The sequence below is a fragment of the Megalops cyprinoides genome, chromosome 2 (assembly GCF_013368585.1).
Source record: "Megalops cyprinoides isolate fMegCyp1 chromosome 2, fMegCyp1.pri, whole genome shotgun sequence".
Lineage (NCBI taxonomy): Eukaryota > Metazoa > Chordata > Actinopteri > Elopiformes > Megalopidae > Megalops > Megalops cyprinoides.
The window spans coordinates 17,202,354-17,490,711 of NC_050584.1; the positions used below are offsets into that span (position 1 = coordinate 17,202,354).

A 288,358-nucleotide genomic window follows, 5' to 3' on the forward strand; every position below is an offset into this window, starting at 1 on the left:
TTGTATGGAACTACAGTGAATCCATCTAATCCATCTAAATGAGAAAATGATGGAGGTTGAAGGACGCAGCACTCGCTATGGGGGAAAAAAAAGAATAGTTAACTAAAAACATAATAATTTGGCTGTGTTGGCAGGCCTCATTGGATAGATGTAAAAGGTCACTGAAACTGGGAAAAGGAATCTATTTTCTACCTGAGACCTATGCAAAAGAAAGACATGTGACCGCACAAAGGTGGTGCATCAGTACATGTAACTAACAATTTAGTGTTATACAGAGCAAATATTACATAAGCATCCTAGTATATAATGAATGCTGGAAACTAAAATAAAAAACTAAAGCACTACATTACTTTTCTCAACAGCATACATACATACATGCATACATTATGGATAACATGCACAATATATTTACACACTTGAAAGATATATGTACCATAAATAAGTAAATAGAACTGGTATTTAGAATAGACCAGCTTGAGTTGTGGCACTTAAATGAATAAAGGGTAGAAGTGTTTTATCAGGAGACAGGAGAAACTCTCCAGGGTTTACATCTCAATGGAATGTTTATTCTGAACTTCAAGAATGAATTTCTGACACAAGCCTCGCTTGTTGAAAGTTCTGATAAGAAAAGCTATTAAACGCAGTGCATCGCAGCCATTATTGGATATGTGCACACATACGTCAGTGTCCTTACGTTAAGAAAATACACTTAGCGTGAAGTATTTACACCCATGCTGATAAGGCCAGCATATTTGCAAATGGGGTTTAGCAGACGTTCTCCCCCACGCACCGATGCGATCGCTAACAGCAGGGAAGTGGTGAGACAGTCTGGGGGTGGGGGGGGGGGGGGTGGTGAAACTCCCGTGAGATGGGAGTGAGGCGAAGACATGCTCTTTGCGAAACGGACACCTCTCCACACGCTGTTAGGGACCGCCGCTCCCCGGACCCCGCAGGCTGTGTTTGTTATTAAGAGACGTCAGACCTATCGCTGGGAGCATCAGCGCGCCCCAGAGAAAACAATGCCGCTGTCATCGGCTACTTTACCGCCGTGCGGAATGACACGAAGCCCGTGCTGACAGTCCACTGCTGCTGCCTATTAACAGCTTCCCCTCGCAGGGGCAACGGAGGGGAACGCCACCACACCACTTAGGCCCCAATCCCACACATACCTTCACTTGTAGGCTCCCCCTTGGTAAATACAGCACTGAAGTTAGTCTAAGCTTAACTAAACTGAAGGCATCTCAAACAAAGCAGCCCAAATAAACGCCGGCATGAGTTAGTCATCAGGTTCGAAAATGAGAAAAGGTTAGTCAAGCAATGGATTAAGCAGGATAACACCTGGGTGACCAGCTTCTAAAGCTGAAACTCCTAAACTCCTGAAGCCACAGGAGGTGCATGTTAACATGTTCACAAGTTAACACGCTGAATTCGTCTAGAGACACTCTATTGCTGGACACACGCACACCATGGGTTAACAAAGTAGACATAAAACAGACATTAAACAGTAGGAGTGGGGTACAACAATTGCCCAGAAAACTTTCCTCCTTATGACAAATCACTCATTAATCCTTGCACGAACAGCATAGATTGGTTTTGCATTACATCATGCAGCTCGGTGCATTTCTTCACTGCAGGGTCAGCCGTGGTGGGCTCAGATCATTCTGACTCTGTGTTCTCATGGGGAGCAGAAATATGGTATTGCTTGTTTGTTTGCATCCCTGAGCCCCGCAGTATGAGCTCTCTTCCCCGGGGGCTCTATGCTGAATGAGAAACAGACCTGGAGTAGCATTAGTTGTGGTGTCATGGTTTTCAGCCATTTACTCCAACCCAGAGCCATTTTTTTTGTTCCCCTGGGCACGGGAAAAGAAAAATAACTCTTACGAGAATCTTCACATACCCTTTATGGAGACACTGGCTTGTTGATGACTGCATGACATGGCAACGTGCCGTCAAAGGTGAGCACAGGTGTACCAGACGTACCTTGAAAGAGGACCATGGCTCACTTAACTAAATTGACCATAGCTCATCCCTCAATAGGCATTATTTCCTGGAGAATAAATGAAACCACTTCATGCTCTTAGGAGTACTTAAAAGCCCCAAGAACAATTGCTGCTTTTCCAGACTCCAGAATTCTCAGCAGATGAGCACAGCCTTGCATTTTACACTGCTCCTCCCAAATAAAGACAGATGAACAGATGCCCAAACATGTCCTTAATGTGAAAAGGAACCATCACGTACACGGCCCATACAACTGGCTTTCCACCTTGTTTGCCATTCAGTCGCATGAGTATTTACAAATCCCTACTAATTAAAAAAAATGGTGTACAAACCCTGTTGAAATTATAAAACACACAGACACACAGACACACACTTACGCACATACTAAACAGTGCAGGCACTGGAAGGCCTTGCCACTGGAGGCTTTAACATTAGACAACATCCTCAGATAAGATGTTCTTTGCAGATGAATTACATATCGTTGATAACATAACCACTTGCTCTGTTACCCTTCATTGACAGTGAGGCATTTTAGTGTGGAGTAGTCCCACCAGGAGTAATATAAAGTCATAAAAACTAATGCACTGAGCTCTACGGTGAGAGATGAGAATAGTCAAGAATAAAGAAAAAGTATGGCCTAATGAATAATGCTTTATTACTAGAACTTGCATTGGTACTGCAAAACAAATCAAGAGTATTTGTTACACAATCATAAATCCCACAGTTGAACTAGTATTTACTGAAAAATAGAAAGATGTGTTAATGATGTTAATGCACATTAGCAAACAGCTGACAATACTTCACATAATGATTTTCATAAGTTTGTCATTTCCCTCAGTCTGATTGGGAGCTGTGGAAACAGCTAAACAAATCAACACTCATTTCCTCCACAGGCTGAGAGCCAGCGGGAGCAGCGTTATGGCAATGCACAGAAGTCTGCCTGGCATTGCCAGTAGCTAAGGCAAACAAAATGGTCAGTGATACAATAAGGGAAAAAAGAAGGTAAACCAAGTGATGTTATAGTCATCTTCCAGCGTTAACTTTAGCCCAACCAAAGTAAACTGCCCTTGCAAAGTATAGTTACATGTATAAATGTAATACATGCACATGCACAGCCACACAAGACAAAATAACAGACACACAAAATAAGGCAAATAAATGGTAATTAAAAAAAGAAGTTTACACATTTTATATACATGTCAATACTAATAACCAATGTTTCTGCTAACACTTGTTTAAAATGTAACACTTTAATAGGTGACTTTCTAATGCAACACGAGAAATTTAACAGATTTCGAAAAAGGTCAAGTAGTTGGAGCCCAAATTGCGGGTGTGTCAGTAATAGTAATGGCAAGACTTATTTAATGCGTCAAAGGGAACACTGCCATAAAGCATGGTGGCTAAGGTCAAACAAGGAAAAACTGTATCAGGAAAGAGGAACAGTGGTTGCAAGTTGAAGCTGACTGACCAGGATAGATGGACACTTAACACAATAGTTGCGAAACAACATCCTTGAAAATTGCCACAGAACTGAATCTGCGCCTCCTTGACCCAGTCTCAACAAAAACTGTACATTGGGGACTTCACAAAATTGATATTTATGGTAGAGCTGCCATAAGGAATATGGTCTTTATGCTTTTTTCTATATCTGAATTGTTTGAAGACAGCCAAAGGAAGCCTTCAATCCACATTGCCAGTTCTTTTAAACATGGTGGTGGATCTGTTACAGTATGGGCAACCACCTCCTGGCGACCATTGTTTCCTCAAGATGTTCCAATATTCCAATATATAATAATGCCCCCATGCATACTAATGAATTCATTCAAGACTGGTTTCATGGACACAAGGATGAAGTCTAACACTTTCCATGGCCTCCCCAATCACCAAGTATAGACATGAATGAACCTTTATGGGAAGTTCGGGAACAAAAAGCGTGGAGTAGCCTTCCACCCCCTGCGTCTCTCAAAGAACTGGAGGCTTTCCTTCTCGAGGAATGGGACATCTCAATAGGAACAGTTCAAAAGCATTTTAAGCGGGACTGAAGTTGCTCTGAAGAGTGGCCCAGCTCCTTATTAGTTAATAAATAACAAATATTCAAAAGTTCATAAAAAGGTATTAAAGTAGGCTACTCCTCCCTGTCTGTTCCAACCTACTGTATATCAATAATTATCAACACAGTGCACATTTCAGAGAAGCAGCCGTAAATTTGTGCTCACTTTGCTATCACTTTACTGTACTGTGTTCTCTGTGACAAATGGATAGTGCAGGAAAGCAAACTAAATGTAAACAGATCAATTGAAAGTACACCGTAGATAGGAAATGAACTCCACAAAAATGTACTGCTTTTCATAGGGGGGAGGGATTTCTGTCTTGACATTTTGTAGCGTTCTCTGTAATAGCTATGCTTCCTTTTAAAAGGTTGCAGCTTGGTCCTAAAATTACAATTTACCTTTAGCATCAAAGCACTTCCCTTTTGATTTTACCTCATTTGCTCTGATCTGTCAACCAGAAAAATAACCAGAGCCAACTTCAAAGCCCTGTATTCGATACTGAACCCAGGCCCAGAATGCTTCTACCTTTATCCTTTCGCCTAGGGAGAAAGGCGCCATTATGCAGGAATTGCTTTCATTAGAATAATTGAAATCATTCAAGAAAAAAGAAAAATAGGTTAATAACAATCAGTGTCTTCACTTCCTTATCAATCTGCCAGAACAGACTATCCGCATTTTAATTAAGAACCTACATCCGGGTAACAGCATTTTATGCACTTCACATTGACCCCTATTACTATACTACTTTGTAGGACAACATCATTGTGGGCCAAAATAAAAAAAAAATGAATGAAGGAACAAACAAATACATACGTAAATGACCACCAAAAAGCCCTATGAACTAAAACGTCACAGGAGAGGCAGCCTAAGGCTTACACAACAGAAGACACATTGGTAAACTCTTCACCGAGTCTGTCTGCATGTCTGAATCATAATTATCAGTTTGGCTCCCTTTGCAGCCATAGACACTGCTGCTTCTCCGCAGAGCTGCATTTTCCAGCAGTGCTGTGCAGCGCTCTGTAATGAGGGTGCTTGGGATAAAGGCGTGGGGAAAAAGGGACATTGCTGTATTTTATGTGGTCTTCATCTGCAATCACTTACAACTGCATATAATCGCAAAACAGTAATTATCCAGCTCCTGAAATAGAAACATTGGCCACAAAAGGCCCTTGAAGTGTGAGAAAGTGAACCTTTTCTCCCACATAATCTGATCAAAATGTCACACAACCGGCTAGTAAATGAACACAGGCCCCCGCCCCCAGCCCCACAGCCCTGTTTGACTTTGCATGTCATTACTGAATGGAGCATCGGTGGCCAATTTCAGAGGACGTGAAATCGGTTTCCCTAAATAGGAATTAAATATAAACTGAGGCATCAAAAGAGATTTTGAGCAAGACTCTTTCTTTCTGAGAACCACACACATCATCAAATGTCGTTTGCAGCTCAGTGATGCAGGTCTTCAAAAAAAAAAAATCACCCATTTTTCAAAAACTGAGTTGAACCCGAGAAAGAATAAGACAGAGATTGGGAGAGCAACCTTGAGACCGCTTCTAGTAGAGACTAGGATCAAAGGTTCAAAGGACGCTCAAAAACCCTTCATTTCTGGTTAGGCTAATTCCAAAAGCCTGAAAGCCAGAAGGCTAAATTGAAGGTCAGGCCCTGATTCTCACTCTTCGGTTGGGCTTAGAGGGTTTCCTGCTGAAACCAGTCTCACTGACACATCCTGACAGAAGCAAGTCAACTGACATGACAGCTTGGAAAAAACCACACAATCCATACCAAAAAGGAGAAAACTATGAAATACTTACATTTTCATCAGCGCCAAAGGTCAGGACACTCTGTCTTAAGGTTGCAGCTCACAGTAAAGTATGCTTGTGGGAGAAGGAGTAGGTAATTGAATCCTACCAAACAGCTCCTTATCTGGCAAACAATCAAAACCCAGGGGAATGTGGTCATTTTTTTCCCCAACACCGACAACTAACATAACTTGCGGCCAGAGTCGACCTTGGAAAGTAATGTCACTCCCACATGTAACACCATATTGTGCTACTTCTCTGACTCTTCTTTTGGATGTAAGAAAGTAGCCTTTTCCAAGGGTCTAAAGCCATGCCAGATGACTTATTCTAAATGAAGTGACATTGTGTTTTTCCTGAAGCTACATCGTATATCCTGCCCAGAAAAGGTGGGAGGCGATTTCAGCCAAACCACAAGGTACAATATTCTGAATGAAGTAGTATAGAATCAAATGACTTGAATTAATCCAATAAAAGCTTCAGGGAGTTCAATTCCATGTTGGGATATTGTAGAGTCATTCATGAAATTCTGAAATAAGTGTTCCATATGGATCCAACATGTGTACGACACAAGTTAATTTCCACTTGTATAATAATTCATGCATTAAAATTCTGTTAAGTATTGTTTGTCATTTGTATCTGTTGTTTCACATTCCAGAATATTCCTGACATATATACTGTAAATGCATTTCTCAGGTTATCCAATGTGCTCCTGTTGCTTGACTCAATTTGATCTGACCTGAAAAACCCTCTTGATTACAGCACCATCTGGGTGCTGCAACCTGAAGCCTGGGTTCTCCAACATGTTGCCTTTGTGCAGGCCAATGGTTTCTGTCTTATATAAGCCATTTATTGTACTTATTGCTTATAATGCTATACATATGAACCATTAAATAAAATAATTTCCAAATTTCCATCCAGGATCCAGGATATTAATGCTGTTCCATTCAAGGGGGATGCTGATATCAATGGAATTACCTTGTTGCCTTGTGTTCACTTTTGATTTTTGACTTAAATACCCAGAAACGACTACCAGACTGAGGGGAAATTGATAAGAATGAAGAAGAATGGTGAGCACTGCTGTGCCAGTTTTAGACTGCTATGTACGTCCTTACGTACCTTTGTGGAGGAGGCCAATTTTTGCCTTATGTAAGAAACAGCTAGCAAGAAAGTAGCAACATATTTTTCTATTAAAATCCTAATGTGTAATCCTCAATCAAAATCCTACCCTGTGTCACTATACACAGTCCAGATCCTTATACCTCCTTTGAAACAATTCCATATCAGTTTTTTCCTGTGAAAACACATTTCTGAAAAACATAATGTTTTTTGTCATTATTACTTCAAAGGTGGCAAGGAAAGGAGTTCACTCAAATCTAATCCATAATTATACTTGTCTGGGAAATCAGCTTGTTCTCCAAAAGCAAACAAAATACAAAATTAAAAAATTGGTCATTATTAAATAGTTCAGATAGACAAATGCCAGCATTACAGTTGTTATTTAGAACTCTATGAATAAAGTGACCAAATATTTAATGTTGGAGAGTGATAATCTATGTACTACAATTCTGAAAAAAGATCCACATTGCCTGTTTTAAACACTTAAACCTAAATGCTGCAGATAGCTCATGCTTAGTAGCACTCACATTCCTTGTTGATTTTCTCCGTGAAGTGGGGGGGTGTTTGGCTTTGAGTGACATGATTCTGCGTGCAATCCAACATAATTAAATGAGTCGTTTTTAACAACAAACCCGATCTACAATTACGCACGTCTGCTTTCCTCTGAAGCACTGTTGCCTAACAGGAAGCAGGCACCCTTCACAGCAAGAGGGGGAGCAGTGTGTGTTTAAAATTGAGTGAACAGATTTGAAGAGATAAAGAAAAATACCTCTAAAGAAAAGGCTAAGAACAAAGGAGGCATTTCAAAACATTTTTGTCTCTTTACTCTTTCACAGTTTTATTGTATAGTTATAGTTTAGCTTTGGTTTTGTCTGAGTTTTGTTGGTTTAAATTCTATTTTTAAAATGAAACGTGTCCATTAGTTCTGTATCTCTGCTGGCACTACACCTCCATCTTCATACTGCATTATTAGCACCTATTTACATTACATTTTATATGAATGAGATAAACATCTACAATTTCAAAGTCAATTTCAATTTCAATTATACCTTTTTGAGCTCAGATTTTTGTATGTACTTTTACACAAAGCACAATTAAATTTATGTTTCCAGTCTATCATCTGATTTTGGGAACCTGATCCTCAATTTTAAGCAAGGGCATTCTGATTCGAATCAAGCAAGACACTTCTAACCTAGGTCAATAACCGTGTGTAAGGTTACATGGGTAATCTGTGAAAAAGTAAAAGATTAGGGTTCAAAGGGTCAACACAATCTCCTCTTGCATTTCTAGATGTGTGTTCCTGTACAAGTCTTCATATTTAGAAAAGGTTCATGTTAGAAGTAAGCTAACGTGGATGTGTAGTCTCTCTACACTTCCCAAGGCGAGTACAGGCAACATGGTATTCTAGTCGTCTCAATTAGCTTGTGATGTGATTGGAGTGTGATGGTTTGGAATCCAAAGCAGGACACCTGTTCTACTACACTTGCATTCCTTTCATCAGCTGAAATGTAAGTGCATCATATACATGTACTGGACAACAGTTATTACCAAAGGATGTCCAAAATTTTAACAATGTATCTAATGTTCAGGACAAAAATACCATCATTTCCCTTCTTGATACTATGATAATTAAACTAGTATTGTTGGAATGACATACATGAAATACATTAAAAGACATTAGAATGATCTGCCTAAAGAAATAAATAATAAAATATAAACAGAAATATATACAATAAAATATCATATAATACCTATGATCTAAATATCTATCTATATCTGTACCATCTCTTTATCTATCAATCCTCAAACATAACAGGAAATGTAATAATAAAGACTGGGGACTTGACCCTTTAAAACAGTCAGTTACACAGCACAACCCCACAAAGGCAAAGGCATTTAAGGAAAGGAACTGCTATTCATGGATTAATTCCATTCTGCTTTCAACTTAAATTCAATCAAATATGTCCATGATAGCATAGGTTCACATAGAGGTTTCCCCATAATGACCAGGCCAGCATGACTGACAGCTTCTCCTCCAGATGTAGAGTACGGTAAGCTCTGCTTATTTTCCAAGCCTTTGATCAACAGAATTGGCTGCATCTGCTTGGAATCCTGCCAATGAACATGTCTAGTACAGCCAAGGGACTTTGACCAAAATTAACCAATTTTGTTCATTTATAGTGCAACGTATGATTTTACAGATGTTAATATTTATTTGTTGAGTCAATATGACATTACAGAACTCCAGTCAGATTATAGTTATAAACTGATTGTTATTTTTTATGTAGACTATGAAACAACTCGCAAATACAAATACATAAAACCTCTCGCAACAGAAGAGTGACCTGCAAAAGAACCAAACAGAAGCCTACCTGGATTCTTCCAGGTAGGTCTTTCCAAGTCACATTTCTCCTGGTATTCACTGCCAATAGACGCCTTCAGGTCTGCCAGGACGTGCATACAATCACAGGTCACTGTCTGTTCCCTGAGATACAACACATGAAATGAATGAGAATGGGAGGCAGAGACACTATTACTATAAAATAATGCAGCTCCTCTGCAAAACAAATACGGTAAACTTCCCATATCAAACATCATATTCATGTTTGTTTTTTTTTTTCTTGGATATCTTTTGGAAGTCAGGGTACATCACAATTACTACAACACATTAAATATGTTGGTATGATTTTGTTTCTGTGGCAAACCAAACAAACCCTTCACTGTAGGTTAATGTTCTGATTATAAAACACCGAGGTAAAACCTTATACTTTCAATCTCTGCTTCCTACACTGTTGCCTTACTTTATAATTGATTTTGTTTTTAATAAAGTAATGATATTACAGTAACATGCACCAAAAGGCTGACACTAGATATCTATTACGAATGAAATACTTCTGATATGGAAATACAGAGACAACAAATGTAGGGAGACCACAGTGTCTCCCGCCATATTGCTTGCATTAACTAGGTTATGTTAAAGTACAACCATACTTTTTAGATAAATAATAGCACATGATCTGTCATAAGAACTATGCTGTGATGTTGTGGGCAAAATTATGCTTGCCTCTGATGTCTCACATGAGAAAATCCTGCACCCTCTCTCCTTTCATTTTCATTGTCATTCAGAGAGCGCATGTATCTAAGCAGGGGGCTATCGTCAGAATACTTGCCCACCCATCAAGTACCTCCATAAGGCAGACAAATGGCCATTATGATAACACTGTCATATGTCTTCAAGGAGTCAGCGGTCCATGGATGGGACCCTTTTACAAAGTCATTCATGTGTTTTTAGAGGCATATTTGAGCTCACTGCTTTTAAGTACAGTCACACTTTTAAAAGCATTGTAAAAAAAAAAAAAACATATACCATATGCCATTTATGTCATTTATGGGTCATTAATCACATGGCATCACCACACTTTTACAATGTGAGGTATCATAAGAACCACAAAAATCAAGGGAACAAAGACACTCCTCCTTTTACATATGACATTATAATGAAATAGCAATTATCTTTCATGTGTGATGCTGTTAAAGCATTCGCCATGGGAATGTACGCCTAATAGAACACTGATGCTGAGAACACTGAGGAGAAGTAGCAGCAAAGATGGCTTAGCTGCCCATCAAATCGCCGTCGTAAATGCCTCAGAGCCGAGAGGCTCTGCTCGTAAATGTGAACTTTTAATTATAAGGTGGAGATAACACAAACCTACACATACCAACGAAGAGTCACGTAAATGTTCAAAGCTTGTAAAGGTGACTGTCCTGCAATTTTGACGTTTCCAAAAGTTTAAGCTGAATGACTTTTCACAGACATCAGACACTGTGCAGATCCACTCACCTTTATATCATGTGGATGGGCTGATATCAGACCAAATTGAAATGAATATATTAAAAAATTGTCACATCTATAATATGTTAATTAATTGAGGCAGGGCTCCTTCTACAGCCCTGTCTGTTTACAAGCAGTCTGTCTACTAACTTTTCTTATGTCTTATTCCATTTCCCAGAATGCATGAATGAAGCTGATCTCTTCATGTAACTAGGTCAAAAATGGAGGAGATGGAAATTAAAATTCCACATAATAATAGCAGCTCATAAACCAAGAGGAGAATATATCAACATCATGGTGTAGTTTTTGGTGTCTGTAACAGTTTTTAAATAAACATAGTTTCCACAAAGAGAAACATAGCTAGAGTAAAGGATTCTGGGATGTTTATGCCAGTTTGATAGTATAACCTTGGTTCCTAAAGCACTATTAGTTATTAAAACAAATGATCAGCTATTGAATATGGACACCTGCTATAGCAAAAACATCATTAAATGTGAAAACATATCTGTAACCTTACCCTGGGCCCTGAGCTGAAAATAAAAGTTAACATACTCTTAATAAGAGCATCTGCTAAATGAGACTAAAAAAAGAGTAACAAATGTATGCTGAAAGGAAACAATATTAAATAATTAAATTAGACAATATTAGTTTTCAGGAAAAGAAGCTACTAGTATCAGACAAGGAAGGGTGACTCGATATATTCCAGATAATTAATATACATGATATACAAGATATAATATCCAAAGGTATGTTAAGCTGTACAAAAGCCATTCAACGATTTCATTAAAGTCAGCACGTGGAATTAAAAAGTATGATAGTAAAATAATTAATGAAATACATGTATGATTAAACCAGCCAGTACCTTAGTCAGAGTTGCCTAAAATATGACCACCCTAACTAAATAACTACCCCTCTCTCGCGGTTTAGCTGGAACCAGGCTAGCTCACCTTGTTTAGGCTTTGGACAGTTTCCAATGATTCCCCCTTTTTGTTCTGTCATTCTGACCCATGTTAGCTCCTCCCATGACGTAATCATTTGCAGCATACCCTTTGCTACAAACCATCCAAAGAAATCTAGCGCTGTGCTCACAGATCTGGTCAGAAACTCCTCCTTGCCTACAAATGCTATGCTTGTTCCTAATTCTCATCACTTACAGACACGCTACCGTAAAGTAAAACTCATGTACATAGTGCCCAGCATCCCTGACATGTCAGGCAGGTGTGTTCTACAATGACCCTATCCATCCACTTGATTTGCCACATTGTACAGTCAAACTGTGGCGCCTCAGATTTCCCTCTGTGAGGTGCAGTGCAGCCGAATTTATGCCCCTACTGCGTGTGTTCCTTCACCGCGTCTCCGTTTCCCTTTTCCCAGACAAGCCGAAAGCTGTATCAATAAAGTAACGCAGCCCAAGAATTACTGGTGTGTGTTCTGAGCTCAGGGCTTTCAAAGAGTGCTTTAGATTAAAGAGAAAATATGGTTTTGTTTTAAGCATCCACCACTGCACCAAACCCCATTCATCTCCCACCATGCTGTACGAATATTCCATTCACCCAGGCAGAGAGAGCCAATGCCGGGATGGCCACTTCAGTTTAACGTTAAGCTCCTTCTCTTGGCTCCACCTCACCGTGTTCTTCCCCTGGATTTTGGCCTGGGCTGTAGCCCAGCTCTCCACATGTCATCTTTATGGCTTGCTTTAAGTCCACAAGCACAGGAAGGTCACTGATTTACAGTGCTGGAATACAGAGATAAGCCACACTGTCTGGTGTCAGTGGAGGATGTTCCGCTCTGGGCTTAATGGCAAAAACACTCCTCTGTCATTTGTTACTGACATGTCTGTTCAGCTGGGATGAGCATGAAGGAGAATGAGTGCAGGAACCCCAGCTCCTCCCTACAAAAAAAAATTGACAATGGCAACTGTCAACTATATATAAACATGTATGCGCGCGCGCACCCGCGCACACACACACACACACACACACACACACACACACACACACACACACACACACACACACACACACACACACACACACACAGACAAACACACACACACACAGACATACATATAGTCATACATATTTACATATAGTTGGCAAATGGCATTGCTCCACAACTTCAATGAGTGTGGTCTTCAGTGCTTCTAATACCATGATTACAAAACCAGACTGCGGGTTGAAAAAAAGGGATGGATAATACCATCTCTCACTTGCACCCGTTACCTCTGATTTATGCAACCTTGTTGTAAATCATTGTCTATTACTATGAAATGACTGCAGTGAAAACACCCTTCATTTTGGCCCCACCTAAAATATCATATTTTTCTGTCATGTTCCAAAATTCCAGTGTCCAGTGATAACATCCAAATGATAATATATGGTCAGACATTAAAAACATATTTATATATGATTTATTTCTTCTGTATAAAAAAATTGACTGTACATAATACTGGGACACTTCTAACACATGCATGCTAAAACCCACTATCAAATCAAAGGGTCAAAATACCAAGGGGATCCATTTTTCAATAAACAAGTTCAGTATCTCTACATGTCCTCCTCTGTCAGCAGGGTTAGCACCTGACAGTTTATTTCTCTCTGGGAAATCATATTTCACTCAGCTAGAAGTGCTGCACACAGCTAACAGCAAACACACACTCCCAATATCCTCACAACACACACACTGATCCAGAGCATCCCATGGGTTCATGTCGGGTGAACAGGGCGGCCAGTCCCTCACACGCACATTGTTACATGCCAGGGAAGCCTCCATCTTTCTGCACAGGGGTCGATCTGGCAACAGCCATGCCTAAGAGACAGTGTGGGTCACTGGATGACGTTGGCCCTGGAGATACCGATCTAGCCCAGGGGTAGTGACATATGGATGCTGTTGTCGTCGTCTGTCAGCAGTTCCCCCTAAATATATCCAGACTGCAGAAAGACACTGTTGACTGGTGGACACCAAAATGTCTGGTTGTCCATGGGCACTAACATTTCTGCCCTAAGCATCCACAATAACAGGTTTCAGCATGACGGCATCCCTGCTACTGTACAAGCTGTGGGATTTTTCAGTTATAATTAATCTCTTCACATCTGCATTTGCGAGTCTGCAAACCACTTTACTATATATGGTGTGTTACAAATATAGAAATGACTGAGATGAGGTTTCAAGTTTGTCTAATTGTGATGTATTTTGATTCTGTGTTCTCGGGTTCTTGTATCATAGTATACTTTTCTTCTGTTAGATTGCACAAGTTAACTTGTGGTAGGGTTTAAACAGTGTTAAGCTCACAGTCACTAGTCTGAGAGTGTTGTTAGCCTGGTCTGACACTGTTGCTTGTTTGAATTGAATGGACATGCTTATGTTTTATTATGTTAGAAGTCGCTCTGGAGAAGAGCTAAATGTATGCAATGTAATGTAATAAATTACATCTGATGGATTTTGAATGTATGCTCCTGTATAAATACTGGAGCCAAAATCACATGGTGTATTTAAATAATCCCTCTCTATATAGAATTATCCTTGAAAAACCTATGAAACATTTGTTTTGGCAGATGCATACCTTTTCTATTGGTATAGTCCTTATAAAAACATATGCCATGTTTGGACTCTGTAACCTTTTAGAAAGATGGTCTTTAGCACAATATCCTCCAACAGTTTCAATAAAGATATGGGTCAGGAAGAATAATATATAGCTAGTCTGGTGAGGCAGGTCAGAGAATAAGCTTTTTGATGTCTGCTGCCAGTGCCCTTGTTGCACTGTCGTGAATGAGGTTACATGGCGCTTTTTATGAGCTTACATGCTGTCGGCTTGTTCGTTTCGCTTTATTCAGGCTTCCAAACTTCTCAAAGTTTATTGTAGCCCTACAGTTAAGCCTGTAGGCTTTGGTAGCCAGGTAGTTAATCTCAGAGGGGTACAAGGCAAGAGAGTAGCACTACTTACACACATGTCACAGGTGGAGTAGTCAAAGCCATGCTGGGCCAAGCTGGCAACCTGGAATATTTTCTGTATAACAAAGAGTTTCTGTATTGAGTGAGACTCAGAGCTCCATCCAAAGTCAATATGCTGGCCTCTTAAGAGGAACTGAACAGACACTGTTTAATAGCTGTGACTACCTTCTTGGCCTTTTTGCCCTTTCGTAATAAAAAGTGGTAACTGCTGTTGATTAGAGAGAGAGAAATGGGCACAGTCATTTCAAGAACTGTTTCGTCCAGGCATAGCTTGAAGGAAAGGATTTAATTTTTTTCTCCATGTGTAGACCATAGAGAGCAAGCATACCAATACAAGTGGTGAAAGTTAACAAGACTGCTACTTGTCACCTGGGAAAAAAATACAAATAAATTAATAGATACTACAACCATAACAGCTCCCTGAAGGTATACATACAACAGAATAAGAACACAGAGTAAAAAACAGCAATGCAGACCACCCGATACTAATGTTAAAAACAAGCACTCAAGAGGAGAACAAAGTGGAGACTTCAGCCTATTTAAAAATTATCCATCTGAAATATAATTGTCCCTTTCATTGGGGGGAATATATGGCAATGAGAATACTTTCACTCTTTTACAGCAACCTACAAGGTGTTTAGGTTTTTTTAAAGACGAGTTATGAAACAACATTGCCATATGTGTTGCATTACAATTCATCATCATCCATCTTCCTCAGCTTCAGTAAAAAAGGAAAAACAAACAAATGCAGAAATAATAATTATAGAGCAAGCAAACACCATTGGTTGCCTCTTCTTTTACTTTGAAAGTAGTATGTATCATGCTCTCAAACAGGAGGGAGCCCCTACAGTTAAATTATATTAAATTATATTAACTGCATTTCTAGCAGGAACACAAGACACATTACTTTCACTTCTTAATAAGGTAGATCTGGACATCTGATTAAAAGAAAATATGGTGGTCAGCCTATATCAAACATGCACATCACTCTAATTGTGTATCATTTATAGCAACTGTGGGAAAGGTGTAATGAATTTCACAACAGCAACATAAAAGGTTGACTTTTTCAGAAGCTATTCTTTGTTGCCTGCAGCAATTTTCTTTTCCTGATCTGTCTGAAGTGCCTGAAAGCCAGGGATATGGGGCATTATTTATATACTGCAATCTTTGTTTTTATTTTGTGATCCATATGCATTATTTATATCATGAATTAATATACTGTGTTCAAAGTCAACAGAACGGTCTCTGCACAGATCCAGATGGACTTAATCCACTATAAATACACATTAAGTCCTACTTAACCCTTCATGAACGTGGTGTGAAACCTTTGGGAATCTTGATTTACAGCACACACAAAAAAAGCTTTGGGACACATAGGGAATGAATATGACAGCGCTTCAAAAGTAAAGGCGCAGGTTTTGTTTTTATTTTTCCTTATCTTCTTGCTTTCTCTGCATCATCAGAAGTTGGTTTGCGTCGAAAGAATTGATCAGTTAAAAAATGAAACGAATTCAAAGAAAAACGCGATCCCTCAACAACAGACCAAGATAAGAGCAATGCAACATGTCAACCTGTAAGTATCCTCGAACTCCTCACAGGCTTTTCATTTGAAGCTTTTCAGATCATGAAGTTTGACAGAAAGGCCTTCATTGCATAAAATCAAAACACACAGAGCACGCATTTCTGAGTCTGACAATTACATTAATCGCCATAATTCGAAACACCCGGGATATGGTGAATAAATTACAGGCTGTCTCTACTTTCATTTTGGCCCTACCAACAACAGAAAACATGGGCAATCTGACAATTAAACACAAAGCACTGACAATTTAACACACCTGTTTGTACGTTTTTTTTTTTTAAATCTACCGACAGCTAATGTGTTGGACTCAAATTTCCCATAGATAATTGGTGTGTAAGAGAGAACAGACGCTGGTGTTTGCACTTTGAAGTGTTTATTTTTGTGGCCTTGGGATACAAAGAGCTGGCTAATAAAAGCCCACTGGGGCACAGGCACAAAGATTTAAACAAGGCAAGACCTAATCGTGCTGCTGACTCTACATGCAGCAGAATGGCTCTCAAAATACCCCCATCTTCATTCCAGCTCAGACCTCTTCTGTAATCGTATCACTACACTTGTTGATGTGAGGTGAATCTTGTTTGTGGTGACATATACCACCAGCATTTCTATGATAAACTACTTTTCTCACTGTACGGTTATTACGTACAGGAAAAACAATATCTACAGCATTAAACACTGAGAATGTCAATGAAGCCATGACACAATTCTGCCTTCACATGGAACTCTGGGGATTTAACTGATGCATATCCTCTAGACCTTGAGCTTATTTACATAGATTTACTGCCATTTATTTACATTGCTTTGTCCAGTGACATGGATCTTGCTGAAAGACATGAAATAATATTAACTCACTAGTCGTGTTACACCGAGCAAAACAGTCCACAGGCACGTACCTTAAAACATCGCACAGCCTGTTTAAATTTACACCTGTGTATACAGCATTTTATTTTAGTGGAACTTGTTAAATTTGAGAACTGCACCAGACTTTCCACGAATCATAAATTAAAGCAGCCCTTGCGCTGTTCCGATGGCTTGAGCAGGTACCACCTTGGACAAATTGAAACCTCAGCACTTCCCTCCCTCCCGACCGCCACCCCCCCACACTCCTACCCCCCTGATATTTCGTACAAGAAAATAAACAACGTTGCCACCCCACGTCTCTTGCCCATGATCTCACTCTTACTGCTATTTGCTGAGCAAACCCCCGGCCGGCTGTGACCAGGTGTCTGGCCGGCTGCGTCACGTGTGCCAGATGGGGCTCCGTGTCACAAGGGCTGCATTAATCCCTGGACCACTTGTCAGCCACCTTTCTTACCTCTCCAGAATGGCTCCAAGCTGTACGATTGTAAAGCACACGGTCCCAGAGGTGTCCAGATAGGAGCACTTACCCTGTAACTCTATATTTTGTATAGGAAATGACTCATAAATTAAGGGGGAGCTCCTTTACCGAACGTGAAAGCCCGGACACAGAGAGGGGTCTGTGACTACTGCAGAGGCGTGGGGCAAATGTTACAGCACTGCTCACTGGATCTGGGCTAACACACCCTTGTCTATAAAAGAGCATGAGTGTGTCTTTTATGCAAGCAAAGGGTGCTGAAAACACCCATACTTAACCAGGATTTAATGGAAGTTTTACAGAAAAAAAAAACCCTTTTGAATAATAACATGAAATGCAATGTAATTGAAATAAATTTACACATAATGAATCCCACTCCCTTTACAATTTAAAATCGCGATCTAAATTCAGTTTTCTTGCTACTTGTTGACACATCAGTGCACATAAACAATGACACACTGCGAGCCACAGAAATCACCTTCTGACTGAGTGAGTGACTGCCTGTAACTATTAAGTACTAACTTTGTTTTACCACTACATAGCATAAAGGCACTAATGTACAGATCAACCAATCAAAGCCCCTGAAAAGAGCCTGTTCACTAAGTTCACTGAGGAGCTGAACCATTTAAATTCAAGCATGACCCTATGTAGAACTTGACCCTGGGAAACCATGGAAAACTAGAACAAAACACCCGGCACATCTCTTAGAAGGGTGGGGGGCAGGGGGTCATATCCAAGCCAAGTGACAAAAGTACAGGCTACTGAAAAACAGAGAGAGTGGAAGACAGATTGTGTATACAGGAACAGGAAAGGAGTCTCCTCTGAGTATAATCAAACGGGCCAGAAAAACCCGGTCTGTAGAGGTTCAGGCTTTCTAACACAGTTTGCAACAGTATTAGAGCCAAATGATGTAAATATATGTTGGAGGGCCCTGAGGGAGACTCACAGACATGATTATAAGTCTTTCTCGACACGTGTTTCAGAGAGGAAGAACTCTCAGCGTAATTACAGCACTTAACTTTGTTCTTTTATGGCCATCAGTGTTGTTTTCTTGCAGAATGAACCTGTGATGGTAAACAGGATAACGTGTGTATTACTGTTCCACATTACCACAAGCGGTAACCCCTACGAGAGGGGAGAAAGACAACATGACGCTGATGCTGTCATTTCAGCAAAAAAAAAAAATGAAGTTCTTTGAAAAAAGCCTCGGTAGTGATCAATGCCTTCACAGTTTGACAGGCAATGAGTGTGAGGTTTAAATGTGCCTCACATAAAAGGGATACTCTAGCATTAAATGTCACTTTCTGAACATAAATGCCCGACATACACAGCGAGAATGCTTCCTAGAGGTAAATGGAACCATGACGCACAGTAAGTGAGGGTCTGGGGTGTGTTTTTCTACTTTCTGGTTTGTCGGTATGGCCTGATGATTTATGTCATCCATTAAGCAGGCACACAACACCTACTAGCCTGTTTCCTGATAATGGAAATGTAGTAATCACTCTTTAAAGGAAGCCTATTAAGAAGCTGATAAAACAAATCTATCACTGCATGCACCATTTGATATAATTTACTAGCTATTCTGTAACACCACTGAAAGTGCTACCAGGCTTCAGCTACAACCGTTTTGCAGGACATTCGATACACTCAGCTAAGAGGGCCCAGTCACTATTATCTACCCACTGCTTACTGCGTTAGACAAAACAGGGATCTGTTAATAAAGTGAACACTAAACTCTTGGACCCAAGGCATTACTCCATTGACAAATGCAGTGGCCGTGTCAAATCTAAACAGAGGTAATGCTGGTCTTATCTCATCTCTACCCGCAGCAAAGACTTTTATGAGGGGATATTTACAGATGATGGAAGCATTTATCAGAGGCCACTATGAATGGCGGGTTTGCATCTCAGACTGGTTACATTTTCCACATTTTTCTGTCTCTTCGGGATGGTAAACATCCGGGTTTATTTTGAAAAGGTACACTGGCGAGTGCTGAGAATGGCCACACTGCAGCTTGCACCCTGCACTTCCTGGATAGTGTGCACTCCTCACAGTACAACAGTACTCCAGCTCTTCCTGCAGTAACCTTCAACTGCTGACTCCAGGCCTGCACTCCCTAAAACTACAATATGCTCAGATGGGCAATGAAATCAGCGAAATACCCTGGACTGCCTCCACGCAGTGATGTCCGTCCATGGCTATCTGTGGTTTCCAGAAACACCCCTCAGTGATGGCTTACAGCTCTTCAGCTGAGCTCCTCGCAAGACATCACCGTTAGCAACGCCTTATTGTTTTGTGTTTATTATGGTGCTGACGTTTGAGTCACTGCGCCACTGTATTCCAGAACGCGAGCCCATTGGTCCGCCCAGTGAGCTGACCATACCTCAGTTCATCCCAGCAAAAGCATTTGAGAGCAGGGCGTTGTGTAAAAAGAAATAAACATAGAGCCTCACAAGTCAAATAACATCTCTCTTCCATTTACAGAATATGCATTTTGGACAGGTCACCAAAATCTGCTGGCTACGCACTACCCAAATCATCATAATTCAAGCAGATAAGTTCAAAACAAGTAATGTGTGAATGTGATGCATCTGATGACTGAAATAAATATGGAATGTATCACTCATGCATTGGCACTATCAGTTTACGACTTTCACCACAGCCTTGATGATTTCCAATACCAGGGTTCACCCCATCCAGTGACTTGAACTGACTGAATGAGTATTACCTGACAACATACACGCATCCATGAAGCCTCCCATTCAAGTGTCAACGACAAGACTGATTCACTTTTTTTTTTTTTTTTTTGCACAGAAGACCATAAAGCACATTTGCTGTGACAGCCCTGATCAAGTATGCAGTGATTAGGGCATCAGTGTCCTAAAAGGTTAATAAAGGTAATTTTACCGTGTCTTTAAAAGAGAGATGTGCTAAAGAAAATGACAGCCTGCGAGGAGAGACTCCAATAACTTCTGGCATCTCCTGATCGTATCAGCATGTCGTCATTACGAGTAATGAGCATCCCGGGTCTGTGCTGCTGGCTCGGGTGGAAGTCTCTTTAAAGAGCGGCGGGAGAAGCGTAGGGAGGACGCCCAGGGCTATGTCTCCTCATGCTCAGCCTGTCTCTTAATTTCTCTGCTCAGACACATGGTTTTGACAGAGCTGTGTCAATACACTCACTCTAATCCATTGAGGTTTACATTGTGTTACATTACGTGATGTTATGTCAAAAAGGACAACACCTTCTGCCTCTTCCGAGACGGGGTGGCCGCAAAACAGTCAGAGAACACTGGGGAAACCGGATACACATTCTTCGAAGTGGATGTCATCTCAGTTGAAAGGTGAAAGCAAGTAATTTAGCTTGGAAGTGTACCGTCACGGCAGCTAAATAGTGTTGGAAAGACTGGAGAGAGGCGCAGTCACTCACGGTCACATTAATCACGCCAGCTAAACTCAGTGCACTCACCCAAACCACAACCACCTCCTCTGTTTGGTTTGGTTCTGTTCGGCCGCTTTGTCAAACACACTTTGTTTTTTTCCCCATCAGCAGCCACAGTCCAGGGTTTCCGCTATCGCCCCCCTCCATATGACCTTTATTTCAATTAGAAATGTTCTGTCTGAACATTTCCCTGGCTCTCAGTTCAGCAGTCCTCACAGACACAAAACGGGGGAATTACTGTGGCGGTTTTCCTCCCCGCTTTCACATCTTTTTTAAAATGTGTCACGCAGCTAAAAAAACGGCAAAAAAATATAAACGGACCAGCCTTAACTTCAATATGTAGGAACATTTGTAAGAAAGGGTAATATTTTTGGTTGCGTTTTTAATGTATACATTCAGAGGTATAAATCTGCAACATTTGGCCATCAACCAAGGTAACGTTATTGTAAGGCTGGCACCTTGTAGGAAAAAAATGAAATTACTCAGACCTTACCCAAACAAACTGTGGTCAGTTAATTTTCTGAAAAATCATTTTTCATTTATGTGTTTGGGGAAAAAATGCAACATGAGGCACAAAGATATTTCAGTTGAGACTAGAATTTGAGTTTATACTGGCTCTCCCTCCGGATCCATACTGAGCACCACGAGTTTATTTAAAGAGGTTCTCCAGAGACACACTCCTACCAGCTGCTCACAGAAACATAGTTTAATGGGCACTTAAATACATTTTATCAAAAAACAAACATTGCATTTAAGACAAGGTGCATACATGTTAGGAGCACACAGGTAAATCAACATGTGAGGTCATGACACAGGTTATATGTTACTTATCTTACATTAAAACATTTCCAAAGACAACAATCTGGGATTGTCTGGCAAGTCTATGCTCCATAACATGGTTCTTTCCGGAATAATAGACATTTTACTCTGTCAGACATGTCAGTGTACAATAAGCATTCAAATGTAAACCGCCCTGTCTCTTGGGTGAGGTACGCAAATAAATATTTTTAAAAACATGTACTCATCCTCTTCAAAATAATATTTTAAAATAATATCAATACTGTGATTATAGCAGGCTACATTGTCAACATTCTGAAGGACTTTTACACATGAAGACATTTAAACAGTCTTAGTCCAGCAAAAGAGAGAGGGGTATGATTGGGCCTGGGTATTTATCCACAAAAGACAATGGTTTACACTTCCGCTAGGGTTTATTTCCCAATCCATATCATTTTACAACAGAACAGAACTGATACAGAGTGCTGAGGAGAGCTGGAAGCCGTAAACTGCAGCTTCCTGCAGAAGACGCCCATATTCCAATTGAACCTCCTTCTCACAGGAAGTGGGCTGATGAACAGCTGTCGGTCACCTACATCTGAACTCCTCAGGCCGCTCTTTTTCCCTTTCAAGTGCCACAAAGCACTCACACAATTGGGCAGCGAAATTTACATTTTACGGTCAGGAGCTGAGGAGGATGGGGATGGTCCGGGGAAGTGGGCGGGGAAAGAGGGGAAGTTTCACGTGGGGGGGGGGGGGGGGGGGGGATTGGGGGCGGCGCTGGCCATCACAATAAGTCGAACATTAAACACACACACAATGCAGGGCTCAGCAGATACAAACAAGCACATGGTTTCGTCTGGCACTCATTGACACGAAAGGCAAACATGGATGATAAATTAACTTGATTGGACACAGAATCGCAGCCACGCAATCATAACTCACACACCTACCTCATTTCCAAGTATTGTAGATCCAAAGGTTTAAAGTGATCCATAGTTGACAGAACCATAGTTTAGAAAGCCAGCAAGAGAGATGAGAAAGACATTCCAAATGATGAGACCGTAGAAAAGAGGCTGGATTCATATCATGGTTTCATAGTCTTAAATTACACAAATATAAGTATATTTGACAATCTCAAAGATCTTGGGCATTTTATTTTGAAGATAAAAAGAATCCACTGAGGTAAATTTTGATATTGTTTCAAAGGCTGTCCTAGGCTTGACTCCCATTTCACATTTACTGATTTTACTCTAGACAATGAGATGATGCATGAACTTTTGAAACTACAGTAACAGAAATTTGGAAGCCAAGGCGCCAAACAGTGTTAAAACAGGGTTGCTGAGAAACTTAAACAGCTTTCACTTCTGTTATTCTTTTTTTATGTAAAAGTAGCATCCCTTACGAGCAACTATTTCAACTAATATGTGAGAGGAATGCTTTGGAATGCATGAAAATATTGGAAAAATACTGGAACCTTGAAATAGGACAGCAGTACATTTTAACTAACACACACCTTTTTTGCATACTGTGTTTACCAAAGGAAATAAGACAATTGATTTAAGGTCTCTTGTCTCAATATTTAACTCAAACAAAGACTTCGCATTTGATTTAAGGTCTCTGCTGGGCGTGTCTTGTTCAGTCTTTGAAGTGAACAAAAGCATATGTTTCATGAAATATGAAGTTTTCAGTGCAATTCAGTGATCTACATTTTAGTTGGACAAAGACGACCCAAAAAGTATCCAATATGCATGCCGCTGAAATCTGTTAAAACACCAAAATGAATACCCTATCCCATAACACCAGTCCCACTGAAATGCTAAAAAAAAAAAAAAAAAAAAAACTGGAATGTATATTCGGCAATAGCCAGATCTATTCATAAGCACTGTTTCTTCAGGTGCAATCTCAGTTGCAATTGAATAAATTCCAGTAAAATATGTCAGCAGCTTTAAGTCCTTAAATCCTGAATGCATGACTATCAAAATATTGTGAAATTTACGGGCGGTCACTTGACTCTCACAGATTGGGCTACATCATACCAGCTTTCTTCAGAGCCATCTCCATTTATCATCTTCTACAGCTCTTGTAGAGAGGAATTCTGTGATATGACATCAAAACAACCTTACATTTATCATAATGAATTCACGACATCAGTTACAGGTCCATATCTGATCTAGCCAAAAAGTGCTCAACACTGACTTGGAAAAAAGCAAGAAAGACCTAGTCAAGGCAATGGTGCATTTCTGTCAGACTGAATCTGACTAACTGAATATCCTAAACTGAGACGGTGCTACATTTGTATGTCTGTCGGTCCTCACTGTAGGGGCACAAAACCAATGTTTTACCACAAGGGTCTGCAGCCTGGGATTGCACCTGTTTTCACCTAAAGATGATTTTTCATAACATAAACACATCTTAATCCACCCTTCCGTCAGCACCCATTATAAATGTGTCTGTAAACATATTCATGCAAGGAGGTTACACTGTACACCTGTTACAATGGAAAAGATTCACGGAGGCCTGTTTTTTTTTTTTTTTTTTTAAATGCACTAACGTCATAAACCATACTGATCCTCACCACACCCTGCGTTTCCACTCAAAAGGGCTTCTAAGGCAAGAAGTATCAGGCCAGAGGAGAACATTCCACTGACAACTCCCCACACTGCACTATCATCACAACCGAGTCTCCATATGCTACATACAACCACCAGATCAGAGACCTGTCTGGCTCTTTTCATTCCCCACCACATCTGCCTCCCCCCATCCCTGCGCCGCCCCCCCCCCCCCCCCCCCCCCCAACACTTGCTGCTCCTCATTGCTTCACAGTGTAATTTCCTATATTTCACAAGCCTTGTAAACAAAGTGAGGCTGCCACAGAGAGCCAAACCTCCCTGCTTCCCCTGCACCTGCCCTGGAAGGGAAGCGTTTCCTCACTTTAATCCTGCCATTCAGGAGATTTGCTTATCATTCATTACTGTTGAGATTTTTCTCTTTTCTTTCTGGCCAGCAGATTCTCCCATCTGCGGCCCATCTGGCTCGGGGTGTAATCTGCCCGAGTTCTGCTCCGGTTCTCGCCGCTCCGCGCACCGACGTTCCCGTCTGCCTACTGATTCACACTGGCGAAGGCCAGCTAGCCGTTCTTCGTTTCATGCCGATGCAACATTAGTCTAATTTTTCTGTGGATCGCCTACAGAGAGCGACCATGTCCAGAAAAAAAGCAACGACAAAGGAATGTTCCAAGTCTAACAAACTCCTATGCCAAATGTAAACATAGGAAAGACTCTTTAGAGAGGTTTTACAAAAAAACTCTTCATAGAGCCCAGACCAATAACAGAAGTATCTTTTGGGTTTTCATATTTGACACTGAACCTTTAAAAAATCCCTTTCACCTCCCTAGACATTCCTTTAAATGCACTTTACAAAGTGAGTGAGTTATAGGGGAGATGCTCCTCGCACGGATGATAAGGCTGGTAACCTGATTAAGATTAGAGCTGTTTTTATTAACCCGGGGTGTCTGGGTCTCAATCAGCAGCTGTTGCACAGGGTCCTGGTCCTCTCGTCTTCCTGACAGACACGAAACGTGACCGCTCAGACTCCTCCCCCCTCACTGCCCCAGCTCCCTCTGTTTGTTTAACCCCCTCCTTAACGCGCACACCCACTGCCCTTTAAAAAGCCCTGTTTCAATATGCCGCTAACTCAGTATTCAAGTTCAGCCATCTGTCTGTTGAAAGCGTGAATGGGGTAACAAGGCATTAACGTGCACATCAAGAGGCATATTTATGAACCCAGCATTGCAAATGCAGAACAAATGTTGAACTGCATAACATTGTGGAGGGGGATTATTTCAGAAAGACTAACCAAAAAAGCTTATCTTTTCCCTTGTTACTTGCAATATAACAATATTAATAATACTAGAACTTTCATGCTTATTCTTTACTCTCTAACTGAAAGATACTGAAAGCCACAAATTCACTTGGTTGGGAAATGTAAAGTCAAGCAGATCATTTGTCATCTAAAACATATTTACATACGTACAGCTACAGAGTGAAAGATCAATTCATTGAAAACTTGTAGTAATTAGTGGTATTAGTAAGTATATACAGTACGAACCCAGTGCAATCCCTCATGTACCCAGAAAACACTTCTTTGCTTCCTTTCCCACAGTCGTCTGTACCGATACCAGATGACCTAAGCGACAAAGATTTTGCGGGCATAAAGGATGAAATGGCGAAAGCATACATGTAAGCCTGCGTAAGTCATTATCCAAGAAGCTGTGACCATCTTCCTGCCATAAATGAAGTTCCGGAGAAGCACTGCTCAAAACCTGAGCCTGGGTACCCCTCCACACCTGTCATCTTTCGACAACTGCTCCCTGACAGACCTGCTCTCCCGGCCTCCTGACCTCAAGGCCAGCGTTCACGTCCTGGAATTTGAAGGCGCGGGACCTTTCTGCGGTCGTCAGTAGCTAACCGTGTAGTTTCCTGCGCTGGTGTACAAAGAGAGAGAGATATCTCAGTGTCTGCACACCACATATCTGCCTTCACGCTCACTTTTGGTGGGTCAGACGCTGACCTAGTTGAAAGTTGGAGCGGCCTTTATTGGCCCTCGTCCTTTACTGTCGGATGCACTCCGCTTCACTCTTACAATACGGTGCTGTTTGTTAATCTCCTGTGGTCGGTTAGCGAAACTCAGAGGTAGTCAACGTCAACAGAAAAATGCCCCCAACTGCTTTTACTTGCTTTGAAGTTTTATCACACTGTAACACATGGTCTGGAGACACACACGGAAGACACACAGCACAATCTTTTCCTTGCCACCTCCATAACCACACATCTCTTTGAACACATTCATACCCTGGAATCTGTCCTATCGTTAAAACACTTGCGTGAATTCAGCTATTTCCGTGAACAAATATATACAGCAATTTGGTAAAGCAGCGAGGAACAGATCTTGGAATCCAAAGACTGCTGGTATGATTCCCCAGTGGGGCACTTCTGTTGTATCCTTGGGCAATGTACAAATTGCCTCAGTAATTACCCAGCTACATAAATGTACATATTAAAATTGCAAGCTATGCAAGTTGCTCTGGATAGGAGTGTCTGCTAAGCAAATGTAACGCAGAGGGAAATAACAGTTACAACCACAAATTGTGGCGTGAATATTAAAAAAAAAAAAAAAAAAAAAAAACGATTGGTCCACCAAGAACAGTTGATCTGGCCTGACTTGAAATACATGAACCTTTATCTCCAATATAATGTCACATCGTTCAAACAATAAAAAAATAAACACACTAATCCCACAGTCACTTTCCCCTGTTGTATTACATTGAACAGAAGCTTAGTGTGAATTTGGTCTTGCCTCTTTTAAGGTCATTCACTGTAGGCTGCTGACCTCATACCCATTCAAACCCAGCAGCCACCCATCTTGTCCATTCAACCCCCACGGACTGAATGTTGATGTTTGCCCTCTCAATAAGATTCCTGCTCATTTCACCAGAGGTTGCCATGTCTCTTCAAACACAGACAGAAAGACAGAGGGAAAAAACCCTGTTAGACAGATCTCTCTTTGGCGTCCTCATCCATTTGCAGCAACTAGACAGAGGCAAACAATCCACATTCACAGCCTAGCAACTCTTGAGATCCACAGACATGGGAGTCTGGTCAGCAGGGCCTTCATCTCCACATGAATACAAGAGATTAAGATTTTTATCATTACGCATGGACAGGACGTCTTGCCCTCTACTTTTGACAGTGGCATTGAGGGCTCTTTCACTTCGGAGAAAGAGCAAACTTCCTTCAAGGATATGCTCCGGGGATATGAGAGAAGACATGTGGCTCACAGCAGTGCCTAAAACGATCTGCAAAAATAGTGAGCCATGAACTGCAGGGAGTGGAAGAAGTTTACACTGTGATGGGATTGTCTCCTTATTAAATGGTAAACATTGATTCCAAATGAGTGCTAAAAATGCAAAGGTCATACAATTCTACTGTCAAGTATAGTGACACTAGTATGTAAAGGACTCTCTTAAATGTCATATACAAAAACATACATCTGTTTTTACTTGAGTAATCCATTACAATCCAAAATCAGTGTCTACATAACTGATGTACAGATTCCTCTGGAAACGACTGCAAGTACAATGTGTAATCCTCATTCAGAAGGAAGGGATTTGTCCACCACTTTATACATACTACTTGGAATTTCATGGTATCCTTTAATCCTATTTGTTTTGCTTTCATTAAATTGACAATCACTTGGTTAAGCCAAGTTTGTCTAGATTCTGCATTCAAATTAACTTAAAGATAAAAAAACAATGATCTCTACAGAGAGTTTGACTAAAATGCTCTAAATTACAGTATTTGTTTTAGGGTGAATTTCAAAGACAATAACTACACCGCACAACATTAAACATATGCACTCTATGTTTAAAACTCTCCTTCCTGTATTCTCCTATGCGGAATTAGCTGTATAATTGACATTGTCAAAAACAGAAGCACAACAGGAGCGCCATTTGATGAAATTCTAATTAGGAACAAAATCCCTTTTTCCATATGGCCTAATTTCACCTTTTCTTCAGAGCAGCCCCCCAGCGTAGTTCAAAGTGTCATTCTTTTTTCCCCCCATTACATCCTCTCTAACACACCCGTGGCGGTGGGAAAGTTCAGTTTCCATTTGAAAAGTATGCTTTGAGGGACTGGACAAATATTTCCTTTGTGCGGCTGCCTTCTCCCTCTCTGTTGTGTTTTGACAGCCTCCAGAGCAGTAGTGAACAATGATCCGAGATGACACCGCGATGCAGCCGGTCCCCTCAGAAACAGGGGGCCACGCTGTTTATACTCCACCGCTTAGCACAGGTATCAATTAGACAAGGGGGGGGGAGGCAGGGACTCCATCCACAGTGCGCAATAATAGTTGCTCGCATTTCAAATGAAAAGCTTTCGATGTTCAAAGCCAGAAGTGAGGACGTAATTGCCACTCGAAGCGAAATGGTTTTCAGATGCCTCCCCTCTCGCTGCAAACGCGGTGGAGAGAGCTCTCTGGCTGATTTGTTGAATTAGCCTTTGAATGTTTTGAGAAATCATAATTGATGCTGAAAAGCTGCTCTCGAGCTTCAAGTGACGCGAGTTGCAGCATACATTTTTGCTTGATAAAGAAATGTAGGAACAGCTGGAAAGACTATATGTCATATCATTTTGGAATAAAAATGTACCAGTTCAGAGCCAAATTATCACATGCCAAAAAAGTAAAAATGTGATTTAATATCGATGAACTAAGTAAAGAGACTGAGACATTTACACATAGGTATCATAAAATACTTTTTACACGAAACCTCTACTGCTGAACCAAATAGAACTGCAAGCCACTCTAACACAGATTCCCACAGTACCACATGCTACTGTCCATCAAACACAGCCTGTACTGAAACTGAACCCCTGACCCTGAGGTTAGAGGTCAGGTAATATTATTAGTTCAGTAAGCTTTCCACTCAGATGACTTAATATTGTTTCAAATCCCACTGGCTGAAACAATGATTATCCCATCCCCATTGTCTGAAACCATGGCAATGGAAGGAATACAAAGTAATGCACTCAAAATGGAGACAATAACCCATCATTCCACTACGAAAATCAACAGAAACGATTTTGTCTGCCAAATATTACATCAATGCCAGTGTTACATTTCCCCTATCTGTATAAGTTTAAGTCTAAGTCTAAGTCTGAACATTTTTATTTAAGGCATATTGGAGCATCTTACTCTTACATTGAGAATCAAACAGAATATTAGAAAAGGATTTTATTTAACTCATATGTATATGTATGTTTTTTTTAACTAAACAGCTGATAGACACAGATACAAACAGCCAGTGCTGCTATATGACATAAAAATAATTCAAAACATATGCATAGTTGCATTGATGCGGTTTTCTAAAGTGTATCTGGAGAGACACTGATGGAGGACTGTCTTTTTTTTTTAACAGGTTTGTTGAGCCTTTTCTGAGGTGGCTTTTTATTAGCTAGAGAAAAAGTCACTTCATGGATACATGCTGTTGAGGCAATTTAAAATAAGGGCCATAAACGCCAACCTGTACTGCTGGATTTCCTCTAATTACAGCCTTTGACATTCATTGCCGCACAGATGAATGAAGCCCTGCCTTTGTTATTCCCGATGGAAGGATGTCTAAATAAGCAGGTTCACAGGAGCTGCACTCGACACCATCAAAAGGCCTTCAGGATGAGGATCAATTTAGTGTTAACCTTCACAGATGCAGGAAGCGTAAACATGCATTATGCCGGCTTACAGCTAATGAAGTTTTAACCATAGAGGCAATATGTTATTAAGCCCCATGACATGTTTCATAGTTCTTACTACTTGGCACTGTACAGCGCCTTGGACGTCACTGCAAGCCATGCTTTTTATTGATTGTGGACGTGCTACTCAATGACAGAACACTGAAATTCAGGCCCAAAATAAGCTTATTGCTGGCGATTTTGTTCCAGGTTTTACAGATAGGGAGTGCAGCAGAGGGAAATTCAGCCACCTCAGCACGTCCAAAGTTTCATGCAGTGCTGTTGTGCTCAGTCACGTCACTATGGATACATTAACATTTACCAGCGGCGACATTAATAATGAACTGCTATTCCTGTCAGAACATTAATAACTGCAGCTTGGACAGGACTCTTTATAAGGGAAAATTCAAACAGGCATATCATCTGAGGGACAGACAGAGAGCAGCACCTTCCAGCCACATCATCTGTGCCCTCTTGTGGAAGGCTGGCACAGTTCAGTAGAATTCCGTTCTACTCAATAACTTACCACGCTGGATTAGCCTACTCCATACACAAGTACTCAGGAAGGGATTCCTTGTAATGCCATTTTAATGCCCCTCACAAGCCGTTGTGGAGTCTCTGGCACCACACTAACACCTCTGTTTTACAGACATGTATTATATAAAAATAACATTGGCCAAAGCCCTTAATGTTTTGACTGTGCCATAATAGCTCTCTAACTTCAAGCAGTGAAACTTCATTGATTTCTTTCCAACGGTGAAGTAACTTTTCAGCAAGCGCGGATGACATAATGGGGAAAGCTACAATGTCCTGTTACCAGTAAATAAGCGTGATTGTGGATCATTCTCTTCCTTGCTTTCAGTCAAAATAACGTGAGACTTACAATACTGTGCATCAACGTTAGGTCAAAAGATGATTTCATATGCTGCCTCTTCTCAGTTTGCTCAATGCAAGACCGCTGAGCAAAGACTCAAAGTGCCGATTAACTTAATAGAAACCATTTGTTGCCTAACAGAGCCAAGGTACAGAAGACACTGTCTTGAAACCTCCGAGTACTAAAGAAGTTTATTGTTCCTATCATGTGCCAGTGTTGTGTAACTTGGTTAACTGCAAATTTAAAGCATGCTTTGAAGTGGAATATGAAAGAGATTTTCACTGAATTAATCTTCATAATACAACCTGCATTTTTCATTTGTACTACAATTGGTGTGTTAATAAAGGTCTGCATTCCCTCTCAGTGGTAAACCTGCTACTGTTAGAAATCTGACTAAAATAGCTCACGTGTGAGAAGAAAAGGCCAGAGAAAAGAGGGATATGACCTCAACGAATCCCATAAAGAAAAATCAACGATAACTCGGGATGTTTTTTCTTTATACCTATTGTACATGATCACCCATACACAAACCACAGAAGCAAGACTGGACTGACAAAAAAGGGGTTTTGAAGAGTGGCAATCAAGGTGGCGCGGAATGAAGTCATCGTCTCGCTCTTTCTCGCAGGCGTGTGGAGATCGCGCCTGATAGGCCGCACGCAAACCTACACATGGCCTGCTACCTTTTGTGAGGGGTTGGTGGAGCTTTGCATGCTTTGCTCCCCCACACGGCTCCACTCCACGTCCTCAGAATCCCTCCCTCTCTGGGAAACACTGAATGGATGTAGTCTGGCGTCTCTTAAAGTGCCGTTTGACCTCAGACAGGAGGGCTCTCCGTACGGATATTTCTCTCTGAATTGTGGCAGTATCTTCCCAGACGACAATTTCTAAAGCTTTTATTTCTTTTTCACCCTGTTAACTATCAACTATCGTTAAATATCAACTATCAGCAGACCTTAGGCCTGTGCCTTTTCTTCTAGCGGCTAACACCCTGCCCCTACTTAATAGAATGACCTGTTGAAGTTGTTGAGGAACTGTAACAGTATCTACTGTAAACAGCACATTTACAGTAATCAATAGGAATAAGTATAAGCAGAAGGTTAAGGGTTGGTTTGGGGAAAGAAATCAGCTAAAACAGCTGGTTTTGACATTCAGTCAGTTTTCATTTGAAAGGACATAAAATCCCGGGATGAAAAAAAATCCGGAAAGCATTTGTACAGCCAAAGTAAAAACATTTTATGACTCATTTTCATTTCTTCCAGTTTTAAAAGAACTGTGAAAAATAGGCTGACTGCATTGCTAGTGTATCAGTCACACCGATGACAGAGTAATTTACAGCAACAAATTTGACTTTTTAAAATCTTCTGGCACGTCCACAGCAGTGATCAGCCCGAATTGATGCTAATGGTTTTTGAAAGAAATAACTTAACTTCCCGTCAGCTTCACATGAAAGTGAGATCAGGCTTCTGGCAGCGTTCGATTCGGATGAAGGAACCCAGCGCAGTCTCAAAGATGGGAGAAAGTGAACACTTCCAAAGTCCCTTGCAAAGCTACAATTAATCTGTCCGCTCCCGTTTCCTTTCTCCCTCACCAGATATAACTGACCATGAAGCGGGGGGGAACAATGTCACACTGCTCTTAGCATGGCGCTGCCTCGACTCGAGCCCACTGTCTTCGCTATGAGCCTGCAGAAATGCTACAGGTGTCGAACAGCTGAAAGCGCTTTGGGCCGTCTCACAGTGGAAACGAATGTCAGCAGCACCTTTGTTGTATGATCTGCCATAATCAAAACCAGCTGAAGCTCCTAAACACACAGGTTCATCGAGTTCTTATCCTTTCTTCGTTTCTCTGGGGTCCGAAAAGACCCTGCCTCAGCTCACTGTTAATTATTAATACTCCCATTTTTCTCTCTGAAACAGCATAATTTACAGATCTGGAGATCTACGGTGAGATATGACTTCAGTTCTTGGCTACTAAACCAGAAGTCTAGCATGCTGGCTAGAAGAATATCCCCTGCACAATCAACATCACAGATCATATTTAGTGAGATGATTAAGTGCTTATTAAACAGTTTGGCAAAACATGATATGACTGTAAATGAATTCATGTGACTACACAATGATAGGCCTCAGCTGTTTTAAGTCTTATCCGTCTGTCATAAGGTTTTGTTTGATTAGCACAAGTAAGACATGCAGAGCAAGGGCTACGACATAACTCATTTATTAAGAAGATTAACACGAATGGCCCAGCTGGAGACAAACCCTCTCCCCTTGCTTACCTCTCTAAACACAATCCTATACGCAAAGCCTTGGTGGAACTTGCTTTCTCAGGTACATTTTCTCGTTTGCACATAGAGAAAAGAATGCTGAAAGAGTCAAATACCAAAAATTTATACAGCCGAGCTGGTAATAACAAAAACAATGTCTGAGAGATGAGGTATGAGACAGTAGTAAGAGAATAGTAGTAATGATATACACCAACAGGGGCCACGGAAGCTACCTACACTATGACATTCAGACAAGTATTTTTCATTTATCACATTTAGTGATATACCACAAGGCGACAGATGGGGAAAAGTTCTCAAATATTAAGCATTTGATGTGGCTTAAGAGCAAGATTTCTGGTTTTGTATATTATACAATTATAATGTTATACCATCCTCAAATAAAACAGCATTATAGACACAAAGCCTAACATATCTTTTTCTGCACTGAAGGAGTATAATGATTCACATGCCAAAAACAGGATGTGCCACACTGGGTTGTTTACGTAAAGGAGCCCCTGCAGACAGAAGTATCATTTTTCATCTGTCATGTTAATTAGCAAATGATAAATGCAGTATGTGTGTTGCTTGCTGCATTTTGCCAAAACCAAGTGAAATATCAACACTGCAATGAGGCTAGAGAATCACATCCAAATGCTTACTTAACCATGTCCAAATTTAAATAAAGCTTGTCTGATTGGGGCAGAGGACCGGTCATCCATAGGCCCGTTCACACTCGACCAAAAGTAAACTGAGATGAAAGGGTCTACTTCCTGTGGGTTTGCTAGCAAATAGCAAGATGATGCCATTCAACACAGAAACTCTACAACTCTACAAGTATAACTGTTTTCACAGTCCCAATTACCTACATCTGGGGGTTACTTTTCAAAACCTACCCCCACAACACTCCTGGCTAACTGTTCATTTCTAAGAGTCTTGAATGTGTAGAGTGTCAAGCATGGCTTGACCTGACCAGTTCAGTCGCTGAGCAGTGTTCAGCATTTATCAATTATAAACAAAATCCTTTTTGTTTTGAAACAGAAACACTCTGTGGTCAACCATTAAGCCATCCCATATTAATTATTTATATTCAACAAACTTTCCACTTTGCCTTACCCTAACCCACCATGTGACAAGTCTGAGCCAATTAGACTTGAATAGGCATCAAATTAAAAAGAAAGATATGCTGAAAATAGCTTGTAATCTCAAAACTGAAGGTGTCAGTATAATGAGAAAGGCATGTTCAAGCCTGGGTTGCTCATAGGGTCTGATTGACACTGTCCACTGCAGGGCCTCAGTCAATTTTCATGAGTACAAAGGGTCAAGCAGGGAGGCACAGGATGTCAGTTTTAAAAAGTCTTTGGTGTGACGAGCTTCATGTATCAGAGGTGAGGGTGGATGCTCTAACCACAAGGCAACTGATAGAACCTGACACTCAGGGCATGCACACAACAAGATCTCAGCAGGGCACTTCTCTGACAAACATAATAATAACAATGTCATCCTATCTGGATGAGTTCATCTACAAACTACGCAGATGGGGAAGTAATTCCATTGAAAAATTTGGGCAGTGATTAAAAAAATACACTGAATAATATTTCAGATGTTCCTATAAAGTTTGTGGTGGAGAACAAGTGCACTGAGGCTTATTTTTACTATCCTCTTCTTTTCCACAGAAAATGAGGAACATGATTTTGTACAGGAGTATTTTCAGGACAGGGCAATTATATATTGATTTGTTCCTAAATGAACAGTGTGTGCACGTTTTCTTTTCCAGTAATCAATCTGTTAAAAGAAACTGCACATAGAGTGTTAAATTTGAAGAAGGAAAACTTGTTTTTGACTGCGATAGACTTCAATAAACAAACTGAAACTGTTTGACAGACAGCTTTTGGCCATAAGATTTAGTTACAATTTCCATTCTTCTCTCTTGAATTTCAGCATTTGGCCAACCATTTAAAAAATTGTAGAACAGCAAAACAAGTTTTAGCTGGCAACAAAATAAAAAAAATTTCAGACACAGCACACTTAATAAATCACAGCTAAATAAAAAGCCATATGTAGACACTATAAACGTCTTGCAACTTCATATGTAGATTAAGATAAAAGGGGACAAAATCTGGCAGCATAATTCATGAGTATCTGGTGGCGAAATTAATACTAAAAGTGAAAGGAAAACCAATATAATGTAGACTGAATTGCATCAGTATAAGATGTTCAACACTGAAGTTCGTTTTCTGAAGGGGGGAGGTGGGATATGATCTATTACCTGTCTAGGACATTTTACAATAGGTATAAATATCATCACATTAATCCATCTCTGTACTATTGCCATAATTTTTTGTCTAAAACCTCTCCAAATTTAAAAAAAGATGAAAAAGAAAACATTTTCCTGAGATGGTGAACCACAAGAACAACCTTAGATCTTTCCATTTAAAATAATAATAACAAAAATGAACATTCTTGTGTTACGTGAGTCATCTGACCAGGGCCTGTGCTGTGCCCACAATACTGCCTGCCAACCCCTAACACACAGCCCTCGGGAGGAACTTTCACCGTCTGCGACTTAAACCACAAATGGTCAGTGACCAGAACTATAAAACTGTCTGCTTCTCACTGAGAATTGGGCTCACGCTAGTTTGCTCCTCACCAACGCACACTGACAGGAAACCAAAGATGTACAAGGTACATGGTAAAATCTGACAGTATTTAATAGTTTTCTGCATTTTTTGTCACTTAATCTTATTGAAGCAGGAGGTTCACCTGCGAAAAGATTTCTCATTTCCAGTGATCCTCTAAGGAAACACAGCTGGGAATGTAAGGCAAAGAACTGGTTTGATTTCTAAATAATTCATTCATTTGGTGGCCAGTCTTATCCTGAGCAACTCTGAAGTTCATCAGGACAAGACATATACAGTTCACCCCACAATGAGGTCCGTTTAGTAAGAATACCGTTTTAAATACCTAAGAAAGTACTAGATTGTAATGCATTATAGCTAGAGCTCAAACGTTTTTGGAGTGCCTTCCGCACCCTCGCCACCTAAGCCATTTCAAAGCTGAGGGAAATCTCTGCAGTAGACAAGACTGGAATTTGAAAAATAAAGAATGTTCCGCATCAGTGCAGCCAGAACAATAAGCATGGAGGTTCCTGGGCAGGCAGAGAAACACTGCCATGGAAGCTCAACTTGAGGACAGAACTCGAGCCTTAAAGATCAAATGCTGAAACGCTGGTTTTAGTCGTGGTTGCTGTTTTCCTGACAGCCCAGAGATCAGCGCATACTGAACTAATGCCAGCTGCTGCTGTACAACTGCCATATTAACCCCACAGAACAGTGCTATTAAGCATATGGTGTAAGATATGTTATATATCCAGCCGGGGTACACTTACAGCTGATAGAATCCAACATAATAACCCTGGGGCAAAAATGATGGCTGGATTCAGATGTACTTTACAGACAAGATAATAACGAACGCTATGTCTCAGTGTGTGAAGCACTATCTAGCTAACAATAATAAATCAAGTGATTTAAGCAACAGAAATTTGCTTTTGTGCACAGAGTTTTGTGCACATACCGGGTGCAATTATGGCCAAATAAACAAATCTGTACAAAACACATTGGCATGTATTGTGTTCACTTCTGACGTAGTATGACAGTGGTGCAGTCTCTACCAGGCATAGCTAGGGGGAAGGTGTAAACGTAAGAGGACACATATGTGGCAATGTGTTAAGAGATTAATGAGCCGAAAGACAGAGTGAAAGTTGGCTTACACTGAGCTGTGGGCAGACGTGATTGATAGCCTGCCCGCAGGAAATTAGGAAGGAAACAGAGATAAGAAGGGAGACAAACAAAATGTTTCAAAACGCCAACATGTCCACATATGTGCAGGCTTTTGTGATGGACAGAATGTTATAATTATGGAAATTATTGTTTTTGTTTTATTTTTCCACACATGCTGTGAAGCTCAAGGGTGCAGAGTGGGTCCTTGAAAAGGCGGAAGCTCTAGAGACAGGGGGAATGAGGAGAGGTTCTTCTCTGCCTGGCACCAGTGTGAGACTTTTCACTGGAATGACTGATGCTCCCGAAATGGAGACGATGACCCACTGCACGGTACACAGACCACTGAACAGTTTTGTTACTTTTTGTTACAGTTATACAAACCTCATGCCAACATTGCTAACCAGCTGGTGTCAAACAGTAGCTTGGTTCCCACAAGAACTAACTAATCAATTTTTGAAAAACATATTTTAAAACATAAATGACATACTAAATGAATCACTTTATATTGGAACTGGTCAACAGTCCACCCCTTTGCTGTTTCTTTAGAAGCGGGTAAGTCACAGCTATTGAATTATATACATAATAAAAGATTTTATATATATAATTTTCCCAGAATATAATTTTGTGGACACACCCTCTGCTGTGATTAAGAGGAACATACTGAGCAGGAGCAGACTGGGGGAATGTTTTAGAATTCTCCCAGTCATAATGGGCCGGAACATTCTCCAACTCGTCTCATCGGCAGCCAAACAAGGACTGCACTTGTTTCAATGAAGCAGTCTTTCCTTCAACACTGAACAATCCAAACGTCTTCCATATCTAAACAACAATGATTAATAACTTCTGGTTAACCTCTATTTTCAGTGGGATGTTCAAAGGGAAACTGCCCGTTATGCTGAGCAAGTGTGTTGAGGCCTTGGGAAAAGTATATATAATTTGCTGACTGCTTGGACATGGAAAAAAAAAAAACATCCTTGACAAACACAATAAAATCCAAAAGGACTGTATCAAAAATATTCCCATGAAAGTCTGCAAAATGTGCTGTAGGCCTGCCAGGGACCACTGAATTGTATATTAATTTTGCAACACACTGAGGTATATTAGCCTAATACATGGGGTGTTCAATATCCAGTAATAAAACATCAAGATGGCAAATATATTTAACAGTAATTTTTGTTTCCTAAATTCCTAAACAGACCCACTTTAAACAGTTTAAATGAAGTTGCCCAGTTTTGACACAGATAATAACGGTTAACGTCTTTGTTACTTTTATTTCTGTAGGTATCTCTATAGCATTACATTTTGAAGGCTTACAGGACTGGTCCGTAGTCTGTCCAACAAAATAGTTTCAGTATTATGTGTATCACACAAAAATAGTTTCTGCATTAAGTGTATTACACAGTAACCCATGAATCACTACAAAATGTAATTCATTTCATACGTGTGAGCGAGCCCAAAAACCGCCGTTCTATTCCCTGGTAGGCCACTGCTGTTGCATCGTTGGCGGGGAAGGAGTTGCCTACTTGAGACGAATTGTAAGCGCAATTGCATGGATAACGTAAAAGAAACTGCGAACCGTGTAAATCACGCAAGTGGTTCTGTTGAGCAAATGTAAAACTTAATCAGCTCTGCTAACTTCTACTGGAGCACACTTGAAATAACACAGTTGAGAGAAATATTTTCACACCGTCTGCATGGGTACGTAATCTCCTTCGGTTCCACGAAATGCAACTGGGTAGCGTTATAAAAGCGATGCCTGAACTCCTCCACAATGCTAAATGTAAAAAATTTAACTATACACTACAAACTCTTTATTATAACCCTCCACTGCATACCTCTACGAAATGGTCTAACTTAGATAACCCTCCCAATTCCAGCTATAACACGTGGCTTTAAAAATAAGTCCGCAAAGCATCATACAAAGATATCTGCTGACTTTTCTCACATTGTCAGGTTTTCACGTCATGAATTGTGATGTTAAATTTGACAGGAGCTCAGACGCAGATCTCGTGCTCCTCATTTTCAACTCGAAAGACCAAAAGTAATCCAAGGTTTCCTCTTTGTTTCCCTCTCGGGCACTACGTCGAATGAGGCCTTGTCTAAACGTGTACAAATATGTATTATGTAGTTATGTGTGATGTTAAAACATAACAATGTCAAGATGTCCATTTGAAATTAGCAATACGTGAACAGCTGTACAACATCAGTTACAACCTTATTTCAAGATATCTTATTGACAACCCAGAAAATCATCTTATCTATGATACCACTATATATGGTAGTTTACGTTAAATTTTGGAGACGTTCTGTGTTTGAACCTACGTACCTACAACTACAGCCGTATGTATTCAGCTTCACTCATTTTGTTCAATCTGCCATCTGCCTTTTCTTTTTTATATGCTTGATATAACGTATTCGTTTAAATTAACAAGTCAGGCAATGGATTGGACAAGTCTGCTTGCGTAAACATCTAAGCCAAATAAGCTAAACTCCAACAGCGTTTGTTGAAGAAGTTTACCTGTGTTTTGAGCTGCAGCGTGCCGAGGTCATCCAAAGTCAACCATCACGTGAGAGACGTCATTTTACGTATGCATTTTTTTCTTAATCACGGAGGAAATGAATCAATGTGGACCGCACCCACTAATTGCAAGCAGAACGCTTAACCTTTACGAATTTTTTTTTTTTTTTTTGGGGGGGGGGGGGGGGGGGGGCTGGGGGGACTCGAAAATTAACTGGTGTTCCTCCAGTTTGTATTCTACTTTTTCCTTTTTTATGAACTAAAGGACGGATTATTTAAATTTACCCATGCTAACATTCTAAAACGATGTATTAAAATGAGTACGTACGTTACAGGACTACAGTTTATTTGGCCCGGGTTGTTTAGTTTACTCGACGCCTTGTTCTGCTTTAACTGTAATATTAAAGAATAACCCATGATTATGCCCTTGTGCTGCCATTGAAGAGGGGAGAGCAACAACACAATAGGCCAATCCAAGTGCTACTAATTAAGCGTGTGTGGTATGGTATGTAATTTGAGAGCATGGAAACTCCAGGCACAAGGCATTAGTTTATTTTCACACGAGCAATACTAACTCGAAACATTAACGGGGAGTTAAAACGCAGGCAGTGCGGAAATGTTAAATTACAACGAAGAAAGCTATTCACAGCACGTTGCACACAAATTCGGCTCAATTGCGTTTGTACTTAAAAATGTAATGCACCATCCAAGCAAATCCACTTCCACAGTGGGATAAGTCTTGTCGTAATTAAATTTCATACGGAATGTCCCCACGTCACAACATTATAAATTGATCAGTTGAACTTCACAGAGTATTAGGGTGAGCTTTTGTGTACCGCAGCCGATTTCATTCGAGGAAAAAGGAACAAAACGGAAACTCTCATCAGTTTGCCTATGAACAGTAGTTCCTCAGAACTATCAGGTTTCATCAGATATTGTAGGCCTTGTTATACAAATAATCCTCAGGATTCACACTGCATGGGAAAAGTCACTGGGAGGGATTGTCATGTATACCCTCTTCAAAGCATACTTGTCTCTCACAATAGATTTATTTGTGCTGTATGTCAGGATTAGTACCCCCATGATCTATCATAAATAATAAAGATGAGGACAGTCTACAGTTGACCATTGCTTGTAATCTAAAACTTGCAGAAGGGAGTTATTGGTTACATGCACTTGGGTGGCCCAGCGGCTTTGAAAGTGATCAGTTTATTGAGGCTGACTGGTAAACAAAGGATAGTTGAGCATTTGAACTCCAAAGAGTTGGGCCATTTGATGACTGATCTGCCATTTGCCACGTGTGGATCTTCCTGAAGCTGACCCTCCGTAAGCTACACACAATTGTGCACACAATTGTTAATATTGATTCTTTAAAGACAGTGACACAAGTGCACTGTCATATCCGTTACAGGAATCACCCTTTGTAACTAAAGGCTTAAGCAAAGCTTTCTTTAAACCACATCCCGTTTGCAGTCTATGACTTCAAACTTTCTTTTAGGGGTTTGGCGTGAGACGTCTTGGTTAGGCATGCATTTTAGCTGTCTGGGTGTGTCCTCTGTGGGCTTCTCTGTGTTCACATGGAAAACTAAATCCAACGTTGATGTCTCATCTGCCTTGCTCCAGCCAGCCATCTTTACCTCATATGATACGTACGTAATATTTAAGGGAAAGAAAATGGAAAATGCAGATGGGCCAGTTCAGGTAATGGCCTGCTGGCATGCCTGAAGGCTTGAAAAACAGAAAAACAAAGGGCAGATGAAATGTAATCTCATTACACTGTGATTTGTAGACATCTGTTATGCACAGTTGGTGTGTTTATGAAGCTGATAGGGACACAAAGATAACTATGATCATTGATGACATGGGGGTGAAGGAAACTAACAAATAATTTATTTATCATTCAAATAAAATTGCTTTATAAACAACACAGTATTATGAATATAACTACAATGTCAACTTTTTATGTTTATTACAAATACATTTTGAAGTCAAATTTCCTCTTCTTCTCTGGTGATATTAAGATATTAATATCAATATTTGCATGACCCAACATTCTAAACAATTGCCTTTTCCTAATTATATAGGGATTGGCAACAGTTTGTAAAAATGAACATCAAAACAGAAATGTTGTGGCAACATTTAAAAAAAAATTATCAGCAGGTGGTGATGTACAAGAAACGGGTTCAATTGTTTTGGTGTTGTGACACCAGGATTGTAAGGGTTCAGTTTCCAGTGAAGTTCAGCCATTGGTTTTTAAATTGTAATCCTCTGCTTGGTACACAGTATTACTCACACAGACACTGCTTTGGATAATGGCCCCTCAGCTTTCATCACAGGAGAGAAATCCAGGTATGTATTCCTAGATATATATATATATATATATATACATATAGACTCAAACGCATACGTACATATCACATTCATGTAATTTATTTAGACTTTCAAAATGAGTTCAATTTCCTTCTGGTAACCACCTCTATTGTGAGCAAATCAGTCAGAGTCCATACTAATTCTCTGGTGTTAGATGAGGCTGGAGCCTGCTCTGCAGACTAAAACATGTGCCCAGAAGAAAGGCTGTCACAGGCTGCCAGCATCTCCTCACATTTCACAAAGCCGGGGACGCGGCAGCCATCCTGTGAAAGCTCTGACGGATAGTGCGCCGCCGGTGGAAGGCACGGTGCCCTGGGCGTGACCCCGAGGCTGCCCGGGACGTGAGCCCTCTGCTCGTCGACAGGGGCTGGCTGCCGGGCCCGCGTGACGCGGAGAGCTGAAAGTGCAGCACTTTCCGTGTGCCTCGCCTGTGGAGGAGGGAGACGAAGGAAGAGAACTGCCTCCGCTCTTGTCTTTTGTTTCCTTTTATTGATTCCACACTGGTGTTACACAAAATCAATAATGACGCTCTTAACACGATACTCACAATGATGTGAGTGTTGTGACTGACAGGCTGGTGTGTAAAACTTCAGGGTATAATCAGGGTCGTAGTGCAGGAATAAATATTGCCTTTTGTCAATGTGTGGCCTTTGATATGCTCGTATCGAAAAACGAAGTAGAATTAATCCAGTAGACTGGCCTTAAATTGATAGCATGAAATCATGTTTCTCTTAGTTAAGGGCTTGGTTTTGCCTTGATTTGCGATTGGAAAGCTGATGCTCAGCTTTTCTAATGTGAATTCATCGGCATGAGAATGTGAAAACCTGACTGCATTCTGTAGGTTCTGCAGAGAACTGCTTGTTTAGGCTATGAGCTAAGGACTGCTTTGTTGGTTTTGGAGAAGTAGACCCAAGCCTGTGTTTCAAATAATGTCTTCTGTAGCAGTCAGCAAAGTCAGGTTTAAAATAAACCCATTTTAGATAGCATCAATGGCTTTGAATAATACATCTCTTTTTTACCTGTATGCATGGTACACCTGTGGTACTGCATGTAGAACCAACAGTTGCTTTCCTTTCTCAGTTCAAAACATTTCAGCATTTCCTTGAAAATCAACAGTAATGAAACATATAAAAACACTAAGTCTTTTCGAATCTAAAAAGTTAAAAGATTAGCAAATACACTGATCTATATAATGCATTGTATGTAATCCATTCCTCTGCTACAGTACACTAATATGGACATAATAAATTCTAAAACAAAGGCTCAATCTCAATTAGATTGAGATCAAAGGCAAGAAATTAAGTGTTGACACAGTGAATGAACAAGACACTTCAGAGCAGGTACTGTGAGGAGACGATTACAAAGCTGTGACGCTAGTCCCACAATGCATCTGTCAGGGACTGGTCAGCCACCCTAATCCTGTCTCCCCTGAATATCCCACCTAAACCCCCTGAATCTTCCAATTAGACTACCACTGAAATCCACACCTAAATCTATCACTCCTTGAACATTCCAAGTAAACCTACTGTCTTTGAAATTCTTAAATTTCTTGTATTTTATGCAAATATTGTAGTGAAATCAGGATCTGTCTTGGTTTACCTATTGGAGCTCTGTTAGAATGCCTATCATTATAAGAGGCAATGATTTCAAGTAAACATGGCACAAAGTAAAAATACATGTAGTTAGCAACTATAAAATCTCTGAATTCAAAGGGTTTTGTTGCTTCAGGACAAATACAAAAGCATGCTAAATGCAGATACTTTATAAACTAAATTAAAAGTTTTTTACTCTGTACACTAAAATAGTCCATCATACACATTTCTAATTTAAGCTTTCAGATGTTCACAAAAGTTCATAGGTTAAAGGTTCTAAGAAAAAATCAAACTCTTTGAATAAAAGTATACAGTTTTATATGAATTATAAAAATAAATCATCTGTGTCACTTTCTTCCATACACACTTTTCCAAATGCCCAGTAGTTTGCATAATCATTGGATCAGATTGCTGCTTTGGTCCTCATCATTATAGACCTGCAAAGAACAAGACAAAAACATCAGTCTCCTAGAAACCAGATTCAGACATATTTAACCACTAATAAGAATAATAACTGGAGTAATTATCATAAAACACACTTCAATATCCAAACATGTCAAGAACAAACATGGACTGGAAAAATGAGAGCTTGCGTAGCCTGCCTGAGTGTTATTTCATGCCCTGTATACTCCTGAATTAATGAAATCAATGACATCTATGTGCTTTTCAACATCCACTGTTTGGGTTGGTTACAGTGGCTTTGCATGACATTTCTGATATTGCCAAGTCATATTGGGACTCCAGACCCATTTTTTTTTTAACACTGTGAAACTGGGGCAGACTTTCCAACTCCATGACAAGGAAAGCCGCAGACAACCCAACCAGACACTTTCCCATTTCTATTAGCTTATCCTATTGCATGTGCATTATCCACCATACTGATTCAATGGAAATGGGAATCCAACAGTCACACTTTCCACAGACTTGTCTGCCACACAAGAGCCATATACTAAGTGCATTTCAAATGCTACCTCTTCTTGTGAAGCGTGTAGGCTGTTATTCTTTGAGGCAGCAGTGTCTGACTCATTCATAACTGAATGTTTCAAAACACGTTGTGTTCGCCAGTGAGGTCACTGGCACGAATTGAAGTTGATTTTAAGAGGGTCATTTTGCGAATAGGTCGTTCCAACGTAGCAGCGTATGCTGATCATCAATCCAATCCGACAAGCGTCATAATATAATATGATGACCTGACATTGTTGCAGGGTGAACACATACCTCAAATGACATGTTACTTTCTCTCACATACTCAGGGTTTTTTTCAGGGTAAATTCTTAAGAAATAAATAGTCAAAATGCCCACCTGAAAACACTGATCTTTTAGTTGTATCCCGTACTCCGCTCTGACTACCTGTATATACCAGTGCATAAAAACAAGCACAATACATTAATCCGGCATAATAACAGACTCATTTACACTCATTATCATTTCTTAAAGTAGCGTCAGCCCTATGCAAATGATGCACTATACAGAAATACAGATCAGTCTTGTGTTCATTTTTGTGAACAGTTCAGTTTTGTGTTCATTAGCATCATACACCTGGACACCTTCAGTCTGAAGACACCCCCCCCCCCCAGGTTTTGATCTGGAGAGTAAGTTAATGAATATAATACCCTACATAAACACCTGAATGTTTCTGCTGTACATTCACTAAGAGATGGCCAACTTTAGTTTAAAATATTTGTTGAAACAGTTTTGATAGAATAATATTAGTGTCCTGGTATGATGAATTCAATAGGTAAAACAACTGGAAATAGTGCACTGAAAGAATTTGAACTTTCAACCTCAACAGCTGGAATATGAGCTCTTGAAATACTCACAGATGGTGTGGATGAGCTCAAAAAGACCAATGAAAGTACTTTATTTAGAAAGTCCAGAGCACAATGGCATCTTGAAATTTATTTCACATTCTAGCAGACCACAGAGGTACAGATCAAGGAGCCTGCAGGCTGACTTGTCTGTCTCCTAAGCAGAGTAATAGAGGGTGTCTGAAATAGTTAAATTGTGAGATGAGTTCAAATCAGATTATCCGTGCAGTGAGCAGATAAAAAAGCTGAATCAAACAGAAAATTTTGCAAAAAAGAAAATGATCTGTAATGGAAGAGCAAAATAGGGTTGGGTTACCTCACTTGCTTTTACAGATCTCAGAGATGGAAGTGCTACTCTCAGTTCAGGTTCAAGATGCAGTGATGGTAAACATCTGGGGTTTCTTGGCACTTAATTCCTCATGCTGAAATGTTAAATGCTGACGCTCTCTCTTTCGTCTTGTTTTTAATTATCTCATTAAAACAAAGTATGCTAAAACAGCAGTTTGAGACCTTAAGAGTATGTATTAATAAATTAATTATTTTTAAGAGCAATCACTCAAATGTCTAAACAGAAAACACTAATTGAAAACTTCTGTAGGTGTGTACAGCCTTAAACGAGGCATCAAGTCTTTCACCCTTAGAAACGAACCACAAGAGGGCTTCTTTCATCTTCATTGGGAATAGTGGTTACCGGATAGTGGAAGTTTAGAAAATAACAGGAAATTGCGGTGGAGTTTTTTTTTTTTTTTTTTCTTTTGCTCTTGCAACAGATTTGGTGCTGGTTCAGAAACAAGCGCTGGCATGCAGAAGGTGTCACAAGAGCCAGTACCAATGATGCCCTGTGCCCCTTGCTGAAGGAGTCATCGTGCAGTCATGGCAGCATTATCCTCTCTCATGCCCAAATGCACAATGTCGCCTCTGGTGACCGGTAACACCCCCCCCGGCAACGTCACTTACAGTACAAAAGCGGACCCATGTCCCCTCAGAAGATCCTTGGCATAATCAGTCTCTCACAGTCATACCCCTGAAGACGGTTAGGAAAAACAAATCCTCTGATTTCGCTGAATGTATTTTGGCAAAAAAATAAATCCCTCGGAACAACCTGTCATGTACAGTTACTCCTAATTTCCTTTCAGTGTTTGTGTATTAAATGTCTGGTTTGACCGGAATTCACATTTTACAAGCTGCGCACTCTTAAAAATTTGTCATAGTTCCCGCGTGCAATGTTCTTTCCATTTGAACCACTGATCCCGTAATTTGTTTACGGGGTGAAACGTAGAACATTCCTGTCTGTTTGGGAAAGGCTGAGTCTGCTGACAATGGGAGAGATACTGCAGTATCGGTATCGGTACACTGATACGGTACATCAATGAACAACACATTAGGTCTCTCATTTTACAAACATGTGAGATGTATTACAAAATATCTAAGCAAGCTTGATACTGGTGCAGACTGATGGTGTCTGGCAAGGATATTTTCCCTACAGCTTCATCTGTACTCTAATCTTCCACCACAAAGTATGGTATTCCTGGAAATAAGAAATTGTTGAAATCCCTCAAAAAGAGTCCATCTAAGAGTCTAAAAGAGTCCTCTCTCTAAACAGGTGAGTTGGAATATTTTGCAGGTCATAGCCTGGGTCAAGATCCATTCCATTCCCTAACTTTGTAAAGCTGACCAACTCTCAAGGCCAGAATGTTTCTGATATGTCCTTTGTAAGAGAGATAGAGAGGCTCAGATCATTCAGGCCAAACAGTGGTGATGAGGAGCCTTCAGTAAGACCAGGATTTAGTATTGTAGAGCTATTTGGGAAAGAAATCATAAAATTATAGCCTTATTAGTAATTATAGGTGAACCCAGAATAGTATGGCACTTCATTTGGAGAGATATCACCATTTATATAATCTTTACTTAGATGTGTTCTAAAAAAATACTATGATTAACTCCTGCAGCGTAAAGGAATAAGAGAGACAGATAGGGACTAAAAGAGTTAAGCTCTCCATAACATGTTTATCTTTTTGGAATTTATATAACATGGCCAAAAACACATCCTTCAGCTGAGGGTGTCTGACACAAACAGCTCAGGGTGGTGACATCTTATACGTCTTTATTAAAACAATATCAAACCAAACGATACCCTATATTCTGCCCCCGGGCTGCACACGCTTACAGGGTTTCACTCTCCTTTGCTAAGACAAAGGTGATCAGGAGCGCCTAAGGGGTACTCTTGTACTCTTCACATGCAAGATCCAGCCCTGGCCCCGTCAGCTTGGCATTACAGCTCATCTTGCTTTCACAGAAGAGGATGCCAAAGTATCATCCTTTAATGAACCACAAGGGCAACATTCCAGTACTCTGCACGCAGGCAAAATTCCTGTATGAATTTCACTATTCGTGCTACCACTTACAATAACACAGAGAAAAATCCTTCTGAGCAGGGTACTCACTAAATCAGCTGATATCTCCAGAATCTTATTCAAACTTTCACATACCTTTAAAACCCTTTTTTCTTTTTTTTCGAGGGGGAGGATCTGCGATAGCTGTGAACTATATTGCCTAGTACCCTATGCAGTGAGAGAATGGGGGGGGGGTACTCACACTTGTCTTGCTCGGGCTGCTCTACACAGTCGCTCTCTGTGTCACTGGGGATGAGCCAGGGCTGTCGCACGGCCTGTAGCTGCTGGTAGAATTCATCCTGTAGGCAGGGGGGCAGAGGACAGGGGCCAAGTGACACAGACAGCCGTCCACCTCAACACTCATTGAAATACTCCCTATTAGCCTTTGAAAATAATGCAGCGAGTACATTAGTTAATGCTCAGAAACGTAATTTCAGTAAACAAGTAGTGAACTGAAATTTATTACATGCCATCATTTTCAATTCCATGGCACCATGGCTTTTTTGAAATTCTGAATTTTCAAACAGCTTTTAATCAACAACTGTCAAACATTTTTTACTGTAAAATGAATGTCAGAATGCCTTCGCAGTACAAGAAATGGAGCAATTACGGTGTAATATTTCAACAAAAGGAAAAAACTCTAATAGTATTACAAGAAAAGGTACACTGGCCTGTGGAAAGAAGCAGCTTGTCAAAAAACCAAATTACAGAGAAATCATTTGTGAACCAGAAACCAAATACGTAGACCACTGGCAAATATGCATGGCGGCCCATTACTTCAGCAGATGTTTTTATTTTCTTTTAAATTAAGTACACCTAAGAGTATAATCCTCAGGGCCTAATCTTAATAAATAAATTGCCCTGCATTCTGTTCTGAAGGCTTTTATGTGTTCTTATTTTTCAGTGCTAAAAGGTGATAGGGCTCTTAAATATCCCAGATGAACGAAGCTGCAATGCATCTTTGGTCAATTCTGGCAATAAATCACACTCTGGAGAAAGAAGAAAAAGAAAATGTCTCACTCTATCCTGACTTGACTGAATACTAGGTTTCGAAAAAGGCATAAATACATTTTTTCCCCTCACTTATTTTTGGTTTATATTTCCACAATGGTGGGACCAGGTGGCTTCAATCAAATACGAGTTGTGGTTCTGAAGTGTTTGATAATCTTGCTAGGCGTCAACCAAAGGAGCTGAGGATAAAAAAAAATATAGAAATAGTGAAATTCCTGGTTGCCATTAATAGAGCCATCAAAAAGGGCTTCAAATTTAATAATGCTGCTGAGCAGTAGACCATGAAAAAGAACTAAAGAGAAAACTAATTGAGAATTCACTTTTAACCCAGACACGTTTTTTCCACTTTGAGTCGACATCCTACCGTTGCCACCTCCATCAATCCACTCACAGCCTGCATATAAAGTGTCATGTTCTATTACAATCACTGTACAGACAGCCGACATGTTTTATATCCACAGCAAACAGGTTACATGGAGGAAAATGGCTTTTCAAGTGGGTGGTCAAAGTCTGCCCGATGGCATTTTTCCCCACAGAGGTCACTTATGCTGCCAGGAGGTTATGCTACTTTAGGCTGTTTAATGGACATTACAGACTCTTACGGATTAAACTGAACTTATTGTGAGTGAATGACTCACTGTAACATCAGGAAGGTGCTCATGGAGGTAAAAGATCTTTGGAAACTAGAAATTGACCATCATTCCGACACACTCTAATGATTCAGGTTTGATCAAACACTGATTCCAGCTTGACTTAACCTGACAGTGGGCATCCGCTTTAAGAAGCATGGATTTACTGTAGATTTATGCAAGTTAGAGGTATGTTTGAAAGGTACAAGTAAAGGGATTTAACGTTTTGAAGCAGCTGCCTCAATTAAGTTCACTTGGTTGTTTAATGCCCTGGAACAGTTCATTAAACACCTAATTTACCTCATTAATTTAAATTTGAAACTAATCTCTGCAAATGATTTTCTTAAAAGCAAACAACACCATGCATCACAATCTTTCACCAATGCATCAGCCACACAGCACATTTCTTTCACAAATGACAGCACATACCTGGCAAACCCAGATCAGCGTTTAATGAATGGCTCCAATCACACATAATTAAGAGCTCAGTTGTAACAGAAACAACAATCCTACTATGCCCCTGGGTACAATATGAGAATCATTACTTATTTGACAGAAATTGTATTCACAGGATTACTGCTGATGATATATTTATAATCTTTCCTTGAGGAGTCATTGATGACATGAATGTTCTAAACGAGTAATGCAACCTCGATTAGCTGTTTAACCCAATTGATCTATTTGTGGTGTTCTGTTACAGAATGACCCTCTTCTTTGACACAGGGTAGGAGAAATGCCACTTTGATCAAATGATTCCTGTCGAAAGGTTTAATTTACCCTTGGCTCTGGCAAGAGGAGAGATCTCATTAAGACTGATGAGGGGCTGGAACAGGACATCCCCGGGCTGAGCGCTTATTACCTCTGACAGATTGGTCCTTTGAGTGAGTGCTTTTCCCAAGTTCTCTGTGGTGCTGAGGCCTGGCGGAGTGAGCAGAGGCCTCCCAGTCTGACTCGTAGGTGTGACCGGCCTGCTCCTCGGGCTCCCGAAGCCCTCCTCCTTGTTGCCGTGGCTGCCGGGCGTGACGGGTCGTGGCATCAAACTGTTGGGGGTCAGAGGTCGGCTGGGCGTCCTGGGCCTGCTGCTCGGGGCGTTGGGGGTCGGGGTCCGGCTGCTCGGGTTGCTGGGCGTCTGGGCTCGACTCATCACCAGGGAGGTTGGCTTGTTGCTAAGGAGGGGCAGCATGGTGCTCTTGGCTGAGAGGCTCCCAGGTGACTGGGGCCTGGAGGTTGGGCCGGCCGGTGGCAGTGAGCTGTGTAGGACAGGGGTCAGGAGCAGGCTGCTGTGGGGGCTGTTGGGACTCCTCGCTAACTTCCCCTCAGTCAGCTTGGCCAGGTCTCGCTCCACTTCTGGAATGGTAAAAACATATACAGTACGCGTTGAATGCACACGCCCTGTATTTCCACATCGTTTCTATGCGCTGTCAAAACTGTCTCTTACATTCAAGCACATATCCCAGCACACTTGACTTTAATGCATAGAGATTACAGGCAAGATTAACAGCTCTTGCTTTTAATCGAGAGGGATCAAAACATTAAAAAGCAATAAAGTTGGGACTTGTATGCTGTTATCTAAGGCAGAGATGGAACAAGCCTAAAGACTGCAAAACTTTGCCCTGATGTTTATCTCTGTGTCTTTCAGGCTGTTTTTCTCCTGCTTTTTGTGTTTATTTTTACTAGTCATCGGTGGCAGTATTTACTATCCGTGTAAATTGTGTGGGCTCCTGTCTCCTGCTTCAGCTATGACTTCATAACTGGGTTTCATGTTTATGTCAATTAGTGCAATACATGTAGGATTCCACAGAAATTCAGATGTAGAACATTTCTGTTTACTTTCTTATTCAAATATCTTTGTTTGTGACAAAATGGATCCAAATAACTTGTGCTTTTAAAGAGAACATCTGGGTCTTAAAGAATAACTTTGAAAAGTATATTTTTGGTACTTTTGTTCCATTGAGCTTTTTTGTTTCACAAAAGAATCTTGGCATTACTCTACTCGAATTGTACTTACAGGAATGACTGAAAAAGCTATATGTTGTCAGGGAACAATAAGTGGTTTGCCTAACATGTAATAAATATATCTCATGTGAGTATGACAGGTATTTCACAAAGCTTGTCTTTCTCATTTATGAGCAAACACAACTTCCTCCAAAACAAACAATGTTTCTCTCTGCTGCAGTAAAAATATGAAACACATGTTTTATTTCAGATTATGGAACTCTTGTACGTAACAAAAGCTGCTATCATACTGTACCAAATGCAACACTGAGAAGTAATCTAGTTTGTTGAAAATGATCCCAGACTGTTTTGTAAACTGTTCTCCTGGAATCAATATGTTTAAGATAATAAGTTGAATAATTAAATTGCCGTTTCTGCATTTGATCGAATGTAAATTGAAGAGGTAAGACTTTCCCCTGAGGCATGACCTTGATTTTTTTTTTTTTGGTCCACATGCTCAGTGATTCACAATATGAACCTATGGGTCTTTTTCTGAACCCCCTAATGTCCTTGAAAAATGTGCCAGAGAAGGTTTTCCTTGATGAAATAGGTATGTACTGAAAATATTGCCATGTACACAGAAGAAACAGCTGTTTTTTGTTGTCTTGTAGCTGATAAAATTAATGTTAATACTTTTCTAGCCGCACCACAAAAATGGTAATATTTTATATTTATGTCTTGTGTAATAGTTTCTTTATATTAATTTAGTCTTCAGACGAAGCATATCTACCAATGGCAAATTATGTTCATCTATGTTTTATATGAATTTGTTGGAAATAAATACCCACAAATGATACTGTACATTTCATTGAAGTGAGGTCCGCAGGGCTCTGGACGCATACCTATACAATTTTATGGCTTTATGGTTTTAAAAATGCCTTTTTAAGTGAGAAGAAAAAGGACAGACTCTGACCAGAGTGACTGATCTAAAGGAACAGGGCCAAGACAAAAGCCCACAAACTAGCTTTGTGTGGCACAATTATTTTTGCTTTATCAACCTAATTTGATTTTATAGATAGTCATTAACGTTTGAACTCATTTTAATAATAGTCAATTGCAGGCCAAATCTTTTGGTGTGAGGTAGCAACAATTTTGCTAGTAAGGTATAATGAACATTTTCAAAGCTGTGGGTAATTACGAGGTCACTTGCTATGAGAGACCACGTGCTGGGGTCATTTTCAATAAAATAGTTATTGATAATATATACTGCAGGTTACCATGGAAAATGTCTCATAGTAGCCATTGATGTTACCTGGGACTGGAGTTCCGCATGTCATTTACTCTGTTATTATTAATACATTACATATTAATTTATTTGCTTAATATCCTTATCCATGGCACCTTACATAGTTTACACATTAAATCTGATTCATTTATACACCTGGGTATTTAGTGGAGCAATTCAGGTCATGTTCCTTGCTCAAAGGTACAACAGCACCTGGCACCACCTGGCATTCAGACCTACACCTTTTTGATTCCAAGCACAGTTCCATTAATATCTATGCCACATTTCCAACAAAAAGCAGCATTTGGCACTAGATGAGTATATCAGTACATCATTGACATTAAATTGCCAAATGCTTTAAAGGTTCAAACAAAAATTATAATCAGCAGTAGCAACAATGCCAGAGATCCTGTTCAATACAATAATTCATATATCTCTGGTTTACGTGATACAGACTCTATAACTTAAACTACTGTACAACAAAAGCATCTCTTAATCCATTTAAAGAGAGCGTATTTTGAATGTGAATTCTTTTAAAGGCAACTTTTCATGAAAGTCAATGAATGGAAAACATTCAGAGAAAGAGGTTGGCTTTTTGGGCAAGGGATGTTAAATACAAAAAGAAGACATTATTGGTGAATCTTTATCAGTTAAGCCATACCTATATCCAACAGTGAGATAGTAGGACTTTAAGGATGAAGAGAGCGCCTGTTTAAATCTTCTATATTTGAAACCCTGTGGCATAAAACATGGTTTCCAGACACACGTGCTGTTCCACTGCAGACCTTGACTGGCAGGCGCAGTTGTTTGTTTAAACACATCAAGTAAGTGACATCCAAATTACATCTGGATCACCAGCACAAACTAAATTCCACACTGGGCCAGGTTTACAGGGAGAGCCAGACAGACTGGGTTCCAATTGCATGTGATTAAGTACGCGACATCAAGTTCTGTGCCTCCAGCAAAATGTGAAACAGACAGTATCAATCTATAATTAACCTTCTTTAATCAAAACAGCACTGAACGAAAGGCCACAGGACTAAAATATACAATTCTCCATTCCAGAGAAAATTAACTCTTTGCTGATTCTGAATCGCATCTTTATGAAATAAGAGGACAGTTGTTTTTGTTTTACATGTCATGCAAAACACAGAATAACCCAAAATGGACTTTGAACTTTGTGTCTGTCTGTGAATGTCTGTGTTCTGATCACTGTGACCCAATACTCAAAAAACTGTGGACAGGATCTTCAATGATATGTCAGTTATCAGTAATTCACTGAGTATAAAATAATGTAGATTCACCTAAATTATTATAAAAAAGGAGTCAAAAGATTTATTTGACCACATAACGAGAGTAAAGAAATAAGATAAAAGCCAAAGCTCTGGCCTTCAGTATGGAAAACATTAGCAACTAATAAAGGCATGAAAGGGGGAAATTAGGTTGCTCAATGGCTTAATTCCCTGCCGTGTGGGGAACTCTCTTTTTGAATATAACTTTGTGTAAAATAGCCAAAAATCAATGCCATCTGAGTGCTGGAGGGTCTTTAGAAAGCGAAGGGTGTGTTGTAAACAAACCGTAGGCTTCCCTTTGTCCTAAACTGCCGGCGTGCTGTTCTGCTTCTTTGAGCAACAGGCAGCATATTGAGGGACTTTGAGGGAGAGTGAAAAGAGGGAGACCTACAATGTGCGGATGGGTTGGGATTACATTCGCAGCTGCTCCGCTGATGAGTCAGAATGCACTCTTAAAGAGAGACCCAATATGTTTCTTATAACCCTGTAATTTTGAAATATAGTATGGGGTGTGCAACAGCAAACCAAAATAAAAGGCAGGACAAACGTAAACAAAGCACTGGGAGACACATGTCTTAAATTTGATCCCGTGTGGCAGGATTGCCTTTGGTCTACCCAGAGGCTTTCATGCCATTAATAATTTATTTCGCGGGACTGCGCCCCAGCGTCACTCATTACGCCCCGTCTCGAAGTCGCCCCAGCCCCCCGTGCCTTTCGGAGGGGAGCCAGATCAGAACTGATAAAACGCACTGTAACTACTTGATTCGCAGACAAAAATCTGTCAGCTCCCACTGCGCGAGTCGCACATTTCAATGCCTCTGCGGTGCCTGGGTTATTAAATTAATAAAAGATGTCCTGAGTAATTGTTTTTCCAAACACTTTAATTGGAGGATCAGTTTTTAATTACCCCAATCAAACCCCTAGGTCTGCAGTATACTCTTTGGCAGGAACTGAGGGGAGGCTGTGAGTTCCCCTCAGATGTGTCACCTTCGATGGATCAGTTTGTGGATTTAGAGCAGAAGGGTTTGATCTTGAGAGTACCGCTAGCAGTCGTCACTCATTAGAAATTCCAGCCTGTGCGTACCGGCGAGATGTTTCCCCATACTCTGCAGTTCCTTTGAGAAGAGCGGGTCCTTCAGAAGAAGTCCTTTCTGACCGAGGGAACTGCCGCTTCTGGCAGACTTCAGATCCGACTCCCAGACTGGTTGACGCTGGTTGAGATGAAAAAAGAAAAGTCACATTAGAGGAAAGACCCTTAAATTACACGTTTATATTTTTATAACTTTCGCTAAATGCTGCAGCCATATCTGTTATAATGAGAGGCAATTACTATTTTTAATGGGCATTAGAAAAACATTAAAAACCACAGTGAGTTATGACGAAGGGTTGTACAGGAATGAGGCATTAACTTTGTTCGTGAACATCAGTGCTGTACCGAATGTCAGTAGTGGTAAAAGAAATTTTAAAATAACAATCAATAAATTCGTGGGAGTTACGAACAGCAGTCTGTCTGGCATAGGGCCTGACAGCTGCTGTAACACTATTGTGTTTCAATGATGAATTAACCAACATGGAACTGAGTTTCAAAATACAAAGCATAGGCAGAGAATAGCTATAGAAAAAAAAAGCTGTATTGACTGTTACACGGGTATTACTTTCTTTGATTTCAGTATAAATGCTGAATCAAAATTTTGTCTTTGATCTGATGACCTTGTATATTATCGACATGGCACACATGGAGCACATTGATACTGTGAGCACTGTGCCAGAGCTGCAACTGCCAGCAGGTGAAAACAAGCTGTTGTTTTGTTAATTGTTGATGGACACATAAGGACAGCAGGCAGAGCTGCAGTCTGCCTGATCTTCACTATGTTCCCTACACAGGCCATACACAAGAGATCTTCTGAGCCACTGTGCCAACATGTTTGAAACTTGCACACAGTTGCACGCAGGAAAAAAAGGTCAATTCAGCCAAGTTCACATGAGCTTTTCAGAAGTATGTCAAATTACATACTCACCTATATATATACTGTATATATATATATATATATATATATATATATATATATATATATATATATATATATATATATCTATAGCCTCCTTATTGGTAAACCTTTGTCTGTGTTATTATGCCATTGGTGCCATGTTTTAAATTATATGAGAACTTTTAATAAGACCATAACCGAGACAGTGACTTCACATGGCCACATCGGACCGCCCCTGGAAAAAATTGTGCTGTTAAAATTCTGTATCTTGCTACTTAACAAATTGGCGCAGGTTTAAATTTGGTGTACTGAGGTCCTGCAGATTATCCCAGCCTGTGTCCTACTTAGCCTACAGAGCAGTTATAACTTCCAAAACCATGACCAAATTGAAATAGGGCTGTCGAAAAAACCACCATAACCCGCGGCCTGAGGAGACATGGTTAAAACGTGATTGTAGGGACCCTGGAGTTAATACTCATGCCTATTAGTTACAAGAGGCATGCTGTAGTGGTTTGACCGCAACCAATCTGTAATTATGGTCCTCGAACCAAGCAGCCCAGTGGGTGAGACGCTACATGTGATGTTTATTGGTGGCATTCTCATCCCCCTGTGATGGCATGCATCTCCTCTGTGCATTTCAAAGCCTTTGTAAATAAGATTGCAGATATTCTTATCAGAGATGCTTGGGAGAAGTAATAACCAGCACACACATGTGCTGAGCCCCCAACTTCAGACACATAGACAATAATGAAGAACAGACACACACACTACAAATCACATCAGACTCAAAGGTTCCAAAATCAAAACACGCAAGCTGCTCTTAATTCCGCCTTTTAATACCGTCACTGATAAAATGCTATTTTTATTTCAAAATATGTTATTTACAAGGGGAACTGGTCTAAATAAATCCCTGAAACAGCGTTTTACAATCAAATCCTCCGTGTTCAGACATATGGAGGCATTGTGTTCGAGATCTGGTGTTTGGTTGAAGTCAGCACAATTAATTCAGAAAGTCTACAGAAACAGCTCACTGTATTGTTTTCTGTCTCATTATTTTTTTTTTCAGATGAGCACCTGGAGCTCTTCAAACAAGCAGACTGTTATTTTGGTTTCCTGGCTCAACAGGCAAATCATTCATATATACCCAGCAGACTAAGCTTAAGTAGGCTTTCCATTCTGATGAAGTGCAATTTTGCTTGTGTTATTAATAGGACAAAACTCCAGGCAGTTAATTTGACACAAAGCAAGCATGACCAAGACCAAGACCTAATATTGTAAACATATAATCCAAGCTCCTGACCAAACTTCTATGCCCTCCACTTGTTCTAATATGGATAACATGAGTGTTTGTGGAAATGACAGGTTCAGGAGAAACATCAACTGCTTAAGACTTGGGTGTCGTAAAATATTCTGCAGCATCTTCTTTTGAATATTACAAGCAAAAATATGTCTTGTTTTGCATTTATTTGAATAAATGCCTATGCCGTGAATTCTAATGTGACTTGTATGCTGAGTATGCCTGTAGAACTGTCAGTTCTGTGTCTGCTTGTTTATTTTGGTATTAATCAGATTTCTGCTTTGCTGTGCTTGCTTAGAACACTGCTGAATAGCGCCTGTTCAAAATAATACCACCAATCTCTTAAAAAATTCCAAGGGTTTTTTTTTGGTTTGTTTGTCTCCTAGATACTTGTTCATTGAGGCAAACTTTGGATACATAATACAGTAAAATGCTTTTATTTGCTGCGCCACTATGGTTTTGAACAGTAAATATTTTTTATTATTAATAGCGGAGAAGCCATCCAACATAAAAGTCAGAGACAAACCATTTGCTTTCCCTCAATTTGTGACACATGGTGAATGTTGTAAAACTGCCCTCGCTGCAGGTAGTCAGACACAGTAGGTGAATGGATTTTTTATTTTTTTTTGTCAGTCAAGTGTCTGCTGAAAAGTATGAGGCCACTGCGGTATGTTAAGACGTGCCTCTTGACATAAAGTGTAACGTGTAGATATGTCCCTCAAGCGCACCTAAATAGTATGTGAATTTGCACTTGTGTTTTCAGCCAACTGCCCTCACATGGCCGTACTTTCTGTCGGTCCCTGATGCTTTACAAAGAACAGCGCTGCTGGGTGGGTGGCCCTCATGTATAATGCTGTACATGTATGAAAGAGGGTTCAGCAGTACAACTGACATAATGTAAGCATGTCTATGTTATCAACATAATATTATTTTGGAGTACATTACAGTGCCTTTTCCATGCTTGCTGAATAAGCATGCATGCTGTACAAGTATGGTTTGCTGAATTTCGAAATGAAATTAAACATTCTGAACATTTTGGTTGGTGGGGAGTAAGGGAGTGAAATTCCCCCAGGGATGAGGTCTGGCTGCATCATGAGAATGTGATGTTATGCCATTCCATCCACTTGTTACAAAAGGTCTGAAGGACTGCCAGTTCTATACAGTAGGTGTCTAAACCAACAAGTACTGATGAGAATGAAAAACATGGCAAGACATGGGGCGATGCCAACAAGCTTGTGTACCGTTAGTAGGACAGATGGGTTATATTATTTGTAATAATCCTATACTACAAAACGTGGACATTTTTGTATCTATAATACTGTCTATCTGCCTGCCTTATTATATGCAGTATGTATGTAACTCTTGATAAGAGAGTTGTGGTAAAATGGAAAAGGGTGAACCTCATGGCAGATGGTACATGGCTACCTGTACATGAACTGGAGAGAACAAACAGAGATGGATACAAGGAGGAAATCATTCTGTAGTTTGGAAAAAAAGAGAGCAGTTCTCAAATTCTGATAGAAGGCCTGGAGGTACAATGGCAGAAAGGCAGGGGCCAACAGTGCATAAAGAAGAGAGCTGTTGAAGTCAAAAGAGGAGAGAGGTTCAGAGTCACAAATCAGACCCGATGTACAGTGACAGCATTATCTGATATACAACACTGGCTATGAGCTGGTACTGACATTGCTTAATCATATGGAGTATTCTTAGGATACAAAGAAAACTGGGTTACCGTACATTAGACTTTATGGACCTGTGTACAAATTGGTCCAAGGCTAATTTAGCTTGAACATTTCAACAGAACCACCCACTACCAGGGACATTGACCTTTCTTTCATAACAAACACACTCTTAGCCTGACAGATGGTCAAAGCTACCAATCGCGCTATACTGTAAGAAACAGCAGATAACCAGATTTCTTAGGATGAACCCCATTTGTATAATATCCAGGAGATATCAAACACATGCACATATTCATCTGGTGAGACAAATGAGAGAAAGCTGGCTTTCTGGAGCAACTGAGCAGAACGGCCTTAACCATCTACCACAGGAACCTTTCTTTCGGCAACTTTCTTAAGGTATGACTCATGCATTAATGCATCCAAAAATGACTGGGTCCAAATTAAAGTAGTCTTTCAATAAAAAATCATTTTGATTCTGAAAGCTGGGACTTTTGAAATACAGTCCCAAACAGATTATTGGCAATAACAGTGGTTTCAGAATTACAAAAGCAACTCAGAAGCTGGCAATCAATGCTGCTCAATCACTGAACCCACCAATATGGAAAAACCCAACAACTGAAATAGAAAAATGCCTTTGAACTTAACAATATGGAAAAATATTGGCAGCTAAATTACAAAAGACCTTACTAACAATAACAGTTACACAATATTTCCAGCGCTTGTTAGTAAATACTCCACCACAGGACATATTTAAACAATGCAAAATGATACTAGTAAAAACTGTTTCCGTGAAATGTTTTTATAGGAACATCAATACTAAAGATAAAGGAGAGAGTGAAAGACAGCAAAACCTTTCTACTGGAGAGTCTCCTAAACTCAGCAGATGAATTATTCCTGGTTCTTGTAAGTCTTGTTACAAGGTTGTAAATTGCATTGTTCATTATATTTAATTCTGAAAAGATGAAGAATAAAGAATAAAGAAGTTTATTCAGTGACCTTAAGGCTTTTAGTTGCAAATACGTAAATAATTACGGAGATCTCCTCTTTTGAAGGCTCAACGCAACCATCGGCATGTGGTTTCACAATGAGTCCTCGGTGATGACCCAAAGCACATGGCTGAGTCAAGACCGTAAGTCTTATAAAGAAGGCTCTCACATTCACCAGATCACAAAAGGATCTGAGGTAATAAAAAAATAAAATAGCAGTGCAGGACCCAGTGACCTGGCTGCTCATCATGATCATTGATTAGGCCCAGATTTCTTCAGACAGGATACGTGGGGTTGAGGGAACACGAGAGCATCAAAGCCAGGATCCAGATTACACTGCTGCAGTTTTGAGGCTGTGTGTATGTTCAACAGCAATGGCATTTGTCAGCAGGAGCTGAAAGTAGATGAAGTCCAGCTTTGTTCTCTGCACTCCATTACCAAGTCCATGAGCATTACATTACATTACATTATTGCCATTTAGCAGACGCTCTTTTCCAGAGCGACTTACATCAGTTTTTTACAATGTTATTCATTTATACAGCAGGATATTTACTAAGGCAATTGTGGGTTACTTACCTTTCCCAAGGGTACAGCAGCAGTGGGGAATCAAACTGGCAACCTATTCTGTTACATGTCCTGCTCCTTAACCACTATGCTACACTGCCGCCCCGAGCATACACCCTCTGGGCAGTGGAACCACGCACAGGAGAGAAAGGGGTTAAAAGTGGCTCTAGGTTGATCCTGCCACATCTGATGAAAAGGTAGAGAGGGGCTTTGCAACACTGGCAGCATCTGCTCCCAATGAGACTTTACTGGCATGTAACGTGCCAAAGCCTGATACACGAGGATGTTCTCTGTGTACAGACAAACTGTAGTAGGCCTTGCCTGGCCACATGCGCCCGCAGCGAGGAGAGGGAGCTCTGCGGAGAGGGGCCAGGCCACCCTTGCTCAAGGAAGCAAACGCCACCGACCACATTACCTCAATCCCACAAGGCAGGCCGTCAAACCAGTTTAAAGGACACTCGCTGTTTGTTTTCTGGATATGGGACATAGAGAGAGTAGGGGGGAGGGGAGGGAAGGGGGGGTGGTCCATATGAATTTTTTTTCCTTTTGGTTGCATGTCTTTGAGTTTTCAACATGTTGCTGAAAACAAATAGCTGATTTATTGCACTTTCATGTGAAAGACTGCCATATTTCGTTCACATCTGTTTTATTTCCTCTCAATTTCTTTTTTTTTTTCCTGGGTACATTTTTTGATTTTTTAAAAGGAGTTTTTATGGTCTTGTTTACGGTGTCGGTATGCCTTGTAGTAGGCTGAAAAGTAGCAGCAACATTGAACATATCTGTGAAAGGCATTCTCAAAGATAAGCCTCGATTCCCAATCTTGCAGTCAGTCACTGTCTTTAATTCAATTTGCGATGATATCTAGTCAACAGGGCCACATGAGTTCCTCTGTTCCAGACACAGTGGAAGATGAAGTGTCTCTAACATAAGCTTATAAAACCAGGATGTTTTCCTCCCACCTGTACAAATATATACACACTACTCTACTGTGTCTGCTTGGGCTCAGAGACTCCATGAATCATGGTTTAATGGTGACTAAGACTGTTGCAGGAAAACTGTTCCTTCAAACTCTCCAAACATGGCACAAGGAAACACGGACAGGTGTCCACAAGAAAAAGGCGATTCTATTAAAACAGTGAAAACAGGAGTGAACTGTTCCTGCAAATGTTTCCTTTCGTGCAATTGTGTGTCAGGTCTTGTTTCCTCAACGCAATGCACTCCAGCCATGGGCACTCTACCTCTGTTTCCATAACAGTCTATTTTAATGGTGTCAGTATTGAACCTATTAGTGACAACATTGTTACTAATAGTATTTAAATCCAGATTAAAGGTTAAGAAATGGCACACAACGTGCAAACAGTCTGCTGTTTAAACTCAGAACGCGAACAAGGATACCAAAAAATGCTTTCATGAGCAATCAATTACCAACACACATTTTTCTTTTAAAACAGCACTGGTTACTCTATTTAAAGAAAGTGACTGAACCACAAAGAGCACAAAAGTATGATTAGTTCTGTAAGTGCTTTGGTTTTTTGTTTTTTTTAAGGCCCATTGAAAGCAATCAGTCCACTTTCGTTAGAGGAAAAAATAAATGTCAATTGGTTCAGTAGCCATCGCGTGTAAGAGAAAGCCCTCGTGTTAATTCTGGTTCCTGATTTACATCATTTTTGTTGGGCTTGCTGTGTGGACGGGGGGGGGGACATGGCGACACTCAGGCACACACATCTGCCTGGTAAGAGAAATCAGAACAAGAAGGGCTGCAGTGATGGTGGTAGGCAGGGCAGATGTAGCTCTGGTTTACATTACTGGACACTTGGTTAAGAGAGAGTAGCTGCCAGAAACAGAGGGTGGTAATATACCAGGGAGGGCTGTATATAATGTGGGACAATTCTGTATTTCATTTTTGCCTTTTGTAATAAGACAATGAATTAAGCATGAAGAAATAAAGCCACATTAGAGGAAACCACTAATATGTGAAGTCTGGAAATACCAAAAAGACATTTGTAGAAATGAAATAGCTCTTTTAAAAATAAATAAATAAATAAATAAAAAAGAATCGATGGGCTCAGGCTGACGGGTGGGCCAGCCCTCAAAAACATGCCTCCTTGCCCTGTGCAAAACACAGATGCTATTCTCACCTAAAAAATATTTCTCCAAAAATACAGTTGCCAAGGCATTGCTCCAGTGCTCCTCTCTTCATTGCAATCCAGTTATGGGTTGGAAAAAATGTTTTTTGAGAAATAAAAACAGAGGGTAGAAACTGTAACAATTTAAGTTTAAAAACACAGAAGGGCCTAAGTAATGCTGCTGATGACAAGGAAAAAAATGATTACAACACAATTTTTTTTTCAGTTTTCTGCAATGCTTCACAGTCTGAAGCTATTGCATCTCTCATTTACTTGATACTTTTCACAGAGCAGCTAAACATGGAGAGCTTTGAGAGGGACATTGCCAAGGCAAACAGAAAAGCTTTACCCTAAGAACTACCCCAGTGCATTTGGTTTTTTCATTTGATATAGAGATATACGGCATGTATGTAACAGCTGTATGGCACGCTAGTTCAAAAAAAACAGGAATAGGAAAGGCAGTCTGTAGTGATTTAGAATATGGAAGAGCTAGAAATTAAATGATTTATTTACCACAGGATGGATGTATTAACTTAGTCTGACCAGTAAATAAGTATAACACAAGAGGTACTGACTTGTGAGAAAGCCTGTAGTACAAATCCACTTTGACATGACAGGTACAGAAAAAAAGCACCCTGTATCCAAAGTGGCCTGTCCGATTACTCATTTAGTCTAAGTCCAAGTAAGATGTAATCCTCTTTACTATCAAAGAGACCCCATCCCTGGGAAAGGAGAAAGAGCCATCTGCAATATGAAAGAGGTGCTCCTCCCACCCTTAAATACAAGAGTGTCTGGAGGATCCTCAGCGTCTAGGGGACCTCTCAGGAACAATGGTGTGGGAGGCTGTTCCGCCAGAAAGTATATTTTCACAATAGAAATAAAAAACAACAATGAACCATGTGCAATGATCACATTTACAGCATTGCATCATGCTAATTATTTCAATTTCTATCCTAAAAAAAAAATTAGCCTTTTCATTCCCAGTGACATATTTGTAGAAACACCCAGGCAGAGTCTTAAGAAGTTTAATAAAAGAGTTATCATTTGAAATTAATAGGCCAATTCAGTGAAAATTTTCCTGAAATTACCCCAGAAATTGCTCTTAAAGAACATATTCACAGGCTTTATGAGGTAATTATCTTCTGAAGTAACTGGCACAAAAAAGAGCAGTTTAACTAATGATAAGCATAACAGTCCTATATTTCTTTTTGATTTGATTCAATATGGAGAAGAAAAGGCATTCTTAACATCAGAACATACATATTCACCTGATATTGATAAACATATTGGTGTGATATAGACCCCTAATGCTAAAATGGATTGCTTCATTGGTAGATATTGAAAAACTAAAGTAAGAAAAGCTAATTACTGCATTTACTGTATTAACTGAAAGTCCCATAAACCAATTTTAATTTCAGGATGTTGGTAAGTGTTATTGCAGTTAAATGGCAGCGAACAAAAACTAGGCAGCAAAAAATGCCAGTAACCCAACAGAGAAACAGTAGGTATGACCTCAGTATTATTCTTTATCCCAAAAAGTGACTCAACTCATGAAAACATTATGTTTTGTTTTCCAAACAGCTGAGCGCTTTCAGAACAAACCCTGGAGGACCAGTTAATCTAATAGGCCATCAGAAGACAAATTACATCGGCCTGTGAAATACTGCCCAAATAATAAGCATTTAAACTGAAAACAACCTCACTAAAATGTAATGATACAGAAGGTGGTCCGGGATTATTCACACTCGCACATCCATATGGAATACATTAAGACCTGCTTTTTAAAATTGTCTGGCAATGCTTAGCCTATAGACGGTGTTCTTTTCGATAGAGGTGGTAGGAAGCATGCCCGAAATCTTGAGGCCAAAGTCAAGAAAAAATTCTGACTGCATCTGAAAGGGGATCCACAGGGAGCGCGAGCTATATGCCGTGTCAGAGGCCGCTGAATGGTATCGTTTATGCTGAAAGTATCACAGAGGGTTAGCTTTTCTAGGAGGAGTTCCGTGTACTGGTATGGCCACGGACATGGCAGTGTAACACGGATGAGCGGAGCCGGAGCTGCCAGCAAGTCTGCAGTCATTTTCCATATGACTCGCATGCGCACTCGTTTGGTGGGGGAAATAGTTTTTCCATAAAAAGGTTTGTGAAAGAAATTTCCAACATCACCATAACTTAAACAGGGCAACAATACTTGGGCCCCCAGGAAAAAATATTTTGCAAACGGTGCGTCTTTGTGGGTACAGCAAGAAAAGTTTTTTTCAAATAAGGTGAGGTAAGGTAAGACCACTGAACCCATGAGTACTCACCATCAATGTTACTATAGCAGAAGACACAGACATAAACATAAGCAGATTATTCATACCACTCATTCAGTTACAAGAATGCGGACAGAATGTATAGAGAACATATGTCTGTTATGTCTGTGTAATAATTGTATTATATATCATTTCAATGACACATTATATATATATAAGATAGTATGTTCAATGTTGAAATGATTAGAATTTTTTTTACATTTGGAAATAGTACTAACTTGATGATGTTGTAATGTGATATTTGATTCATCCATAATTACAAAAATTACTTTTAAATGGTTTGGCTTAGTTTATTGTAAATCATTATCAGCTACCATATGTCTGACAATCAGTAAAGGTTGGTTACGTCAAGCCACTTTAAAACTAGGATTTCTCCCTCAGTGAGAATGACTGAAGTGGTTTTGACTGTCAGTCTCACGGCGAAGACAAAAGAAGCACGAGGTGAGGCTCTAATTAATCAGGTAACACGATCAGATTTTTTTGCTGTAATTGAACATTACTTACGGGCCCCGTCACTTGAGAAGCGCTCTCGAATTCCTCGTCCTCCATCACGGCCTCAACCCCAGGCAATGGACCTGATCCAGACAGCAGGCAGCAGTCAGCTACATGTAACCCACTGTTAGCACGCACTTACATAATGTCTGACCCAAACACACTTTCCACCTGCATGTTTCGGTTACACCACAGCTGAGCTGAGTCCTTCCATTAGCAAGGCTAAGGGGAATTGAATAAATGAAATTCAATATGGCGAAAAAGACCATTTGCAATATATTTTTGTAACACACATTTGTTTTGCTGTCATGAGACAAGCTGCACAAAGTGTACCATTCCTGTTCAATGTTACAGTGCATGTTCAGTACTGTATTCTCACACCACTTAAGTAGCATGTATGAAATAAGGCATGTCCTAGAACCCCTTTGATCCAAGTAATCTCTTTGGAAACATTCCAGAAAAACAGAAGGATGTTGAAATAATGAGACTTCAGCCATATACTGCAGGGATACACAACTTGTGTGGGCAATGATGACACAACTGCACTTACAGGAAATTTCAGGCACTGCCCGCTGGGGAATCTGGACACATGGCACCTCCTCTTCTCTGGTGTCTGGTAAACTGTCCCCTTGAAGTCTAGATAGCACAGGAAGTACAGCGTTCCAATAACCTGAAGGACTCACACAGCAACAAGCCAGTATATTTAAACTGGGCCTTCAAAATATAATATATTCTATGACCGCTGCAACACAAACCTTACAGAACTGTTACCTGCTTCTCTTCTGTGAATTACTTATACTTTGTGACTATGTTTTACAGTAAAACAATGCTTTCCCATTAAACCTTCATATGTGAATACAGATTTTATTACTTACATCATTTTGAAATTCAACAGATAATTTATTGACTAATTGTACTAAGTTAGTGGTGTAATGTAGAAAACAATATATTGTCAGTGAGTGACTCCAAAGGGTAAGGTTCTCAAAAGACAGTGGTATGCCAGGTACTAACATGGTATATATTGGATTCAGAGTGCTCCACACAATGTATTGCCTGACTGAAAGTGTGGAGACATTGTGTCTCCTTTCAAAAAAGGTTGATGGGGCCAAGATGAAGCAGTTCATTTTCTCTATCTCCATCAGCTGGGAATAACTATATGGGCATCTTGGTATGCAGAGAGTATCACATAGGGGAGAGCCCAGGATGTGTATCTACATAGATACTCATTATCAACATAAGTCCCCAACCCCCATTATCCCTACTGTTCTCACTATCTGTTGTTTTTGAAATAAGAGCTTGTCTGGGAAAATGTGGGAGTGAAATGAAGACTGTCCCTACCCAACCGCGTCAAAGAGACTCATACATACACAAGATCCAATATGCTCTCATTCACAGGACTTCTTTGAGGATGACAAATGTACCATCAATGGGGCTAGATTTCAAAAGAGCCCAGACTAGCAGTATTTATTCCTAAACGCAGGCATCACCGTGTGCGCATATGTTAGGCAATGACTTTCAGGGGTTGTAATGTTGCAGTATGGTGGTGCATGGAAATGAACTATTAACCTATTCCCTACGGACAGAAAAAAGACAGAGAGTGCATTTTGAATGAGGATTGAATGAGGCACCATATTCAATCAGGCTTTTACTGCAGAGTATAAACATGTGTGCGTGTATGTGTGTTTCCATACAAAAAAATCTGATACTTAATCATACAACTTAGATGAAGTAGCTGATGTTCAATGGTTATAACTGGAAGCAAAAAAAATGGGAAGAAAGGAAAAATATGGATTTAAACTGCAACTTTAGCTGTGTATAAATAAATAATAATTTTTATTATTACTAGTACTACTATTACTTCTGCAAGCATCATAATTATTTCTTAAGAATACTGTACAAGTTCCTTTCAAAACAAGTTTGAATTTTAGCATTTTTACAATAGGACTATACTGTAACTGTCATATTGCAGATTGAGTTGATGGTTTTAGTGTGGTAGATGCTCTTTTCCAAATGTTTTTAGTTCACAAAGCAAGATTTGTAAGTGCGTATAATAAGATCACATACACAGAAAAAGGCACACAACATCTGCACAAATGGGACAATACTACACAGTAGTATCACTAGTAATCTCTAGTGTCATAACTGAAATAATCCAATCTTGCAAGAAATTGTCAGTAGTAAGTCAATATGTAAGATATATATGATGATATATATAGCATGATAGCATATATATATATATATATATATATATATATATATATACATATATATAATCCACCAAATGTGAGCATGCTGAGCATCAATACAATCTCCATCTACCTGCCATTAACAGGTAATTTTGTATAATTTGGCCTTTATATAATTTGAAACTTTGCTGTTTCATTTATATCTTTACAAAAAGTTGCTCATTATGCACTTCAGTACGGTGACTGTGTGGGAACACAAATGCTGTGTAAATTCTGTTAGTCTATACATTGTCATCATTTATGGCCAACCACTACTTAGTGTTATTTACTAAAAAAAACCTCAACAAAGTTAGAGTTACCAAAGGGCATGACTTGGTGGTAGAAAGTGTTCCTGAATTGTTTTGCAGTTCTTATTTTCAGTGCTTTTTTGTTTTTCTTGCTTCTATACCTCCATGACAATTCAAATACATTCTCTGAATGTCTTTAATGCACGCAGCCCGTAAAAGCCTGATGACAAAGGCCAGACTGTGCCTGGTTTGAATAAGTGGCCTCCTGTCTGATACAGCTCCGACTACCATTCCATAAAACATCCCTTATACGAAAATAATTCGTATAATGAAGCCGACTCCCAAAGACCTAAGATTTATACCACCGGTCTCCGAGGCATTGTGGAGCAGGATTGTATCTGGGAGCCGTTTAATGCTGGAGCTTGCGGTCACAGCGATGTTTCTGCTAAAGGAATCAGCCGGAGTCTATAAAGGCTGCATGATGGCTGGGCAAACCACAGCAATGGTCCACTGAGAAACATGCCACAGCAAAGAAGCAGCACTCCACTTCACACTTAAAAGAGGTAAGAGCCCATAAAGGAAACACGTTATTTCCTGTCTGCCACAGCCTGTTAGAAACCACACACTGACTTGATGGCCAGTTTTCTGTTCTGCTAGGACATGGACACTTCTTCATTACGGAGGACATGGCCTTTCTGCATGAAATTGACTCCATCAGACTACTGTTGTCATGGAGCAACTTTGTTTGTTACATCATCTCAATAAATTGTAAATATAACACTTTCTTCCATCTTAACAAGGGATGGGTGAGTTAACTGTGCTTTTATCCATTATTATGAGACATCTGTGGTCGCCTTCTCTCTCACGTGCTGAAAAGGGGAGGAAACCTGGGTTGTGGAAACTTCATATTTACAGCCAGCCCAACAGAGAAGCAGTTTGGTGGCTCACAGTGGTGCAAAAATTCTTCAGAAGTGAAAATGTAGGCCCTCGTTCAGGGTGTCTGGCACCAGAAGAGTGTGAACCCACCCCCTCCGCCCAGGTGGCGAGGGGTGAATGCCGAGCACCCGGCACAATATGTTTCCGTCCTCGCCAGACAAAGGAATCCGGGCCTGTTTGCCTGAGTGGACGAGAATGCGAGGAATGCCGCTCTGACCACCATGCGTTCACAGGCCCTGTAAATTGGCCAGCTCTATTAGCGCGGTAGGCCCTGCCTCAGCGCTGAGGGCTCTGGGGCACGCGCTGGAGAACCACCCAGAGCCCCGGCGAGGTGGCCCGCGCCGCCCCAACCATATGCGCGGGCCTCTCAATGAAATGGGTTTTTAGGACCCACCCCGAAGTGGAGCCCCGTTTCACTGGCGACTCTGCGAATCCCATTCAGCCCTCCCACTCAAATCCAAGCCTTTTGTTGTGGTCCTCCATTCCAGCTGCTCTTCCCTGACCTCGTCTTTACCATCCTGCGCTTATTCTTCAGTCTGAAAGGCACACCTTCTTCACTCGTTCCATAGACACTCAGGTTCTCTTCAATCGCGCTGCAATGAAGACACTTCATGTCCACAACGTGAATAATCTCTGATGCTGCTTGTTTTATTCAGATAGCAGTAAAAACCTGTCTGCATCAATTGGCAGTTACGTTTCTTTCACTGATTTTACATGTTTAAATTTGCATCACTGGAACACACAGTGAGCAGAGCATTATGGGAGTCTCCTAACAGGAAACTAATATTTATTTACTTGAAGTAAATATTTATTTCATGATTTTCGAAAATATTTTCTTATAATCCAACCAATTTGCCCCCTGAAATTAAGTTGAGGTGGGGAGACAGGGACCTATTCTAACAAAACTGGGTAATAATTGGGTAGCCAGATTGGAAAAACAATCATAAAACAAAATTTGGAATTGGATCAGGACAGTGAATAAGACATGTCTGTATTGAGCAATGTACTACACATAAAAAACAAATGCTGCTCCAGGTCCACAAGAAAAATCGCACATTTTCAGAAGCATGTGATAAGTCCCCATGTAAAAACCATTGAGCTAAAACACCCATCTTTTGGAGATAAACATTCTAGCGACAAAACTGATTGTATTCACAATCCTGCCTGCTTTAAGGTAAAACTTGCATGCTCTCTACAAAACCGATAAGGCGTATGAATGAAAAACAAGAGCACAAAACCATAACTGAGAAGCATGCTGGCGGGAGCGTGCCTGCCGCTTGACCTGGAAGATAGTGTTTATCAGACGCTGGCATCGTGCTTCAGCAGTGCATGAGACCATCGCAGTAAGCACAGAGTGAATCTCAGCCCACGACAGGGCCCCCGGGCCTCCAAACAGGAAACGTTTCGGAAAAACTCAGCGATAACGTGGGCGCTATCTGTGTTTGTCCATCTCGAAAAAACAAGCAATTTCGGAATGCACTTAAGATATTTTTTTTTATCGGAATAGGACGCAGCCTTCAGATAGAAGAGGAAAGAGGAAGCGAGATTTCCCAGTGAACTCGGCCCCACAATCGAAAATGCTTTTTTCATACTTCACTTTATTTGAACATTATCCATCGAATCAACAGCAGGCTGTAAAATTCAATTTGACGTGAAATTGATATCCCTCTTCTGCAGTGGAGCTGTTTGGGGCTGAATTATGGAAGGGTGGTGCTCTGGAAGAGGCTGAGTGTAAACTTTGGCACGTGTGCAGGACAGTTCGAGCGGTCAGAGGAGCTGGCCGCTGGAGACAGGAACGGGTGGAGGGAGAGAGAAAGTAAATGTTTACCTTGCACACCTTGAACAGATGTTGAGGGTGACCTTGGCCTGAGGCTCTGGACAGTACAAGCTGCGGCCCTGGCTGAACTTGCTGCCGGACGGTGCCAGGCTGGTGACCCCCTCCATCCGCAAGTCGTCCAGGTCTTCTGTGAGACGGGGGTCAGACAGAAACGCCCATTAATCAGGGCAACGTCGCCACCAACATCCACATTAATCATACCCGTCTGTCTCGGGGGTGACACTGTACTCTGTGAACGAGGCAGTCGGACGTGGGAAAGCGAATATACAAATATGGCCCTTTTTTTTTTTTAGAAAACATACATCAAGAAATGGCAGCCAGATGTACAGAAATTAACGATGACGCTCATTAGAATTCAGAGCCTGGGTCACTGGGGAGGACAGCGCCAGGCGAAACAGAACTCTAAGGACAGGCAGGGCCCACATCCTGCCCACAGACAGGATCTGCTCTGTGTGCTCTCTCAGTCTCCTTGTGCACGGCCGCACCGCATGACAGTCTAAAGACGGGCCATATGGCGAAAACATGAGTGTCATCTCCGAGCTTCACTACAAACAGGTGCAGAAAGCACATTTCGGGTTTGGCAGCCCTTGCTGAGCTGAGCTGCAGCCGGATAAGAGAGAAACGCTCTTTGGTTTTCTGTGCACACAGCCGCTGCTTTGGAGAGCAGGAAAAGAAACTTGGGGATGTGAATTTGGGCTGCTTCCTAGAGTTAAACAGTGTTGCAATATCAGATACCATCAATTGACATTGTCACACTGTTCTGTGAAAGGGGCATATTTTTGCCATTAAAGGGTAACTTCAGAGAGAATCTAAAATTATAATATGTTGATCCGCCGCTTACAATTCTGGACAATTGCCCTTTAAAAAGGAAGGATCCCATCACACAATGCAAAAATCACCATTTTCTGCTCCAAATTCTTCCTTGCCCTAATGTCAGTATATAGCATTCCCCATCTCTAACACACGAGCAATGCATGGAAACTACATCTATAACTCCCTGTCAGTTTTTCTTTATCTCCATATGAGCCTTCAAAGCACGTACAGGTGGTTCTCTTGACGCTTTCAAGCCATTTAAGTTTTATTGAAACGTTGCTATTTTTAACGTTTCAGGTAAATTGTTCAATGCCTCTCGAATTGGTTCTCAGAATAGAAAGATTGCTCACATTTTTCATTTTATTTTAACCATCAAAGCAGACACTGCAATCACCTGGAGGTAAATGACTGACCCGCAGAACACAGAACACAGAACTGCAAAAAAAATAAATAAATAATCCTCATAGGATTCAATTGCTTTCTCATAACGAGTACTTTCATTATATAGAAATCAACTTCTCATATACTGCATGGTTAATCACCACTTTGCTCGCATTGATATAATAAAAACTGGCTGGTTATTCTTAAAACAGAGAGAAATTTGCTGTTGCTTGCTGAAACTTGCCGTTTCTGCTGTTTGTCTGTGACACGCTGTTGCATTATTGCTGCAGTAATGGCAAGGTCTTCGGGGCCTCTCTCCATTGCTTCCTGATCCACATGTTTATACACTGGCCATGACAGTGTTTATCATCAACACAAGTGGGAACTAAAGCCTTCAAGAGAAAAATATTTTTCATCACTTGAAAAAAAAGGGTTCACGCTCCTGTTTGTAATCTATGGGTTGCTTAGATCAATGTAATTTTAAGAAAAACCGGTCTTTTACTTTGCCGTTGCCGTTCAACAGACATCACACAAGCAGATTTCTGGGAAAGCATATACAGAATGTACACTTTGTGAATTTTTAATGAACTTATAAACTTGTATTGAAGTTTTCTGTCAAGCATCTTATGCTGAATGTTTTTTTTTGTGTTGGAAATTTGAATGGAAATGCACATGCAAGATCCAGAATCAACCGTAACTCAGGCTCTGAGTTCACACACCCTCCACCATTTGACAGTTGAAAAGCACGGAAATCCTCTTTGTTATTTTCTGCGCCTGATATTGTGTTACTCTGCTGACTTGCGTGTAAAATAAAATCACACCTTGAAAGTTGAGGAAGCGTGCCTAATCACTTGGATTAGGGGGAAAGATGCACGTACGCTGAGAAACTCTCCCACAGTCACCACCAGCCCTCGAATATGGCCTGTCGTGTCACTCTGAACTGATTTCTTGGATTAGGTCCCCACATGAAATGCCACATGAGCTGAACACAAGATATCTTTTGGGTGACACTTAACCAGGAGGCTCTTGCAAGGAGTATTATATACACTATATACCATGTGCCACAAAGTGCCACTCGGCTGTAACCCTGATTGCCTTCATGGTATATGCTGGGGGTTAACACGCAATAGAGATTTGGCCTCGCGCGTGGAGACAGCCTTGTTTGTGAAATACCGTTAAGTGTCGTGATATTAAATGTCTCATTCATCATTGCTGGTGGGATCCAAGTGGAATTGTCCCAGTGCCAGAGGCCACCTCAGGCTGTGGCTATTCATGGGAAAGTTCAGACTTGTGCCTCCTGAACCGTCTGGGTATGTGGGCCAGCTGTGGATCAGTGTGTCCATTTCCCAGAAGGGGGTCACCCGGCAGTTGCCGAGGGCGACAGCTTTAGTGTACAGTTTAGCGGCACCGCGCACCACCTCCGTGCCCCTGCATCCAGGGGAAAAGCCCTCGGTTTTTACAGCACACCTCTCTTGTTTGTCTGCTGAAGCAGAAACAGAAGTGAAAACAGGCAGGCGGGAAAAAAGTCAGCCATCAGCGTTTTGCAGTGACATCCTTACGTCTCAGAATACAAAGTGTCAACAAAAATCACAGCAATACGTGCTATGTTGCTGAAATTGGCTATTTTTTCCAGGGCAAAATGTCACAGCAATAAAGCCTAGCTAACCAAGATGACACGGTGTGCTAAAGCCAGTGTCTCCACCCTTGAAACGCTATCAATGGATTACGCCGCCCTCTCTTTGCCTGGAAACACTGTGACAAAAACATTGGCTGATCTTATCAGTGCTGGGCTTCTACCCCTTTTCTCTCTGAGCCAAAGGAGAAACTGAATGAACCCATAAACTCATCCTAATTAATTTGACTTCTGCTGGGCTTTCCGTGCGTGATTTCCCACAGAGATTTGCCTAATTTTTTCTTTTATGTGGGCTTAAATCTCCTTGTGTCACAAACGCGCCCAACGAGCCCGGGAATCTCCTTTCGCACTCGCTCCCCTTCGTCGCGCAACGGTGGAGCCGAGGCCTTGCCACGCCGAAGCTAAAGGTCCCGAGCAGACCCCCCCTTTCCCCCGCTCATCACAGGGGGCTGGAGCTGAAGAAACAAAGCTGTCAGCGCGCTACTTCCTAATCACTCCGAACAAAACGGCACACTGCTCCACATGTCAGAATAACAAAACCATTACACTGTTCGGCAGAAGATTGATTTCTGAGGACAGCATTGGAAAGAGCTCAACGCCGTGCCACCGACTCCAGGCTGACTTGGATCTGGTGAGCAGAAACATATCTATCCGATCAGCTGATCAGACTGCGTTACTAATTCTGGCCCCCTTTCCTTTGAACAGTTTATTGAAAATGTTGCTCATTTCTGGGAATGATCGTGCAATGTTTTGGCAACTGCGTAATGAGATCTGTTTTAATCATGTCATTATCTAGAATCCCTTTCACCACACTCAAAGACTGTAAAACGTCCTCTTGTTGGTTCAGCACTGATTAATGTTTGTTTTGTTACAGGGGTTTTTTTTTAGCAGCCCATAAACCAATCAATAAAAAAGGCATCTTGGTTAAAATGAACACGACATAATGAGAATGCAAAATTCACTCCCCGAGGCCGTCACTGCAAAGAGCTAAATACCTTCATAAATGTGTGGGGCACTTACCACAGCACTCACCAGCTGCCTCACTGCATGGCCCATTGAAGGCGGGTGTATGTGCTCAGTTACACATAACTATGTCTGCACTTCAGATGGTAACAACAAAACACACAATGAGACTGAGAATGCATTCAAATATCACTGGATCAGACTGAGATAAGTGTGTGCTGTATACTGCAATTACCGACAATACGATATGTAAACAATAGGAACTGTCACCCTTGGTGGCTTCTGTCTAGACAAAACAAGAAAAAACCCTCACACCCACACTGTCACCACACACACCCCCCTCTCATTCAGCCACTATGAAGCAGCCATGCAAGTCTCCAATGTCACTTGATAAGTCTCTCCTGATAAATAAAATGGGTCTAAGGCTGCTAGGAGTGGGGTGGAAGGTTTTTGGGAGATGTTATCCGAACAAAGGCTAGGCATGACAGCTTCTATCTCACAATTGCTTACGCAGACCAACAGACAAGGAACAAAGTTAGTCTCACTTCCTAAAAATCTTAACGTTGATGAAAAACTACCACTCTATTTGTAAAGAAAAGACTCATTCCTTCAGTAAATATGACTTTTTATTGAGTGGATTTCAGTTACTGATAACCATGTCCTACGACACAAGTAAAAGCTGCAAATTTCAGTGTCCATCATTCTGAAAAGTTAGTGCATGGTGTCAGTGTAGCAGATTCATCTCCAGTAACATTCCCCCATAAACACATTACTGAACTGAACCATAGCAAACTTGTCACATATCTGGAATAGAGAAGTAATTGAAATCACAGCTTGGGGATTTCGGCAGAAAGTGTTTAATCACATATTCAAGTGAAAGTGGGAAAAAGATCATTGGAACTATGTGACTTGGCACCCGGCAGGTCATTGTAATGGAAGCTTTGCCTTCCCTCACAGAACGGAGCGCTGTAATTAGTGACGCTTTTGCAATTGACAGATTTCACCTTCTTATTGAAGAAGAAAGCTTGTGGACTCCAAGACCTCACAGTCTTCAATAGCCTCATGCTGTTTACATTTGTGTTCCATTAAGAGCCAAACGCATAGCTCCGACTTGGTGGTTTGTCTTCATAGAGGCGACTTTGATGTGAGGAGGGAAAAATGCATTTGTTTGGCTTTGTAATAAAAACAATATTCCAGCTTTAATTTTCTAATTATGTCTCCATCTTCAATTGTATTTCTTTCCTCCCCCAAAGCATGCGAGTCAGAATCCAAACCCCACATCTTTTAGGGCGCTCTGCAATTATTATCAAAATCAGATGCAGAAATACGCATAAAAAGGAACATCACAAATTATGTCCAATGGAAATTCATATCACAATGTAAATTGGTTTCATTTATTTTAGGTTCAATTATTTCTAAATCTCACGCTAAGGACATTCTTCAGAACATATTCAATTCCTGTGATGTAATTTCCATTTTATATTGTACAAGCTCACTTAACCACTAATAGGCAAATAACCAAACATGGGGTCATTTGTTTAGAAGCTGTTAGTTAACATTCACCATACAAAACCAAACCAACCAAATGAATACTTCAAAGCACACAGGCAGGGTTAACATGTCCGGCAAAATGTTTAACACACATTAACACCTGACAAATATGTAGTTTACTTCTATCAAATTGTGGAGTAGTCTGACATACCTACATTAACACACTGCATCGCTTAAAGGAGGTTTTGCGAGTTTCAAAAGAAGATATGAAAAAAAAAATCATATAGTACACTCTTACAGGTTCAATGCTGCCATCTGCTGTTTATGAACTTAATTAATTTATGCAAGCAAATGAGGACAGTGAACTGCAGGTCTTCCAGATCCGTTTTAATGCAAATGCACGGCTCACTGTGTCTCCCAGCAGAGAGGTACTGTAGCACAATCATCTGGTTCCCTGCCAGAGTGAAGCAATCATGACAGAAATCTCTTTGTGTACACAGCCAAACAGGTCGACATGATTTAGCTCCATGTGAGTGATAAATACACAGAAACTGTGCAATGATTACACAGTAATTAATCCAGAAAGTCAATAATTCATCACTGTTTCAGCTATCTATTTGTCAACATCTCAATCAGGCAGCAGACATGAGCAGACTCCATGGGAAATACTTCGGTACTGACACATTAGATTTATTATCACTGTTATCACTCTTACCAAGAATCTACAATACACAGTGAGGTAAAGGAACATAAATACATTTCTCAGAACTTTTCAGAATGTAAATCCAAATATCATTCACCATTCCACACCACTAATAAATGTAAAAGGTTAAAACAATGTATATTCAATAATGTATTTAACATTAAGACCTGTGCATCAGATGCCTTACTGTAACACCACTACAATTTATCTCACTGTAAAGTTACCAGTTCGCTCATCCATTGAACATCCACAATATTTCAACTTTTAATAGAGCAGTGATTTTTATGAGACATTTTTCATACCACCAGCATATCATAACTGACATAGATGTTGCTGTCCTGCCAATCCTACCATATTTGAAAGATTTAGTATCGCAGTAATTTACACCATCGATGTGCATGTTATCGTCATCATCTCCTTGGAAAATAATACACCTCATGTTCAGCGTGATGCTACAGTGCAGCGCCGCTGTTTGTTTAGGCAGTTGCTGTGGCAACTGTTGTGTCTCTGCTTCCTGAAGCGAATGGATTGGCGTCAGGAAGTGAGGAGGGAGATGCCTGCCAACACTGGCAGTCCCCACAGCGGGGAACAAAGAGCTCAGCTGAACTTTAAGCCTCTGCAATCTGACCAGATTTATCAGTTGCCAAGAACCCCAAATCATTCAAGAGCAACGAGACCGAGCTGGGCCCCGCAACCTAAAACCGAGCCCGACCATTAAAACCGAGCGTTAGATTGAAACAATCTGAGATGACGAGATGCCCCAGCTTCTCGGCTCCCCCTTCTTTAATTTGGAGAGCAAGTCATTAATTAAAACTCGCACTCTGCCGACCCCGAGTCACTGCCTGGCAGAGAAGCCGCATTGCCAGACCCAGGCCTCACCACGGCCTCTGCGGCATCTCCTCTGAAGCCACCATTTGAGATGTTAGAAAACATTTTCTTTCAATTCCAGCAACACAAAAATCTAACAACATCTAATCCTGCCATAAAACATAGCCCTAATCCTGAATGAGAGTGCTGTGTTTGAACTGGACGAATGGTGGGACGATGATGTCAGAGCGAGGCCCTATCAATCACCCGTGGCTCAGAGACACCCCGGGATGAAGGTGTGGTCAGTCCCGCACTCCTATTTCATGTTTACCAACTGGGTGTCGCTGAGCACAATGGGGGTCTGTTGACTCTCAGGAAAGGCTTGATAGTTTCCACATGAGCGTCTCACCCTCAGAGGATCTTCATTACCAGCATTAAGGAGGCAGAGCTTTGATTTAAAGCTAGAGCGCCATGAAAGACACAGTCATTTTTAATCACTGATGCCAAATGCCTTATGTTAGTGCAGGGAGTTCAAGAGTTCCCCATGCAGGGAGGTCGAGATGTTCATGCACTGTGCCTGAGGTGTGGATTACAGATGATGTAAGATGGCATTCTTTGCCTCCCCGACACCCAACATTGCCACTGTCTCCACTGGGTTAGAACAAGCTTCCCCTGTCAAACAGAGCTCATTCTCTTCCACTTGTAGTCCTGGAGGAGGATAACTCATAAGAGACACCATTGTGACTTCCACCATAAAGAGAGTTAGATTACTTCTGTCTGCCTGGTGAGCCCACACTAGTCAAGACCATTTCCATTCTACTACACTAATTTCCTCTTTGAGAACACTGGATATTCAATGGAAATCTAATACAACAGTAACATTAATTCAATTTGACACCTAAAACCCCTGCGATGAAAGTTGTTGTCTTGCTGATTCTTGGAGAAGCATGCTGAATGGTTTCTCTAAGTCACTGTTACATTCCAAATTAGCCAGCAGTGTCCGCTGGAAATCCACAGGTTTCTGGTCTTAATTACTTAAATGGAGACTTTGATTGGATGTGATCCTGTTTTTCTATGTGTCAACAATCAGCTGTTGATTGAAAGGCATCTCTAGAACCCTCAGGACCATAGATTTCCCGGACAAGGGTGGAAACCACAAATCTATGAACAAAACAAGGATGTTTAACTATGTTTTTAACAATTTAATTCTGTGCAGTATGTCTCTTTTGGATACGCACATCTAATGTTTTCAGTAACTGGGGACAGATGAAAACAGGCAGCAACAGTTCATTTAGTTCAAGTTCACTTTGGGTTCAAAGTAAGACATCATAATAAAAACATGTTTACTAACCAGTATACCCAACAGTGTGGTTTATGACGAGGGAACTGGACCTGTAACCAGTGGTACTGGAGGTTTCAATCATACCCTACATGCTACAGTAAAGTGCCCACAAGTATTAATGGACAATATGTAATATATGAGGTATGCAAGTCTGCTAAGAAAATAAATTATGCAATAACTCTGCCCTGTCTACAGAAATCCTGGCAATAATAACTCTCAAAATAGTTCAAGTGTGTAATAAGTTTCACACGCAGTATGTAATGTAACAGTGCAAGTACTGGTCTCTTTGGCCATTCTGTCACTGGTGGGAATATTAGACTGTGAGGCATTCTGATATCCAAGGGATTCTGAGGGAGCTATTGAAGATTAAAGTTGTTTTCTTTTGTTGTATGTTGTTTTATTAACTAACCAAAAGACAAAAAAAAAAACGACTGGTGCCGAAACGAGGGTGTTTTCTCTTCAAGTTGGGCTCAGCTCGTAGATTTATTTAAACAATGCGGTTGCTTTGGTGCACTCAGAGAAGGATAAGCCATTTTTCGCAGTCTCACATTTTTATGTGAGTTATATTATATTCCACAAATGCCTTTATGTCAATAAACACAAAACATGAGTGTTCTCATAAAGTAGCTGTGCAAATGATGAGCAAGTTCAGTCTGCCCTGTACGATGTCTATTTTTACACATGACTCACATACTGACCTGATTTCATTTACATGTAAACATCACCTTAAATCCCCCTTTGAAACTTTAGATGTGACCATGTTTCACCAAAATTTTGTCATCCGAAAACCCCTTCCAGTATTCCCTATTTATTTCAAATGTTTTAAAAAGGTAAGTCAACCAGTTAAATCAACCAATTAAAATCAGCAGCTAAGTTCTGTCAGGAAATATTGTTGGTGTTTGTCAGCACTGAAGATCTCATCCAAAACGTTATGCATTTCGTGGCACTACAGATATTATTTTGTTGATTGCAACTCCTAGGATACAGTACCCAAAATGAGTCTAACAATATGCTAATGTAATCCATGGGTCTTTAATGATGATAATTCTGTGCACTGGTTGATGTTGCAGCTCATCTTGTGTTTGTGGTCAGTGTGGTTAGGATAATGGGGGTTACACAGGAAACACATTTCCATGTATTTCATGTGGGGAGTTATTACTTCATAACATTTGTAAACTTAAGAAATAGTTACAAGCGCCCAAATCATATTTTATGCAATTTAAGCAGCCATGTTTTGCTGTTTACAGCTGAGAAAGAAGTTGCTACAGATAAACATCTGATACTGATGATGTCACATATATATATATAAAATGATGCATGTAAAGTAATGGATGTGAAAATAACCTGTCATGACGATTACGTAGAAAAAAAAATCTGAATGTTGTGGCATACGTTTAATGGATGGAAAGACCACTATCTTAAGAGACTACTTCCCTCTAGTGGTGAAAACAGACTAAGCAATCCATGTTGAAAGAACTATGAAAAGATTACGTGCAGGGTACAGATTATACAAACTGGAAACACACTGGTGGTTCCAAACTTGACAGAAATGGCCACAAAAGTCTTTGTACTGAATTTTTTCTCTGTACTTTTTGAAATTAATTTTTAAAATATAGATTGCCATTATCAATACGCTTTATAATATTTACACACCCAATATGCTATATTTTATATTGACCTGTCATACAGTGTAGATACTCCAGAGTGCATGGAAATCACCTGTGTTTCACACACACACGCACACATACAGGCACACACACGCACACACACGCACGCACACACACAAACACACACACACACACACACACATGCACACACACACACATGCACACACACACACTCACACGTGCACACACACATGCACACATACAGGCACACACACACACACGCACACACACACACACACACACACACATGCACACACACACACTCACACGTGCACACACACATGCACACATGCACACATACAGGCACACACACACACACGCACACACACACACACACGCACACACACACACACACACAGCAGCTTGCTGTTTGTCTCCCATATGCTCCCACTGAATAAGGCACGTAAACAACTAAGACAAACTGTAATACGTCCAAAAGATACAAATGAACGCATGACAAATGAAGGGTAAATGATGGAACAGCAACAGGGAAAATGCTGATTCCTCATTAACATAATTACATTCACTTGGGCAGAGTTAATTTCTCAGCAGAGCGAACACAGCAGCGATGAGCCATTTCACATCCATTCACATGCCACTCTGAACAAAGCTGTGTACTTTGGTTCTCTCCGCACCGACTGTCCCGTTTTGGGAAAACGGCCTTGCAGATTTCATTGCACCATTTTCAATCTATATCAAAATCTCTATGATATTAGAGAATTAGCTGTATTATTAAATCACCAACATGCGCTAACTTCATAGAAAAAAAGAGTCAAGCGGTTTCCGTGCGTTTGGAAGATACGACGCGGACTCTGCTGGGCTCTTCTGCCTAATACCCTGGGTTTGGTTTCAGAAATGCACGCGTCAGCGTTCACGTTGCAGCATGTGGGAGAGCTGAGCGCAGGGAAAAGGAGGCAGATGAATGCCGACTCCTCTTCCACCTGGTTCGTTTCGCTGGCTCGCGGGTGCCGTTTGCAGACGGTGCGATCGGTACGCTTCCCTCACAGATGGTGAGCGCTGGCGGAGGTTCAGGCGGCGTGCGAGATCAGCGCGGCGAGTTATCATCTCCAGGTGTCTGCGAAGCTTAGCAGCGGAACGGATATGGAGGTGCTCACACACGCTCACACACACACACACAGGCAAACGTGCCAGACAGGGCCAGACCATGTGGAAGAAATCTAATAAAATACGAGACTGTATCTGCTCTCTCCTCATTTTGCCAACCGCCTGAAAAAATCCGTATAGCTCAACCTGTTAGGTATTAAAAAACGAACACCCCAGCATATCTGACTGTGGTCTGAATTCCACTCAAAAGTATAGGACTGCTCACAAGCAGCTCACTCTATTGCGCTTCCAAAAACTGCAATTGCAAAACAGGTGGCATAGTTTTTAGTTACAGATCCCAAAAGTGTGAAATGATTTGTCTCAGTAGGTACGGTAATCAGGCCCTGTCCTGACGGTCAAAATCAGTTTGAAAACTCATCTCTGAGGCAGGTGGAAGAGGTCTCATGACCGCACCATTCTGAGCACTATCTGGCCTATCGTTTGTGTGGCACGGACAGCGATTGGCCGATATCCTGTTTGCTGTGGCTCATTTGTCATCATTGGCATGGGACAGCTTGGCTCGTTTCCTGGTTCGTGTGGCCTTGTGTCACCATGGCCAGACCTTCTGCCACCAGAGTTTACGGGCTGCTGAGGCAACAAAGTGCTGCACCCCACGAGGACTGTCCCCGTGAGTCATCTGTCCCCGCTTTCCTGACCCCGCCGTACCTCTCTCTGCCTCTCATGTGGTGCAGTGCCTCCATTATGCTTAACGCAGCACCAACGGTGTGGGCAATGTGTGAGGACCGTGTACCGTCTCCATGAGGCTACGAATGCTGGTTGATCACTGTTGACCAGGACTAAAGTAAGAGGGGGTTCTCCCTCTTAATGTGTCACTCTTCCTCTGAAAGGAGATTTCCTTTCCACGGCTGTCTCAGATTGGTTCACCATCATTACCAGAGAATCCATCCTTGGAGGCTTTTACCCATCTGCAGGGTATTTCTTAAAATTAAATCTGCGCTGCCTAATTCAACCCATTTTTTTTGTAATGGAATTTACTTTCAAGACAGAATTTCAACTAAAATGTAATTGTTCTCTATGATATCATAATTTCATCATTTTTCCATTTTTTTATTACTGTCATCTGAAAACATTCTCTTGGTCTTTGATTTTTCCATGTTATTTTACATTCAATCATCTTTAGCTAAATCTTGTGTTTACACTACATGTAGCTTTCTTTGTCCTTACCCTTATCCTCTCCACAAAATGCTACACAAAACTTTGAACTCCAATCATAAAAGATTTTAAGTAACCAACTAAATCAAACCTGTTTACTGACAAAGCTGTGTTAGAGTGTATGAAAATGAGAAGATTTTAGCTCTCAATTTTCTGTAAGACCTTGTCCGACTGTCTCCTCTGAGGTAAAGATTCAGCAATCATAATGAAATAATTTAATCTTCACAGATGCTTCTGCGTGCTATTCTGGACTAACTGTCAAAAGGATCCCAACAAATCTTTTTCATCTCCTCCAGCAGAGGTCAGCGTAACCGTGTTTAATTAATGTACGTGCAACTATCTTCCTATCAAGAACATTATGTCTATATTAAACACATACATAGGGAAAATATGTATATCATGACTATATATATATATATATATATATATATATATATATATATATATATATAGAATGAAGACCTGAACTGTCTCCTCCACTGTAGCTAAAGGAAAACAATATAGGACTGAGGCTTGAATTTTGCTTTGTGCTACCTTGGCTACATTGGACAGTAACTGACAGTAGCAGGAGCCTATGGGTGCACTCAGCCTGCACATGCGGAGGGCTGTCCTCTCCCCGGAGCCATTGCTCACATGTCCACCATGGCTTGGCAGGTTCAGGGGACTGACAGCTGTAGCGCGATCGAGAGGCAGACAGCTCTCGTGGGCCTCGTGTTTCGCACTCCCATACCGTCACATCTGTCACACTACAAGCCCCTGGCAGTGAGCTTGATAAGTGTGATACGGTCCTCTCCAAGGACCCCTAAAACTAAAGCCTTTTACTTCCTTCTGGAGGAACTTAAAATGATGGAAGTGCTTCAAAATAAAAGTATGCAGCCAGCAAAAAAAAAAAAGTCCAAAAATGCGATTTGTAAAGGGGCATTGCACCAAATTGCTTTTTAGATGACACCACATTTATCATGCAGCATGATTTCTGCTGCCACCACAGCCAAATCATTGTTCCGCCATAAAGCAGTCTCAATGCACATGAAGTGTACTCCTTTCATTACAGTAATGACCACCGACATGACCATTTGGGACGTAATCAATATGGTGGCCGTCTAAATAATGAACTCAGCGCACTGGCGCTTTCCCCACTGGTTCTGCAAAGAAGGGCGCGGTGCCCTTGCAGTGAAGGCCTCTGAGTTGAAGGGGGAGGCACATGGATTTTATGCCACTGCCAGCATGGGAAGGGTTTCCAGCCGAGCTGCTGCTGCATAATTGAGCTTCATGCATCCCTGCTGGGTTGTACTCTGAAAGTGGGGTCTGCAGCAGACACTGAAAACCAGGGAGGCATGTACAAACGGAAACCTGTCAGGCATTTCCTTATAGACTAGACCCAGTCTGCTCATTACAGGAGTTACCTCCACTAATGGGCTGACGCGTGCATCTAGTGAATATCTCGTCTCACTCCTCTCCTATAGGGGCAAACACAGTGTGCAGTCTGCCCACTTCTTGCCAGTGCTAAACAGCATCGTTATTAGTCCTCCCGAGTCTGGATGGAGTTGAATTCTGACACCCTGCCGTTAGCTCCGGGGTCTGAAGCAGAGCCCTCTGATAATGCAGAGCTCCTAATCCGCAGGTTTGTAATCTGAGATTAGCCGCGGCGATGCGCCACCCTGTCCCGGTCGCGTTTCGTGCCCGCGGCGCTTTCCCACACGGCTCCTCGTTCCGCTCCCCCGTCCCGCGGCGAGTGACCTTTGGAAAGATGCCGCCGCCGCCGCCGCCGCAAGCTAATCCCATCATTCCCAACATACTGCTGAGGGTGGAGATTTCTGTGGATCACAGGCTTACATTAGTGCCACAAAGGGAGCGTATCAGATAACACGGCGCAGATAACGGGTGACATAAATTAAAGATGAGCGGCGGAGTCCGTCGACGTCTGGCTGGAAGGGACAATGAGGGCGACGTCTTGCGCAGCGCCGCCGAGCTCGCGTCCCTCTCTCGCGGCGCGGGTGCCACGTCCCCTCAACCCGTCCCCGCTCGTCACACAGCTGTCCCCGGTGCCTCTGACACTCGGCGTCACATGTCACCAGCGGACAGGATCTGCCACTCTCAGCCTCTCCACATATCTGACATATCTGCGTATCTGACCGTCAGGGGGGGATAGGCGAGCCAGCCTCCGTCCCGCACACAGGACATGGTGACACATTCATAAAACTCTCGCGGGGCGGATTTTGGCAGCCTTCGAAGAGCAAATTTAAGGGGACGGCACTCCATCGGCAGAGCTGTGCAGAGCTCAGGTGAGTGTGTATCTGACGATGGTCTCACATTAAGAGAATGTGCTCATTTCTGTCCATGGCCTCAGATATTTCACACTGAACAGGAAATGCCAACTTCACGTTACAATAACTAATCGGTTAAGCAATTCTAATTAGATAGCTGTATGCCAGTACATAGCACATTTTATGCATTAGACATGTGGTCCATATCAACAGACCCCTGACTCGTTGTGGTATCTTAAATCATTGAATGCAGCTTTTTAGATGGCTGAAAGCACAGGACTTTGGAACTTGAACATGAAAAAACTGTGATATCCTGGTAAGAGGAAACACCGAAGCCAAATCCTTCAACATCATGCCTAACAATATTTGAATGTATTGTGTTTCAGTGTGTCTAATTAAAGACATGTGAAACAATAATCAAATTGCCAGAATCTTTTGTTCTGGTTCCAAGTTCTCTAGTCTTCCATGCTTAAATGTTTACCATGTGGCTCTGTGAATCAGGGGGGAAAAATCCACCCAAAAGACCTGAAATGAGGGCACACAAGTGAAGTGGATTGTGAATAAGAACAGCATTCATGGCCACATCTTAGAAATCCTTCATGTTGCCCTAGCTAATAAGGTTACACAACATGAAACATAAAGGTGATTATACAATCACTGAAGCATTTGTCATATCTCAAATGCCCTATCTGATTCTCAGAGGGTGACTCTCATTAAGATCTCCCCTCAAACCAATGTGACATGAAACATGTCAAAGCTGCCAAAGGGAGAACAGGACTGAGACAATTAGCACTGATAAGAGCCTGACCTTTGGCCTTGACATGAAAGGGATTGATATTCAGGGTAATCACATTCCGCAGGCTCAGACTTGCCACCGGCCTTCAAATGACAATCAGCTGTCAAGTGGTGTAAGGGGAAGATGGAGTGCAAATGGTTCGTCATACTCTGTATGCATACCGTATAATCAGTTTGCAGGTCTGTGTGTGGAACCTTCCCTTCAGTACAATGGCATTTGCATTATAGAGCGGGGTGCTTGTGTTAGTTACCCAGTAGCTCCATGGCATCATCCTCGTCATCAATCTCATCCTCGGTGACTGATGGGGCGGAGCTGGGTGTGGAGTCGAAGGAGTCTTGGGACAGCATGGCTGCCAGCAGCTTCTTGTGGTGCTGTTGTTGCTGCTTCAGGCCCTTGCTCTTCAGCTCCATCTTCAGGCTGTGGGGCAAAGGTGCAAGAGGAGGAGTTTAGCCCCGTCACACAGTCTAACTCATTAGGACTCCTCCCCAGCGGTGCCGTGAGAGAACGGTCTCCAGCCAATCACATCACATCGCATTGCTGCAGGGGGGCAGGTCCCACCTGAGTGGCCACTGCGATATACCATGGTGGCTCCTTGCATTGTGTTTGTTGTGTCACGTGACCCCCCCCCCACACACACACACACACACATACACACACACACACACAAACACTGCCCTTGTTTGGCACCTCTCAGCGGATAGCTCAATATGATAAATGAGCTTGCCTTTTAAGGATGCTGCTGAAACATCTCCCTCAGCTGATCACCGGGAGGCGAATACACGGAGATAATTGCAATCAAACCACTTGGAAAAGAGACTCCTTGCCACTAAGGTAGAGGAGGAGATTGCCTTAAGGTGCAGGAGGATCCAACCCAATGGGAATCTCAGGTGTACATGAATCACAGGTGTATGAAACCATTATCTCCCCTTGAAAACGTTCCTGTGTGACACTCCAGCTGAATGAAACATGCAGCATTGATGGAAAAATGTAGCATTTTGTGCTAAGTGCAATGCGTGATGAAATATGCCAATAAATACATAAGTGAATTAAGTGGTGATGGGAGGAGTGTTGTGGAGTAACATTGTGTGGCACTGTAATATCTCTTCCTCTCAAATTCACACCTCTAGGGCTCATGCTTAAATGTTTCATAAGCAGACTTCAAGACCCACACCCAAGGTTTCTAAGAGACCACAGTGAAAACTGATTTATATGTCGGGGGGTAAGGTCCAATTTAAGAGTTACAGATTAAGAAATTAATCATAAACCTACACTTTGCACCATGCGCACGGTGCAAAACATATTTTAATATCCTGTCAGTAACAAGTGATTAAAATAGGCTTTAAGGGTTTAATTTGATAGTTATCTCCAAGTGTTTACAGATAATTTAAAGGTCAATATAAGTGCAAAACTTTCTTAATATCCTGAGCGGAACATTATTATGCTAATGTGGCATATCAATATTGGGAAGGGAGATTGCTCTTTTTTTTCCCTTCTTTTTGATATGACAGCAGCACAGTCAATTTATTCAAGCACCCAACAATATTACTTTGTCAGCAAGCTTGCAAGCCATGTTCCCATATCCATGTACAGACAGAAAATTTTCCTACATCTTACTCTGAAAGGAAAACATATCTCATAAAGACTACTAACATGAAAACAAATTTTAGATTAACACAAGATCAACTACAGGAACCAAAACGCAGACTGTATCGCAGACGGAATCCGATAAATTTTTCTCCGCAAATAAATATAGCACTACTGAATAGCAGTCTGTTAATCTGATTATCCTAAATGTGATTTGCCATTTTTTCGTTCACAGATATGATTAAGTAACCAACCTCGGTTTGGAAGGGAGAGGTGGAGATGTTGTTCGGCAAATCTGCCCTAATTAAGTGATTGTGCTCCAGGGTGCATAAAAATGCAAGCAGGCCTCTCTGTCAATGACACACGGTTCTGTTTGTCAGAACCACAGGAGCCTGATAAGGCAGAGAAGCACCCATTACCCACATGCATATTACACGCCCCTGCTAGGAAATTAGGAATTAATTAGGAGCAGAGCATACGTCAGACAGCTGTCTATCTGAATTAGATGAGGACCTGGCTTAAGTCTCCGTGGCAAGATGATCAAACGTCAAACAAAAAAAAAAAATGCCCCAACAAATACAAGAACTTGTCTTTACCACACCATTTGGCATAGGGCAAACACACAGTGCAACTCAAGGTCTGTTTTTAATCAGCACTTAACGCGCACCGAGGATTGTATCACAAATATTTACACAATGTTGGATTTCCCATGGAGGCTTTGCCTGATTATCCACCAGATTTCGTGTGAGCCTCTCACCTGATGCATTTCCTCATTCAGACAGCTGGCTCATCCTCACCAGGCATAATGGGAAGAGTCAGGACCACGGTACAACAGCACACGAGTATGACAGAGAGATAAATACCTAAAGGCACACTCTTATGTAGCATGCAGATTTCACTGCAGTCTCTTTTGTGGTACAAGTGAAACGCACTGGAGTGCCGTATCGTATTTCACCATGCAATTAAAACAATACAGTACAGTAAAACAAAACAGGTTCAGTCGCCAGATATGTATCGAGGGGGGGAGTAAAAAGGAAATCATTCTATATTCTTATTAACTGTGATTGACTGGACAGTCTTGACTCTTTAATTTGTTTAAATTTATCCACAGTATGAGATGAAGACAAATTTTCATTTTATGCACAAATTAAGACTGGTTTGTTTTGAATCTGAATTTCAGTCATAGCAAACAGAATCGACTGAAGTTTTAACATGGCACGTACACGTTATTTCATCCATTCAATCTAAACTGTAACAACCACCATAAAACAAGTAATTGCCAATAAGAAGCTCCTGCCCGATAACAGGGCACCACAGAGACACCTCTTCAGCCCTAATCGGATTGCTAGAGGCAGTCTTTCGTACTGTAATGAATCCCAGTGTGTCTGTTATGCTTATGACAGCAAACCCTGCTGCAAACCTGAACAAGTAGGATTTCTCCTGGCCTCTTACTACCGCCTACATTGCTGCTGTATGATGGAAAGCACAGCAACATGTGCCTGTATATGTAGAGTGTTATGTATTGTGTCAGTGTCGGTTATGTATTGTGTTATGTATGTGCGTATGTGTGTGTATTTCTCCTTTTCAGTCACTTCTCAGACACTTCTCTCTATAAGCAGGATAGCACTGGGCCTCCCACTACATAGACATGTGATGGCTGCACAGTGACACAGGCAGAGGATCAGTTCAGAGACGCCTGTCACTCAAAGCTTTGGGTATTCTCTGGCGCTAACAACTGATCCTGGATCAGTTTACCAAACCCTCACCCTAACCCCACACAACTGGGTGAAAAATTTACCCAGAAGGTGATGTTGGGGTAAGTATCCTGGGATAAAATATGTGTGTGTGCTTTACTCAGGAAGAAGATGTGGTCTAATGCTGCAGAATGGTGTATGCGGGAAAGAAGCAAGGTGCAGCTACGAATCCTATTGTGCCTAATGTCGTGCCACTGGGAATCCTGTCCATATCTCATACACCGGCGCCACAGGCAGCCAGCACTGCAAAACGGAGAGCCTTCAGGAGCTGAGGCAATGCGCTGTCACAGACGTAATAACAACATAAAAAAACATTCATATGGCAGACAGGCGCAGAGCTGTTTTGGCAAGACCGTGATCGGGGATGAAAAGTTCTACAGAGATGCAATGTGGAGATTAACCTTTGGAAATTCTCCTTGTAACTCGGGGGGAAATTAGGCCGATGCCTCGCTTCAGAATACAGCCTTGCGGGGGTGGAGAACGCCCTCCTCCTTCCTTGGTGAGAACATCATTACCTGAGCCTGAGGACTTGCAGACCACTCGTCTCCATTGACACCTGCCTGTACGTTCTCTGGGGATGTCAAGGCAGCGAGACCTTCGCTTATAGAGCTATAACTAGTCCCCAGACTTCTTAACAATGTTCCAGATATTAGACATTGGATAAAAAAAAGTGTCTGTTAGATATTGGTATGAGGAGTGGAACAGCGCTCACACGTTGATAGAGCTCATTAGTGCAACTACTCCTGGGCTCTATTAAGGATTATATTGCCTGTTTGGTTAAATAATGGTCCCCGCACAAAGGACTCCCACCTCCTTGAGCTAATGCAGTCGGAGGGGTCTCCGGAAGCTCGCTTTGTGTCTCTGCCGTAATTGTCATCGTAAGGCTTTTTAGTTCCACCTTCGCCTCGTCCCTGCCTAATTTCCCCACAGCCCCATCCATGCCGCTGCGCCTAAGCACAGCCCTTCAGATATCCTTCAGAGACCTGTCAGGAGGATTCTCGTTCTCACGGGCAAGGTGTGAAGCTCAGTGGGCGCTGAATGAGGTCAGGGGGAAAAAACGAAATCTTTATATTACCGAAGGAGCGCGGAGCCAGCAGGAGAGCAAGGCTCATTAAAAGCGTCTGCCAACGATGCATCTGCCAGCCCACGCTGCCTGCGGATTACCGCCGTGAAGAGTCCTGCTGCGATGTCATTGAGCTTCACCAGAACAAATAACCTGGCCATCAAACTAATAGATTACAAGGAGTACAAGACCTTATGTATTTGTAATCAAGAGCAATAGTGTACGCGGCATTCCAATGCACGGTTTATGTGAGCAAAGCATAACCAGATAACCAGAACCAATGTTATGACAGAAATGTCAACAACTGCCTCTGTGTGTAACATTAGCTTGTGTGGCCCCCGTACTAGAATATGCTGTATAAATGTTAGTTTAAAAAATGACAGCTGCAAAAAAATTTGGACTATTTTTGAAAAATCGGGAGGCATATTTAGATCGCTTTCTGTATGAATATGACAGAAGGCCAAGTCAGATTAGCTTTGGAGTGAAAAAGTACAACTAAATCTTAGTCTTTTACAACAACAAGAGAAAAAAAAAATTTGAAAGTGTTTGACTGTTATTCACAGACATTGGAAAAATGACAGCAGTATATTCTGCAATGTAGCACAATCACAGCATTTTACAATACACATCAAATTTCATCACTCCAGTCATCTATTATTAAATGACTTGCTGAGCAGATCTCTTATTCATTATGACAGAAAACTTAGAGAATTTTACAGGGTGGTGCAAAAGTCACATCCCATTGTGATTCTGAATGATTAATAAAAATATATATTTCCTCTTAAAGTAAGTGATGGCTGCAAGGTTAACACAAGAAGAAGCTCAAGTTGTTTTTTTTTTTTCTGAACGGAACAGAGGGTGCTTCACATTGATCTGTTCTTGCATAAGTCAATTAACAAAACCTGAGAAGGCTACCAATTGACTTCAGAACTGCGGGAATTAATAATTACTCAGTTCAAACATATGGAAAAGGTTCAGACATCATGTATTTGTCTAACAGTAAAGTAAAGTGATCTTAATGGCCACCAATCAGACCAACTCTTAAGATTTTTCCTTGTATTTGTACCATCATTTTTCCTTGTACATTAAATAGCTTCTCATTTGTGACTGTGTATACCATATGTACTCTATATCCCATTTACAGTACCAGTCAAAAGCTTGGACATACCTGATTAATGGGAAACATGCATTCAAAGACATTTGATATAGACTCTGAGACTTATGCTTAATTGCTTGAAATTTGTTTCTTAGACAAATATAAAAGTGAAGTTCAAGCCTATGAAGCCCAGTGAAGTTAATGCCTCTATATGCATTTCTTTCCAAAAAAGGCTACTTTGAAGAATCTAAAATATAAGATAGCTTTGATTTGTTTAAAACTTTTTTGTAACTGCAGAATTCCATTTGTGTTATTTCATACTTTTGATGTCTTTGCTATTATTCTAAAACATAAAAAAGTAGGTGTGTCCAAACTTTTGTCTAGTACTGTACGTACAGAGGATCTGAAGTACAGCACCTCGTAGTTCATTGCTGTAAACTCTAAAGCACCGTTTAATTTCAGCGTGCAGCTTTTATGAATGTTTATGGAATGAAAAAAGGAACGGTCAAGCTGTCAACCCCCCACCAAGCACTGCACAGGGTTCATAGGAGCTATTACAGCACACAGGGGAAGGGAGAACAGAGTGCAGTTTGCCTTATGAAGGACGCAGCTGGAATCCTCCTTCCATTACTATAGAATAATGGTGAGGATGGGAATCAACAGTATTTTCAATAGGTATTAAAAAAGCTGGTGGAATGCATTTTCCCCTAGCTAGCTAATTAAAATCTTGATGTTCTGAGTTTGTTGTAGTTATACAGATCGGTGTTTTGGGAGGGCTGCTGTATCTGCCCCTAGGCAGTGTAATTTCACTTTAATCCAGTGAAAGAATAACCTAATGGAATTAAGTCAATTCTGTCAGCAGGGCCTGGTGTATGATTAATGGTTTAATATCAGATCGACTCTAATTAGCTGCATTCTCAATGGTAGGCCTGTGCCCCAAGAACAAACATGTGGTCCTCACGCGCCTACAATTAATATCACCTTGACAACATCTGTAAGGGGTGAGAAGTTGCAATGTACTATCTGTACAGCTGCAAACATATGTGCATTTTACAAATGTAATTGCTTCCAAGAAAAGGCATTGCTGAACTCACATGCACACATTTGGCAAACAGCATGTATGTATTAAAAGAGCAATATGATATTAAAATGGTCCACGAGCAGATTGATATTATGACTTCTAACATTGCATGCTCAGGGCTTATCAAAAGAACTGTGTGGGAACATGATGTGCTGAAATTATCAACCTTTTTTTGTCTTTAATGAACACTATCTACTTCAGACCATCAAACAAATCTCAAGAATTAAGGGTATTCTGGTTCTCTTCTCATAAACAGGATATGCAGTTTCTTCCTAAAGCTTGTATACTGCATGCTGTTGCATGATTTGCCAATTCAATGAGGTTGCTTGAGCTGGATTAGATTTCCTTTTTCTTGAGGAGTTATTGACTTCAATATGTTCACAAATACTACACAATTACAACAATAACAGGTCTTATTAGCAAGTATTAACAGGTCTTAGTAAGTTCACTTCTATAAGAAAAACTGCAAGAACATCATTAACCATTATACTGTATATTTGAAAAATTGATTAAATTCTGCTTGTTGGTTTCTGTAAAACAAGCTCACATTTAATCACTGCAGCTATAATGAAACTCATATCCTGAATACTAGTGACCACCATGAATAATGCTTTCAATATATGGTGTCCCAAAGAGAAAAATATGCATAGGTATGGGGCCCAGGAGAGCTACTTTTTCTTTTTAATGTCACCTTGTCCTTTAGTATGAAGGCGAAATTATGTTCCAGAAATAAAATATAAATTCCACTACTAAGAATAAATAACCTAATAATATAGAAAATTCTGAAATATCTGTATGACTATCAGTATAAAAATATCACTTATTTCTGGCCTCAACGAAAATGCTGTAGAGAATAAACCACTCTCCACTCAATGTCTGAGTGGCTCCTCCAAAGTAATGGTAGTACCTGATCTTACCACTAGGTGGACAGAGGCTTGCTGAGTTGTCACAGCCCCTGTTCAGTTCTTGATTTCCCATTACATCATTTATTTTCTGTCTGTTTACATTCCTATTCATATTGCCCAACCAAGGCCTCTCAAAACAAATGTGGTTATGCAACCACTCAGTATAATTGCAATGCCCTTTGTCTTCCACTCTGAGAAGAGAAAACGCGAGAGCTGTGTTTTTCTTATATCTTGCGTGTCTGTTTTTCTCAGTTTCAGTACCAGCCCAACTCCTGATATTCACAGTATTTCAACATGCACAAACGCTCTACCTAAAGCGCTGGACAAAGTGCACTGTGGTCAGAATGGATAGGGTCCCCTGGTGGCAGACACAAGGCATAGACTGTGTGCACACTAGACTGCAGTAAGACATGGGAGAAACTGTCATGCAAACTAGCGACATCCTCAGATGTAGGTTTCTGTCAGAATCCCCGGACAGCTGAAGAGAGTACACTTAACACTTATCTGACCCTGCAATGTGTTGCCTCCTCTCCAGCCTTCCTAATTAGAGTGACATTCCAGGCAAAACTTTGAGATTTATCTTTTCCCCTTGGGTCTGTGGCTTTGCAGGTTTTTGTCACACTTTAATGATTTGGTTTCCTTTTTTCAAGGGCACAGAATCCTTCAGACAAGTTACTAAATTACACTAGATTTCATTTCTCCCACTAAACAAGATTGACTATCTCTCTTTCTGTCAAAAGACTGTCAAAAGAAAAGCTGCCTGGGAGAGGGTTAGCAAACCACAACTACAATTTGCATCTTAATATTGATTTGAACTGCAGGGTCACGTCTTCATTCAACATTTGAAGACTCAACTTGAAATTGAAATATCATCTCTGTTTCTGTGTATAATGTTTGGGTCAAGGGAAATGCTTTAACATTAGGCAAACATAAAAGCAATGCATACGGTAATCTATGCAGAGAGAGATCACAGAAAGTCTGAGTATGTTACCATTTACTGATTACAGCAGCAGTCACCAAATGGCATTTTTGACACTAGGCATTGCACTGTGTGAAATTCATAAATGCTTAAACACACACACACACACACACACACACACACACACAGTCTCTCTATTTTTCTCTTTCTCTCTCTCATACACAAAACACACACATTCACACATGCATGCATACACGCAGTTTCTCTCTCTCTCTGTCTCACACACACACAGTCTGTCTCTCTCTCACACACACACATTCACACATGCATGCACATTCACACACAATCTCTCTCTCCATCTCTCTCTCTCACACACACACACATACACAAACACACACCTTCACACACAGACACACAAACACACAACACAGACACACAGACACACACATTCACACATGCATGCACATACACACACAGTCTCTCTCTCTCTCCCTCTCTCTCTCTCTCTCACTCACACACACACATTCACACATGCATGCACATACACACACAGTCACTCTCTCTCTCCCTCTCTCTCTCTCTCTCACACACACACAAACACACACCTTCACACACACACACTCACACATGCATGCACATACACAGTCTCTCTCTCCCTCTCTCTCTCTCTCTCTCGCTCTCTCTCACACACACACACACACACAGACACTCACACACACAGTCTGTCTCTCTCTCACACACACACACATTCACACATGCATGCACATTCACACACAATCTCTCCATCTTTCTCTCTCTCTCTCACACACACACACACACATACACAAACACACACCTTCACGTACACAGACACACACAAACACACAACACACACACACACAGACACACACACACAAACACACATCCACACATGCCCGCACACCCGCACAGTGTCTCTCACACTCACACACAGCTCACCTTCCAGCTGGGCTGTTGTCTTCGTTCTCCCACACCTCGGTCTTGGCTCTGGGTACCGGCGGCTGGAGCATCTCTGCCGCCAGCGGATCGGCGTCATCCTCGGCGCGGCCCACCCACTCTCCGATTACTCGGGGCCGCATCAGAGACGAGCCGTAGGCCCTTAGGTCCTGCGGGAGAGACGGAACCCGGGTCGCCTGTGTCCGTCACCGGCCTGTCCATCTTACACCCCCGCCCCCCGCACAGCAGTGCCCCCTTCCCCGAGATGATGGACGTGTGCGTGTCCCCACACTGAGACTGAACATTAATCTTAGAGCTCTGAGGATGTACAGCCACCACTGAAACCCCACAGAGGGTTTCAGTTATCCACAGCTTCTCCTGTGAGACTTACTGCTACATCTCTCCGGCATGGCTGAAGGGTTTCCTGCACTCTTCCTGTCTGCTGCACATTCTTGTTAATTTCTGCCCAAACAGCCACTTCAATAGTGTATAAGGGGCATTCATTAGAACTACAAAACATGTAGCCCTAGTCTGCAGTGCATAGTTATGGAACTCGCTGTCACCAATCACTGTGGCTGCAATAAGTCAGTGTATGTACATATATTAGGCCCAACTGGCAGGCAAAACGATATATAAATTATCTTGAGGCACTTGAGGACAATACACTGAAGCTACATAAAATGAAACTGCAAAAAAAATGTAAAGGGTACTTTGGTAGCCCTTCATATCTCCTGAGGATGAAAATACACGCTGTCAGAGCGAACATTGTAATGACAGGGTCTATTTTTCATGAATGTTTTTGCTTGAATGACTGCATTTTGGTGTCGGCAGGTGGCTTTATTAAAGTTTTGACTGCGCTCATTCCTCACAGAGAGTTCTATTCAGCCCAGTCGGTGGTGGAGCCGTACTGCAGCACATCTTAATGCCAGATACAGCTGTGGCTGAAACGGACGTAACATAAGTCTGAGGGAAAGAGAAGGCACAAAGCTCAGCTCAGACACAAAGCCTTCACCGGAGGGATATCTGATTAGCCCACAATCTCCCGGTAAACCTACTGAATCCATATTGCATCACCACGTTTATGCCGCTGAAGCACTGGCGTGATATCATGAGTGCAGTTCTGATCCTTATCACAGTCTGACAGCTGGCTGACATGATTTGGTACCCAAAAAAACTACTTAGCGTTTAGCGATCGCTTTGATTGCTCTGTCATATCTTCCCGTTATCAGTTCCCTTCATTACTCTATGAGGATGACGGGGTAAGAATGGAGACAGCTTTGCATTTAAAGTGTGTGAATTACAAAAACAATATCCAAATAATGACTTTAAAAAGACCTTAACAGAAATCGCTGAAGATATTGGAATAGTGCCTACTGTTGCTGCATGCTGGGGGTTTGCTCTGTGCTGGGAGGACTGTGGCATAATCAAGCTGCTGTATGGAAATGCAGATACTTTTTATTCTGTTCAGGCCTCTAGCTTACGCTTCGTAACATTTAGGATTTTCCCAGGGAAAGGAACAAGGATGCATTTCTCTTAGAAAAAGAAATGAATTCTAGTCTCAAATGCATCGATGTTAAATTGCTTGCTATTCATCGCACCTCAAACACTCCCCAGTCCCTCCCTGGAGGCTGGGTGATGGTCAGGGCAAAGCGCCAGACTGACAAACAGGTAGATAAAAAAGTCCTTCCCCCGGAATACAATACAATACAATACAAAACAATAGCAAGCGCATCAATCAAGACGGGCGCCGTCAAAAAACACAGGGCACTTTCACTACTGTTGCCTACATGATAGGGCCACCATCTTACAAAAAGCAGTGTCAAACAAGACACCATGCCAGGGAAAATGAATGGAACACATACCAGCGGTATGGCCAGGAGAGAAATGAAAACACAATGAAAAAAAAACACTAAAGAGCTGCCTGCTTACATGCTTACACAGAATCCCCAAAAGCACATTGTCCTCTTCTACCCAACCTGATCTAGTTTGATTCAGAAGAGAACAGTATCATAAAACAACTGCAATGCTTGATAAGCAAAATAATTTGTTCTACCAGAAGAATCAAATTATGGTATAACTGTAGCGTTTAGGCCATAAAGAAATTCCTTCCTCTCAAATGAGCACACTTTTGGCAATTAATGCCAAATATGGTTGCAGATTTATGTAAACTCCTCTGCACAGACTGATCCCACAACATGTGCATAATTATATAAATATGCATAATGATGTATTCATTGTGAACAAGTGAGCTTTTCAGTTTCCATGAACACGTTCTATTCTAAGGAGATACTGGTAATAGCCTTGTGTCATGTAAGGAGAACAAGTATAGATTACATGGTCTGTTCTCTCTTCTGCATGTTTTAGGTAGTCCTGTGTATTTTTTTAAAAGGTAAAATGCAGTGAATCACAAAATTCCAAATCAGACATAACAAAATAATAACACAAACGCACCAGCTGCACATTAAGCTCATGTTATATTCTGTAATACAATGGCACAAAGAAAGACACACTTCCAATGGTTGGAATGTCCCCTTGATTACTACTGACAGAATAATATGTACTGTATGCAACAGTATAATAACTAAAATCTTCAGGCTCACTGCATGCTTAGCAATGGTGTACAAAGCATTACAGCCTGGCCATGGGCCTCATCAGAGGTTCCAAATAATAATTGGAGACTCAAAGGGCTGGTTTACATGGGCCATTAATCTCATTACTCATGCCACATTTAACACAATAAAAAAAAAACATTTTACAATGCATTTTACCTGGTCAAGCTCATCAGAGACCGCAATGCCTGAAAGACAGAGGGGAGACAGCTATTCCAAATGGACTTTGGTGTACAGCAGAATTGTAAACAGACTAAAGTTACAGTTAATTGGAGCAAAGGGCATCCTCTGGACATGTGTGCATCAATTCACTATTACAAACTTCTTCCTCTTTTATTTTCAATTGTACAGTGGAATATGAATATCCTAAGTCTATTATTATCAATTGGACAAATAAAACCTTAAATTTAAAAGAATAAAAGAACAATCTCTGTGAGATATTAAGTAGTCTGCATTTTGAAATATAACACTTCATGAGCTTAGCAATGAACTCTAATAGACATATTTGTGTAATGCTGCCCATTATTTTAAATATTATTTGATACAGTATCATGAATGGACATGAAATCAATTTACGTTTCCACATCAAGTGCTATCGAGATGTGCCTTCATTCGCAAAAATAAAGGAAATGACAATTGACACTTCTGACTCTCCAAAGAAACCCTGAGGACTGAGATGACAGGCATTTAGATATAGTTTCAAAGGACGGTTATTTATCAGAAGAAATGCACTGAAGAGTGCTAACAGGAATCATGGCTCACTAATAAAAGCCAAACGAAAGCACCAGGAGTGAGGACATGCTTCAAAGGCATAATATGTCAGGGCTCCAGACTAACTTTTCCACTGGTAGCACTGATGCTACCAACTTTCTCAGTTAGTCGCACCAGCACATGATTTGGTAGCACCCTTTTTTTTTGGTACAGCATGCTATTGACCGTGCATGCTGATGAATAGTTGTCTTAATTTGCATACCCTAGTTTTGCAATGATGTGAAGATTGACAGTGACTCGAGACTTGATATTTGCAAAATATTTTAATCTGAAATTTGAAGTTTACCTCGTACCGCAACCATGGGTACTGCGTTAGCCATTGTGGTTTTTAACCTTTTCGCGCACACCGGTCACACCGGTGTGATTAGAACACGAAATTGGAAAAATTCTAGCTTTGAGGAAACAGCGATTTAACATGTGTATAGAGTGTTCAAGACCTGATACAAAAATATAGCAAATGCGGCGGTGAAAACTATGATAAGCTTAATAACGCTAATGAAAACATAACGAACCATGTAACGTAACGCGCTACATAGCATAAAATAAGTTGCGTGCGAAAGGGTTAAAACAATCAGCTATAGACCGCTTGATCTTTGGAAGACGGTAACAGCTAAATGGATTGTTTTGCGCGTTTCATCATTAGTGCGCGTGTACAGGCAGGGAGAGTGCAGGTGCAGGCAGGGTGAGACCGACTGAGCTAGTGAAGAAAAAGTACTACTTTCAAGCACAATGGCTAACGCAGTACTCATGCCGGAGGGGCACCAAAACAGCCTAATAATCATCATGCACTCGCACGAATGCAACCACGTGAAATTTTAACTCGCACACCGTCAAAAAAAAATGGTCACATATGTGGGCACATTTACAAGTCGCACTGGTGCGCCTAGTAATAAAATTTAGTCGCACTGTCCCCAAAAATGGTCGCAGTCTGGAGCCCTGTATGTCCCATGCAGGCTCTTTAGATCCACAGTATTTCAACCTGCCAGTCTTTCAATTCATATTGCCTGACTGATTTTTATGTGCATTGTGACATACCACAGCAGATGAACTTATAACAGTTTATATTACCTTATAAATTATTATCATGAAATAGTATGCTGGAGACCTTAGCTTTTGATTTTCAATTTATACCTTGCTCATCAAAATATAGTCCCCGCATCACATTAAATCACGTTAATGCATGCATGATAACACTGCCCATACAGTGCATTCTGAGTTAATGACGGTGTTGTAAAAAGAGCCCTGTGCACAGAACAAACAATCTGCAGAAGTTGTTTCATTAATGACGTTGCCAGTACAGTGTAGTTACAGAAGCATAAGGGCCATTGTGTCAAGTGTAACTTAGTCTTACTTTGCCACAGACAAAACAAAGATGTCTGTGACCAGAAGATTAATGGGTGTGATTTTATATATGCTATGCTGATGACCTCAGTGGAAAGTGTGTGTGTGTGTGTGTGTGTGTGTGTGTGTGTGTGTAGGATGGGGAGTGCATACGCACTACGCGTGAGGTTCTCCAGGGCCTTGCCCAGCTTCTTGCTCTCCTGGAGAATGTGGTTGAGCTCGTCGAAGTCCCGGCTCTCCGGTCGGGTCCTCCAGTCCCAGGACGGGTGTTCTATCGACCTCGGCACTGAAAATAGCCAAACAACTTAGCACTTCTGCTCACACTCCATTTACAGCCCTCTAACCCTTCAGAGTGTACCGGAGAATCTGCCAACGCTCAGTAAGCGCTTTAAGGAGAGTCATCACATCTTTTTTTTCCCACTTTTTTGTGCTCTGGGTTTTCCGCAGCAAGTAATTAACGGCTCAAAATGGGTCAAACGGGAGATGTCCCAGATTTAGATTTCATCGAGTGTCACCCACTCTCAGCCATTCCTGCGCATGTCTAAAGCCTGAGCACAGGGACTCACAGCTCCAGACACACTGTTTTTGCAATTAGCGGTTTACTCCTGTTTGTGTTAGCTAATAGTCACACATGGCTTGTTTTCATTAATACAATAAAAATCAAAGTGTAACATGATTGAACTTGTATTACCATTGCCTCAGGCACAGTAATCTAAGAGGGCAAGCAGGGAGTTGAATATAAATGCAGATACAAGAAACAAGCACTGAAATGGGTTCAGATGTTTTTCCTATGTATTTATTTTACAATATAAAAGACAGAACATGGGAAAAGAACATATACATATATATATATATATATATATATATATATATATATATATACATATATATATATATTTGACATGTATAGGCAGTTTCTCCTATTGTCCAAATGACAGATACCTATGGGGTAACCAACAGCACTCAAACCAACAGGCCACAGACAGAATCTGTTGACAATGCTGCTGCAGTCTGCTGTCTTGCTTTTTTTCCCCCTAAGTCTGCCTGGCATTGTGACAGAAATAAATTGAAGTGAATATTTCAGCATTATGTCACAGAGCCAAGTGCATTGGAGGACAAGTCATCTCAGGCGAGCCAGCAGAGTTGTGCCCGCTCTGACTGCCCCCCCGTTCACACAAACTGCAACATACTCAATGTGGTCACAGGGTTCTATGGACTGCCTCTTCGGTACTTCATGATGGCTGTGGTAAGCAAACGGAATCTACAGTTTTCAAGCTTCCTCTTCACCTCGGGTCAGACTTAAGTGAAAGCTTTAAGAAATGCTAATGTAGTCAGACATTTCTCTGGGAAATTGATCCAGCTCTTCATGTTCTGCATAAATATTGGATTCAAGACATGTTACGAGCATCAGCAAAACTTGTAGTCAGCAGTCCTCTCAATCTGACATCAAAGATACACTTCCCAGCAAAGATATAATTCATATATGGTGACATATTTGCTTGTAAGTAATATACAGTAGCAATATTGGTAACTTCAATATTAAATTATCTGATGTTAAAGGAAGGATGTTTTTTTAAAAACTTGACATACCCGCTACTGTACTGAATCTGCGAAAAATACAGTATTTGTGCAGTTTTGCTGTTTAAATGCTGCTTTGATTTAGATGTTTTTCTCTTCTGATAAAAAAAAAACAATTCCAGGAATAAACAGTTCATAAGTAAATCAACGTTAAAAATCTGAAATGCTGTATATGTTGAGGTATAGAGGGTGCATTTAACAGAATCCAGAGGGTTAATCATGTACCTATTAAACCACATCATCCTCTCCGCCTGCAGAGATTATATATGATCTGACAAAGTTTCAAAGGGCAGCAGGTTAAAAAAAGACATGCTCAAAGCTTTCCTGACTCAATTCAGGGACACCACAGTAAGTCACTCCTCTCCAAAGCCCTTCTCCTGTAAATCTGATTGGAAGATTGCTGCTCCGCTGCCCGGAATAGCAGCTTTGACAGTGACCGAGTGTAATGCTAAATCATTTATAGCACCATGCATATCCCTCATGTTAACCACCCCTTGAGCCTTCCTTTTTGAACTCAATAGAAGTTCTTTTCAGAGTTCTACTCTGACTCACCACAGATTATTATTTATTCATTATCAGGCGCTGACCCCGCTACCTAATTACAAATTAAACGAATATGTATTGATGCCCAAAAAACGCCTCTGATCAAAAAACATCTCTGTTTAGTTTTATGAGTTAAAACTTACTCTACAAAGTCTTTAAAAGAAAGTAATTTCTTGAATGTACAAAGGGTACGAAATTCAGTTTATGTTTGTATCTTTTAGCGTTTTCATGAGATGTCTTCAATAAGAGAACTACTCACATGACTTTGATTCGGGCGATGGCGGGGATATGTTGGATACTGCAAGATCGCTTTTGGATTTTTTGGGCTTTTTGGGGCGCATCTGCCACGGCTTCTCATAGCCCCTGAAATCACGCCTCGTTCCTTTGTTCTCTGCAAAGACAAGAGCATGAACACAGGACTCACCCGCCGTCCTCTGATGTGCATGTGGGTCTGTATGCTGATGCAAACACAACAGCAGACCAAAAATGCTGTGTCCAGCAGCCTTTATGGCGAGCCAGCTGTGCCAATGAGCTTGGAAGCACATCGCTGATCCAGACCAAAAATGCTGTGTCCAGCAGCCTTTATGGCGAGCCAGCTGTGCCAATGAGCTTGGAAGCACATCGCTGATCTAGACCGGACCATCTTTAAAACAGCGCTTGCAGGGAGGAGTTGCAATTCTGCATTTCATATTAAGCGAGAAACATTTCCCCCATTTCCTTTATCAAAAAGCATCAATTCCCCACCCGGAGGACCTGGACATATACTGTGAAAGCACCCGGTGTGTGTATACTTGTGTATATGTGTGGGGAAGTTTGTGTGTGCATACATATATGTGCATGCACACATGCACGTGTACGTGTGCTTGCAGGCATGACTGCCTGCATGCATGTGTGTGCATGTATGTTTATGCACTATTGCCTGCATGCATGTGAGTGCATGTGCATGTACATTTACATTTACATTTACATTTATTCATTTAGCAGACGCTTTTATCCAAAGCGACGTACAAAAGTGTATATAGTAGGCAAACAGGCACAAGGGCAGGATGTGTACAGGTCATACATTGCAGATAGTGCTGAAGCTGAGCGCAAGGTCGGTGTAGCGAGACAGAACTAATCTGATCTAGATGTGTGTATATGTGTGTGTTTGTGTCTGTGTGTGTGTATGTGTGCGTGTGTGTGCGTGTGTGTGTGTGTGTGTGTGTGCGTGCGTGTGTGTGTGTGCGTGTGTGTGTGTGCGTGCGTGCGTGTGTGTGTGTGTGCGCGTGTGCGTGTGTGTGTTTACGGCTGCATGTGTGACTGTGCCCACAGACAGACAGATGCGTCTGGACCCACCTGCTGTCCCCGTCTCGGCCCACAGAGCTGCAGAGCCCGACAGGGTTCTCTGAAGCTTGCTGGGGCTCCCTTCTTTAGTCTGCAGGTGATTGATGAGAAAAGGAACAGGATGATCTGGGGTCTCAGTTATCAGTTTGGTCATCATTTCCTATTAGAGCAAAACAGAGAACAGTCAGCATGATGCTGGAGAGAGACAGAGAGACAGGCAGGTGAAGTGGGAGGGAGACTACATTGTTCAAGTACATGCTATACTGAGAACGCAAGGGGAAACTGAATATTTGCCTCTGTGGTAAAATAGCAGTAAAGTGGGACGTTTTGCCTGATAATATTCTTTCGGTAAAGACTGTCACTGCATCTATGAAATTTAAAATGAGCTTACAGAAATGCAGAAAGGTGACGTCACATATTGTTGCAGCTCTGGAAATGTGGATATAGATTTTTAAAGTTTCTGCCCCCTTGTTTTAAAAATAAAAATGCTTTGATTAAACCAATTCTAAAGTACAGGTGCTATATAAAGTGTCCTATGATTTGGAAGATTACGTATTTGCAAAGGCATCTCAATAGAAAAGGGAAAGCAGTTTTGTCAAAATTATGTTACAATTACATTTTAGAAAGCTATGGTTCATTTTTGCTATATATGAATAAAAACTAGAACCAGGACTGTATTGCAGTACTTCAACAGTGATGTTTAAAATTCCACATAAATTCAAATTAGTTATCTTTAACAAATTACTGAGCTTTTTTGTAATGTATTCTCATCATGAGCTTTCCCATGTGAATAGTTAGTTGCCAATTTACTCAATACTATGATAATTTCACAAGCTCAGTGTGCACGAGCACTGTATCTGTTCATGTTAGTTTTTTCCCATCTGTTCCCTGTGGCACTATAGTAAAATCTTTCCATCTCTAAAAACAGAAGCACAAAGGTTAATTATTTAAATGTTTTCTTTCACACATTCTGTGGATCCTCAAACAAAAAACCTATTAAAAATGGCGTTCCCTCACCGATGCCAGTTCTGTTGCAATACGGACAAAAGGAAAATGAAGAAAATGAAACAGTGGGCCTTAGCATGCACAATAGTCAGGATAAAACAGAACATGTATAAGATAAGACAATATTTCTGTCTTTTTGTTAATTTAGCTGGGTAAAGCCCTGAAAAATCTGCATTACTGCATGTGCTGAAACGCGCAGAAGGGAAACACGAGACGCTGAGTCTCTCGGCGTGAACTCTGGTTGACTTCTCGTTTTTTGGGATTAGCCAGGAGTCGAGACCGTAATGCTAAACTCACTAAACAAGCAGGCTGCCTGGCTGAGCTGGCTCGGGCAACACGAGAGCTGACAGCAGGCCGAGGTTTCATCCACATCCGCAGAATGGGAAGTGAAATGCTGTCATTGACAGACTGAGGAGCACAGATGAGATATTCCTGTAGGGGCCAATGTGCCTCCTAAATACCGAACGACTTGCCATGTTCTGCGCCGGCCGTCCCCCACAACGTTAGCTAAATTAATGGAACAGAAGCCAACAGAGACGCATCTTCTGCCTGTCCTTCTCTATGAGCAGGACACGTGTTCCACCACTCCTGACTCCACTGACAATACAGTGCTCTCTCCCCCAAAAAAAGCGTCCTCCAAAAAAAATACTGCATTTCAGGACACGGCATTCCGCCAATGCAAAAAAAAAATGGATTGGTCATACATGAGCACACGTTGCCTACTGCTGCAGGAAACATGACATGTCCAAAACAACAGAGCATTGTGCTGCATTGCAGTTCTCTCTTTGCAAATTACAGGGACTAAAGCAACCAAGGCTTTTTGATCATTTCAGATGTAATTTTCAAACATCTGAAACATTTCTCTGCTTCGTAATTACGGATGTCATTAAAGTTCCAGAGATTCAAAAGTAAAAAACTGCACTAGCAGAGGGGACATAAAAGAAAGCTGTAATTTGAGGAGACCCATTCAACAGCATTATACACTCCCATCACTGACATGGTTTCGTGCCAGCTAAGAGGATTTGCTTTGTACAATTAGGGAAAGAGATCTATGTTAATTTTGTTTGTTTAACAGACATCATTACAGTGATTTAGGCCTACATACCTTTATTATTTTAAAAAATCTACTTTACATAAACCTTGCTCAAGGGCCCTGCATCAGTAGCCCACCTTGCATCTAAATCCACATCCCTGTGATTGAGTTCATCATCATTGTTTACTGATGGACACGGATCAGTTGGTTTCTATGGCAGGTATATGAAGTATAGCAACATGCATAGTAACTGGCACTTTCGCTTAATATGGTAATGAGGTGCTTTAATTACAGCATACAGGAGGAAACATCAATCTCTGCTGTTGTGTCATGTATTAAATCTTGCCTGGCAGAGGTTCTGTTTGCATACATACAAAATCAGGTCAGCTCCTGACCACAAGAGCAGCGTTTCATGTTGGGTTTTTTTTTTTTTTTTTAAATGACCTCGAATCAGTTGTAAATCAGAACTCGCAGATTCTATTTCAGCCAAAGTGACATCATGCGTGACCCGGCGGCCACCCGGCACTTCCGCTAACAGACAGGTTACCAGCCGTCTGAGTTCAACTTCGGCTCGCTCAAGGACTCGGAAGAGGAGAGCTGAAGGTAACAGTCGGAGAGATGGGCATTTGGCCGCGTTCTCCACTCGGCTACCTCTGCACAGCTGCGGTGTCTCTAGAGCACAGAGCCTGCTGCTTTCAGTGCTTCTGCTAACAAACTCTCTGCTTGCTCAGAACGCACAGTCAGACATGGCAATAAAGAGGCACAGAAACAAACAGCGCAGTGCCATGCGCATCTGTCTGTGAGTAACTTCCTGACTAAAATCCACGATACACAGACTATGAGATGCAACAGAATTAGTATCTGAGCAAAATGCAGACAATGGTGTCATACTGTATGGACAGTCGACGTACTGAATGATTACTGTAAGCAGATGAAAATGACAACCACAGACTTCTTTTACATACTGGATATAATGTATTTTACTTTTCACTACATAAACACACAGACATGTACATGCTGTGTAAATGCTAAATCTTACAAGAGGTTAAAATATTATTGCTGTTGCTTTAAAATTCAGCTGAAAGCCAAAAATCGTAGGGCTTCAAAAAAAAAAAAAAAAGCTGGCAGCAACCTCGTTTAGGCTAACCTTTCATAAAAATATTCTTTCCACCCTTGCTCGTTCTGATAAAGATTGCTGTCTGTCTTCCAAAGTCACGGATGGAGGACAGTGGACCTTGTCCTTACAGCTGTGCTTGATATAAATAGTTTCCGTGCTGCTGCTGTCTTCGGCCTGGGTGTCTGTTTGAGTAATCTATGCTTTAATGAGAGTGGACACTGTCTCCCTCAAAGATTTCACGCTCGCGGGGAAAAACACAGACCGGAACTAAACTGCTTCGTCAGTGACTCTAACGAACACAAGAAACACAAACGTGGCCTTACCTCCTTTGATTGCACTGTTAAATCGTTTTACATAGGCACCATTTTCATTCATGAATTAGTGTTCATTTCAGCAGGCATTTTAAGGATTTGAGCAAGCACGTGTTCACATTCTCGACCACTTAGATAAAGGCAAAAGCAGTATATCAGCATTAATGTGAACATGTTACTGTACAGAGCGCATACTGATGATCAGCACTGCTGCTCACATAAATAACAGCGAATCCTTCACTACCAGGTTGTAAACCTCTACCATTTTGCAAAGCCCCATCGGGCCACGTGACACAGGATCTCTCTTAATGCTAATTACACGCACGGTCCACTGTGTGTGTCTCTCGTGTTTTGTGCGGTGGAATTAAATAAAAAACTGGCAGGTTTTTTTTTCTCTCTCTCTCTGTCAGAGGCTGAGTGCAGAGAACCCGACGGGATCTTGGAAGCGGTCCAGCCCTTGAGTGTGCAAGGCGTGCGAGGGACACGCGCGCGAGGGAGCCGGGGCGGTGAGGGAAGCGCGGGCCCTGTCCTCACGGTGGCCCCCGGAAGGCGGCCTCCCACGCACGCCCGTGAGGGCCACGCAGCTCGCCTCGGGGAGCGGCTGTCAAGGGTTTCCGTTTCGGATGAGCTCATCTGGCACTGAATTAATAACGGGGATCAATTAAGGAAAGCCTCAATTGGCTGTGTCTGGAGGCTGACGGCGGGTCGTTAATAAGTTAATTAACGGTCAGGCTCCTGTGCTTCTCTCGCATATTCAGGCAACGGCAGTTCCCCGGCGCTGCTCTCACGCTTATTTGAAGCTCTGAGATCATTTAGCTCGTTTGTGGAATGAATTTCGTCTATCCAGGAGACAACCAGTGGAAGGTTACCTTCCAGCTGTGCCTTCACTTTCATTCATTATGCATACAAAAGGAGGCTGTGATTAATGAATACAAAAAAAATAATTCACTAACATTCTCAGAAGTAACACTAACAGTGTTCAGTAGTTCAGTAGTAGTGTTCAGTAGGTGCACCTATCACTGCTGCCGCACTGTCCAAAGCAGTTTGTTGAGGTAGAACAGCAGCGGACGGAACGTTCACGAGAACGTTCAGAAGTTACAGTGAGGTTCATTGAACCTTTTTGCCAGAGACCACCCATCCCCCGCCCCCACCCCATAAAAACAAGTCACCGCAATAAATCTTCTCAACATTAAATTAGATTTTCCAAACCAATCAAGAAGTTAAAAATCAGTTACATCCACTGACAACAAACTCATTTGTAATGTGTTTAAACAATAATAGCAGGTCAATCAGGCATGACTGGATTATAAATAGGTTATTTACTGTTATTTACTGTGAACTACTAATTAAAAACACAGAATGCAAAAAGGCGTTGTTATAAGATACACTGTGAATATATATTTAGACTCAAGATATATTTTAATTCTCTTTTTACAGTTTCAATTCATTTTATTTTTAATTTAATCTAGGACCTGACCCACAGTTTTTAGAGGCTCTGCAGTGGATTGGAGGCTCATACATTGCAGTTCAATTTCACGATGGAGATCCAATAACAGTCTACAGAAACCACCATATCACCAAGAGGGCTCTGACCTTGCACAAGGACAGCCATGTCCTCCGTTACTGAAAAGTCTCTTATTAGGACTAGTTCTCTTTTCAGTTTTGACTTTCAACTAAATTAATCTGAACTGAATTAAGAACATATAATAATCATAACAACAGTAATCATTTGACTAGTTATCACAATTGCAATAAGTACAGACTGAAACTATACTATGTATGCACACAGAATAACAAGAGAACCATCATCCTCAATTTAACAAATGAAATTCGAGCTTTTTAACCTATAACTAGCAAGGAGGCACATTTGCATTTAATGTCTATGAGCGACAGGAGGTGCAGAGTGTGCTGGTGAAGATGTCACACTTTACCTGATGCGAATTCCCTCACACTGACACTTACAGTTCAGTGTGGACCAAGGCACCATTCTTAGTCTCTACAGATGGCCCACACACCTCACCCACATCACCCCGGCTCCCTATCACGGGACACACAGCTACAAATCGGCATTCGCGGCTGTAAAGTGGAATGCAGGCTGCAGCCCACATGGCATAAGTGCAATGTGATTGACTTGTATATATTATCTTCTGCAGTAGCAAATCGATGGAGGTCAGTCTATGTCATTTCAGCCAAAGAAACCCAATGACCCCTTAATATGACTACAGAGCAAAAAAGATGCTGAGCACGGCAAATTAAAGATTCTACACGGTTTGGAGGTCAGGCCAGTGGCCAAACCACTTAAACCTCATCACATGATATACATAGAGAAGGTGGAGCCTGTCTGAGTAACATGTTAGTTGGACTTTCATGTGTTATGTGCTGTAGGTGGTATGGTGCTGATGTGGAACTGATGCTTAGTGGTAAATCTGATGACTATTTTAGCATTGAAGGCAAAAGTCTGATGGCAGTATAAGCTTTTGTATGGTTACAGTACACTTGTGGTGGTACAAGTTTGGTAGCTTAAGGTTGTGTGTCTTATGACAGCACTTATTCCCTTTCTTACCAATGTTTCCCACACATATATTACAAGTGTGGCACTAATGATTGAGTATCTATACAGCTACTAGCCCTAATGAATATAGTCTTTGTAAGTTAATCTGGATGGGATTGCCAGCCAAACGAATATGTGCAAAACCCTGCTGTGACATTTTGGACTTTGCCCATGCAACTGAAGTGGCTGAACAGGTGCTTGGGGGGAGGGAGTGTTTATCAATGTAAAAATAATGACTCATAACCTCTTTAATTAGGGGGTAATGATGTAAAAAAAAAAAAAGAAAGTGACAGCTGGTTTTGTTATCTCGCTACATTATCTGTAAGATACCATCTGCACAGAAATTTTAACATGACAGATAATATGGCGGAATGTTGTTCTTACACACAGCAGTCCACTTTATTGCTGCCATACTAGTCAGAGGTCTGAAATATTAACGAATATGTATGATGGCCTAATGAGATCCATAAACGTAATCTGAACTGTGAAATCTGAATTGTTTGCTTAACCTAATTTATTAAAATTTGTTTCAAAAGCAGACTCTTCTATCTGCACGTACTTTGAAATAATATTCCAACTGGAGGTGTCCTAGGCTGATCTCTTTAAATACTGCCCCAGCCTTCAGCCTTCAGCTCTGTGCATGAGAAATTGCTTTTTTCTGGAATAAGCTCTCAGTCTTATTCCTCTTCTTATTTTTTTTCCATAAACAGCCGAGCCAACAAAGCCAAAGAAACATCTATTTTTCCACATGCATCTCAAAGGACACAGCAGAATTCTCTAACATAAATAATAAACATTCACATCATGTGGGGAAATGCTTAAAAAATAATACTGTCTATATATTCATTACTTCAGAATGGGACAAATAAGCAGTTGACTTCTGGGCCAACGCAGTGCGTTTAAAATCACAAAAGATATCTGTGCATTTAAATCGGATACAATTTCTTATTCATTTATTACAATCAGATAGCACATGCATTTTAGGGGGACTATAAATTGTTTGCACTTATTTCTGACAAGCAGAATCGTTGCATTTCTATTCAATAGCATTAGATTGAATTGTCCCTGATAAAAAATAGATCTGACAGTATGTTATAGGCCTTAACACCCATAAATATGGGGCAATGCATTGTCTCTATTTAGTTATCAATGTATGCATCGGCAGGAAGCATTTGCCAAGCAAAACAAATACTATGCAGAAAAAAGCTGTTGATAATACAGAAATAAGACAGGAACACACAGTATGTGCATAAGTATTAAGTATGCATAAGTATCAGGCGATTTTCCGTGTCTACATCCATATATCAACTGCCTATATCTGAGCATATTGATTAAACTTGTGTGCTTCTCTTCCCTGTCCCACTGCAGTGTGTAAATATTATTTTAATTTGCATATTATTCTCAAGGTTCACAATACATCACGTACATGCACATACATTTAGGCTATTTGATTGACAGTCACATATTCAGAACAGGCAGGACACAGAGGCATAATAGAATTGTTTCAATAAAAAAAGGGATCCGGCATAAGTTACCACAGAAATAAAGCAATAAAATATCACCAAAAAACAGTGAAAGGAATGTTTCAGGAAAGTGTCAGATTTTGGCTTTACATAGCACTTAATGTCCTTATGGAGAATAACGTCTTGACACCACTTTGCATACATAAGCTTAACAAATGAGCAATTCAGTACGCGTCTACAAAATTCTTTGCTACGAAATCCTTAACAGAAAGCTGTGATATAGTTTTTTTGTAGAAAACTACATGACTAGTTATTTCTGAAAGACCACAGACCACTTGATCCCACTTCACAGGCAAAGCACCTTGACCTTCCCACAAACGTGTCTGAGACTCTGAGTCTATTCCTCTGTTCAGAGAAAGTCTGGCAACAGCAGCTCTGACATGTCTGTTGGTGCTTCAGCAGACTTTGGACAGCCAGATTTTCCTTTTAAAGTTTTCTTGAAGATAAACAACCGAAGTGTGCTACTAGGTTGTTGGATTTTATTGAACTATTCGCTACTGTATCACAACTGAAGGCAATGACGATAAGAAAAGACAAATTAAACTTGTATCTGATATTTGCTCAGGTATGTTCAACAATTAGTGACATACACAGCACTTCGTGAAGACAATTCTTGCCAAAGATTCCTTCCCATACACTGAATCTGAAATAGTTAGTTCAGCCAATAATTTCTCATTATTTAATAAGCAACAATTTTCATACAACAAATAACAGGGAGTACAAAATTGATTATGTTTTAAAGTCAGCAATTAAGTACATTTCCAAAACTAAAGCTCACATTAAGATATTCAAGTTCCCTTGCTTAAAACCATTGATTATCAGAGTGACAATTTAATGTGATTCATGTTATAAGATATAAGTTATTCTTGAGTTCTGATGAATTGCCTCATGATTTCACATGAGTATCTATTGCAGTCTTATCCTCAGCTGGCAAAGCCACTCCATCTGTTTATAATTACTGTTCATAAGCACTGATACAAAAAAGACTTGGTTAAGATAATACTTTTAAACCTCAAGTATGAAATATAATCAAAGACAATCATAACTTGACAAAGTCCATTTGAACCAGCCACCAAAATGATTCTTCAGAACAATATACAGTAGTAAGGGAAACATAATTTTACAGCTTTTAATTTTATACAGATATTCTATACACAGTCAAATTAAATTTAATCACAGTCGGCTGAGCCACCCATGAAATGGCTAGAAAGATATTAGACTTTTTTTTTTTTCTTTTTTGAGTTTTACTGCCAACTGCCATTTATTAAGGATATTACACATATAAAATCCTTCTACAGTTAATGGGAGATATGGGAATAGTTTTAAAATAAGATTAAAGTTTGATTTACAAACCTTGTTTTCCAGACCTTAATGAAAGTATTCAAGGTTAAGAGATGATATATCTACATATAGTTTAATGAATAATTAAGTGTGCCAGTTTTATCTCTTAAATGATTGCACATGACAAAGATTTACAGTTTAAGAGTTCAAATGGAGGGCCCTTTCCTGGTAAATCATTACTATAGTACCTCAGTGATGAAATAAAATAGCTATTAAAAGAGGAACGTTGGTACCAGATGGGAGAGACAAGAGCCTGACCTTTATAGCGTGTAACCTTTTTGGACTCTGACAAGGTCAACAGGCAGGCAACCCAAGACCCCAAGGAGCAGAAGTCATGTAAGTGGTGAACTCAAACACCGGTGCAACACGTAGGGCCATCAAGCTACAGACAACAGTAACCTGCTGAACCAGTATTTACGCTCCCCTGTTCCCCAGGATACACTGTATGCATGGTTTCACTCCCATTGAGCTGAATCTGATTGAAATGTCTGGTCATTTTTACCCCTTAAACAACTTGGTAGTAAAAATTAGCATTCAATTCACCACTATTCAGCTTAATTGAGTAAGATTAAGTTCAGTTGTGTACTGTTTTCCTGCCAGTGAAAATTAATTGAACAATCAATTAAGGTTAATTGAGACCGTTGCTCGAATTTCATTTAAGGGCCAGATATTAACAAACATATGTTCAATAAGCACAATTAATTACATCTTTCTTTTAGCGCAAACCACACCTCCAACCCTCTTGGAGCTCTCCGTGGATTTAAAGCAGGGTGCTGTGCAAGATCACAGTTTGACTGTACGCTATACCACAGTGCACAGATGATGGGCCAAGACTAAACACTACAGTAAAAGAAGTACTTCATAGGAGCAGCCCACACGTTTCAATTTTGCCTTTCCATTTTCTCTCTGAATTACAGGGCGCAATCAATACCAATGAAATCAATTCTTCAACAGAGCTATTAAGGTTAAGGTGTTCTCATGTGTCACACAACACTGCAATGAGTACAGTACCTCAGTATCTGCAAGTGATCAATATCTCACAATGCATTTAGAGAGAGAAAAATGTGAATGTGGACTCAGACTGTTGCCTAATATAACTGTATGTTAAAAAGTGCCAAAGGGAAAAAACTTCAAAACCTCTTCAAATCAAACTGCATAGGGTTTTACATATCGTCCATAGAAATCTGTCCCGCAATTAGACATTTCAAAGCGGTATACTCTTCTTATACTTTTTATTAGAAATCAGAAAATGAGTTCTAATCTATTCAGCTGAAGATTTAAGGTCCTAAGGTCATACAGGATCATATTGTTAACTTGATGCCCTCTTCCATTATTTTACCTCTTAATATACGTTTAGTCTTCTTAATAATAGCTGCATTCAGTAAATTAAACGATCAGACTTATATGTACTAATTAGAATGGCTTCACTGTCAGAGGTGAGGCACATTACCAAAAAGGTTTCCAGTGCTGACTTCAGCAAAATTCTGAAGCACTTGACCCACCAATCTCATTACTGAGGAGCAAGCGGTTGGGTAGGCCCTGATCGATGATTAATTTGTGTGACACATTACTGAAGCCAACAAAAAAAAAAAAATCACCCAATAATGCAATTGATATGTCAATGGTGATCTCACTGCAGTTTCAATTAAGCGAGAGAGTAAAGGACACTCTTTGACAGAATTATTTTATGAGAGGTTAAATGGAGGAAATACTTATTTAAGATTAATTTAACCTCAGTGATCCAGCCGTATGTGTGTGTGTGTGTGTGTGTGTGTGTGTGTGTGTTGGGGGGGGGGGGGGGGGGGGGGGTGAGAGAAAGAAACAGAGAAAGAAAAAAGACAAAGAAGGAATGAAATGCATGCAAGGTCTTGTTTTGTGTACAGGATGATACATTTCAGTAAACACCCAATGTACAGATGAATCCCATTAAGGCGCAGATATGACTGAGTGAATTGGGAATCAATGCAGAAAGCACTAAAGCATTTCTTTCCCATCAGTGTAGTCCCCTGACAATAGGGCTTTTAGCTGACAGTGACTTACAGACAACAATACAAGACTAAGACTTTGTTCCATTCCACTTTCTACTAAAGCTCACATCTGTGTATGTACTCTAAACCATGCTTGTTTAGGCTGATGGCACTTTTCTTTGCTATTTAACACACATGAAAACTGAGTGCCTTTCATGCAAGCCCTTCCCCTGTTTTTTATTAATACATTTACATAGGCCTAGAAAATAAACATCAACAAGATTGATCTGGGTTCCATAATAATGCTTTCAAGACAATTAGATTCCAAGGCTACTCTTTCAAATGAGGATATCCCATTGACAAAAAAGTGTACAATGTTTGGTAAATGCAATAATAATCCATTGCTGATTCAAACCAAAATCATATTTGAAATTGCTCACAATGTACATGTGTTTGGCATGTTGAAGGGCAGAGGATCTTCACTAATGCAACTGCAAAAGTAGCATTTTTGTGACTTTATTATTATTTTCTTACTTATTTTCTTTATTAGTATTTGGAGAGGTTAGAGAATAGTGCCAGTTGCTAGTTACTAGAATGACAGTCACTAGCATCACACACTCACACACACACAGACACACACACAAATATGTGTGTGCATTAACGGACAATACTGTTTCCTTAAAACAAAAGTGAAATGAAATTAAATTTAACTTTAACACAAGGAATGAAATATGAGAAGAATGAGAATCTCTGCAGAATCCTTCCCGCCTCCAGACACACACACACACACACACTCAAACCTCTCTAATAATCCATCCCTCCCTACCCCTCTACCTAATCAGCACTCTTCCCTTCCACCCCCCTTACAGCGATGCTTCTGCTATCCTCAGCAGCTGCCAAACATGCCTTACCCATCATCACCTTGGCCCTATGTATTCAAGCTGCACAGGCCTCAATAGTAATAATATCCGAAAGGACAGGATTCCTTGGTGCCGGAATCTAAGAGCAAGAATCTTTTTCGCATAAGTGAAACCCAGCAGACATTTTTTTCATGATGCAATGACAGTCCAGCAAGTTTTATCAGCAAAAAAAAACAACAGCATGGGATATTCTTTTCTGTTAAAACATGCTACTAACCTCTTACAAAGAAAAAGCTTCACATAAGGACAGTCTCACATAATATGCAAAAAAAGGTGCTTCTAGCTCCCTGACAGCAGAGCATGAAATTCGGTGTAGGTATTAATTTCAGCATGAGCCTCCTTCACTGCTGCTGAAATAGTGTTTCTGTCTGGATCTGTGGATAGGAAAATCGAATGAAACCTGAGCAGGACGTTTATTCCTAATGACGTACAACATAAGTGGTATTGAGTCATCAAAAAAAGAGACTTCTGAATGCTCTAAAGATGATAGCTGTTGTTCTAAATCAGAATTTACAATATTTGGAGGTGTGATCTACTTGTTGACAGAAAAGGTAACATACAATATGAACCCTTGATTGCCTCCTTGAAACCGATACATCCTAAACTTAAGAAAGAAATTTCATATATTGGCTGAGACAGAAATGGTCCTTGGTGTATTTTTGGAATGAACAAGTTTGATTAGGACTAAGATCTGGAGGCATTATCATATAGTTTCAAAGGCTGTGGCCTCCAGCAAGAGCTATCATATGCCATTCATTGATCGTGCTTCATTTTTTATTCCCATACTTGTCTGGAGCAATCATTTCACCTGCTCAGCCTTGCCCAATTGCAGTTAAATATTAAGGGAAAACAACAGCAGCTAATCTAACATCCTGCTTTGATTTGCACAGCACTGACTTCCACTGGTTTATGTTGTTTGCCTTTAAGGGGGCTCAGTTGCATGGACTTGCCTTTGGAGACCTTCCTCCTGTCTTCTTCAGCATAAATAATCATTTCAAAGTTATGTACACTGTTACACAGTACACTCTTAGAAGCCTGAACACCCAGTTATGAACCTCTTACCCAATTACGAACCTCTTACTCTGGAGCTTAATTAGCACTGTGTCCCTTTGGTTCTACATTTTCACGTACCCGGTTTCCAGTGGCGATAGGTAACACTTGTTACCGCCTTGTGTTATCTGCCAAGCACATGAGAGGGCAAATCTTTATGATATGCATTCTGGAAGCCTCTGTGGCTCTTATGACAACATTTAAATCAAAAGGTGGGGGATGTCTCTTTTTCTTTTTGTGCCTTTTCTTTTTCTTTTCCAGCTTTTTTCTGCCTTCTTTGTCTCCTGCCTTTTTTCTGCTTGTTTAAACAGTGGAACATATAAACTAGAGATGCATGAAAGAGAGAAAATGTTAAGGAGTAGGTGAGATGGTATTGCTAACAAACTACAACTACAGACAGCTCTTCCCAAGGGAAAATGACCTTTAAACGGCCCTACACTGCTGATATAAAACAATCAAATGTACTGAAAGCAACCAATTTTTGGGCACGTGACATCTCCCTAATACTACTCAATGAGTGATGAGCTTTGCACGTGTGGCAGCGTCTCTGGAAACTTCAGTCACTGACCCCAGATCTACTTCCAGATGCGATTACAGGGATATTTTTCAGGTAAATAATGTGGGCAAAAAAAGCTCTATGGAAGCCTTGGCAAACAAGCCCCATTGTCCCAACATGGTTTTCCATGATGTGACATTTAACAGTGAAATTTATCCAGGTGTTGAGCGCTACAGGTCACCCTTTAGGGTAAACAGAGAAGTGGCATTCTCATGAATCTAGCAAGAAGTTCAAAGCTACTTGTCGGTCTGGGACAGATTCAACAGCCTGGGAGGAGAGGTTGCTGGATGTTAAAGATACGTCTAACATATGGGAGCCCTCAAGGATAAATATCCAGCGTTCTGATTTTTGTTTATGTTCAATATGTTCATTCTAATTAGATACCTGACCTAGTTTGCTGAAAGCACTGAATATATCTCCAAGAAGATATCCTGTAATTCAAAGACTGGAATTCAAACTAGAAGTCTTAGATCCCCTGATAAAAAAGTATCATACTGTACATTGAGGTAATTCCAATTTCAAGTTCATTTAGAGAGCAGGTCTTTCTACGGTTGTGGAGATGAGGTTCTGCAAGCAGCTTGGGGGTATGAATGGAATTGGTTATTTTGTTATGCTCTCACTATGCTGTGTCTTCAGGCTCCATGAGGTCACATTTACCTGGCCCCGTGCTTACTTCAGCTCATGACTACTCCAATTATGGACACTTGGAGCAGCAATACCCCCACAACAGAAAGCACTGGCATGGTAGATGATCATGTAGATGATTCTATTTTTTTTTGAAGATGATGCAATCTCTCTAAACACCAAAATCCATTCACACATTCCTTAAAACAAAGAGTTCTTGAATTTTTTTGTGATACATGTCTTACCAAAACTTCTGGAGATATTAGAAATGAGCAAAGTCTGTTTAACCTTTACATTTAGAGAAGAAGGCTAGTCAAAAAACTTCCCCTTTCTCTCCTCAGTGTGGCATTTTAATGTACTCCACAAGATGCAGGTCAGGAGACGACCAAGGATAATGTCACGAACAATGAGGTGTGAAGCTCGGGTGGTGTCCCCAGAAGAGGCATAATTTAAAGATATTGTAGGAGAGCAGAAAGCAAGGAGGAGACAAACTCTCTTGCGTGTGTTGGGGGTCTAGCAGCCATCCAGAGGGGCCTGTTCAAGGTCCATTCAAAACAATTCGATTGCCGGCAAAATCGGACACAGAGCGAGCGGGGACAATTCTGCTTGATAAAACCCTGAATGCAGGGTGCAGTATGCCACATTTAGAGGAGAAAACAAGAACAAAGGGCCCATATAAGACACTTTCAGCCTTTTCACAAGAGTGAAGGCCTGTCGTACACAAAACTCTTCCACAAATGTTCCGCTGAACAAAGTCACCATTATGAACATGGTAATTATCTTTTCAAGTTATGCATTGGTATTATAATAAAATACAGTGAATTATAACTGCTTTATTTCAAGGGACATATGGAAAGGTTTATAGAATGTCTCCACTCAACATACAGAATTAACAAAATGACATATCCTTAAAATTCAAGGATGTTTGTACGGTTACATTTATTGCAAAATATCCATAAACATCCTCTTAGAAAGTAACGTAATTAAAAATCAACCTGATCTGTTTTCTCCCCTTCTGAGAAGACGTGTTCATGTAGTGATTCTTTTAGCTCTAAACTGTAGTTTAGAGGCCAGGCCCTTTCCTTCTTTCCAGCAGGCAATCGCCGCTCTGTAAGAATGTTTTTTGGGAAGCCTGTCAGAGTTAACTTGACCGATTTCTCTGTGAACACGGCAGCTCTCTGCCGCTGTCCATGGTTCTGGAATGCACAGTTGTGCTTTTAGCTTTATTGCTGCTTAATATTCCTGCTCTGTGGACAGTTCTGGCTGGATGCAAAGGGGGAAGGGATACATCAGCATTTGGTGAGTCTCTCTCTCTCTCTCTCTCTCTCACACACACACACACACACACACACGCACACACACAAACATTGCGTTTTTACTATTGAGGGCTTATGCAAATCTGCCTAAAACGGAATACAGCATGTGGCCTTACTGGCACATTTCCTCTGGGTTTTAATTATGTCACATTTGCCCCACTTATTTAATATATTTCCCAACGCCTTTACGCCAAACACCCTCTAATAAAATATTAAAGGTTTTTGCTGATAGTGGTTAGCCTACTTTTATGCAACAATGCATAACACAGGCAATGATGACCCACTCCTGGTACCCATGTGACTGATGAAATTTCTTATTCCTGTTCCATTTCAATACCGTGCTTGGGGTAAAAGTTGGCACCTCTCATAAATATGTTCTGAAAATTACAGATAGCCTTGAATGCATTGCTGTATGGTTACGTGTGGCAGAAATCTGTTTTGCATATGCTATTCTATGCCAACAGAAGCTGACGATAACATGCACAGTGAATTAAGGAAATACGGAATCTGCAGCGCAAGACGGATGGCAAGGTCTGTGTCAGGAACTTAATTTCATTTTATCCAACAAAAAGAATCCCCGAGGGTGGAATTAGACAAAAACCTGCGTGGCAGAGAGTGATAACTCTCACATAAAACCATCATCAGAAGTGTCTTCTAAGTAGTAGTGACAGAATCACACCGGGGTTTTTAAAAATCTTCAACATGCCAGATACTACGCTATAGATACAAGAACACATCACTCATACACTTGCTTAGCAAAACTGGTATTTCTTCAACAAACACATTACAGCCCTTCATACTTTCATTGTCCATATGCCATTAAAGCTCCACATGTAGGGGTGCCCTCTCATTGCTTGTCGCCTGTCAACTGTACCGCTGCCTGCCATTGACTTGGCAAGAGCCCGAGTTTGTCATGCAGTTAACAACTACAGAGCTTTTCAGTGAACTGTGAAAAAAAGTCTTGCTGTGTAGCTCAACGTCAACTTTTTAATTGTCTTTATTATGCTTCCCGAAAGAATTAGGCGTCCATTATTAACATTTTTGTCATTTAAGACACAATATTTGCTAATATTTCCAACATATGTCTGAAGCAAACTGTTCTCCACTAAACAGCATTTTACTGTTTTGCGTTTACTGAAATCTTTTTTACAGTTTTGGGACGAGATACCATTTAACGGAGAACTCAAGTTAGTTACCTCCCTCCTCCATGCCATGGTTTCAGTTCATCTGAAGTACAACACAACTTTTTTTCCCCCTCAACCAATCATAGTGGAGTTCCATGAATCACCACTGATCTGAACGCGTATGGTATATTAACATATATTGATTTGACTGTAATACATAGCCGCACATCTCTGGGAAAGTAAAGCATGGTGCTGTATATGTTGGGTATGATGTGGTTTAAGCAATGGACTGAAGGGTCGTGCATTTGTAACCTTGTGCTACTGTGCCCTTGTGCAAGGGATTTCGTATAAATAAACAGAATGCACCAACTTTATAAATAAATACAATTTGCGTTGCAAAGTACATTTAATTTGTGATTTGCAGTTCAATTTGTAAGTTTCTTGAAAGCATACCTGCTTGTGCAAAGCCTACTTTTTGTTTGTAAAAATGTTCCACAAGACCAACAATAGATACCCATTCGCAAGCAGTCTGTCATAAATGCTATGTCACTGATTTAACGCAGTAACGGAGACATTTCTGACATCGACTGTTTTTTTTTTTGGTTTTCAACATGGACCGATGTACTGTATGCGCAATTAGCTTTTGATGCCGGTACAAATCCATCCAGGTCCACATTTGATGATGTTTTATTCAAGCAACAACCAATGTACCGTACATACTGGATACAGGTCTCGCTGCAGCGTGCAAGCAGAGTGAAGAAGCAGCCGACGGAGTATTGACAGGCACGCGACTTTTTGTTTGGAATAAATATGCCGTTAACACTGCATTGCATTTCCCGGTCTATAACGGCATGTTTATCTGAGCTAAGATACCATTTAAACCTAATCAAGAAATTGCTGCTTCCTCGGATTCACTGCGCCGTTAATCAATACGACTTTGCTTCAGCTGTTCAGTACTGTTGGTATTGAACTGTAGTGGTTCAACAGCACTTTGTATTGCATCTATAAAATTACTCGCTGTATCCAGGTAGCTATAATCAGGTGTTGATATGATGCACTACGGAAGGGTTTATGCCACAGTATATGCTTAAATGCGGGGTTTTGTAAAGCCAAGTTCTCCGAATTCTCTAGTCATAACGCACAATAATGTTCATTCGGAGAGCACCGTTTTATTTAAAATGATGCACTGTACTGCCTTAAATTACATTTTCAAATTATGTGAAATAAACGAATCGCAGTGATAGCGTCTGCCTTTCTCCCGATTCCGTGGAAAGCATATTAACTGAATCACAATGTTACACGCTGATGTTATCACCAGAAGAACTGCAGTCCCTAAAAACACTTACCTCAAAAAGAGGTCCGATTTTATTCTTCTCCAGGTATGACTGAATTCTTGATTGCTGGTGAGACGCCATGAAGAAAATGTAAGTCTTGCATCAAATGTTAGGTATCAAGTAAAATATCAGCTCTACAATTTTAAGCCGCGTTTGAACGAAACTCGAAGCCCAGAACGCCTTAAAATAGTTACTTGTCACTGGGACGTCGGCTAGCTAGCTGAAACCGCAAGTGCGGAGGTGTCATGAGCGGCAAGTTTGTTTAACTGAGGAGCACATTGCATCGAGTAGTGAACGCTGTGCGCTGCTTCTGTGTGTTGGTTACTACAAAACCGGCTCTTCCCTATTGCTTTAGCGAAGCGGCTCCCTAGCGACGGCTTCGCTCATGAAGCCAATGGTAAAGATGGTTACTTAAGTGTGAGAAAAGAGCCCGTGCTTATTGGCTGCCTCGGGTCATCTACAGAGAAAGGGAAAGCTTCTTTATTGTTTACTTACACTCTATTAAAGTCCCCTTTTAGGCGGTGACTCAGTTCTATATTATGCGCATGTGTTGTGCAGTTGCTATCGAGATTTCACGTTTATTGACACCCCTATTTTGAATTGGATTCGCACAGGTGAGGGGTGGGGGGCGTATCATCCACTGTATAAACCATTCGTGAAATGGAAAACTCTCTTATGAATATATGTAGAGAATTATGAAAGTTTGTGCTTCGTGTGAGGCGATGGGTTTATTTTGTGCATTTCAGTGATGAGTGTATTTAAAAGTTTACAGATCTTGTATTGCAAACTTATTAAAACACAGAAAGGAGAGGCAGTATCGTTTGTGCTGAATCCCTGGAGCCATTTCGGACACTCTAAATAAGGCATACTCGTTAATGTGTTTATAAGGCCAATCATGTCTCTGTCATTCCATACAAATTGTTTAAAAATTATGTGGTCGTGACATTTTAGGGTGAAAAATATCCTGTTTATGGAAGAAAACGTGTGAAACATTGTTTGCGCATGTGTAGGACTTGATTAGTTCCACTTTCCCAGGTAATTTCATAGAGACTAAACATGAGGGGAGTGAAAAAAATGACGCAAATACGTACGTAAAATGGTAGATCTAATATGTCTCGCTGTTAATCTGCTTTTTAACGTCACCTAGTGACATAATTTTTTTAAATTGTATTTGATCATTGTGGGACAGTTACTGAGCTATTAGGTACTTCTCACAGCTTCATAGTAAAGTAAGCCTGCTGCTATAATTTTAGATCTGACTATAAATACATTTTTACATGCACCAATCTGAATCAAATTTTAAGTACACTTATCTGGGGAAAAAAAAAAAAAACTTTTCAGCGGAGGCCAAGAGAAAAATCCCTCTAGCCGAACAATATATGTAAAATTACTTTCATCCGCACTCTGGCACGCACGTCCATCCACCAGTTTAAGCTTTAGCGGCACAGATAGCAACAACGTGTTACACTGCACACGGAAATATCACATTATTTTGTTCTTGACTTCACTGAGACACGTATTGTAGTGTTTTTGCCTGACAAAACTCCTCCTCAAGAGAAACGTGAAGAATAATTAATCTCGCAGATTTTATCTTGAATGTCTTCTGAGCCTGAAAATGCATTGAACATGCTTAACTGACTTGATTTCTTTTATTCTTATCAAAGCTGACGTCAAAGCAGGTGCAACTGAAATGGCGGTAAGACCCAGTAAACGGTGAAAATAACATAAAATAAAGGTAAGCCATATGAGAGTCATGTAAACAATGTCCGTCTAAGCATAAAAATGAACAATAAAATTCCTCTATAACCAAAAATTACACACAAAACAAAGCTGCACTCCATTAGGTACCATTACATAACAGACTAGCATTCACTCATAACGAAAGACCATCATTACAGAGGCAATGTAAAGAAGGCTGAAAACCTCTCTCTCTCAAGTATGACTTATATCCTCATTCATACCATTCTGCAACCTCACATCATCATTCATAAAATACATCTACACTTATTACGGAGACAACCTGACAAAAACCCCAGGGTGTTCTGGGGTTAAACAGTCACCACAGACATCTTTGTTTAAAATGTGAGGGGGAGCTGATACCACCTGCTAAGGCAGAGCTGTTGGATGATTACACTGCGCTGATATCAAATGAGCTTGGCACAGATCCAGGGGCTTTGTGATGTCTTTCCCTTGTATCTGACAGAGGAACGTTCAGAGAGAGAGAGAGGGAGAAAACAGAGGGATAGAGCAGAGAACAAGTGTGGTGACATGGGGGAAGCATAAGTGCATCTGAAAGCGCAGCGCCAGCTCCAACGGGGCGAGCGCCAAAGAGAAACGCTGAGCCAGTCATACTAGTACAGTAATCTCAAAGGTACGCGTCTGACAGCCAAAGGCAATGAGTGGAGCTAGTGGATTTATATTAAATGAGTGGTATCTAATGGCGATCCATTGGTTTAAGGTCCTTGTTGCAACCTCTTATTAGTTAATTGGAGCCATTGATTGGCAAGGAGGTTGCATTGCCTATAGTGCATGCCAGCTGTCAATCAACAGCTGGTTGAAAGGCATCACCAAAACCCTTAGAATAGATCATTATAATCAGGAGGGGTACCTCTCTAGTAGCATACATACTATATTACACAATTGTAGCTAATTAAGCTGTGGCAGCAGAGTACATTTAAATGAATATTTTGGCAGATGCTCTCATCCAGACCAATTTATAAATAACAAGCTCAAATTGCATCTATTAAAGTTGCATGGAAGATACATCCAAGCATACTTCAGCCTAGCACAGTGTGATGAAAACTTTGTATACGTGCTTTGATAAATGAATAAGGGCCATACATGTGTGCAGTATAACAAACTTACAATAAGCTTACACACATAACAGGATGGTGAGTGATGCTTGGGTAGGGGAGCCAAGGTACAGTCTAAGGAAATGGGTTTTCAGTATTTAATTGAAGACGGGCAGAAACTCTGCTGTCCTGACTGCTATGGGGAGCTTATTCTACTACACTGGATCTAACACATAACAGGGAACGGAGGAGAAGGCATCCTGACGTTGCAGAACAGAGTGACCTGGCCGGTGTGTAGGGTCTGATGATGGATTGAAGATAAAAAGCAGTGGCTTCCCTCCCTGGCCAGTAGGCTAACACCAGCATCATCAGATAGAAGTGAGCCATTAGAGCCAGTGGAGGGAGGTCAGCAGTGGTGAGAAACTGAAGTATTGGGGGAACGTTGTGGACTGCAGGGGTCTAATCACGCATGCAGGGAGACTAGCAGATCACGAGTTACAGTATTGTAGACAGAAAAGGAACAGGGCCTGGACCACAAGTTACCAGAGTAGTGGCTATGGCATTGAGAGTTGTGTGTTCAAGTCTCAAATGAGGAACTACTTTTGTAAGCTTAAGCAATGTACAGTGTTCCAGTGAAACACAATTGTATAAACATGTTCTATAGAGTGTGCAATGTTAAATTGTAAACAACACCAGTTACCCCGATAAAGAGGACCTCCAAGGCAGATAAATAATTAATACACTCTTTACCTCTGCTGTTTCAGTCAAACCGTACAATTTATCTTTCTCTAAACCCACATTTATTTTGTTGCTCCATTGATTACTCCTGACACTATTCTCCCAGATTAAGGCAGAGGAGATTTCTGAACTACAACAGCAGCCAGAAGCTGAAGATTGACTTCTTCTGAGCCCCCACATCTCAAAACCTTTTTAGTCTTGAATATCATGGGTTACTTTTAGCAATGTGCACACGTTTAGGGCTTCTATGGCAGGACAGGGTGAGGAAACAGCCACCACACCATTATCTCCAGTATCTGGAGCAGCAGGGGTTGTGCATGCATTCATCTTGGAAGGGCATTAAGACTGAAACATAATATTCTAGGCAAAGAAGAAATTATTTCTCCAAATCACAATGCTTCAAAATAACCTGTTTTCTGGGCAAATACATGTACATTTTCCAGGAACAGAATGGACAGCCAACGACACAGAAAAGGCCTAATTTGCTTACATTAAGGCACAGATTACTCACAGTGAATTTGGCTCTGTTAAAAAAAATTGACAGGATACATTTTTCATAGCTGTTTAATTGAAATTAATAACTACAGTATACCATGGTATATTTAAAAAAAAAGCTTTGCTGAAAAACAAACACTGGTTTAACATGAAAGAAAATGTATACTGTGGATATAGCATACTCTATGACAGGTCAGTTTTATAAAATAAAATAAATTACTGCAACTTTCACTCAAAGACTGCTAAACGATTTTTTTTACAGTCACTTGCCTTTACACTTCTCGGCTTTAAAATGTTTGCAATTATCACATATTAGAAGCTGCCACGACAGACAGACACCTTCATTATACAACATCAAAAACATGTCTTGAATCATTATTGCTGTTTACAGTATGTGATTTGAGATTTACCGGGACATTTAACATGTTACTCCATTGATGCTGTTTAGTTTATTCTATTTGCATAGTGATAATAGAACCTAAAATGTAATTGATACAATTGATTAGCAAATACTGAATCTTTTAAATAGAACACAACCCTTTTGGTCCTGAGTACGGAATAAAAACCTTCAAAGACTTAGTGTGACACGAGGAGGTTTAACACTGATCATTAAGAACTTCTCTTTAAAAAAGCAGACCTCCAAAGCACCCTTACCTAACTCAGGCACTGAGCTTGGCTACTGGAAAAGCAAGTCTGGGTGTGAAATGCAAGACGGGAGGTATACAGTCCGATATTTTGTCAGAAGTGCTTGAAATACCTCTAGGAACAGGTGGCTATGCCATAAAGATTAGGCTTAATTTTAAATCTAAACAGCATCATTCTGAACGAGATCTTACCATTTGCATCCTCATGGCATCAATGAGTTCATTTCTCTTCTTTATCAGTGTTAAAACCTTATGGACCTGAATGTGAGACCAGCACAGATATGAGGTGGTCTTATTGTTCAGGTGCAAGTAAAAATCCTGACATACAGCTTGAATAAACTGCAAGGATGCTGAACAGAAAAACTTCTTCAGCCAGGAATGTACTGTAGGAAAACAAACACTATCTACTCACCAACAGGGGGCCCCAGTGATACCTGACCTTTCTATAAATGACAGTCCTTCACATTATCCTGTTCTGCACATTAGATTGTTTCTGAAGCAGCCTTGGGCTTGTCAGTTTCAGAACTAGCAATTTCCTAACTTTATAACAAAAAAGTAATTTTCAGACCAACAAAGTTATTTACAGTATACTGGTTAATGGACTTTCAAAGATGAAAATGTTCAGTTTTTAGAACCACAATGAGAGATGCCTTCAGGCACTGAGTTCAGTTTTCATTTTCTAATCATTAAAATCTAAAATGAGATGTAATGTAGCAGGATGTTATAAGAGTAAACAAATACATTTTAACATGCTTTAAAATACAATAGAGGCAGTTACATATAAATTCAATATATACAAGAGAAGCAAAAACATTGGGCCAGAGTCATTTGACAGCCATTGAGGAGAGACTTGTGGGTTGGCTGCAGGGAGATGGTCTTTCCAGGCCTTTCCCACGAGGAGCAGTGACAGTTTATTTTATTTTGTTTTATTTTTTGGAACACAGGTCCAGAGCTGGATCAGAACCTCCCCAGTTCGATCAAGGACGTGTGTCTTCACGGGTCGCCATCCGGGGGCGGTGGCTGGCACAACTTGTACAACCTGGTAAGGAAAACACACAGATACAGGGGACTTTCAGGGATGCACTGGCTGGACCACACCCACCAGGGTTGGAAAAATTAAACAAAAGGTACAATTTACATGCAGTATAGGGCAGCAGGATTTAATGACTGCAGATCACCTATGATAAATCAGTTTATTTTAAGGGCATATTGTGCACCCTGTGATCTAGGGAGATGAGATCTGGTCAAGCCTGATAAACTGCATTGGGGAAATCTTCCAAAAAGAAATACTAAGGGTTATGACAAAGTCACACTGCTAACATATGTAACTGCATTACATATTTTTGGAACTAGAGAATTGACACCATCTCAACACTCTAACATGGTCTGACTCCCATATGTAATTATGCATCTTTAAATCATCTGCAACATCTTATTTTTCCTTCTATGATCTCTTAGGGCAGTCTTCATTTCCAGGCTAGTCTGGAAAGACGCCTTATTTTGGTTTACCAGCAGGACACATCTAACAAAATGATCAGTTATGCTACAGCCTCACACAGACAAAATACATATTTCAGTCAATAAAAATCTACCTCTTGCAGTTCATCTCTGAAGCTGGCCGCTCACATTAGAAAAAAAAAAACAGAACATAACACACTGCAATGCAGCGTCTTGTCACAGGAGCTCATCTAATGATCTTCCACTTAATTGTGTTTGTCAATTTCGCTAAAAGGTTCGAAAAGGCTGGCTGTCACAGGGAATCCCATATTTCAAACTCTAGCAGGAGTGACAAGTAGTATCTCACGCTGAATCTTTTAGAGCTTTTAATCTCTGCAGCAGCCCAGATCATGCTTCACATTAGCTCAAGTGCAAGCATCCCCCTTTTTTTCCTAGAGTGCTCTCCAGCCCTGGGAGCACTGCTGGGGAGCTGTCTAGCAGTTCACGGCATCAGCAGCCCCCACACAGCTGCAGACCCTCCATCATTATCTGTCCTCATGGAGCCCTGGGTGCTCTGTCCTTGCTACAGCCAGCATTTTCCCACGGCTATTTACTCTTAACACAACGGAGACAATCTGGAAAAGGAGTTGAGTCGATGGAAATGTGCGTGCCTCATCGAAAAATGTGTCTGACTTCTTGTGAGCCACAAAAGGGCTGTAACAAAGAGGACATCTTCACGCTTACCTGGGGACAGACGACGGGGTGCGGTCCCTCACCCCCAGGTTCTTCGCTGAATTTTGAACTCTTGCTCCCTGTTAAAAAAAAGATTTTTCAGAGGGATATTTATACCTTGCGGTGATGCTAGCCATATATCTGCATACTCAGTACAAGTTTTATTGCTGTCTGAAAAACCCCGCTATGCAAAAGGTATGTAGTGAGCTGGCCTGACTAGATGTCCAATAACAGGATTTATAATTTAAGAACATAAAGAAAGATGTTGCCTTTTACAAACTTTCAGCAGAGACCATTCTGAAAATCTTCAACAAACAGAAAATGGTTAACCAAACTATCAGGAATGGCTGCTTTTCATTGTAGCTATGGTAAATATTGAAAGCTTGTCTTTTTGGCCATAAGAGGCTTGGAGTAGCACATCACAGTGCAGTTGAGAGTAGATTAGGAATTGTGACAGATATCGAGTAGGCTCAAGCCTAACCTATGCCCATTCAATTTCGTGGTGTGATGGAAAAGTAAGTTACATGTTGACAGCAGTGTGGCATACTGGTAAGGGTTTCATGACCTAAAGGTTTGCCAATTCAATTCCCCGGTGGGGCACTGTTGATGTCCCCTTGGGAAAGGTAGCTCACCCTAATTGCATCAGTAACTACCCAGCCGCATAAAATGTAAAAAATGTAAAGAAATGTAAGCTATGCCAGAGGTAATGGCATCTGCTAAGCTAACACAATGTTAAAGCGAGAATTCTAGCTGTTTCCTTCCGGTTTTTAATGCTACCCGTATCACCTCACAGCTCATCGCGCTGCTTTTTTCGGCAGCGCTTGTGTGGAACTGCACGCGGAATGCGGAACTATTCCGCACGTTGCTCTGTGATGTCTCAGTTGCATGCCCGCACTGTGGGTTCAGACGAGAGTCGAGTGCTGCAATGAGTCACATCTTTTTCTCAGACTCCACATGAGTCCATTTCACAAATCGGAGGAGACACACCGCTGTCTCAGAGTGTTTCAGAGAAGCCTTGGGCGGCTCGCATACAGACAGGGCAGCTGGGCTGGTGATTAATCAACCACAAACGTCCTCTCCACTATTTTCGTGGGCATTGGCCTTGTCACGGATTGTTAAATGGACTTGTTTGTCAATATAAACGCTGACGTGAGGAACATATATAATTTACATGCTTCCCAAGTCCCAGGGATGAGCTCCGAGTTTAGGCTGCACTGCTCCTCGTGCAGTTAATCACTTCAAAATGGCACTTTTTAATAGTCAGTTTTCCCTGGGAGCATGATTGTCTTCTATCAAGGCAAAAAAAAAAAGAAACAGCCTAACTGTGAAATGGTAGCACTGGATGAAAGCATAAATCTCAAACATTTTCAGCACAACGACAGCTCTAAATAATTTGCGCTGCTAGCAGTGAGCTGGTTGTATCCGGCTGACGGCGTTAGCTGCTGTTCCGAATGCAGGGGTCACCTGGCGGGAGGCAGGGCTTTGTGCAGATGCAGGACTGCTGTCAGCACCAGACCCTCCTGAGTTTCTGCAGCTACAGCTGAAAGGTGCAGCTGTGAGACCAACTGCATGCAATACTGCAAAGTTAAGGGGGAAATAAAAGCAATACAGCCCTTTTTTTACAATTCATTGCCCAGTACCAGCACAAGCACTAGGACAGGTTCAGCTATTTTCAGTTGAAGACTTTCCCTTGATGACCCTTGCAATGAGACAAAGCTTGAAATCAACCATAGTCATGTAAAGCTAAGGAAAGTATGTATTAATGCACGACAAATATTTATGAGGTTCAGAGCTAAAATTCAACACAACCTTGAGCCCAGATGAACTGTAGTTTCTAATGACTCCCACTGCTATGATTGAAAGCATCTCCAAGGCCTTTGGAGAGTGTGTGGTAAAGTAATGGATTACACGTGCACGCACGGCTCACACACACACCAACAAGGAAAGGTCATCTCTCTTTCCTGCCGTCTGAGTAGAGTAACTGACCAGCAAACCCATTAGGCATATCAGCTGTCACGAAAAAGAAGCACAGCCTGTTTCTTGTCTGCTCCTTCTCTAGGATAGCATCAGTAATTATGCGATTAATATCAGACCTACAGCATCCATCTGAGACAGCTATACCCTCCCTGAGCTTCCTCAAATACCACAGATCCAGGGACATTTAAGGCCCATGCCAACAAGCTATATGCACTATTTCTACCAATCCATCTGTACAAGCTTTGATATGGGGAGACAGAGGGAACTGGCTGGCAGTCTCTGGCAAAAATGCCAGACAATGAAGTCACACTTTTAAAGGTGTTCTCATATGAGAAGGCTAATGATACCTAATGATTCAAAATACCTAATGAATCCAAAATTACTTTCAATTATCTCATGCTCGTCCTCCAGCCGGGGGTTTAGAGAGGAGCTCATACCGAATACAATCAGATTCCGCATGTTCCCTGGCCTGAAAAGGTTTGAGTGGCCTCTTCGGAGGCATTGGAGTGAGACAGTCGAGCTAATGGACTCTCCACAAACTCATCTACTCCGCATTACCGGAACAGTGTTTGCGGATGTAAATGGGAGAAGTGCTCGATATTAAAAAAAAAAAAAAAAAACACCACTGCAGCGGCAGCAAATGCAGCATTCCCCACAGCCCAAAGTGTCAATCTGCAGCCATGATGGATAGGCCGTCTGATCGCCGACCGTGATACAGAACATTTCCTGTATTAATAAACACCCCCGCCAAGTTGAGCCGGGCCCCGGCCCATTCATATTCATATTCGCATTCATGAAGCGCCGTCTGAGCCAGGGGTATCGGAACTGGGGAATTCAGGTGCGATTTCTCCAGGCAGTCCGAGTGAACTGAATGCCTTATCTTTTAACTTACGCGGCAATGTTTGGAGTTAATGCCATTTTCAATTAAATTTACAGCAAACTATCTTCAAAGAATGCACTTGGTATTTAAGTGGCAGTGCATAGATATAGTGTTTAATAAAGCTGGGGATGTGGAGTTACGCTAAATGAATAACCTGCCTCTGACGCCCTGAGAACCGCAGTGGATACGATATCCTACCGCTACAGTCGCTTTATTTTTAAGGCAAAGTGGTTAAGGAAATAATTAGATTATGCTCCGTTATTTGTGCTTATTTTATTGAAAGTTCATCTGAAGTAACATACAGTGCCGACTTCAATGAAGTTCCTCTGTGCTGACGAGGCCAAAAGGAGCTGATTCCATTTAGCCGTTTTGAATATTTAATCTTTGCCCTCGGACCATGATTAATTCAGTGGATGAAAATAAAATTTAGAACTGCCCTGCTTTCTGGCACACACTTTACTTCCACACACATGGAGATAGGCAACGGAGGGAAAGGAATTTGTGGTCTACATTAAGAATGACTAAAAACAATCAAAAATAAATCTTGCAGTAACAGGCAGGCGAGAGAAGGCCATTTCACAAACATGACCTTACCCAGTTCTGTTACAGTAAAAAGAATACAAAATAATACATAATCACAAATCCTAAGAATGCCCTTTCTACCTGCCTGAGCAGCCTCTGGGGCAGGGGTGCTCTGAAACCTCGACTACCTGTGCACCAGCACCAGAGTTTCTCTGCACAGTTTAATCTAGCCACAGCTACTTTATGCAAACAGTTTTAATCAATGGACTTCTTACAGGCAGCTGTGTATTCCTGACCAGCGGAAACCATATGAAGAGCTATACATTTCATTTCCAATGTCCGTTGATTTCATGAGAAGCTCAAGATGGTCTCTTGTGCTGAGACTTGCCAGCCTTCTGCTGAGCAAGCAGCTTCTTCTCAAGGTCAAACGCAGAGCAATACCGCAGATGCTCAAGGCACGTCATCCACACGGACGACTGTTTCTGACGCCCCTAGGCCTTCAAATACCCAAGCCTGAAAGGGCTTTTTTTTAATACGGTATGGAAATATGAGACGAGGTCCATCGGTTGAATGTTCCCATTGTGAAGGAAATATTACAGGAGAAAATAATGCCCTGTGTTTTCTTCTGCAGCCCAAGGCAGAAAGGCTGGTTTAATAAACCCCGTTCCAAATTGCAAGTTCTCTCCGGTGGATAATCAGAGGGGAGTGGTTCAAGAGAACAGTACAGTAAAAGAAGGGGGTGGAAAATAAAATCTCAGAGATCAGACTGGAAGAGAGGAGAAATGAGAAATAAAAGCGTGTTTCACTTTCATATTGTACTGTTCAAAACTTCACAGAGGAAAAATAAATCAAAACAAAAAATGCTGATTTTTTTGTATAAATATGCATTCAGTTTCAGTTTCAGTTCAAGAAGCATAAGACGGCTCACCATTATGGGCATTTGTGGTATATTTTTTTCCTTTTTCCCAAGATTTTTGTATTTGTTCCTTTATATACAGTGGGTTTAAAAACATCTTTCTGATGGAGACTATTGATTGTTAAGAGAGAAAATGAACACCAAAAAATAAATAAATAAAAAATGTCCCAAAGTCTGGGAAGTCATTTGTTGATTCTTAACAAGTAAGTTCTTTTGGAAAAAAGATCAATGCTTTCTTAAAATATAAAGGGCACATTTCTGAAGTGTTTTTCCCTGTAGAGGGAAAATGAGAAATTGAGCCGTGGGCTGAAGTTTTAAAGTAGTTTGGGGAATAAATGAAAAGCATTTCAAGTAGAAACAGACTGTCAGCACAACTAGCACAGGAAAACAATGTTTCATTTTGGATATAAAGATGAGGGGGATGTTGGGGAGCAGTGGTTCTGTAGGAGGTGGAGACAAGGGGAAGGGGGGAGGTGCAGGTGAGAGGGCGTTAGAGTTGTACGTGAAAGGGTACTAATGGTGTAGATTAGGGCATTGGAGGTGTAGGTGAACATGTGAACTAAGTTTTGGAGGAGTAGGTTTAGGGTGGGAGATGGGGGGCTGGGGGGCAGTTAAGAATATGTCTGAGGGGAATTGTAGGGAAGTAAGAGAAGTAGAGACAGAGTATAGCTGGTGTCTGTGGTGTGTTGCAGGAGAGGATGCTGGGGGTAGAGTTAGGAGATGTGTTTGTGGTGTGTTTTGTATGTGAAGGTGGAGTTAGGAGGACTTTTGTGGTGTGTAGATGAGGGTGGTTGGGGAAGAAGATTGAAGGAGTGCTCTCTACCTGTTTCCTCATGACGTCTGTTGCCTGCATTATGCAGCGAGGCGGTAGACCGTGGCTTCTTGCCAGAAGAATGGCCTGTTCCAGAGTCACGCTGAGGGTGCAGCTAGGGGACAAGCAGGGAACAGGGTCATCACAGAAGGCCAAGCCAACAGAGCTCAGAATGCTAGTCATTACTAATCAATCACTGAGCCGAATGTGAACCTGGAGGCAATCAGAATTCAATAGCAGCCTCCTCCTCTTGCACGATTCCTCACGGTGAACACAAATGCTAATTGCAGCCGCTCCGCAGTGCCAGGGCGATCAATCATTTCCCTAACCTGGGAGAGGATTTGTTCGGCAGAACAGCTCTCCGTTTCGCTTAAACGCATGCGCCGGGCTGGTCATTTGTCAAACTGCCACCTCCCAAGAACCGCGATTTTCATCAGTCTCGGCGAAAGAGGCACCCTCCGTCTGTCCTGCGTCACAATCCATCAGGTCCCCTGTCACTCCCAGCTGACAGACTGCCATGGGTGCGGTGAAGCCTCTTTGAAATTTGGGGAACATATGTCTCAAGATTTTGATTCCTGTAACATTTCGCCAGACGGCCAAAAGCGGACCTCGTCGACACGGGTTTGTGGGCGCGCGCAACCCAAAGCGAACCCTCGTATTTTTATGTCCAGACAAGGTCCTTCCATGGCAAAGCGGTACTGTCACTAAGGCTCAGGATGGACAGCAAACAACTAATCCCAGTGACATAAAGACCGAGCCGGGGGGAGCCATGGAGGTGTGCGGGGCACCTAGCCTGAACAGGAGGGACTGAAGTCTAGGGGGAGGGAGGGCTGAGTGATATGTGGTGCGGAACAAATGACACCACACAGATCCAGGCCTTTGCTGCTCTCTTGGCAGACGCATTGAGTGGCAGTAATACAACTTGGAACAGCATCGACAGAAGCCTTCCACTCTCGTCCAGGAATCTCTGCAAACATTGCGCAGGGCGAAAAATGGTGTGCACAGGGATGCTGCGAATGATTGCTTTTTTAAACACAAAGCAATACATGCTACAGATGTATTACAGTTTACTGATCCAACCAAACAGACTGGCTGCAGCGAAGCATGCACTTTCCTGTGTTTTTTTATGTTCAGTTAAATATTTATAATTATGGTTTGCTCTGTCACACACACCTGGGTAGCCCAAGCTACACTACAAGAGTCTGCACTCTACGCTAATAACCAGCTAGAAACATGCACTGGTCTGAACATGCATTACAGCATACATGGACAGATTCATTGGCAATTCAATTACATGAATGTCTCCAGGCCTGGGACTGCTGCTTTATTGCTTATCATCAAGGTCTATCATCAATATAAAAGGGTATGCGAAAATTTCCATTTTTGCTTCTTTGTAATTTCTTAATAAATGTAAGGTGTTTAGGAGAATCTTAATTTGAACAGTGCCTATTAAATTGTAAGTAAGGACATAAAGAATTTAACAGGCGTGTTTCTCACTGAGCTGAATGGCGCTGAATGGTTCCATTTTTCATGCAGGAGTGTTATTTATGGCCCCTGCGCGGAATCCTGTTTGCTGTTACTTTAGTGTCTTCCGTGTACATTTAACAGCCTTGGCAGAGATACAGCAATATCTAGTCATTCCATCAAATATCTGCCTCACTTTTAGGTCTTTAGCAGAGTTGAGATTAGCTGAAGAATAAACCATTATCTTCCACAGAACTGTTGATTGTACGTATTACTGTTTAATAGCGGTGGTGGTCGTGGCATCCCGCACTAACGTACACCAGGTGATTGAGCTGTACGGTGCCAGGGCACAAGCCGTGCAAGACACTCGGTCACTGCTGTCTCCGTTTGATTTCTGCTGGAGCCAGGGTGATTCATGCCTTTCGAGGGCACTCCCACGGCGCACGTTTGGTGTGTAAATTGGGAACAGCCTAATGGTGGGACGTCAAGGGCACAGTCTGACCTTACTATGATAACTAGTTACAAAGCTGTATTGATCCTGGCCCTTTTATGGCTGATTGAACTGTCCCGCAAGTGCTGCCACTGCCGGATTGCATTTTGGGGCTCAGGCAACAGCCGTTCAAGCCTGGTCTCTTTCGATTACCTTCCGAAACGGCTCGGCAATTGTTATCTACGCCTCTTTAAAAGGGGGGGCTCGTTGACAAGCGGCGATCAGAGCAGGCCTGCAATTTAAGCATGAGAAAAAAGCAATGATACCAGTTCATCTCTTTAATGTAACACAGGGTGTAAGAAATAGCCAGAGCCAATTGGCCTAAAGCAAATCCAAGGTTTTGATGGGTTTTATTTCATATTTGAAACATTCAAAGAACAAGTCAAAATACTATGGCAACTCCATCCATCTTAAACTCAGATGAAACTCAATTTGACAAAAAAAAAAAAAAAAAAAACGTTCCCATGAAACAGCTTTCAAATTAAACCTATCCTCAAGGGGAAAGGATGTCCACGCCGCATGTGTATCAGCTTTTATGGCTAGATTCTTTCACATCTGAATGGTGCCACTAAATGACTCGATTTATGAGGCTTCAACAGGCTACTGATTTAAAGATTCCTTTCCCCAGCTCTAGGCCAAGATAGATGATGAAGAGACGGAGGCAGATGGAGAAAGAAGCTATCTTCCAAACCGTAATTTAAAATGTCAATTCTGCCACACGGCGCAGGTCCTTTCTTGTTGCTTCAGCTTTATCTCCTTCTATCAATCCGTACAGATTCAAAAATAAACCAAGCAATAATTGGTTCTGTAAACATTTCTCAAAGCCTCAGCATCAACAAGAAGGCTGGAGAGCAAGGCTCAGGGGCTCCATACCTCTGCGTGCCTACTGGGAAATCATTATTGCGCAACACTTTCTTTAGTCGGCAATGAGAAATCATTTCAGCCGGTCCCGGATCACATCCACAATCAGAGAGATCATTATAAACAGACATACATCCTATCACCAGGCTAAGAGCTAAAATAACAATAAAATTCAGAAAATACTCATAACTTCCTCACCTCAGGGGTATGCTGAAATATATATGATAAGACCGTGGCGAGAAAAGTTTAAAACTGAGATCTGATTTAAAAAATTGGCAGATAAGAACTTCTGCAAGGCGGCAGAAAAGACAAAGTTGTGACCTGTCCACAGAAACACTGCCACCAATATGATGGCAAGCGATTTCATCCAACCTCTACAAAGCAGAGGCTTGTGAAGCATTATAATACAAATATTCTATTGTGAAGTATTATAAATTCACTTTTGCTCTTGTGGGCGCTTTGTTCTCATCTTACTCATAGGTTATATGAGAATACCTGGACTAAACCCAAATGAAACTGGAACACAGCATATTGTGAATTGCTGATGCTTAAAATATTATCCTTTCACTGTTATTAAAGCCTGCTCATCAGGGCTGAACCATTCGGTCAATATAGAGTGCTGTTCCGGTGATAATGATAATGCATTTTTGTAATAATAATATCATATGAGCTTCACAGCCACATGCTGCAATCACATCCTGTTCTGTTTGCCTGTTCTTATCGGTTTTACTCAGCAGACATTTACACCCAAGGTGATGATCGTTCTCATGCCATCACATGTTTGTATTCCATTTATCAATGACAGTTACAAAAATATTACCTAAACAACCATGTCAAATAAATGTATTTACCAAGTCCACTACATTATGTATCAGGTTGTAAGAGTGGAAAGATTACACACATTTAATTTACATGCAGAAAGGCCATTTAAATAGGCTGCTAGGCTGAGAATAAAATCCCATCTTCTGTGGTTCTCCAGCTGCAGCCCATTTGAGGGAGTGAATAAGTCAGCATTCATCCCAAAAAAAAAAAAATGGCAGGTCCTGGAATTTGATTTGTCAGGGTGCGCATTGCCTGCTCTTCATGGTGACTTGTGGCCAGTGAATTGTCCTGCCAAAGTGCGGTTAATAAAAGACCTCAACTCACGGGGCTGCTATGGGTTTTCTATTAGGGTCCAGGCAGGTCTGTCCTCTGTGCTCAATCAAAACGTCAATCACGCACAAGAGGTGAAGAAAATCCTTCAGCAGGATTCTGGAAACCACGCAAAACAAATGGGTCCCATATTTAGCCTCTCGCGTGGCTCCGCCTTGAAGCACCTTGATGAATTGTGTCGTGGGCCAGGATGAAATATGTCTCCTCAAATGAGATGTAATGAGACCTTGGAAAATTAATCGGACTTTTCCCATTGTAAAGTGCTTTTTTTCACTTAGAACGGATATAGCCATCTCTCAGGAACAGAAAATGCATTAATGAAAATGTTACAATGATAACTACTCTACAGCTCCACAGCTCTGTGTGTATTAATAGCATATCGTATTAATAAGTGAAATTAGCAAAGGGCCACAAAGACTGAAACATAGCTGGGAAAGAACTACTGTACATGGAACAAAAAAAAGAGACTGAAACAAAGGGGCAAAAAATAAAACGAGACAGAAAGAAAGAGAAACACTCAGAACAGAGGCACACTCAGAGGGAAAGAGAAACACAAAGAGACAGAGAGTCAGAGAGAAAGTGAAAGTCACCAAGAGAAACAGCAAAGGAGAAAGTCAAAGACAAGGGCGCTGGAGTGAGAGAGAAAGGAGAATCAAACAAAAGGAAAGTGAAAGAACAGGAAACACCAAGACAAAAAAGGGAGGTGGTGGTGGGGGGTCTGAGAGAGAAAGTGGCAAAAAAGAAAGTGAAAGAAAGAATATGTGGGAGCGTTGGAGAGCCAGAATGGCAGAGTCAAAAAAACAAAAGGAAGGCAGAGAAGGAGAAAAAGACAGCGTCTGGGACAGAGGGCCGGCTGGCGGGAGAGGCGGGCTCACCGGTGCACTCCGCTGTTGCACATGACGATGTGGCAGGCGCCCAGGCGGTTGCACAGTTCGGAGGCCACGGACAGCAGCCCCACGCCCGAGGCCCCGCAGGCAGTGAACTGGCAGGCGGCCGTGCGGCGGGAGCTGATGAAACTCTCCATCAGCCGGTACAGCTCGTCCAGAGTGTTCAGCGGCCGCATGAGCTGCGTGAGGGAGAGGGAGGGGCCAACGGGGTCAGAGGTCAGCAGGGGTCATCATCCATGTCTAGTGATCATTACAGCACATCTACCCCCGAAGCAGAGCTGTAATCCAACCCCCTCCCCCAACAGCAACACTGCCTGCAATAGCACCACCGCAGCAACTATCAGACTGCAGTCACTGAAACCAATCTCAGATAAGAGGCAACATTTTACTTACCTTGTCTATTAAGGCAGCTTTGGGTGTGGAGCTGGGAGGCAGGTTGGATTTATCCAGATAAAAGGCCCTGTTGATTGTGAACAAAGCAGAGCTAGGATAAGCCGCGCTGAACACTCTGTTACACACCTACTCTGCCCAGCACAACGGAGCCAGATCAAGGATTACAGCAGCGATCCTTTTCATCTCTTCTGAAAAGTTGGGGAATCAAAAAGCGTCAGTGGAAAAATGAGTCAGCAAAGCCCATGTAAGCAGAAAGCAAGATTAAGCATATCTTGCTTGGGATCCCTCCAAATATATCTTGGATTAATTACATTTGCTACACTTCCACTGCACAGTACGTGCACACCAAAAAAAAAAAACGAACGCCCTCTCCTGGAGACAGGGAAAACCTGCAGGCATGTCAGGGTAACCATTCAGGTTTGGTGAAGAACAGCCTATAAACATAACTGTCCTCAGGAAAGGTCATGTTCTTGACAATGCAAATTTCTCTGGTTTTGTCCCTGGATATTATTTCTCATGTGTACCCTAATCCATTCAACCTACCTGTACACTAGGAGCTCATAGTGACCACCATGATGTGGTCCATTACAGTTCATGCACCAATATCAGTAACATCTCTACTGTGGTGGATTTGAACCTAGCATTAGCATTCAATTTACCATTTCCAGTGTCCAGATCTGTCATCCAAAGTACATTTTTCTTTACTGAATCTCCATGTATCACTTGCAAAGAACCATACGTTCAGAATACAATTTCAATATCACCATGTATACGAGCTGAAGATAGTTGAGTGCTGATGAATAATTCACCCTTTGGCTTCATGTATTCTTAATTTGAGTTATTTATAAGAGCGCACAGCTAACAAGCATGCATAATCCCACCCTCCAGCAAACTTGTAAAAAGTCAATACATTAAATAGCAGCATGGTAGCATGGTAACAGGTTTACTTCCTGAGGTTCACAGGCATATGTATTTATGGAGGTCTGGAATATAGAGAGCGCTGCTATAAAGCCAGGCATGCACTGAGACCCTGACCCTCGACTTAATCTGTCCCTCTGGTGCCTGGTGGTGCTGGTATTTATTACCAGTATGATATTGCTGTTTGACACAATGTTAATAAAAATAATTCATCAAGGCAGCATGTGAGTGGTAAAGCACAAAGTGTGGTATAAATTAAGGGTGCTACATTCTCTCTGGGGGGGGTGCATAAGGCCACGTTGTACGCTCTGCAGTGAGGGCTTGGTATGAGACTTGGTAAAACTGAGTAAAAATAGAGGCCAATATGCGAAAGGGGTGCAACTTCACTAATGTCTTCCTAGTGTGAGAACTTATCTTTTCCATTCAACGAGGTGTGGGGAACTTTACATATACACAGGTCTGCAGATTTGACTGGTGACTGTGAGACACTTTTCAACATATTTGTATCAATTAACTGGTTTCAGGTGTCCAGTTAATTGCCCATATAAGGAAACCGTATATGTATGCACGCAGTGCAACACACCTTATGCAGTTTTCTCAAAGCACAATTATAAACACATGAATTATTCTATGGGCAATCAGTAACACACTCAGTGACAGATCCATTTTGTACTTCCACAGCCAGGGGTTTATAAGTGTTTTTCAATTATTCCTTTCCCACCATCACATTATCCTCTAACCTCCCGATTGACTACCAAATTACAATGAAGCGTTTATGAGTTCAGGCAAAGTTAACAGCCCATGTAATTGGTTCAAGACGAGCTTATCATTCGCAAGATGCAATAGATAGGAAAGCAATTATGTAGCAATTGCACATCCAGTTATACACTCAAATTCCTTTCATAAACCATTTGCAAGCATATAAAGTGGTACGAGGTCCATAGCAAAGCAACCTGATCATTGTTGTTAATGAGTGACTTTTAAGAACTTCCTTTTTCTTATGTTTGTTTTCCACTGCTTTCCCTGGAGGCCTATCAGAGACCGGGAATGCTGTCACTATGGGCAGCCCTGCTCCTCCAAAGAATGATAAATTGCTAGCTTCCTGATCCTGTGCATTGCCTTTGCATTGTGGCAAAGCTTACACAAAGCCTACCCCAGGAAACATGGTAACAGTCTGCATTAGGACAAGGCTAACACACACCGATTGGTGCATTTTCTTCACTATCACAAGGGAGACACAGTGCAGTCTTGCCCTCACAGACCACACGGAGTAAAGTGCAGGCCATCCTAGACAATAACAATCACCCCCTCCACAGCATCCTGGCAGGACCGAGAAGCAGCTTCAGCGGACGGCTCACCTCGCTGCACTGCAGGACTGAACAGTCCCCACTGCCATCAGGCTGTAAAACGCCTTAGCCAATGGGCAATAGCCAAGAGCCAATAGCTAATGGCCCTCTCTCTCTCTCTCCCTCCATACCCACCACCCTCATCCACTGGACTCTGTGCAATAATGTTTGTATTGTCTGTGCAATAATATTTGTATTGTTTTGTATTGTATTGTACTGTATTGCATTATATTGTCTGTGCAATAATTCTTGTATTGTCTTGTACTGTACTGTATGCTCGTATTGTCCCTGATCTACCTCGCTTGAGCTACTGGACACCTGAATTTCCCCAAGGGGATGAATAAAGTATCTATCTATCTATCTATCTATCTACCTATCTGTCTTTGAGTAAGTGGTTCTCTGCTTACTGAAAGAGTCACTGGTTCTCTGATCAAAGCTTCTTAAAAAAAAAGAAAGAAAATAAAAAGCTAGGCCAGTGCTCACTTAATACATTTTCCAGTTTTTAAGCTTTAGTGTGTTTGGTAGCAGTCCACACAAAGACATTTCACCATGTGCCAGGATTGCCCCTGACATGCACTCTTAACTGTGTGAATGGAGACAGAAAAATGAACAGCACTCTACCCAAGGCAAATGCCAATAAACATTAAGCTCATCTCTTTCAATGAGGCTCAAGTGTTATTTTTAAGTTACCTCATCAATGACGTGCTGCAAGTACTGTCATTTTTGTGCACCTGTAATGATTAAAGTCTCAAAACAAAATAAATTACGTGAAGTATTTTTATGACCTCTGACCTTGGGCATTTAGTTTCTTGACAATAGTTACATTTCAGAGAGGCTGCAAATATTTTGCAAGGGAAAGGGGGTTGTAAATCAACCAAACCAATTTACGGTCAATTTACAGCCAAAATATATCAACAGAATACTTCAAACTTAAATATATCTGGATTTACAGTATTCAGCTTCGTGTAACTTTCCATATGAGGTTTCAACATAATGCATTCCAGCTGGCATTGTTCCTTCAAGTTTAAAGCATTATTTTCAGAAGGTCTTGGATTCGATAAAATGACATATTTCAAATAAAATCATATTCGCTTGTAAAAAAGTAAATATTTTACATGCTGATAATCCTTTTTTTTGGAGAAATAATACAACAGGAAAGAGGAACAGGTAAGCAAATGCTCCTAAGGGCCTGTCATTCATTATTAACTTCTGCTTGAATACATTCAATCCAATTTTTACACTACCAATTCTCACACTTGGTCCACTGTACAGGAGAAACTGACTGAAAAACCATTAGCACTAACAACTCCCACTCTTTAGTTACATCAGGTCTTGTCCTTGATACTGTACTTACCAGGAGGAAATTTGAGGCCATGGTGCACATGGTGTTACGTTTCAGGTTTATTCTTTGTAAAATGGTAACTTGGATTTTCCAAAATTGGAAGGTTATGACTGCAGAAATGTTAGACAACAGCTGACAAGATGATGACAGGCATGGTGGTCAGATTTATATTAATGTTACCTAAGCCGACACAGACATTTCTGCTGATATTGCATATACCGCTTATCATTCTGAGCGAAGAACAAAAACCATTTCTAAAAGCACTGACCTTCAGTTCTCTTCCTCTGTATGTTATCATTGTGGAGTTATTATTATTTTGCAAGGACAAGAGGTAAAAGTTAACATTTCGCTCAAGGCTAATGAGACTGTAGCCTCCTTGACATGCTATGTGCAGGGAAGAGTAGGCACACCACACTTTCAGCTGTATAATTCTCAAGCCCTTGACTCCAGCACTGATATATAAACTAACCTTATCCAATAAGTAATACTGCTACCAAGTTGCAAATGGGGATGACTTAAAAGGAACATTTGGTGGTTTAATGAGTAAAAAAACAAAACCAAACAAAATAGTTTTGGCTGGAACAACTGATATGGCGCATGCTAACATGCTAATTCAATATTCACTCTGTGGTTCATTTTCAAATTGACATCGAGACTTTTTGGACAACATAAAATCAATGTGCAACTCCAATCAGACACACGGGTTTGAAGATTGTCTGAAGCTAAACAAACAAGCGTTTTCTGAAGAATTATCCCTGTGTGTCCTTGAGAGGGGTCACGTAACACTGAACCATAGATATTAGGTCAAGTCCAAGACTGCCATATGGAAAAGCTTCATCGGCATTCACCAGAGCACCCCTTGCACTCAGCAGACAGGCCGGAGATCCCAGAGTAGCAGCTGGCCGCATTGTCTTGCCTACAGCGTGGGGCAAAAAAACATTTACACAACACTTATCAGGGGCGGCTCTCCCACTCTGTTCAATTCAACATGGAAGAATGCGCCTCAGTCGTAACTGTCAGACAAAAAAAAAAGCTGGCTTTCCCACCATTCTGACCTCAGCTTTCACCTGCGCTCCCATCCTCCTCAGTTCCTACATTACTGGTGAACTCTGGAAGCACTCTTGCACGGATCAAGGAGAACAAAAGGTGGGGATAAGAGAAAGGACAGACAAGGGTCCCTGAAGTCTAGTCACAAGCTTAAGACATCAGCGCCAGGGATCCGGAATGAAGGACACTTCTGAGGAGCGTAATCTCTGGGAATCCCTAATTGTTCAGACTGCGGGCGAACACGCATTCTTGCCCAGTTTAATTACTCGCTAAAGGAAGGGAACCACCTGACAATGTGTGTGGAGCTCTATCCCTTTGCCTTGCTCCCTCTCCTCTCCTCGCAGGGCTATGGCAGGCAAGAGTCCCACAGACACTGTTACCGGGCAGCGAGCAAATCCTTAGAGCACTCTCTATAATAACTAATGGGGCAGTTTTTCCCTTCATCAATTTTTACAAGAAGCCCTAATGGAAACACTGGAAGCTGGCCAGGGATGCACCGCTTTCAACGTAACCTCTGATACACAGTAAAATGAGGTATTTCATTAACTTTGTTTCATCTTTACATAACAAAGGACACTTCAAACCTTTCGTAGCGAAGGATCGTCAACAGTAGACATTTCAGTTATGTAACATTTGCGCATATGGTGATAGGACAGAGTTTTGCATGAATCTTACAAGCAGTGTGCAGTTCCTGCAATGAATCAAAGCAAATCAATCGGTCTCTGAGTACAGAAAATGGTGTCTGTGCCATGTGGCCTCATTTTCCCCACAGTGATTGATGTACCTGACACAAAACATTGATTTCAAATCCCTGATAACAATAATCAAAGTGGTAAAAGGCTCTTTTGGGCAAATGTCCCCATGAGACATGATGAACGGTAGATTAGTTTAAAAGCCTGTGTTTTTCTACAATATCACTACAGAAAAGGCACATGGCACAGTGGGAAATGTGCCTTTAAAACCAGGGATTAGCTGTACACTCTCACAGTCCCAGGCATAGACCCACTGGAATCAAAGCCCGTTCAGAGTAAATTTATTGTCACCAGCCAGATTAATGGTGTTGTTAGATATTAAATTCCCCTCAAATGCCACTGCCAGCAGCTCAGACAGGCATTTGTTAAAAAGCCAAATACAGAAGCCTGACTCGCCCATACTAATATTTTGCTGCATTGCTGATATTTCCTGGACCATGCTTAGGTGATTTCTAATCCACACCAATTTAAGTAGCAAGTCAGCTACTCCACAGGACTTACAAAAGCTGATGTGGTGCCCAAGTCAACAAGGAGAAGGTGTGTTTATCTTCAGGAAGCAACAGTTGACATGGCCCACTGCCAAAATGACCTTAATATCCTAATTTTTCAAACTGTTCAACCTGAATATTTACTGAAAATGCATTTGTACTACATGGGTAAAATATTTGTAGGTATGAATCTAAAGTCGTGTTTGTTTTCTGAATCTATTGTCTGAATCTATAATCTTTATATATCATCTGCAGGAGCTATGTCTTCAAAAATCATTACAAAGAATGAAGAAAAATGAAAAACTGTCTTACAGACAGAGATTTTCAGTCATTATTTACAGCAAGGAAGCACACCTCCTGTCCGTAGAGGTTATGTTAGTGCTAAGTTTATTGGCCTTTTAAGTCATACCCCAGTTAAACACCTGTGTCAACGTTTAATTGTGTCCATTAGGAAAATTGGAACAATTAACTGATTTGTTGCACAGAGCCCATAAAACACAGGAAGTTAAACCCAAGCTTCTAAGCCTGACAAATCAAACCGTCTCCCAAACATCTTGTTCCAGGGACTGGAGTCAATAGGCAGCCTCTCTGCAGTCTTAAGAAACCAAATCAACAGCAAAGGGTAGGGGAAATGCACGTCACACAAGAGCATCACAGACTCCACCATGCAGCAAATTACAGCGCCCCAAAAAAGATTAAATAAGCACAAGTTGACATTAAAATAAATTCCAGTCATTCTTTCAAATCACTAATGTAGTCAAGTTTCCAGAGACCACATATCTTATTAGCTGCTGTGTGTTTATGTAGCCTGTTGCTGCTCAAGAACTGGACAGTACCATCCCATCAGGCCTGCCCTCTGTGCTCCACATCCACACAGGCATGTCAGAGGAGAGGGTGGGAACATCTGCTTCCCTGACATCACAGCCTAGTCTTCTGAAATGATGAGTAACTGCCTGTAGCTGTGTTTATTAGCATCACAATGTCATCAAGTCGCTGGAGCCAAACAGTATTGCTGTTAAGCACACGTGGCCAAATGGTCGTTCCTCCCAGAGCCCTTGTGCTGCCGAGAGACGTTCTTACACCCTGCAGCCGATAATGTTCTGTTCTTGGAATGTCTTCTCAGAAATTCATAAACCATGGCTGCTTCGAAAAGCCTTCCGTTTAAGGTCGTGCCCTGGCAAGGAAAGCTCTGGGTGACGGCATCGTCAGTTAGCCTAACAGCTTCCTGCGGGATCGAACGACACAGAATGTTGATCCAGTTCCCGCTGTTATAAAAGCCTGCACATGTGATTGCCCAAGCACAGCCCGAGTTGAGAATTACAAACTCCTCCGTTTCCCCAGAGCCATAAATCACTTGAGTCTAACCCACCACTAATAGACTTAAACAGCAGGTCAGGACACCAGAGGAAAAAAGCTATCGATCCACGCAGACACCCAGCCATCTTTAAGGCCAAGCTGACTCTACAACTAATGGAAGCCCAAGACATTTTCCAAACTGGATACTCAAAGTCCGCTCTGAAGTACTGAAGGTGGCCAAGATCCTGAGGCTGCACTAACACCAGCCTCCTAGGACAGTGGCATTCTCCAAAACACCCTGATATCTAGTCTTCCGCCCAGTCAGAAATCACACAGCGCATTGTTACCACATGGAGGATCTGAATAAACCGCACAGATGTGGGACGTTATTGTGCTTGGCACCCATTCCCAGACTTTGAAGTCTTGCTGATACAGGGAAACAAGAGATGAGTGCTCCTTCAGCCGAGCTTTAAGAGACAGATGAATTATTGCTTCGTACATGCATGCCAAGCATTACTTAACTATTGTGATTCCCGGCGCAATTAAACAGCAAGAGTGATGAGTAGGCTGAACAGTCTCCCAGCCAGAAGCATTTGGGCCTTTCACAGCCTGGGCGGCAAGATAAACCAGATTTGGGCAACGAGATCCCATGAACATCTGTCCCATGCTGTGACACAGCTCTTCAGATTCTGTCTTTAATGAGGGATTATAACATTTTGGACAGTCAATGAGAACTGTGATTGTTTGGAAAAATTAAACCCAGAAGCCCACTGAGCTACACTTTACAGAAAATGTGAATGGCAAAGGAAAAAATTATCAGCTCCATCATTAGCAGGCAGAGAATTGTATCTTTATGTAATAAAGATTTTTTTTAAATTAGAGTCATTATTGTAATTATTATTTCTAGAAAAGATAGTTATCCTTTATTGTTATTTGGAATGAAATGGAAATAAGTAACATGGGACATGTAGCCAAAGCATGCGACAAATAAGACATCACCACATTATAACATAAACACAAATAGTAAATATACAGCTAATCAGCATGCCCTTGCTCTTGTTAAGAGCATAAGATGTGAATCCAGGGGGGACAAAAAGTATTAAATTATTAGCAGGACTAAATTTGACTTTGTTCTTGTGGTGTAGAAATCAACAGAGACTTGCGCTAATGTTGGCTTTGCGTTATGCACTGCCATTCCCTGCCCCCTCTCTTTCTCCTTCTCTCTTTCCCCCTCTGTGCAGAGCCAGCGGCCATGTTCTGAGGGCTTTCGGGGAGGTTCTGTGTTTACGCCTTCTCCAATTTGTGGCTGTTGTTGCTGGGTGCACGTTAGCACCGGTTCAGCGAGCTCATTGAGGCAAAGCCTTCCCCAGAGAGGGAGGAATTGGTACACAGGATTCTGCATTTCTGTGCCTTCTGTTTCAGTGCAAACATGCGGGAACCTTAGAGCCTACCCCTCCCCCCCCACCCACCCCACCCGATCCTGCCTTTCTTACGTGCCTTGCCAACTATATCGATAGGGATCTTGATGCATAATAATATAGCTATATAATAATAAATCTAAAGCCACATAAGTACTCTTTCATAAATCCACACACGTGCAGCTCCCAGTCATATTTGTCTATGTCTACATCCTGAATATATTTAAATGCAACATATTTACAACTGATTACACTTGGCATGTTGCTTGGATGCAGATCTAACTAAAAGCAGCAGATATTTACTTAAACAAGATGTTCTAATCTAAGCAATTCCCAGACATGCCCCTTTATTGTATTGTTCTCCACAGTCCCAGCTTCAAGAAACAAGTCAATAAATTACTTTTTGAGTGAAATCCAGTCCAATGGCATTGTGTTTTTATATACATGTGTACACTGTACGCACCCAACCAAATCAGATCTGACATGTGTTTGTGATTTGCAGATTCATTTGAGTTTTTGGACGACTTGAATTACTCCAGTGTGCACGACAGCTTAATTCTGAGCAGATCTTGTGAGTGGGCCAGTGACTCCATAGAGTGCTGGGAAATCTCCAGTTGAACCACATGTTTCTTGCATGTGTCTGGATTTGCGATTTTTAGAAGCTGGAATCCCCTATGATATCTAGACAGAACTGCAGAGACCTTAACAATACCAGAAAAATACTATTGGTACTGTAAAGAAGAGGTAGGCTCTATGTAAGAAAGGCTCTGAGCAAGACTTAATATTTGAGTGGTGTTAGTTCTTACACTTGTCGTTATATAACATGATTTGAGTGGAACTCATTGTTCTTACATCAATAAAACATGCAGGGTTGAAATGAAATGTATGGTTTACAGGGAGGACAGGGGGAGACCCCGAGTCAATATACTTTCACGCCAGGAACAAAGCATTGTTTTATGTCAGGCTACACTTTCTGAGATTGAAATTTTTCTTCCTTTTTGCTGCCTTCAAATGAAACAGGCACCCCTAACACAAGAGCTGGAAATCCCATCAATTTTACAGCTGATATATGAGGAGCACCAGTATATTTTTTCCAGAGGTGAACAAGTAGCAAGTTATATTAACATCAACATTTCACGTACATGAGGGCCCCATCAGTTCTCCGGTTTAGCCCAGTCAACATGAAACCCTTTACCCCCCTTAATACTGTATATGGGCTCCTGGGCGTCTGACGGCAAGAGTGTGTCCTGTCTGGCCACACTCCAGCATTTCAGACTTAATGCAGATGATGGGCTTTCACTCCAATGAAATACGGAGTGTGTTATCTGTCAGGGTCTGGCCTGGGACCAAACAGGGGTGCAGACCACAGCTCAGGTGGCTGGAATTCAAAGGAGAAATGAGGTGGATGAAATGGTGTCTGTGAGCGTGAGGTGTGACATCTCACTCTGGTCTCATATGAACAGAGAGTAGCCCCCAATGTATACTGGTAAGATGCACAGTACACAATGCAATTTACACTTGAGATGTATGTGCTTGAGAATATGCTTAAACATTACAGCTATGTATCCCAACTAACTCTACATCATCTCTTCTGAAACCCACTGATCCAGTTAAGAGGCATTCAACCTAAACACTATGTCACTTTGTCCTTAACGCTAAGTAACAGATTTAAGCAAGTATTACATTTTTTTCTAACTGTACATCACAATTAAGAATCTATGCTTAAATTTGCTACCCAAAATGAAATCAACAAGGCACATCTGTACATAAAGGGCAGTTAACCTTTAGAAACATTTGTAGATTTGAATGCTCAGTCACTTAGAGAGTGGTATTCAGCAACAATACAGCTGACTTCCAGTGAGTCGTATCTCAAGTCATATTGTTCTGAATACTTTCTTCAGTTCATTAAACACAAACATGCTGTTAGAGAGCATCAAAGATATGTGAAACCTACACTATAATTTTAGTCTGTTGGCCATTATTAGAACATTAGTAATGGTAAATTAGTATTGAGAAAGCAATACATTTGCTCTAAACTATTTGACACTGCATGACATTCGCAATGAAAAAATGGTAATATGCTTTTAATCCTGTTCGAAGATAACTGGGTTATGTCACACTGTGCTGTTGTTCATTGAAGCTGAAAACATTAACAAGGAATGACACCGATGCATAGAGCATTCACCAGTTCAATTATCAAAGATTCAGCACCATCAGTTGTCAGCAGATTTGGCATTACATGTGAATTTTGCAAACAAACAAAGTATTTTCAACATGGCTCTCAAACACAAGTTAGCAGTGATGCCATACAGGGTTGAATCCGTTTACTGGGCTCAAAGTGTGTATTCGTTACGGCTCTCCAGCAAGGCACCACTGCAAGTCGGTTGCCGTGGCTCTGTTTAGGAGACCGGCGGCAGTTTCCCAGCACCCCCTGCTTCTGCCAGCCTGGCCTTTCAGAACAGCACAGCTGCTTATCATTGCAGGAGGAGGCTCGACTGTCAATTCAATTAAGTGTTGCCGGTAAGGGTCCTTCAGACCGGGCCAAGTTCTCGACTTCAAATGACATAACCGAAACATCGCGATTCAACGCCTCTCAGCGCACCGAGGGTTGCGGTTAGAACACAGGACACTCTACCTTCCATCCGGGAAGCACTGCGAGTGCTGCAGCTGTTTAAGAAAGCCAGAGGAGACTTTGCCTTCGTGCCTACGCGTTTCTGGTGAGAGGGAGCTTCTCGCTCAGAAAGCCCTTGCGCTGGTATCTTAATTGGGCCCCTGACATTTCCGAGGCCGGACACGTCACCCCCCGTTCTCCCAGTCGCCTGCTAACATGGAGTCAATACAATGCATCACATGGGCACAAAATGCCAATACAGTCAGTCTTGCTCACAACAAAAGGTTATTTTCCCTATAAAGAAGACACCTCTGTCCAATCCGCCGGCCTGCAAGAAGGCTTTGAGATACTACAAGGAATTTTTGTGACTTTTTAAAATGATGTCTCTCAGGAACAGAAACTCAATGCTGTGGAGTCACAGCACTTGCAAGATACGGCAGTGACTATTAATATCGAAACATATGGCTGGTTCTCTTTGTAATTAATCACCCCGTGACATAGCAGATTTTTAAACCTGCAACTGTTTTAGCTCAGCATACTGCAACTAATTGTCTATGCAACATCTACACCAGATGCACCTCTACTGTGACTTGTACACACAAGCAGCAAGATCTGTTTGCAGGTCATAATATTAGTCCATGTCAAACACTAAAGATGAGGACACAGGTGGGCATTACATTTAGGTCCAAAGAAAAAGTCATTAGGATTGCTTGATCACGTATGATTATGATCACAATGGCTTCCAAAGACAGACAACTGCTCTTTCATTATGACTGATATTACTGGGCATAAATTTAACCCAAGTGCAATCAAACCAAAACGCATTCTGTCCTTAACTTTAAGTTACACATTTAAGCAAGAGCTTCTTTTTTGTTTCTTGTAAAATATTTTTCAATAATATCTTTATTGAACACCATCCTCCAAATACTTTCTAGGAAATGAAGCAAAGAATCTGTAACTCACAAGTACTAAGTACATAAGTGCAAAGTTCTTTGACACTCAAGTGAGGCTGGGCCTTTTCTGGTGCTGGTGCCATAAGCACAGAACACAGCACAGTTGAGGGATGATTTAACGAGCGATGAGTAATGATTTTAAGCAAGTCTTCAACTAATCATTTTTTAATATTATAATAGTTACCACCAAACATGTAATGTAGAAAATGTACTGTGGCTATACTGAATTTGTGCTTTGAAGATAGTCTGTAAACATGTCTCTGAAATGCTTTTAGTTTACATCAGCGTTAATTCGTAACGACGGCTCTGCAGATGCGGACAACGTGCGCGAAGCCTGTTGGAGCCACGTGCAGGCCAAAAGACAGTTAACGTTATCTACGGATCTTCAAAAGTCACAAATCAAATGACTAATCTTGAAATTTTGCAGCTTTTATGTGGCTCCCTGTATCCGTCGCCGAGGATGCTTCTGCTTTCAATGTAATTGCAGATGAAATTAGGGCCGTCTCCCCAAGAGCTGCATCTCTGAAAATGTGCAATCAAGAATTGTACGGAGAACAGTGAAGCACCAACATGCGATGGAGACAAAAGCAATGCAAATTCCAATCGATGTGCCTCTTGTGAAATAACAGCCATTATGGAAATGCCATCCTGTCTGGCAAAAGCTCAGCATCCGACTGCAAAGAGGCCTACTGCAGACGACTGTGGCTCCAATAGGGCGTGACATGATATGAGACCCAGTCAGAGCTGCTCTGTGGTGGCCCTCTTTCACCATGCTACCATGCAGCGCTTTCAGAACAGACAGGGGCATGTTCAGTCACTGTGCAATCATTTAGTACATCCTGCTGAGAATCCCTGTGCATCTTTCTCTTGAAAATTTCATGAGAGCGCCTCTTTAAAAGCAATGTGAATGCTATGGCATACAGTAAAGTGTTATATCTAAAGGAATAGGCTGTGTTTGGCTTCGCAGGATTCATTGTAAAGGCTTGGAATGGTTAGTCAATTAGTCAATTTCAGAGTGATGGAGAGGACAGACAATAGCACTGACGAGGTCACACTTACCTTAGCCTCTTGTAGTACTGCTTCACCTTCTCCAGGGAAGCTGCATTGATTTGCGCCTGGTACTCCTCCACGGAAACATTGTCCCTGTAGTAGTAGCCTTCCATGCTCTCAAGAGCTGTCGAGGAAGAGGCATTGCGAGTTACAGCCGATGCAAGCAGACGCAACATGTTAGCAAGCATTCCGAAAACGCATAAAAGCATAAAATGTTGTCAACTTGGACACGCCGGCTCTCCGGCATGGCGTCAGTTAAGTTATGCAAGCTATGCAAGTACAATTTTGATATGTTTAAATAACACATGGCAATTGCTCACAACGGAGCCACAAAGAAAAGCAAATCATTGTCGGTCAGTGTTGCATACTAATGTGCAAAAAGCAGAGGACATCTTATCAATATCACAACAGGAACACCTGTGCAGGGTCTGCTTGACAGCCATTAATACTTGAAATACTGAGAAGCGTATGAGTCCAAGGTCATCAATGATGAATGAATACAGTACAGACATTAGAACTGGTCCCACTAAGAGCACCTCTCAGACGTTTTTACTCATTCATGATTCAACCCAGTCTCGGTTTCCACAGCGACTATATGAAGCACTGCAATGTGTTTCACCGTTAAAACAGTTTATGGAGACCCCGTTAGTATCTTTTTGCTCAATATTCCTCTGCTGCCCTAGAAAGGCACCCAACACTGCATTCATACAGTACCAGTCAAAAGTTTGGACATACCTGATTGAATGCATGTTTCTCATTATCTTAAAGACATTTTGATCTGAACATTTTCGTTGAAATGCTTGAAATCAGTTTCTTAACTATAAATAGTTAAGAAGTTAAAAAGTTGATGCCTGCTCATGAATTTGAAGAATCCAAAATATAATCCATAATATAATGTTTAACACTTTTTTGGTCACTGCATAATTCCATTTGTGTTATTTCGTAGTTCTGATGTCTTTTTCCTACAATTCTAAAATGTGGAAAATAGTAAAAATAAAGCAAAACACTTCTATGAGTAGGTGTGCCCAAACTTTTGACCGGTACTGTATTCTTCGATTGTTGCCCACGCTGCTTGCCCTCAAGCGAATGCATTCGCGTCCAGCTCAAAATGCCCGTGATCTGTTCCTGATGTTGGATTCGCACCCTGAGTGAAGAGCACGGGGTAGATCTTGAACCCTCCTCCGTTCCTCAGTCTCTGAGGCAGCAGCTGGAAGTAGACACTCTCCAGGTAGAAGCAGACCTTCAGGGCCTGTCGGGTTCCCTCCACCTGGTATGAAACAGGCGCGTCTGTGGAATGCGGGCAGAGAGATGGACCAGTGAGGACACAGAACGGTGCCAGCTCACATTTTCAGGCCTCTGACGATGTCTGCATTCCTACCACTTGACCACGCTCCTTTCAATTAGAGCACCCATTATCATATGCTGTGAAAATTGAGGGATAAACATACTGCAAGTGTTTTTTTTGAATGAGGTGCCAAAAAATAAAAGCCCAGTTTCACATACTTGCGACCAGCGGCTCCCCTTCAAACTGCCGAAAGTAGAAGGTGACCTTCTCCAGGTCTATGAGTGCGACCTGCGTGTCCTCCAGCATGGCCTGCTCGTCCGTCTAAACACACGTACGCGCGCACAGACAAACACACACACCCACACGCACACAGACAAACACACACACCCATGCGCACACAGACAAACACACACACCCACACGCACACAGAGAAGAGGCACAATTCATTAGCACTGGTCCCATATCACAGGCCTGGCCACATCCTCACAGCATGCCCAATACAGGAAGCCGCTTCCTCTGCAATGTCCACATTCTCCCATTCAGGAGGACAGCGTTACAGCCATGGACACTTCCAAACAGACGGAGCAAACCCATTACAAGGGATTATAGCTTTTGAAAGACAAATTAGAAATGGCCAAATCTGAAAGCACTGGCATCCACTCACTGAATGATAAAAATGTCACCTTGGGTGCTATGTGGGCAGGTTCATGAAAACGGGTTTAATATGGCATTTCCTGCATCTTTTCATGTGGAGCGCTCAGATGATGCAGTTTGATTTAGTCATGTTTACAGCACCTAGAGGGCCTCACACAGCCTTTGCTCAGAGGAGAAAAGAGAAGCAGTACTGAAGAGATAAAGGAATAGGGCCTTGTGCATCAGCATTCATACTGGCCTACACACATTTCACACACAAGAGGAATATATATCAGCATACAATACCGCAGCTGTTGTGCTTTGGATAAATATGGTCTCTGAATTAATTTCAGATTTTTTACACAGATTATTACTATTTTAAAAGGCATCCATTGATTAATTTAAATGTTCAGATACATATTCCCAATTCAGTACAAAAGCACAAAACATAGTATAAACTGTGGCTTTTAAGTCTAAGTAAGTCAAGTACCCATCCAGCGCCAGCCACAAAGACACATGCATTTTAACTGTGAGGGTGATCCTCCCTAAGGTCTGCCCTTCATAGGCTGAGCAAAGGCTACTAAGGTGTAGTACTGTAGATATCCCAAGTCAGTTGATGACCAAGTAAGTTATTCAAATAAGAAATGGAGAGGAAAAGCAAGACCTTTGGCATTAAAGGGTTAGATGATATCTGACAAAAACAAGCTGGTAAGAAAGCAAAACAGGGAAAGCGAAGAGACATAAAACCAAGAAAAACGAGACAGGAAGAAGTCGTGCAGCAGTGCACCGTGGGGACTCGGTTGCTGTAATTGTTTGATGCACCAGGCCATGCAGGCATTTTATTATGTGAAGATTACTCACAGGAAAGACACTGCCCCCTCATTAAGGCGCTGAACAAAGCGCTTTCTGTGGTGCACAATGACATGTCTGTTCCAGATTATAATGAAGTTTGTCTAGAGTGTCTCATTTTAGCAGCTGTCCAGCAGGAACTTTTGTTGTCATTTTCTTTTTTTTTAATGCAACCAAACCATAACCAATTCGCTGGCGATCACCATGCATCAAATAGTCACAGAATGTTCAGAGGGAAGCGCACCACTGATGCCCCTTGTTGAATATTTAAGTGGCTCAAGCAGGTTTGGGGGTGACTTAAAAAACACAGTAAAAGAGACTGGAAGGGCATCCACAACTTTGTAGCTCTTCTGGGTGCAGGTAGTGGAGCTCCAATCGGGCACTAACCAGGTTGGGGGACAGCAGGGACTGGAAGTGGAAGAGCAGGCCGGCGCTGGCGATCTGCTCCAGCCAGCGTCGGCTGGCCTCCTGCGCCTCCGTCTCGCCCTCCTTGCCGGTGCTCTGTGTCTGGTTCAGGACAGCCAGCAGGTGTTCAGAGAAGGCACAAACCACAGCCACCAGGCTCTGGCAGAACACCATGTCCCGTCTGAGCTGGATCTCTGAGTCTGCGGGCGGCCAGCGCAGAGCGAGACAGAGAGAGAGGGAGACAGAACAGAGAGAGACAGAAAGAGACAGAAAAAGAGAGAAGCAGAAAGAGAGAGACAGAAAGAGAGAGAGAGAGAGAGAGAGAGAGAGAGAGAGAGAGACAGAGAGAGAGACAGAGAGAGAGAGAGGGGAGAGAGAGAGAACAGAGAGAGAGACAGAGAAAGAGAGAAGCAGAAAGAGAGAGACAGAGAAAGAGAGAGAGAGAGACAGAGAGAGAGAGAGGGGAGAGAGAACAGAGAGAGAGACAGAGAAAGAGAGAAGCAGAAAGAGAGAGACAGAGACAGAGAGAGAGAGAGAGAGACAGAGAAAGAGAGAGGGGAGAGAGAGAGAGAACAGAGAGAGAGAGGCAAAGAGAGAGTACAGGGGAGACAAAGGTTCACATTAACAGATATTACTTTAAAAACAACTTTTAAGCACATCTGCACAATGTTGCTATATTCCCTTAATGCCTTGACACAGTGCATCTTTGGCAATTTTTGCTAGAGATCACAGGCCCGATTAACAGACTGAAAAATCTGATACAGACATTTGGAATTAACATCCATTCATGAAATGTCATTTTTCTCAGCAGATTTGCAGATAGCGTGGCAGGGAGTTGTGATTACAATTTTGCTGTCTGGCAATGCTGCAATATGCCTGCACTTATCAGCTCCTGCTTTTCATGACACCCAAAAGCTGAAACGGTATAATATTACCTTTGGTAAAATTATAGTTTAAGAAGCCTGAAAATGGCTAGAACTATCTGAGAATATACAGTAGGTGCATTTTCCATTCAATTTTTTTACTCATCTAATGACAATGAAAACTATAGAGAAGTTCTCATAAACTATGAATTATTTTCCTTTGAATCATCAATCCATCTCATGACTGATCCTGTTTTTTTTTCCTCAAGCACGCATTTTACAATATAAAGACACCCTAGACTGCAATTTTCCTGAAAGAAATATTACAAAAATGAAGACAACAAACAAATTCTATAGATTTAAGCGTTGCTCATGTATTAAGCATTCAGATTTAAACATTTTGAAAGAGCCCAATATAGGGACGCAGACTCAATTAAAACCAATTGGCTGTGTCCTCTTCATAAAATGAATATCTGAAAATTTGAGCAATCTGTTCATTCTAAAATTAGTCATATGCCTTTTACTGCAGAGCAATGATATTTGTCAAGTCAGGGAATTCTTCCAAGAAAACTAAGCTAATGAGTAGGCATCTCTGTCCACCATTATACACCTAAGAAAAAATAATGTATATAAACTTTTGCTATTTCTGTATACCAAATATAATCAACCTCCTCAAGGTTATAGAGCTGTGAAACTGTTCCGATAATTTATTTTACTTTGGGCCTGACAAAGACTATATAATACACATACATATTCCAATCGTCCCCTGGGACTTTTACAAACTTAATGAGGACCCATGTTAGAAGCCCACATGTGTTGTTCAGTGGGGGTGGTGGTATCAGCAGTCTAGAGTGTCCCTGATTACTTTAACACATCCTCTCACTGGGAGAATGAGGGGGTTTGAGCAAACCCACGCAGGGGTGCAGACCTATGTGAACCGGGACCCACCTGTGTACTGGAGCAGAACCAGCAGCAAACGTGTCTTCACCTCTGCAGAAACAAGAACAAACTGAAGATCAATGAATGATAACATCGCTGGGTTAATCTACTTTAATGTAGCGAACTTGGTCAGCCCCCCAACTCCAAGTACAGCTGGGTATCAGCAAACTCCTGAAGGACAAACTTTCTTTATGGTTAAGATGAAAACAATCAGGCCAGGTGGGGAAGGTGGTACCACAGGGTGGATGAAGATCTTGGTGCACATACACAAATACAGTCTCACATCACTCTGGAAATGCTCAAAGGCTGCCAAGGTAACACAGCACTGCCTCATGAGGCTTCAGCCTAGAGTTCTATCTGCTCCATTTTCTAATGTGTGTTTCAGCAATTCAAATTCCCAGAAATTGCCAGTCAAGAGCTGCTGCTGTTTATTGCGCCTGATGTTCATTTAAAAACAAGGTCAATCACTGAAACGTCATTTGTGCATACATGACTACACGCTGCCATGTAAATAGACATTCGTTTTTCACAGTGTTGTTCAAATATAATCACAGTACATACTGTTAGAAGCATACTCACATTGAATTCACATTCTCCACATCAGATACATTTTGTACACATTGGACCATGACTATGCGTTTGTTGGTGTGCATGCATGTGTGAGTGCATGTGTGTATATGTAAACAGTGGCCAAAATCAACTATTTTAAAACTATTTCATGTTCATTTCTGCATTGGATAATAATAATTCATAGTATCAGAGTATGGCTAGTATCAAAAACAGCACATTTAAAAGAGCAATGATCTATAGATGCTGCTTAAAAAGTCTACTCAGGAAATCAGCAAAGCTTTACAATATGTAATTAATATTTAAATGAACAGTTCTCAAGAGTATGTGGTGCTTATCCCCAAACACAGTGCCAACAGTGCCTTTAACATGTTCAAGGGCACACCCTGCTAAAATCTAAATCTAATATAGTGCTGACAAACTGATTATGCCACCACTCGGTTCAGAAGGCTTTTTGCGGTGGTTGAAAAAAAGATTTTTCCAAAACTCTAAATATAGCACGATGACATAAACAACCCAGTAAATAAAATAATTTCAATTTGTGCATCAGCATAATGATAACCTGCAGGATCTGAGGATCAGTGAAAACCATGGCAACATAACCACCACATGAAAAAGTCATCATGAAGCAAGCTAGAAAAGGGATTGTCCACATGCCAAACTACACTGTAATATTCCACTGTTTGTTTTTATTTAATTTCTCAGCTTAAATCACTGGGTTCTCAGGGGTGTAGTGTAACCACTCGCTCTGGAGATCTGTGTATTAGCTATGCAAGCAAACTCCACACCAGAGGAACAGAGCTTAAATGCAGGTAAAGTGTCTCTGGGCCCTGAGTGTCTAACGCAGGGGTCTTAAAACTTAATGTTCTCTCTGTGCTGCCAATGAATCCACATGCGCTGCATTTAAAGCGGTCTTTATGAACCTATCCACTCTTAGTGCTCTGTCTATTGTGCTGTGCCGTGGTTATAGCAGCCTTGGCGAAGGCCGGAGCTTTGTGGGCCTGACCTTCGACAAACTTGGCGATGGTCTGCGTCAGGGCCTGGACGCTGCTGGGCAGGTTCCACGGGTCCTGCTTGACGTGGAGCCGCAGTTTCTTGGTGCAGTTGATCTTGGGCTCCATTTCCTGATGGAACTCTGTCCAAGAAAAACAGCCGTGGTCACGGTCAGAACGATATGGTCTCACTGCCTGAAGTCAGGGCCACGACGTAAGGGATACACCACAGCACTGCACAGAGGGGAATTATGTTCAGCTAGCCTGAACATCATTGTCATAACAAGATATTGCTCAGTTGTTTTAGCAGTCTCCAATGTACAGGTAAGGACGCTTTTATTTAATGCCACTTAGTTCCACTAGGTGGCAAAGTACTGGCTTTACGCAGCATCTCCAAATGCCACTTAGCAGATGGTGCAGACAATAAGGGGTTTTTTACGTTTATTCATGCAATGTTAATAAACAGGTCTCCTGTGATTATGCGGTGAACGAGCTGACAAGGAAACATATCTGTAATCTGCATAATTAATAAGGAGGAGTAGAATAAGGAAAAGAAGCCAGAGTGGGAAGAAAACTGTCAGGTTTATGTTTGTGGGGGGGTAACCATGTGGAGGTAACTGCTTTGTTAACAGTGACTCAGACCACAAGTACACATTCGGTTTTTAATATCAAACTGAGTGTGTTACATTTGCAGAGCACAACAGTGGCAGAAACTCAAAGCGCCATTGATGGTGAGGTCAAACGCGGTCCCGGCAGGGGTCCAGGCGTAATTGGATCAAGAGCGATTTTCCTTCTGAAACATCTTACTTAAGAGCTCTGACACCAGATCAATCATGTATTGGAGGGTATCGGAGGAGAGAGCCGGAATAATGCCACCGGCCCCGGTAGCACATGCACTGGATGTAGAATGAGGAGGCGCTTCAACTTAGCGAAACAAAGTAGCCATCAGAAATTAGGCTTTTCAGAGGTTTCCTCACTCACGTCTCTTGGATGTAGAGCGATATGATCAGACAGAGGGAAGCGCCCAGCATGTTACACCCCGCCTGCACATCCACAAAGGCCCACGGGCTACTTTATCTCCTCTGATCAATGCTTGGGCTGTTTCAGACGTCTCTGTTAAATGTATTGTCCAGAGCGCATCGCCGGTTTGAAGGGAGGAAAAAAAAAAAGGAAAATAAATGGATTTGATGAGCTCTGAAATTCATGCAAGAAACGGGCCGAGAGTTGAGAGGATTATGTTATCTAAACACACGGGATAATGGCCTAATCTTTTCATCTCAGAGCGGCGCAGGCAATTTCATAAAGTTGTCTGCAGAATGCAGTGTCTGCAAAATGCAAAGTGCAAAGGTGACGAGTACACAGACCACACAAGTTGGCAGCCACCTCCTCTAGTCATCCAAATGCCAAGGGGCGCACTCTGCCTGACTCCTTCACCACAGTTCTGTGGGTGCAATCGGTACACTGCCCGTTCCTCATTTTTAGGTTCTCCAGTGTTTCTATCGATCACTACAAGAATCCACTGTTCCCCTGTACACATCCTTCGTTTGGGGAAATCAGGGGGTTAAACCGGGATGCATTTCCTCAGACTTGCTTCCCGCCCGCATAAAGTTTATCAGCATTTTCTTTGCGCAACCAGATTCCTTCATGCATTCAGCAGATAACGGTAACAAAAACAGGATCTCTTCACTTCACGCTAGACAGCACATGAGTGAGAAGCTCTTGGTAAAGTATCCCACTTCAGAGACTCAGAGAGACACACCATCTCCACTGCAACATCTGACGCACGGAGCACACTAGGAGACCGTCCCCATGGGTTTCAAATCTCACTTTGAAGAGTTCCACTCGCGTGGTTCTGAGATCGGCATTGTGGACTTGAGAGAGGAGGGTGGCGGGGCTTCTGACAGGGCTCGTGGAGGCATGGTAGGGCTCAGTGTGTCAGGGGGAAAGGCCGCAAAGTGCTGGGCCACCAGGGGCAGAAGGAGGAACACCTCCCCTCAGCCCAGCAGGAAGCTCGAACCCAGGGCAGATGCTGGAGTATTTGTTACCACAATCCGCTTCCTTTTTAGTCCTTTTGGATGAATGCGGAGCCTGGAGGAGCTCCAATGTTATCTTAATTCCCTAGGCCTGCTGTGCAGCCCTGCAGTAGTCCAATCCGCTACACACCCGCACAAAAAAATGTATTTTGCAGGGAGAGGCAGAAAAACCTATCTGTAACAGTTCCAGAGTGGAATATATGGAGGAGGCAATGCGAAAGGGAGAGAGGGGCGGGAGAGGCACCATGTTTTACTGATATTTAATGGCAAACTTCCCAGGGGCTTTTCTGTACTTCAGGTATGTACAGAAACCAAGGAGCTGCCACAGTAGCTTTTACCTTATAGAACATGGACTCCCATCTCCCCTGAGCGGGGAGCGTAACAACGGCGTAGCATCCTCTGATTTGCTGACATATTTCCACATCACGCCTAAATAATCATAAACACGTCCTCCACATCAAGGCCCTACTCTCTCACCTTCATGCTGTCGGCTATAAATCTCTGTGGTTGTTTCTGAGGAAAAATCTGCAGCAAAGCAGGCAATGAAAGTATGAAAATACCACGACTGTAATCTAGCACACATAAAGCACAGTCATCCGGCAAAGCCGCATTTTAATGGTGGCCCACCTCATAAGTCATCAAACCTAGCATAATATCTAAGACCTGCCCAGGGATTTGTGGGAGTATGTGACTTTTAGTGGTATGCATCTTTAAGAGACCAGTTTTATTCAGTGGGAACTGTGGATTCTGTTGAATCCAATGAGGAATCAGTGGCAGAGACTAATAAGACAGAGCATTTTACTATGCTAATTAGTGAGAAGGAACTCCTGCCGCTTTACCTTGAAGGCCTCGTCCTGGAGTGAAACACTTGGTTTGTTCGAAGGCGCGAGCTACGACAGCCCCTTTCAACAAGCTGGTGATGGACTCCACCTGTGGGGTCAGAGAGGAGGTTACAGTGCAGCAGCTGTCAGTATTGCACACCTCTTAATCAGCTGCCTGGAGGTATCACAAGAGTAGCATTACAATTTCACTGAAAGGGTCTTTATCAATGTAGCACACCCTTAATAAACAGGCTTTCCTAGAAAAAGAAGATTGCTTCCTCCACAAAAACAGGAAATAACTGGCAATAAACCAGCTCCTGCATCCAGTCCCAAACTCAGGGGGCGGGGCCACAGGTTCTGAACCAGCGGAATAAGCTGAAGGAGTGAGCTCTCCTCTCTCGACACACAACCCCCGCACTGTCCCCGCTCCCCCACACATATTTCATCTGCAGTACATAAACAAAGTTTGGAGAGCTTGTGACCACAATAAAACAAAAACCAGGAAACATCCAAAACTGTTGAAACAGCATGTTGTGATTTAACCTTTTACTACCAGCTCAGACGTCCTCGTTAAACGGTTTTAAAAGAAGCGTGCAGATCCTGGCACAACCAGAGCTGGCGGCGCACTGCATTCTCCTCATCAACCGTGTTTCTTCCCAGGGTGTCAGAAAGGGCAAAAGCAAAGCTTATGCTTTCCAAGCATTTTTTTTTTTTTTTCTGAGCACCCCTTAAAGTGATATTTATCTTAAATCAACAGAGGTCAGGAAAAGAACATCGGGAGCAACATTAATCACCTGATCCTACATTTGCATCCCGCTTCCATTATGCACAAGATACTCTGGTAGTCTAGACGCAGTCTTGGGTGATATAACATGACAGGGCAATATCTGTACCTGACTAAAGAGATGTTCCAGAAAGCCATGCAATTTCTTTTGCTTATCGTGAGAAATCCATACGCTGACTGGCATTTCATCTCCTGCGCAAAAACATGACAGGAAAAACAAACAACTATGAACACAAGCTTTTATGGGAAAAAAAAAAGACACAGGTAGCCATGGCAATGACACTCAGTTCATTAAACTAATGATACATGACGGTACATTACAAAGACCACTGACACAATCCGCTGAGCAGAGCTTTACCCCTCTCAGCGAGACTGTAAATACAGTCACGGATGCTTTCCAAGCACCATTAAACAATTAACATTTAATGTCTGTCCATTAACCATCACCTGCCGTACTGGCAGAGCTGAAAGTAGTGCGTCAGTGGGAACCAAAGAAAAGAAGACTGCTGAGACGTGAGGGCTGTGTGCTCCGTGCAGGAGCAGAGAGAGAGATGCGTGCCGGAGCGCGGCGCCCTTACCTGAGTCCATCTCATCACTGTGAACGTAGGAGCTGCAGTGGCTACTGCAGATGCTGGTGAAGGAGGCTATCGAGTTCCTGTTGCTGTTACAATCACTACAACGGAGGAGCAAAACCAGCCACCTATTCGTTAACCAATTTCTCCCAGCATCCTTGTAAAACACTGGTGTGAATTTTATTTTTTTTAAGTGCTGAAGAGCAAATCTAAAACAAGCAGACAAGATTACATTACACAACACTGCATGCATTTATCACAATAGAACATAAGTGCTTCCATTCAATTTAAACAAGCAACAGAGTCAGACCAGGCTCACAACACTCTCAAACCAGTGAGTGTGAGCATAACACTATTCAATCCCTACCACAAGTTAACTTGTGCACTCTGACAAAAGCCAAGTATACTACGATACAACAGTCCCTACAACACAAATTCATAATACATCATAATACTACACATAAAATTAACATCAAATGCAAGAAGTAGCAGCTGGGGATGGGGTTAGAAGTGGAACCATGATGCAGTCTGAAGAGGTGGGTCTTCAGTCTGTGTTGTAAGATGGCCAGTGATTCCGCTGTCTTAACGCCCGTGGGGAGTTCATTCCACCACTGAGACACCAGTACAGACAGGGAGTGTGTCTGAGAAGAGCGACCCCGTCGGGTTGGAACAGTCAGTTCCCCTGTGGATGCGGAGCGTATCGATCTTGAGGGAGCATAGGGTTTGAAGAGGGGTTGTAGGTATGAGGAGGCTGTTCTGTTCACTGTCCTATATGCCAGCACCAAGGTTTTGAACTTGATGCGAGCGATACCAGGAAGCCAGTGAAGTGAGATGAGGAGGGGAGTAACTTGACTACATTTAGGGAGATTGTAGAAAAGCCAGAGGGAGATTGTAGATCAGTTGTTTAAGTAGGTTACAGCTTTTAGCCTGATGTAGGCCTGCAAAATGTTTTCCTTCCCCCCCCCCCCTTGCGTTGTGCAGTAAATACACTACAGGGGTTGTCTGTAAAATTGCTTGTTGGATCATAACTGGGAAAAGAAATGACTATGTGTAGTCTCACAACAAATTTTACACTTCAAATTACACACTCCTGTCACGAGTCATTTACCTGTTTGAGGCTCTGTCAGTAATGGTGCTATGAGTCAGTTACCTGTGGGAGTCTGTCAGTGATGGTACCTTGAGTCTGTCATCTGTATGAGTCTCTACAGGCGACAGCACTGTGAGTCTGTTACCTGTGCGAGTCTCTACACTTGATGGTGTTGCATTTCCGTTACCTGTACGAGTCTCTGTTGCTGATGGTGTCATGGCCGGAGTCCTCCTGCTCATCTCCTGCCACGTTGAAGCAGACCTTCTTGCCGTTGCGCTCCCCCCTCTCGCTCTCGTTGTCGGCGGAGATGTAGCTCTCTGTGGTCTTGGCCTCAGAGGCGGGGGGGTGAGTGATGGAGGAGAGCAGGCTGGAAGTGCAGAGGCATAGCTTTTTCACCACATACAGAGAAGGAGGCCGTCGCCATCACTGCAGTGATGCGAGCCCATGTGGAAAAACAGCATGACAAATACGACCTTTCATTTCAATTCTAACAACCCCCTCAAATGTGCACTGCAAAGTTTATATTCCATAAAAAAACATGTCCTCAGCTGATTGGATACAGAACGGTAATTTCGTCAAGATGTGCGGTTCGGTGAACGCCGGAAAAGGGGGAGAGCCAAAAAAATGAAACCTGTTTGTATTTGGCTTCCGGACAACAGCTTCAAAGGTGAGAGGTCCTCATAATATTAATATCTTCAAACATGCAAAACCAGCTGTGTCAACACTGAAAACTCAACAGAAATCTGTTCCTTTCATAATATACTGAAGACATGTTTTTTAGTAGAGGCCAACTTTGAAGAAAGCTTACGCTCAAGTTTTTTTCACAGTTGTACCAACACATGGTGACACTTAAAGCCATATTTTCAATAATGCAATACTTGCTTTTTGCATGCAATCTTTTTAGACAGGAGTACGCTAACATGCCATGCCTGTTTGAATTTCCGAATCTAATTCTAATCATGTATGTGTCTTTTTTCCATTACGCAACCACTGAGCTCTCTGTGGTAAAGTGTGGCAGAGTGAATACATTTGGGAGCTAAACTACCAGCTTCATGGTTCATCCATGTTGTGATGATAGAGAATCTAGGCTCTTTTTCATTTCAAACAACCAGCCGATCAAAACCCCGTTCTCCTCTTCCAACCCTCCCCCCCCTGTATTCAGTGAACAGCAAGCTTCAAGAGCAAGCTTCTTTGAGATGCACTTGACGACCCAAACAATGCCCCTCCAATAGAGTGGCATTCCATCACCATGGAGAACAGTCAAAGCTTCTGGATTGGTCAATCCATAATCAGGAAGTCTATGTTGCAGAGGGCCTTCAAAGCACACAGTGTCAAAGAATACTTCTAGAGTACAACAATGATGACCACTGGTTTTTGAATTCATCTGCAATAACACTACTGACAGAAAGAAATTTCCAGTTCAACTCATAAACATGCCTGAACATTCTGACAGCTTTTAATGACTTTCAATGACTAATTTCTCTGTACAACAGTGCACATAAAGCATGTCTTGTGTTTTATTATTAGTTAATGAATACAGCATATTTAAACCAGATGCACTAATTGAATCTGGCCGAAGCATTTTGTGGCATTTCTGGTGGCAATAAAACCTAATTTGATACAGTCATTGGTAAACAGTTTACAACCCTGGAGCTCAAAGTCCATAGCCATGTAGTAAATTAATCATTTAAAAAGTCTACTGCCTAACAATGTAATGATCAAATTTATCACTGGAATGCCTTGACTTTTTTAAGCTCCTACAAATGAGTTGTAGGAGCCTAGGAAGAAAAATCACTCTTGACTTCAGGGAACTGAATGCATACCATCAGAAAGCACATGACATTTTTGATATTATTGTGTATCCTATCAAATACAGCATGCTGTTGGGCATAGGGTACGTCACTTATGGCTGTCAGATCGTACAAATGATTCAGAAAAGGCTGCGTTCATGCGTCCAAAACAGTGCAGTCAAAAACAGATGGTAATAACGTCACCTGATCTGACAAACTGTACAAAGTCATAGGTGGGCTTGCAAAAGCACTGCAGATCAAAAATGAATACATAGGAAATTAGTGCCATGTGGCTCAGCACATGGTGAGCCATCACACAGAGGACTTCCTGCTGCACAGGCAAGCGGTGGGTTTTCTCCAGAGATTCACTGCAGCATTGGCACATTCTCATCAGTTGGATTCCCAGAGCAGACAGATCCAATCAGAACACCAAGACTCCAGCATCTACCCCCAGAGGTGGTTCAGAGCGGTGGGGACAGCGGTAGGAACGCTCAAAGCTTCACCTTGTGGTTTACCAGAGCATGCGCCATGTCTAAACCTTGACCACTCCTCACAGTCAAGGAACATGTACAGCCAGAGAATCTTTGCTTCTTCTTACCAGTATGCTACACTGCCACCCCTAACAGACACAGTTGCCAGGGGTGGCAGTGTAGCATACTGGTAAGAAGAAGCGCTCGTAACTCAAAGGTTGCTGGTTCAGTTCCACACTGGGGCACTGCTGTTGCACCCTTGGGCCAGGTACTTAACCCAGAATTGCCACAGTAAATATCCAGCTGTATAAATGGATGACATATAGAAATTGTGAGTCGCTCTGGATAAGAGCATCTGCTAAATGGCAATAATGTAATGTAATGAGGTGGTTTTGATCATGACCAGGGTTGACCACTCCCTGCCACTCCTGACAATTCCCAGCTTCTGAAGTGTAATGAAGTTGTGACAGGCAAGCAAGTGGTCCTCAAAGTCTAAAGCCTGAATTCGGACACCTCCCAAGCTCTGAAAAGACTGGGCTAGGCTAATTTATTCCCTGTCATTTCGCTGATGCTCAACATCAGAGATAGGAAACAAACTCGCTTGCTGGGGAGAAATCCAAATGACAGCCCTGAGAGAAGTAGCAAAGCGCAGTGTTCAGCAACACTTGATGGATAAATGAGAAATATCACCAAAAGGCCGGAAAACACAGTTTGATCACTACCTCCTTGAAGTTCTGGATAAACTGCCAAAAGAGACTTCCCCATTTGCGATATGCATATTTCACACTTCTTTGAGGATTTGTTTATTGTACAGATGATACCCCTACCCCCAGAACACTGCAGTAAAATTTCAAATGCAAATGAAGGGTTTCTGTTGATCATCAGCAGATGGACTAGTGCAGCACAATCATACGGATCTGGAATTAAAATTTGGGAAGATTACGAGACGGCTGGTTATATGTTTATGCAATTTCATTAAATCCATAAAACCCAAATCTGACTGAAGTGGACAACTTGGTTGGCAAGGATACAGTAGGACTGCGAAGATGTGTAACAGATGTGATAACGCACGTCTGACAACAGTGAACTTTATCCACAGCCAGTTCAAATGTCTCTCCTCTTAAATGGCTGTTGTGATGCATGCCAACAAGTTAGGCGGCCCAACATCTATTCTGTGTCCACTGGATGTTTAATAGTTTATTTTCGTCGCACTCGTCAGTCTGGAGAGGAAGGAGCACTGACGATCACATAAAAGTGCCTTTCATGATGTGACAACTCCGATTCATCACTACATCGTTACAGTGGAACACAAGGAACAGCCAGTCCTAGCCGCTGGCCAGATATCTGGATCCAGACAGCTGCAGTGCTTTTAAATCTGAGGCCTTTATAAATGACCCATCCCTCCTTTCTGAAGAGTTCATTTGCCTCCACTCTGCTGTTCCTCAAACAATAGTGACAGAGAGAAAGTGAGATTGATACACTTCTCAGTCCATTGTGGAGTGAAGTGGCAAAGCAGGAGAGGTCACAGCAAATGAGTGGCTCCATGGCAAACTGTCCCATAATGACTGCAAGCAAAGTGATTGCTCTCTGACAAGAGTAGCTGGATGGAGCTGATCATTAACACATTCAAGTATGGACAAACAGAAGGGCCGCTATCCTTTCCTTTTCCTACCAAAGACCCCAGGGTATGTTACACTTTGTTATATTGCAATTAACAAATGTCAAGCCTTTGGTTTTTAGCAACAGACCAAAGTCATCATCACAGCCAACAGGCTGACAAACACCTCAGTAAACTTGTTCATGTATAATGCACGTTGGTTAAAATGTTTCACTTTCACACAAGCGTTTGTGTGCATGTGTTCTATTTCTTTGAAATAAGTGAAAAAAATTCCCACATGGGAAGTGAAAGACATCTGGTAAAAGGGCAATAAATCTTGGTAGAGCCACGATAAGGCTGCTGTGGCTGTATTTCAGTTGACTCTCTTGGCTGAAAATCTTTAAGAGGTGTGACATCATGTGCACAGAGCACCTTGAATGGTGTTTCTGCCTCTCCATTTAATTTTCTGGCACTTCCTGTTAGGAATCTACGTGGAGACCCCAGAGCACTGAGTTTCCTGCCAAGACTTAATGTGCTCTGAGACAATGAGACTACTGTACAAAGACAACAATGTAAAAATCATGGACAGGAAGCACCCAGTTCACTCCCCAAGACACTAGAGTAGTAACTGCTTTAACTGCACAGCCTACCATAAAGTGAAATTACAGCTGAACGGATTTTATAAATACATGCTGCTCTCAGAAAGATTTTTGAGTGAAGTGTTTTTTGCTTTAAGAAAACTAAAAAAAACTGCCTAAGCTTCTGGTGTACTTTTTTAGGGGCATTTCCATAGGGCATGCTGGAGCTCAGTCATTATTTATGACAACTGAAAATAATTTATACTGAAGTGTACAGTTCCCATCTCGCCGGATCCATGCAAAGGATGAAGACGGAGGACTAATTGATTTTGTACATCTCTCAACCGTTGTCACACTGCAAAGGCAGACGCACGTGTTCCATCCTTCCAAAATTCTATAAGACCCTGCTGACAAAACGCATGTTGAGTGGCCGAGAGCACAACGAATGCGCAGGCTTGCATTTCCCCAAAAGCAATGAATGTAGCTAACCATGTGAATTTTTACGCATCGTGGATGTATCGCTGAATAATTTATTATGCCAAATTATAGTCAACTGTCTGTTTTGTGTCCCCCCGGGATAAGCTTTAAAAGCCACATGAAAGATTCAGCCAAAACAAAGCTCTGATTTTCTTTGCACCAGTCTCCACAAACTCACAGAACTGGCAGAAGAATGACACCATATGCCTTTCAGAGGCTAATCCTATAGACAGGGATGATGTGCCAGTGCTCTGATATACGACATGAACTACATGTAAACGCTGAAGAAAAATGTCTTGCTTAAGTTGGGCCACGGAGACCTGTAGCACAGGAATTACCCAAATTACATAACTGGCCCGTACATTTTTAATGCTGCCTGTCAGAATGCATCAGCAGCAGCAGATAAGGGAAATAAACAACGCGTACATGCGAAGTGCATCCACAGCAGCTGGAGCAGCTCAAAAAGCGCAGAGGGACACAGCCGCCGGGGGGTCCCTCACCGGGGCTGCGTTGCCACACGGGGACCGTCGATCGGTGCGCAACAGCGCTCAAAACCGCATCTGTGAGGGTGGTCCTCCGACAGGCTTTCATCCATGCGGCGCTTCATTCGCACCTGATTTCGTGACGCCGGCTCACAGGCGACAGATTGAAGGCTGTGCAAAATCAAAGACGTTCTGCAGAGAGAGGCACCGCATGCTCTTATACCTTCTGCTTCCTGACACGGGGGGTGCCGATTACTCCAAACAGAAATTTTCACTTTCGCACACCGGAGTTTCTGTACTAGCCAACAAAAGAGGCAAATTACGCCAGAAGATTTGTCCCCACCGCCAGCATTTCAAAAGCTAATGCGTTTTATACAAGCAGAGCTAAAACACAACACAATGCTAATGTATTCGGTTACATTTATTCATTAACGTGCATTTGTCTTTTTGCTTAAGACCGATGTGTACATGTGGACAAGCGTGATTCTGCAGTAACAACTGAGGATATCCTTTAGATTTTCTCTATACATGAACTGAGTGAAAAGGCCAGCTTTCCTCCTGAGACTTACTTTCCACTATAAAAAAAAATAATCAATATTTAAACAAATGGTATCATTAAAGAGGCACAAGAACTTATTGATTCATCAGTCCATCAGCACCTCTGAGGAGAAAAGTGTTTTATAATGAGGTGACGGCCAAAGATTCAAAATGGAGTCAGCAGCAAAGGTAGGGACAACTGATTCAATTAATTAGCTTCATAATGTAATTTTGAGCACTGCTTATAATTACAGATACATATCTTTTTTGAAGCAGATTACAAATCATAATGGTAATTTTTTCAACACAGTGGCTCCATCAGGCTATTATTAACACAAGGTCATGTATAATGGGTCTCTGTCCCCAATATTCCAAATAAAATTTCTCATAACATGGAATTCATCACCTGGTGCTTTACAAGAATTAGTTTAGTTTCTTACCTATTCCAGAGATGTACCTGAAAGTATTGGGCCCCCAGATTTTGTCTATCATTCTTATAATCCATGTCAGGGTAATTTTTGCTACACAGTACATCCCCCTCTGGAGGGGGCTCAGATAAAATGAATCAGCATGTAACTGGGCTGTACTCACTCGTGGATCTGAGCAGCGTAGCACTCCATCTCCTTGACCACGGTGGTGAGCTTGCTGAGCAGCTTCTGGTAGGCGTCCAGGGTGAGCAGGTCGTCCTCACGCAGCAGGAAGCGCAGGCCGTGGCCCTCCGTGCGGCCCAGGCTGTGGCCGGAGGGGGCGGCCATGCTGGTGATGGTGTGCTGGACGTACACCATGGGGCTCAGCTTGGCTATAAAACACAGGAGGACGTCACAGAGCTGCCGGTCACACGTGTCACGTGCAAAGGTTCGTCTGCGCTGCAGCCACTCCCGCCACCTCACGGGCCTGGAAGCTCACCTTGATCCGAGTTCCTGCCGGCCTTCTCCAGGATGGAGTTCTTGCGGCTGTCCAGCTGCACGCCAAAGGCGCTGCCCAGGGACGTGGTGGTTTTGGGGTAGGACACCTCCATCACGTTAATGTGGCAGTTGGTGGGGCAGAAGTCGCTGCTGTGCAGCGGAGACACCTTGGTCTTGGCCTGTTTGAAGGTGGGCCACGCCCTGTTCTTCAGCACCCGTGAAAACTGAGGGCAGAGGCACGGGCTGCTTAGCATTCAACCGGGTTCACATTTCCACACTGCTCACCTCATTTCCATGTATTCTTATCACCTCCCTTGACTGATTGCTCATGCAGGCTCTGCTTAACGCCTCAGGTAGCCTAATCCCACCTGCGCACTACACTGCAGAAGCTCCGTGCTGTGATGTTGATGGCCGATACCTGACATCCATCAACCAGCCCCTCGCTGACACACTGGCATGGTTTATATTCACCTGTGCACATTACAGGCAGAGGACTGAGCAAATCCATGCCAGGTTAAGTTTATTCACACCAAAGCACAAGAGCCATTTCCAAGCATTCAAAAATATGCTGAATATAAATGCATGCAACACTTTTACAAGCACATGGTTTCAATATCAGATCTTAACCCCCCATTTCAACTTGAAAAATTACAGAGCATTCCTCTGTACAATTTTAAATATGTAATTGCTAAAGTGGTTTTATTAGCCTGGCCCAGTTTACACAAGTTTATTTCAGAGAAAGAATCCACAATCAAAGCATTAATCAATATTTCTAATAATCCTGATTCCCTGGATTGTAAACACCTGGCTTCCAGGCAAGTTTTTGACTGCAGTTTTCCAATAAAAACATGCCTTTCGGTAGTACTGTAAAACTGACAAAACTTAATTTCCAGCACATTCTTCACTTCCAGTTAATTTCACCATGGGTTAAATGCCACATAATAAAAAATTAATGGTGACGGTTTGTATTTGGGTGATCAACTTGAACACAAACACAAAAAAATGGCTCGGCATCAGATCTGCTTCTCAGACCTGCGCGTTTCCGTTCTGCGCGAGTCCTCTCTCTGGCTGTGGGACCGCACGCACCGTATGGTCCACAGCTGGTCTGAACGCTGGTTAAGTCTCCCTGGAAATCTTAGCTCCTCACATTCCGGACTGTCCCACAGTCACAGAGGACCTCACCCTCCGGGTCTTTCTGCACTCTCCTGGGACCCCCCACGGAATGCAACAGGAGGGAAATTATGCAACAGGACTGGATGTTCAGACCTATTTTTATCCAGCGAAGGGACCGATAATGAATCCAGCATTGAATCAACCGTTGAGTCAAGGTACATGCACAGAAAGGGGGAGGCTTGCCCCAAATATTTTTCTCCAAATAAAGTCAGCTGACAAAATCCAGGACTACATTTTCTTAACAGGCATTTCCTTTACAGATGTCTTAATTATGAACATTGCCGACAATATCTCAGTTTCTTAGCCTGTTAATTTGAAATATTTGTGGCAGATCAGTAAAAGCAAAAGGCTGGAATATATAGGGCACCGCACTATAAAACAGATACCGAAGCTTTAGAAAAGGTTCAAAGAAGGGCAACTAAATTAGTTCCTGGCATGAAATATAAATGCTATGAGGAAAGACTCAAGTTACTTAACCTATTTAGATTAAACGAGAGGAGGCTTAGGGGTGATTTAATTGAGGTATTTAAATGTATAAAAGGAATCAATAAGGTTAACTATAATAGATTCTTTAGGGTGAGTTCAGTCTGTAAAACAAGAGGACATAAATGGAAACTAGTTAAGAGTAAGTTCTGCACTGATGTAAGGAAATATTATTTTACACAAAGAGTTATCAATACATGGAATAGGTTGCCAGGTCATGTAGTTGAGGCAGAGACCCTTGCTGTGTTCAAGTCTAGACTTGATGCAGTTTTGGATACTCTTTAATTAAGAAATGGCGAGCTTAGTTGGGCCGAATGGCCTGTTCTCGTCATCATATGTTCTTATGTTCTTATGTTCTTCTTATTAATTTGAGGGACTGGAGATTTGAATATGCAGACATGAATTAACCCTTTGCATGCATATATTGATTAAGATATGCATTTGTTGTGGAATGAGAATCTCTATGCCTGAATTCCACAGATGCTTCTACAGTAAATCACTAAAACAGAAATTTTATTATTCTGATGTTGTAGTAAATATTGCTAAATATGTACATATATTGTAAGAATTAAAAGCAATAATTTTCCTTACACATAGTTAAATCTCTTGTAGTAACTGCTCTACTGTAGAAGAACAAACCAGGACATCTTTGGCTATTAAACTGTGGCTAAAGGCCACCGCGTACCTTCCTGTAGTTAGTGATTCGGCGGCTGATGTGCTCCAGCCTCTCTCCGCACATAGCGGTGAACTTGGTCTGCAGGTCCTCTGGTATGACATCAGCGCTGGAGCTCAACCTGGCGCAGGTCTGCACCAGCTGGTCGTCATTCCTCGCCAGTGCCTCCAGGACCTGGGTGAGCAGATCCGCCCAACACGTTCAGCATCCAATCGAAACCCAATACTTAAACATAGCCCTACGGGAGGCCGCTGACAAAACAGTCAGAGTCTATGGCTTAAGTTGTGACGATCTGACAAAAATAGTCACCTGAGCTGTAAACCCCAGCTAAAAAAGCACCCTGAACAAAGATCCATTGATTACAGTTATACTATTATTATAGTAAAACATATACGTCTACCTACAGACATGTATCAAATTCACTGCATCAGTGACACACCAAATAAATGCAAGGCAGATTTACAAATGGTTGGTGCATTCACACACAAGCACACATACTTCCTATAGCCTTTTTGAGATACCACTTTCGGCATCACAGCCCGATGGAACAGAGCACCAACCTTTTCATGAGGATTTAAATCCACACCATCTTACTGTATGTTTGGCAGTTAGAACACAAAAATCATAACTCTGGAGTCAGTCAACAGTAAGGCCAGGGACACTCGATATGAGGGCTGAGCCGCCGTTAAGAGAATATAACCGGAGGAGGTATTTGACAAGACACCCACAGAGGAAGTGCAGAGAGGAGGATATTAAAGAGCAGGGTGAGACGAGACCAGTTTAAAACAACACACCAGCTTGAGAGACATTAAACAAATCTTCATACAGTTCTCAAAGGAAAACACTACACATTTGAGGCAGATGTTTGCAATGACACAGAAATTGTTTTCAGTTTAGAGATTTTACACATAGGACTTTTTTATTATATGAAGCAAATCAAACAGTTTTGGCTTTATTGTTTCAACTTTAGCTATGAGACTTCGCTTGAAGCAGAGATTCTTATTGTTTTGCAGTAATTGCTCTGTTCCCATTCGAATTAAATGGAAACGACATAAATAAATGCCCACTATGTGATCTAAACCCCCTACCCATATGACTGAATCTGTGATACATGGGAGACACCAGGACAATACCAAATATATGATGCAATTGGAACAATTGAGACTACATGCTACTTTTATAAAGCAATTTCAGGTACATACAAAAGAGGTGCAGTACTCAGCTGGCTATTAATTTTTACTAAAATCAATCATCAAATCAATATCAATAAAACTCCACAGGATGGAAACATAAAACATTGCTTTTCACCTTCACGAAATGTCTCTCACTACACCGCATATTAGAGAGCCACTGTAACTTCAGACATAGTAAACACAGAGGATTGCGCAGTTCACAAAGTCACAATCAATACCAGCCACCATCAAAACCCTCAGTTACAGCAGCAGGCAAGTTGGGTATATCATCACAGCAAGCAGTGCTTTTTGCTCTCTGTATCAGCTAGAAACAGCTGATTGAGATTGATCTACACTCAAGCTTTTAACAAGGACTCCTGCTGTCTCAAAAAAAAAGCTATTATGCTTCCATGACCCGTCTGCATTGTACTGATGGGTGTCAAGATTGGTTGCTAAAAGCAGTCGACTACACTATCGCCAGTCTTCTTAGCCTTCTTATATTGTGAACACAAATGGGAACATTTGGAAACAAGTTTCTTTTCTGACAACAGCAACAGCACACAGTCGATAGTGCAAAAGCTTTTTACGCTGACACAAAATGTTAGTAATGGTGACAAACGTATTCCTGGATCCAAGGTGTCTATGCTCTCTGTGGTAGTTAAAGTAAATATCACTCTGGACAGTCTTTCAAAATGTGAGAACACATACAAGACCCAGACTTAGACCTTAATGGGACAAATGCTACATTAACATTCCACAAGTACTCATTAAGGCCCTGAAGGTATCTCTGTGGTGATGTGGGTCAGACAGCCTGTTGGACTGTAGCTCATTCCCTCATACTAGTACAGCCTCCCGTATTGCATCATCCGCCATTGCAATTCCCTCCCCTGTACCATGCCACCATATTAGGGCATATGTGGCATTACCTTGGCAGTCAGACTGAAGAAGCCCTTGGGCTCCACCATCTTCTCCAACACGTGGCACTTGATCCCAGCTGTGCTGTCGTACTCGTACACCACGCCGTACTCCAGGTGAACGTTGTCCACTGTCAGGCTCACGTGGTCTTTCTTCCCGTCGATGATGGCGATGGTGTTAAACTTGTCCATCACCTCTGAAAGACAGGGACAAATAAATCCGTTTGAGAGACAGCGGCCATGGACAAAAACACATGGGCAACCACACACATTCCAGATGTTGCAGTGAGTTCAGTTTTGGACAAAGTTTTCCATGAGGGTTGAGCAAGAGCATTCCTTATCTTTGCGACACGCTATCTGACTTGCTTAGCTCATCTCTTGTGGTGTGAATAAAGCCCAATAAAGTCTCCTTATCCTAAAACCAGAAAAATCAACCCGTGCTTGGTGATAATTGACAACGGGGAAAAATGCTTTAGCTTGTGTGAATTCCAAGATGGACTGTAACTTATCAGGAGTAGATTGTTTTGTGGCAGTTTGCCGTCTCCCGTTGTCAGTGATGAGCGGATCCAAGCGCATTAAGTTCACCCGTCCCATAAAACTCTGACGAGTTGATAAGCCAATAAATCCACTGCAAGGAATTTACAATAACACAAATAACCACTTATATCTTTGGGGGATTATAAATTGTAGAAGACTGAATTAATGCTAGATGAGCCGAACAAAGCGTGACGCCTCTGATTCAAACAGACGCCAGATGAAACTACCGGCGTGAAACCGTCTGCCGTGACAGGAGACAAACAGGCCTATTCTCAGACAATCACACAAGGTGCTGCCACAGAGACAGCGAGGCACAGTGGCAGCTTGTGTCCCAGCTGTACCTTCCACTTTACACTCGAACACGTCCCCGTTCTCCTCTGCAGAGGGCGTCTGGTTGGCTTTCTGATGGTCCTCCTGGGCGCTCTCACTGTTGTTGTACACCCACTTTATTGAATCTTGCTGAAATGAGGATAAACAAAAGATCAATGGAAAGCCAGCCACTATGGCCTGAGGATGCATTCAAATGACGCCGCAGATTGCATTGTCCTTTTCACACACTTAACAGACCGAAAAGAAAGCAGACTCAAATAATCAAGCTGTTTTCATTCAGAGTAGAAACTTCATATTTTATGGTTGAACTCAACATGTAGCAAACACTGCCAGACATTATGTTAGAGAGGTATAATGCATTTGGACAGATATGAATATCTAGCACACACACACACACACACACACACACACACATTCACTCACATGAAATGAGGCTCATCTTTAAGGGCGAGACTGAAAACCCACACCAATCCCCTTCCACCCGCAAGCGCCCCACACAGCTCCTCCAGAGCGACGTCGCCCTCGCAAGGGCCTCCAGCCACCTCCTCCCCTCGCTGCCTCCTGCCAGCTAGCCCACAAAACGTCTCCGCCGTCGGAACAGCATGCCGCTCTCCCTCTGCTCTGTGGCTGACCGCAGCCCCCCCCCCGAGGCAGGGTGTGCCTCCCTGGCCGGGCCTGATCAAAACCAGAGCGGAGCACCGGCGCTGAGCCATGCAGCCTGCTATTAGGCCACGACCTGGGCTGGGCCTGGCACCTCCAGCAATTACTGCCATTACACCGCTGCTGCTGAGGCACGCACTGCACCCCCTGCCTCCTGGAAGAGTCGTCCCCTTGAGACCGGGGGTCAGCGGTGGTGGAGCCAAGGTTGTAAATACCTCTGTGCATCAATCCAAGAAGGCGTGCAGGCCCCACGCTGGAGTCCCCGACCCCGCAACCCCCCCCCCCACACACACACACACACAGCGGCCGGCAGGCCTCACCTGCGTGGGTCGGCGGTATTTCCGGCAGGCCGTCACGTGAGCGATGACGCTGGCGTGGCTCTCCTTGCTAACGTTGATCCCGTTGACCTTGATGATGCACTGTCCCGGGTGGAGGCCGGCAACGGCCGCCACAGTGCCTGCAGGAAGCACAGGGGGGGTGTGGTGATGTCATTGTCATTGTTTGCCATACATTACAGTCTCTTTCCAATGAGGAGGAGGGAAAATCACTGGAAATAGGCATTTAAAAAAAAAATATACACAGCCTGAATCTGTTGATGTTTACAAACAGTGCTGCAAAGAGCATACTGTATTAGTCAGTAATAATGGGCTCAGACCACAAGCATGTAGAATGCAGAATACTTTTGGTCAGCTGGGGTCAAACGGCATCATGCACAGTGAATTGAACATAACAACCATATAAGCATACACATATTTCGATAAACAACCTCCTCATTCAAGCTCATATAAATGATTAGGATGGACAACAAGAATGCACCAAACCAGGGAGCTTTCTGTCCTGGCAGCTCCACAAGAAGGTAAAAACAACACAGTGATCCTGGAAGCTGTTTATCTGGTAGTTATTTTCTGCTGCTATCAGGGATGTGGTTCAGACCAAGGAGTACTTCAAGGTTCAGAGCTATCACAAAGAAGCGCCTTACAGACTAAATACTTTCCGTTTGTTTCTACTATCTTTTAAATATAAACACATAACACACTGGTTTGAGTAACTCCCAGAATGAAAACTAACATTGCGCGTCTCTGTAAAAGTTCTTCAGCTGCCTAATCACATTTCACAGTCTGACTGAAATAAAACCCTTACACCGCACTTTTCCTATAACCTTTCCTATTTCATAGCAGAAACAGCCCGGGCAACTGACAGTACAATAAAATCTAATTCTGAAAGCAGCTGCTGCATTTCAGCTCTATGGAGCCAACACTAGTTCATCCTTTCAGCTGCACTCCACAGCATTGCTACTAAAATACGGAAACGCAAAAGAAATATTACACTGACTCTGCCAATCGTAATGTGCCAAAAAAAAAAATTAAAAATCACCTCAGTGTAGGGAAAACAGTCAGTGTCTGGTAATTGCCAAAATAATTCTAGCAAAATGAAGCCAAGGATGGGTCTAAAAAATGGGCCTGAAAAAAAATTAATAAATAAAAACAAAGGGCTATGGAAAGCCAGGAACTCGAGAGAGAGCTCAACAGAATTCCCAAACATGTTACAGAATGGCAGAGCCAGTCAATATCAGCACTGATGAAGGGTCTTGTATTGCGTGTCACTGGGGGATAAAGGAATGAGCCTCTAGGCCAGCATCCTCCCTGTTGAAAGAGCTGGCAGATCCCCCTGCACCGGGCATGTGGCCGCTGCCTGGCAGGCTCCAGTTAAAACCCACCCCCACCCCCCACCAGCCAGGACAAAGTCATAAACCGCACTTCAGCGCTGAAGAGATGAGCACACTCCCTATTTCTATCCCTGATTGAAAAGCATACCACCTTCAAAACAAGAGAGAATCCAATTTCCACAGCCAACAAAGTATAGCACAAGCCGACCTAGCTTTACAGCCCCTCCACATCCCGAGCTGTTGATACTGATGCTTTTAAGGGCCATAGAGTCACGCACAGGCACAACTCTCAGCCCACAATGCACTTCTCTCAGCAGCCTGAAGCCAGGGCTTCACCTATAGGCACAGCTGCAGCACAGCTGTCCCGCAGGGGCCTCGTGGAAGGAGGCGGAAGAAGCCGTATCCCGGGGGAGTGGACCTCCCACTGATCCGGGATCCTTACCTCTGCCAACGGCATGCACCACAGACGGGCCGAAGCCCCTGATCTGGAAGCCCAGGCCATCCGCTGAGTCTGGGATCTTCACCGTCCTGGAGCAGCAACGCAGGGAGGCAGACAGACAGACAGACAGACATATACAGACCATCACTCTCTGCCCCAGCAATGTCGACAGAGAGGGCCCTTTCTGTAAATAATGACTACAGGACACAAGTTAACCACCGCAAAGCATCTGTCTGACATTTTCTCAACAAGGGAAATGAAACGGCTCCATTTTGCACCTAACAGGCCAGATTCATGTGGGCGAAACCAGCCAGAGACATGTTGTTTACTTTTAGCGTCCTGTGAATGCAAGGTGCACAGATGTAAAGTAAGCACTGGATTTCCAAAGCTAAACCAAATCGCTGCTTAAAAGTGTGGAATGCGCTGAAGTGCACCGAGGCATGTCCCCTTCAGGCAGACAGGACGGAATGGGAGAGGCCTGGGATGAGAACGCAGAAGTTTACGCCAGATGAAGGAGTCTCACTGCTGCATCCGATATCACACGCACGCACACATACATACACCGACACACACATTTTATATACAGACACACACAGAGATACACAGATAGACACACACGCACACACACACACACACACACGCACACACACACACAGATACACACAGACACACACACACACATACACAGACACACACACACACATACACAGACACACACACACACACACACACACAGACACACACACACAGACACACACACACACACACACACACACACCCTCAGACTCACTCTCTGGGCTTAGTGCTGACCAGGACCCTGAGGGGCCCCCCACTGTTAAAGCACTGCCTGAGGAAACACTCCACTTCCTGGAAGGGCCGCAGGAAGAGCAGGTCCCCATTGATGGCGAACAGTTTCTTCCCCACCTCCAAGCCAGCCATCTGGAGAAAGCGCACAGAGGGGTTAGGATAACATCGCTGCAGCATGAACGCAGCAACACATCTGAAGTCAAAGATAAAGTCCTGCTTGTTCTCCAGTGGGGATTTCATCACTGGGGCTGAATAAACTGTAGCATACTGAGCATAGTTGACCATGCCTCTGTGCTGAATATTACTCTGTTTATCCGAGTGAATTTTTTGAAAATAGCGTGCATGGCTCTGCATATGAAATGCAGCACATTATGTTGTGAGACAAATGTAATATATTGCTTGTCGCACTTAGCTCCCATTGCAATTATCCCACTGCACCTGAGGTGAATTGGAGGTATACAGCTACAGCTTGTCTTCCATTATGCATCTTGCCTCAAAGAACGCAAATGTGTGTCCTTCTATTTCTGAATCACTGTTAAGAATATGAATTTGAGCTTTAACTGAAACTTTATTTGTCGCCTCTCTGACAGTCATTACATTTTAACAATCCTATCTGACATCGGTTATGAACCACAGTTACTAATCCCAATTTTATTTTTTGACTCATATGAAACACTGCTTTTAGTCCCGCTATAACCTTCCCATAAATCTTGCAATTTACAAATTCTCCTCCATTCCACAGAAGATGGCCCATTATTATAAGGCAAAATAGTTTTGTGACTCCGCATCCAATCAAAGGAACTAACCCAGCCTTTCTAACTCAGACAGCAAGATTTTATGAAAGCAGCCTTTAAGTGAATGCACAACTGGGTCATATTGCATATTTTACAGCACAAAATTTCAGATGCATACATACATACACAAAAAGTCTTCCTGTATGCCTGAGGCTATCCTAAAGATAGTGCAACGTTTTTGTGGATACTGTTAGGACTGATTAAATATCCCTTGGCTTAACTTCTGTCATATACTGTATCTATCAAATGAATCAGTGACAGTAGATAAAGGAAATGTGAATATAAAGGCTTTTGCACCCTTTCAGCTTCAATAAATGTCACCTGTGTAAATCAGCAGTGTTGACCACTCCGGGTTCAAAGTCTTCTGCTCCATCAGAGCTGTTTTATCACTCAGTCTTGATGGTATGATAGACTGACTGGTATAGCACAATGACCTCAGATTCAGGCTGACCGCACCGCTTGCTGACTTTAATAGATGGCGTGCCCTTCAGTGACAACGCAGATCACAGCAAAGGAGACATTCTTGTCTCCTCCAGCGCTCATGTTTAGGCCTCCCTTCAGCCTCCTTTCTGCAGAAAGCAATAAAATCACTGCACTGGGAGGCCCCGCTTCCACTGTAAGACCCAAACCCGAAACCCGTCCCAGCTGTGCCTGGGTCGCGTGCCTCTGTCCAAATGTCCCTCAGATGTTATGAGTACAGATGCACACAAATACCCTTTACATACACAGACTCCCTGTCTCTGGCACGGCAATAAACAGAGACACCCAAAGAAGAGGTAAACACCAGCAAACACCAGAATTTAGCAAGCCTGTCTGTTTACATTGGGTGCGTTGAGCCGTGGATAGCATGGTTAGCGTCCGACTCCACTTACAAAAGAAAGAAACATTAAAAGCATGACAGAGGGCTCCTTTACCTCTGCGTATGACCCCTTCTCCACTGACTTGATCATGGGAACTCTGTTTCGGTCTTCAAGAGTGAAGCCACAGCCTCCATCGCTGGGCCTTATCTGTGGGATGGTAGAAATCGTAATGAAGCAGACAAATAAGACCATTTACTGAAGTCTCAAAGAATCTGCACACACAGCATTATGGCATATTTGTCGCTCCAGTGAACATAGGCAGGACTGGAGGGCTATACTGTGTTATACTGTGGTATTTTTATATACTGATTTAGGCTTCATTGTTTACTGGAAAGTCATGCAAATTTTCATTTTTGACAAGTCACTCAAGCGTACTGGCAAAACTCACTTGACATCAAAATAAAAAGGTTGCCTTAGGGGACTCAAACAGACTTTGAATCATTTGAAGGATTGGAACTGGAGGAAGTGGACCCATCATTACCGAGGTATGGCATGTGCTACACTCAGTCGGCATTACTTGTCCCACCCTATGTCACAGGAGCTCAGAAGGCCAGGCCCATTGTATGTGCAATCAACAGCATGTAATGAAGTGTGGTGTCTCTCACCAGCAGGGACTTTGCGATGACATTTTCCACTATTTTCAGATCGTGCTTCATGGGCTTGTGCTTGGTGTTTGATCCTTCCATCTCCTCGTCGGCGAAGAAGCGGAACAAAAGAGGCTCGTCCTTGAATTCGCTCTTTTCCAGCACTGTGAGTACAAGGTTTAGAGACAATTAATCCCCTCTAAAGTAGACTTTTCAAGCAGCTCCGCTGTCTGAAATGTACCTCACCGCACACTCCTTTGCCCTACTTCATCATAATTTGAGCTGTTGCCTTGAATTGTTTCATTGTATTCTCATGGCCTATGCTGACCCTTTCGAACAAACTTCATAAAACGACTGTCTACCTTCGGAGATAATAATTCAGGTCTCAGAACAATGATAATACACGAACGCTTTGCTGAAAGAAAAACTTTAGAGTCAAAGGTGCTGCAAATGAAAGGCGTGAATGCGTCTGTGAAAGATAAAAGTGCAAGTGGCACAGAGAAGTTTTTCTGCACACAGAGCACTGGGCATTAAGAGGGGTCTCACTGCTGTGGGAGACCTGCCATTTGCATGGTAAGAGGGAGCTGAGAAAGGACCTGGATAGGATTTAAATCCGTCTCCACGGTAACGCAAGACTAAAACTGAGTCCCACCACTTTAAAGCACAAAAATACCCCCCACATACCCCTTTAAAAAAAAAAAGTACCAGAGTTTTTTCAAATGTTCTTTGATTTTAACCAGCAGGATCTGATAATTAACGGACAAACAAAGAAGCCAAATAACTTCGGCATGGGTTCTGAAATCACGTTTTGAAGATTGGATCATTATGGTACTTTTCGCTTCATACATTTCCCTGGGATTTGTTGTGCATGCAGTTTGGGGCGCTGACATCATGAGTATAATGAGAGATGGGACGTGGCTCAGACACGCATGATGTGAACTTTGGCAGCTGCAGACGAGGCTTTTAAAAGAAGCTGGAACTCCATAAACGACTGGTAACTATGACAACTGACCACTCTCGCTTGGAATGACAAACATCCATTCATTTGCCAATGCAAACAATGCAATACAAACCGTGCGTACCCTTAACTTGATCTCACACTCACACAATGTTAATAAACAAAGTAACCGGAATGTGGGAGTCCATTTCTCTGACACGGGCGTTTGTCATGGTAGCGTTTATATCACAGAACACGAAGTTGGCATGTGTCAAACCCACTTATGCTTTATGGCAAATGAAAGTTTAAGTCATGGAAGGTGAGGTAATGAGCTCCTATGCTAAGAGACAGCATGCGTTGTTGGGAGAACTGTCCATACCGTGGTGCATGAATCCGTTGTCGCAGAGCTCAACCCCCAAAATCAGGGCCTCCTCTCTCGTTCGGCAGTCGCCCTAAAAAAGAGAGCTCAGAGTGTGACCAACAGCATCACGTGAGGCAGCCGCAACGCTGCAGTCACACCCTTGCTTTGTTCCCCAGTCCAAAAAGGCTAAACCCAACTATAGGACTGCCATATTTTACCAACAAAGTGTATACTTCCAAAACCACAGAGTGATGAAGTCTAACACATTACACAACCCACTTAGCAGCATAAATTGGAAGAGGGAACATTTCTGGCACTAGAATACAACCCAATTGTTACTTATGCCATTAGGCTACTAGCCTTTAAATGCGTCTATTATTCCATATGCCTCTGAGCCTCACGTCAAGCACAATAAAGATCTGACGTCTAATTAAGGCAAGAAAATCTCTCCTGTTGGGCTTTTCTTTGTGGAAACTGAAATATTGTAGCTGGTTTGCAGTTTATCGTTTCAGTCTGTTTCCTCCTCCACATATTTGAAATGACCGGGCTGTTTAGAAAACAGCCCCTTCCCTCTTCCTTTCTTTCATCTATTCCCATTTCCTGGAGAGGAAATGTGTTTTCAATATGCACACACGCTATAAAAAAATAAAACTCTCAAAACAAACACAACTAATGTCATGACGGTCTCACCTGCGCAATGAGCCAGTCTATCAACTTGTTGGCCATCACCACAGATTTGTAAGTTCTCAGATGGTAGTCTTTATCCCTGCATTGATATTAAGCAAAACAAAAATGGTTGTGGTGTCAAAACAATCATAGCCATTACTGAACTTGAGCTGAGGATACAACAGGCTGACCTCTGACCCCTGGCCATTATCTCACCCACATGAATAGCCCCAGCGGAGCGCAGTCTTAAAGAGCCTTTCCTGTCTTTAGTGTCAGGATAGACATAAATTATATTGATGCTAAAAGATACAAGTAGGTCACCCTAAAACAATTCCCTCTATGTTGATAATGTGTGTGTGTGTCTGTGTGTGTGTGTGTGTGTGTGTGTGCATTTATATATGTACCTTAACCGGCAAATCATATTTTTTTCTGTTTTTGTTAGTTTGTTTTTAGTCCGTAAGTGACCTAAAGCACACAACTTGGTGGGATGTTAAGCAAATATGTACATAGCATGCTTAGTAGGAATATGAGTTTCATCCAGTTATTTTTGTAGGGTTAAGAATCACAACTTGTGTTATTCTTTGATATAATACATAACAAATATGACTGACAAAATGACAAAAATGATGCTGAAACAGCAAGTCACAGCTTTGCAATAATTATATGTGTAAGCCACTGTTTTCTGTTTTTCCAGATTCATTCAAATTTTGAAAAAACTATGTGTCACAATTACATTCACTTGTGTTCCCATGGTTTACATCAGTCACCAGCACCTTCATTGCACCTGGGCAGCAGAGCGCTCCTGAGAGAACCATGCCTTCATCTGGCTCAGGGGTGAGTGGCTTTATCAGTCCGCTTGTGTGTCCTTGTGTTCTTTTCACCCCGCTCTATTTGCTGCTTGTGCCAGACCCCTGGAATTTACTATGAAATGGAGCACTCATTTTCCCATGACCACGGGGTCTCCTGAGGGACACTCGCTCGGGCGGGAACGCCGGAAAGTCCAGGCCGCTACAGCCCACACTCCGACAGCCCTGCCCCCCAAAACATGCCAAACCCGGTCTCGTCCGTTTGCAGTCGACACGCCGCGAGAGAGCGTACATCTGTTTCTTTTGTTTAAGAGCCTCATTTCATCACCAACGCAGTCCCCTGATGTGTCCCCTCATGTGCCCCTGGGATCAATGAACACCTTTTCTTTCACACCACTGCACCCACCGCAAACACCTTCATACATCAGCAAGTAATAAGGTTTTTTAACAGGGCTCGATAAAAATAAACACTTAGACTGAACAGAGGCAGAGGATACGGGAACTCTAAGTTGGGTGTTTCAACTGATGTTTCCTTGCAGCCCACAGCGTCAAAGTCACAAGTTGAGAGCGCTTGCTCATGCTGCCTCACTGACTGCTCGGTCTGAAAGGCACACTGTTATTCCAGCCTATCAGAGAGGAAGTTGCGGCTGGGCCACAGAGGCTGTCGGGAGTGAAAAATGAGGGGTAAACAGCAGCCCACCGGGCGGCCATCTGCCCGAGAGCAGCTCTGTGCAGTCTGAGAGGGAGGGTGACTGAAGGTCAGCGCCGAGCTTCTGTCTGCTTTCAGCCCTCGGGCGTGCAGGTACCGCAGGGATCAGGCCAGAATGCTGCATCACTGTTTCACCTCGCCGTGCCGCATGGCATTCTCCACAGCATATAAGCCATGACACAGATACAGCTCCCGGCTTTTGTCTGAAGTTAACTGCGTCACACAACAGGGGTTTTTTTTTTCCTTCTTCTTTCCAGGAGCATTAGGCATGAGCTGTGTGATCCAGCGAAGCAGGAATTATAGGTTTTCTCATGGGGAAGGCGGGGGCGTTTGCCCCCTTCAAAGCCCCCCCCCCCCCCCCCCCTCCCCTTTCCTCCCCTGCCATCAGGAAATTCCACCCAATTAGACTGGAGTCGGCAGCTTCAATTAGCGGAATGTCATTCTTCAAGCCAGGGCCACATTGTACAGAGCCCATAGCACTGTAAGCTCCCAGTGAGAACTCTTTCACACAGACACACACACACACACACACACGCTCTGGTCCTGAATACACTGGGCACTAGGACTGCCTGAGCCTCACCAGCCTTTTACACATGGGCCTGTGTGCTGCAGCACACAAAGGCACATGAGCTGCAGGGAAACCTCCACTGATGGAGCCAGTCTAAACTGCAAGCCCCTGAGCAGACGCAACAGAACAGCAAAGTGTCAGTGGATTAAAAGGGATTCTCCCAAACTCAATCACATTGATGTTGAATGAGAGAATTGCCCCCAAGCTATTTTGCTGCGTGCCACAAACACGGCTGATCTTGAAAACCGCCTCCCTCCCCTGACGTAACCCATTTACACTGACAATGGAATTGTTAGAAACAGGCTGAAAGCAACACACTTGACTGAAGCACGCAGTTAAACCACTCTCACAAGAAAACATGCACTCCATAAACACTGTTTACATTTTGTTCAACAGGAGGACTTGAATTTACTGTGGCCAAACTTGTTGCCAAAGTTCCTGGTTGCACCTGTTTCACATTTCCATTTTGGACGCATTTTCTGCCATACTGCATACTTCCGAGGCCAAGCTGTTTATCTGGAATTCATCAGCTTTTTCAGCCCTCCACAAACCTAAGTGGCACGTATGGAGCCAAATGCAGGGGAAAAAATGGCTTTATTGGCTTCTGCGCCTGCGTCCTGCCTTACGAGCCCAGTCTGCTGAAGCCCGGGATCCTGGTGTCCCTGAGCAAATCTTGCGGTAGCTGCGAGCACTTGTCCATGCCCCAGGCGAACACGGCGCTCTCAGCGGTCTAGCAAAGGACACCGCCAAGGCGCTGCCATCTGCATCTGCTCGCTGTGAAATGAGGCTTCAGACCCTCACGAGCTCGTCTCCTCGCACTCTTTTGGCCCATTTAGAGTGCCCCGCGCTAAAGCCTCCATGCTGACAGGAAGCCCTACACTGCGCCTCTGTTGACTGGAGATTGCACCAAGGTCCTTTATCTGCCAACATCACATGGTCTGGCCTCCACAAGAAGTCCCAGAGCGGCCGTCTGCGAAGCTCCATGAGCCGAACGCCGAGGCGTGAGAGTCAAGTTCCAGGCAAGCAGGGCCCCCGTCCTCCCTCCATTTGACATAAACCAGTGTTCATATTCTCTTCGCAAATCTCGCCAATTAGAAAGGCAGCAATTTCACGGCTTAGTCTCTCCCCCCCACCCCCCACCCCATTTCACATTTCAATCAGACTGTTGGCCCTATTTATAGAAGTAAGGAACTGGAACGAAAACAACATGACCACACCTGCTATGAAAGATGAGAGGAGAGACACATTTAATGAGGCAGAAATGGAAATTCTCCCTACCTGATCACTGGCGTGAATAAACTATGAAGCCGACAGAAGAGCCTGACACCCTAGAGGGGAGATAATATAAATCAAAATGCAGACTCGATGTTCCTGTCCGAAATTCAAAGGTGGATCTATGCATTTTTCAAGGTTCATACTTTAGTAAAGGTACGGCACCAAGAGTGCACCGTCTAAGATTCTAATTAATCTTCCTGAATTTAAAAAAAAAAAAAACAATCTGAAAATCAATCCAGCTAGCCTCCTAGCAATGACCCAGGCTGGTTACCTTGGAGATGACATCCTGCATGTCACTTCTAGGGTGGTAGGTGCCGTCATCGTAACGGAACCTGTACAGCACCGGCTCCGGCTTGAACTGGTGCTTGTCTGTGACTGAAACGCAGAAAACAATGAGTCCCTCGTGTTGTACATGGTATTTATACAGATACAAAGAGCATATCATATATTTGGTGGGAAAAAAAAGACTGGAAATCCTTTGTGAAACATCAGGGATTAAGGAACGTCACGGGAATTTCAAAGCCTGGCTGGCTGGAACACAGCTCTCACAGTCAGACAAACCCTACAGTTGTTGATTAGAAAGCAGTGGTTGGAGATAATACCGCCATTCTACAATTCTCTCTAGACAAGGGGCTTTGAAGACCCTTTATAGAAACCAGTTGGTTCAGCATCATGTAGCTCCGCATGCAACTTACATTAAAGTTCTAATGAAAAGTAATCCTTAACTTTCTTTTTTTCACCCAGTGAATTCATCCTTCTCAGTGAGCACTCACTAAAGCTGAAAGTTATTTCTCTCAGATAGGGAGCTCTGGGGCTAAAACTCATTTCTCTAAGTTAGGAAGCAATAAAGCAGAATGTAATTTTATACACAGCTTGGCTAGGGTCCAGTTTCTTCTTGAGGAAAAAAAAGATATACAGTGTGAATCATTTACGCAGAATCCCATCCAAGTTACCAAACAAATGACACAATAATAATCCAAGGCCTAGCACAGCATAATATAAACAATATCAAGTCAAATGCTGTTAGAGAAACAGGACAATTTGTCATTCAGTATGCATACAGTACAGTAAATTTTCACAGCAATACAAAACACTGGCATCTGTTTTTCTTAGCTCCAAGCATTATGAGTAACCTTCAGATTAAATGCCTGTTCAGAAATCATTGGCAGAGCTGTTAATTGCCACCATTTCTCACACATTGCCACAAGCAGACAGCGCATGCTTCAGGGGAAGGGGCAAGAGGAAGATGGGGAGGGAGCTAACCATGGTGGATAATGCCATTCTCCAGCAGAGCCTGGCCCAGGTGAACCCCTTCTTCTGGGTTGTCGGTTTCCCCAATCTCCATGAGCCAGGATACAAACTCACTGTGGGAGCAAGCAACAGAGCACATCATTCAATAGCACCTCCATGCATCCAGTACAGCTATACTTATTCCACAGTTTAACCATCTATTTCATTTTTCCAGGGACTCGACCACCTCCAAGGCTTTTTGTTGTATTCCAACAGAGAATGGCTGACTGTAGAACAGGCCAACATCAGTTGTTGAGTGTAGTGAAATACACATGCATTAAACAACAAACCTATCTCACGCCAGGGTAAACAACAGGTAATGGCTGACCACCTAATTTCCTTACCATCGTATAAAAAAGGTTTTCACAGCAAGAGCATTACAGTGACGTTTTTAACAACAAGCTTGTTAAAACCTATTCACTTTATCGAGGACGTGGAAAGACTTTCCCAAGGAACAGATGTGCAATCCATGTGAGAAAAAAAATGTGCAGTCTCAGATGAGGGATCAATTTACAAAGCATTTAGACTGTAGTTACTAATTGCAAAAATGTACTAAGGCTTCACCACTGCATTTTGGAGTCCATTATTTGTAACAAAGCGGGGGAAAAACAGCAAATGTACAATACATGTAATATTCACGATTCCATCTTTCTCCAAACCCCACTTGAGTAAACAGTACAACCCTTGGAGCTACCAAGCAGTGAGACAGAATTCTAATTTCATCAACAGCCTGACCCCATCTACCCTCCCCAAAAACAAAACAAACACAACACCACTCCATTCGGGCAACTCTGTGGCCTTCCAAGAGCTGACGGACCCCGATGTGGTCATGGAGCAAGCGTGTGAAAGGGCTCCCGGGGGGAACTGGGCCCGTTCAGCAGCAGCGGCAGAATATAGCATTTCCCTACTCTCCATGCCTAACAAAGAGCTTCCCCACCATCCCCTCAGCCCTCACAAATCCTTCTTGTCTTCACTGTCTGGGGCTGGAGCTGAGGGTCTAGGTGGAACGCACAGAGTGATGTAGATATATCAGCCTTTACCCCCACAACATCACAGGGATAAAAAACACAGAGAATGTTTTAAATGCAAAGCTCTCATGACCCTTTGACAAATGGAGGTCAGTTATGCAATAAAAAACTAACATGAAACACATTCAAGCTGTTCCTTGCCATAAGCTATAAACAAAACTGTCCTATGTTAGACTACTGTCTTCGCAGCTTCTGTTTTATTGCCATTCAGTCTGCATCCACTCTTCACATGAGGGGCTACAACACTACATTCTCCTCTTGGTGACGAAACATCAGATTTCATAACGTGACACAGGCAACATCTTTCATTTCTCTGCAAACATTTCTGCAGGCTGTCAATCAGTTCAAGGACAATACTCATTTAAAACACCATCCCTAAACATTAGCCGAGTCAGGAACAAACAAAAGACACATCCCCCTTGAGCCAACCCATGAAGCATTTCTAAAACAATACCATGTCGAAATATTGAGGGAAACCTGTTCTGTTCTCACAACATGTTTTACGCAGGAAATAGGGCTACGGTGGATCCTTGAAAAAACATTGTAACAATGTTTGAGGGTTCTGAAACACAAAGTGCTTATTGTGGGCGATCGCTTAGGGAGTTATGCCTTTAGAAGGCCATCTTTTGCCATGAAAACGTGTAGATCGTTTCCAAATGTTGTTAAAAATTTCCCATAGTGTTAAACTCAATTTACACAAAAAATAATAATAAATACATAAACAGGTGGTTCAGTTTTTCAAGAGCATCCAGCAATTTGTGAAATCTAGACCCTTCTACAAATGTGTCACAGCTGGAAACCAATCATTCAAATGGATTTTTTAAGAATTCATTGAAATGATAGATCAAGTATAATTATTTAAGCTTCACAGTAAGTTGCAAGAGGTCTTAAGTGTAAATAGAATCAGCTTTGAAACATCAGGCCACTAATAACAGACTCCAAGTTAAAAGAACTTCAGTAATAAAGACTAGAATAGTACTATACTTCAAAGGTTTGCAGGCTAAAGGAAAGCATTAAAAATGTCCCCACCACATAATCTGACGAACAAAGGACTTTTAGCCAAAGACTGTTTTTCATCAGGGAGACTATCTTGGGTATCTTGGGTAGCTCTAAGCATCAATTAAAAGAGAAATATATTCATGGAAGTTGTGTCTTGTCTATCTACCGGAGTGTTGACAAACTACAAGAACAATTAGTTGCTGAGGGGTAGATATTTTCATGGGATTTTAAAGTTATATTGCCCACTACCATATGGCCATTTCAGACAGACTTGGACACACTCATAATCATTATCTGCCCCCGCCCCTAGTCTTTTTAGCTGACAGATTCATTCTTTTTCCAGACCACTTTGGATTTTGTATTGTCTAGAAAGACCAAAAGAGAAAGTGGTTTCCCATTCTCAATTCCCTGTACAATCAAACCTAGCCACAACTATGCAGAGCTACGATAGGGCCTCTTTTTATGAAGGCTATTACAACAACTCTCATGGTGACGTGACAACATGAACAATTATTGTGGTCCTCTAGGCTGCATCTTGTCAACCAAACCGAAAAATGAAACCCTTTGGAGATCATGTCACTTACTGTTCAGTCTGCCCCTCGTTCAGATTTTTGGGGTCTGACAGCATCGCTGCATATTTAATCTCTATCTGAATGCAGTCCCATCGCATCTCTTCTAAAACCAGACAAAATTGGCTGTCACACATGAAAAGAGGCAACATGAATTTCAACAAGGCAACGCAAACACTGCCCAATCTCCATTTTATTACGGCCAGACTACAAAAAATTGCCGAGGACAGGTTGAAGTTTACTCTTCCAACACAACTTGTCATACCATAATACGATATCGAGCAGGCGATATCAAGTGGCGTTTAAATGAGAAGGTGGAGAGCGTCCTTGGGATCCGACCTGGTAGTGAGTGAAGTGCTGTTACAAACAGGGAGTGAGTCTCACTAGCCTCTCACATTCAAGACCCAGAGACAGAATTTGGACTGATCGAGGTAGGCAATGAACACACCTCACACCTATCTCTCTCTGGAATGATTTATCAACCATGATTTGATAGCAAAAATGGCACGTATGGAGCCAAATAGCGTTTCAAATAGGACAGCCTTTACTATGAGTGGAAGTAAAGCAAGAGGATCACAATATCCCTTTACAAGATGTTTAAACAGAAGTGCCAAATCAAAACTCTTTCCTCGGGTATCATCTTGTGTGTGGTTTACGACACAAGGGCTAACTTTTGTTCATTCCCTTTGTACCTTTTAGTTGCATTTGCGATGATTAACTCTGAGAGAATCCAAACATTCAATGACAGGAATTTAACTGTACATCGAGAATCAAACTGACTAAAGAGAATCTTACATTCACTTATTCATTGTCAGTAAAAGAGAAGTTTTATAAATAACAGTTCCCTTCAACTCATAGAAAGAGGCTGAAAATAGGAACATGAGTAAAATTAGATACAACCGATGTTATAAGGTATAAACCACTTTGGAGCCACCACTTCTAGAGCCACGCGCTTATGTGAAAAGAAAGCCCAACTTAGGTTGTAACGAGGCCTGAGGCACAGCCAAGGGCTGCTAACAAGGACTAATATTTATTTACATATAACTGCAAACTCTAAAGTGATTTTTACCACCAATACCACACTTACACATTACAGCGGACAGTAAAGTTCAAATTTTACTCTTTACAACTATTATCAAGTGAAGATGATCATTTTTTAATATGCAACCATATCATTCTATCTGCCACTTTATGTATATCTTCAAAACTTGGCCTGACTAGATTAGCCAACTAGCTAGCTAAAAATAGCAACTAATGGCTCACATCCTATGAATACTAGCCAGTTTTACAAAATTTACTGAAGCTACCATTCACTAACTGTGATGTAGGTACCTGCTACATACCCAAAATAACAACTGATATCATTAAAACACCTAGCTAGCTAACAGTTAGCTTGTGATAACTTAGTTAACTTACTGCAAAGACATGAAAGCTAGTTAACTAGCTTTCATGTCTTTTTTCCATCAGAGTGAAAGAAGGAGGAGATGGCCCAGTGCAGGGGTGCATAGTTCTTTTTCTCATAGATGGAGAAGAAGCACACCAAAGACAAAACCTAAACTTAGCTACAGCTGATATAGCTAGCAACATAGCATGCATATTTACTTGTGATTAAGTTGGGAGAGTTACACTTCACACCAAAAACATACTCGCAACCGCTTTCTTATCCAAGTATGTTTGCTCACAGTTTGACACTGCCATAAAGATCAGCTCCAATGGAAGGCAGGTGAAAATTCAGTTGCTTGTGTAGTTACCTTTACAGCTTCACAAAAGAAAGCTTAAAATATTTCAATGCTCTGGCACAGTGGACAGTGGAAGCGAGGTGTCACCAGGGCATATTTTTATGATTTATGGCAGTGTTCAATGAAGGCTGCACTCCCAGATATTTACCTGATAATCCTTTATCTAGATTCATGAATAAATCCTTCTGAATTTCATTTCTCTGGCAATGGTAAAGATACAGAAAATGGCAGATACACATAATCCACATCATCCTCTATGTGCATGAAGAAAGGGATTTCTTCTCTAAAACAAACCTCTTTACAGATGAATGGAAATGGGATGGCAAAATTTATCTTGACTTAAAACAAGTGTTAGCTGTTATAAATATCACAGTGTGCAAAACTATTTGTGTGAGGATATGTGCATACCTACTTTTAATAGACAAGCAAGGTATTTCACTCAAGAGCGAAATCTCTTCAAAATTTCTGCCATTTCACAGAAAAAGGAGCCCTGTATTTCTGCTGCACTGTCCTAATTTAAACACACCTCCAATTAAATCAGTAAAAGCTACCAAAATAAAAATCACCCCAACACCCATACGTAAAAAGATATCACGAAGTACTGTAAACATGGCCAAGGAATGCAATGCCCCTTAACTGTAATTCCCATGTTTTTTGTTTCAGGAAACAAATCACTGACAGCCTCCTTGCCCTACAGTGGCAGCAAGCAATACACATCTGGTTAAAGGAAAAAGGGTAAAGGGTCAAGGGTCAAATGTCCTTCGCAGCCACCTACCTTCCAAGGAAGCACTTGGGAAACGTGGTGAGCTTGCGCTTCCTGTCCTTGATGAGGTGTCCCTGCTGACTCATCAGGTTGTACAGCTTCTCCCCTTTCTCTGACACCATGACCCAGGTGTCCTGCTCCATCCCCAACCTCAGGGCTGGGAGGCACAAGCGACACACAGGCACAGTCAAGAGGGGAAATCTGTAGGTGCGATATTACTGTCTGAAGCAGCGTTTTCAGAGCTTGCCCAGATGCTAGCTTTCTCGACTGAAGCATGTCTGCGTGAAAAGCAACGGTTTTTATTCCAGTGTTTTTTTTTTTTTTACTACCACCAGTATAGGAAGGCAAACACAGCACACCTGTGCTGATTATTTATTCATTAGAGGTAAGGCCCAAAAGACATTGCTCAAAACGCCTGTATACATATGGAAGTCTCCATACCTTTGTTCCTCCCAAAAAGGAGGCAAGAGGGTTAGTATACACACCAAAACTTTTTGAATCTGAAAATGCCACATTTAACAAAGAGCTGTTAAAGGCATTTTGCATTTAAACAACTCAATGAAAGCACAGCAACATGCTGAAATTGCGTTAATGTAAAGTAGTACAACTTGACAGCAAGGTGTCTAGCAGGAGGTCTGTATAGTCTATCTTGGACAGTATGTTTGGAAATAACAGAGATTAAGAGCTCCAAGGATAATAACCTGACGCCCACAAGATAATTACCCATAACAACTCACCTTTAGATTAATTGCTTGTGACACGGCTAATGAGAATGGGTTTGAAGCGGGTGTGCCATGCCCCGCCCACAGATGGTACAGCGTTCACTACTCACTTTTCCTCCTCTCCCGCTCCTTCAGGATCGCTTCCAGCCACTCCTGCTTTTCCTCCGGGGTCTTCGCCATGCACACGAACCACTTGTTCTTCGCCGTGTTGTGTATCTTCCAGCCGTTATTCACAATGTTGCCACTGCTGTGGTAGTCAGCTGTGACAAAAAAAATAAGATGGATTCAGCGCTTTTATACCATGAGCGTTTATTTATTTATTTTTTTTTTTTCCTCAGCAATCTGCACACCAGGCTTTTCTGTTGTTCTGTTTCGCTCGGTTTTTAATGTGGCACCATTGTTGAGTTTTCTTGCCTTTGATTTTGCTGCCTCTGCAATATGAATAATTTTAGATTGTTTATCAAAGCAGTTTGGACAACGCAGTGTATGCACTTTGCTGTAAACCAAACAGCGTGAAAAGAACACACGAGAGTTTAGAACAAATGAGCACCACCACATGAAAAAGTCACGAAACGTGAGTCTCTTCGAGGAAACGCATGAGGGGAAGAGAACCCTGTTGATTGCCGTAATTACAAGGCAGCGATGAACGAACATGGGAGAGAACTGGCCTTAAATAAATACGGAGTGACACAACAGAGGTGCATTGCAGCAATGTGGACTGAAGTGTTGAAAAAATTAAATGCGTCTCTCAGACTAAATGTCGGCCAGAACCCGCAACAATGCCCCAAGCCGTTCCAGATCAGCTTGAGACAAACTTGGTTTGGAGAATTTTTCGTTGCACACTATAATTTGGTCTAACCATTTCCTTCATTTCGGAATGCTACAAATTTAGGTAGATGCAAAGCTTGGTGATTATTTGTCAAGAGGCCTTTTAGCACGCAAGCAATTCGGTACTGCGCATTTGAGCTCTGTCCAGCTTCCCTCAGGGCAGCTACATGCCGTCTTCACTGCCTGATAAGCTGCATCTGAGGAGGTGAGAGAGTATTTCCACATGAGTCCTCCCTCCAGGCGCTGCAGAGGTGAGCTTGAACTTGCAGACGTTGGCCAGGCAGTGCCCACTGCACTTGACTGCTCTCTCCGTGGGTTGTATTGAACATTTCATTGATTATTATCGTGATTCTGCTGTTCTTCAGCACACAGAGCCAGTAGATAACTGGACTAATAAACAAGCATCTATTGACCCCATTTTTCCACTGCGATCAGAGAAAACACTTCCAGTGCTTTTTTCTAAATCTATTCAGCTGCACACACCGGTTCACAATGTTGGCTTCCCTCATTTCACACCAAAAAGAAACCATAGCTACAATAAAAGACAGGAGATGCAAAATTCAGCCAATGTTATTGGATCAGATATATGGCAGAATTAATTATAAAAAGAATGGGGAATGGATGGCAATGGTAATAGTGAAACAAAAGTAGACATTTCAATTAAAACATCCTGCAGGGGTACCCAACATATGATAAACAACTACATTCTACAGTATTACTACAACAAGCATATTAACTGTACTGTATCTTATATTGTGTTGTACAGTTAGTGACAAATTTTCTGTATATCAACGTGTGCGTGCGCATGTGTGTGTGTGTGTGTGTGTGTGTGTGTGTGTGTGTGTGTATGTGCGTGTGTGCGTGCGCACGCACAATTAAGTCGATACCCACAAATGCAAAGATTTCTCTCAATCAGTCTTTGATTCCTCCTGGCACTTTGGGGCATAGTTGGTATGCAAAATGCTGGAACACAGTCTTTGAAAAACAAATTAAGCCCATAACACATAATAAACTCATGAATAAGCAACATGAGTTTCCTGACCTTCTGCCATTCTATGACTTTATTCAATTGGGATTAAAAATGAAATGTTTTTCTTCTACATTTCTGACTGAATGCTCATTCTTCATGCATTTTAACTGCAGAACACCCACATGTCACCAAAGAGAAGCAAGGACTGTTTTACGTTCCATAGGCTGACAGATGTAAGTCTCAAGAAGAGTGATATTAAGGCTTCTGGGGAGAAAATTATTACTTCTACAAATATAACTGATAATCAGTGCTTCCCTGATCCAAGACACACTGTGCCCAGAGTTCTCCACACTGATGTCTTTTCATTATGTACAGAGTATGACATTTTTGTGCAACTCTCAGGAGCAACTACAGTAGAATGCACTCCCTGTCCTGTAAATGACCAAAGAATGTAAGAAACACTTCATAAACAAGGGGACAGACTCTCCTAGGCCAAGTCTTTCTCATAAAATGTAAAACGGAAACAGTGCACAATGTATTCCCGTTACAATGACACCAAACCAGGTTAAAACTTCAAAACCAAATGTGAGAATTCATTTACAGTAAATATGTCAACATTTACTGTAAATGTCCAGTAATAATCCAAATGGCCACCAAGCCCTCTATCTATGGTGTTGTATTTTCACAGCTTTGACTGGTTTTACCATCTGTCTCCCTTACCACGCTGCTCAGATCTGAAGGGCTTTCAGGCTTTATGAAACAAGCTGCTGGTATCGTCTTGCAACACCTCTTTCTGTGTACTTGTTCCATGTAGGAGGCTCCAATTATATTTAACACCAGTGAAACAAAAATAGATCTGTTTTAATGAATTCTACCGAATGAGAATTCTAATGTTATAGTAATTATCATTTCTCCAGAGGTTCCATATACCTGTGTCATTTAGGCCAAGAGGTATCAAATAATTGAACTTAATGGTAATGGTAAATTACTTTGATAAAGCTGCTTTTCATTCGTGAATAAAAAAAAATAATAAGGCCTTTCATGAACTTATTTTTGTGTTTCATGACCAATACATCCAATACAATAAGATCCATGACTATGAATTCGATGTGTTGGTAAGAAAAACAGAAAATATTTTGAAGACTATAAATGTAAATGGTAAAAGTTTATCCTTCTATCTGTGACAGCAACCAGGTCTGTGTCCACACCAATGACACTTTCAGGACACTGTCAAAGCTTTATGATGATCTGTGCCAAGCAAACACGTACCATTTTCAGTCTTTGGTTTGACTCATACTGAACCGACAACCTTGAAACTATTTCAAGGAAGGGAAAAACTGCAGCTAATTATGGTTTCATTAAGTGACCCTGCTGCAGAGCTCCTCCATCTTAAATTCTCAGCAATTACACTCAAATTCATTCAATTCAATTCAGTATGTGAGTATATTTGTATACATTTCATTAATTCATAAATTAATTAAATGTATAAAAATATATTCACAGCTAACAGAAAAATCTTAAACTCTAAATAATTTTTTTAAATATAAAAAACAGTTCCCATCTGGTTATGCAAGACTAACAGTCGTGATCTTTAACAGTCATATGCATAAATTTACAATAAAAACCTCAATCCACCGTAAAAATCAACAAGGCAATTGGGTGACAATTTATGCACAGTTATGACACAGCTCTCTGTTTGAATTTAAGACTATAACATTTATTCTAGACACAGTGAAAGATACCCCGATGAAACTGCTAGAGTGACTGCTCTCCAGCCCCACTGCTTCTTTCTGAAAACAATGGCGCAGCCCATCCATATGTCGCCCTAGCTCGGTTTTTTTTTAATCTTCAGCCGAGGAGCGTCAAGGATGTGGCAAGCTGCCAGCATGCAGGTCTAAGGTTCTCTCACACGCCTCCGATAAAAGCAAGGACATTTACCTGTACCATCATCCACGTTCTCCACCTCCATGACCTCCGTGTTGATCCGCCCGCGAAACAAGTACCGGGGACCCTCTGTGGCAGCTTTGCTGTTTTTTAAACGCCTGCAGTTGGAGGGAAAAAATCTTTTTTGTAGTTATGTTTCTTTTATTTAATTTTGTTTTGGGGGGGACAGTCGTGGGGGTGTTGATCAGTAGCTTGAGTAAAGTTTTACTGTATAAATACATATGTAATCAAATCATGCTGATATTTATTCACATACTTTTAATGGTTTTCAGCAACTTCAGACAGTGTCTCCATCACTGACTGGACACCTTCAGATAGCTTATACAGCCAGTATAAGGACTTCACATCTTTGAGATATGTCCACAGATTTTCAAATATGTGACACTACATGAAGCTGACACTAAAAGGACGGACCTGTTTTTCTTCTTGCAGTACACCAGAAGGTTATCGAAGAGGAAGAAGATCCGCTCCTGGATGTTCCCCGCTGAGATCTTCAATAAGATTCCGTGCATCAGCATCTCTGTGCAGGTGTCTGTGATGTTGGAGCCCTGAAAGCACAAATTAAAATAGAAACAGAAGCTGAAAACTTCAACAATCAAAACACCATGAAGAAACCATTCTTGCTTGCTTTGTTCCTTGGACAAAAGGCTAGCTGACACACTTCTAAGATGAAACTGACAATTAGCATGAAAGGACCCAGTGTGGCAGAGGCACAAAGTGCAGGCTTGAAATGCAACAACTGTTTCCCACTACACTACATGATTGACCTGTATCTGTGGCCTGTGTCTTCTTCAAGTAAAACCCACTTAAATGAACCGAATGAATGACTCCGTATTGCGAGCAACATTTCACACTTTCGGCGTGGCTTAGATCATCTCTCTAAATCAAAAACTGCACCTGAAGCCATTTGGATTCCACTTTTCTCCTCTGCAATTACCCTGCTGATATCAAAGCAGTCACATTATGGGAGAAAGTATGGTGCTGAAGAATGACCGAACACAGGCTCTCAGTAGGGCCTGGATACTGCAGGTTCCTGAGGAAAAGATTGCTTTTTGCGTTGGATGAAGTACAGTCTTACAAACCCCTAACAATAACATTCAAATCAGTGAATTTCCATCGTGGGTACAGAGAACACATTGCAGGTCTCCCGCTGCAAACGATAAACAGCACATTTTCTTCTTACCTTGTCTTCAGTGGGAATTTATATGCCTGCTTTTGATCACCCTGCCGAACCTAAAAATAACTCCCGAACTCACAGAGCCAGAAAATGTGCTAAGCATTTCCTCCTGGTAGGAAATCACACACCACAGCTTGCTCTCTCTCTCTCTCTCTCTCTCTCTCTCTCTCTATGCACCGCCTGGCCACATTCTCCAGCGCCCTCCTTCACGGCCAGATGTTGCCTTAATTACAGCAGCCGTCACAGTGCACAGACCGGACCGGTCACCTTCTGGGGCCGAAGCTGACTCCACTGGGGAGGAATGAGGCTGCATTAGTTCAGATTACAGATGAATCAGACACTTCCCAGGCAGGGGAAGCTCTCCAGCAAAACCTCAGCCAAAGACAGACACTTTCAAGTGATAGCAAATTGTGAGTCCTGATTAAGCCGCAAGAAAACGCTTCTCATCTGCTCTTGTTCATATCTGTACAGGAGCTCTAGGTTTCCAACGTGACAGCGCTTGCGTTTAGTCACAGTCACAGTCACAGTCACAGTCACAGAGACAGACTTCCCGTGCATTAGAGAGTGTAGATTCCAGCTTTTTTCAGTCCTGAGCATCTATTATCAAAAACCTGTATAAGAGAATAAAAGCTCTAGAGGAGCACTCCTCTACAGGGCTAATGAAAAAGCACACTCTCTGGGATGCCACTTCCAGTTGAAAAAAAAAAATTGTGTAAAATGCAACAGGGCCCCCAAGTTTCCTAATGAAACACAGCCACTTGAGTCTAAGATATGCAGCCTCTTACAGTTACATTCCCATTAATCATACTTTACTGGGAAAAAAGAAGAAACACATCCTAAAATCTAATATATCCATGTACCAATCAACAAAAGAATGAAAGCAGCCACTGGACAGGAGCTCAATTGGTTCTAGTACTCTTTCCACAGAACATGCGTGATAATGATAACAACTAACAACAGACAGTGATAGCTGTCACTGACACAGGAACTTCTGAACACTGACTGGACTTAGCACTGACACACACAGCTACACTGTGAGTGTGACACTGAGGGTGACACTGGCACTGACCCAAACTGACACTACTAAACACCAAGGGTGACCCTGGTGCTGACACGCACTGGCACTACTGAACACTGTATACTGGGGGCGACCTTGGCACTAACATTCACAGAAACATCTGAACTTGACACTGACACGGAGCGCCACTTTACAGACAAAGACAGTGGTGATTTATACCAGTAGTGACATTTGCACTAATGTGATGAGCACTGTAGTGACCACTGGCAGGGCAACATGGCGCCTCAATGTGGCCTCCCTCGCCGACAGTCACCCTACGGTTCAGCCCGGGTCACACAGCTGTGCGGCCGGTCGAGACCGTCAAGCAATCAGCCGAGACTGGAAACAACATCGGAAAAAGTGACTCCTTCATCTCATCCCCCCTCCACACCCACGTATGGACCAGACCCACACTTTTTTTTAGCCTCCTTTCCACTGCGAGGAAAATAAAAACTGGCACAGATGCATTTTAAGAGCTTGTCTTGATCCAGAATGAGCTAATGTCCATGATTAATAAAGAGCAGAGCAACAAAGAGCGAACAGCTTCGACTAAAACCGTGCTGTGCCTGTGTCACCCCACCCATCGCCCACCCCAGCCCAGCTCTGAAATATCCCCCTATTCTTAGTGCTATGTGTGCCGGGGGAAGCTTTCCCCATCTGAACTAACACTCAGGCCAGAGAGTCACCGACCAACAAAAAACATATACACGTTTCCAGAGGGTCGTTCTGTACTTCATGCCTTTTAAAGATCACACTGCACAACTTGATTAAAAAAAATAATGCAATTCTCGAGACATTCAGTTTTTTTCCCCTCAGAAGAGATGCTTGCAATCAGTGTTTAACTGTAAGTCTGGTTGTTTAGCATTCCCTTTCCTGATAGATGGGAGCATTCAAAAATGCTAAGGCCATGTCTGCCCTTTAAATGACATTCTGGTATAAAGGTTCGACCAACTGTTTTTGATTTTGTAGTATGTTTTTACAGTGTTTGATGTGGACCAAAAAATGGCAAGCATCATTTATATACAGATTCCTTGCACTAAAACAATATGGTCTTTGTTTCAGACAACATGAAAAAAACATTCAGGCATGCACAGACATGTACATGAAAGATGGGGAAATCAAACTATTTTCTAATGTGTACAGTTCATGCATAAAAGTGGATATCAAAGCTGTCTTTATGAAGAACGAGGTCACCCAAGCTCACCCTGATCCACATGTGCCATTACCAGAGACTGTATCGTTACTTTAGTCATATATAACATCCCCTCCTACTTGCGTGGCAAAACCCTATCTAACAGATACCATAGTTCATTTAAGATGATTCTTTAAGTACTGGTGTGAAACCTGTAGTTATCTTCTTAACTGTCTGATGGCAAAAAGACAGGGCTAAATCCACCACTTAGGTGCGATATCATGTTTTATTTTCCACTTCAGCCTTCCCCACTCCATAAAAGGGCTTGTAATCTTTTCCATCTCTGTCCTACAGAGTGCCCGGCAGCAGTCAAAGTCCACAGCATCGGGTGCCGGGAATAGTTTACATAAGAGCACAGCACAGCCATACCAGCCTAGCTTTGCGTGAGCACTGGTGCCACCATGCCAGTCTGTGACTCATGCTACCTCGCACCCACCCCATCCACTCATGCCTTGCAGCCCTGCTCTCCTCGAGCCCCCCGTCTATATCTCAGGGGCCTCTTGGTCATATCAACCTTCTACCAAATCAAAAACATAATCAGGTGACTCCGGGCACAATCACCTCCATTGTTCCTCATGTCACCGCCTCTGGTCTTTTTTGTATATTGTTAAGAAAGGAAGGCACTTCATTTCAGTGAATAAGAAAATTAATCATCCAGACCTACTGCCGAAATGTACCCGATTATGCAAGATAGCATTATAATTGGGCACCGTGAGCATGAATACATTGTTCAAGGAAAATTTACATCTAACAGGATAAGCCTTTGTAAAAATTCACACTGCTGAGAATTCAAAATCATGAAAATTAATCTCATCTTGCGTTGGCTAATGTTGAAGAAAGTGGTTCTAAGTAAATCATAACATTAGCTGCGGTTAGCAAAATGCAGTCAGTAGGACCTGGAGTTGCCAAAATACTACAGTCCAAACATTACACTTTCTTCAATGTTGAACTGAGACTCCAAGGAAAATACACTGTTGACAATTTTTTTCATCAAATACTTAGATCTTGATTTATCCTAGGCTGGCAATGCTGTTGTGTATGACATAACTTTAAAATTAAGGCCACTTGTATCATTTGTGAAGTAGGAAACCATTTTCAGAGACTGGTTAATTGCAGCCATTTTTTACTCACCTCCCATCCCTCGATGTGTGACTGCCACTCTTCCAGGACCTCCAGCTTCTCCATCTGCCTCTTGGCTTCATTGATGTTGGAGCACACAGCTTTCATGACTTGGAGGGCCTCCAGGACCAGCGAGTAGTCATTGTGCTTCTTTGGGGTTCTCTTCAGCAACTCCTATTCACAGAAATATTTATCCCAGAGCAGTCAGGAAACAGAAAGATGAGGTCTAGCCAGATCTCTTTAAACATGAAAGTCACACTTTATCCCTTCTGATGTGACTGCATATATGTTTACTTGTAATTTTCTTTTTAAAAATATCAGATGTTTACTTTTGATTTACAGGAACAGAATAATTTTCTTAACCACCCAGCAACAGCTTGTCAAGGTCTAATGATCAAGATTCTAATCATGTCCCCTGGTCTAACCACAGTTTTTTGGCACATTAATTTCACATTTAGATGTACATTTCCTTGATGTTTGGGAAATGACAGATTTCTTTGTGTGGTGTTTAATGAGCATGTTTTTGCATCTGTGAAAATTCAAAAACTAATCTTCAAGGACACATCACACATTTTTTACCATATGTTTGTGCAAAGGAAGGTTTAAAATAAGCCTGTGGTGATTAATAATTAATTAAGTTAGTTAATCAATTATAGCTTTCTTCAGATTTTTTCCAAGTTAATCAAGTTTTTGAAATGGTATTACATTTTATATTATAATCTTTTAATGAAAAATGGTATGCAAAGTCATTAACTTACAAAGTACATGATAATTAATGAACATATTACTTGATTAGTACTTTGCACCAGTAGTATTATTTTACTTTAAATACTTTTAACATTCGCAATTGCTAATTACATTTCAATTCAGAATCAAACATTCAAACAGCCAACTGCGCTGTCAACCTTTTCTGCTGGTTTTGTAAGTTAATTCACCAGGGCTGCTGTCCAACTTAAAAGAAAGTTTTAAATGGTTTGCTTAGGTCTGTTCAATAAAAATACAATCACCTTGAAAAACGTGGATACTGCATTTCACTACATAAAATATGCTGAACAGAAGAACATTAGAATGATACTTGCACTGTACATTAAAACTTCCTTTATGAATGCAGCAAACCCATTTGTATAGAGAACTCCACCTATATTCTACAGTATATTTGCAGTAGGTCAGTTCTGATATGACCACATCCTCTTTCCTGACTTCAACCAAAGAAAAACATGACAGAGAGCATTCAAGATCATTTAACTGCCTTCTTGTGGGGCTTTCTTTACATAGATGTCATAAATATACAGCACTGCACCAAAATAACACATTTTATGAATATAAGATGATGACAAAGACAACAACAGACCTTCAAAAACATAAATAATACAATCAGGCAAATTAGATGAGAGTCATAATCGTGCGAATGGGAAATACTGAATTAGTTCAAAGAAGCATACGTACTCTTAACAGGAGTGGATATTTGCAGATCCTTTGAATGGGGGCGACCAAATAGCCTTCGAGAGGTACTTCTGTGTTCTTCCTTCCTCCTAGCAGCATGCAGTTCTGAAACGCACACAGAGGACGGGGACGCGGAAGAGAGCTGGTGAGATCGATGTCCATCGCATCCTCCGCAGAGTCATGGGAGGGCTCAGTGCCCCTGGGCCACACCACAACTGCCGGGGCTGCCGGGCACTCTGCTTCCCCTGCCGAGGTCAGCCCGTTCAAACAGCCACTCCATTCAGCTCGAATTCAAAAACAGCCCGCTGCCGTGCACCCGGTGCAAAGCGTCACCGGAGCACCGAACCCTCCCAGGTCGCTAGCCGTCCTCCCGGCTGCTTGAAAAAGATCAGGACGAGTTAGTGGTGTTCATTTCAGCTTTGGTGGAGGATGGAGAATGGCGAGGCGAGGAATAACCGCGCACGGGGGGGTTGGGGGGCGTTTGGGGGGGGGCTGTGTGCCTTTTCCTAACACCCTCTGCTGCTACAGAGCCCTAGCATGACCTGCCCATTCGTCAGGCGAAACAGTGCTGGAGGTCTGCGTTTCAAGGTTATCTGGTTTTTACGGAGGTCCTAAAACAGGAGTAGATGAGCATGGTGATAGGAGGTGTAAATGGAGAAGGGTTTAAAGAGAGGGTGTTGGCGTTGCATTACAAAAGCAGGAGGAACCTCTGGGGCTGAGACCGCTGTCAGCGCTGTCGGAGGAAACGAATTTATGTTGCACTTACAGAGCGGGTCCCCACAGGAGCAGCAGAGACCTGGGGGACTGTATTTCACAGGCACTTTGGAATAGCTACTCCTCCAGAGCAGGGCTGAAAATGCAGATCTGGCCCGGTCTTTTTGTTCTGCTTAGTCTTAGAATGGCCACTTAATGCTGCCATCCCACAGTGTAGCAACTGAGACGGGAAGCGCTGCTCAGAAGGACGCTGCTCACTGAATGACACCAGGCCTCCTCACCACATTGTCACATTGTGCAGACACAGTGAAACACTGCCCTTGCATGCGAATGAACGTTAATGTATTTTCTGGTAAACATCTGAGGCAGCTATTAGATAATGTGTTGCATGGTTCCAGTTTAGGCTGGGACTCCCTGCTGCCACACGTGCAAGGGACAGCTGGTTTCAGTCACGTCCCGGAAAGTGACCTTTCCCTTTTTTCACGACCAAACACCATTACCCCCACGTTCGGATCAGTTAAAAGGTCCTTCCCTACCAGTAAACACGTCCGCACGGTCCTGATCTTGTTGAGTTCCAGCAGCAGTCTCTGGGCCTTCTCGTGGTTCCCGCAGTACTCGTCGTAGATCTGAAACCTGCTCCTCTGGGGGACAGACGGAAAGAGAGCCGCACCTTTTCAGCTCCTGTGCGGCCACACGTGACCAAGCAGTGCATCAGACACTATCAGGTCTCACCCTACAGTCTGAGAGCTGAAGGAGAGGGGAAAGCCTCATTGCTGGATAATGACTACCATGAAACACACCCACAGATGCAAACCTGTAAAAAACATTATTTCAGTCCTTCAAGAGCAGCCCATTGTGTCTCTTGACCAGCAGCCAAAATGCTGAGGCTCAACTGTAGACTTCAGCACCATGTGCACATTCTTGCAGTCAGGCCCCACGCTCGCCCCGTGTTTGATAAGCTTTGATATTATGTTTGCTTTTCTTCAAATTATCTTACCCCAATAGCTAAAAATGTCTGTGAAAGAACAATGGCTGTCCCTGTGGATAAAGGCATGAAAAAATAAACAAGCCAATATTTTTGGAGACTGTGACTAAAAGAAGACTTCAGCGTCTTCTCACATGACCGTTCATTTTGGAGAAAGGGTCATTCATTGGGGAGATGAGTGGTACTGGAGTCATGCACACCAAATTAAGGTTAAAGATGTAACAGAGCTATTTACACTGTAATTTCTCCCAGCTGCGGCATGAAAACCTCACAGTCCAGAATTTACATGTGTTATTGTGTTGATGTCACTCCAATGCCGGTCTCCACTGTAGGAGACCCACTGTATCACAGACGTACTGTACAGTATGGGCTCATGAGAGGACAAAACCTATAACAGACATACAGCCCCGCTGAAGATGTATTATGGATCTACTCCGCAGTCTTGTAGATGCTGGCCCATTACAGTGGTGCTCATGGGTAATCCAGCTGGAAATGAATGTAAGTCATGTCGATCGCCCTGAACACTGGAGTCCGCCGAGTCGCTGAATAATGTAACAGGTAAGGAGACTCACAAAGTGCAGGAAGCAGCGGCCCACTTCGTGGTGAGCGTGGGGGTCCGGCTGGAGCAGCCCTTCCACCATGGACAGGAAGTCTCGGTGCACAGACAGGATCTCCTCAATGTTTGAAAACAGCACCTGGGGACAAAGGATTGAAAATACCTTACACACAGCTTCCAGGAGGAGAGAGCCTGCTGTGGCCGGCATATGTTCAGATTTATCGTGGTGTATAGAGGGTTGTTTAAGATTCCCCTTCACTCAGAGATTTTCACTTTTTTATTCAATCTTGTCTCAATTTCTGAACATCAAAAGAGGTGGATTAAGTTGTCAGTGTAAGCAAAGCAGTGTGGTGTAAAGTCTAGTGGAACAAAAGTGAGGGCCTGGTGACTGTATGAGTTAAACACATGTCAAGGGCAGCTGGCAAACAACACCTGCAGCAAGGGTAAATGTATTAGATTCTTCTAAAGCAACGATAACAGCAAAGTAGCATGAGTGGTATCAGATGATGTCTGAAAATAATACACAGCAGAAGCAAAGCACGGTGAAAGCAGTCTTAGCAGGAACAGGACTTAATATATTCTCATTTGTTTGGAATGTTTGTATGTGGCCTCATGTAGGGAATATGAATTACTTGCTTACATTACACATCTGACAGGCTCTTGGACTGCAACAGCAGAGTGTCGCGTTACCTTACTCCCCCTCCATCAACCCCCCGCCCCCCCCCCCACCCACCCCCGACCCACCCCCCCGCCAGCCTCCACTCCCACCCCCGACCCCGACACATGACCTCAGACTGACACAAACACCACGCGCACAAACATCCAAACACAGCCACACAGACGTGCCCAAGAGCCTGTAAAAAAAGGCTCCCAAAAATGTGTGTTTACTTTCCGCAGCACGTGAGCCGGCAAGCACAGCGCTAGCCCTGCGCGCTCCCATTCTGCAGATGCGTCCCTTATTGTCACCCTCCTCCAGCCGGAATCGGTTAAAAATAGATTATGTTTACAGCTGCTTCCTGGATCTGATTTTTTCATTCAAAAGTCGGCTATTTTGGCTCAAAGGAGCCCTCCAAACAAGAACGCAAGCTTTATTTGGCTGTCACTGCAATTTCCGGCCTTTTTATTACATTACATTTTAAACAGAGGGTTCTGGGCTAAAAGCACTCATTCTTTAAATGCAAATGACACATCACGTGGAGACTCCGGTCTCAGTAGAAATGATTTATGGCATGCCTCGCAGAAACTCACCTTGACAGTCTCTTCCGTAATATTCTTATCAATTTTTGTTGCTGCATACTGATTGAGACGATGCAGAAATACCTGTTTGGAGGGAAAAAGGAAAATGTGTCAATTTTTACATAATCTTTGATCTCTTCTCAGGCTCTCTCGAAATAAAGAACATATGATCCTGCCTCTGTTGTGACAAGTGATCTTAAAAAGTGGATATCAGCTTGAGGTACAACTGGAGGCAGTTATAACATACGCTGTCCAGCTGTAACATTCAAGTACTTTTCCAGAGCAAACTGCAAGTTGTTACAATTGACACCTGATACTGAACAGCACACGGAATCTGATCTCTCAGCTGAATCAAGCACAACAGGGTATGTGCAATAACTGTGGTCTGTGACCTTTCAGGACGTAGCAATCATGTGGACTGAAAAAATAGCCTAAAATCTGCTTAGGTCTAAAGAAAAGACAGAAGATTCATCCCTCTGTGGTGCCAAAGGACTTAATCTCTAAGGAGGACCTGAAACAGGAGACAGACAGAGCCACAAATATGTGGATGAGAAGGAAGACTTCGGTGTCTGGCTTCTGTCTTGAAGGAAGCAAACTTCTTAAAGCCAGGTGGTATCTGGAGAAATCCTTTCAGTAGATGAAAACATCCTCTATTATTTATTCTATACAGCAAATCGGATCAACACATTTCCAATAATAAGAAATAACATTTAATAGATAAATCTCAGTTTCCAGAAAAGGTGCTGGAGGGAACCAGTTTGACACCTTGAGGGAACTGCACTTCATAGGCTCAAATATTATCTCTACCTATCAGCCTACTCTTATCTTCAGCAAATATATCTGTCAAAAACTAATGTGAAAATTTGCAAGTAACGGGAAACTCTACAGCCTGGCTTACTGCTTTGGTGACAAACTAGACCGGCCAAAAATATTAAACATGTCACTGGGCAGTAATCCTTATCCATTACAGCAGGTCACATCAATGCAACTGTGCATTTTTAGAATGCTTTCATCCTCAGTGAGGAGAAGTAACTACACTTAGAGTAAATTTGATTTAGAGACCCCCCCATTTCCTGCTTGAAAAACAGAGAGCTGGGTCAAGAGGCTGAACATTATGGAACGCTCCAGTAAGGTGTTGATGGGAGGCGAAGTCCATAGCAATTTTAAAGGTAAACTCTAGTTACAGACTTCATCTCCTGTTGCCACTCTTTGGACACATAGTGCAATATGTCAATATACTTGCAGAGGTGTAGAACTCCTCCCTGTAGAGTGTTAAACTCTTACAGAATGATTTCATTTGCTATAATTGTGTCTCCTATAAGGTGTGAATTTTGCCCCCACTTTATATGGGCAGAATATACTGTACTTAATTCTGACAGAAGACCAATTAGAATGTTGGAACCACCCAACAGGATATTATTTATGGGAGATGTTGTGGGTACAAAAACTCCCTGCTCAAGCTTGTGTTATCAGATTGGAAGAGTGTCAGGTCATACTTCAAAGTCATTTTCTTCATTCCTTTATCTAGAAAACTGAGTGAGACAAACCACACAGATGGTTTTGCTACAACTTCCACTACTAATATTCCAAAACAAACAAAATAAATTAATTGCGGTGGGAATTTCAAAGACAGCAACCTTTGATATTGTCTCCTTTAGTCTTGTTGCTTCACCTGGGATGGGTGCTGTGAAACAGATCTGTCTTGTTTCCATAAAACCGATGCGGGATTCGACTGGCATTAAGAAACTCATTAAGAGCTACAGCTGAGCTCAGACAGGGTGGCACCGAAGGAAAGAGACCATGTCAGAGTTCCCCCTGACTGTCAGCACAGTATGCCAATCACACTAATACAGCCTTCACATTAGGGCTGCCATGACAGAAACCAACGGACTTTATTTTCCTCAAGAAGTGACAATTATTGATGAGATTCAATTCTGAGTTCATTTTCAATATTATAATAAATTACAGCAAGTCTTACGCGTAGTCAGTAGCCTTGCAAATTGGTTGCGGCACAGCCCCCAGACTGCCGACTGAAATGTCAGTTCACTGTGAAAAACAACGTGAGAACCAGACGACCAGATAGCTGGCAACACGGTCACGTATCTCTATGGCAGCACATGGATAGCGTTCAATGTGAAAGCAAGCAGATTTCTCACACCTCGCTTCACGTCCAACAGCTACATCAGAAGGTGAAAGGCTGAATTTGAATGCCAAATGCAAAAGGCCTCCAGCATGCATGTAGGCTCAGCTGAGACCACCTTGTCAATTACCTGGAGATCACAGCCAGATTGAGAACTGACAGAGATCGAAAAGCACGAAAATGTGGCAGATGAGGGAAAGCAAAACATGTCCTCTCTCACCCAGCCATTTTCCAGGGGCTTAACGATCCACTAAATCAAACTGAAAGAGAACAGCCTACCTCTGCAGTTAGAGGGTACTTATCTAGTCTGCTTCGTGGAGGAGTCTAGCTATGACGGAGGTAGATGTGCTGTACACCCATATCACTCCTCTGAACTCTGGCCAACACCTTCAGCCCAGTCAAGGCTCACTGAGTTCATCTCCTTAAGCACCCTCTACAAACATATGACTAGTTATCATCACTCTGGGTCTCGGATTAAACTTATCTATGCGCTTGCAAGGATGCTTAGGAGGCAAGAGAACTGAATCAACTGCACAAAATCAATAACTGCAGGACCTCATGTAAACAATTTAACGATGGCCTCTGCTGAAAATGAAACATTTCCTGTTTCTATGGCACCCTAGGAATAATTACACTGACGATATAAACATTGCATTACAACTGCTGGGGAGGACAACTACACAGTCCTGATGTGGGACAGAGGACTGCAGTCAAGGCCAATTGTCGAGGAAGTTTTTCCACTACCTCACTAATTACAAAGCAAGAGATGAAGCTGATTACAAGGACAAGGGTTAGAAGCTTACACATCCAATTACACGAAATCACATTGTTTCACGACATATTCCAAGCTATAATCCAAATGACGAAAAGGGAAACGATAATTGAATATTTCAGATTTGGTCTTAATTAAAACAACTTGGCTGAACAATCACACCCGTTGTAAAATGATTACATCGTAATCACAATGCTATTGATGCACTGCATAGGCAAACAAAATTTGACTTTTATTTCTAAGTCTGATGAACACAAAGCATCTTTCCTCAGCCTATATGATGATTAAACAATCTTGGAGATTCTTTCTTCCCCAATGAGCCATTAATTTAGATCAAAACAATTCAGCACGGCATTTGAAAAGCCTTAGGTCTATCACTTAGCTCTGTTTGAAGCTTAGCTTTGTGCAGTTAAAATGACCAACTTACATTTTGCTGCACCTTTCTGCTTGACTGTACTAATAGAAAATCAACTGTTTGTGGAAATTAAATGTCACATTATGTGTAATATACGTAAAGCAAAACATATTGTGTTTCACATGCTCAATGAGGAGTCATTTCATTGTAAAAGATTACAATGAAATGCCAGCATAAAAATTGTGTTCCTGTTGGCCCGATGAATGTTTTCATGAAAACAGTAACAGATATACTGAAATGCAGAATACAGTTAAATTTACTACTGAATACCTAATTTCCTAAATCCACAAGATGCCACGAGGCACGCAATGTACACTTGCTCCAATTAAAAATCAGGCTCATCAGTGAGACGGACCAAAATTTACTCAAGGATTTCACGTCCGCCAAATCTTCCTCATGTGGCGCCATCGGGGTTGTGATGTAAAGAGCTGCAATAACGGCCGCGGGTTAGCCACAATAAGGGGGGGGTGTGTGGTGGAGGGGACCCGCTCAGGGTTTCCTGCCTTTAAACCATTAGTCTGCCGTCCATCTGACGCGGTCTGCGGAGAGGTATCCTGAGTGGCACAATGATAAGGACCAGATGTCAGCCTCCCGGTCCTCGCGTTAGCCAATGGCGGCTCGGCAGCGAGGAAGAGGCCTTCTTTACGCTGGGAATGGACGTGCTTCAAGCAGGAAACCGCCGCGTCTGGAAGCCCGGGACTATCAGAGAGCAGACTTTATCGCTGTCCCGCAGTGGGGCAGAAGCACGGCCAGCTCTCGGCTCCCCCCAAGCCACATCAGAGTCTCGGAATGTGGAACCGCAGAGGAAGGATGACAGACAGGCTTGCTCAGCGGCACAGAGAGAGGAGCAAATGGGCTTTCAAAATCAGATCTTTAATAAATGAAAATAAATAAAAATAGAGAAGACGTCGGAAACGGTTTGTCCTAGCTCATCTGATCATTTTTCCTCAGTGCCCAAAAGGCCTATGTTTCAGCTGTGAAATGAACTCGCCTACTGCAGCCTGGGGAGGACACACACAGGGGCGGAGCAGAATCAAGCATCTAGACAGGATAACAAGTGAATGCCGAGAAATCCTATACATATTAGCAAGACAATAAAACAAAATCTCATACCAGCATCTACAGTGATGCAACCTCATGCTCCAGACGCTGCAAGAACACTGCACACCTACACCACAGCAAATGCTCATTCTGAGTTGCAGATGGTGCTCTCAAGCTATAAATTCTGCTGTTATTTGACAATAGCCAGAAAAAATAGGCTTGGGAGCACTTGTAGGTTCTTCTGTTCATGGACTCTTAATGTGTTCACCGGCAGTGAGACCTGGCATAGCCCCGTACCCCACAGCTTGTGTCCTCATCACCAGCGCCACCACCGGGAGCTCAGAGAATCCAACTGCACCTCTTTCCACATTTTATTTTCATCCCACTTAGAACGCCTAAACGTGAAATCTCCTTAGCAGATGCTTCTGAAAAACTCATTGGAAACTGCTGAGATGCGACTGTCAAAAGTCATTCAAGGTGTCTGTCTTCTAGTTCACCTTTGTTCTCCTCACATGAATTCTGCCAAAGAACAATAATGCTAGTATAATAACCATATTAAAAATAATAATAGTCATTTTCATGTTTGTGGTGTTGGATTATTTTAAATGAGCATTAAGTGGTCCCACAGGCAAAACAATCAGATTTGTTCTTCCTTTTTACCTGAAATACAGCACTGCACTGTACAACCATTTCTCCAGGGGCACCCTATCTCAGCAACCAACCTTCCTCTTAAATGGTATCTGTTTTCAGTCTGAATCGGTGATACGCCCATCTCAACAGCTAGCAGAAGCCTAGGGCCTTTTCAGACATTTGCACTGTGTGCATTCCTTCCCACTGTCGCCTTGGGCTAGCTCTTGGGGGTTCAGGCCCAGGATCTCAGTAAAGCTGCTTTGTGTCAAATTTCTCACATGAAAAACACTATACAAATAAAACTGAATAGTGTTTATATGTGTTTTTTTTTTCAAAACTCTTTTTTAAAAACTCCAATTTATGTTATTGTTAATTAATATTCTGGTTTTCAAAAAAGACTTTTTTTGGGATTGTGCCTCAATAATAAAGAAAATACATCAGTTTATACCCTTTGTTCATTTTGGTACATGGAACACTGCATCTTTGAGAAATATTTCACTATGGCATATGTTGGCGTAAATGTACAGTATAGGTGCAGGTGCGAAGCTCTACAGTTATTTAACTACTTGAACCAATTAAGTAAGGGTAAGAGGTTGGAACCAAAACCAGCATACACACACACACACACACACACTGACCCTCCAGAAATTAAATTTGACATTTGGCCCCCTTGTGCAAAAGACAAAACAGCATTGCCATTCACTGAGGAAATTAAGAAAATGTGAAACCATTGGAAAGCAAAAATGAAAAAAAGTGTCATTTTCCCAGGGTCCGGTACAACGACAGTGAACTTCTCAAAATTCATCCATGTCTAAAACATTCAATATCTGCTGAACTTTTATTTTGGCCCACTGTCCCTTGTTACACTTGGATGAACTTGCTTTATCTTACATACTGCTGTCACTGCCAGAGGCTTGTAATTTGTGTTATATGTCAAGTGTTACTGGTAAGAGACACTTTAGCTGAGGCAAGATATAACATTAAAAATACACAACTGAACCCTGTGGAATTTTGAAAGGAGATGTAAATATGACTGTTGAAAACCATGTTTCCTTTTGATTTAATTTAATAAGTCACATATCGTGGGAATGGTCTGGGGTTTACTGAGGGGTATCCCAAAGGGTCATACACGCTTGCAGCATGACTGTGTTTGAAAGATGAAGATTGGCAGTCCATGTCCACACGACCAGCCTGTCACCATGTTTGGCCCCAGACATCTCACTGAGTAAATGCCTATCCGTATCTCTTCTGAGGAGTGCTATTCTTCTACATGACGCACAATTAAATACCGTCAAACCAGCCTCTTTATTGAACCACGGAGGAGAGGGGGGTGTAATTAGTTAAAAAGACTCTCCAGTTACATAAACCCTCTCTGACTTGCATAAGACAGCACAGTTCAGGGCTGTATTACGGGCAGTGAAAGGCACTGTGATCTTTGCGTTGCTATGTCTACAGCACTCTAACCCTAAGACTGTTCACTAGGCCCAGCCTTGTTCCTGTGTGGTGGGTCATGGCTTTGTGTTTGGAACGGTTATGCAATGCTTCAACATCTTTCCCATGCAGGCCCACGGTTATAATGGGTGGACTGGTAGCTGCTCCTTGTATTAAATCTTAATCTCTGCCTTTCTTGGAAACGAAACAACGTTGCACATAGTTCACAGACGCTGTCACACATGCACGGGAGACTCCCTTGCTGTGACAAATACTTCCAGGCAGCAAACTGGACCAAGGGACAAAGATGGAGTTTCAGCCCCTCACTTGCACCGCAATGGGAACTGGAGTGACAAGTAAGATTAATGTACTGTACTAATGTACTGTGTGCGTGTGTGGCTTACATAATCATACGGTATTTACAGGGATGGGACCATTCCTACCCAGGGAGCTTTAGAGATATGTGTCTGCCAAAAAGACAAAAAAACGGTGCTCATTATATTGTAAAAAAGAGGAAACTTAACTGCTCCCACGCTGTTGAAACTTGAGTTGAGTTCAAAGATCAACTTAACATCTGTTTCTGACATCAAGTTAAGACTTTTGAGAAAATTTCATGCATGTGGGAGGGGAGAAAGTATGCCTCAATTAAAATTATTTCATGATATGAAATTAACTATTAAGACGTTTTTATTCAGCGTAACTGGAATCACAAAGCAAACTTTTTTTCTTTTTTACTCAACATAGTGTGTGCTATTTCAATTGCAACTTTCACTGATACCTTGACTTTTTCATGGTCCAGGGCAGAACAACAACATCACAACAAATTTGAATAACAGGACTCAGCCATACAATACAGCTAGGCTCATCATTTTGCCTAGTCTATAAAGCCTTGTCTGGCCTTTGTGGAGCCTGGTCTTGAACACCTTGAAGGGTCTCCATTTGCCATTATGAATTCTAGTAAGCTGCCCTGTGCATTTTTCACTCTCTGCATGAACAATCAGTGTGATAGCATGTGAACATCCTGTAAGTTTAGCAGTAACTCCCTCCGCAGTACGAGACACTAGAGCTGTTGTGAAAAATGCACAAACAGAGGAGGCTATTGAACTGTTAAATTTTCAGCAGACCCCTGCGCTGGAGAAACCTATCAGCTCCCAGGCTGATGATGTTAAATGTGAAATTGCCATTCATTCCACAGAGCTACTTCTCGACATGCAAGAAGATTCAGTCTTGTGATGGAGAGGCCATGTGTTTTGCAAGAGATGAACACAGACACAGCTTGCAACCAATTTACATTAATATAGAATTTTGTGACTTGACATTGTTTATAATGGACTTGGTCTGTTGATGTTTTCACATGCCAAAATGTATAAGCCTGCTGCTGAAGTCTGTAAAAAAGAGGATCGTTCACAGTTTACCGGACACAACTGGGCTGTTAAACTTGGAGCAATCACACAAAAGCAGTCCCATCTAGAAGCTCCTATGAGACTAGTTGTTAAGCATTGTATCATAAAAATTGGAGTGCACATATAATTGAAGGTGTAGGCCGTAATTTCATTTACACAACAGCCCACTCAAAAAATTACTAATGAACTGAATTTGTGATAACACTTTATGATACATCACAGATCATAAAGGGGCTTACTGTACAAGCCCTGATATATTCCTAGACATTTTGAAAGGAAATTTCAATAAATCTAAAATCTTTTCATGTTTTCAGTTATTACTGTAAAAATCTAAAATTTCCTGAGCACTGCATCATACTCTGTGCCTGAAATATAAACCATTTTGCTGTGGACATTATCACAGTCCAAAAAAAGTGAAATGTTTTTCTTGCCCCTGGCAGGAGCTTCCAATTTAAACATTTCAGTTGAGTGGCACAGCGTGGTAGTCGTGATACGATGCTGTGAATAGAGGCAAACAACAACAGCTAATTACCTCTACAAGCATCCACCAAATCTGCACTAATTCACTGGTATTGAAATGTACTAAAGGCGCAGCAAGATGCAGACTTATTTTTTACGCAGCCAATAGAAATTTGGTCATCATTACAAAATGAACTTCAATATTGGCTTAAAATTCATAAAGCAATAAAACAATGCTCCAATACTCAGCCCAGCAGTATGCTTCAACATGTGGCAAAGCAGGGATTGAGAGAGACAATGGAAATTACACAGGTGGCATTTCAGAGACCCTCATTAGTTCTAATCTGGGACTAAATTACATGGTGGGGCTGCTGACCGGCCACATGTGTAATTTGGTCCAAGATGATGGCTAATCAAGGCCAGTGAAATATCATGACTGTGCTGTAAATGGTGCAGATGTTCAGAGTGATGTGGCACAGTGGCACAGCAAGCAGCGACATCTGGTCGCCACTGCTCATGAAGATGGACACAGGTGCTCTCAGTAAGGATTTAAAATAGTCCTGGCTTTATTATGTAAGAAAGTTAAATCAATAAAACACAGTGATGGACTCAGACTGAACTTGATGCCAGCCAAAGAAATAGACACTTTATTTACCAAGAGCTTCATGTTTGGTTCACAGCAAAAAGAGTTGACACTGTGGGTCAAAACCTGGCATCTGTGTGTTCTAGTGGCCCCTGAAGAGACTTTCCAGTATCCAGCATATCAAGATCAGAAAAAAGTAATTATGCCAAAACAAGCCTAGCAGACAAGAGAGTGCAGAGGTTTCTCTGTTTGGGCAAAGCTGGCAGTAAACCACCACAGACATGGAATATGATGAAGAAAAGATGGTGGTTCTCTTAACTGCTCTCTCTCTCTCTCTCTCTCTCTCTCTCTCTCTCTCTCTCTCTCTCTCTCTCCCCCCCCCCCCCCCCCCCCCGCACTGTCACTCCCATTCTCACTCCCACTGTCACTCCTGATCACTGTCTCTCACTCACTCACTCTCTCTCTCACTCCCTCTTGCTCCCTGGAAGATAATTAATAATCGTGGAGAAGACAAAGGCCCTTCAGGCGAAGGCATGGATGACACAAACGGCGCTCTCAGTTTAGCACATTCCCCGCGACTCCGCGGCGCAGCGTAAACCAGCGGACTGTGAATGCCTGCAGTGCAACGTGACCGGCAGCGGCACCGGTTTACTGCTTCTGGAACGCACAGCCCTGTTCCGTGCCCGAGCTCGACCGAAATAAAACTGCAGCACAACATCCTGCCCGTCGAATGTCAAGCCTGTTTCTTTTTTCCCCTAACAAGTCCTCATGACCTATACGTCTGCGACAAAACAGGTTAAGAAATACATTTCTGGGGGCTCTAGCAGGGTCAGAGGCCGCCTGCGACACTTAGAGAGTGAACACCTGTTAAGAAAGTCCTGACCATGTTAATTGGGACCACAGTTTCTCTCCCTGGAGACGGACAGGGAATTAAACAAAACAACAGGTAGAAAGAAGTGCTCTGAGAAGGATGCCAATGACAGCTTGCATGGTAATCTCACACGAGTACTTTGCAATGAACCTACAGCAGGGACACATGAGTGTCGCAGGTATATACACCCTTGCGAATCCCCCTTTTGCCGTAACACAATTAAAATAAAACACGGGTGACTTCCACAGCTAGGTTAGGCTTTTAAGCTAAGCTTACAAGATATGGTGTTCAGATTGCCTCCAAGGCACCAGGCCCAGGGCATGTAACGCTCCCTGTAAAAATGTATAATGTATTCACCAGAATCACACAAGTGACCAGAAAATAATCATCCCAAATGGCAAAAAAGATACATGGACAGACAACAACTGTCATCTGCTATGCTGGAAATGTGAGTGAGACCCAGCAGACTGAAGAGGGTCCTTGCAAGGAGGATCTGTAGGCAAGTCTGTCTTTATTCATTGACTAATGACACCATGAGGACTGTGACGGTCATGGAGAGACCGCACATGTCCACTGCCTTCCTTGGGCACGAGTTGCCTTTATGTGAACTCCGCGACACTCGCAAATACACACACGCTGACAGATACCGATAAGAGCCATCAAGTTTAAGTCAATGCGATGCCGCTATTGACGGACTTAATGTTGTCGCCCACGAAATCTACGTTTTATAACGGTGAATGAAAACACTAGACAATCTTGTGATTATGCTTTAAAACATTTTTATTGTGCTTAAGTAGGCGCGCAAACTTGAGTGCATTAAAAAAAAAAAAAGAACAACGTAGCATAGTCATACCATGTTGAATGCTGCTCCTCAATGTTGGCAAGTGTCTCTCCGGTGGCAAAGGAGTGCCGTGGGGAAACAGCGTAGCGTTTATTTCGTTCCGGCCACGATTGGCCCAGTTTACCTTGCTTGTGGCCATGAGGGGTGACAGAGACGGCCTTGATCAAGCCGCCTCCGTTTTAATCCTCATGTGTCATTTTGTTGAATTGTATTTTTGCTCAAATCTGCTGTTTAAATGTTGTAGGGTGTTATGATGCTGCATCAGGATTTGTCATGTTGTTGTTTGTGTTGATTGATTGTTTTATGTTCCCCCCCCTTTATGTGAATGGTGCTGGTCACCTGGGATATGTCTGTCTGTCTAGTCTCATGGAAGGAGTCTAGTGTTGGATGTTGGACTGTGAGTACTGCTGCTGTAATATTGTTCTCTGCCTTTTCAAAAGAGACCTAGCAGATTTTGTACTTTGTTTTGTAGTTTATTTGCGTTCAGAGATTACTATTTTTTGTTTGCCTTTTTTTTTCTTTCTTTTTCTACTTAAAACTATTTTTGTGTTATTTGAACTTTGAATATGGACTCCTACTGATTAGTTTTAACATTAAGCCAAAAATAAAAATTACTTTTTGTCCATCTTATTCACTCGCACTCTGAGTTTTTGGCCTGACCCAGGAGCCCTCAGTGGCGCCCTCTCGTCCATTCCTTCACAACTGGTGTCAGAAGTGGGATTAAGGCCAGTAGAGTGCAGTAGTGAGTATTTTTTTTGTTCTCCTTTTTTGCATCAGCATTTTTTTTTGACATTTCCGGTGGATGCCATGGGGCCGAAGAAACCTGCTGCTCCAGAACGGAGACCTGGCCAGCAGGAAGGCGGGGCCACTGGCGGGGAAGGCGACTGCAGGGCTGACCCAGAATTGGCCAGGGTGGCTGAAGATTCTTCGGTGCAGGAACTGCGGGACATGTTTAGAATGATGATGGCTCAGCAACAAGCACGAGATGCCCAGCAGGAGCAGGAAGCAGCGCGACAGGAGAATCGGTGGAGGACTCTGCAACATCAGTTCAGCCTCCTGCAGCGGGAGGTGCATGTCAGAGTCACGCCAGATCCTGAGGCAGCTGCCGGAGCCCCTGCTAGCGATGCCGACGTCCCGGAACCACCACAACGGCAATCCTTAGCCATGGGCTACCCCCCACCACCACCGCCTGAACCATCCCGTCCCAGTAGCCAAGCTAGAGTGCAGGTAGAAAGGGAGCCCAGACTGCAGTGCTTGGGCGAGAAGGATGATGTCATCATTTACAGTGCATCATGGGAGGATCATCCCCATCACCTGAAGGAGGTGCTGAGGAGGATCGAGTCTGCAGGCCTCACAATCAATCCTGCAAAGTGTGCCATTGCCCAGAGGGAAGCGGAGTACCTGGGGTATGTAATTGGTGGGGGGGTCATTAAGCCGCAGGTCCAGAAGCTCGAGGCCATTCAGCGGTGTCCCTTGCCCCAGACCAAGACTCAAGTGCGGTCGTTCCTAGGCATGGCCGGATGGTACAGGAGGTTTGTACCCAACTTCTCTGTCAGGGCAGCCGCCCTTACAGATTTGACGCGGAAAAGTTCTCCTGTCCAAGTGCAGTGGTCAGAGGAAGCCAAGAAGGCATTTGAAGACATACAGAATGCACTGTGCAATGAGCCAGTACTGTATTGTCCTAACTTTGAACAGCAATTTGTGTTGCAGACTGACGCCTCTGATACAGGCTTAGGGGCGGTGCTTCTCCAGGGTGAACCAGACCAGAGGCATCCAGTGGCATACATCAGCTGCAAGCTGTATCCGAGGGAGGTGCGGTACTCTACAGTTGAGAAGGAGTGCCTGGCGGTGAAATGGGCCCTTGACGCCTTCAGGTACTACCTCCTTGGCAGTGAGTTCCTACTGGAGACAGATCATCGGCCTCTGCAGTGGATGGACCGTATGCGTGATTCCAATGCTCGGATTACCAGATGGTACCTGTCCATGCAGCCGTACCGTTTTACTATCCGCCATATTCCTGGGCGGAGCAATGCCACAGCGGATTTCCTCTCCCGCCTGCCGGCGTGAGACCAGAAGGAGGGGGGTGTGTGACGGTCATGGAGAGACCGCACATGTCCACTGCCTTCCTTGGGCACGAGTTGCCTTTATGTGAACTCCGCGACACTCGCAAATACACACACGCTGACAGATGCCGATAAGAGCCATCAAGTTTAAGTCAATGCGATGCCGCTATTGACGGACTTAATGTTGTCGCCCACGAAATCTACGTTTTATAACGGTGAATGAAAACACTAGACAATCTTGTGATTATGCTTTAAAACATTTTTATTGTGCTTAAGTAGGCGCGCAAACTTGAGTGCATTAAAAAAAAAAAAAGAACAACGTAGCATAGTCATACCATGTTGAATGCTGCTCCTCAATGTTGGCAAGTGTCTCTCCGGTGGCAAAGGAGTGCCGTGGGGAAACAGCGTAGCGTTTATTTCGTTCCGGCCACGATTGGCCCAGTTTACCTTGCTTGTGGCCATGAGGGGTGACAGAGACGGCCCTGATCAAGCCGCCTCCGTTTTAATCCTCATGTGTCATTTTGTTGAATTGTATTTTTGCTCAAATCTGCTGTTTAAATGTTGTAGGGTGTTATGATGCTGCATCAGGATTTGTCATGTTGTTGTTTGTGTTGATTGATTGTTTTATGTTCCCCCCCCTTTATGTGAATGGTGCTGGTCACCTGGGATATGTCTGTCTGTCTAGTCTCATGGAAGGAGTCTAGTGTTGGATGTTGGACTGTGAGTACTGCTGCTGTAATATTGTTCTCTGCCTTTTCAAAAGAGACCTAGCAGATTTTGTACTTTGTTTTGTAGTTTATTTGCGTTCAGAGATTACTATTTTTTGTTTGCCTTTTTTTTTCTTTCTTTTTCTACTTAAAACTATTTTTGTGTTATTTGAACTTTGAATATGGACTCCTACTGATTAGTTTTAACATTAAGCCAAAAATAAAAATTACTTTTTGTCCATCTTATTCACTCGCACTCTGAGTTTTTGGCCTGACCCAGGAGCCCTCAGTGGCGCCCTCTCGTCCATTCCTTCACAAGGACCCATCTCAGGCTTTTTAAACTACTTCAACAACAGTGCACTTTCAGTGGGAATGTGCACAGGAAATATGGACTATAAATACAGCTAAGAATGTTAACATGTTGTCCTGGGACCAGGCAAACTCATCTGCAGATGGAAACGCTGGCTCTACGCTGGGGTGTGTTGTGCTTTTTATTAATAACAGAAGGCAAGCCTCTTTTCATCCTTTCTTCCATTCTGCAAACAAAGCCTGTCTCTGTGCACTTCATCATATGTTATGAATGTACGACTCTGGTCTGGTGACAGACAATAAAATTCATTGAAAGATACCAAAGGAGCAAGAGCCAACATCATTCAAAGCAGTTGTGTGTAAACTTAGAAATGTGTTTAGACCTCAGTGGACTTAAGATGTTTGACTCTGATCGGATATTACTAGACAAACCTTCTTTTCACTCCTTGCTCCTCCATTTCAGATGGTATATCAAAGGAACTTGGAAAAACCAGCCCCTCAGATATGTCTCCAGTACATCCTGTCACTTTGGTGAAGAAAATTCATGACTTCTATACAAAAAATATGACTCACATTTCAATATTGTTCCCTTCTTGACCTTGGCATAAAAACAGCTATTAACAATTGTAAGATACTATTGGACTGCATAAAACAAGTTCTGTTAGATTTAGGCAAAATGATGTCATTTTAGTGCATGTATTTGTGCGTACTGTTCTCAAGGTAATAATCCACATGCATGGGTGTTTCTCTAGAAAATAATATTAAAAAGGTCTGCTAGCACTTATAAAGCTATTTACTATAAATGAGTATATAAACTTGATTTTTTAAAAGCACACTACTAACTTGTAATTATTTTTATATGATTAGAATTTGTTTTGCAGTTGCAAAATTCCCAGTTGAAGCATATCAAACCACTCTGGAATGGTAGCATTCTTGGAAACAAGATTCCTTCGCACACATCTTTGTGGAAAAATTGGACACAGTCAATAAAGAACAACAACTTGGTCTTCTCTTTTGGAGATCCGAAAGGCAGCATGAATTTCAATGAAAAGCTGCTGTGTGGTGATCCCTCTAAGGGAACTGGGATCAATGCCATCTTTGTATCTGTGAATGAACAGCGCTTCGCGCTAACCCCTCGGCGATGCCAAGCACTTGAGCGGATTCCTGCCTGGTTAACAGCGCAGCGGCTGAAGGCAGCTTCTGTGGGACGACCCAGATGAAGCTGACCTGTGCCAACTGGTCCACCTCCCACGACACCCCTTCGCGTGCTCGGGGGCCACCCCTCCCCACCGCCCACACTCCCCCCCTCCCCCGTCACCTGACGGAAGTCTCTCGGAGAGGCGAGTGACTGACACCGGTTTTCTCCAAGAGACTCTTGTGTTAGCGGATCTTAGAAAGCGCCCGTGACCTGTGGCTGCACTTGGGTTGGCTGGGTTTTCTTGAACAGCCGTCACATAGTGAGAGCAGGAGGTTTCCGGCGGCGAACGTGAATCTTTCAGTGGAGCTACACGAGGAGCCAGGAATGACTGATTTGCGAGGAACGCTTCTTAGACCCATTTCCCTATAATTTATGCAAACTTTTTATTAAAAGGATAAATTTGGGCATACCCATCGTGACTTTAACCCCAAGAAGGGGAAAGGCCAATGTTAAATTTAAAAGAGACCAGAGGTTTCCTGCTTCTCCGTTCCCGAAAAAAGAACAAGTCCTGGGTATTTTATAAGCAGTAGGAAAAGGCCCCAGAGGACTAAAAGGGGCAACAGTGCAGTGAGAGTCATCTGCTTGGGCCAAAACACAAGAACTCTTGTCTGCCTCCACGACACTGCAGCCAAGTCTCTAATTACAGAATTTAGTGGGGGGGATACAGAAGACTTTCCCATGTCTGGCTCATGGATTCTGACCCATTCTCCACGAAATGTACAACAACACAGGCTTAATGGAACAAGTCTTCTTCTCGGGGACATGGTCACTGCATGCAGGGCAACCCCCTGTGAAATGAACTGGACTTAAGCGTGCTCCTCTCAGAGATTCATGATATTTAAGACATGTGCTCGCCCCATTACAGGAACCCATGCGGTACAAGCTCATAGTTATATATACAATTTTTGAGATCCAACTAATTGTATTTCTTTTAGCCATTTCTGACTTGCTTTTCACCTTTCTTGAGCCAAACTGCTTCCAGACACTGCAGCATATGAAGGAGCTTGGTGTCACATTAAGTATTTTCTTCGGCCATTACAATAGTATTTTCTTAGGCCATTACAATTAATGTGAATTTATATATATTAACTTTTATATATATTAACTGTTAAATGTTCAAAACATGAGCATTCATGCCTTTAAAATATGATTTCTGATTTGGATTTCGTTCGCTACAATGTTCTACAATGCACTGAATGAGCGTTGAACATTTCAGTTAGAGATCTCTTTCCATTTAAAAGGACAGGATCCATTATTTGATAAGGGACCCAGAGATCAAAACTGTAACTGCTGCCTTGAAAGCACCAGCACAAGCAAAAGAGAACTTCCGTTAGACAAGAAAGGCTTATAAATTATTTCAGATGCAATTGCTATTTTTGACTAAATGGTTTCTTCAAAAGAAAGAATGTGCCTACTTTCAGGAAAAAAAACTCCGAGCGTCATGCCAGTTGATTTCACATGAAATGACCCCCATAGTGAAGTCTGCCTATCAGATTAAACAGAATGTTCCAGAATAAGGAAAATAAAACAGCAAGCCTCATCCAACTCCTATTCTTCAGGCTCACTAAGCAGTGCTATTTTTCCTTCCATATAAGTAACACTGCAACATGATGTTAGGGTATACTGCTCCCCTTCTGGGAGTGCAAAGGCTATAGGTCAGCCCTTGACAGAAAACAGATGCTCCACGTCAATATCCTCTCTAGATATGTGGCATTCCATTTGTATGGGAAAGGAATCGTCTGTAAAGATGTCCATTACCTGACAAATAAATAAACAACTCGTCATGCGGTAAAAATTAGTCCATCCTTGACTTGTCAAAGTCCTGACGACACCTGAAGCTTTACTCCAAGAGAACAACCTCGGCCCTGTTCCAACTCAGCCCGACTCATATGGATAAAACCCCACACTTCACAGTATAGCTTTTTAGTCGTGTTACATCTATGCCAGCTAGATATCAGAAACTGGGCTTATGAACACAGTCCTCAAGAGGTAACCTCTTGAAGAACACAGCCAGTCTCATTCTATGGGCTTCCTGCTGTCCAGGATACAGGCTGAATAATGCTTGAAAAATAAATCTGGAAAGCCTTTATTAAACTGAACAACAATCCAAGCATCTGTGAGGTGGGTTAAAGACAGACCCGTCAAGAGGAGGGACTTTGCTTTTGTGAGGGGACACAAGCAGATCTTCCCAGCAGATGGACGGGGGGGGCATTCCAAAGGCAGCCTATTGCCGTGCCAGCCCGAACACTGGGCCCTTGTTGTAGGTGGCCGTTCCATGTGGCATGTGAGCCCGGCAAGTGTCCGCTAGCGCCCCACGCCTCAGACACTTGTCACACGTAGGCCCGCGTGACAGGCCAGCTGGCAGCAGGCAAATCAAAGGCACCCTCTTCCACAGTGTGCTCCACAGTTTGGATTCTGTAATAAGCACATCTAATACTGAAGAAATCTCATTTGAAGAGGAAAAACTAGTATGTGTGTGTGTGTGTGTGTATAAATATATACAGTATATACATATATCAATTGGGCCCATGATGACGTTGACTCCTCAACCTTTTCCAAAAAGAAACCCCACATAGTAATAGCATAGTAATAGGAACCCTAACCATGAGTTAGGGTTAACAGTTAAGCCCTGGAAATGACGTCTGTTTGAAAAAAAAAGCCATTTCCTGCACCCAAGAGACACTCTCACAGCGACACAGCTGACACATCCGTGTCACATCCTCAAGAAATGGCCACCAGCTCCCGATAACAGGCAGTACATTTAATCATTCAGAAAGCAAAACACATCTAAAGGCATTAATCAGAGCCGGAGCTGAATGGCGGGCACCCATTGACTGGAAAGCCTCCCTGACAGTGCCCTTGCGTTAGACCGGGCGTCTCTGACGGCCCCTGTGTGTGTGGCTCCTGGCAGCGGAGCAGAGGGGAGCGGGGGCTCAGCAGACTGCACAGGAAACGCAGAGCACAATGTAAAGCAGGGGAGGGCCAGGAAGGAAGGAAGTCCCGCTCTCAAATGGACACCGAAACAAAAGCAGAGCAGCTCACCGCCTATGGACTGTTTCAGGCGCTTCCAACACGGTGCGCTCGGAGAGACGCAGTTAAAATCTCCACACGCACGACAAGACGGAGCGCATCAAGTACTGTTTTGTATAATGTGATTCAAAAAAAAACCACTCAGTTCTAGTATGTGCATTTTAATCAGAGTTTACCATAAATGACTCTTCCAGGGTGATGGCTTGAAGCACTAGGCTTCCTTTGTTTGGACTGGATTTATCACAGTCTCAATGTGTTCAGCAATAAAAACATTTAAAACAGCAGGTCAGTCCTACTAGTGTCCCACAGTCACCTCATAAGCTCAGTATACGTAATGGTTCTCCTCCCACAAACTGTGTTTCAACATGCAGTTTATATGCCATGTTACAAATGCTCATTGACTGGGGAGGACTACTGATTTCAGACAGAGACACCCCAGAACCACTGCTAACCATAGTGATTGCTCATTAAGCACAATATTTTCTATGATCATTTTAAAAATTTCATTCCGCCACATTAAACACATTATGGACTCCAGATTGTGTGTATGTATGTGCACGTGTGTATGCAAGTATCTGTGAGTGCATGTGTGCACATACGCTCAAATGTACACCGCAGACATTTCTTTAACTTTTCATGTTATTTTGGATCATTACAATCCCTCCTAGAGAGAATACGCATAGTACACCTTCACTGTATTTTTAATAATGAATATCTTCCAGTAGTGTAACTAAGCAACCAAAAGAAGTGCATATACTTTGGCAAAGTTTAAAAAAAATGTTTATTGATATTGGAACTAATTACATTTGGATGATGGACACGCGCGTATTCCCAGCAGATTCCATATCGCCAGCTCTCACCTAGCAGAATATCATTAAGTTCTCGCTTCAGCACACTCCTCGCCACAGAGGCGAACAGGGTAGAGAGAAAACGCGCTCGTCTTACACGATGCAAGGCACCGCAGCAGGGCCCTGTGAGCGTCTGGGCAGAATGTGAGCAGACGGGAGGTGCTTCAGCACCGCAGGTTCTTCACAGGGGACTGGGCAAGGGAGCCTCGTTTTCCGCCCTGAAAATGATTCACGTGGAACCAGTGACTGGGGAGAAAAACAACTTGCAATGTGTCCGTAAGGGGAGTGTGCTCAACCGTGGGGAGATAGTTACACCTACCTCCAGAAAAAAAAACCTCAGAATGAGATGGAGAAGCAGGGCGTGCTTAATTAAAATTTGTCTACATGAGAAATTCTCTGAACTCGCGATGGAAAAAGAACGGGCCAGTGATTAGGGAGATTGGCATCTTAATTATGCCTCACGTAGCAGAAGGGGGAAAAAACTTCTTGTCAACAAAGTATTGAGAATAATGGACGGAACTTATGCAGGCTGTGCAATCTGTGGCTGTCCGGGTCAGTGGGGGACTGCTGCACTGGCTACCACTGATCCCAGGACAGCTGAGGTGAAGGAGGAAGGCAGTGTGTCGGAGCGATACCTCACTTTAATTACTTTGGATTCCCTAATCGCACCCAGAGCTCACTGGAAAAGGTGACCTGGTGTGAACTTTGTCCTCTCTCTGCAGGTAGCTACTTTCGCTGCGCTCTGTCCAGATCATTCCGCATTACTGAAGCGGACTGCCTGTCGGCAAACTCTCACTGAACTGCTCCACCAGGTGTCTGTGGTCATCTAAACTTGTCAAAAAATCACAATAGAGCGCTAGTGTGCTGAGTGCTAGTGGACTGCTAACTGTTATTTCTGTACTTCACCACGTTTGTTTCTATTTATATTGATTTTAATGGTTGTTGTCTTTCCTTTAAAAAACAGAGGTTTAGGACTGAATCCACAAACCGATCCTTGGCTTCCTGAGTTTCTGTTTCCAGCGTAATTGGCGGGGGGGAGGGTCTGTGGGAATGAAGATTAAATGACAGGAAAGGGACGGGGACAGGAGGCTGTGACCCCAGCGAGGGCCCCGGGGTCACCGCCCGTCCCATCCTGAGGACACACGCCGTCTCAGGAACAGGGCTGCTCGTGTGTCACACGTGAAACGACATTTTAGCCTCCAGAGTGTCTGGCGCGGTCAGGGGGCGGTAAACACGGACTACGCGGTAGAAGCCAGGGCGGTCCCCGAAAACTGGCCCACATCGGCTACCCACATGTAGGCCCGCCACAGCAGACCAGCGGCTGATTACACGTTCATGAACACCCAGGGCTGTGAGATTTGTGGATCTGCTGCTGCGGCATGGCCTTTTTTTCTGAGCTTGCTCACCTCCCAGTTTTAACATTATGAGTTATGAGCTGGTTCGTCAAGGTTAGTCAATATGAAACGACTACAACTTTAATGTGCTTCTCCTGAGGAGAGCGTCTCTAAGGAAACCTACTAAAAGGGGCCAAACATCAAACGGCAAGTCCGAGAGGAAAAGCAATCTAGCTCTAATTTATTGTGCTACCGCTTGCTTAATGTTAACCATGTTTTAGGAGCGGGATTATCAAGGTTTTGAAAACATTACATTAGGTGAGCAGTTCACTGTTCAACAGGCCCAGAAGTTTCAACAGTTTCACAGGGACCACTTAAAGAATAGCCCGACCCCAGGGAACATATTACACTGACCTATATGAGCTCTGTTTTTCTTTTACACGTAGGACATGAAAGGTTTCAGGGTTTACAACAGTACCCTCCCTACATTTTCTACCATAATGGCTTGTCCTGTATGACATTAAATACCTGCATGAATTCAGTATGTTGAGCTAGCAAAATACAATCACTTTCCTCAGTTTAAATTCTAATCACACAAACTGTGCAGCAGTCTCCTGTGTCTTCATAAGCAACCACTGAGAATAGCAGCAACTTGATATTAATGTATTGTATAAGCTAAGGAAACGGGTGAGGGAGGGGAGACATTACAAGCTCCACAATTTCAGGACTGTAATAAAACAAACTTTCATCCGTTTTCCACAAAGAGCCTTCTCTGAAAGGGTATGACATTTTCTTGGCTTCCGATATGCATTGTCCAAGACAGAAAATGGCTAGCCGCAGCCACCCACTATCACAACAAATTATCAGATGTTGCGTAAGAGCCACTCCAGACGCTTCAGAAGCTGTTCGCGAAGAGGGAGGCTTCCTCCGGCTATGGACTACTACGCATAAAAGCTCACGGTCTATCAGATAACGACAGGCATTTTTAAAGCCGAGGCCAAAGAGCTGCCTCTTGGCAGTTCTTATTTATGTTGCCGGAGAATAAAGACCCCGCACCGCATCACATGAAGAAGTGCATCTGGTGGGACAGGCCGGGACTGTGCTTTGCACTAATCCGGACTTGCCCACTGACCAGGCCGGGCACAGCAGCTGGGGCGGCAGCAGTCCCTCCTGCAGGACTCCATTCAGGCAACTGGAGCTCCATTGTTCCCCGCCTTTCCTAACCTCTCTGGAATTCCTCCACCAGGAAATATGGTTTACAAGAACAGGCACCAGGCCCAGTTTCTGACGTCACGCTGATCCCCAACAAGACTTCCATCTCCAGCCCTGTCCCAAGCAGGGAAGCACATTGTCTGTGGAGACAACCCCCCCCTCCCCCCCACCCACCCACCCAATCCATCCGTCCCCATCACCGTCTTCTTAAAATGTCGTGGTGTATCTCCAATTCCACCAATTAACCTCCACAAGGTGTTGAGCAGGTCAGCACGTTCATGGCAGCATGTTATTTTACATACAAAGTTACTCGTGGAGGATGGTTCATCCCCAGAGCTTAACCCTCCGCTCCCTTAGGGTGTAAGAATGCTGCTAATAAAAGACATCAGATGAAAGTGATCGGTCCAGGACCTCCAGTGGTCCTGACGACGGCTTTGATCTGCCAGTCGCCCAATGAGCGTCAACATACTGCATTCCCAGTGCTCCAAGTCCCCAATGATAACAGAGTAATTCGCTTTCCTTATCCACCCCCCCCCCCCCCCCCCCCCGCTTTTGCACAAAGAAGTGCAGGTCTCCATGCTTTCATCAACATCAAACAAAACGCTGGTGAACCCCGCGAAAAATGCTGATATTCACAATTTCAAAGACAGCACACGAAGTCAAAACTCAAACAGATGGTGATGGGCCCAGAAGAAAGCTTCCATTTACTACACGGCTTAACGCTGGCTCCATGTTCATATTTTTTCAGGAGCTGATGCAGAGGCTTAAGGCGAGAGAAGAAAGCCCAACTCTCCAGGATGGTGAAAACTGCACTGAAATAAACTAGAGAATAGAAGCCCTATTCCAAATGAAAACTACAATCCTCCTACTGGGCGCCAGATACAATTGAAAACATAGCTGTGGTGCACTTCTAATGAGCAGAGGAATGAATACAAACAAGAGGCAACCTTACACAAACAAACACAACTGTTGAGCTGAAGATGTGACTCTTTATTAAGGGATGGGTCAAAGTTTTAATTTCATGTAAACATGGCAGCAAGCAGTTCATTTGGCATTTAACGTTATGTTCCCAATCGGCTATCCCAACACATCATTTACTGAATGCCAAAAGCGTTCTTATTCAAAATAAAACTGTATAAATTAACGACTGGACAGTCCATTTGCCAAGACAGACAAGTTTGTTCCTCCAAAAGCCATTTAGCCAATGAAAGAGGGTTCCAGTTCTGAGGAAGGCTCTGATCTACCACAGGCTGAACTCTAAGAAAAGGAGCACTCAGACAAGACTGGAAAGTTAATGGTGCCATGCCTGTGAGTTATAGCATATTTCTAAGAAACAATGTTTGGTTCCATCAGATCAAGAACATTCTTCAGTTCCTCCATTAGAACCATCTGTGGCAGAGGTTCTGGGAATGGAATGCAAACATACCGGTGTGTGTGGTGCATACGGTCTGGGGACATAACTTCCTTGTGACATACAGCGCCATGCGCTAAACTCGACTCTCCCCATCAAAGCGGTCATTATAATTGGCCAGCACACTGCTGAGAAAGTAATGGAAAGCTGTCCAAAAAAACATGATGGAAGCCACCATGTCAGTCTTTGCGGTCATCTGGCTATTGGCCTTGTTGACTCCCTCTGACAAGTCTATAAGGCCAGGTCCTGGGGGGCTTTTGTTTAGTGATGCATCATTCATTATTTACAACTCAAAGCAAAACAACTGTGTTGCACAAGACAAACAAGACACACACACACCTAAAAACAGTGTTTTCAAATTCAAATCACATCAGCTCCCCAACATTGACAAAAGGCACATCATTGTTAAAGCCACAACTTCCTTTTCTTGTTTTCTTAGACCCACTGTTTACAATACTTTGCAATTCCATGAAGTTGACGGCATTTCTTTCTTTGTGTGCAGCCAAGAATTATATATTAGAAGTTTCGACTGCTGCCAGCGCGAGTGGTTTCAATTGAGCGTCCACCTGTGCAGTCTCTGGCAAAGGGTGTTTTATAGTTATTTCAGTATTTGGCAAAGGCTCAGTCATAGGTGAGCTGCTTCCGAGCCGAACGCTCAAAATGTAAATACCTCACCCAAACGAAACATTCTCAACTTAAGCATCCGCTTGCTCCCTCTGTAATACATTAGGGGAAACTAAGAAACTTGAAAATTGAAATAACTGAGTTTTTTGTAAGTTGGCTTCTGCCCACCAAAAAACACAATTCAGCATGGATTTCATTATAAAACCACCTGTCCGTATCTGAACACAAGCAACGTCACAAGATGCAAGTGATACGCGACGTTAGAGTTCCCCAGGGCACGAATTTCTTTAATCTTCACAGTGCGTTGAAGTAATCAATCATGGAAACTGCTGAGCCGTTGACATGCTTGATGCCCAACATCGCGACTGCCATTGATGTCATTCTCTCAAGCTGGCATTGCCCCAACTTTAAACTGCGCGAATAACTTTGAAGGGAAAGGAAAACAGGCTATAGAAGTTATGGAATCCATTCTTTTTCTCCAATGATAATCTTCAGCGTCACCAGAAAAAGCATTCTAAGAAGCATCAATCATCCAAGGGGGTGATGAAGCGGCCACGCAGCATCTATTGTACAATTCACTTACGCTCTATCGTTCATAGTTAGTGTGTTAAAATGGGTGTGGTGTTAGCTACTTAACAACGGACCGAAGACAGCCTTTGAAGTCACCCCAATTCCTATCCTATCAAATATCAACTCTAATCACAGAGCTAATCAAATAGCTTCTTATTTGTTTTTCGTCACTGAGGACCAAGATAACGTATGTCCTCTTATCCCATGAAAAAATGTAATTTGTGATGGATTAGTAGTTAATTGTGGCCTTTCCTCATCAACTAGACTCTGGGTGCATAGCAACCCTGTCATCGAAAGGTAACATGCAATGCTGCGCCATGTGAAAGTTTTAAACAAAAGAATCAGTTGATCTCTCCAGAGAGATTAAAAGCGCTCAGAGGGATATTCTACAGGAAAGTAAACAGCAGGCACAGATGCGGATTTTCCGCCGGATACGTTTCGACTGAATACCACATCGATATATATAATTAAACAGCAACGATTTACTACGACACACATACCCCTACGTTTACCAGAATTGACAGGCAACGCACGATTTGTGGCTCTGAGGTGCACCGCAAGACTGCAGCTACTTGCCTGAGAGTCCCACGCATATTAAGTAGTTTCGTTGTTTGCAAGTTTTCGACCAAGTCTTACTAAAAGGCAAAGCATCGCATCTCATTCATGAATGCAGAAAATATTTTAACTCACCGACAGGAACTCCAATGTCCCGACATAATCCCTTTCAGTCTTCAAAAGCTCATTTAAGACACATACTCGTAAACGCAGCTGTTTCTCCAAATCTTTCCCGCTTTCTCCTCTGTGATCTGATTTTCCTTCTTCGGTCATACTGATAACGCGATTATTTCAAGTGGTCCTTTACAAAGTTTGTTCCTTTAAATTTTGTGATAAAAATACGGTTTATAAGTACTTAAAAAGTTAGTAACTACATGGCTGAACGGAGTGGGAAGTATCTCGGGCTACAAACAAGGTCGCTGCAATTAAATTGCAGATAGAAAAACAGACGACAATTGTTGATGCTGCCCCAAAAAACTTTCTTGAACACAGACCGATGTGAAGCTGCCCGGGGCTCGGTTTCCTGAGAAAACTGTGCGGCACTGGCGTTTGGACATCAATCAAAAACTTGGTTCCATGTGACTCCCAGGACCTTCATCCTAAATCCAACCTCCTTCCACCACAAAAAGGACAGGAAACAAATGCCTGGGAATTCGTGCCAGCACAGCCTGTCTGACACTTAGGCAAGGGAAATGTTGATGACATGGGGTAATTAAAATGTAACACGTTCCCAGTCCGTTGCTGCAATTTCGTGGTTTTAGCACTTTTCTGTTTTTCTTTCTTCTTCTCCTTGTAGTTGATTTTGTATTTAGTTAAACGTCTGAGAAATAATTGGGCGAACGATTATGTAACAAATTGTTACCCACTACGGGCTCTTTGTTGTTGTTTTTTCTTTTTTTAACTAATGTCACCCGACCGGAGCTTCATCCCGAGTCTAAACTTTCAATACAACCTTTTTCACTACATTGTAAAATAAATCAAAGGTGCTTTTAGTTATACATCAGAGCAAAAGTTTGTTCTCCAGTAGTGTATTCCTGAACTTGCTATCATTTTTTTTGTTCAGTTAAACACCAAAATATTTCTAATTTTATTCATACAGGATATTTAATCTGATTCACTTTTATATAAGAATTTTATTTTTTTTTGGCTGTGGAAGTGGAACATTCGCATGCGTTTGTTTATTTCCACTGTACTCCCTCATCGTTTGCCCAGTCTCTCTTCAATGGTATCTCTAAATAAACTGTAAGAGCGATAAACGTAACAATGTCCAAATAAAACACAAACTCAACAACACTTATTACAGCTTTATCAAGCCAGACACACGCTGTGTTATCAATATATGAGCTACTTTTCTATGTTAGTCCAGCAGCAAGGAGTTTTTCAACGTATGATATAGACAAAGCAATTGCAACAATATATAACGTGTATCCTGCTGTGTAAGCCCCATCGAATGAATCAAGATTCATTTGCAGGAGTTGTTTCACTCACTGAGCTCAGAGTAAATCCATTGTTTTCACTGCTCTGTGGAAATCACGTGTTGAATCCATAAATCTCACATTTATCCATGTTTCTGAGAAGCACAAACAAATTATAAATGATTGTGCTTGGGAGTGTGCCCCTATACTGATGTGAAAATACTTGGGAAAATAACCATATCATTAATGTCCAGTTGGTTCCAGCAGAACGCAACTTTACACGATCTTCTCAAAGATGCAAAGGTCATGTGGAGTGGCTACCAGCCTAAACTAAGGCATAAATGACCCGAGCTGTCCGTAAACAAGACGCCAAACATCACACGGATTAGCGTGGAACCCCCTATGTCTCCGCTCGCTACTGCAAAGTCAACAAACTGTGTCCAGATGCAGGTCAGGCTTCAGTGAACCAGAGCCGGCTCTCTGTTTTTCCTCAGTCAGCTGAGTATGGCCCCGTCTGAAAGACCCCGCGCTGTGGAACCAGGGCTGGAACACAGGACCCCACATGCAGTGGACGCCAGCTTGTTGAATGTGGTGCTGCCTTGTAGTTGTGTGCGTGAAAAGGGAAAAAAATGTGTCCGTTGCAGTTCATTCTGGTTTTATTTTCCCTTTTTTGGTCAACTCTAATGGGGACAAAGAAATTAATCAGGTTTTCATACATTCACATTTTATTTTGGGTATATATTGTATCTTTACCATATGAAAATATATTGTAATACATTGAGAAATATCTTGTTTATCTTGTGTTGAGAAATATGTATTATTTTTATATTTTGGAATGGAGTTTTCATTCCATTATCTTTATCTTCAATGTTTCAATTTATGAATATTTTGCATTATTTGATAATATGATTTAAGCACACTCATGAAGTACACTTATTGTCAGTCTTAGTTTTGCTCCAGAGAGCAAGTTTGTTTCTTATAAGTACATTCACTGGTGAAGAAACATCATTCAGGGTAACCAATAATCATCAGATCACATGTGGCACACATGTGATCTGATGATGAATTAATCTATAAAGCATCTAAAGCATCTATGAACTGTTGCATATCTTTTAAAACAGCTTAATTAAAACAGGTTGAATTTTTACATTAGGTTTACTGCATACTGCACAAATATACATTTATTTGCTCCTCCATAGTTAAAAGAAACTGATGAATGTGTCCTGAACATGCATTGATTTGTATCACATGTGGACTAACAGTTCCTGGTTGCACTGAATTCCTGTCTGGTTGAGATGGCTCCTGTCTGTAGCTGTTCGTTCAACAGACATGGGAGGCAGGTCCCAGGCCCCCCATGCTCCCACACTCTATTCCCTAAGCTCTTGTCTTAGTTTACCTCTCCATCAAGCAGCAGCAAGATTCTGTACTGCTGCTGAGCCAGAATTAGCAGCTCCCCTGTACCAATCCCACCCAGCGTTTGATTTCACAGTGAATAGCAGTGTGAACAAATTATTTCAGGAGTCATCTTAAGGCTACATGTATATTTATTGTATATTGTAATTTGGCTCGCTGCTCTTTAGGTCAGCTTAGACAAACATTTTATCTGTTCTCTTTATCTGCCTCTTTTCTCAATAAGATGACCTCATTTCTTTGGAGAAAACCTGGTGTTGGCTGGTGCTGATCGCAATGTTGGCCATAACAATGACCACATGCATAACAATGACCGTGACCATGACCACAACCAATAACTTCTACAGCCATATTGTCACTAATTACTGCTCATATACTTTTGTGGTCTAATTTGATGTAATACTAAATTAACTCCCTCTGCACTGCCATATAAATAACCCCTTCTGGAACAAAGAGCACTAATCACTGGAAAATGAAAAACGTAATTGTATATTTTGCAAGAGCAAATAATAAAAATTCAAACTATGCCTTTAAACAGATAATAACACTAACAACAAGGAACATTTTTAACAATGAAACATTTGTCATTTTTATGCAAATACATAAAATGTGCTTTAAATTTTAAATGTTAAAAAATGTAAAAAAAATTTCACAATATTTTCTGTCATAGAGTCATACTTTCAAACACACGGCAGTTTGGAAAAATATATAAGTGAAGGCTATGCTTCTTCCTACCCATGATCATTGCTTTTTCTTTTCCAGATAGCCGCATGTTTCTATATTTTTACGTCAATCAGGTTTTGGAGCCAGAGGAGCTTAAGCACAAAGGCATCCAACCTCACGAACTGTGGTGAACTTTAGAATGGTTGTCATATACTGCCCTCTAGTGTTATTTCTATGAAACTCTGCTACACTGCTGTTCAAAGAATTCCTAATACAGCAGAGAGATTTTACATAAATAGATGTCACAAAATTAAGTGTTACCACTCACAGGACCACCCATATCACACTGTACTACCATGTTAAAATTGAGATCACTTTCTCTTTTAATTCTGGATTTTAATTTGCAGTTGCATCTGCACAAGAAATGGGTTGATATGAGGAAAGCATATAGAAATCAAGAAATAAAACTGCATTCACAAAACCATAGCTGGGGTAGAGAAGAATTGGGTTTTCAAGATATATATGAGAGAGAGCAACATGTTCCTTTACACAATTGTCAAAAAAGTTTTATAGTGTATACTTGTATGAATAAATGTAAATTATAAAACAGTTTACTCATGAACAATCAAATAGCATTGCCAATTTTAAAATGTATGTTGTACGTTGTTTCCATAAAGATACACTACTAATTACATGCATATTTTATAAACTGTTTGAGCTGCTACATCAGCCAATTGATCAAAGAGGTAATAAATCTGTAGTAGCCATAACATATATGGTTGCAAAATAAATTCCTTTCATTCTTTACCAAAGGGGATGCTAAATAATTTTACTAAAGGCAAAATATATTGTGATTTACACTTTATGGCTCCGCAGTTACACATTTTTATCTAAGCATGCTGAGAAATTTTAAAAAGGATTTTGTAATTGATCTTAACCATTGCACAAAGGATATTTTTAAGGTGATTCTTGGGTTTAAAACTCTGAAATGGTGTTCTTCTCAGAGTAGATTTTTTCACAGGAATCATACCAAAAGGATATCATTTTTTTTCACTGTATAAAACAATGTAGTGTTAACGGGGTTAATGGTATGCTTACACTTTACCAGTAGGTGGCATAGTTGTTCAGTTTCTTTACTGTTTACAGAAATACAGAAATGTGTCAGGGAAAAACACACGTGATTTCATTCACGGCAACATTATGACTGGGATGTTCTCTTTCCAAACCGATGCCAGATCTGTGAAACTTCACTTTTGTTGCAGACGACTCAGAGTGGAGGTCAACCCGACTCGCTCTGGGAGCGAGGGTCTGGACAGCGTGAATGGGAGAAATGTACACCGGGTGAAACGTGAGCTGCGGAGACATGCGCACACAGGAAGTGCACATGGTCCCCAGCCAGGAGCAACACACACGACCCCCGCTTCAGCTCCCATGAAGAAGCTGTTCTGTTCTGGCCAGCTCCCCATCAATCACCCTCTGAGTCAATTCCCTCACATGTAAGCGAATCAAGCACTGCGTTACACAACTCGTTTCTGCTCAAGGCCCACAGCCAGCTCTGTGAACACCCATTGAATGCATGTACCATTCACACAGGAACCCAATGACGCACATCTGAGGGTCGTAATCGGAAACAGACAAGGGAGCAATTGAGGAAGCATATCAGGCCAATAAATTGGGGCAATAAATAAATAAATGATTGCATTGATCCCGCTACTCCAGCACCACTCGCACATCTTGCCGCTTTGAGGAAAAGTAGTGGATGGACAGAACTATTAATGATTGACAGCCAACTAGCCCTCAGGGTCAAGTTTACACAAGTTTACACGCTTTGTAGAAACATGAGAATCAGTGACCCACTGAACCCGTCGTGCTATATGCACCATGTAGGTACTGCCGCATTCAAACAGTAATTTAAGTTCCCTTTTTGGAATCTGAGTCGAACTGATGAGGAAATCCTAACGTTTGAGGCTGTATGTTTTTATGACTGAGTCGATACATGAAACGTGTTTTTTTCCACTTGGTCCAATATTTCTAGGTGTCAGCAGGTCAGCTCCAGAATGTAGATTGTGCACATAACTAAAGGGAATTGAACTGCTGTTTCAGGGCAGAATTATACTGTGAAGATCTTCTAAAAGGCAGGCTGAACTGGTCAACTCTGACATTTCCTCTCCCCATTAAAGAAAAGGGTGGTTACTATACATTACCTCCTTTCCTTGTTGCTGTGGCATCAAAGCCAACAGTCATTTCACCCTGAGCCAATCAGCCAAAGGATTTCCATGAATTTTACATGAGTTTATATTTCATGCTGTGGTGATAAATACACAAAAACATACAATACTGTACATACTCAAAATCGAAACAATTTAGTCCAAACACCAATATTCTGTCAACAGCCTGTTGCTTTTTGATTTTTTGTAAGTATTTTATAATAAATGCCCATGGATAGGCTATTATACATTTGGCAGCAGCAACAAAATGTCTGTGTCAAAGAATAAACAAAAGAAAACAAAATGAAGATGTTTCAGTGACTGAATCAGTAATTACAAGCAAAAACAGTCCAATATGGACACTCTCAGCTGCGTCTGAATGCTACTTATCAGATGTGTACATATCCTCACATCAGAAACTTGTTATACAGAGCCTGCTGTCATAAATTAAAAGTCTCTGACTTAATGAAATTAAATACCATCTATTTGACGAATATTTCCTTTTGCAATTGTGCCAATGAGTGTGGAGCAACTCAAGGCACTGATTCAGGGTGTTGAGCAACAAATCAGAATCATTTGTCATTTTGGAGACATTATGTTCAGAGGGGAACTGTTATATTCGTTCAGACAGTTGTATATTCAAAATTCTTCAGTTGCATACCAATTAGTCAGTTCCATATGAAAGGTTCAAATGTGCTTTTTTCAAGTAATGTTTCTGGCAAAGACTAACACTCACAGTACCTCTTCTTTCCTGCCAGTAGAGGAAGCTATTGTGTCTTTGTGATGGGCTTTGATTACTCACTGAATATCAGTTTACTGTAGCTGTCCTCATCACTTTGCAATGTTGTGCAAGCGGAGCTAAAGAAAGCATTTGTATGGTGTCTGAAATGGCTACAGAAACAATGTACGTGGTCTTTTCTAATTTGGTCTCATGTTTCAGAAACATCTGCCGAGATATGAAAGCCAAATGCAGACCAATATACAGGCTGTTATGTCAGGCTGGAAGCATTGACACCTGATGCATGACAATGCTGGGCTGTATTTGTTGTATCAGGTTTAACCCCTATATAAGATCCAATAAAATCTTCCACCAGCAATGACAGAATTTTAGCAAAAGTGACTGGCAGTAATATACAGACCAGTTTAGACAGAGACAGGCATGACAAGGTCATATGAGGCACAGATGAAAGATTGAGCGTTGCCTTCATACGGGCGTGTTCTTTCATGGCCCTGTCCAGACATTTTATTGCACATCACTTTGCACTTTTTCACATCTATTAATCTTGTGTTGGAACTGCTGGTGGCTTACTCTGGCTAAGAGTCAATGGTACCAGCAGAAAGACCTCAGTGGTAGAGGGGGAAACCCCAAAGGCATGCAGCACAAACACTATGGACCCGCACGCAAGGTACTGTGGTTCTCTGCGTTGCTGTAGCAAGTGTTTGCATACTCAAACAAGTCTGACCGAGTTCAACACTCCACATCACCCACGTACAGTCACCCTCATACCAGCCTCTTGAAGAGTGGTCTCCAAGGCCAAGATCAACAGGGTTCGTTTTGATCCAATCAAACCCTTCAGACACCCACAGCCATAACATGACCTGTGGGCATTATGAAATCCTTTCATGTGAACCAGGACCAATACATAAAATTGAAAATACCAGGACTGTAATATATAGCCATGCACAACAGATGTTCCATTGGCACCCAGTGGAATGCTGGGAATTTTTCTCCTTTAAACCAATGAAAATATCATCAACAGGAGCTGTTCCTATGTGCTTGTGTATATCCTTCCTTGTTTCTATGTGTTTAGCCTAAACCTATCATTAGATATGTAATGATACACCCTTTCGCTAGTTTAAATCAGCATTTTTTCAGTTCTGGTGATCTATTCGGTGTGCATGAGAAAATGTGTCTGGGGTGATATATATACAACCTTGGCATATGTGTGTATAACATATATATGTATATATACACTATATGGACAAAAGTATTTGGCCACACCTGTTTTCAGGGTTTGGGCTAGGCCCCTTATCTCCAGTGAAGGGGAATCTTAATGCTTCAGCATACCAAGACATTCTGGACAATGCTATGCTTCCAACTTTGTGGCAACAGTTTGGGGAAGGCCCTTTTCTATTCCAACATGACTGTGCCCCAGTGCACAAAGCAAGGACTATAAAGACGTGGTTTGATGAATTTGGTGTGGAAGAACTTGACTGGCCTGCACAGAGCCCTGACCTCAACCCCATCGAGCACCTTTGGGATGAACTGGAACGGAGATTGCGAGCCAGGCCTTCTCATCAGTGCCTGACCTCATAAATGCTCTACAGAATGAATGGGCACAAATTCTCACAGAAACACTCCAAAATCTTGTGGAAAGGCTTCCAAGAAGAGTGGAAGCTGTTATAGCTGCAAAAGGGGGACCAACTGCATATTAAAGTATATGTATTTGAATACAATGTCATTACAGTCCCTGTTGGTGTAATGGTCAGGTGTCCGAATACTTTTGTCTATATAATGCATATACATATATATGCGCCAAGGTTACATTTACCACATTGTAGTCTGTTTCAGACAGCTGAGAGGAAAGAACAGGTGAAGAAAATTCTATGGTTCCTGTATGAGATGGCAGACTCGATACAATAGGCCATATCCATGTGATGCCAAACCCCATGTTTCACAACAACAGGAAAGGGGGATCATCACAGAATTCACCACAGCAGTACCAGAGACACAACAGGCCTCCTGAATTACAAATCACGATACATTTTTACACACTGAGCACAACTTTTCTGTATGTTTTCTACAGTAGGACAACTGTAGTGCTGAGGGCAAAACTATGCACAGACACACATAATGTCCAAAATAAAGATAAAAATTACTCAAACAAATCTTTTTAAAAATTATATTTTGAGACAGTTCATCCACTATGAGGCAAAATATGAACTTTGGAAAGCTGACTGACCTACACCTTATAGGGTAACAGGAAGCATAGAAATTCTATGGGTTTATGAATAATTTCATTTGCAATTCAATGGAAATGTTTTTACACTAATTTACCACTTTGCATTAATCTGTCAATGCAGACATTCTTTTAATGTGGGATTCATGCACAGAGACTTCACAGTGTTGTTTAATGTGAAATCCTTCTGCACTGCTTGCATAAAAAGTGAAGAAAAAGCTATTAAAATGAAACAGATTATTTTCACACAGAAATAAATTCAATAGAACCGCTTTTCCTTTAAACTGTCAACAACAAAGGAGGTATTTGTTCCCAAATTATAAGGGTGTAAGACAATAGCTGTGGTTCCCTGCTCCAGCATCGTGTGAGCCCATTGCAGGGTGAATCATTACACCCCTATAGGACTGTGTCCAAACATGTTACTCTCGGCTCCATAAAACTGAGGCGAATAGCTGTGTTTTGTATTGCTCAGATTCTGACACTGCCGCTGCGCAAACTCTTTAATCTTGCGAGGAGCAGTTCTGGAGTAATAACAGGGGGGCTGCCGCAGAACTCTCTCTGATGGCGGTGGCAGTGTCACACAAAGCCGGCCTCTGCGCTCTCTCAGGGCAAACGCGGCGTGAGGCTGCCCTGATCAGCGGAGACGGCTGTTTTCTTTCTGAGTCGCTGTGCGCAGGCCTCACCTGCTGCCTGTGCGACATTATCTTCTCTCTCCCTCTCAGATTGGATTACTGAGTGATAGGAGGGACGCCGAGATATTCGTCAGCGCAGATGTAGGTTTTCTTAATCGATAATTCCATAACAATCAATACTTTCGTTCATGTAAATAAACAAACAAATAAATAAATACACTGCCCCCTGCTAAGAGCTGAAATCCTCCAGTTTTATGATCTCACTCTGAATGTTTTGGACGACAAGCCCTCCCATATATCAGCTCAATCGTCACCCCCGCTGTTTCTCATTAACCACCGCCTTTTTTACAGGCCAAGCGCTGTAAATGCCGTTTGACGCCAATCGAGCGCTGGAGAGTCACCCCGATCGCAGATGTCACTGGTTCGCCTTTGCCAACATTTCCATAATTCACGCGAAACATTTTTCATATCATTCAACATTCGTCTGAGCAGATGTTTCAAAAGTACATTTTTCCATGCTGTAGTGTTTCCTTGGCCCTGGTGTTGGTGGACTGGTCCGTGTGCTGGTGATAGTTCAAACAGTTCACAGCTCACTTAACCGGGACTTGACTGCTTGATCTGGATTTGACATCTCTTGACATCTCCAGAAGTAATTTGTGTGTGTCGAAATGTGTCATTGAAGGTGTGTTTCTGCTAGTATATGTATACACACACACACACACACACACACACACACACACACACACACACAAACCAAATGGAAATGGCAGTGGTTTTCCACAACAGACTTTGCATGGGCCCTGGCTTAGAGGCATGTGTTAACGATGGCCAGGCACACACTAAGCGAGACCACTGACCAAACCTCAGCCGTCACATCACACCAGCTGCACACACATAGCTGCAGAGGCGTAACTTTCAAAGACCCGTTGTCGGAGGGAAATGACTTGTTAAAAGCCTTATTCACACTTTCCCACTGATGCGCATGGAATTGTCTTGTTGACAGAGACCTTTGACAGAAACGTGAACAGATTTATTGGGCAGGAGGCCATCGAGGGGGACGTTTTAACAGGTAGTATAAAATGAGGCTCTGTGAAGTTAGCGGGTCCATCGATCCCACAAACATTAGCCAGAAATATGCCCTCTACCTGCTTTGCAGCTTTTAAAACAACACCGAGACCACATGGGCTCCCTAAGAGGTCAGAGCGGGCTTACTCTGGGGTCTCTGAGACTTTGAGCCCATTCAACAAGTCAGCCTTAGTTTACTGCCATCAGCTAAGATGGGCAAGCACACCTAGGCTCTATATTTATGCAAGCAATTTTTGTCCATCCGCAAGCCCCCGAATATGATATGTAGTAGCCAGCTACTTTATGAATATGCCACTGTACTTCTCACTTTCGAAACAGTCAAAAACACTTCCCAGATTTTCTTATGTCAACTCTCCAATACCATTTTAAGTACTTTTTTCAACATATAAATGTAGCCTTGTAGTCAACATGCTAGTGATTTGTATCAACTCAGGGTTGTGTACTCTTCACTTGCATAAGATTTATTTATATTTAATATCTGTAGCTTTGAATATTTAATGATTCAATGATAGTGTAGGAGCAAATTCTCTCTTAATTACAGTGCATTTTAATCATTTTAATCTACATTAATTCGTTCATTTGATCAAATTTAGTGAGATGTAGCACAGAGGTGGCCGTGGACCACAATTGCAAAACAGGCTCTCAATTAGGAAAAAAAAATATTAAGATCGTTATTTTCTCAAACTGGATCAAACAGAAAATAATGCCAGCTTGATCAGAGCACCTGCAAAACCTCTTCCATACCTATAGCAAAACAAACCCAAATAAAAGACACAACCAGGCAAGCGCAAGTTCAACAGAATGTCGCTCTTCCTGCTTTATGTCAGCTCTTGACCAATTGGATTTGGTGGCGAAAGACCTTTCCTACACGTATGCACGAAATAGAGTGTTGCAGTGTTTGAACAGAAGAAAAAATACTGTGTACATTGTGTTCATTGTATACACAGCAGAATACAGTGTAAGTGCTTTGTTAGCTATTGTGAAAAATAGCCTCCATTTACTATATGTTGTATGAATCTTTTTTTAAAAAAGATGTCATCTGAATGAATAAAGCTGTCAATAGCTATAGATGTTATACATCTATCTGTGTACCCCCATAAATTTATATCTTTTACTTTCTCTACACTCATGGTCAAGTGCACATCATTTCTGTTCTGTTCTGAACATTTACAGCAGCTCTCTGTGTTCCTGCGGTCTCACAATGGCGGCACAGTTTTCTCAAGGTTAAGAGAGCCCCCTCTGTGGACAGGGGAGCATCTTTTTCTTTTCATGCCTTCATTTGGAACATGGGATTAAACACAGAATTATAATGACTGAAATCCCACTTATCTTTGACGGTACTTGAGGGATGCAAAACACAGCACAGAAAAGCGTGGGAGTCCCATATAGATCATTGAGCTAAAATTTGCAGACGAACACACAAAACTCAAACGTGCAGGAGAGTGCACATGACCCTCCACCTCCAAGGAGAGTGCCACGCACAGCTTCCCCTTTGGTCTTCAGGCAGGTGCTTTGGGCCCCATTATAGTCTTAGCCTGAAAGGCCTCTGGTAATAACATCAGTGACAGGGACATTTGTTTTGGCCATGTTGCTCCTGGTCAATAGAGTTTCAAAAGAAGTTGCTTACTCTGGATTTCACCTTCTGTCTGGACCGCTGTCATAGTTTGTGTTATATTATGGTTGATCTTGTCATCTGATCAACCAGACGGATTCATCAGATTTGTACCGGGGTTAATTTCCCATTCAAATATCCCAGAGATTCACAGTGAAAGTGACCCGTGATTGCATTTATGTCATTTTAGTCTTGTTAGATGATTTCTTTATAATAATACATTTCATTATAATCACTGCATACAATAATGCAAAACACATACAAATAGCATTGTAAAAGTCGGCATCATAAAAACCTTTAAAAAACTCAATAACAAATCAAAGCTCACTCGGTGTTGTAATTTCACCCCTTAAGTATTGATAACAGCATGGATCCCTGACTAAGACATGCCTGTGCCTACAACGTTCTTAATTTTCTGTCCAGTGCACTGAGCTGAAAACAGCATTCCGGCCACCACTGTCTGTTTCGGGAATTATTTTGCTGTAATTGGGTGTAAAACAGGTGGCGCAGTGTTGACACTGCAAGAAACATCTGAAAAATGTGCTGCTGCTATGCAGCCGCCAGGCCAAAAAGCCAGATAGTTTGCTTTGACATTTTATCGTGCCGTTGCAGTATAAATACATGATCGAACAAAAGCACCCAGAGGCTGAGCAAATGGAGGACTTCTACACAGCTACTTTTCTTGGTAACCCTGGCCACAAATGTGGTCAGAGCCCTTAGGTCCTCATTACTTTGGTCTCTGTGCAATGCCTTCCCCCACATTTGTCCACTAAGGGGGGGCCCACAGAAAAAGGGGTGCCAAAGGAAAAGGCAAATGATTCCGCCATTCATAACAGGCTATTCTTTCAAACCTCCATTGTCTGTTACACTTGGTAATGTTTAGACACTGAGGTAATGTGAAAAACTGGATTATAAAACGTTGTGTAATCATCATACCAGTTTGAGCAATAAGTGAGAGCATAAGCATGTAAATATCATTCCGAAATGTTGTTTATCAGGCTTTTTCTTAACAAGATTCAAAACCTGGTTCTCAGGGGCTAAAATGACAGTTGAAGTGTTGGATTTATTCATCTCATAAATTCTTCAAGAAATTGAATGAACTGTGATTGTGATAAGATTTTCTGACATTCTGTTTTTGCTGAAATTGAGGGAACCAGATAACGGTTTCACAGTACATTCTGAGTCATTCGACTGATTTCAAATACTCGATGATCTGGATAAATTTGGTTTTGTTTTGGTGTTCTTCAGATTGACCAACTTTAGTATAATGCAAATGTACACGTGTCACAAAATCTCCATTACTCATGCATACGACTTTGCAAAACTGTGCCTTGTATATTTGAAAACCTGCATATTCATACACACAACCCGATCGTAGATTTACATAAAACTATCCATATGCAGCCTAAAGAGAAGTTTGCCAAATAAGCCGCACGAGATAGAGCAACATGGAGACGTTTCAGAGGTAAACCGGCAATTTGGTGCTTCTGCTGTGATTAATATTACCTTTCGTGTACTTGAAGAGCTTAGTAAATTAGGCTTGCCCTTGCGCTCTCCTATCAGTCCCGTTGCTCCTCCCTTTCCAAAACTCAGTGGCGAGAGTTTCCAGTTACAAGCCTCCCTGACTCCAGGTCACGTGACGCGATCTCCTCATTTAAAAAGAGCAAGCGTCTCCCCCGGTCCCATCAGAGGTTCAAAGTGGCAAACACCTCTTCGGTGCCAAATATGCGACTTTCACACTCTGACCCGACCTACCTCACCACCACGCCATTGTAAACGCAGGGGCAAGCAGCGGAGCAGAGAACTGCGACCGCAAGTGGACCCCTTGGGCTTACAGACCTGTTGACAGACGACTTGTCCTTTTTTAGATCATAGTTTCTATTTTAGCTTTGTGCAAAGTCTAACTTTAGTCTTTAAAACGTTGCGGTGTCATCTGTCATCATTTATATTAGTATGGAATTAGGTGCCAGAAACGTACTCAATGTCGCTGTTATTTTGGGATGCGTGATCATCTCCAATAACTTGCTACATCCAGTCGGAGCCTACCTCTACAATAATCGCTATGCTGGGTAAGTTCCGTTGATCATTCATTCACTTGTTTTTATTGAAATGTGTCGTTCTTTTCTGTGAAGATTTCTAAGTCAAGCCACTCATACTTTTTATTCGTTATTTTCAAAGATGTTTTAAAAACTAGTGGTAGTGAGCTCTTCTTTTGGAATATAATCAACCCGAACATCAGGACATTCTTATCGCATCCTGGCATGTACTGGTTTTGGTCATCAAAGGATCTTTCCATGGAGAACATTTTGCTATATATGGCACGATGAATATTTCCAGGTGGGGGCACAGCGAAAATCACTCTGCACCTGCGAATGTACTGACGGTTTGCCCATTTGTATAATTTAGCGGTTTGCAGATACAGTAATTGTGTAGTGTTGAATAGAGTAAAATGTCAAATAATGCTTCATATGAAAACCATAAAAATATTTGCACATGGAATCTATGGAGTCAGATCAGATCTCTGCGCATGGGGGAAGGATGATGCCTTTAATTCTGTATGTTAGTGGCTGGGTGGGTGGATTACCACACCTCCACAGCATACTGGTCTCAGTACATAAAAAAGATGCACATGTTAAGGAAAAACCTTCCCTGTTGCTGAGAGTATGTGGAAACAGACTCATAACACTACGCAGCCTTGCTTGATAGAAAAACATCAAAACCGGGGTTGCCGAAGTTAGAAATTATGGTGTGTGTGTGTGTGTGTTTTGGAGGGGAGGGGGGGCAGGGGTCAACAAAAATTGAGCTTCTAAAGACTGGGCTTGAAACTTGGAAAGTGTTTCTCGGCCATAAAATCTTCTCAAGCCACCCTCTGAACTTGTCCTGAAGCATGAGTGCTCACGTTCTCTCCCTGGCCAGTGCACACAGACGGCCCGACTGTGGCCGATGTGTGGAATGCACGGTGACCGGCAGTCTCCTGGGGTGTCTGAGGGGGCATGGAGGGGCCGCTGTACTGGAAGGCCCATCCCCATCCCCTGACTCCACGCCAGCTCCATCACCCCACCCAAACCCGAGCTGCCTCATGTATCACCGCTTTTACAAGCTGAAAACCAAGGGCAAGAAAATAAAAAAGTTCCCCCCAGACATTGCAGGGAGTTATGGAGCTAGTCCTCCATAATCTGGCAATCTTTTGCAACTCTGCGATGAGAGGCCAGTCTGAACTGGTCAAGGGAAACGGTCTCAGTTGTCAGTGACTCTCCACTGAAGTTAAACAAATTGTTGGTGTGGCCTTCATTATAGTCAAATTGTTCCTGAATTAAATCTGCTTTTTTGGTTGAATTCAGTCCCTAGGGACATCGTTGGCAGATATCAGTGTGTGCTTTGTCAAACCTGGATTTGCACTTATCTGACTTTTCAAAGATTCATGTACAATTTTTTTTGTTTGTGATATCATATAATATAATATAATTGTAATATAATCTATGACTATTTTGTCTGGAAATCAATTAAAAATGTCAGGACCAAAAATGCACAATATTTATGATTGTGATTATTATGATAATGTCTGTGATTCTGCCTGAAGTAAGTTGCATTTTTGCATCTTCTGAATGACTTTAGTTTGGTGTCCATGATATGAAGTTTCATAGTGAGATTGCGGAACAGCTTTTGCTAAATATTACCATACCATACAACATGTAGAGAGTCATTGTTCTTCACATCTATACATTAATAAGAGAAATTTACAGCAGCTCTCAGTTTATGGACAATATGGTGTCTTTATGTTTCTGACCTAATGTAGTCTTAAACTAACAATGTAGTAAACTACCTGATAAGAGTCCTCTTTAGATGACCACATGTTACACTGTTTTGGATTTTGGTCAGCGGGGTGGAATGGTCATGCTTCTGTCTACTTAGGTCTCCTCTGTATAAATGCTAATTTTGTCAGATCCTGACATTCTTTCTCAGAAAATCATGCCATCTATGCAGGATTTCATAGAATGTCTGCCAGTGGTTGTACATATAGCTTGCATTCATTTACATCATAAACACATAAGGAGCCCTTAGATCCATTTCTTATTGCTGTCATCATTGCTGAGGATTTCATTACACTTTCGTTACCTTCTTGGGACAACTGGAAGCAATTGAAAGAAAGTAATCTAGAATGAAAAGTAATCCAGAACTGAGCCACATTATTTTGATTGTCACTATGATTGATGCCCTTAGTCTGTTGGAACACATACAAAGCAATGAAAGGCATTTCCTAAGACAGCCCCTGTTTTTTCTACATTCACGTGTCATAGATGCTAGCACCCTGATTCAATGCCCCTTAACCAGACACGGGTTCCCAAATGTGGAATACCATGTGTGAGTGTTTTCTTGACAATGCACTACATCTGAAAAAAGCAACACAGAAACAACGGTCCTGTACAACAGGAAGCTAGTAATACTACTGAGGAAGAAGAACCAGCCCTTGCTATGTGTCACTTAAAAATGCCATAGCACTTAAACATATTAACATTACTATAAGAAATAGTGAAACATGACTGTACACTGATATGAACCGTCAATGATTTCAAGTAATGTAAAATAGTCTCAATATAAGCACTGTAAATGCATGTTGGAGGAATTCTTGTTGTGTAGATAGCTGGCTTTTAACATATCTAACTTTTCGGCTACATACTGTAGCTAGCTGGCAAAGGGGAAAAAAAAACTCATTTCTCTTTGGCAATAATGCTTTTTCCACCCCGCTGTTGTCTTTTAATAAAACAGTAGTTTTGTCACCCACAGGGAATTACAAAGAATAGGCCAACCACATCCATTGTGTGTGCCCTACATATCTGCACATATTTTAATAACTCATTTACTCCTCTGAGGCATTGAGATGCAATTTCTGCCTTGTATAAATATTTCTTCTTGGTGTAGCTGAAGTAGTCAACCAGACAGCCTGCTTTTTGTTTCACTATTCAGTACATGGGTCAGAATATTTGGGATTTGAACTGTAGGTTGGTGCTTTAGCAGTACAATGTTTTCCTTGTGAGGGAAAGAAAGAATAAATGGTTCCATCAACCATCAAGTTAAACAGCTGTGTAAGGCTAAGCTACACTTGAATTTCCCCAAGATGAACACCTCCCAGTTTACTCATCACCTGTCTTGAGTCAACGTGTTTTACTACCTTAAAAAGCAAAAAAGTGTTGCTTTGTTAAAGCCACATTGTCATCATTGGACCAGCGATCAAGCATTCTAGTTTGTCTGGGAGGGAGCAACGAAGAAATAGTGATACCAACATTTAACAATGGTTCAGACCGAACAGGTCATATTGGAAATGACATCTTTTCCAGTCTTAGTGATCTGAATGATCCCTCTGCAACAAAGGCTTTCCCTGAGGATTTTAGGTCACTCTCTCTTTCTGCTGTCTCATAGAAGGCCTCCCAAAGACCAACGGGAGCTTTGAAAAGAAACCGCCACAGTTCTAGCTTTTACCCCATTCTTTACAGATATGTGCATGGTTGAGGTCACCTACTCGCAGAGCGTCTATTGGGGACATTTCTCATAGCTTCTGAAGTCTGGTGTAAGGCCTTTTGTTCCCCCCTCATTTCACCCATGCTTGGTCACATCCTAAGCTTTGTTGAAGGGGGCCATGACTTCCTGTGTGGCAGCAGGAAACGGCCAAGTGGAAAGAGGAACACAAAGAAGGGGAGAAGAGCAGAGAACGACAGACAATGGGTCTCGCCATAAACCTAGGGGAGGTGTTAATGATGCGCGGGGATTTGGGGCAAATGGTCTGTCTCTGCTGTTAGGAGTCAGTGAGAACCACAAGCGAAAATGTTCACATTTGCATTGTGAATACTGTATTTGAAAGCACACTTACTTATCTTATGAATCAAGATCAAAAGAACACCAGTGCTGTTTTTAGAGAAGTTGGTCAAACATTTTGTTGGATAAATCAACCCAATGGAAAGTATTACAGTGACTTTGAAAAGAGATAGCATTTGTGAAAGAGATGTAGTAAAAGGGAGGAAAAGGTAGGAAAAGGACAGATATTCTGACAGGTGCTGTGTTTCAAAACAACATTCAGCTACCAAAAACATGGTGGTGGAGAAAATGGCCAAACGCTTTATTTATGCCCAATGACATTCAGAATGGTTCACTTACCAAGGCAGGGCACGTAGGCACCTATGAAATATACAAAACCTTATGTAGAGGCACTTTTTAGGAGGTCCCTATATACAACTGAACCTGAAGATGGCTCCACTGGCAGGTCTAAATCATGTACATGTAGCATTAGCGCCCGGGGCCCCCAATCAAATGTGTCAGTGGTGTTTGTAGCTGCCGGTGATTTAGTTTCCTGGAAGATGGCAGGATTGCCATGCGCCGTGATGCAGAGGACAGGCGGTGTGTGCAACGGATCCCAGCTCTCTGAAGGATTCCTATTGTGTGGCTTCCCGTGTCTTCAGCGGCATCTCGCACGGGGCAAAGAAGCGCCACATTCAGCGCCTCCTCACGTGTGTCCCAGAGTTCCGGGCAGAGTCTGCCCCAACATCCCCGCAAAGCACTGCCCCGCTCCTCTCACACAGACGCTGAATACCGGCCTTTGTCTTGTCTGTGCGTGTGTGTGGAACCCTGGAAACGCTGGCCACCGGGTAAACACTGAAGGCGGTTGCAGAAACTGTGTTGGTGTCTTGTCAGTTAATATCTGTGGGGATGACAGAAACCTCAACCAATCACCGTTGGTTCTTGGTTTGCCGTAGAATTGGTCATTGTTATCCTTAGCTACATTTGCAGTCAGGAGGAAGACTTGTGTTGTCTTCCATTGATGTTGAATTCTATGTGGTAACAGTGAAGCTAAATTTCAGCGTCAGTAAGCATACTACTTAGTGGGTTAAAACCAGGGGGCGTTGTTATGCCCTCCTTCGTAATGCAGTGCATTCTGGGTTACAGTAAAGTGTATGAGCTCTGAAGGAATCTTTGGAAACGAACAGAAAATGTGTTTCTAGTCTGCGCTTGTTATTGACAGAGTATGATGTCTTGATTCACTTACTCATAAGTGTTCACCCCAGCTGAGTGGTTTGAATAATTTCAGTTGGATTGAAATATTATCCCAGTGAAGCAGCTGCTTTTAATTGGTGATGTGTTCTAGAAACTGCATGTCCTCCTCATAAATATCCTGTCAAAAAATAAATGGTTGGAGGCATAGTGTGAGCAACAAGGGTCCTTGTTCAATGATCATACTTGCCTCCCTGGTCAGTCCATAGTACTCCTTTGATTGATGTGCTTTAAAAGATCACCAGTTTGTGTTTAGCATTTGGTTAGCATTTGCAGACTTGTGGTGGCAACTCATTGCGTATGCCGGTCTTTGTTTATATTCAATAACAACACAGCATGTACAACATACACAGAAGTTACTTACACATGGTACTTTTGGTTCCTTTCAGCAGCTGAAACAAACAGGCCCATTATCTTAATTAAGCTTCATTTATTATTTATGTATGGTTTTGGGTCTTTCTAAACAACTGAACAGCGAATTCACCTTAATTAAATTGAACAACAGTATTACCAAAATGCTGCATGGAAAATGAACAAAAATAAGACAAAGAAATACCTTTGTTGTGTCTTCATAGTATAGCCTCCAAAAAAAGTCAAAGGATTCCTGGCAAGTGAGCCTGACAGAGATGTCAGTTTCAGATCAGTTTTCAGTTATAGCTAAATCAATCCTAATAAATGTACCTGAATCCTAGTGAACACCCAATCTTACTCAGAGCAGGAACCAGTATATGTGTGCTAGGATTAGCTCTAAATTTCACAGACTGTGCCACTGTCAGTGATTAGGTCACACTTTAGGTTCATGTGTTGTGCCAATGTTATTCATTTAAGAAACTTGAAAGAGGGAAACATCGTTGCTATCAAACGAAATGGAGAATCAAAGAAAACTTCAAGGAAAACTCCTTGTATGTTTTCGAAGTCAGCTTTAGCAATATAAATTTGGATTAATTTAACGTCTGTATATGCATCTCAGATGTTGAACCACGATGAGCCTTTGAAGTGCAGATTATTTAACTATCTACAGAGCGTAACATTTCTGGAAAATTGATGTTTATGTGTTGCTATGTTACTATAAAATGCAGATGAAGAATAACAGCATCCAAATCTTTATGCCATTTTAATTAAAGGTATTATAAAACTGCATTGCTCTGGAACACGCAAAGCTCATTATGTTCACTTTTTACAACAATGGCTGGTTTAGGCTAAACTTAACAAGCTGATAAATGCCTAATGGTAACCATTCAGGTTTAAATCACTATTAAATTTAACAACATCACATTTAATTTGGGATGGTTTTGTAATTAAAGCTTTAAACAGGACAATTTGATAACGCTATCTGTAATCAATTTAACTTTTTTTCCCAGATGATAATTAAGCAGAAATGGTCAGTTCATGTACAACTCCAGGGTTTGTTCAACTGTCATTTAAATTGGTGTTTTTGTAACGTAAATCTTAAGCCAATGAACGTATTTCAGAAATAACTGTATTTTGTCAAAGCAGCTATAAAATCTAGTTAAACAAATTTAATTTATAAAAAGCAAATCCAACAGTGAAAGGGATGGTGGGGTTGAATCAGGGAGCTGCCAGTTTTTTCAGAAATTTTTCAGAAATGAATTTGTCATGCTTGTATCATAACATATACTGTATATCCAAATGGAAGCTTGAAATTAATTCTAGGTTTTGTGGTAGTTACTCAGAATGTACTGCATTTGAAAATGATACCCCAGAGGAAGTGTCCAGTTAAATATACCATATATAAGTCAATAGGCCTTACAAGGCAGTACATCCATCCATCCAAGCACTTTCCCTGACTTGTGTTTTCATTTAAGTCAACCTTTTGTACCTCTATTTTAAGCTTAGAGTAAGGTTTCCATTTCTGTCCCAGTAATGAGGAAGACGATTCACTCAGCAGGAGATGGTGCACTGACAGAGATGGCTCTTCTTGGCTCCTTGTGCATGAGCTTTTGATTTCTTCATTAGGACTAATGTGGCTTAATGAATGTCATTTTTCATAGCTTTATGAGATTTGTGTTAATATCTGAGCCGATTCAGTTTTTTGTGTGCCTTTCATTGCAAGGTATAAAGATGTGCATGCATGTGGTCACCATTCTCTGACCACAGTACAGTTTTTATTAAGGTGTCAAAAGTTATTGTAGGCCACTGGGCCTGTATAAATTATATAGACAGAGTGCATGCTGGGAGATGCTAGATTTTATGTTTTGAACCAAATTAAATCTTGGGTTAATTCTGTTTAGTCATGATACAGTATCGGTTTTTCTTTGCAGCTAAACCGGTTAAGGGTGGTTCCCAGTATCAGTGACAATTACTCTTCCCTAAAGCTTCTTTCATATTTGAAAGATTTCAATTAGTTGTCTTTAAAATTTATCCATGCTGTATTTATCTTTGTAAAAGGAAAGGTATTGTACTGTATTTTGATGTCAGGATTGCGTAATAATTTGGAATAAATGTAGGCCGGTATAAATTCTGAGAATGTTCAGAACTCTCACAGTATCGTGTGCATTACTGGGAGAAATTCATGCTGATTACTTGTGTAATTTAAAACTCCTTTGACAATGCTGTAATCCCATAATGATACATCATCAAAGATGTTGTACGGCTTGACCCCACGATCACATTACTGAACCCTTACACGCAAGTGGGCCACTCCCTTATCCGTGAACTTTTCTTGTAATTATGTGTCATTTTCCAGTTTAATACAAAAGAGAGGCATTAACATTGTAACTGTGGCAGAGATGGTATGAAGTGATGTTCATTACTGAAGTGGTAATAATCCTCCTGAATGCTGCCGTGCTTTGATCTTGCCATGATGTGTGTGAGGCACAGATTAGTGCAGCTCAACACACACGTGTGGAATTGCACAAGGAAGTACCCTGTCTAATCATCACATCCAGTGAGAGGCTGCCCATGGCACGGAACTCCATACGCGGAGAAAACAGCGTGTTAAATGGCGTGTAACAAGATCCACAGGAAGGGCTGTTAAATTAGCAGGGGAAGAAGTTAATAATAACAATGAATGTAGCCCCTTTTCAAAGATAAGCATGTGAAGGCCACATCATGTCAAAGGCTAGCCTGGCTCTTGGGCTGCCTGGACCATGTTGCTGAAGCACTCCCAGGTTTGAGCTAGCCTCTGCAAACCTCCCTTCCTGAGTTTCCCTCCCAGTCCGAGAGCACTTACATTTAACTGTGCATGTGGTTACTCAAACCATATAAAACACTTCATTCATATTTATGGGCATTTATTTCCCAGCAGCAGATGTGGAATTATCTACCACAGACATTATGCAGAGTTTTTCTGTTACCTCCAGCAGGGCACAGGGACGGCGCAGCAGTAGGAGTAAGGTTGACATTGTGGGGGTCCAATTACAAAATCTGAACCGTGTCAACAGTAAACACCGGCTTCATGTAACTTCTCACGTTCCCCCTAGAGCAGGTACTGGCTTGAGACAAGCCAGACATTTTCACGATCTGTTTTTTCACTTTTCTTTTCATACACTTTTTATTCAGTCATTGCTCTATGTGATATTCAGTCAGTCTCAGGTACACACAGAGAGGAGTGTCAAAATGTTGCCAGTCACAGGACAGGTCGGGGTGCTAGGGATACCGATCAGGCTAAAATACTAGCTGAGGCTTCACATGACCATTTACAGACCTGTTCTGCACTTCAGTCTGTATTTACTATAACAATAAACCCCTTCTTCATGTCCTTGAGAGCCTTTTATTGTTGCCCTTTAAATCGACTCACATTGAAAAATCCTTTGAGCCTCGTGCTGGAGCAGGGGGTGTCCTTCAAATACCTGTAAAAATGAAGTCGCCAATTTGTCTGAGTAGAAACTGAGGCAATGACCATTACTAAGGTAATTGCTACCAGAGCTGGACATGTCTAGGTTTTTACGATTGCTTTCCCATCTGTCCCTAGCTATTCTGTGATAGAGATATCTGGTTACAGGAACCACCCTCTTGACATTAGATTCTGTGTGATGCAGTCATCGGCACTACTGTAAAGGAGATGTGCTCTGATCACCCATGCTGTTTAAACAGATAGAGTCTGCGACAATCCTAAACAAATAAGATTACCTCTGATTGGTTTGCATTGTGTGTTACACTGTGCGTGTCATGTTAGTAGTGACTGTGGTGTTTTAGAAATGTGAAATACTGTATCTTACCAATGACATGTGTTATTTTATTCATCATTTGCATCTTCTGATGCTGTGCAAATCATCAGAGAGAAGGGCACTTAAAAAATTAAGGGCTGGAGGAACCAAAGACAACTTACTTCTTATATGATGATGATCAAGCATGTGCAAAATCCGGACAACCATCTGTATAACAGTGAAACTGTGATCACCTGGAATTGTGGTTGCCTTCTCAAACATATATAGTTTTTATTGCGGTTTCTGAAAGTGTTAAATGTTACTGTGGTCACATTCCATGTAGCTCCCATGGTTGAGCCTGGAGATTGTCTCTGATGAGATCTGCAGAGAGCCATTTTTCCTTGATCCGCGTTGGCTGTTAACAATCAAGAGTCAGCCACTTCTCCAGCTGTGCTCCAGAGCAGGTGGCCGCCCTCCTGATTGAAAGAACAAATGCTGCTTCATGTTGAGGTTTTTGAGGTGATGGGTTCCATCACGCAATCTGGAAATTGGAGAGTGCAGACTGCAGAACTCAGCTGCCAAGCTTAGGACAAGCTCCCCTTCCCCTGCGGTTTTACTGAGGCTCATTAGAAGCATTTGAGAGAGTTAATGTGGGGGAAAAAACTCCATTGAGCATAAGCTCAATGTAAATACGTGAGATTTGCATCAACTTGGTAAATTCTACTAAGTGACAAATGTTAGATTCGACATGCTGAATTCAGGTGCGTTTGTCTGTGTTCACGTGTGGTTGCTGTAGTGTCATGGAAATATAGCCAGTGAATATAAAGGTATAAAAGAGGGGTCACTGTTTCCACTCAGCTTAGAAAAAGAGGAGGCCTTCTGATCAAAGTTTGGTTTTTCATTTATATTTTCTAATATTCTTTTGTTGAACAAAATTCCTTGACCGTGCTCCTCTGATACTGCAGAGATCAAGTTATTCGAGTAACTCCTGTCAACAATGGAGAAGTTGAAGAACTCAAGAGACTATTTGGAAATTTGAAGGTGAGTCTGTCTTTTTGGTCTTACACATATTTCTGTCTTCTCTTGCAGATGAATGTCACCTCTAATGCTCCCAAATACTAACAGAGCAGTTTGTCAAATTCTCCCAGCTATGGGACAAGTTACATGTACAGCTTTCCCTACTTGCGGGCAAACTTGGAGTTATGATTGTGGGGATTATGCTGTCAGAAGTGAATTACACAGATTGATCTGTCTCTGCCAGATATTTATCCATGACAGAGTTTGTGTCCCTTTTAACTTCTGACATTAGCATCTGATTTATATACCTTGCACTTTGGCTCATTTTGAGCCTGCACTTGGCAACTATTATGAGATTATATTCACTATTTAATATTGTCTCCAGAGGAAACAATATAACTGTCTTCCAAGGTCCTGCCAAAGTGTTTTGTGGAAGCCAAGAGCTGCCTAGAGAACAGTGATTTAGTGTGCCAGTATTCTCAGGGAGGTTCCGGAACCATATCAGAGATTAGCGCCTCTGGTTCGCTCTCTGTTCTAGTGGAGGCCCAGGTATCTATGTGACCCTGGGAATCTTCGCTGACATCCATGTCCTGTTGCTCTTCATTCAAGTGTCCTGCTCAGAGTTGCTGGCAGTTAAGTGGTTTTGGTCAGCCCTTCTTTAAGTGGGATGATCTTTTTAAGAATCTGGGAGCTGAACCAATGAAGCTTCTCTCCCTTCCCTCGACTGTATTGCTTTCAGAGGAAAAATATATATACTCCTGGATTTCACAAAGAAGCAGAAAGGAAGTGAAGCAGCACTCACTGTTATGCACTTAATTACTCTATGTGATATCAGTTGTTCCTCAATAAAATAACCTTTTTAAACACACACAGCTGATTTCTTTAAGCTGCCCCGTTTCCTTAGGAGTCTCTACTGAATCCGTGACCTGATAAACATTGTTGAACTTGTCACAGTCTTGACAGAGCACCATAAATCCTCAGCACCGAGGCTGCATGTTGAATTCCAGTCACGCCTGCCAGCCCCCGTCTTCCAGTGGCACTCGGCGACCAGTGACAATGCAGGTGACAGGAGACTTCTCAGGACATCTCCAGAGCTGTCAGAGAGCCAGCGCAGTGCGCATTCAAGCGCTGTCACCAGTCCCGCTTGTCACAGGTAGACGTGTCACGCAATGGCGACTATGATCCATACGTTTCAGAAGCGAAGAGGCCCCTGAATTTCAGAGCCTGGCTGTATCGAGATGAAGAGCTCTCTGCTGCGCAGTCAGGGTTCGTCATCATCCTCTTTCTGCACAGGGTCCACTCCTTCGGGCCTTCGAGAAGCGTGGAATGGGAGCCACATATGAAAACATGTCAACGCAGCAGTGACAAAAGAGATTTCACAGTTGTTAGAGTCTACTGCGACGTGTTGCAGTGGGAGTGTAGCCATGCGGATGATAGGATGTGAAATAACTGGTGAAGATGAAAGCGGGAGGTCCTTCTGAAATGCCATGCATGCAGTTCTCAGCCCAGTCCCAGGCACATTTGGGAATAATTACACAGCAATGCTGGGCATCCTGAAGAACCCCCCCCCCCCCCCCACACACACACACACACACACACACACACACACACACCACCATCACCATCACCCCCCCTCCACCCACCTACCCCACACTGGCTTCCTTTGAACTCAGTGCAGAGCGACTGCAATAATGACTGTAACACGAAAAGGAGGGGAAAACAGTAAATATCCATCGCTCTGCCAAAGAGCAATCATGGAGAAAATGGGGCAGATATTTAGTACACAGAGAGCTGTCCAGTGGCAGCCCCTGTTGTAGTGGCAGTGGTCTAGAAAGCCTCAGGTTGGAGAACACAGGACCACACCTCACACAGAGTACGTCTGGATGCTCGGGAGGCTCAGGAGGCATGACCTGCTGCGAGGTCAATGAGATCATTGTCATTGACCTGCTGCTATTTGCTGGAGATTCAGTGTCAGCTTCAACATTCCAAGACTGACACTGAATCTCCAGGTCTATCAGTTATTCGGGTCTTTTCTTTTCACAATAATGTTGCCTTGAGCATTGAGCATTCTGAACATCTCTGCCAAACTACACATTGCATCCAATTGCACTGTACCAAATTAAGGACAACTGAAACCCCTACACTTGTCATTTGAATGTTTTATTAATGTACAGAAAACTCCCAAAAGCTCAAATTAAAGTTGTGTAAGCCCCGAGTAAGCTAAAACCAAAAAGATATTAATACTGCCAATAAAACAAGACTTTTACTGCATTGCGACATGGAAGACCCAATATAGGCAGGCACTGTGTGGCAGGGTTTATGATCATAGACAATGCCCAGGATTGTGTAGTTTGAGATGAGAAATGTCTGATGTGATACCTTTTATGGGCAGACAGCATCTAATTTGAAGGTCCAGTAAGTCTAGCTTTTGTATACATTTGGTGGCTGGTTGGTATCCCCCACTTGTAAAAAAAAAAAGTTTACTGGGGTTATCCCAGGGCTGTTGATGTGACTGTTTGACCATATCTGTAGACATACGCCACTGACAAAAAGATTTCCTTCTATAAATGTGCTTCATGAATAGCACTCACAAAAACATCAGGAGGAGCTTTTCCTATAAGTCTGTTTTATGAATAACAATAAACATCAAGTGAATCAAGGAATTAGGATGCATAAGGGACTACCTAGATGCAATCACTCAACCAAACAGCTAGCTGGTAAGTATATGTATAGCATTCACTTTTGTAAATGAACTTCCAAGAGACAAAATCTATGAATATATTGCTATCTGATGCCAGCCCACAAGTTAAGTTGAGGCAAGTACTCTTTGATTTACGAGAGCAATGAAAGGAAAGCAATATTAAAACTTTAAATCAGAGGTTTCTCGGGTTACAGACATGTCCTGTGTGTATTAAATAATGAGGGGAAGCAAAGAAAGAAAAGAGCAGTACAGTCCTGATGTTGCGTGAATGAATGAATGGCTGAAATGAAAGAAGAGTGCGGTCCTCAGCTCAGTTTCCCATGGGTTGTGTTTCTCCTGTACTGTTTGAACCCTACACTGCAGCCATTGCAAGCCCAAAGTGGCTCTCTGAGACTGCACAGTTCATTTAGATTAAATAGGCTATTAGCAGTGAGCATCTTTCTGGGCCTTTGGTGAAAGCCTGTATCATGCGAACATCCTTTAAGAAATGGGCTCAGGACCCTTTGCAAACCAGGAAGAAAATGTATCCATTAGCAGAACATTCGCAATCCTGTTAGCTTTTTCCTGCGCGAGGAATAAGAACCACCTGCTGTCCAATCCTGTTCTTTTGTCAATCAGGACACAGAATTTGATACCAGCCAGTATAAAGCTGAACCAATCCATGGGTCAGCAGGGGTCAACTTGAGAATTGCTCCAATCCACTATTTATTTTCACATGACAGAATGAACAAGGCTCAGAGATGTTTACTGTGCACTTGATGGAGGGAATGTTGTTCAGCGTGTTTACAATACTGATTATTGAAAACTCAGCCGGGCGCAGACCGCATGTATTTTTCACCCTCTCTCTGTTTGCATGAAAATTAACCACCTGCTTTGCAGATGCCGCATGCTTCTGACCACCTTCAGGCTGTGTGAGCTCATCAGACTGACTGGGTCATCACTGAAACCTAGTGGGGGCCAAGTGTTAATCTAGTGATGCATAAAGGGAGGCAGCCTTGGAGAAATGTGCACCACATGTGATAAGGCGGACACCCTGGGGGTGTTCAGCACGCAAACATGCAAACAAAGCAGCACCTTGCAACATCGCCGATGCGAAAGTCTTTTGCCCAGGGCTGCGGTTCCTTAATGATAGCTTTGAACTTCGTTTCCCATCAACACCTTGCTCATGGTTGCATGCTGCTTAAGGGTTTATTAATAAAATTATAAATAAATCAATAAATATGAATAAAATTGCATATTTTTAAATATTAACACATAACTCTTGAGTGAAATTACCTGTATTTCCCTGATGGTGCCTGTCAGTGCTGGCATGTGTGGTTTGATTTTGAAGCTGGAGCTGCACTTCCTGCTGGCTCCCTACCACCCCGAGCCAGGCTGAAAGGTGCCAGGGGTAGAGTGTGATCTGCTTGGGGTGGTGACTGTGAGATTCGGGCAGTACTGGAATGAGGGCAAGTCCCGAAGCCACAGCACTCCATCTCCGTGTCCTTCCACAGACCACACTCTCTGCCTCAATGCACTGGATGACGAGGCTGTTGGGGAATATATGGAAGGACTGGTATACAAGCTGCAATAAATAGGCTACCTAAGATATATAAGAAAAAGTGAAATTGGTTTAGCTTCAGTTTTGATGCGAAAAACACCTATGCATATAAATATACATCATATTTTTGTTTATGAACAATAATAGCAGTGAAGCAGATTCACAAAATGTTTGTGCTTTTGTGTACAGTAAGTACACAAGTTAGTAAGGTTTCATTTTCAATATTTCAACATTTTCAAGGTGGTAATCACATTATGTAAAGGTGTAAGCCAAAGACATAATTCATTGACTATAGCAAGCTAAATCTGTTGGAAACTCTTTGAACTTTTCACTCTCTGAACTTTATTTCCTATGAATATAAGGCAAAGGTAATAATTTAAGGTGTCAGTTACTGCCAGTCTGCTGAATATTAACACATAACTCTTCAGTGAAATTACCTATACTTGCTCACGGTGCCTTTGTGGATTACAATAGGGTTTTGTTATGTCCAAGAGACTGCTTTTAGAGTTTGCAGTTTTGATACAATTAGATACAATTAGCACTGCAGATATATACTACAGTACAGTATCAGGTATTCCAGTTAAAACAGAATTCTCTATTTTTTATGACATTCAGTTGCACGAATTGAGCTTCAAAGCTTCATGATTAAAATGCACACTGGAAACCTATTTTAAGAAACAGATGTTGCTCATGAAATCACTTAGATAAGCATACATTACTGTATTTTTCGAATTAATTTATAGACAAATGCTCCACAATAAGAAACATTTGGTATCTAAATGAAAACCTCTCAACAACATTCTTTTTTATTTTTTAAATGTAAGACTATTACAAAAGCAGAATATGATATGAAATGAATTTCAAAAAGAACATTCACAGTTAAAAGACAAGTCACTTTTCCCCACTCCAAATGACTTGGCACAATAGATAGTAAACCCATTGTGTGTATAATAGTGAATGTGACCATTCTCACCATATTACACACAGCAAAGCTAAAGCTAAGTACCGCTAATAATTGCTGTTTACAGAACTGCAGCACTTCAGTAATTGATATCCATTAATCTTGTTGCCTAATAGGCTGCTTATTTCATCCAAACCCAACTGTATAATCTCTTGGCAGGCGCTAAAAGGGGACTTTTGTGCTAGAAACCTCAGGTTAAACATCGGGCCTTGTGATGTGTGCGTTTGCGGGAGTTTTGCATGTGTTGTAAATCTGACATGGTTTTGTGGGTCATTAGCACCGTCTGAGCGCACCGCTGCTGTATTTTTCCCCCCCTAAGGCAGCGGCTGCACCAGCTGACTGCTGCCCTAAATCTCCTCAAAATTATGGATGTAGTCTGCAGGCAGTGAGGCACCCAACCTGTCAAAACTTTGACTGTGGAAAACAGCTCAGAATCAAAAGCTCCTCTTTTTATCCAGTTGTGCCGTGAGTCCAAGACAAACTGAACTCCGAGTCCTCCGAGCGCCAACTGGGGGGAGATGACCTGTTTATTAGCAAGGAGAACTGATTGCCATTCCTTCTGGAAAAAAAATGAAGATAAAAGCGATATTTACAAATATGGGATGCAAATGCGAGGATGAGGGCTTTATGAGATATTTCATGCCATTTTCAAACCCTGCTGGGGGAAATTATGGTGCCTGACTATTAGCAATGGATTTCAGGCGTTGGATATGTCTGCGCTGCCAACAACGTGATGCCAACTGTAGGATGGCCAAGCCTCATCTGACTGGCATGGAGACTCACTCCCACTAGTATGGTGGTCCTGTGTGCTGTTTGTTTGCCTAATGTTTACGCACTATGTTTGCCTAGCTCCTACAACTTCCTCTGGATGCTGGGGCGCTTTCTTAACCTACATCACTACAGAAGGTATATGTAGTATCAGACTGCCTTCTAGTAAAAATATCATACAGTTCTACAACTAAGCTAATATTATAATTTTTGTGTCTTCAGCACCATACCCAGAATTTATAATTGAATGAATATGTTTGAACGTTATCCGTAGTCATCACAGGCATACTGATCCTAAGCTCTAATGGGCCAGGTGAGTCACTCTGTGGATACCTCCTGGTCCCAGAAGAACACCCTGGTCTCATGCTGCACGGAGCTTGTTTGTGCCTCTCATACATTGTGGACCTTAATGACTGATGTCATCACAGGGGACCCAGCCCTGATCTCTGTTACCCAGGGTCCTGCTAATTAAATTCAAACTGACCTCTGTAGGTACGTCTTTGTCCTTGACATTTTGAGTAACTAACTGAAGCAATGTTTTCCACTTTGGCAGTACCTACATAATACCATCACCTCAGCAATTTCTGATATTAACAAGAATATATTGTGCATGAATTGAAAAAATGTATTATTTCATTAAATTTGTCACAGTGAAGGACAAATTTGGGTCAAAACCCATGACAAGGGTGGTATAGAGTCTTAACAGACAAGCCGGGGGGTGTTTACAAATATTAGCAGACAAATGCCTCACCTTTTACTGAAGAGATTTGTAAATTTGTAATTCTACACAGTTTCTCTTTTCTTATCAGTCATTCTTGTCAAGACACAGTAGAGCAGTCTGTATTCAAAGCATACAGTTTCCGATTAGCACAGTGCATTAGCAAGAATGCACAGAGTGAGCAACCACATGGAGATAACTTATACATTATGCATTTACTTGCTCGTATACAGTAGCAGCATTGTGAATATGCTGGAAAATCCTGATACAGAGTACAAGGCACAACTTCCTCTGGATGCTGGGGCGCTTTCTTAACCTACATCACTACAGAAGGTATATGTAGTATCAGACTGCCTTCTAGTAAAAATATCATACAGTTCTACAACTAAGCTAATATTATAATTTTTGTGTCTTCAGCACCATACCCAGAATTTATAATTGAATGAATATGTTTGAACGTTATCCGTAGTCATCACAGGCATACTGATCCTAAGCTCTAATGGGCCAGGTGAGTCACTCTGTGGATACCTCCTGGTCCCAGAAGAACACCCTGGTCTCATGCTGCACGGAGCTTGTTTGTGCCTCTCATACATTGTGGACCTTAATGACTGATGTCATCACAGGGGACCCAGCCCTGATCTCTGTTACCCAGGGTCCTGCTAATTAAATTCAAACTGACCTCTGTAGGTACGTCTTTGTCCTTGACATTTTGAGTAACTAACTGAAGCAATGTTTTCCACTTTGGCAGTACCTACATAATACCATCACCTCAGCAATTTCTGATATTAACAAGAATATATTGTGCATGAATTGAAAAAATGTATTATTTCATTAAATTTGTCACAGTGAAGGACAAATTTGGGTCAAAACCCATGACAAGGGTGGTATAGAGTCTTAACAGACAAGCCGGGGGGTGTTTACAAATATTAGCAGACAAATGCCTCACCTTTTACTGAAGAGATTTGTAAATTTGTAATTCTACACAGTTTCTCTTTTCTTATCAGTCATTCTTGTCAAGACACAGTAGAGCAGTCTGTATTCAAAGCATACAGTTTCCGATTAGCACAGTGCATTAGCAAGAATGCACAGAGTGAGCAACCACATGGAGATAACTTATACATTATGCATTTACTTGCTCGTATACAGTAGCAGCATTGTGAATATGCTGGAAAATCCTGATACAGAGTACAAGGCACCATCAGCTGTATTTTCCCTGTGTTCACATCTCAGTGTGTTTTGGTTGTAGGGCCATGCAGGCCTGAATCCTTGATGGGACACTGTGACAGAGAGAAACCTTGAGAAAGGTTCTTACACTGATTATTTTTAATAAGTATTCAGCTATATAAACGTAGAATATGTAAAATGCAAGCTGTGTCAGATGTCCAAGATGTTCCTTCGGGGTATGGGGTTGTTCACATGCAGTGCGGAACCTTCATTTACATCACATTACGGTATGTGTCCCATCTGAGACATCCCCCATTCTGTAAGCTGGGACAGGGAGCTCGTTTGACCTAATGCCTACTAGAGCGTTCACTGTCACTCATGTGTTGGGTGAGAGGAGGCTGTGAGTGATGTTCTTATTGCATTTTTTGTGTAGCAAATATAAAACTCACTGAATAGACTTGGCTTAGTCTAGGGTGTCCCTTGCGCTCAGTTTGGATGAGGGTTGAGACGGTCTGGGATTCTCTCACTGTGACCCAGATTCTCTCTTCTGCTCCACAGGTGGACCTCTGGCGGCCCAACAGTGCCGCCCTGATCCGCGAGGGCAGCGACGTGGATGTGCACGTGGGGCAGAACGGCACGCGACACCTCAAGGCCCACCTGCAGCACTCGCACATCCGTCACAAGTAAGTGCCCACCCCCCACCCCCCAGCTCCCACTCCCCAGCCCCCTAAACACCCCCTTCCAGGGGCTGCTCTCTCATTACAGGAGGGCGTCTTCCCACATACCGGAACAACAGCATCTGTTTCCCAACCACTGTCGCAGGATAGCCGCCTTCCCATGCAGAATTGCAGAGATATGATTTGCACATGCGGGGGGCTCCAGCCCCCCTTTTGTCAAAAGGCACTTTCATCTCCCCTCTTCCCATCATTCACCCCCAATCAACAGAAATGATGGGGTTTTATCAAAGACGCCACAGCAAGAGAAACTCCAATTGCCATCTGTGCCCATAGGGTGTTTTTTTTCCTCTTCTTCTTTGTCTGAATCTATAGCTTTGCTTTGTATTTATCGTATGTATATCATTTAGAAGCAGACGCCTTTGAAGTGTAATCTGGGGAGTTATGAGAAGAGCCACTCTGGGACCTCTTTCATTCTGAAAAGCCATTGTCCTATACCATGTCACCCGAGGCAATAATGCTCATTGGTATTGGTGCATTTATGGTTCTAATGTTTATGTCAGTTTGGGTGGCCCTTGTTATTTACTTACCAATAAGTTGCTTTTTTACAGAGGAACAATTCTGTACTAGCCCAGTCACTATCATCCTCTGTAGCCCTCTACTGCCTTACAATGGTGAAAAACAGAGACGCTTCTCACATGAAAGAAATGGTCTGTTAAATGGATGCATTTTTGTCATCATAAGTTCTGTCAAAGCATCAGACAGTCCCATGGTTAACTTCTTGACAATGAATTGCACATTTCAAATGGGGATTCAGGAGGGGCCAATGAGATGGCAAAGCATTGTTTGATACATTGTCTTTATTCTACTTCTGGCAATTTTCTTCAGATTGCCTCTGCAGGGAATGCACTGGCAAGCCATTTCAGAATACATCTCTGTCATCTCTGAATGGGCTACTGCCTCTGTAAGAAAAGAGGATAAGCTTTTTCAGACCCTAACAAACGAGCTGGATCATAAATTTGCACTGTATGAGGCTAGTTGCATCTGCATACATTCATGTGACCACCTATCAACAGCTAGAGAACCTAAAGGGTTTGATTTTTCAGAATGTTGTCAGTTAGAAGTTACAGCTTGGTGAGGGATGACCACCTCGGTCAGCGGCAATCAAGCATTCAAATTATACCAGAGCAAAAGATGATACTGCTAAGGGAAAATGCGATATTTTGGCTCCCTCAGATCATGCATTTGATGTTAAGGCTCCTTCTCATGTCTTCTGCAGGGTTCTCATCTCCAATCTCCAGTCTGAAATTGAAAAACAAACTGGATATCGGTCTTCCAGAAAACGGCGATCAGAATTCCAGTACGACTACGAAGTGTACCACTCTTTGGAAGAGGTATTAGGACGTATTGGGAATGATGTTTAATTCATATTTGTACATAAAAATTATTAGTAATCTGCATAGTTCGCAGGAAGGACAAAATCAAACACAGAGGAGCCAGACAGTCAAGAAAAGTGACATTCTATTTTAGGCGTTATATATAAAGCAGGTTTTGGAGGCAACCCTGTGACTAAATGTTTTATCTTAAATCTCATGTCACAGTAAAAGCAATAGTTTAAATTCAACGCTGTATGTGTGAACGTGTGACAGTATAGACAGTTTTTACAGTTAAATGAACACTAATAGCTTTTGCTGCGGTGCACATTTCTGTCCACGATGTAGATTCTGATGTTTTCCAGATTATCCAGTGTAAAGCTAAAGTATTTCTCAGAAGAGGTATGATTACCTGTATGGTAAGCCGCCCGACATCTTTTAAGTCGGTCCCCTAAAACCAGAATGTTGTTTTGTGAGTTGTGCGAGTTCTGTTCCCCATCGCTGTCTCGTGTGCAGACGGAGCTCCGAGCCATTTCCTTTGCCGGTGCAATCAGGCCTCTTTGATGTGCGCGTTTGCATTCAACATAGGCAATCGTGAATCTATCAAGCGCCAAGGCCCTGTGCATTCCTGAGTCTGACAACAGGATCCAAGAGCGCCACAAACCCCTCATTACGGGGAGCTCGGTCTCCCTGACACAGAACTGCAAGATAAGACCTCCGATCCACAACTGGGAGGCTGCCTGCACTGCTGTTTCCTCCTGTCTCGGCCTCTGTTTACACAACAGCTCATCAGAGGTACAAGGTATGCGATTGGGACGAGCAGTGTTTTGAGCAATGATTCATATGAATCATGAGTCATCATCGAATGCTGTTCAGCCAGAATCGGGCAACTGTGTGGTGTCGACCGTGCGGAGCTCTCCTCTACCTGATGGTGCCCTCTAGTGACTCCGTGACCCTTATGCTTTCACAGAAAGCACGAGACCCCACACAGCATTTTGATCCTAGGCTGTCATTATGACAGGCTCAAAATATCTGCACCAGAGAAAACAAGCCACAACACTATGGAAAGAAGAGAAGAAGAAAAGCATTTAAAAAATGCAAATGCCTTTACATCTGTCTTTAACATGCCCGGACGAGAATGTGGCGATCACCACATCTGTAAAGGGGTTTCAGCTCAGACACCAGTGCTGGGTGCTTGGATGGAAAGTGCGGTCGCTATTGAAAACTGCGAAGGCGCTTGGCAGAAGTGGTTTGGTTAAAATGGTAATAACAGCTTCTAAATGAAGGAAGGCTAACACAATGAGAATTATGTGCTAGATCCCAGTGGAGCATGGTATAAGGGTAACAGCTAGTGCCGCAAATTGTGACATTTTTAATATTTTACAGATCTAGCTCATAATGGTTTAAGAGTTAAGGAAGGCTTTGAAAAGCATAATTGGCCCCATTGTGTTTCATTATGCCTGACCCAATTTGTCTCTCTCTCTCCCCTCACCAAAAGATTCAGAGCTGGATGTTTGAAATGAACAGGACCCACCCACATTTACTGGACATGTTCTCCATCGGCAGGTCATTTGAAGGAAGGCCTCTCTACGTGCTTCAGGTATGTGCAGTGTAAGATGATGCCTCCTGCTGGTGCAAGGCTAAACACTGCACCTCAGTGGACTGACCTTTGTCTACTCCTGTCAGCTAGGAAAGAGAACGCGCTCCTACAAGAAGGCCGTGTGGATCGACTGCGGGGTCCACGCCCGAGAGTGGATTGGACCAGCCTTCTGCCAGTGGTTTGTGAAAGAAGTGAGTTCCTCTTTCCTCCACAATTCCATATTATCCCCTCTGTCCAGAGCCGTGACGGAGTGCCACAGCATTAAAAAACAGCTCAATTGACAAGCACTCTCAGCAGTCTGTCATAGATCTTCTAGTAATCCATATCTATTGTTCAGAGAGTCAAGGTTCACTTCAGCCATTAAGAAGAGCTCCAACAAAGAATGAATGCACCACCAACGGGCACACTAATCAAGAATGCATCCAAGTGGGCTGTGAACTAAACATGAGGACAAGTCCTTTAACTGAACTGTCTTGGCAATTTTAATCACATCAGCCATTACACATAATTAAACCAGATCAAATCTGAAATCTACTCAGACCACTTGGAAGTGTCTAGCCTGTAGTGTCATTGAGCCAGTCCTGTGCTTTGTTTGTCTGGGCACACTGTTATTGAAAAGAGTTTGTCCACACACACCAGGCGGTGACAATCAGTCAGACCTGCAAGGTGCAGTACCTCAGACCTACCACAGTGTGGCAGAGCACTTATGCATTTGGAAGAGATTAACCTCGACCTGAGCCTGATTAGAGGTCGGGCAGTAGCACTTCTGTCAAATCTGCTTTCTCTAATCCTATTCTTCAGCACCGTGTAGCATGAGGCTTAATTAATATTTTGCTCTGAATGGAAATTTGACTTTACAGTCAAATATGCCATTAAATATGGCATAATCCCCTGGGCTTTTGCTGTTAAGGATAGACTGGGAATCAGGGCACTTTCTGAGGTGTACGATCCAGCTCGTGTGGTTGCAGTTTAGAATCGGGGGGGTTGGTGGTGCTTGCAGGCTTACAGCTTCGCAAAGCATCTTCATGGCAGGCATACTTAGCTGTGGAGTTTAAGCCCAACAGATGCTTTGTAGTAACTGTAGGTGGTGACATTTGTCTCAGCGATGCTTCAGGGAGGATGTACCACATATGAACAGGTCAGGCATCTCATGGGAGATGTTTATGTGATATCTTGAGTGGACCACCAGACTGCAGCGAGCCCAAAATGCGACAATATATACAAATGTGTATATGGGTAGGTTTAAAATACTTGCTAAATTATGTCACAAATTCAGAGGAGGTAATCACATGTAATAATACCCATCACCGTTAATGCTTGTTAGGCAATTATTATTCAGAGCGAATCTCACACATGCACACATGAACTCATTGTAAAATCCTGGAAAAAACCAGGGTGCAGGCCAAAGAATTATTGTCATGCGGTCATCACCATGACAGCATTCATTTTCATTACAGGCCCTGCACTCTTATCAGTATGACTCTGTAATGCGAAGACTAATGAATCAGCTCAACTTCTACATAATGCCAGTCTTCAATGTTGATGGCTACCATTTCAGCTGGAAAACGGTAATACCTTGCTCCTTTTTTTTTTACTATACTCACTATATAAAGGAAATATTTTGTAAGTGTTAAAAAAAAATCATTTATGCATTTATTCACTCGTTCATTCTCTTCAGGACCGTTTCTGGAGGAAAACACGCTCTAAAAATCACAAATATCAGTGTCGAGGTGTCGATGCCAACAGAAACTGGAAGGTGAAGTGGTGTGGTAAGTTTCTGAACTGTCAGCCATATCAGGCTGAGAGAAAAGGTCACAGACCTAAATACCTCTCTTTTTTCACTCAGACGTGTTATGATTCAGCATATGTCTAATCTGTGAAAACCAATAACAACTTTAAAGGGGGATAGAAATCCTCAATAAAATGGTAGATACAGTACAATTGCGCTTACACAAGCCTGAGCAATTTACATTTTATAAATGTATTAATAAAATCAGATTTTTCAGAGGAGAGCAGACGTAGTCTAAACGAGCATAATCTGCAGTGCCCTTTAAAGCGAAACAGGAGCCGGCAGTTTCATGCCTCTTCCCTTTGGTGTTTGGAGCTGAGTCTCCTGGTGATGTGTCTGCTTAATTAGTGTAAGCTGTGGATTAAATGTTTGCGCGATGATGACTCCTTCCTTTTGATGCGGCTGCGGGGAGACTCTGGCTGTCTGCCGCCGTCGTTTGCAGAGTCGTCACTCGAGGAAGGTCTCTTCTGGTGCGGTATCAAAATTCAAGTCTTTCAAATAAACAGATTGGTATTTATTTGAGGAGAGTGTGCTGCACCGAATGTCTCTTGGGCTTTTCCAAGGTACCTGTAGGTATAATATGTACACCTGGAGCATTTTGTTTTGCAAGTGCATTCTTTTAATGTTCCATCACCACAGCTGATTTTTTAACTATATAATGACATTTTTCAGTTTCGTTTGCTTAGAAAATGTCCTTATCCCTGGCCACTTACACAGCTAATGTATGTCTTAGCTGTGTAATCTTGTATGTCTGGATGGTAAACTTAAGCAATTCAAGCACCATGTTCAAGCACAGAACCGCAGCGCCCCGCCCCAAGATGTGAACACACAAGCTTCTGGTAATGATGTCAAGCTCCTAACCCACTAAACCACAGTGCAGCCCTGTCAGATCACTCTTCTTTGGATTTTTCACAGCCCCCTGATACCGAGAGCTCTCTCTTCATGTAGACCGTGTAAAATATTTAGGTCTGTGCTTTGGGAGCCCCCGAGGGGCAGAGCCGTAAGGCACACACTCGCACTCCACAAAACTCAGCCTTCATTTGCGCAGGACATTAATTATGAAGAGAGCGTTCCATGACAACTGCATGATAATTATAGGTGTGGGCTGGTGTTTGCATTTGTCGTATCACGCGCAGCAGAGTGAGCATTGAGTGGCAAATTGGCCCTTTAATTAGTGTGGCAAAGGCAACTAGACAAAATGGAGTGTTGGATGGGTGACATCCGGGGTTGTGTTGCGTATGAAAACAGTCATACAGCGGGTGTTTGAAAGAGCAGCTCTCATATGGGGTGGCATAAAGACTCCTATCTCAGCAGAATCCTCAAGGCTCAGATTCCAATGAGAGGACTATATTGAGGAAAAGAAATGTGTAATTCACCCACTCATTTGCATCTCCAATAATTAATCTGGGCTATTGTTTACCTCACCGCTTGAATTACCCTGAGGCTGTGCTAAATTCCCAACTGATTAGCATAAACAAATAATCATTAGTATCTTCCACAAATTTTTTTTTCTTTTTTTTTTTACTGTGTTTTTACAAATTGCTAGCCACAAATAATGTTTACAGTCTATCCTGTGGGAGATTACTTTCTGTAACTCACCCATAATTTATCTGTGAAGGCTACTGAAATGTCATGTGTATCGAAGTACTCTCTATTTCTAATATACATATTCTTGTGGTGAAAACCATAGAGGTTATGCAAGTGAGAGAGGAGGACATAACTCAAGCTGTTTTGCACCACGAGAGTGGGTGGAGTTCTGTGACGAGATTTTCATAGGTCCCATAGGTAGAGCACTAACAGCTGGTTCAGGATGCATTCTGAATACTGAGGGAAGTATGTGGATGAAATCGGTAGGGAGAGCTTTGCAATCACACCGCAGAAGGCTTTCCTGCTTGTTGCACCACACGAGCGCCTTCATGCTGACCTTTCCCCCCCTGCTTTCTCCTCTCCTCACCAGATGAAGGGGCCTCTTCGCACCCCTGTGACGACACCTACTGTGGGCCTTTCCCAGAGTCTGAGCCCGAGGTGAAGGCCGTTGCCAAATTCCTGCGGAATCACAGGAAGCGCATCAGGGCCTACATTTCCATCCACGCCTACGCCCAGATGCTCCTCTACCCCTACTCGTACAAGTACGCCACTATCCCCAACTTCAACTGCGTGGTGAGTTTCAGCCCAATCTTCGAATGGACCCATAAAATGTGCCCTCCACATCCATGCTTTCGACCCCAGTCTTGTGAATGAAGTAACTGTGGTTGCTGTTTTTTGAAATATACAGCTTAAGCACATTTAGGATATTGTTTAACAGTTAGTACATGGCCAACAGCATCATTGATCACAATTAGTCCATGGTGCGGTTTGCATCACATGACTAAAATGGGTTGCTGTGTGCATGGTCGTCCCATCAGTACATAAAGAATTCACTTGTTTTTACAGGAATCTGCTGCACAAAATGCAGTTACTGCCCTTTACTCAGCTTATGGGGTGAGGTACAGATATGGGCCTGCCTCTACCACACTCTGTAAGTCTTGCGTACGGTCGTATGATGTTATTGATTGCAAGAACGTTTTATTTCTATGTTAATACATTATTTGACAGTTCATATCAGTAGCAGTTTGCCTAATATTTTAATATCTTGTCATTTTACAGTCCTTGTTATCTGAATTTTTCTAATTTTCACATAAATCAAGCCGTCCAAAAATGTTCTCAGTGTTCTTTCTGTTCCGCAAACTCCTGGATTTGAAACGGGTCGCTGTCAGAGTGAGTCAGATAAGCTGCCGCATGACAGGGTGTTGCTCTGCCTCTGACAGACGTGAGTTCTGGGAGTTCCATGGACTGGGCCTACAAAAACGGCATCCCCTACACCTTCGCCTTCGAGCTGCGCGACACCGGCTACTACGGCTTCCTCCTGCCGGAGTCCCTGATCAACCCCACCTGTACGGAGACCATGCGGGCGGTGAAGACCATCGCCGCAGGCCTGCTGAAGAAGTGCACCAAGTGAACCCTGCCGCCGGTTCTCCGTGTCCACACGGGTTCAACACTGACCTGGACATCAGCAGTGTCACCCTCAATGGCGTGGCCTGTGGGTCGGGAAAGTGAGGAGTCTATCTGAACAGTGGTTTTACACACTGTTAGCTACTTTAGTAACCCGCAGGTGTATTTTAAGAACTAATTTGCCTAGTAACATTTAAGGCTCTTTTCTAATGGAGTCAGTCTGATTTAAAAAAAAATCCATGTATATGTATTTGTATGTATATGTATATATATTGGTGATGGGTTATCCTCCCGAGCACTATGTTGTTGACCAACATGGACACATCACAAGGGTTTTGGTTATATGTTCATTCTGTTTAACATTAGGGCCAATAGTAGAAGTGGATTGCATAAACTTACGCAACCCTCAGTCAATATACATTTAATTTAATTGAGCCCTTAATTTTAATATTATAAAGGTGACAGTTACCAAAGCATGTTTGTGACATATTCAGTCATCTTTTGTACCAGCAACATCCAAGCTCTGTGCAGCATTTAATTCCATTAACAAGGTACGACAGGTAAACTCAAGCACTTGAAAACTAATCCCAGCTTCAACTGCATCTTTCATTCACTGGCACATTTTTAAGATTGAGTAGCACTTTTAAAAGCGTAAACTACACCTCCTACGCATACCTTTTATTTCTGGCTGAATGATGATCTAATATCCTGATATAGCATGAAAATGACAGTTAGATTAAGTATGACGTGCAACTACTCCACAATTTTACAGCGACAAAGTCTCTTTTGGCTTGTTGGAAGCTAACATAACAAAGCAAAGCCACCCAAAGTATGATTAATATTGTTCATTCAGACTTTTGGTCCTCATCAGTTGTAGTAGAGAGATCCATGTCATGCTTTCGGTGTGATAATGTTTGTGTATATGTTTGTTAGATTGTGGAAATATGCATTAAACCAGACACATGGCAATTATGAAATTGCCGGCACGCTATTACTCCCATTTAGCAAGGATTTTGTCGAGTAGCATTATGACGTTGTATTGAACATTTTTTGCTGATGTTTTCTTTAAATACTACTTTACAATAATGAGCACTGCAGACAATAATCAGTTTTACTGGTAAAGGGTGTAACTAAAGGGCTCTTCATTACAGTGAATGTAGTCTGGGCCCTCTCCATGGATTCTCTGAATTACACTGCAGTGATTCTGGCACTCTACAGATCTCTCTTAGCAATAGACACTTTTCATAGTCCTACTGGCTCCTTCTCTCTGCCTCACCAGCAGACCCTGCTCACCGCTCTCCCTCTCCCTGCCTCACCAGCAGACCCTGCTCACAGCTCTCCCTCTCCCTGCCTCACCAGCAGACCCTGCTCACAGCTCTCCCTCTCCCTGCCTCACCAGCAGACCCTGCTCACAGCTCTCCCTCTCCCTGCCTCACCAGCAGACCCTGCTCACCGCTCTCCCTCTCCCTGCCTCACCAGCAGACCCTGCTCACCGCTCTCCCTCTCCCTGCCTCACCAGCAGACCCTGCTCACAGCTCTCCCTCTCCCTGCCTCACCAGCAGACCCTGCTCACAGCTCTCCCTCTCCCTGCCTCACCAGTAGACCCTGCTTACATCTCTCTCTCTCTCTCTCTCTTTCTCTCTCTCTCTCTGCCTGCCTCAACAAAACAACCTGTTCACATTTTCCTGTCCCTCTGCCACAGCAGTGGACCCGGCTGAAAACTCCATGCCTTCCTAACACAGCTGAGAGCGCTGAGAGCCCATGCCCCCCGGCCTGCAGAGCTGAAGATCCTAGGTGCCATGCACCACACGTTTCTATAGATAGATTTGAGAGGAAAGGTCGAGCTCCTTGGAGCTGGGATCTGCACTGAACCTGGAACAGTCAGAGCAATAGCAGGAGACTATCAGATAAATCCACACTGAGAAATTGAAAGTAATTTGTGAGCAATCAAAGTCTTCACAGGAGGCTATTAACAAAGCAATTCTCACTGTTAGCATACCCAATATCCTCTTTTGTGTTAACATTTGTGTCTTTGGGGGGGGGGGGGGTACATTTTTGTGAACTTTTTTTTCAAAGGGAAATGTTTACAGCATCTTACAAAAGGTATGTGAACTTGGTTTTCTGTTGCATACTGAGCATTTTAAAGCAATATCACATACTTTTGCAAACTAAGCTTTAAATGAATCTCCAAAGGTGCTAAGATGTACATTTGCATTCTGTTATGTGCTGATATGTGCATTCTTTTGTATCTGGTATTTATTTTATTTGATGCCATTTTTATGACCACAGTTGTTGTTAGCAGAGGCAGTGCAGTTGTGATGAAAGTAAAGTTTTGTACATTTTGACTCCATTCCTCAGTTCTTAAGCAAACTCCTCATTCACTGAAACCAGGTTTAAAAATTTAAGCCACAAAGGACTTACATAACAAATATCAAACATATAGATGAAAATCACATCAAAGGTGGAATTATGGTCAAATTCTGTTTGTGCAGTACAAACAGAATTATGACAGAGTGCTTTCTGGGCCTCTCTTCATCCAGAGGGCTTTTTACTTTCTTAATATTTAATCATTATGTATCAAGTACTATCACAATGACTCCGTACTGTAACAATTACAATGAAATTGGGTCTGATGGGTGGTGGTCCCAGAGGAGTGTGTCTGGGCGTCCTCTCTTCCTAATAAGTGTTTTTCAGCTGTGCCTGAACATCTGCGCAATACCAAAAAGAACCAAAAGGCTGCCCCTGTGTGCTGGCTGCACAGTGGCATGTCCAAAGCCATTTCTTAATCACCCTCATCCATCACTTATTAAGGGCAGTCCTTCAACCGTCTGACCCTGCTAACAACTAATAGAGGATTATGTGAAACTGAGGATGTGGGGGTGCACGCCATAGCCTCATTTAACAGGAATAGGAAGCCTGCTCGCTCACAATTCATATGAAACTCGCAGCATCAGGTGGGTCTAATGCGCAGAAAAAAGATGGGAAGTGTGAAAAGATCAAACGCGTATTTTAACGTGGTTAAAAGAGGGGATTACGCTTGGCTTTATTGTACTTGCTGCAATACGGATTTAACCAGGAGCTTGTCTTCTCACTCATATCTCCATACGCAACACATGTCGCTTGGCCTATGAATGTTTCCATCCAGTAAGAACATTATAAATTATAACTGCCTCAGATTTCACAATCAACCTCAGCATGCCAGGTGCCTTTGATTGGATACTTGAAGCACTCTGACCTAGATGGCTCTTTGCAGATTGCCAGATTTTTTTACATTCATAGACTACAAATTTATGAATAACTGTCCACAATGAGGCTGTCACTGGCCATTGAATGATACAGAGAAAGTAAATACAGCATTCAGTAAATATTCAGTGATGCACTACACGTGGGGGCAGGCACCAAATTCACTCTATCATGAGTCAGTATTCATCTTTTTCAGATTAATAACATTCTAAGACAGTCTTTCATGTTAGATCCAGCTGATTAAATAATAATAATAATAATAATAACATATGATAATATATCTCAAACACTGTTCCCAGAGAATAAATGAAGGTGAACAATATACCTGATCATAAAAGAAATTTTGCAGCACTGTGTGAATGATGAAGTTATCATCTGTCTCATGAGGAGAAAGAGCTCACTGGGACATTCAGGCAATTGATCAAGAATGTCATGGTAATAACTCCTGTTGTAATAAATACTGATTGGTTGTAGAGTTCAGATGCAGCATGTCATGCATTTTCTGTGGTATAACATTACCTGATTGCGGGTGACATTGAATGTAACACTGTACCACATCTACTTGTCACCTTTCCTGTCAGTCACATTCAGGATAACCAAAGAAAAGTGATGAACGGTTTTATGTCTTTTCCACAAATATTTTTGAGAAGATGTACTAATGATATTATTTACTGTCAGTTAATTTGTTTATTAAGGCATTGCTGCCTGGGCAGGTCTGCAAAGACCTGGATGTTACTGTACTGGTCCTCTTGGATTGTCTCACCACTTGACATACATCTACACCAAGGCAAACTCTGGTTTGGGAACTGTGTTATAGCAGATTACAATGATCATTATGACTATTGATTCTCTACCTATCAAACAAGACTAGAGTGACCTTTGAGTCTGCAGCAAGGGACATGAGTTCCAGCAAGCAAGAGTAAGGCTGTCAGATTGCTATTTCATTTGTATGGCTTTCTAGTGGCTTTGTGTGTTTGACCTTAAATGGAAACATTGTGGCTTCAGTCCACAGCTGAGTCATTCTCTGTCTGGTGCTCAACACAACAAAAATGGATTAGAGTTATGATTAGGTGAGGGACCAGCAGGCACGCTTGTGTGTTTAGATGCTTCACATCGCAGGAACTAGTCTAAGCCTAGACAATATAGGCCAGGGTTTCTCAACCTTTTTCCTACTGTGACTCACTTTTTTTGTATGCCAGTCATCCACGACCCACTAAGGGGAGAAATAAAGAAATAAATAACTGAAATGCCTCTTTAGACCTAGGCTACAGTACAGTATATGCTTATTATAATTAATTTCACTAAAACATACAAACATTTTCAATCATTAGGCAGACTATGAGACAAACTGATTTTTTTTTTTTTACTCACGTTAATTTGACACTTGAGACTACTGCTCTGAAATGATATCCACATCCAAGCACGGTGGAATTGGGGAAAGGGCGACATACGACATTCGAAAATACTATTAGACAATACTGTCGCCCAAATATTGCAATGAGCCTTTTATGAAGTGCACTTACGGGCTGCGCTGGCAATCCCCAGTTCTATACTCCTGGGGCAATGGGCAATTTGTACTAAGCTTCGCGTTCCTCGCGCAGGTTTGATCGCTTGCCTGAAAAATGAACAAGCGAATTTCGCACCATTTTTGACTACACCACGCTGCTAACAAGTTTGATTTGAGATTTCTGGAAAATGGGCATGGTTTGTATCCCTACTTGAAGGTGATTGGCTTTCGCCAGGCGGAATTTTCGCTCGAGTTGAACATTTTTAACTCAAGCGAACGCTCATTTCGCCGGTTTCGCGTCGCTCGCAGTTTCGCCGCGAACTCCGCCCATTCGCTTCCTGCCATTGACTTTTCATGCATTCGCGTCGCTCGTAAATTTCGTGTCGCGTTCGGTAAATCACACCAGAGAAATTCTCGCGACCCCTATAGAATGACCTGCGATCCACTGGTTGAGAAACCGTGATATAGACCATCCAGATTCAAACCATTTTCATTCCAATGTGAAATGAGAACCTCAACGACTAATAGAGAGATAGTCAGCAAGCTGTGGCAATACTGAGACTCTTGGTGTGAGTGCTCTTTCTCCAAAACCACATTAGAATGCCACCCTCAGACTATTTCCTCTCATTCACTCAGCTGTCATGTTATAATAGGCGTTGAAAAAATACAGGATGTATAAATTTACCAAGAGTTTATTTCATGCAATAATCTGGATCTCTATCAATGTACGGCCACCACCATGATATTACCATAATAACAATCCTGTTCCACCACCATAATATTACCATAATATCGACCCTATTGTCAGTTCATTTTGAGTAGCCCGATTCCTTTTAAATCATGTTTCCATCTGGGTGTTTGGCAAAAGGGCAGCATTAAAACTGCTTTAATATTATTCTAATGCAAAACATCACACTTTGTATAGAAAAGAAAATCATGACCATGGATAATAAACCACACCTGGCTAATTATGTAAATCATTTGGGTAATCCAATAAATTAGCAATGAAACCAAATATACATGGGTGAAAATAATTTGTAGTAATAGTCCATAACATGAAAAATTGATGGGACTGTCTTTATGTTACAGCAATCAAATTACAGCTAAATATATTACAGTGTTGTCTGATTTCATGTTATCACACATTTTTTCATGCTACATTTAGTCATTTCACAGAAGAATGATTAAACAAAAGCGTGAAATAACCAAGATTAGCATCTATCTAATGCAAGACATTTACTCATGTATTTACTTTTGGAATACATAGCAGGCACTACAGAATATCGATATAACATACTGTGTGTGTGTGGATGTGTGTGTGTAGATCAGTTCAGAGCAAAGAACAGTCATTTGTTTGCTCCTAAAATGACATTGGAAATTATTTTATGATCTTAACAGACAAATAAAGAACTCCCACCAGTAATTCCAACATTAAATCATTTATAAAATGGGTTTGTGATCAGATGTGCAGGGTCAAGTCTTATGTGGTTTAGTAACTCTTGACAAGTCACCTGATCCAAAAGTGTGTGGAACAAATTTGATTATGACATCATTCATGACTAACCATGATATCTGAGTGACTTCCACTGGCACTGCATTGCCTCATTAGTCAAAGAGGTGAGCATGCGATCGATGATGTTATTGCACCTGGTGAGTGTCAAATGCCACATTTTATCATTCCAACCTCTGGTATATTTGATACTGGAATAAATCACAACACTGTCACTTAGAATCTGGAATGTTCACAGCTAGCAGATTCTAACCTGGCAAGACATTAAATCCTCACACAAACATTATGGGCAGCGATCTGGTAGAGCACAAATTCACACCTCACCTAGACAGAGACATCATCACTCTTCAGCTCTGTGATCAACAGTTGCACTGCACCAGAAAAGGCAGGCCATGACGACTTGCACAGGGGCCCTGTGTGCTCTGATGTTTTCAATATAAGAGAATGAAATGGTCTCAGCAATTACTCAAGCGGAAATCCTTAAGTGAAATCCTCTATAATGATTAATCAAAATTTTTGTGTAGACAACCCAGATGGATATAAGTGAGCGATGTGTTGACATGTAGAACAATACCCTAATTGTTGTGTAGAACAGACTGATTGATAGGGAGGTCCAAGTATCATAGTCTGAGAAGTACATAGACACTGATGGCAACCTGACTGCATGATGCTAAATTGATAAAATCTTTCAATCTATTATCCCGCCGTACATTCCTGCCAGACCACCCAACCCCCCAACCTCTGGTCCCCTTGTCATCCCTCTTCCAAAGGGTCCATCTTTTCCACATCTGTTCTCTACTCTAGACCCCCCATTGACAGAATGAGCCTCCAGTCAGCAGTCAGAACTGTCAAATCACTGCCCATCTTCTGCTGCAGACTGAAAACAGATCTGTTCAAACTCCATCTTGGTTCAGCCAACACTGAATTCTAAACATTCATGCTATATCTTCAAACACATTTGCTAAAACTTCAACCTTCCTCTTGCACCTACCATGGTACTTAACAGAATATTTACATTACATGCATTTAGCAGACAGTCTTATCCAGACGGACTTCAAATGCAAGAGCAGAAGCATATCCACCCAAACTATATAGCAAGTGTCAAACCTCACTGGGATTCATTATCTCATTCTCTGTGCCCAATTACCTCTTCAATCACCACTGAAGAGATGTTGTACTTTAGTGACAGTCAAAAAACTCATTCAAACATATTATGATCAGTGCTTGATATCTAAACCCACAGTTTAATAAAGGTTGCTGTCTCAATTCCCTGCCTGAGCACTGCTGTTGCTGTACCCTTGGGCAAGGTACTTAACCCACAACTGCCTCAGGAAATAGCCAGCTGTATAAATGGACAACTGTAGTGAAGGGCGAGAGCAGTCGCCCCACCTGGCCTTGAACCCGGGTCTACAGGGAACCAAATATGCGACTTTGACCGCGACGCCAAAGAGCCAGGCTCGTTGGTATGGCAGTCAGAGCACATACTCAACCGTAGTGACGGCACTCCGTCACACTGCCCTCCCCTTCGGGAAGCGCGCCCATGCGCTTCACACACCATGGCGTCCCTCACGCATTCTCTTGCTGTACTTCTCCCATCCCAAGCTGCCCCACTCACCAGTGCGCCAGCCGTGGGGTAACTAAAGAACTTTTAGGTGAGTGCTCCAGTATCCAAACAAACCCACAACAGACATTTCCTGCCCCTTCCTCACTAGGGATGGGCAGCTCTTAGAGGAACAGACCCAGAGATGATCAAGGCGATTGTGAAATTCATGCAGATGACAAGGGAGGAGCAGGATTACAGACACAGGTTCTATTGCTCTTGCAAAATCACAAGAGAATGTGAAAGCAGCAGCCACAGAGAAGCGGAGGTTGCTGCTATCAGGTGCTAACTAGCGGCGCTGTATACCGCAAATACAAAACAAGAGACAAGCTAAGTCATGTGCTGCATGTAGATTGTTACCAAGCCAAGCATGTTCATCTCATTGCAACAAGTGATTTTTTTTTCTTCCACCTGAAAAAAAAAGAGAAAAACCTCACACTCCTTGACATCAGCTCAAAAGATGACTAATGACTTTCCCCCTGTCACACTGGTTTTACTTTGTTCTGTGGTTGTTTGATCTATGACAACCTCCTTTTAATTGTGCGGGTATTGTTCTATACCACATTATGCGCTTCTCAGCCACCCAAAAATAAGCAAAATCCTGTGGTAATAAATCCCACCAGCTTTGTGCATCCAAATTAAGGTTGCTTCCAAACAGAACAAATCAAAATAGTTTATTTGTTCAGAAAAAAAAAAACTCTGAAAATAAGTTTAAAAGACAAATTAATAAACAGTTTCAATAATGAGGGGCAAACAGGCACTTATGGAACAATACACAGTACTAATATAATTTGGTAAAAGGGCAGACACCTAGTACAACTTAGAATAATAGTACTTAAATTAGAGTAATAGAATAGTAGACACTTTGTCATCACACTGACACGTGGTGGTTTTGATCTAGACACAAGAGTGCCACCGACTCAGAATAAAAATGAACGCTTTAAAGTATCGACACTTTGGGGGAGCCGTCTGCCGTCGGAATTTGCCTGTAAATTCAGTATGGTTTCATTTATTTTCAACGAGACCGGGGAAACCTCGTGGAACACCAAACCAGGCGCGCTGAGTCTTTCAAACTAGTATGTCTGTCAGCTGACTAACAATCAGATAACCGCGGACCAATACAGTCGGAGCGCACAGGACCGGTGCACTCTGACAGTTGCAGCTTCAGTGCACTGCAGGTGAGGCAGAGCGCCTTACTGCAGTGACATAGCAGTATACAGCAACTTCGGTTATGAATTACCTTGGCTGCTAAAGATAGTGCCTAGCCGCTTAGTGATAGCTCGCAACCTCACCCGTTCAACCACTACTGCATTGCTGTTCAATGAACAAGGAAGTGTGCACAATACACACAACTTGGCAATCCATCGTTAAGGCTCGCTCACTTTTTTCTCTCTCCCTATCCTCTCTGAACTGCTGCCTGACTCACCCTGCCTCATTGCGGCCGTTTTTGACGTGCGTGACGTCGCTTCCTTCCAACATGGCGCAGGCAGGTTGCTAATGGAAAACTGAGGGATTTCCGTGTACATTTATCCCACCTTCCGTATTTATTTATGTTTGTATGTTAGGGCCACATCGGTAGTGCTTTTGAAAAGAGCGACAGATAGGGAGCTGTTTCTGCCCCGGGACAGGCACTCCTCGCCCCAGTTCCAGCGCGACATGTATGAAGGGAAAAAGACGAAAAACATGTTTTTAACCCGAGCGTTGGAGAAGATCTTAGCCGACAAGGAGGTGAAAAAGGCTCACCATTCTCAATTGCGCAAAGCCTGTGAGGTGGCATTAGGTAAGTTTTGTTTTAGCTATCAATATAACAATATGGGATTGTCAGCTTGACACACGTCATACAATAGCTACCTAGCTAGCTAACTGCATCTACTACCTAGCTACCGGCAAGGTGTTGGGCATGCTAGTAAGCTAGCTAGTAAGCTTGTTAGCTAGCTAAGTATTGCATCAAATTTTAGCTAGGTAGCTAACGTTATATCTGTAGCTGATTAGCTAAAAGAGAAAGGTCAATGCAGCCAGCGTCAGTATTTTTAGAAATCTTTGTCAGTTTGACCGAAATGCAATAATAAATTGTGACATTTATTAATCATTAAGTATCAAACTGGCTAGCTAGCTTGCTAATTGGTTAAATGAGGAAAACAAGGAGATGGTGCACGACAGGGGTGGTTACCTTTTCGGGCACTGAAAGCTTGCTAGCCTAGCTCCCTAGCTACCAGCAGAACGCCTTTCTGACATACACTGTCAGCCTGCTAACCACTCGTCGAGTTTTGCCATCTAGCTAGGTTGTAATAAGCAAAACTGTCATGCTTTGGGGGCAGACGCATTTTATTAACATTCACTATACCTTGAAGATTTGATTCGCAGACAAGCTAGCTGGCTAACTGATGATGTATTTAAGCTTGTTAGAATGGAGCCCGACAATGTGTCAATTCTAAATTCTTTTGTTGCCTTGCTTTGGGACGGTGAGAGATGGGCAGGTACCGAGCCACCGTCATACAAATTGTGCGTAAAGACTTCAAAGCAATTGTCCATATGTAGCTAGCTGGCAGCAGCGTTTATAGCCCATTATTTCCTGCGCGACTGTTCGATATGGTTGCTTTTTGTTTCTGTGTCATGGAGAATGAATAGCGATGACAGTGCTGAATTGAGAAAGGTAGCTCGTCGAGCTGTCCTGTATTACCATCGGAGGTAGGCAGGTGGTGTCGGAAGGAAAACGAGCGGCTCGCCTGTTGGTGGGGTTAGGACAACCCTCGTTTTGTACTCTGGCCGTCTGTGGCTTTGGGAGGTTCTCCCCTCCCCATCGACTGTACTGCAGCAATACTTTTAAGACCCAGGGTTGTCATAATTCTCCCTTTTGTATTCAGACCTACTGAACCATAGTTCTTTGTGGCTATTTTGTGTGTGATTATGCATACACACCAAATAAAACTACTAATAAAGTAATGTATTTGGAATACCGTAGCAGTCTTCACAAGGCACAGGTTTATTACTCGGTTATTTAATAAATTATATTATTGAAAGCGATTGCGTCTGCTTAAGGGTAGGGCTCTGGTTAATGAATCTTTTGTTACAAATGCATTTATTGATGTAATAGCCTTAATGCTTGGAAGTTTATTACGGTTGCAGTGTATGGTGAGGAAGCCTCCTACCAGGGTCACATTCTTATTCAGTCAAGTCCACTCAGTTAGAAATGTGAAAACAAAAGACACTCTCCCTGGTTGATAAAGCATTCCATACAAACATGGTTTGAAAGATAAATTTAACAGAATGATGATATTAAGTAGGCCTGTGTATAATCTCAAATGGCTGTTGGCACATGATGGGAACTTTTGGCACTGTATTTATGGCTACACTTCAGCCTTTGGTTTGGTTAATGCACCATATCAAAGTGTTCAGCACACTGGCAGCTAGTGCTTTAGAATGTAATCTGTGGGGTATGGTGTCTTTATTTTGGCGATCATTCTGAACATAACTTGCACAGCACTGTTTTGAAACATAGCTCAAATCAAAGATACGTACACTTCATATTTTCCAGACCAAGTACAGGCTAAGTAATTGAGCTCATCATTGTTTGATGAGCTGTTCAGTGTGTGTGTACACTTTACTTGAGAGCCCATGTATTACTGTAACGGTTTCAAGCATGAATTTAGCCCTTAAGAACTTGTTACTCACAGATAGCTTAATTATTTTGGGTTATGGTTTCAACATCTGAGGGTGCTTTCACATAACAGTCTGTCTTGAGGTAAGGTAGCCTAGATCGATTCCAAGTGACACTGAAAGTGTTTGCTTACAGAGTGGAAAATCCAGCCCCTCCAGCGTTCAGGTGTAGGACATGTGATACCTGAGGTGAAGCCTGTTTATGTTCAGTTGATAACCAATCCCTCTAACAGTTGGCATCCCCCTATACCCATGCACACAAACAACAGACCACAGTTCTTCCTATATGATGAATGAGTCACTCATTTCTGACTGTGATGGTCGCACAGTTCGTTTAGGGATCATCTCATCGGATGGGACTGTTACTCGAGCCGCTGTTTGCAGTCAGGCCCTCCTCCTCTCTCCCTGCAGCCTGGTTGTGCCTTCATAAATGCCAGATAGCGTGAAATTATCCATCAGTCACTCTCCATTACGAATTAAAAAGGGATGTGCGGGAGCACCCTGAGTGTATGCAAGCTGTGTTTTGTGTGATCACTGATCTGAGCCCCTTGATGGAACAGCGAGGCCTTGTTTTTTAACAGTACAGTTCCAGACATTGATGGCGTGTTACTGTGGGATGCAGCTAATTACGAAATTCACCCCATCTACGTGGAAAGCTGTCGCTGAAGTAAATTGTGTTTTTGTCCAGTAGAATTCTGTGTTGCAGCCATTCTAACATAAATGAACCAGCCTTGCATTTAAGATAAGGGTCATTTCAGTGGCTTTGACATAAAAAAAACATTAGCTAATTTGGTTGGTGGAAGAGTTTTTTGTTTCTTTTTGTTTTCAGGCCTTTAATGTTTTGTTTTGTAGGGGTATTCAATCTAGGAATTCAGTACTATGACTAAAAATCAACATCATAGGATATGACCTTTGGCAAAAATGGTCTTTTGTAGTTTAAAAACAGTCATCAGAGACTCCATTTTGCATGAAGGCTACTGCATTTGAATGTCAGTGCACAATGCTGGGAATGTTGTACTTAATATTTTTGATCCACTAAGCTGTTGACTGTAAAATTAAAATAAACTCAGTCATGCAGATGATCTTTGAAAATTTGTTCTGGAAAGTAAAATGTTTGTATTGTGAAACTGATGAAAATGTGTAAGCTTATAGCTTCTCTGTTGTTTTGGCTGATAGCATAAAATGTCCTATACATTTCGAAATACCAAGTGAAAGCCCACTGTGGACATTTTAGTGTAATCCAGTCAGTTTAATTGGTGCCTTCACACTAATTAGCAGTTATAAAAAAATGGTCACGTGTTGTGTAATGACTGTTGTCACCTCTTAACTCTTAGGTGGGAGCTTTCTCATAGTGACTCTTTCCTGCGTTGTGTCAATATTTCATCTAGGATTCTTTCAATGCTAGAATTTCAATTGGAATAAATAGCAGTAATGAGGAAATGTGAGGACAAATGGCTACAAACAGGCATGGATCAGATGTCCCCAAAAACCATTTGTTCTGGCAAAATATTAAGATAGTTAAGCAATCAGATGGTCTTGCTAAGCCTTCACTTTCACTCTGAACTTAACCCTTACTGTCTTTGGGGGAAAAAAAATCTGATAAGCTGCATACTTTGGATGCTTAAAATATTCAGAGAATCTGTGAAAAGTGACAAACCCATGACTTCATTCATTTCTAGACCACCAACAGATTCAGTTGTGATGTGAGGTGCTTTGAAGGCCTCTTTTTAAGATGCTTTTGGTCGAACCCTTTTATTCAGTGAAGTGCTGAAGTTGAACTATACATGCATGATCATTTTATAAGAGTTAGAGACTAATTGCTGGGAAGCTGTTTGTGTTTGAGGCTTGCCTTATTGTAAACTAGTATAACCAGTACAACAAGCAGTGACAGTTCCAATTGTCTGATTGATCATTTAAACGAAACCTTTGCAGCGTATAGCTCAACTCCATTTCTTAAAGAATGGCTTTGAAGGTGTAGAATACAGGTTTGACTTCAGAGGAGATTGAGTTTCTGTTTCAAAAGTGACAATCACTCAGCCTGGCAACATAAGCTGGGTATGGTGCCCTACACAGTAAACAGTACAACATAGGTGTAAATAGTCAGAATATCTCACTCTAGCTACGGAGATTCTTTCTTTCTTCTTCTTCTTTCGGCTGCTCCAGTTTAGGGGTCGCCACAGCGGATCGTCCGTTTCTTTGCACAGTGCAAATTCATTCTCTGCACAAGTATATTGTTGAAGCAGCTGTCAATTACAGTCATGGTAGATGAAGGGGAATTGTTACAGTACTATTATTTTGATGTTAGCATCAAGCATTAGGTCTGTTTCAGAGATTTTCACAGTCCGTGTTGTAGTAACTATTAGTTGCTAATTTGTTACTTGTTACTAATAATAATTAATTAAACGGACTTAAACGGACTCTCTTGTCTGAAGTAACTTAAAGTAACTCAGATGGATAATAGACAAGAGTAAGTAATACAGTTAGATAATAACATTAGGTAACTGAATGATAAAATCCTGAAATAGATAAGGGGAAAAATAAGATAACTAACAGTAAATGTTTGGAAAGTTACAGTTATAAAGAGTGACATGTGTTAAAGAGTGAGAACAAAGGCAATCTCTTAAGCAATTTGAGGAACCCTAAAGGTTCCCCTCAATGTTCAGTTTATGGCCCTCATAAATGGCAGTGAAAATGAATTGCTAATGAGCTCAGGCTTCAGTTAGGCCCTATTAATCAATGGCAACCATTTCAGAAAGTCAGGCTGCCTAATTTGAGTAATTTGAACTTGTTTGCCATTGTAGAAGTAAACTCTTGAGATTTGGCAAACAGAAATTTCAGGTTGCAGTGAATTTTTTTTATTTCCAATGTTGTAGTTGCTCACAGGGGAAAAGCACTGTGTTAAAACTGCTCTGTGAAGCACTGTACTTCAGGGTTTCAAATTAAGTAGCACTGAATTTCAAAAGCTGATAAAACTAAAAAAGATAATAAAACAATGTTGTCCTTGTACAGAGCCTGTAATTAAATCTCCATATTAAACACTAAAAAACACACATGCAAAACAGCTACTCTGCCACGTCGCTCTTCTAGGAAGTGAGCACAAAACTGGCATTTCTCACCTTATTTTGTAATTATAGTTCGTTCAAAAACCACATGTGAGTGGTCACATAATTGCCACCTCTGAGTGATGTGGAAATTGCCTCAGTAGTGCACTGTCATGGCTGTTGGTCTGTAGAATTCAGGCCACGGCTCCCATGTCTATAGGTGTGCTGATTCGTGCGAAGACAAGAGAGAATGTTTTAAGTGCAGTCCTGATTCTGTAACTAATTCTGCCCCTCCCAACCTCCCAGCCACCACATGAAATTTCTGTATGTCCATATTGAAATTGGGCCTTTAGTTAAATTCGTGCTTTAGTGTTGTGCAGGTGGTTTAGGCTTTTATATTCGTGCGCTCTCATTTTCAGACATTCCTCAGTTGCTGGTGGGTCCAAATCGGTTAGCAAAACCAGAAACACAGTTCAGTGGGCGAAACCGTTGACATTTAGTTTTACATAGTTTGGTGTTTTCGTTTTGGTGATGATACAACAGATTTCAAGGTGAAATACAGACTGGGGCACTGTATACCACCTCTTGGGAGTTTTAGAAGAGAAAAAAAGGAGATTTCTACATCAGAGACTAATGAGATGGTAGAGGTAGGCTGCCAGGACAGAGACTTAGGTGACTTGAGGGAAAGTGGATAGAAATAGGGTTACGCAGTCATTTATGCTGTATTTCAGCTCTGCAGTTAAAGTGGGAAATGAACAAGATTTGCTGAATAGTTTCTGGAGCACCAAAATGGTTTGGTTGGAATAGAAATCCACATTTTTCACTTTAATAAACATGCAACTTTATACAGAGTGCGCAATGAAACATTATGAGGTCCACCGGAGTCATAAAAACCACAGCTGCTCACCATTGTAATCATATACAAAATTTGCTGCATAATGTGTGGTCTCTTCAGATTGTTAATTTGCTTTTAGAATCGGGCCAGTGTTTGCCTGGTTATGGTGGTGTGACTATGGCCTTGACTTCTGGAAAATGTCAGCCACATTCTGTGCACACAGATGAATGGTAATGCCCAGGTCTGACTAAATCTGTGTTATATCTGTTTATAATTAAATGGCAGAAAAGTATTTTACAAGTATTGTATTGTATTGTATTTTACAAAAATTTACAAGTATTTCACTTGTAAATGGCTGATTCTATCAAACAATGAGAGGATAGAAAACCCACAACAAAACTGATTGGCAGTATTTGAGTGGACTGTTTTTTTTTTTCCATCTGGCCAATGAAATGAAAGTCTCAGGGCTCTGCTGATTTCCTCTTTCAGACAGGAACTGCCAGCAGAATTTAGGAGTACAATCTGCATCTGAATCGCAGGTCATCTCCAGTCGCAACAATGAGTTCACAGTCTCCACGGGGGTTGGGGAAACGCATTATTGTTTCACATTTCTGCCGTTCCACAGTCTCATGCTCTCGTAGCTACCAGCCACTCTATATAGCGGTTGCTTTCCTGCATTCTGAGAAATTGCATCACAGCCACTACAGAGCCCTGGATCCAGCTGCCATTAAGCGTGACCCTTAAAGATGAGCAAATTCAAATGAGGCCGTGTCAGTACCTGTCACCGAAAATGTGAAAAATTCTTTGCCGTGGTTTTTATTCATGCTAATACTGCAGTTGGGTCAGCACAGGGCACCGATACAGTGTAGTGTTTGCTATTCTGCTGTTTGACCTTTGAGAGCCAGTGCATAATACCGTATGCTTCTGGAACAGAGGCTCTATTGTATGTCTCATACTCTGTATGCTCTGATTGTTAAACATTCTCTCCTATAGGCAATGGGAAGCAGAGGGTCACTCTTGAATACTCTTGATTGTAGAAAAACAACTGGTCAAAACTGCTAGAGGTGTGAGCCTGCCAGTCATAAGACTATTATAAAATGGCCTAAGATTAATTATGCATTCAGTGAACTGCAGGTTCATCCAACCACATGGACATACTGTTGTTTGTTATTTTGAAAGCAATATTCATACACAAGCGGCAGTCTTTAAGTTGTCATCTTGTCATG

At 42.0% G+C, this 288,358-nt stretch overlaps 4 protein-coding genes across 9 annotated transcripts in view; 2 read left to right on the forward strand and 2 right to left on the reverse strand.

The window, feature by feature from the left end:
• Positions 1-43,935: 43,935 nt before the first annotated feature.
• On the reverse strand, positions 43,936-121,338 carry c2h8orf34 (chromosome 2 C8orf34 homolog). 5 transcript variants are annotated; one of them, XM_036522765.1, is made up of 15 exons: positions 121,051-121,338; positions 103,279-103,357; positions 102,203-102,334; positions 99,980-100,108; positions 97,870-97,898; positions 95,105-95,271; positions 85,996-86,162; positions 70,600-70,735; positions 65,913-65,998; positions 65,375-65,445; positions 54,997-55,123; positions 50,260-50,747; positions 47,963-48,059; positions 44,862-44,909; positions 43,936-43,996 (listed from the first exon to the last, which is right to left on the reverse strand). In XM_036522765.1, exons 1-15 carry the CDS (start codon positions 121,117-121,119, stop codon positions 43,989-43,991), a joined length of 1,833 nt encoding a protein of 610 aa, XP_036378658.1. In that variant the 5' UTR covers positions 121,120-121,338; the 3' UTR covers positions 43,936-43,988. The 5 variants fall into 5 exon arrangements, with proteins under 5 accessions (XP_036378658.1, XP_036378655.1, XP_036378656.1 ...); XM_036522762.1 differs by having other exon boundaries at positions 70,600-70,732; positions 103,279-103,426; XM_036522763.1 differs by having other exon boundaries at positions 70,609-70,735; positions 103,279-103,426.
• Positions 121,339-125,334: 3,996 nt separating this feature from the next.
• Positions 125,335-231,922, reverse strand: prex2 (phosphatidylinositol-3,4,5-trisphosphate-dependent Rac exchange factor 2). Of its 2 annotated transcripts, XM_036521005.1 has the most exons (40): positions 231,444-231,922; positions 206,874-206,945; positions 205,642-205,764; positions 204,621-204,725; positions 203,374-203,475; positions 201,940-202,101; positions 197,797-197,930; positions 197,377-197,480; positions 193,751-193,900; positions 192,931-193,075; positions 187,794-187,894; positions 186,802-186,905; positions 186,534-186,583; positions 183,197-183,272; positions 182,525-182,597; positions 181,230-181,372; positions 180,679-180,771; positions 178,954-179,102; positions 178,167-178,252; positions 176,379-176,515; positions 175,410-175,527; positions 174,544-174,728; positions 172,458-172,619; positions 170,118-170,340; positions 169,803-170,010; positions 163,468-163,647; positions 162,200-162,294; positions 161,731-161,813; positions 160,856-160,946; positions 157,998-158,126; positions 156,434-156,475; positions 154,605-154,822; positions 152,954-153,056; positions 152,594-152,737; positions 151,460-151,574; positions 138,230-138,296; positions 137,825-138,015; positions 132,995-133,097; positions 127,889-127,956; positions 125,335-126,746 (listed from the first exon to the last, which is right to left on the reverse strand). In XM_036521005.1, the coding sequence occupies exons 1-40, from the start codon at positions 231,579-231,581 to the stop codon at positions 126,701-126,703; spliced, it is 4,818 nt and encodes a 1,605-aa protein (XP_036376898.1). In that variant the 5' UTR covers positions 231,582-231,922; the 3' UTR covers positions 125,335-126,700. The 2 variants fall into 2 exon arrangements, with proteins under 2 accessions (XP_036376898.1, XP_036376899.1); XM_036521006.1 differs by lacking the exons at positions 201,940-202,101; positions 203,374-203,475; positions 204,621-204,725; ... (1 more) ...; positions 206,874-206,945; positions 231,444-231,922 and adding an exon at positions 198,566-198,608.
• Positions 231,923-245,246: 13,324 nt separating this feature from the next.
• cpa6 (carboxypeptidase A6) lies at positions 245,247-271,749 on the forward strand. The gene is made up of 11 exons (XM_036555293.1): positions 245,247-245,362; positions 255,409-255,484; positions 263,871-263,995; positions 265,266-265,380; positions 266,858-266,959; positions 267,046-267,150; positions 268,417-268,527; positions 268,638-268,728; positions 270,706-270,908; positions 271,182-271,266; positions 271,556-271,749. Exons 1-11 carry the CDS (start codon positions 245,247-245,249, stop codon positions 271,744-271,746), a joined length of 1,320 nt encoding a protein of 439 aa, XP_036411186.1. The 3' UTR covers positions 271,747-271,749.
• A 9,301-nt stretch (positions 271,750-281,050) lies between these two features.
• arfgef1 (ADP-ribosylation factor guanine nucleotide-exchange factor 1 (brefeldin A-inhibited)) overlaps positions 281,051-288,358 on the forward strand; it is a 56,467-nt gene continuing 49,159 nt past the window's right edge. Inside the window, exon 1 of the mRNA XM_036521070.1 lies at positions 281,051-281,379. Within this exon, the coding sequence (XP_036376963.1) occupies positions 281,256-281,379 (124 nt within the window). The 5' untranslated portion in view covers positions 281,051-281,255. The remainder of the gene's footprint in view (positions 281,380-288,358) is intronic.

Coding starts and splice junctions, on each gene's coding strand:
- cpa6 (XM_036555293.1), top strand. CDS start 245,247: ATGGAATTAGGTGCCAGAAACGTACTCAATGTCGCTGTTATTTTGGGA. Junction 265,381..266,857: donor TGTACCACTCTTTGGAAGAG/GTATTAGGACGT, acceptor CCTCACCAAAAG/ATTCAGAGCTGGATGTTTGA. Junction 271,267..271,555: donor GCCTGCCTCTACCACACTCT/GTAAGTCTTGCG, acceptor TGCCTCTGACAG/ACGTGAGTTCTGGGAGTTCC.
- prex2 (XM_036521005.1), bottom strand. CDS start 231,581: ATGACCGAAGAAGGAAAATCAGATCACAGAGGAGAAAGCGGGAAAGAT. Junction 181,373..182,524: donor CAACGGATTCATGCACCACG/GTATGGACAGTT, acceptor TTGTACTCACAG/TGCTGGAAAAGAGCGAATTC. Junction 172,620..174,543: donor TCTTCAGTCTGACTGCCAAG/GTAATGCCACAT, acceptor CTGCTCACCCAG/GTCCTGGAGGCACTGGCGAG.
- c2h8orf34 (XM_036522761.1), bottom strand. CDS start 121,119: ATGGCGTCTCACCAGCAATCAAGAATTCAGTCATACCTGGAGAAGAAT. Junction 100,109..102,202: donor ATCGCCCGAATCAAAGTCAT/GTGAGTAGTTCT, acceptor GGCTATTTTCAG/TGCCGAGGTCGATAGAACAC. Junction 55,124..65,374: donor CTTCTCAAGTGACGGGGCCC/GTAAGTAATGTT, acceptor CATCTCAACCAG/CGTCAACCAGTCTGGGAGTC.